General features: G+C 37.9%; 11 protein-coding genes, 2 long non-coding RNA genes, 1 other non-coding gene and 1 pseudogene across 27 annotated transcripts; 7 read left to right on the forward strand and 8 right to left on the reverse strand.

Moving 5' to 3' along the window:
- The first annotated feature begins 15,690 nt into the window (after nt 1-15,690).
- Nucleotides 15,691-20,123, forward strand: LOC144657548 (uncharacterized). Its single transcript, XR_013571549.1, has 3 exons — nt 15,691-15,861; nt 19,317-19,548; nt 19,878-20,123. It is a non-coding gene; the product is annotated as an uncharacterized LOC144657548 (long non-coding RNA).
- Nucleotides 20,124-21,587: 1,464 nt separating this feature from the next.
- On the reverse strand, nt 21,588-45,315 carry LOC144657472 (coatomer subunit beta'-like). Its single transcript, XM_078517814.1, has 29 exons — nt 45,232-45,315; nt 44,993-45,013; nt 43,629-43,782; nt 43,154-43,203; nt 42,670-42,714; nt 41,234-41,315; nt 40,569-40,717; nt 40,180-40,233; nt 39,195-39,287; nt 37,697-37,796; nt 36,550-36,692; nt 36,319-36,418; nt 35,706-35,805; nt 35,513-35,623; nt 35,111-35,196; nt 34,702-34,808; nt 34,286-34,429; nt 33,645-33,775; nt 32,862-33,009; nt 32,197-32,303; nt 28,027-28,090; nt 27,382-27,596; nt 26,824-26,916; nt 25,319-25,442; nt 24,553-24,609; nt 24,044-24,115; nt 23,532-23,732; nt 22,831-22,884; nt 21,588-22,093 (listed from the first exon to the last, which is right to left on the reverse strand). Exons 1-29 carry the CDS (start codon nt 45,232-45,234, stop codon nt 22,058-22,060), a joined length of 2,844 nt encoding a protein of 947 aa, XP_078373940.1. The 5' UTR covers nt 45,235-45,315; the 3' UTR covers nt 21,588-22,057.
- LOC144659035 (small nucleolar RNA SNORA68) lies at nt 25,607-25,709 on the reverse strand. The gene has a single exon (XR_013571846.1). It is a non-coding gene; the product is annotated as a small nucleolar RNA SNORA68 (small nucleolar RNA).
- Nucleotides 45,316-45,671: 356 nt separating the features above from the next.
- LOC144657553 (uncharacterized) lies at nt 45,672-122,636 on the forward strand. Of its 7 annotated transcripts, none has more exons than XR_013571558.1 (4): nt 45,672-45,836; nt 51,013-51,131; nt 76,198-76,266; nt 122,364-122,636. It is a non-coding gene; the product is annotated as an uncharacterized LOC144657553 (long non-coding RNA). The 7 variants fall into 7 exon arrangements; XR_013571559.1 differs by lacking the exon at nt 122,364-122,636 and adding an exon at nt 77,220-78,413; XR_013571562.1 differs by lacking the exons at nt 45,672-45,836; nt 51,013-51,131 and adding an exon at nt 72,361-72,568.
- Nucleotides 99,957-110,387, reverse strand: LOC144657508 (forkhead box protein L2-like). Of its 6 annotated transcripts, none has more exons than XM_078517866.1 (3): nt 110,234-110,387; nt 109,652-109,728; nt 99,957-101,684 (listed from the first exon to the last, which is right to left on the reverse strand). In XM_078517866.1, exon 3 carries the CDS (start codon nt 101,641-101,643, stop codon nt 100,759-100,761), a length of 885 nt encoding a protein of 294 aa, XP_078373992.1. In that variant the 5' UTR covers nt 101,644-101,684; nt 109,652-109,728; nt 110,234-110,387; the 3' UTR covers nt 99,957-100,758. The 6 variants fall into 6 exon arrangements, with proteins under 6 accessions (XP_078373992.1, XP_078373991.1, XP_078373989.1 ...); XM_078517865.1 differs by having other exon boundaries at nt 99,957-101,689; nt 110,234-110,386; XM_078517863.1 differs by lacking the exons at nt 109,652-109,728; nt 110,234-110,387 and adding an exon at nt 105,807-105,969 and having other exon boundaries at nt 99,957-101,689.
- Nucleotides 122,637-127,118: 4,482 nt separating the features above from the next.
- On the forward strand, nt 127,119-128,193 carry LOC144657910 (uncharacterized; annotated as a pseudogene).
- An 834-nt stretch (nt 128,194-129,027) lies between these two features.
- Nucleotides 129,028-142,957, reverse strand: LOC144657490 (uncharacterized). Its single transcript, XM_078517834.1, has 3 exons — nt 142,949-142,957; nt 132,335-132,832; nt 129,028-131,555 (listed from the first exon to the last, which is right to left on the reverse strand). The coding sequence occupies exons 2-3, from the start codon at nt 132,813-132,815 to the stop codon at nt 130,744-130,746; spliced, it is 1,293 nt and encodes a 430-aa protein (XP_078373960.1). The 5' UTR covers nt 132,816-132,832; nt 142,949-142,957; the 3' UTR covers nt 129,028-130,743.
- Nucleotides 142,958-147,839: 4,882 nt separating this feature from the next.
- Nucleotides 147,840-154,478, reverse strand: LOC144657491 (uncharacterized). Its single transcript, XM_078517835.1, has 3 exons — nt 154,430-154,478; nt 150,225-150,722; nt 147,840-149,900 (listed from the first exon to the last, which is right to left on the reverse strand). Exons 2-3 carry the CDS (start codon nt 150,703-150,705, stop codon nt 149,089-149,091), a joined length of 1,293 nt encoding a protein of 430 aa, XP_078373961.1. The 5' UTR covers nt 150,706-150,722; nt 154,430-154,478; the 3' UTR covers nt 147,840-149,088.
- Nucleotides 154,479-158,866: 4,388 nt separating this feature from the next.
- LOC144658087 (tumor protein p63-regulated gene 1-like protein) lies at nt 158,867-167,371 on the forward strand. 2 transcript variants are annotated; one of them, XM_078518409.1, is made up of 5 exons: nt 158,867-159,166; nt 162,995-163,083; nt 163,470-163,646; nt 165,660-166,712; nt 167,042-167,371. In XM_078518409.1, the coding sequence occupies exons 1-4, from the start codon at nt 158,882-158,884 to the stop codon at nt 166,033-166,035; spliced, it is 927 nt and encodes a 308-aa protein (XP_078374535.1). In that variant the 5' UTR covers nt 158,867-158,881; the 3' UTR covers nt 166,036-166,712; nt 167,042-167,371. The 2 variants fall into 2 exon arrangements, with proteins under 2 accessions (XP_078374535.1, XP_078374536.1); XM_078518410.1 differs by lacking the exons at nt 165,660-166,712; nt 167,042-167,371 and adding an exon at nt 164,335-165,344.
- A 2,232-nt stretch (nt 167,372-169,603) lies between these two features.
- Nucleotides 169,604-181,420, reverse strand: LOC144656900 (melanopsin-like). Its single transcript, XM_078517147.1, has 3 exons — nt 181,323-181,420; nt 174,156-174,236; nt 169,604-171,458 (listed from the first exon to the last, which is right to left on the reverse strand). The coding sequence occupies exon 3, from the start codon at nt 171,372-171,374 to the stop codon at nt 170,331-170,333; it is 1,044 nt and encodes a 347-aa protein (XP_078373273.1). The 5' UTR covers nt 171,375-171,458; nt 174,156-174,236; nt 181,323-181,420; the 3' UTR covers nt 169,604-170,330.
- Nucleotides 181,421-193,991: 12,571 nt separating this feature from the next.
- LOC144658086 (nucleoporin NUP188-like) lies at nt 193,992-235,444 on the reverse strand. 2 transcript variants are annotated; one of them, XM_078518408.1, is made up of 56 exons: nt 235,320-235,444; nt 235,092-235,146; nt 233,306-233,379; nt 232,583-232,667; nt 231,735-231,815; nt 230,452-230,496; nt 229,121-229,213; nt 228,626-228,682; nt 228,044-228,112; nt 227,623-227,673; nt 227,105-227,191; nt 226,341-226,417; nt 225,843-225,914; nt 225,647-225,689; nt 225,000-225,107; nt 224,211-224,303; nt 223,689-223,778; nt 223,511-223,576; nt 223,239-223,285; nt 222,861-222,933; nt 222,591-222,720; nt 222,379-222,450; nt 221,370-221,465; nt 220,631-220,751; nt 218,441-218,528; nt 217,588-217,670; nt 216,679-216,929; nt 215,931-216,039; nt 214,981-215,103; nt 214,163-214,253; nt 212,987-213,077; nt 209,882-209,982; nt 208,557-208,646; nt 207,600-207,704; nt 206,677-206,742; nt 206,005-206,108; nt 205,148-205,211; nt 204,952-205,025; nt 204,090-204,165; nt 203,756-203,887; nt 202,803-202,880; nt 202,377-202,462; nt 201,828-201,982; nt 201,137-201,240; nt 200,632-200,766; nt 200,110-200,178; nt 199,811-199,897; nt 199,310-199,501; nt 198,395-198,532; nt 197,797-197,871; nt 197,407-197,570; nt 196,917-196,995; nt 196,673-196,804; nt 196,251-196,309; nt 195,515-195,644; nt 193,992-195,129 (listed from the first exon to the last, which is right to left on the reverse strand). In XM_078518408.1, the coding sequence occupies exons 1-56, from the start codon at nt 235,334-235,336 to the stop codon at nt 194,941-194,943; spliced, it is 5,322 nt and encodes a 1,773-aa protein (XP_078374534.1). In that variant the 5' UTR covers nt 235,337-235,444; the 3' UTR covers nt 193,992-194,940. The 2 variants fall into 2 exon arrangements, with proteins under 2 accessions (XP_078374534.1, XP_078374533.1); XM_078518407.1 differs by having other exon boundaries at nt 216,679-216,938.
- A 670-nt stretch (nt 235,445-236,114) lies between these two features.
- On the forward strand, nt 236,115-237,992 carry LOC144657226 (uncharacterized). The gene is made up of 2 exons (XM_078517531.1): nt 236,115-236,665; nt 237,797-237,992. The coding sequence occupies exons 1-2, from the start codon at nt 236,188-236,190 to the stop codon at nt 237,970-237,972; spliced, it is 654 nt and encodes a 217-aa protein (XP_078373657.1). The 5' UTR covers nt 236,115-236,187; the 3' UTR covers nt 237,973-237,992.
- A 1,427-nt stretch (nt 237,993-239,419) lies between these two features.
- LOC144658431 (uncharacterized) lies at nt 239,420-244,218 on the reverse strand. Its single transcript, XM_078518830.1, has 3 exons — nt 243,224-244,218; nt 242,041-242,339; nt 239,420-240,706 (listed from the first exon to the last, which is right to left on the reverse strand). The coding sequence occupies exons 2-3, from the start codon at nt 242,335-242,337 to the stop codon at nt 240,089-240,091; spliced, it is 915 nt and encodes a 304-aa protein (XP_078374956.1). The 5' UTR covers nt 242,338-242,339; nt 243,224-244,218; the 3' UTR covers nt 239,420-240,088.
- An 11,938-nt stretch (nt 244,219-256,156) lies between these two features.
- Nucleotides 256,157-258,473, forward strand: LOC144658833 (uncharacterized). Its single transcript, XM_078519315.1, has one exon. It carries the CDS (start codon nt 256,288-256,290, stop codon nt 258,466-258,468), a length of 2,181 nt encoding a protein of 726 aa, XP_078375441.1. The 5' UTR covers nt 256,157-256,287; the 3' UTR covers nt 258,469-258,473.
- A 437-nt stretch (nt 258,474-258,910) lies between these two features.
- On the forward strand, nt 258,911-259,982 carry LOC144657911 (integrase/recombinase xerD homolog). The gene is made up of 2 exons (XM_078518253.1): nt 258,911-259,014; nt 259,223-259,982. The coding sequence occupies exons 1-2, from the start codon at nt 258,911-258,913 to the stop codon at nt 259,980-259,982; spliced, it is 864 nt and encodes a 287-aa protein (XP_078374379.1).
- Nucleotides 259,983-260,000: the final 18 nt, after the last annotated feature.

The following is a 260,000-nucleotide window of genomic DNA, read 5'->3' on the forward strand; positions in this document are numbered from 1 at the left end:
TCATCATCATCATCATCAATGGTCGTCATTCATAAGTCAAGTTTCAACACTATTCTTGAAACGAATGGTGATTTGGACCTGTTTACAACAGCCTTATAAAAGGCAAACATAAGAGGCAGAAACCCAACTGCATTCATTACCATTTGTGCAAAAGAATAGCTTTCTGAGTTGTCTACTGCGAAAGCTCTCTTGCCTCGTCAGTTCCACATGCTACGCCCAGTAACCTTACCCTGACGCTTGTTATTTTGTATATCTACAACGTTTTGACCAAAAACACGTAACGTTGGCCTAATCAATCTAAGCAACCGGTCGAGACTACGAAAGTCTACTGAAGACAAAAATAATCTGTATTTATTTATTTATTTATTTTTTTTATTTTGCCACACAAACAAAAAATACAATAAGATGTATCGTTAAATAATTCCTTTATTACTTCCCCTCGTACTGTTACGTCTTTCGCGTTCCTCATTTTTTCCTCTTTGGTCTGGGGTTGGTTACCTGTGGCATTGTTTCTTTTTCTTGGCGGGTTGCCAGTATTCGTAGCATTAAATTCATGCTCGTTTATACGCAAAAATTAATTCCTTACACATTCTAAAGGGAGATTGCCCAAGACATGCTTGTACTGTCGTAAATTGTAATAACGTCGTGAATTGTAATACCTGTCGTAAATTGTAATAACAGTTGTCGTGAATTGTAATACCTGTCGTAAATTGTAATAACAGTTGTCGTAAATTGTAATAATGCACCTATCGCAAATTGTAATAACACATTGCCGTAATTTGTAATACTGCGAGCTGTCGTAAATTGTAATAACACATTGTCGTGTTTTGTAATAAGCAGTATTATCACACTCTATTCTTAACTTCAGATCTAGAGCAGTTTCTAATGGCAGCCTGGCAGGCCATTTTTGATCGTTTGGTAATGCTTTATGGTGAATTTGTTGTATGGAAAGAGAAAAACTACATTGAAAACATAATATTTCGCGCTCGTAACTAGTGCCAGTCCATGAAGGACCCCCCTAAACTCTGGCGACGTACATCGAAGGGAATTAGTGAGAGGCTCCGGCAATTGTTATTATTTTTTTTTTTTTTTTTCAAAAAATGTGCATTATTTTGATAAAAGAAAGAAAATACAAAACAAAATTCAAGTTCGCAGCTTTTTTTTTTTTTTTCTAAATAAAAGGGTAGAAATGGTACCTCATTAGTACTTAATTGCATTGCCCAGCCCCTCACTCTCAGGAGTGTTGGCACGGAGTGGGAAAGGTTAACTTCGCTGTTTCTTAGTTTTTACCTTTTTAACATTTATTTTTCAGTTATCTGGCTTCAACCTTTCTCCGCCGATGATATTAATAAAAGGGTTATTCACCGGACAATTCTTTCAGCCAAAATAAAATAAAAAAGCCATCCAAACAAAATTATTTAATTGAACATCACTGTGAAAATAGGAGGAGTTCGGAATTACAATGGGTGGTCTGATACCACAACATCATTGCCGTGGAGCCTGGAAACAAAATCAATATGATGGCAATAAATATTGAGGAAGACAAGGTCGATGTGGTTGTAAAAATCAAACGAAAACACGGAGAAAAGAAAGAAGAACCGCCATAACTACTATTGAGTGTTAAGAAATGCCATTAATCTGTTGTGTTTGACTACGTCATTATCTTCCTCATAGCTCGTTTTACTTTTTTTAACGTGAAAATTTAAGTCGGTCAGACGACACCGAAGGGAGATAAAGGGTGGAATGGCTTAACACTTAAAAGACAAGCTAAATATCATGACAATATGTTTAGATGGTTTTCCCTCACAAAAATGAAGACCAATGACTTGTTAAAAACCGACTAGAGGAATAACAAATGTAACTTCACGTTTCCTTACAACGTGCTTTGCTGCAAATTTGTCGCAATTCTGGTGAGTAGTTAGCTAATAATGTTGAATAACTATGATGATACAAAGCAGGAATAAATTTACACCACGAAATCTTTAACTGTTTTTCCCCAGTTATAGAAAACGAAAACCAGATTTCTGTATGATTGCTAATTCTCATATTAAAGGACTATTACAAAACACGACAATGTGTTATTACAATTTACGACAGCTCGGAGTATTACAAAATACGGCAATGTGTTATTACAATTTGCGATAGGTGCGTTATTACAAATCACGACAATTGTTATTACAATTTACGACAGCTATTACAATTCACGACAACTGTTATTACAATTTACGACAGGTATTACAATTCACGACGTTTATTACAATTCACGACAGTACACATGCTTCTTTTTTTTCTTCGTGACCCCCAACTTAGCCTTACCTGGATGTATTTTTCACGCATAAATTTACAATTTTAAAAACAAATTCCTATCGTACTCAGAAATCTTCCGAAAATCTTCGACAAACCTCGACATTGTTCGGAAATGTTAAGAAACCTTTCAGCAACGATTGAACGACCCTTGGGCAATTTGGTTATTCAACATAAAAGTTACAGTACACTTACGTTATGCTGGAAAAAGGATGAGATAACACAAAACAAAATTTTCTCGTGCTACACCGTGGATATTTTATGCCTTTAAATTTCTCTTTCTATATACACTAGATGAAAGGCTCGTGTGTTTTCATTCGTGGGTTATTTTATGACACATTGCTCGAAAACAAGGCACAATTAGTATATCCGTCTTAAATTTTCATCTTCCTAATTTCTTATCAGTTTGCTCTTTGCACTTTTAAACTATTGTCCAATTAAATTTTATTTCGAAAATGTATACACAAGCTAACTAAGAGACTCTGTGTACAGTTTGATAAAAATGAGAAATATATATATGTCTGAATTTATCAAAACCGGGTCAAAGAAAAGTGACGTCAGTATTCTTGAACAAGTACGTTACTGCGCGAATTGGCTTAAAACGCCACAAGAAAGGGAAAAAAAAAGAAATACAGCGCTGAAAGGTGGAGAAGAGAGAGGAGAAGAGAAAAAAAGACTGACATTCCCTTTAGTTTTTATACCATCGAGTTTGGAGATTTCTGGCGAGAAAAAAACGCGTTTACAGCGATTTGCGCTTAAAACGGTGAAAATTTCCTTGACCTGGTTTTGATAAATTCAGACATATATATATAATTGTGAATTGCATAACACGCGTTTTTATTCTAAACATGTCAGCTTCGATAAATGATTTCAAACCTTAATTTGTTTTGTGTGGCGGGAATTGACGTACCCCGAAATGTATACAATGTGATCATTTTTTACAAGTTTATTTTAAGATCTTCTAAGACTATATATTCATCTTTACAAGTAAATGAAGAAAAAATCACCCATCACTGATTTGTATCTGATTTGTGGTCACTCTCGCTTGCAAAATGGCCTTTCCTGAAGCACACTGACAGAAACATAGCTTCAAACTTCAGTTCACCAATCAATTGTCAATCAATTTAAAGGTAATTCACAGGCTTCGTAAAAACCTTCGCCCACAAAATATGAAAGAGGCGGACAAAGCCAAATGAAATGGCTTCCTTTTTGCAAACCGAGAACTAATTACATTTGTTTCCTAAGCGACAATCAGTTTTAATAAGACACTAACAAGAGAGTAAATTAAACTCGGTTGCCCGGGAGGTCGTTTCTTTGTGAGATTTTTGAATTATTCTAGACTGCTGACTCACAGGATATTATACGAAACGTTGTCCTGTTCCATACATTCATAAATTTGACGGGGAAAATTGACGCTCTTCCCGAAATAGCAAGTTTAGCCATTATATTTATCATCAGTGTTGACAGTTTCAATGACGAGTGTTGTAAAAAGAGCGAGGTGTTTGTAATAGTCTTTCAATGAAAGAATAAAGATGAAATAGCCATGTTAATATAAGTAATAATTGCACACTGCTGCTTGGTTTAATTAGCGGCATGATTTCTTAAAAAGAAAACCGACATATATACCGCACCAGTGAAAAGTTTCATAAGGCATGTGGTCTTTTGGTTATACACTTTGACTTCCGATAATTATTGTCAGTTATTTTGCCGTCAAGACGCAGTTTGATGTACATTTTGAAAATAATTTTATTAGTTTATTAGTTTTTTCACGCGTCATTGTCTTCTATCTAGTTTAAGACAAATTTCCATAAACTTGGAAATATCCACGGACAATAAAGGAATAATATGGGATTCCTCCTCTGGCCACCACTTTGCATGAAACGAGAAGAATTAGACGTAAAGTCTTTTAGACACGTTCGACGCACTTAAAATAGCTTAGTAAAACTGTAAAATCGAGGTTGTTTGAAAGATATCTTAATAAAACTGTCAAATTGTGAAAGTTTGATATACATTTCGCTCTTCGAGCCTCTTCAGTCGTCCGGCATATGTATCCGCCAAATGTCCACCATACGCTCTTCGAGCCTCTTCAGTTGTCCGTCATATAATCGAGCCTCTTCAGTTGTCCGCCATTTAGATGACGTTACAACTGAAGAGGCTCGAAGAGCGAATAATATATCGAACTTCCGATTTTACGGTTTTATTAAGCTATTTTAAGAGCGTCGAATGTGTCTTTGGCGTATACAACTTCTCAGAAAAAAACGTGAAAGGCTTATATCTGCTCCACGCCAGGACACCGACAACCGTTTTGTCAGTTTGCTGTTATTTAAAGGGAAGCGAACTGTTGCTTAGCAACCTTGGTCACGAACACTGATAAGCGAAACTGACTCACTTTTAAATCACACACGAAAACTCGTCTTTGACAGATCTGTGATTCAGTTTAAATATGTCACCGATTTCAGCCAAAATTAGCCATGGAAAATGACCACCAAATTCTGTGTAATATAAAAATAACCGATTAAAACAGTGAAGGAACAGTTTAGTAACACAGCAAATACAGAAGAAGGTACATATGGCCAAAAGTGAAGAAGATCGAAACGGATTCCAGTATGGGTTTTTTAAATACTTTTGGGCTAATCTCGTTTCTTTGTATCAATTTTAATTTTTAACACCCGGGAAACACATTTGGTTGTAATGAAGATGTGGTTGTGTCATTTAAATATATAGAAGTAATTTCTTTGCAAACATTAAGTTTCATAGCGAGTATTTGCCAAAACTTAAAAAAAAACCATGACGACCATGACCATGACTCAACCATGACGCAGTCCCTTTAACTACAGTCGAAGCTGTCCTTGCGCCCACTCTTATAAGCGATCCTCTTTGACTAGTTACGGGCACTATTGTTAAACCCCGTTTGAACCCGAACTTTCTAAATAAAAGCTCTCGGAAGCGACCACTTAAATATTCTGATTGTTGTCAGTCATCACTTTAATAAAAGTATACAATTCTTGAGTTAATTTACTGCAATTTAACAGTTCCTGACTGTGTTCGTTGATAAATATCTCGAATAAAAGATCAATATGACTTAAAGTTGGAGAAAGAATGTTACCCTAAGATTGAGGGAAAAAGCTCTATGCTTTAATCTCTGCTAGGCGACGAGCCTCTATTGTTTTAGCGCATGGTCGCTTACTGGAGCACATTCTCGCAAACTACCAGCTCTAGTTACGACCACTTTTTCGAATTCCCTAGGCCGGGTCGCTTGCCAGAGCTTCGACTGCAAATAAGGTTGCAAAGGCCGTCTTCCATTTTGATCACAGTTAACACGAGAGACTTCCAATTGCCTTTTTTTCTTTTTTCTTTTTGTTTTCTTTCTTTTTTCTTTTTTTTGAGGAACGTTATTTACATTTAAATGTACTCTGGAACGTTCATAGAGACTTCCAGTTGTTAAATTAATTTTCAACAAAACAGGTAGCCGTATTTTAAGTGCATTTTTACGGTCTGTTCAATTAAGGTAGCCCCAACTCATCCACCCTCTCTTATTCAAGGTGATAAACGGTTGATGAGAGTGACTGAAACCTTTCAAAGAGAAATTTTTAAGAAAAAGGCAAATTGATGAGAGAACATTTAACCGAGTTCAAAATTTTAACCTTTTTCGGCAGACAGAAGGGTAACCCAGGCATGAACCATTTACAAGGCAAGCAGATGGGTGGGTGTGGGTCACCCATAACCGTACATATTTCATACACAAAAGACCCACGTCAAGCGTGACATGTCGAATCTTGTACTGTAAACAGGCCTTTAGAGACAGTCGGCCTTGTTGAGTAAAGAATTTGTTGTACAGTGAAAACGTATCGCCGAATTTACTTAATCGTATGAACTAAAATAACAGAATGGTACATTTTCCCTTTAAAATTGTAAATTGAAAATCACATTGTTAAAAATCACGAACTAAAGACACCGCTAAAGCGAAAACACATTTAGAGACATAACTAATAAACATGTTCAGAAAGGACGCAAGCTGTTTTTGTTCAAGCTATTGTTTTCTATTCCTAATGTATATAGCAATCCTTTTGAAAAGAAAATCCATCTCACATTCGCTCATAGCCGTGGCCGTCAGTAAATTTCCGTTTAGTCCAGTTATAATTGCACTCAATTCAAAATGTTATTATGCTCTGAGTACAAGGAAAAAACCCTAGGGTGTTTATTCAATTAGAGTTGGAAGACAGCTATGCGGAATTCTCTATATATTTTTTCAGAAAGAAGTAATTAATTAATATCATGTGAGCTCGAAGTCATTTCCCACGAGAAAAGCTCATCCGGTTGTCTAAAAAATATTGTGGAAAATATCAAATATATTAGTACAATCAAAGGGTTTTCTGCGAAAGCGAAAAAAGGCCGATTGTATCTGATCTATTGGTGAAGTTAACGTTATTTTGCAAAATATCGCAATTAAATGAAGAACCGAAATATAAAATATCCGGGTTTTTATCTTGCATGTATGTTATCGCGAAAAGTGCGACTTTCACAATATTGCCTTAAGCTTTTCATTTTCAAAGAGTAGGTGAGTTGTGAAAGATCGGTGGAAAGTGATAGCTGTCATTAAAGTCGTCGACAGCACGCCGGAGTACTGCCAAATTTTCAGCCCTAATATTAACAAAAATGAGTAACAAAAATGTAGGGTTTATATACAAGAATTTTTGCTTCCGTTTTGTTTATTTTATTTTCAGAATTGAACTTCACGATTTATCTTGAAAGCCCCTTTGTCGAAAGAAAAAAATGCGATCTGTGAAAAGATAATCTCAAACAAACGTTAATTGAGAAAATATACCGCAAACCTTAATGATTGTATCAGGAGGGAAATCGAAGGGCAAAACTGAACTAAGAACAAACGCTGACAAATGAAGTTAAAAGTCTTCATATTTCCTATTAATGTACGACGCTTTTTTCCAATTGCTAAAAACCGTTTTCTTAGTTGTGTCGAAGACGCCGGAACTTTAAGGACTGCTAGTCAATTTGGTGATTGTTTCATTCAATACAAGCTATCTGCGTAGGCATCCCTTCCTTGTTTACCCCGACAAATTGTTGTTGAATGAAATTTAAGCATTATTCGTGCTGAATGGCATAAAGCTATTTTTCAACATGCTAGAAGACACGAAACTAATAACAAAAATTATACGACTGCAAAAAATCTCGAATTAGTTGTTACCATCGAATTTGGCATGAAAAAATACTCGGTACTGTTCTAATCATATTTTAAGATTAGTAGTAAAAAATCAACGTGGTAAAATGAATGCAAAAGAAATCATTAATTTTGACTTATACAGTTACCGTTTGCTGATAAAGAAGTAAAAAACAGGTGTGAAATGTAATTTTATTGATAGTTCTTGGGACATAACGTTAAAAAGCAAAAATGCCCAAGATGGACTAAAGTTCAAGACAAAGAAACTATGATAAGAAGAGACTTTTTCTGGAAGCATTAATTTGAGCCTAAAATGGGAAAATGTCAGTTGTACGATTTGTCTTTCAAGCAAAGTCCATTAAGCAACAAGCAATAATAATTCATCAGCTTTCTAGCTTTCGAGCTACTCCTTGTTAATTGCCACTTTGGACAATGCTAACGTTAACGAGGACATGTGTGTCATGAAATTTAAACACAACGACGCCAAAAGGAAACGCAAGAACAAAGGTTATTTCAAGCGTAGTGAATTAAAGTTATCAGCGGAAATTGAATGGGAGGAATTTATTGTGGCGGGCTCTTTTATATATGACGACTCAACAGACGGCTACGCACATCGTAGAAGTAGAAGCCACCACTTTACGGCAAGAAGTTAAGATTCGCGTCACAAGGAGAAACTCTTATCTCTCTTTAAAGGTAGGTACGCAATGAGAAACCGCTTTAAAATACTGAAGCAAGAATAAGTGGCCGCGACGTTTTTAGTCTTGAAAACGCGACGTCGCCATCCGATTTTTTCCTTGTGCGTTATCACATATATCAATTATATTAAGGTATAAAAACGAACAATAACTGAACGCTAAGCGAGAAGGTGTCTTTTATAGCTTCAATGTTCTTTGGGATAACAATATATTTCATATGAATTGTATTTATTGACATTTTTATTTAGCCTGCATATACTTTATGTAAATAGTTTCTTTGCAGTGTAAATTTTAACGCTGTGGAGCTGGGATTAAGCAGGAATTTCTTTGAAACTGCTTGACAAGTTTACTTTCGTAGCTACGCGAAATTAATAACAAGGACAAGATTTTGGCAGTCTAATTATTGGTTTCGTATAATAGCAAAAAAATCGCTTAATAAAGGTTTTTTACGTTTTCCTTTGTATACGAAGCGTATGACATTTTCGGCCTATGTGTGGTGGATATCGTTTTAGGATTTATTGAAAAACAAACAAACAAAGTCTTCGATAAGAAAGACAAACATTAACACCACAAGAGAAAAAAGCCGATTCAGTGAGACACTCTCGAAGTACTCACTGACATGCGCGTAATATTCAAACAACCTTTGTTAAAACAAGCCGTAAGGTAGATGATATTTAGATCACTATATTGTTTTAGGGGGATATTCCCTCAGTGGAAAGCAATGTGATCTGAATGATGTACACGCAGGTCGAAAAGGGGGCTTGGTAATTTTACAACATGCCAATCAATTTTTCTTTCGCGGTTGTCCGCATAGAGTAGAAAAAGAAAACCATAATGATGATGATGATGGCACGATTACCAGTGACGTAAACATGTCCAACTTGATTGGTTAACGCGATTAAATTAACGCTGTAGTTCGGATTAGACGTCACTTACAGACGTCACTTTTAAGGAACTCTTTGCAATAGTGTATTGTGATACGAGCGTCATGAGGAAGTCGAACAGTCAGTGTTATCGTCTTGAAATTATATATTCTAAAAACTATAAAAAAATTGTGTAGTGTGGATTTAATGTTGAGTAACAACATTCGACGGAAACACGTGTTTTGTCTTTCACTTATTCATATATCATTCATAAACGGGATGAAATTGATAAATATTTCCAAGTCCTATGTTGGAAAAACAAATATCGTTATTTCACCGCCTGAGACACATTCAGTCATTTATTTCTAGTTCTAAACGACTACGGAAAAAAGAGCACTTTTAATAAGCTGCCAACCGCAAGAAGCTTGACGTACGATTCCGTCACTCTTGGTTTTGCCTGAGCTTAATCAGAAGATATATCTACTGGCCGGTTAAGGCACAGAAACCGAAAAGTAATTCTCTCGAAGAACGTAAGTGGTAAAATTACCAGTCGTACCATTTTGTATTATATCAATCTTGTAAACTGCAATCTTTAATATCAATCTTTCAATCAAACAAACCTGCCCAGCTAAATTTGCTTCATGTGATTCTGATTTTAAGACAGATATTGTAGAAATCTTGCAGGCTGTCTTGTATATAACTGTTTGCACAACAGTGTACTTTCTTCTTGTAATCGACACCTATGACCTCTTTAAAAAATCATATATTGCCATGACATGGCATACTCAGTGATCAAATTGATATCTAGCAAGCCTTAGTTTTTTAACAGAAAAGCAATCAAACAGTATTCCAATAGAACGTTTCATCTCAACTAAAAATCAGAGTCTTTGCTAGAAATGTATTTTCTTCAAGTTAAAAGAATCAAGACTATTATATTTAAAGTCTCGAGTCACTCGTGAGTGGGCGATAAATCTTTTACTTAATTAAGTAATACCAAAGAGTATCTCCCAATTAGAACTCAAACCAATAAAATGTTTTATTGCGTAGTGCAAGCAGGATTTCATGATAGCAAGATAAAAACTATGTCTTCCTAAATTGTATTTATTCCACACAGTGACGGAAACAACAGGTTGAAAAAAGGCAAGAAAAACAATCTACAAAATGCAAGTTTTAACCGTGTTAGTATTAACAATGGCCACCCTCTTGCTGCTGACGACTGCCGTTAAATCTTCCCCGGTTCTTCCAGTGGGTGACGATGAACTGTCGCTTCGAGACCTGAGATCGTTAGTAGCCGATCAAGACAAAGAATTCAAACGGATATGTGGAATGGCGTGGCTTGCGTGCGAGCGAAACGGGGTAAGGAAACTCTTTGTCTTTCTCATTGTAATATTTCTTTTTTTTTCTGATCATTTCATGAGTTGTCTATGCCTGGACATATATCTTAGTTTGAAGTTTCCTGTTAAGCATAAGGAACCTGTACTTTCGCAAAATGCTATATACTTTTCATAGATTTGACCATTCCAGTGGTACCAAATTTTGCGAAAAACATGTCGCAAAATCTTCTTCCCTATCGCATCGCTCACGATCAGTTTATAGGACAACATAGAGACGAATTGCCATTAGGATTTCCTAATTTAGGGTCTATAAGGTTTCCGGGTGGGTGAGTGGCTACGTGGGTGGCTGACTAGGTGGGTAGCGAGGGGGTAAGGGGTGGGAAGGCATGCGGTGACGAATCCGGGTAGGAAGTATCTTAGGGTGTAGGTAGTTTAGTGAATGGGTCAGTGGGATGCGTACTCTAGTAGAAAGAAAGAAAGCGTCTTGTGACTTAATAAAATCTAACTTTTCGATTTTCTTTATTTGAACAGAAAAGATGGATAGCACTCCGCAATAAGCTCATGAGTGAAGATTATCCTTCTGACAGAAAGTAATAATCAAGAATATTAATCAAGAGGGAAGCAAATGATAGATGACTGTTGACCTTTAACACGATACATATACGCGCTAATTTATATTTCATTATTGTACTAAACTTATTAAATAAAAATAAACAGTAGTAAATAGAAATAATTGATCATGGCCGTTGTCAATGTGCAAGTCGAGTTATGCCCTAACTCACAAATATTAACATCAGAAGTGGCGCCCGAGCGTTACATGAATTATTTTTACAACATTCCCGACCCTTACCCGATTCAGTCGGGGAACAAGTGCCAGTTGATGGCGACATCACTCCGAGAGTGACGAGCCGCGTTGTCGAGTTGCAAGACGATAACGCGCGAGGCCGGAGTACCGGAGCGCTCGCGCTAGGTGATGGAGAATGACGGAAATCCTCGAGTGCTCAACGAAGATTGCCAAAAATGGCACTTATTCTCCCGACTGGATTTGGTAAGGAATGCTTTACTGTCATGGAATAATTATTAAATGTTCAATTTAATTTACAATTACTGACAAAACAGAAAACATTCCCGAGCCTCTTTTCAAATTTTTAATTTTCAAGGACGTTCAACTTCAGGTAAACGAAGTACATTATTTTCCTAGGATTTCTTTACAATGATACAATGATATAACAATACAGTTTTCCGCTCAAAAAAGGTTTTCAGCGTTTATTTTTAAAGCTCTTGTAATGTCCTTTATTGTTCCAAAAAGAAGTAAAACTGTGACTCTAAAGGTTGCCTCACTGTTGTTCTTATTTTCCTATTTTGCTGATCGAAGACAGACGCGCAACATCCATTTTAAGCAGGTCGTATTCGTCTTAACACCAACACCAAATCCATTTTTGCTGCCTTCAAGCTATTGTGCATTTTTCTGCAAGCAAACTCGTCTTCCCTGCGTTCCCTACTATGATCTTAAATCAGACTTGCCGTAGATGCGTTTTGTAATGTCATTTCCTCTATCGTTGGCTTGTATTCCATGTAACTTGTACGTCATTCAGTAAACGCCCCGTTTTCGGCACATCGGCTGCGGTCACATCTACGACGTAACTAAAGTTTAACTATAGTTAGTCTCAAGTTACGTTACGTCATACCTAACTATAGTTAGTGCTTTCTGTCGTCTTTGCGGTCACACCAATGCAGTTAACTATAGTTAGTTCTGATTAGGTTGTGAATAATTTGGTATTTAAATTGCTAGTTCATGACAGCCCTTGTTGTTTATTTGTGTCCAGTTGTTCCTCTATTTTTTCTATTTTTGCACGGCATTTCGGCGTTGAAGAAAATAAAATGAAGTAAGGATGCTAGAAACCGAAAAATTCAAGCTTTATTTTTGGTAACATTGATGATATGTAATTTCTTGGCATGTTGTTTTTCTTGTTTTCTTTCCCTTGACGCTTGGTTTTGCATATTTATGTTGATCTCACACGTGCGAAAAGAATTGTCGCATTTTGATTGGCTTTTCGTTTGTAAACTTAAGACTAACCCATGAACCTTGCTTGGGTATTACTATAGTTAGTCTGTATTGTTTTGGATCAGCGAGGCGTAAATTTTCTAACTATAGTTAGGGCGAACAGGGAAGCGGTCACATTACCGAAATAGCTAACTATAGTGAACGCTGTCCTAACTATAGTTAGCAGTCCAGATGTGACCGCAGCCATTGTCGTGGAAACATCCTAAGTGATACGTTTCCGCCAAAGGGAATATTGCAAGAGCAAGCGCACTCGCTGAGGTACGCTGAAAATCCCTTAAGCTTGTCGACTCGATTAGTCAAGTACGATTGATATGCGAAGCTCGCCAGCACTAGTTGACGTTTCATGGAAATCTGCCGGGCAGATATGCATAGCTGCAGAAAGATTGACTTAAAATTTATTTTTATTCTCCTATTAATATTTGGCTTCCTTTTCAACTTAATAATTATTTTTTAAATTCTACTAAAAACACGCTTGCCATGATTATTTCCTAGGAGGTGACAACAATAATGTTCTGACAAGAAAGTTTAAATTTATATGCACACAAGCCCGCTGTTCTGCAATTGGTTTCCATATTAACCAAATCAATTTTCCGATAACTAGAAAAATTATTTTTATTCTTGGAACCTTAGAAGACTACTGTATTAACAAAAGCGAAACAGAAACTTGACTCTTTCACTTCAGTATTTACTGACGGTCATGTAGACTCCCCCTTTATACAATTCTAGCAATTTGTCGACCAAGAAAAAACAAATAACCCAAGCAGTAAAATATTTCAACAGGATTCAACGACCTGTCTACAGGCAAAACAATTACTTCTGACAAGTGCTTTAGTAATATTATCTTGAGAAACCTCGTATAAAAAATCATTTGAATAAACGGGACATCGAAACATCTAGTAGATAAGACACAAAGAAATGTCCTTTCCTTTTGGGAGAAAACTCATTTAAAAGTAGCACATTAACCTTAGTTTTTAAGTAGGAATTTAATTGCGTTTTACCATACATGCGAATATCAATATGTCCCACTTAATTTGTCGAATTTGACTGTCACGGAAGAAATTCATTATAACCCTTAAGTAGTTGTACATGTAGATGGAATACAGCAGTACAGCAAGTCTTTTACAGAACTATAATTAATTAAAAGCATGTTTAATAATACGAGATCCATTTGCTATAGTTAAAATTCTAAGATGTGTTACTTATAATGTGGGCTATATTATCTGCCGAAAAGGTTTTTAAGTTGCTGAAGTACTTTCTATGAATGTATTTTGTCTGTACCTAATATCTATAGTTAAGGGTTAGCCTTTATAACGTTTGTATCCTACTAGAAGTAAACGAAGAAAGAAGGACGCACGCCAAATATATCACAATTTCTCATGATTTTGCCTTGACCTCCTTTCTTCCCAAAGAGATATACTAGTTATCTTTCATTACGATTTCGACAAATTGCGATGCTAATCACTAAGGAGAAGTAAAATATTTAATTTGAGGTCAGTATGAGGATAAAGCTAAGATTGCGTCACGTTCAAGTTATCAAACCACAACCAAGCATTTTTAATAATAATTACTAGTTTTTAGACACTTTTGCACATCTTCTTGAGAAGCTTGTGAAAAGTTCGTTTTTTAACATGAAGAAATCACCTTTCTCCACTTGGATATGGTTAGAAAATAAACTGTGCATATGGACATAATAAACTGACAGAGCCATTAATTGAAAGTATGTGCAGAAAAACCTAAGTGACTGAGGTAAAAATATCTGTGTAAAAATTGAGCTAAAAGCAAACATTGCTGAATTAGGTTAAAGCTTTTAAAGTCTTCTGTTGGTAGACAGCGCATGAATGCAAATGCTATCGCTGTTATGTCTGTTTTCTTTTTCGTTTGAAAGGGCCGGATCCTAAAGAACTCACAAACAAAGGGATAATTGTTTTCCGCAATTCAAGCTAAAAGCAGTGAAGACATTTCTTCCTTGTCATTTTGGCTTAATTTGTTATTGAATTAAATTTAGACATTACTAGGTTGAATGGCAAGAAGTAAAAGCACGAACCATCAAATCGACCTTTTTTTCTTTACTAAGAAAATGAATTTCCAGCAAGCCAGAAATTACGAAAATCGATTAAACAGCACAGAAATCTTAAGATAGCGGTCAGTCAATAATCTTTCGCTGATATAAAAACATTTTTAAGATTTTAAAGGAAAGGAAGAAAATTTAAAATTGACATGACTGTTTCGCACAATACGAACTGTCAGCGTTAGCTTTTCTTCTTTTTTTTCTTCTGTGTACTCAATTTGTTGTTGAACCAAATTTAAAGTGGTCCTGAGTGCAATATAAAGGAAATATAAAGAAAAGTTTGCAGGTAATTTTTTTTTCAAAGTAAAGATTCTTTTAATTTACACCAGGCACAGAGCAGAACAGTAGACACCGAAACAAGTTGGATGTCCCGCTATTCAAAACAGCTACAGGCCAGCAGTCATTTGTATTCAGAGCTACTCGGCTTTGGAACGAACTACCAAGGACCCTAACAGACGTTAATAGTTTGATATTTTAAGGATGCTATAAAACGTCGCGCTGGAAGAATTTTATTGAAACATAGAACCCTTTAACGTACCCTTTAATATTTAGAATGATTTATTTTAGCGCATTTTTAACATTTTATTGTATTGCCGAAAAACATTTTGGAGAGGTAAATAAAATCTTATATGTCTAAGAGCAGTGCAGAAGGTAAAATATATTTATCAGAAATTACTGGCAACTTTTGTCAATCTGTCACAAAAAGGAAATTCATCGTTTTAAATTTACAATATCGTTAGAGTGAAAATAAAAAGTGAATGGGAGAATGACATTTATAGTCCTCAGTATACCCTAACTCATTCTCAAGATAATCATCAACCTTTGTTTCGAACTTTCGCCGAGCAATCAATCTTTGTAAACTAATTAAGTAGAGAAAGTCATAACTTATAAATTTATTGTTAAATCTGAGTAAAAATCAGCCGTGAAATGGTGAAACTTTTGATAGTTCTCAATGGAACGTTCTTCCAATAAAAGGTTTGTCTTTAGAACGAATTCAATTAAGCAGCAGAAAAACATTATTATTCATAGCTCTTGTAACATACGCACTTCTCATTTTAAATTGCTCGTGTGGACAATGCCAACGTTCATGGACAACTCATGTGTCATGAAATTTAATCACAGCTATGTCTAAATTAAGGAAGTGTAATTAGAACAAGTTATTTCAAGCGGAGTGAGTTAGTGTTATCGGCGGAAATTGAATGGGAGGAATCTCATTGTGAACAGCGCTTTTATTTTTGGAGAATAACCTAACGCTGGGCTATATATGCATCGCAGCAACTACAACTTTACTTACAAGAAGGTGGCATCCGTCTTGCTCAAAACTACGGGTAAGAAGACGTATATAGTCTCGTAAAGGTAAGTATACGTACAAAACTAAATTTATCATGCATCGCGTACATTGCAGAGAAAAAGGTGCGACTTAAAAAAAACACAAGTAAATTCGTTTTCAACTTTATCAGTTTCTTCTTATATTAAGCAGTCAAACGTGAAACGATAGATCGGCTATAGCAATGTTTGAGTGATTTTTATTTTTTGTTATTTTCATTTTTGTTCAATTCATAATAATTTTCATGGTAGTTATACATTTGTTGACTCACGTTGACGTGAATAAGATTTGAAAAAAGGACAAACACACCAAAACGCCAAAAACAAGTTCATATATAGCTTCAATCACGATTGTTTGTGATAAAGACATGTGAATTGAAAAAATGCATTACATTGCTCGGGAAAAAGGTGCGATTTTGAAACACGTAAATTCCTTTTCAACTTTTTCATATATTTTTTTTCAATCGAACGTGAAAACGATAGATCGATTACAGCAATGTTGAGCAATTTAAGCTTTTGGTGTTTTATCTTATTTTGGTTCAATTTATAAATAAAGAATTTTTACGTTAGTTGTACATTTGCAGAGTCAAGTCGACGTAAATAATATTTGAAAAGAGGTCATACCAAAGCGCCGAAAACAAAATTCTTAATTATTTGGGGTAGCAACTTAATATATAAACTGAATTGTATTTACAAGTAACAACTTTTGTTTTTGGTAAACAACCGAACCTGGAAACCATGGATCGACTGTAGTAATGTTTGAGTGATTTTAATCTTTATTATTATAATTATAAGTTTAATTATGATTTTTACTTTGCGTTCTACATTTGTAGAGTCAAGTTGACGTGAATATTTGAACAGAGGATATACGTAGAAAAAAGCCCAAAAAGAAGCTTCTATCATAACTGTTTTGCATAACAATAGATAAACTGAATTGTATGGATCAACATTAACGTCGAACGGTATATCCATGAGTAACTGACTACAATTTCTATATTACTTGGAGCAAAGTCCAAAAAGAAAGGCTTACTAATTAAAACAAAAACTAAGAAAGCAAATAAAGCAAACGTTTCCACTCACACGTATTCGGCATGTTTTCGTTGCCATTGCGTCCTGTTTGCGAACGTTTTGCAGCCGTGAGTGACATACCGAAATCCACACGTTCAAGTGGGCTATGAATATTCGGATTGAGTGGCAGAATGGAAGAAGGAATAAAAACCGTTCATTGGAGTCTATCGGATACAAGGCTAACGTTTCTAAAGTACAAGAATTGGACACCGATATGACTGAAATGACGGCCGAGTAATTAAATTTTTGGTCGGTAGGATCAGTTTTTAACAGCTGTACTATACTTTCAATTTTCCGTAAGAGTAAATCTAGTGTATTATTATTATTATTATTATTATTATTATTATTATTATTATTATTATTATTATTATTATTATTATTATTATTATTATTATTACTTATTAGTATTCTTTATATAAAGAATACTAATAAGGGGTGTTTTATCAATATAAAGTGCATGCACGTGAGGAACTATCATCGTCTTGATTGGGTCTGGGGCTCATGAATTATAAATCAATTTTTGAAATACACTTAAGGTCGCGGGGGATACCTTGGAATCATTATGAATAAATTCATGTAAGCGAAATTTCGCTAGACCTGCATGTTTTAAAACGCTTATTTCTCCACTGTTATGAGGTGCTATTAAGCTCATATTTTACAAAGACATAATGAAATGATGAATGATTATGTATGTCATCTTTTATTTGGTGAATTGGACTTAACGGCGATGTTATAGCCTTGTTAGATGCACAGATTTGGATAAGAACATGATTTTGTGAACATCGAGTTTGTGGAATGAGTAGGAGACTCAGCACTCTCTAATCTTGTCAAAAACTAATCAGTCAATATAGAGTCTCTGGAGTGATTCATGGGAACAGAATGCGGTATATATTGTGTAATGTTAAGACGTCCTTCCCAAAATGTAGATAGCACGTTTCCAAGGTCAGATTGCGCAATTTTTACTATTTGGAAGCCTTCTAGCCCTTTAAAATGAAGCGCTCTCTTAAGCTTCTAGCATTCTTTATGACACACTACAGTATTCATTCTTTTCCTAGCACTAAAGTGGCAAGTCATGAGGTTTATATATCACGCACTGTAATTCGGTGCGCTGTTCTAGCGGAAAGATTGGACAGAAAAGTCCATTATCAGCTGTTGAGATTTCCGAAGAGCTTGTCCCGACCAAAACAACAGTCATCTCTCAGTAAAACATGATACAATCATGATGTGATTCCATCCTCCCCTAATATCCTTGATAAATTTTAGAGAAATCGATGTTCAAAATGAAGCGAATTATTATATAATATTTATAATTATTATTTATATAATTTCCAGAGGTGAATTCAATTAGTGGAGTAGCTCGGACTATGATGCAATATTCACCGCGCTAGGCGGTAAATATAGCATCTCAAGGTTTGGCTACTAAGCCATGCCACCTTTGCCATCCAGGCTAGTGAACATGGCGGTATTTGCTGAATGAAAATTTCTCTCTTTTAAAAGAAATCCCTCCAAGTCCTGGATATTTAAAACATTGGGAATTTTTCGAATTAACGGCCAAGGCTTTTGGACCTAAAATATTTTCAAGAGATGGCCGTGGTACAAGCAGAATGATATCATGAAAACGAGATAAACACTAGTATGGCTTTAGAATTGATCGTAAACATGGTGGTTTTGGAGATCGCACGCGGCCATTGGAAACTTAGTCAGATCGACTGACAAAACATTATTTAGTTCTCTTCTTACCGGAGCTAGTCATTTCGAGAGGATTCACAGAATTTCTCAGAAGTCACCAACGATTAAACAAAGGTACCACATATCTTTCTTTTTCGTAGTGTTGGTTTTGTTCCGTTTTAATTAAACTTGAGTGTAAATTACAATCTCAATCGATGAATAAAACTGGTTTACACGTATGCAAGCACTTGTGTTTGATGTTTTCGTGATTTCTTTTATCATTTTGCAGTTCTTGATATTCACCTCTGAAAATTATACTAAAACAATTATTTGTTAGATGTCATGTGACCTCCGATATAAACGGGTTGGAATTCACCACGGTATTCAAACGGAAATCTTACCATTTTATGTTTGCTGAAGAAGTTGAAGTATGGCTAAGGGCGAGAAATATGCAACGAAATGCTATGTTCTCAGAATCCTGCCCATTAACAAAACCTCCTGACCTTTGTGGCCCCGCAAGAGTGGAGGGGTGCGTAGGTACCCATCGCACCCCAGTGGGGCAGAATAAAATAAACACACTTTACCTTATGTCGGTTCAATAATGAATGTGCGTGCGCACATTATTTATTATTTATCAGGCGTTAAATTATATAATTCAGACTAGTTAAATGTCTGAGCCGTGGTACAAGCAGAATGATATCATGAAAACGAGATAAACACTTTGACTTCCCGATTTTTATTCCACACAGCGTTTGAAAGAAGTACTGGAAACGACAAAAATAACAGCTTTACAAAATGCAAGCTATAATCGTGTTGTTAATTGCAATGGCCACCCTCTCATTGCTATCGACTGATATTAAAGCTTCTCCGGTTCTCCCCATGGGTGATGACGAATCGTCCGCAGTAGATCTCACAACAGTCGAGCAAGACAAAGAATTCAAACGAATCTGTGGAATGTCGTTTTACTGCCAACGGTTCAAGGTAAAACAAAATCTTTACTCCCACTTTCACCTAGTTTCTCTCATTCACTCGTCAATTTTGAGTGTGCTGTCTCCGTTCCAGTACGAAATCTGAGAGATAAATTCATAAATTAATTTAACAAAAAGGAACACAAACTCATAAACAAAACTAAGACTAGGTACTAAAAAACGACTTTTGAAGACAAACGGTAAGTCTAAGTTGAGAGGTGCAATTTTAAGAAACCCTGAAATGGCCTAGAGTTTAAATGCTTAGGTAACCAAGCAGGCAGGTCAGTTTGGAGGAAGTTAGAAAACATGTCCTAACTTTTTCGTTTCCTTCATTTGAAACAGAACAAGAAAAGATCGTGGATACGTATACCATCAGGAAAGAAGCGCGTTCGTGGAGCAGCTCCTCCCCCTCCAAGGATATAACCAAGCCTATTAACCAAGTCGGGGAACAAGTGATAAATTATTGTAAACACTAAACATGTTAAATGAACAAATACTTTAATACATCATTGTAAACCCTAAACGAAGCAACTGTGTTGTCATGGCCAAGTTTGTGTTTGGTGATTTCAATAAACGGAAGTAACGATAGCTTTTCTTCGATATCTTGTGAGGCCGTTGGGTGGGTGGGGCTTACACGAGACGATAGGGGCGGAGGTATTTCAAGTGCAATAAAAGACGGACCATTTTTTTCTTGGGGGGGGGGGGGTAATTTTTTTTTTTTTTTTTTTTTTTTTTTTTTTTTTTTTTTTTTTTTTTTTTTTTTTTTTTTTTTTTTTTTTTTTTTTTTTTTTTATTTTTTTTTTTTTTTCTTTTTTTTTTTTTTTTTTTTTTCCCCCCCCCCCCCCCCCCCAAAAACTAAACATAGCCATGTTTGATGTAATAATATACATGTCTGTAGTCGCAAACCTAATTCACGCGTAATCCATCTTGCACAATTGACACACATTTAATCGAATATGAACACGGTAACTGAAAATAACAATATACAAACACAGAAATGAGCATAAAATAACTTACAACGAACGACGTAAGGAAAACAGGAAAACGACAATGCAAAATAAACGAGAAACTTACAAAGACGAATGTGACTTGTGAAAAACTATAAAGACGAACTGTGAACTTTCTTGACCACAAAGTCAAAAAAAGACGGAAAACTCGTAACTAGACTCTGGACTCGCAAACAAAAACTGATTGAATAAATTACACGCAACAGAATATAAACAAATATGAAAATAAAAGTAACATGCATAGAAATAGACTAAAAATCAAAGGGAACTAATTAACACGAAAACTAACAGGAAGCTACGACACTAAAACTGAACGAAAAGAAAATTCTGGCGCCTACAACATACATGCAAAAAGTTCCGCGTGCTCATTGGCTGAAAGCACGGAGGTTGGATTAACAGATTGGTTGGTCTTCTTATTGTTAACAATTTCTAAAGCCTGGTTTTCACTAGCGACGCAAGCGGAATCGCACAAAAAGGACAAGTTTTGACGCTTGTGCTTGCGGCAAGCACAAGCATCAAAATACGATGCGCTGGTGCTTGTGCTAGCCGTTTTCACGGTGAAATAAGAGCGGGTATCCTTGCGCTTGTGCTTGCGTCGCTAGTGAAAACCAGGCTTAAATGCCTGCAAAGTACGTGAGCAAAAACGTTGACCAACCAAAATACTCCCCCTAAACGTTACGAAAAGGGAGAAATTTTGCAACCAGATTGAAATCATGAGTACGGAAAAGGAAGGTGGGTACAAAGGGGTGGGGTGGGGTTTTGGGTGGGTGGGAAGCACGTGTTCAAACTGGATTTCGAGGGGCCAGCTTGGCTTCATTTGTTGAAACACGCCAATCCAAACACAATACAGCTTGTTGATGTTGTAAAAATACAATTTAGAATCCGCCTTTGTAAACCACAACATGAAAGGTGACAATACAATACAGCTGCACGGAAGATTGGGAATGACATAGTGGACAACTTGTTTCAGCTTGAACGAAGGACTATTACACTTTGCGGTAGAGGCACGCGCCTTTTATGTTGTTTGAATTACCAACAAAAACAATGCCATAAGAATATACCAGTTTAATTTATATTTATTTTTGAATAACTACAATATTTGTGTGTTACTGAGTTTACATTAAAACGATATCGTACCCGTTGCCTCTCGCTAAAAATATTGATTGACATCTATCAACCTTACACATCTTCTGATTGGTTTTCCAAGCTTCCCAGCCAATCAAAACGCCAACAGAATTACAGTGGCTTTCGATTGGCTGATCAAAAATGGGTACACTGATAAAAGATGTGACGAGTTAATCGAAAATTTTTATCAAGTAGAAACAGTAGGCCGAGTTTTAATGCACTCTCATCCCGACGACACACACCAATTTCCAGCAATTAAGAACATTTTGGCACCACAAGGCCATTGGATCGAGTCAGCGAGGACCATTTTATTTGTAAAATAAGGAACTAAACTCTGATGACGTATTTTATTACGGTGTTAATCATCTAGAAGATCATCATCATCGTCATTTAGAAGGTGTCGTCGTCGTCGATATTCAGGTCTTCCTGCGGAGAAAAAAATAGAGCCACTAAGAAGTGAGAAACACGAGACCTAAAGTTAACTTTTTCGACTGAGAAAAACCGGAAATTTGTTTTGTAAAGCACTCAAAAACAACAGATCCACATGAAAGTACTGCTCAGTAGCTTTTATTTGAATGGTCACAAACTATGGTTATGTCCACAGACTTAAAAGTTAGAACCACCTTGTACAGCATAAAAAAAAGTACTACGTGGAAGTACTACTCAGTAGCTTTAATTTGATTTTGCAAACACAAAGGCCCCGTTTACTGACTTCAAAGTAACCCCGCGGAGGTATTGCTCAATGGTTTTCATTTGAATGTGTACACACAAGGATTTTTTAAAAGTTGCAGCCGCATAGAGAGTAAGTAAAGAAAAGTGAAGTGAAGTAACGTAACCTAAAGAAAAGTAAAGTCTTCATTTTATGAGGCTGACATGTAATAGCTCAAAGGAGCGAACGAACAAATGAGCAAACGAGCTCAAAGGAGCAAGAAGCCCTCCTAATTAAACGAGGCTTGAATTTAGGTGTCAAAGGGTAAAATCTCCCTACTGTTTGCAATACGTTTCTTTAATGGTTAGTTGTGAGATTCTGGTGGTAAATAAATACAATATCCCCTGGTTGATTACTTTCTTTATTCTCGTCACCCGCCTGCTTAACAATGTACTGAAATGGTAAGGAGAAATTTGCTGTTGATCACTCAGTAAAGATAAACACCGCGACTTACGTCATCGTCGTCGTCGTTGCCCCCGAAGTCGAAATCGTCATCGAGTTCTTCATCCTGTAATGCAAGGTACAGCAGGATTTTTTTCAACTGTTAATACAAGAGAAACGGACCGGATATTAACCGAACAAGACAAAAGAACCAACATGAGAAGGTAGCGCATGGAAAGAGTTCACTGGCTAACTGGCTGTTCTAAACACATCAGGACATTTGGTCCTTTGTCGACTTTCTCCGGGTTTCACACTAACGGGACGTTCCCAACAATTATTTCAAATTAGAGGTGTTCCCGGAGGGTACTTTCCAAAAGCAGGATGCTCTTAATAACAGATTGCTCTCAAAAGGGGGTGTTTCCAATAGCAGGGTGTTCTCAGTAGCAGGGTTTTTCCAATAAGGGCTGTTGCTAAAAACGGGGATAATGCAAAAAGGGGTGTTCCCAATAAGTGGTATGTTCCCAGTAACAGGGGTGTTCCTTGCCAAGAGACGTCTTTTTGATAGTGGGTATTCCAGAAAGAAAGGTGTTCCCAATAGCGGCATGTTCGCAGTAATAGGGCTTTCCCAGCAGAAGAATGCTTCTGATAACGGTATATTTCCCAACAGAGTGGTGTTCTCAACTAAAAGGATGTTTCAAGTAATAAAGTGTTCCCAGCGGAGGGGCGTTTTCCAACAGCGAGGCATTTTTAATCAGCAGGGTTCATTTGTCTTACTTTATCTTCTTCAACTGCAGCTTTTTTATCGATGTCAGGTTGTTTTTCCGCTGCTGGTGGCCTGGCCACTGGCGGTCTGTCGGCGGGCGCAGGCGGCGGCGGAGAGTGAGGCGAGGCAGAGGAGGCGGCAAATGTTGGTATCGAGGGCTCGATTGGTTTGGATGCAGAAGGCTCACTGAATGTGAGGCTTTCCACCGATTTCTGCAATAAACAGGTGTACTCGTTATAAAATTGTCAGTATTTTCACTCTCTAGTGCTGCACTTGGTTATTTCTCCTTGTTGTTTCACGCCGGGCGCATTATATTTTGAGTAAAAACAGCATGTTGCAACGCCACTATAATAACTTCGGTTAAGCGGAACATTACTCAAGAGGATCTGACTATCTAAGTATTTACGTCTTCACTCGAACAACAGAAAATAAACCAAAAGCATCCAGGACAATTTTGGTTGGGCAAACACACACAAACAAACGAGCAAACAGGTAAACAGCAGTGGACTGAAGCCTATCTTACCAGAATGGCATCCAGGCTACCGTCTTCCTTAGCTGTTTTCATTTCTTCAAACACATCACGATCAGTGTTATTCTGATAAATGGAACAGAGAAACACACAGGTAAACATCAAAACCTTACAAACAATTGGCCCAGGCAACAAGTACTAATTCAGACTTTCGGAGTGAAAAGTATCTGCAAGTGCTACTGCATCTCCTCCAAGTCCACTGCAGGTCACTCCTAGCATTACTACCAAGTTTTCCAAGTAATATACCAGCTCTTGTTAATATTCTCGGGCAAAGGGAAGCTCTGTGAAAGAAACTTGCTAAGGAGCGGAAGATAGGTCCGACCAGGGCTCAAGCACGACGTGCTATCCTCAAGACTGCTAACTCCCACAAAACAATCCCTTTTAATAATACCCAGCACTGGATGACCGACAGATTTGGAGTAGAACGAAAACAACGCCAGGCCATCAGTTTCTTATCTTAGCAAATTGCAAAATTACTCAAACCTGTTTACAAGTAACCTTACCGGAACGTGCTTGTATTGGGCGGCAGGTTTCATTTGAACTCTCTCTCGCTTCAGAAACTGCAGTAAACAGACAAAAGTTAGTTTGTACATAAATAAGGCTTACAGCGGGTAACTTTATGGATAGAATCTGTACATATAGCAACTTGATTCACTTCCTTCACCATTAACACAGGTTTGAAAGGCGACAAGCTTCACTTGCTCTCTGCACTGTTTGTAGTTAGGAGTTAGTGATGAAATCAAGCCACTTAAATTGGCATGTTCCATTCACGAGCGCAGTATTTTAAGCTAGTTACCTAAGAATTTGTCCTAAATAGCCGTTCTACTTCTGCCTTTTCCCTTGCATTGTTCCTTCCATAACATCACATAGCAATCCACATCTTTCCCCTTAAAATGTGGCCTTACTACTTTCCCTGACGTCTTCGAATAGTCTCAGTGTTTTTTTTTTTTTCCACTACATTGAGTGTTACAACCGTGCAATAACAACCTACAATCCATGTACTGTGCGGAAGTATCTGTCCTCTACTAATAACTGAATATTTCTGAGTTGTCACACAGAGAGAACATGAATCAACACAAGAAAACCAAATAAGCTATATACTGTACATGTAAAAGACACTCTCTGAGACGACAGTAGGATGTTCATGTCGTTAAATAAACCCAAGAAGAAAGCAATTTCAACTGAATTTATAGCCCTAGGTGACGAAAAAATAACACTGACACTTTGAATAAACTACGGCAAATCAGCAGGTACAGCTGGTAATCTCACCTGCTCCGCCTGCAAAGCTTCTTGGAATTCAGGAAACAAGTTCTCGTATTCAGAAGGGTCTGCCAGAGAGTCGGCTGCCTTTTTGTTGACCTTTCCTAAATCTTCTTTCCACAATTTGACAATTCTAGCAAAGGAAAAAGAGCCAACATTGAAAAGCATTGCAAATAACTGCAAACGGGATAAAAACCTCTACGATTTATATGCACCACTACGCAATAAAAAAAAAACGGCATAGAGGATCAAGTCATAATTAAACGTGCTGTGAATACTGAATTGGTTGATAAAAATAACTGTAGAAACTTGATTCACTTCCTTCACCATTAACACAGGTTTGAAAGGCGACAAGCTTCACTTGCTCTCTGCACTGTTTGTAGTTAGGAGTTAGTGATGGAATCAAGCCACTTTAGTTGACATGTTCCATTCACGAGTGCAGCATTTCATTCTTGGGATTGGCAATTATGCATCTACGGTTATTGCTTAGATGCAATGTTGCTCTAGAACAATCAACCTTGAAAATTCAGGGCTCGAGACTAACTTTTTTGCTAACTAGCCAAGTGGCTAGTGACACCTTTGATTTCACTACCCAAAACCAAAATTTTACTAGCCATAACTTTCAAGCATCGTTTTCGGGGTTTTTAGCGGAGACAAAAGACAGTGACAAATCGGACAAAATAGGTTTTTCTTCCCAAATCCATGGAAAGTCTGTGTTCCACGAAGGCAAAAACTTGCATTTTCACGGAGGCACTTTGCTGTCTTCATTGGGTCTTTTCCTCGGTTTTTTCGCTCCTACCCACTGTAGAATAATCTCGGGTATCCAATGTAACCGAATCTTAAATGTGTACATGAAAGCTTTTTTGAAAGCGTTCACGTACGCGACCTCTCACCCTCGTTGTTCATGCAACCTTACCCAATCACTGATTAACGTTACAACCTACACATAGTGCTCGATTACCCTGGCAGGCCGGCTAATAATTAGCAGAAGCAGTTTCCTTTCACTTGTCGCTTTCGTCACCGGTAAGTCCTAAAAGAAGTTATCAATGATCGTTTGTTTGCTTTTCGGTAACTTTAGCTTGTCCATATTCTTTGCTTTTCGGTAACTTTAGCTTGTCCATATTCTTTGATGTATCTCAACAGTGTACTTGGTAGTTCTGTTCTCTCAGAGTCATTTCAATTTGCGGTTTCTTTTCACAAAACTGCCTAAAAATTTCCACTAGCCATTTTGGCTAGTGAAAGTCCAAAATCTACTAGCCAAAACTGCATTTCTACTAGCCTTTGGCTAGTTGGCTACCGTTAGTCTCGAGCCCTGAAAATACAGAAAAACTGCTGTTAACTGTACGTATGAAGTTTAAGGTGATCCTGTGTTTGAAACCCGCGTGTGACGATTTAAATGAAAGGTAACGAGCACTACGCTCATGTCTCACCATGAATTTCTCAATATTTTTCAAAATGAATTTTCTTTTTATGATCAAACGTGACCACAAAATGGTTAATTAAGATCAACTTACTTTGACACATGACTAGGAAGGTACGTGCGAGCCATGAATGCTGCTTCAGGATACCGACCTGTGCTACACAGCAACTCTATGCCTTCCTCCAACCTAATAAACCAAACACCTCAAAATCAAAATCTTTAGCTTTAAAATCACTGTCATGCTCTATGGGCGAGAAGGACTGACACTCGAAACGTTAGCTTTTAGATTTGCCATGGTTAAATTAACTTACATGTAGTGTAGCACCATCATGGGAATGTTGCAAAAACCTAAGCACCTGCATGATTTATGGAGTATAAAATGTGAGTACTAATTAACTATGAGCATCTGAAAATTTTAAAGAGCCCATTGTTAGCCATCCTCACTTCCTAACGATTTAACGTCTTTTGTCGAGTGCTGTTCTATTAAGTCAAAACACTGTTGGGTTTCCTGTTATCTAGCTATGTTTTAGCCTGTTTAAAATGATGCTCGAATGTTCCTTTCACCATTAATTCTGAAACTTGAATAGCAAATGCTGTTGACAATGCATATACTACATGAGTACCCCAGGCATTTTTAAACTCTAGGATTTACCTTCCGAGAAGGAAATAAGCCAGGAAGGCAACATTGTTCTTGCCCTTCTGAGCAGATGTCTCCGCGAGTCGTAGGATCATGTCAGCATCTCCTGCAGACGTAGCCAGAAGTAGCAAGCCTCCGAAATCCTGTGCGTTTATCAGGCACTCTTGAGCAAGCTGGAACTGACACTTGGAGATGGCCAGCTCTGCAAGCTGCTTCCATTTGTGTTCACTCTGAAACAAAAAAAAGAAAAATATATTTATAATAACTATGTCAATGATAGTGGGGATATTATCTTGTCTGCATGTACTTCTTATAAACTAAACTGTACTTCGATAAAAGGAATAACGCATGGCGCGTGGGGCAAGAAGTCGTTGGTATAAGATCATACATACACCTGTATGTACAAACCAGAAACCCTTACAGGGTATGTGTTTCTAGTATGAACCAAATTGATACTGAACAATTATACGTACATTGTAGAGTAGCGATAGAACTGGCAGGGTTAACGAGAGCTGCAAAGCTCAAAAGTAAAGTAAAAATGGATAAATAAACTTTTACAGCTTCTTGTTCAGTGTTTTACAACTTATCTCTTGCACACGGCAGCTTCAACTGTACATGTACATGTTTGAATTCAAGGGGAAATAATTTTTTGCAGTTTACCTCTGATTCGGAAGCAATCTCATAAGCAATCTTCAACTCCGACAGCTGTATCGCCAGGTCAAATCTATCAAGAGAAGAAGAAGAGTAAAACTCTGTCTGACAATAATATTTCTTTAAAGTACTGGATAATTTTTTACGCTATATAATTATACACATCAACGCAAAAACTAGCAAGAATTAGCTGTAGCAACTTGATTCACTTCGTTTACCATTAACACAGGTTTGAAAGGCGACAAGCTTCACTTGCTCTCTGCACTGTTTGTAGTTAGGAGTTAGTGATGGAATTGATCAAGCCACGCAAATTGGCATGTTCCTTTCACGAGTGCAGTGATTTATTTTGGGCATTTACGATGCACAATGATGCATTTACGGTTTTACGCCACACACGCACATCAAAGTGGAAACCAGCAAGAAATATTGCCAGGATTCCCATTCTACAAACATAAAGTTTCACATTATAACTCGGTCTGCAGCAATTTAATTCCTTTTTCACTATAAAATAGTTTTATCTTTGTCGCAAAACCGCAACAAAGTATCTGGAGCAAGGATCTTCTATTCCCTTTATAGGACAGAAATAGACCTTTGCCATGCTGTTTATCATTTTATTAATGTTTACGTTAGTTGCCCTTTTCACCTCATTTTGGCGTTCAATTTTTTTTTGGCATTTTGTACATACTGACGAGGCTTGGAAGGCAGATTAGCATGAACACAAAAGATAACAAATGGCTGAAAATGGTCTGGTCAGTGTTCGTTACATCTGATCTCAGAGAAAACGTTATCGTTTAAGCGAGACAGAGTTCATTCTTTTCAAGATTTTGTCAGTGTCACTTTCTTTGTCTGTACAGCAAAGAAAAGGCGCGCAAAAGAAGAGAAGACTTATTGACGATTGAGACCTCACTTAAACGGTGTGAAGAAGCGTGTTCAGTTGATCCGTCGGAGTCAAATCTTGAACATTTAGCAAATATGAAGATGAAATATGACTCCCATTTTGAATATCTTTCCAAAGGTGCTATAATCCGTTCCCGAGCAACTTGGTATGAAAAAGGCGAAAAAAGTAATAAGTACTTCTTAAATTTAGAATCCTACAGGGGAGCGAAAAGTTGTATCAGAAAGGTCTTCAACAGTAACGGCTCGCTCACCTCAGACCCAAAGAAAATTATGAAAGAAATAGAACAGTTCTACTCAGATCTTTACGGAGTCAATCCTGAAGCCATGAATGACGATCATTCTTTCTGGCAGAAAACGGAAATACCTAAACTTACCGAGGACGCGAAAGAAATATGTGAAGGCAAACTATCGCTAAAAGAATGCTTTAATTGTCTTCAATCTTTTGAGAACAATAAATCGCCTGGTAATGACGGCCTTACTGCGGAATTTTACAAGACGTTTTGGAACTCTGTTGGTCGGTTATTAGTGGGTAGTCTAAACTGCGCTTACGACTGCGGCGAACTTTCAAACACTCAAAAACAGGCTATCATTACGCTAATAGAAAAGAAAGGAAAAGACAAGCGGAATATTTGTAATTGGAGGCCAATTTCTTTAATTAATGTCGACGCTAAGATTGGAGCAAAAGCAATTGCCACTAGAGTTCAGAAAGTATTGCCAGACATAATACACCACAATCAAAATGCATTTATCAAAGGAAGAACTATCCTTGATGCAGTCAGAACTATTGACGATATTTTAGAATATTCAGAGAGGAAAAAAATTAATGGATTGTTAGTCGCTATAGATTTCCAAAAAGCCTTCGATTCAGTCAATCGAAATTTTATGTACAATGCTCTCTCGGCTTTTAATTTTGGCCCTTCCTTTATTCATTGGATAAAGACTTTTTACAAAAATATTTCTAGCAGTGTAATGAATAATGGTTACACAACAGGACCATTTCAAATTCTTAAAGGTGTTAGACAAGGGGACCCACTCTCGCCTTATCTATTCATTATCTGTTTGGAAATATTAGCCATTATCATATGTGACAACAAGGACATTCAAGGGATACAAGTTGACGGTGATGAGATAAAACTGGAAATATTTGCAGATGACTTGACAGTGTTTCTTAGAAATCACACTTCTTTATACGCGCTTTTTGATACAATAGAAGATTTTACTTTATGCTCTGGACTGAGAATTAACTATGACAAAACGGGTCATGTTTCTGGGCAATCAGAAGACTACAGGTAAGCTCCCACAAAATTTTACCAGAAATATAACTGTTAAAAAGGCTGTTAAAATATTAGGGGCGCACTTTACGTACGATGAAGGCCTTTGGAAAAAGCTAAATTTTGATGAAATTTTGACTTCTATTAAAAAGAAGCTACATTTATGGAATTGGAGGAACTTGACAATTCTCGGAAGAATACAGTTAGTTAAGACCTTTGTTATCCCTATCTTTATGTATCGAGCTGGTTTGGTAAGCGTTCACAAAGATATAATCAAGGAAGCAAACAAATTAATATTTCAGTTTATTTGGAAAGGAAAAGACAAAGTTAAGCGTTCAACCCTCATAAGCGACCAAGAAAGTGGTGGCTTGACTGCACCACATTTAGAATCAATTATTACAACTCAACGACTAGTTTGCTGCAAAAAGTTTCTGGAAACTCAACAGAGCAGCTAGAAGTTAATTCTGTTACATTATTTAAATCCAATTGGAGGCAAATTGATTTTTGGCTGCGCCTTTGATATTAAAAAATTGCCTATCAAGTTACCTAGATTTTATGAAGAATGTTTGAAACATTTTGCAGAATTTTCAACTGCCACTGAAGTAAGTGATCAAGAAACGGACAGGAATAAATTGGCGAAAGTTGTCATATGGAACAATAAGCATATCTGCCTTGACGGAAAAACCGCTTTCCATCGCACTTTATTTAATAAGGGTATAGTTGTACTAGCAGATCTTATATCAAATGAAAATGAACTAATCGTTAAACAAAACCTAAATAGCTCCGGTCTGTCTCCCTTGGAAGCGTTCTATCTAATGAGAGTTATTGATGCTCTTCCTGCACAATGGCGAAATTCTCTGATGTCTTTTGAACCTCGACATAAAAAGGTTTTTGTTTTGAATGATCTTATTCAACTGCTTTTTAAAAACCAGGACTTTCCGCTTAGTAAAGCAGTCTCCAAAACCATTTACGTAGAAGTACGGCGCAAATTTGAAAAGGCTCCCACGGCACAAGCAAGATTTACTGATCAATTTTTCAATTCTCCTCTTGATTGGAAAGCAATCTACAAGTTACCTTTCAAGGTCGCCATGGACACTAAGACCCGCGAATTTCAATACAAAATTCTAAATAGATATTTACCAACAAACTCTTTTCTTCACAAAGTTGGTTTGAAACCTTCGGCTTTATGTACCTTTTGTGATAAAGAGAGTGAAAGCCTCGAACACCAATTTATTTACTGTCATGCTACAGAAAAATTCTGGCTGGACTTCATTTCTTGGTGTAATAAATTGAACATAAGCTAAGATGAACTGACCGACATAGATAAGCTCTTGGGAATTTGGGAAAGAAATGAAGATTTTCTATTACTCAACCACCTTTTACTCATTGCTAAACAACATATATATGACTGCCGTAATAAATCAATTCGTCCTTCCTTAAGAGTATTTAATAGTAAACTAAAATACATTTATCAAACTGAATCTATAGTTATGAAATCTAATAATAAGGAACAAATTTTTAATGCCAAATGGATGAAATGTGTAGGAAATTTAGATGTTTAATCTCTTAATCTCTTATCTATGTCGGTCAGTGCTTCACTTCCAAGTCCTAGTTTGCACATGTCACTTTAGTTTATGGACTATAACGAATCCTACTATAATCAACCTTACACATGTAATTTTTTTTTCTTCTATGTAGGTATATTATTTATTTATTTATTTATTTATTTTTTTTTTTTTTTTTTGCTGTTCCTTTTTTTTTAGAAAAACAAATGTTATTTTATTTTTTTTGTGTATCTATGTATGTAATTTTTCTTTTTTTTTCTGATAATCAATAAAAATTAAAAAAAAAAAAAAAAAAAAAACCTTTCTTTGTCTGTTCTTCATGACCCTTTAATCATTACATCGGGATTGCACCCTCAGCGAAAAATCACTGATTTAGCACATTCCTTTATTATGGCAGTGTACCAGTGTTGGAGATATTTCTTAATAATAAGCACAAATGTAATTACCTGTGTTCTGGATCACAAGAGACTGCCAGGGCCTGCTGCTTGAAGCCTTGTTTCTCTAAGAAGTGAGCTACACGATTCCTTTGGTCTCGAGGAATGGTGGGGAGCACCTGCATGAAATAACAGTACCACACGTAAGTACAGCACAATAATAATGTGCGTGTAGCTTTTACTTGAGAGGTAAAACACTACGATGTCATCCACACACCGAACATTTAGAACACCTTGAACAGCATGAAAAATAGTGAAACGCAAACATACAGTACTGCTCAATTCATGTACATGTAGCCTATATTTCAATGGTAACACACTAAGGTTTCATCCACAGTCTTTAATACAGTTGAACCTCGATGTTTCGAACTGTCAGGGGAAATAGAACAAAATATTGGGAGTTTGAAATCGCTGATGGTTAATGACTGAACAGAAAATCCAAGGAAAATGGGTTTTAGCTCGAATTAAGGGAAATTCGAAATACCGAGTGTGAATTAGCGGGGTCTATCTGTAGTTAGTAGAGCCACATTGTGCAATGTACATCACAATGAACCGCACCACACTTAAGTAAACTGGTTCGGAAACTAGAAAGAACAAGTTGAAAACAGAAAACTCATCAGTAGCGAGACAGACATGTACAGCGACATCACCGTACCCAGAAAACACATGTACTGTACCTGTTTAGCTGTCTCAAAGTCTTGTCTCATCACAGCCGTCTGGTATTCCAAGACTGACAGCAGCAAGGAATAACCCACAACATTCATGTCCTTGTCACTCAAGTAAAGCCTGTTGTCTTTGGGAATGTAGCCAAGAATGTACATTGTCCTAGACAAGACAGAATTGTACAACAGCACTGAAGTCAATGCGTGCAGTAGTAAACCCTGTATAAATTCTCAACTCAAAAATGTGTTGCTCAGGTTTCCAATTAACTGTGCCACACGTACAATGTATACCACATTTATAAAAGTCTCTTGTGGCATGACTTTGTAAAAAGATTGGCAACTTTCCATCTTAACAGAACATGACAATCTACCAACAATTTTCATCACCTCCTAGCACCACCAAAATCTGATTTGTCACAACCTGACGTTCTTGCGAGTTAAAGTAACCAGAATATTAAACAACTGTCTCAGATATTTTTTTTGCAAAATAACTGTAGCAACTTGATTCACTTCCTTCACCATTAACACAGGTTTGAAAGGCGACAAGCTTCACTTGCTCTTTGCACTGTTTGTAGTTAGGAGTTAGTGATGAAATCAAGCCACTTTAATTGACATGTTCCATTCACGAGTGCAACCCTTTCAATCCCATCCATATATACTTATGTACATTGATAGGTTAGTAAGACTTAGTGGTAGCCTGGTCCTGTCACAATACATTGTACTTCTTGACAAAACCAGAATTCTCTCTAAAAATTATGTATTAAAGACAGTAAGATAAATGATGGAATATTAACAAACCTGTCCAAGTGGGCAATGGTGACAATTTCGCCTCCAACATAGTAATTAAGACGGTTTACAGCATTAGTGTAGATAAAACAATCACCAACCCAAATACCAGTCTTCACACAATCCTCTATTTCACCACAAACCTATAATAACACAGAAGGATCAATATCCTTGTCTGTTAACACAATTAGAGCAGTTTTTAATTGAGTGTCGTAAAACCAAAAGCAAAGTAATTAGCTGTAATCACTCTGACCAATCACAAAGGACATAGACAATCCAGTGAACCAATCAAAATTCGAAGCAAATACACGTAGCCGGCACGAAGTGCGGGAAAACATGCCCGAGCAAGAGATGATTGGTTTTGGTTTAAGTTCTGATTGGCTGAGAAAGTGGCGCAAGATTAATAAACCAATCAGTAAGCGTAGTAATGCAAAACCAAAGCACACCGAATTACTTTCGACACTCAAGTGAAAACCGCTCTATAACCCTTGCACAGGTAAAAATACACTTACAAAATACACTTACCCACTTACAACTTAATTTCTTACTACACAAATGTACAAGTCAAGTCACTGGCACAATATTTCACTCTACAACTGAAGAGAAATTGAACAACTAGTATGTACATTATACACACACATTACAAATCTTACATCAAAAGCATCCTCAATGCCATCTTCAGTCATGACCTCTGGGGTTTCCTGTGCTTTAGCAACATTTTCAGCACTATACTTGAGAATGAAAAATGACTCATCCGTTGCTATGCAGCATAGTTCACCACTGTCTGCCCAATAAATCTGCAATCACAGAAATAGAACAGAGTTACACCTACATGTCATTATAGGTTAATGACCTTTTTTTATTCATTTATTTATTTATTTTTTTAATGACCTATCTGTAGCAGAAGGCCAAGATGGCTGGATACTTACCAAGTTCTTTGTTTTTGTAAAACTACCCATAGTATTTTTCGGCATTGTTGCATATGCTTATTATGTTTCCGTATGACAACAGTTCTGTATGTTACTTACAGTAACGATGTAGCATAAGTGATTTGTTTTAGATAACTTACACTCCTGGGTTGAATTTCAATCCTACGTATTAGATCTGTGCTCTCCCAGTCAAAGAAAGCCAGCCCACTAACAGACTTCACTCCCAGAAGATGGCCACCATAGATATCTGAGGAATAAACAGCATTAAATTAATGAATTATCAATGTTGTGGTTTAAATAATTATATTTTAGGCTTAAAAGTTTGCGAACCAGTTTAATTTTTTTTCATGTCTGATATTGATTATATTTTATGTATTGTTTTTAAATGCGAGGCTGCAGCAGCTGGTCTGGCATACTTTAGCTTCACATACACGTAGTGTATGAGAATATGAGAACTACATTGTATAATATCATCTGTCAACTTCATACCTGCGGCAGAACATTCAAAACAATGAAATCTTTCTGACTAAAAAAAGGCTGGATACTCACTTTCTGCCCCATACTCAGGTTTGAAAGATTTTCTTTCTTTGAAATTCTTGAAGAGCTTGATTTTGTTTCCATCCCTAATTGCATATCTGAATGAGAGAAGTACAAAAAAAGCATAGATTAGCCAATAGCGTACATGTCCATTGCATTATACATGTTCTGTGTCCATCCAGATCTTGAACAGAAAAAAAAAACACATTATGATGACACACAGATGATCGTAAGACCAAGGTATAATGTAATTACAATGTTATTACTGACTATGTGTTTCAGAGAAGTTGGTTCTCTTACACCATGTATCTGCAGTTTACCGTCTGTTGTGTATTTTGTATAAAGCAGTTAATAGTGGTACAATGTATGTTTGTCTTATTTACATGTTAAAATGAGTGCAGAACATGTACATACTCAGATGAATCAGAGGCCCAAACAAATTCCTGAGCTGATCCAAAACTCTTGTTCCTCAGTGCCATGGCTGTGTAAATGATGTACTCCCCATCACCACAAACCACCACAAACCTGCCAAAAGTTACAAATTAAAAGGCATGAGTTGAATTATTCAGTCATGTGCTATGACAGCCTTTTACAGTTGCTTCTGTACCTTCCATTTGGATTATGAGACAAGGTTTGTGGAAACATCTCACAAGGACCCATGTCTTTGATGGCCAGAGGCAGTCGCTCACCATCTTTAACATCATAATCTAGTTTAAAGATAAAAACAAACATAAGCAAATTACAGCATAACTGTACACTGCACATGAGCACTGAGTGATTAAAATACTCATCAAAGACACTGCCAACAGTACTAAAGTCTTAATAAATTTTTGTTCTCTCTAGAGGTTAATTATTGATTAACTTGTTTACTGCATGTTTACTACATGTACACAAAAAAGACAGCTGAGATGGCCAACAACTGAAAACAGGCAATCAGAATGCTTCATTCACTGCTGGTCCAATATTTCTAAGTATTGACCCTGCTTAAGTTTCCACAGCTTTTTGTTTTGGTCATGCAATAAATCTCTTATAAGCCAAGTTTGCTCAGGACTGTTCTTAGACCATGCTCGTTTTTATTATAATTATTATAAATTATTATATTCTTTGGATTACCAGTATATTAATTTATGTTGTACAGTAGTAGACTATGTGTGAAATAATTAATGTGATTCATTTAAACATATAAATGCACAAATAATTATTAATATGTTTACACTTACCAGACATATTTTTAAGGTTGGCCTGTTGAATTTCACTGTGCTTGGCAAAAATAATTTTACCATTGGAATCCATAGACATGGCTGGCTCTTCCCGACCAAGCTAGTAAAAGGATAAGTTACAAATTCAATCAACATCAATATACATGCAGACACAAAGCAAGAAATTCAAAGCAGCACAAATGCACTTAATGTTGCATGATACATGTATACAAAGTCATGCAGTTGGCAAACCTTGATAAGAATGCTTCCTTCATCGTATCCAAGAGCAACATTGTTAGAGCCCTTGAACATGGCCATACTCCAAACTCTCTCAAGACCATAATTAAGGGTGCTCTCCAAACGGTAAGTGTTAGCTTGCCAAATGCGAACAGTGCCTGTGAGGTGCAATACATACATGTAGTAGAGTCAGACAGTTGTGCTTTAATTTAAGGATTAATGACAAGACAGCATACAGTAGCTAAAAATTATTACAGTCGAACCTCTATTAACCGGAGTCGTTGGGACTAGGCTAAAGAGTCCGGATAATCGAAAGTATGAATATTAATGAGCCAAAAAAAATACGCCAGAGCATCTGACAGGGCATAGTTCGCTAACTTAGGCATCCTCCGCTTCTTCGGCGCATTTTTCCACATTAAACAGAAAAAAAAAGAAACATCGCTTCATAATAGCGATAAATCAGCTGTGAACCATCCTCAGAAAACAAAAATTCCGAAGAAACTGATCATTTTGAGGCAATTTTTCTCCGAAAAAGGCGACGAAAACACACCGATTCGTTCACAAACAATTTTGAACCTTCAGGCGTTCCATGCATCTTTTCGTGATGGGCCTGGTGTCTAGACGTGGTGCTACCGTGCGGTGTCGACTGATCGTACTTTCTACAATGTTGTTCACCTCATAAAAGGATTCAAACATTCTGAATTTTACCATTTTGCCTTGTAAACTTAAGTATAATATAAGTAAGCAAAGACAGAAAGCAAATTTATTTGTGTGAATGTTTTTATGTCTAGTGGAAACTGAACAAGGAAGTTGCCTGTTGCACACATCATCTCTGACAGAGGTTTTCCAATGTTTTTTAACAGGTAAATTAAACCACCTTGAAATATTAAAAACGCTTAAATCGTCGTAGAACTTAGTTATATCTGGTCTTGAATGTGACTAATTAATATTCATGAAGAAATTAGGACCAGAGAAGGAGGTCCGGATAATCGAGAAATCCGGATAATCGGGGTCCGGATAATCGAGGTTCAACTGTATTCTTCAGAGTAAACATTGTGATTGATTAGAACTGTGGTAACATGTTCACGTACTTTAGTATTGCAAAAAAAGTACACTGTTAAACAAGCTCTGTTATGAAGGTATAAGAAGTTTCTTTACATACCATCCTCTGAACCTGTGAGAATTATGGGCAGCTCAGGGTGAAACCCAACACAGGAGATGTTCTGGGCATGACCTTCAAGTGTTTGAACACAGGTTTTGTTCTGAAACATGAATAACAACCAATTAATTTTTTCAGTTACACACATGTTGACCGTACATGTGAGCTCATAATCTACAATGAGAACATTTACTTTTTCAGTTTAAGTCCCCTGGAATCATTTATTTGCAAAATTGTTATTTTCCGTTAGAACCAGGAATGTTTTTTAAACCTGTCATACATGTACATGTAACTGGGACAGGGCTGTCACTAATTTTTCAAGTAGGTGGGGAAACGAAATGTAGCGGGGGACAAGATTTTTCTAGTGTTGGTGTTGATGGGGGGGGTTGTAGGGAGGAAATTTTCCTAATATGAATTGGTTTTTATGCAATTTTTACACCACTGTAACCTACTACTTTCTCTACGAGGAAAATCTGTTTTTCTTGGGAAGTTCTTGCCAATGGGGTCGTCTTATAGCCGAGTATTTTCGCCCCTTTCTTATAGTCATTATGGACTTGCAGTTAAAACAAGAAAAAAGCTCTAGTTTTGTCATGAACTGTAAATTATTTTACACCCCAGAACAAGAAACAGAAAGTTTCAACGAAAAGTTTATTATCCGAGTTGACAAGTTTTGGTACGACTGCTTCATGTCAGCATTATGTTGAAACAGACAAAGAAAATCAGGCATACTCATATTAAACAAATCTTCCCCATCTTGGAAAGTTGATAAATGACTTTAGAAGACAAGGAAACACCAAAAAAGCCTGAGAATCGTTGAAAACCACTCGATAAACAAAGTGCGACAGGGCGCGAAGCAGTACGAAGCGTGTTTTGAACTTGGTAACCAAGCTTCAAACTCAGTGGTCACTGGAAACTACACATTTGCCAGGTTACTGAGCAGCCAAGATCGAAGCATAAACGATGGAAAAATGTTTACCTCGAGCTAATTTACGCCTTATATAGCAAGAAATGTTACCTCTACCTGAAAATTGTACCAAGGAGTATGAGCAACATTCAAACATTCATCTGTGGAGAACTGTCTTAAATTGATGACTGCATCTTTTTAACTTCCAAACTCATGGCGTCTTACAACCGAGTTTTTGGACATTTTAGTTTGGAAACTTAGGATGACAAGTTGCCAAGTTGGGGTGCTCTTATAACCGAGTGCGCCTATAACCGAGAAAATACGGTAATAATATTTGCACTAATAAACTATTGTTTTTTTTTAATTTACAATTTTTCTTTGATGTATTTTTCACTTTCCAATGTTTTGGTTTTGTATCAGTCAAAGTAGCCGGGGCTCAAAGTCGTGTAGCCGGGGAAAATCCCCGGCCCCCGGCCCTTAGTGACAGCCCTGCTGGGATGAACTGTACTCGTCTTAAAACAGGATAGGAAATGAAAAGAAAAAAAAAAGTAAGACCCAATTTACATCACAAAAAACAAGATGTGAAGAAAAACAAACCTGATAATCCCATATCTTTACAAGCCTGTCATCAGCACCAGATATAAGATATGGCTTCTCTCCACCATGGAAATAGTCCACACAATTTACACCCTGGAATATAAATAAAATACAATAACACTGAGTGTATGTACTCTCCTGTAACATGCAATGTACAATGGGCAAATACAGCACATGTATGATAGCTATGCAATCCGGGTTTTTTTCCCGTCCTTTTTTTTTAATCAAGTGACACATTAACACAAACATGTAGAGAATTTACTACCACATCCAAAACAGTTGAATAGCACTCTTCCAGATAGTACATTGACCAAGGGATGCCATGTACACTCAACATGCATGTTAGATAGGAATGTATCCATTTCATTGAGAAATACACTTTAATATCGACGAGCATTCTCACTTAAGAATGACGAGAACATGTAACAAGAACAACGTAGTACGAACGACTCGTACCAGGCCCCTATCGGGCAAATCATAGTCAGTGTCCAGATCTCTCTCTAATTATATCATTCTGCTCTATCTCCCCCCAAGTCTTTAGTGTTCCTCATGTTTGTGTTGAAGGGGCAGTGAAGACTGATATCAGAGAATCGTAATTGTCAATTTGAAAGAACAAAACAAAACTAGAAAACATAATGTCATTCATATGAGTCATGTGGCAGTCTCATTGTTCGAGAAGTCCTTTTGCATTAAAATCCTGTAGCCGCCGCAAGGCTAGTGCAGGTTTCTTTGGCCGTGCTTGAGGTGTGCCTGAGTTTGCCGGCACTGGTGCATCCACAGGGGGAGGGGATGGTGGTTCTACATGTTGTCACATTTCTTTCTTTTGTTTGCAAGACTGCATTTGTTAATTATATTAAGTACCTTTTTTAGGTATACGCTATCATTTTGATACTGTACAAAATGTAACAGGTATTCTATTTGTACATTTCAAAATGTGCATTAATTAACACTGGCATATTATACACGTCAAGTGCTGTATATTTACCTTTTCATGTCCTTCTAAAGTAAAGTTTGGAGTGTTAGAACCAAGCTGCCACACCTGATAAAGAAATGCAATTTTTTTTTAAGATACGAAAAGCTAGTTTTAGTTGACATTTTTAAGTTGACAAAAATAACTGACAATTGCTTTGATTTTTCAGCAGGGCCAAGTATCCCAGTTCCCCAGTGAAAAAAAAAAAAAACAGGCAAATCCCAGTTTCCATTTTACCCCTTCAGGTCCCTGTTACCTACAACTACATTCTGTAAAAGTGGCACTCACCAAATGGGCGAGTGATTACTGATTTGCACTCACCAGGATCCTCTAACATTTGCATGGGCAAGAAGGCAAGTGCTTATTCTCAACACTGATAGTTTTGTGCTACAGTAAACCTTTACCTTGATTGTTCTGTCCAGAGAAGCACTAGCAAACTGGTTATTGTCCTTAGGATTGATAACAATCTGCATCACGTAATGGGTGTGGCCCTCAAACACTTGAGTGCATTGCCACTTCTTTTCCCAGTCCCAAAGTTTGATCAACATGTCATCTGCAGATTAATAAACAATGTCAACAAAATAACGTTACAGAAGCTGTAATGCAATTCTTGTAGTTGATTTTTCTTGGTTTACTATATAAAAAAATGACTAAACTCAAAATAGTTGATGTACATAAAGTAAATAAATAACACCAAATGAACTTATTACATGTACAAAGGCAAAAGGAGTCAGGAATCAGTGCAAGCAATCCCTACAAGCATACATGCAGGGCCAGCAGATTGAAAAAAAAGGACACTCATCTAAAATGTACTTACATATATGTTATCATAATTGCTAAGCCAATGTAAGGTTTTTACAAACAACAGTCACATTAATTTTGTGCTAGGCAGCAGAAGCCATGGAGTGCAATACACTTCAGCTCAACCAAGGATTGCCTTACCAGTAAAATTCATTGATTTCTAGCTGTAAATTAGCTCATTTACAGGTGGTATCTTAGTTTTGTTTAAAAGAACTTGAAAAATTATTTGAATTAAGTTTAAGTTGAGTTGTACATGTAGTTTACTCACCACTGCTGGTAAGAACATAGGGCTGAGTGGGATGAACCGCAATTGAACGCAAGTAATCTGAATGAGCTTCAAATCCATATGCCTGTTAAAGAAAAAACTGTTAATGTCAAAGACTACCACCCAAGTTGATAAATACATGAACATGGCAAATATGGTATGCCACTAACTTCTGTAAGGACCAACTTAGTCAAGGTACATGTTAGCCTCCCATGCAGTCGTTCTTAGGGGCGATCGCGTTACACTCCTCCCCACGAACGCCTGCTTAACCGAGGCCAACATTCCTTTCTGCCGCCTAGCCAATCAGATTTTACCTACTAAAATCCGAAAGGTTGACCTTGACCGCAAGACGCTCTCCGCAGGGCGAGATCAGAGTTGTTCCAAGTTTAGGATGTTTCGCTTAAACTCTTTCCGATGAAAGTAATTTATGAATTTGCTGGCTTCGGTAAATCATTTGTTTATCAAGCTTGTCCTTTGATGTTTGACAGTCTCACCGATGCTTTGGCTCCATTGTGGCTTCGCCGTTCGAGAAATATTATTTGGTGCGCGGTTTATTTATCGTTCAGCGTTTGCTCGAAAGAAAAATATTTTTTGCAACCATAAAATCGAAGGACCGTCAAACTATCGACTGGAGAACAACAATGCTAGCTTTGTAACACAACATTGAACGTTTTAACGAATTTGAGAATCATTCAGGGCAAGTTTTACAGAAGGAAAATATAATCACACTGAACTTTTTCCAAAACTTCTTAATCTTCCAACAGATGATTAAATCAAAGCGTCACACAAAAAGCACTTGAATTCAAATCGATGTCATTTCCCGTTGTCTCAGCCATCGTAACATGCCGTACTATAAAAGTGAAATATTCAAGCCTGCATCTCAAAGTCGGAATTCGCGGGAATAACGATCATTTTAATTGTTGACCGACAGACAAAACCTCAATGGTGATTGGTAGGTTTCCTGGCGAGTAAAACAATGGGAAAGAAATGTTGGCCTCGGTTAAGGAGGCGTTCGTGGGGAGGAGTGTAACGCGATCGCCCCTAAGAACAACTGCGTGGGAGGCTAGGTATATGTATGATACAAATTAGATGTTCTAATTCAAAATTTGTTACAAATACTACAGTATTACAAATATTTAGTTTATTAACATTTGTAATTCACTAGTTCCACAAGTGAATTTAGCATACATGTACATGCAACATACAAATTACATGTAATGTAACCCTCAGTACACTGCAGTCAACTTTTGGAGTTCCTGTGAATGCATGCTCTGTCATCAGATAATAGGCTACAGAAATAGATACAGTAATTTACACCAACCAATCTATTAACCTCTTAGTACCCTTATATGTAGTTCAGTTTCTACAGCCATGCAAACATCAATAATGCTGTATAAAATTAATAATGCTGTGTGCATGAATGAAAGAATAATCCATACCTTCTCCAATGTGTTGTAATTAAAAACCCTTAGCATCATGTCATCCTGAAAAGCAATTCACACATGGTTAGTACACTGTAAAGGCTGAGTCACAAGCTAACAGTGTAAGGTATACCGGTAATTTATACGCACATGTATGAGTAACATGACATTGTTCCATGACATAGATGTATGGTCATGTACATGTACTGTATAATGCAGATAAAACCTTCCCAATGGTACAAAACTACATACATGTAACCTGTATAATTTTTACACATTTATGCAAACTGCTGTGATATCATACACAGACATACACAGTTGTACATGTAGTTACATGTAACAAAATAATTTATTGCACTCCTTTTCAAAAGCAGTTGCCACATCAGAACCATTCAAAACAATAAGGGTTCTTTAAAAAGACTGTGCTTCTTAAAGTGGCCAAGTTTCAAGGTGGGTAAAATCACAAATAAAAGCCATGCAGTTAAAAAGAAGTTTTACTTACAGATCCTGTCACCACCCAGTTCTTTCTTGTGACAAATTTGGCCGTACGCACTGCAATAACAATTGGGTATTTAATTATTTTGTATGATGTACTGACTGCTATTACAGTTGTAAACAATCATAATAATGTAATGCAAGTTCATGACAATTAAGTTGTAATGACAATTTGTTAATAAATTGCAGGAGCATTGTAGCTGACAATCTTGCATGAAACACTATTATAAAAAAGCTAGTTACAGTATGTGAAGGCTGTTCCTATTCTCAAGAGTTTGCCTCCATAAGAAATTAAGCTTTCGTTTTCATTTATCATAAAATTATAGATGTTGTGGTTTAATATGGTTTTCAATGTCAGAGTTCCCCAAACTTTGTTTGGGGATTGTGATAACAAATCTGGAAAAAAAAAAACAAATCAGACTAGTCTCAAATCATTTTATCTCGAAATCCATTCTAAACTACAACATAATACACAGTCATACCTGGCAGATCAGTGACTTCAAATGTCTTGACCAGTGTCTGTGATTCATAATTCCACACGTGTACATTACCATTGTATAAACTTGCTAACATCCATGGTTCAGTTGGGTGAACATCCACGCACTTGACTCGGTCAGAACGCGCAGAAAGCTTGCGCTGTTGACAAGGCCATGAAAAACACAATAAGGAACTGTATAATTTGTTGCTTGTCATTATTTTAGTCATGAACATGGTAAAACCTAGAATCATCACTTAACAATGGTATTATTACTATTACTACATGTGCATGTACACAGTACATTAAAATTGTATCCTTCTTGGGGATTCAAGTTCTAATCTTATATAATCTCAGGGGAGAATACATATACAGGTAGATGATCTCCTTAATGATTGACAAAGTACAATATGCACTGTACCCTTTTATGCTTACTTCCAAGAATTTACAGTTTATGGAGCAGTTTTCACTTAGTTAGTATAGAAAGTAATTTGTGTTTGCTTTGGCTTTGCTTTATTTCACTTAGTGATTGGTTAAAACCCTGCATGACTTTCTCAACCCATCAGAAGTTAAATCAAGACCAGTCATGTCTCGCTTGCATGTTTTCCTGTTCTTCGTGCCAGCTACATGTACATGTATTTGCTTTGAGTTCTGATTCACTTGATTGTTCGTGTTCATGATGATTGGCCAGAGTGATTGCTTTGGTTTTGGTTTTAGGGCACTCAAATCACTCTATACCCTCAGCTACTTCCTAAATGTGCAAACAATTATCGAGAATGCCCGACTCCCTTTATGGCGTGTGCCTGCAGAGAATCATGGTCGTTGTATTCATTGTTTGCTAACAGAAGTCTCGCACATGGTTTGATGAGTACAATTACATGGATTCCCTGCAGGTGAGCACGTACCATAGAGGGAATCATTGGATTCTGGATGTCACTTTGCAAACTTTTTACACAAGGATGGAGTCACCCGAGTCCCCTTCACTGTTTCAATACTACTTGAAAAATGAACAAGAACTAAATTTCCTGCTTTGGTATAATCACTCAATTCAATAAGCGACATGTACGGTGTAGCTGTACACTCTAAAGTCAAAAGTGCGTTTAAACTTGAAAGTGCCATGTAATAAGGTGTGAAACTAAGAAAGATTTGAAGGAGAATCCGCCTCGGGTGTTCTCAAACAACCACTAACAACACACAAGTGAAAGGAAGTTCCAGTCAGGAGCAAAAAGTCACACTGTACATAAATGTAAGCTACCCTACATGTATGTGAAAGCTCGTACCATGAAAATTAATTTAGCAGATATAACGAGGCAATTTGGCTTTAAAAAGATACAACTATAATACAGTAAGCAATCCAGAAATATCACCTACCTTCACGTCTAACCTCAACGGCTATTGATTCCACGAAAATGTAAAGGAAAAGAGAACAGTTCATTAAATTAAGCTAACGTAAGAAAAATTCAACCAGAACATTTGATGACGAGAAGACCGGCAGAAATGAACTCGGACAACAAGCCATTAAATCACATTGAATCGATCATAAATGCCATAATTGAAATAAAATGGTCTGAAATATTATTTCTACGCTATAAATAAGGAAGAAACTTTACCATGATTGCCAAAAAAATCGATCAAAATGGAGAGAATCAAGACAGGATCCCAGTCAAAATGGCCGACGTGGCATTGAACATTAGCCTCACTCTGGTGCATTTTCTGTAATACCGCTGTACATACAGCCTGCACTAACGAAAACCCGCGCGTGCTTTCTGTCTCCCACGTCTCTCCCACGAGAGCTAGAGATACACAACCTCGCGAAGGAGAATTCTGCTTTCTTGATCAACGTTCATTGTATAAAACGAAAACTTAAGAGACGGCTTTCACGAGGATCAGTTCCTTTATTTTTCTTAAATCTGAATTGAGAGAATCCATAAAAAAGCCAAGATTAGCTAAGATAACCAACAGCGCGTGGAAACGGAGGAACCGGCCGTGACCATGGCGACGTAATTTTAAATTGTTTGTGACGTCAAATTTTCTTCAATTGTCAGTTTTGCGCTGGAAGTGTAGTTATTTAGTCGAGGTTTTATGGCAGCTGGAAGTCGACCAACTGATCGTGAAGGCGCTTTTCACTAGTATTCTGAACAGCTAATCAAAACATGTCTTCAAGCGGTGTCACCCTGGACGGACGGAATCCGAAAAGCCCATGGACCGAGTTCAGGTAACGAAAAACAATTCAAACTGACTGGATAGGAATATGCCATTCCATAAAAAGGGGCTTGTGCGTGTCTATCTTCGCCTTTCTTGCAAAAACACCTGGGTGATTTTTTTTTTTTCCATTTTAAACGGCTGCCTCCGGGAAAACGGGACTTGCCGGTGTTCTTCTCCTTTTCGCAAACCCAAACTGAGTGATTCTAGAAATTTATGTTGCGTTTTGTTACAAGAACATCTGCCATAATGGGGCGTGAGTTGTCCTTCACTTTTTGCAGCTGACTAAGGGGCTGTCAGAATTTTTCTTTCGTGTAAAGGGTGGTTTTCAATTGGGTGTCGAAAAATTAAGACCAAAGTGGTCACTCTGGCCAATCATAAAGGACAAAAACAATCTAGTGAACCAATCAAAACTCGAGGCAAATACATGCCGTAACCGGCGCGAAACGTGGGAACACGTGTCTAAGTTACGATTTATTTTCAGTTGGTTTTACCTCTGATTGGTTATATAAGAAAGCCTGAAATGGCCCAAGTTTTATAATCAATCTCAATCATTAAGAGTAGTATCTCCAAACCGAACCAAAGCAAATGCGATTAACTGTACCTTCGACAAACAAATGAAAACGCTCTAAGACGGACTCTTTCAATGATCTTATAAAGAAGCTTCAGATTTGGAAGCGGTTGAACAATGCAATCGTCATCTGCAAAAACAAGTAACAGCCCCTTCCCTAAGCTTGACTGAAAAAATAGACGCCTTTGTTTTAGCGAAACTTCCTTCAACGGAAATCTGACCTTCTGAAACAATGCCGTATAGAGTGATAAGAAATTGTTTTTTAATTTCAAATTCAGAAAAAAAGATTTCTTTTTTAAGCCTACTTTTGTTTCAGTCTGCTTCGATCTTTACGGCGGAGAAAGATCAAGGGCTTTTTTAAGGCCGTAGGTCGATTGAGATTCACCTGGAAAATTTAATAATAAGGAGTTGCACCTGAACTCACTAAGCCGTAGTTACCCCGAAGTCAATGAAGTGAGAAACCTTGCATCATGTTTCAATGTTATGTCAGGCAAGGTAAGGTGAAATAGTTTCGATTACGAAATTCTAAAATCCAGTTCTAATTGTGTGGACGAAAAATGTGACAAAAGGCTAAATGGAGAGAAAGGCCGAATATAAATCGAGGGTGCACGTGAGTCAGTTTGCAACTTGGCTTTTGACCTATTGTGTTATAGAAGTGGTTGAAGAAATTACCTAAAAGATCATAATCATTTATAGCTGCTGCTAGAAAAACACTGTATATTTGGTATGCATCGTGACTGTTCTTTTTCTTTTTATCTCGGGTCTTTAAATCAGAATTTTTTGTTACTTAAATCTGGTGTAACTTGTGAGTGACAAGTGTGCAATTTAATTAGGTTAGATTTGGGCCGTGTTTAAATTTTGCTTTTTAATTTAAAGTATGTTTAATAGTGGAGAATATTCTTTGGGAATTTAGTTTCCCCCAATTGCTCTTCAGTCATGCATTATTCGTGTTTTTCTGTAATTAGTTTACCAGTTTACTTTTATTAGTCTAGCATGACAAACTGGAGTTAGTAAAAAGATCTAAAAAAAACTTTAGAAGCCCAGAGATTTTATTTCTAAGAAATACTGTTCCGGTAGCGCTAAGCGCCATCTTTATTATTTACCACACACTTGACGATTTCGACATTGCTGATCCTAGCAGTATGCGGGACGCGTGTCACATATCAACCTAGTAAATGGCCCAGCTCACCTTGAGTCTTTCGTAGCTCAGTTGGTTAGAGTGCCCTACCGGTATTTGGGATGCCATATACGGGGAGGCTCCGCCCGAAAGGGGTGCCTTTTTCAGTATTCAGGTATATAAAAGGGTAGGGATTTCACAAGTTTAGGTATGTGAAAGGGTGCGGAAATCTGTCATTTAGGTATTAAAAAGGGCCTTTAATTAAAATATTTTGAACAGACGCAATTTATGGCTGTATTATTTTAATTTACTAAGCGCTACATGAAAATAACAAGAAAACGTCTTGTTCTAAGTCTATGCCATGCCTTTTAGGTATATGAAAGGGGTACCTTTTTTCATCAAAAGGTATACGAAAGGGATACAATTTCTATCAGAATGGTATATAAAAGGGTAAGGGGTTAGAGATCGGGGCGGAGCCTCCCCGTACAAAACTTTTTTGAGTAGCCCCCCTGGGTGAAAAATTCATCTTTATTATTTATCACCGAGCTCAAAATTTACCATCTTTATTATTTACTACACACTTGATGATCTCGACGTTGCTGATCCTAGCAGTATGTAGGACGCGTGTCACTTATCAACCTAGTAAATGGCCCAGCTCACCACGAGTCTCTCGTAGCTCAGTTGGTTAGAGCGCCCGAACCGGTATTTGGGAGGCCATCGGTTCGATTCCCGTCGGGGGCTTAGAATTTCTCTTTGTCCCATGCTCGTGTAATTGCTACAAAATACATCTTTATTATTTATTACCGAGCTCAAAATTTACCATCTTTATTATATACCTCACACAGTTTGCTTGATGATTTCGACATTGCTGATCCTAGCGGTATGCAGGACACGTGTATTGGTGAATAGTCAATGGCCCAGCTCACCACGAGTCTCTTGTAGCTCAGTTGGTTAGAATGCCCTGCCGGTATTTGGGAGGCCATGGGTTCGATTCCCGTCGGGTACTCAGAAATTTCTTTGTCCCATGTTCGTGTCATTGTTGAAAAATACATCTTTATTATTTATCACCGAGCTCAACATTTACCTCCGTTATTATTTACTACACACTTGATGATTTTGACATTGCTGATCCTAGCAGTATGCAGGACGCGTGACACATATCAACCAAGTAAAAGGCCCAGCTCACCACGAGTCTCTCGTAGCTCAATTGGTTAGAACGCCCAGTCGGTATCTGGGAGGCCATGGGCTCGATTCCCGTCGGGGACTCAGAGTTTTTTTTGTGCCATGCTCGTGTCATTGTTGTAAAATACATCTTTATTCTTTATCACCGAGCTCAGTTGGATAGAGCGCCCAGCCGGTATCTGGGAGGCCATGGGTTCGATTCCCGTCGGGGACAGAGAATTTTTCTTTGTCCCATGCTCGTCGACGTGTCCTTGTTGAAAAATACATCAGTTAAGGTTTATACTCTTGGCGCATTTTCTCGAATAACTTCTACTGCCTTTTTTACGCATGTAAGGTTTTGTCAGTATACAGCTCTGTGACCTTTGAGTTGACCTTTAAACTCTTGAAACTATCACATGGCAAAGATGATATCGATTTCCTCACGTGACGGCGTTGATTATAACACGAAACGTGGACGAAGATGTGGACAATTAGACCAGCTTTTTACGCTGATTCACGTCTTTAGCTCTACAGAAAAAAAAAAAGAAAAGTACTTCGACTAAGAGGTAAGTTAAAACGCTTACGAGGTCCGCTGTAAATTCCTGTTAATTTGCGCAAAATATGCACGTGAATGAAAGCTCGAGGTCAGTCTTAAAGGTCGCCATATTCGGTTTATCTCAGCAAGTTCAAAGGGTTCAACGAGTAATTGGCGTAACAAAAGATTTATTGGATTGGATCTAGAGACTTTGACGTTCAAAGTAAGTTATTAGTGGTATGATGTGCGCTTGAATACAGATACTGCAGTATACCATAACGACTTTTGGCGACCTCTTACGGTTCCCAGGGGATTATCACTGCCAAGATATGCAAATGAGTGTGACAAGGAAATACAAGGAATCCATTCGAATCTCCGCCGGATATTTGTGATAATAGAGAGATTAAGCATGACGTTTATTTTTCCCGCGAACGGCAAAAATTCAACTTCTGCTGTCTGCCGTTTGGCGTTGGTACGCGGAAATGAGAAGTTTTGTGTTTGTCTTGAATGTGGGATTTTTTCACTAATTTTATGAGGGATTGATTTTAGAATTCGATAAAAAGGTAAAAAAATGAAAGACAAGCTCGCGTTTGCCGTTTGCCGCATAACGTCATGCTTAATAGAAAAACAAAAAAAACGTTTTCTCTCAAAGGAACAACAATAAATAAAAAAAAGACAAAGAAAGAAAGGCCAACAGACTTTTATAACACGTTCATGCAGGATTGAAACTGCTTGCATGGTTCAGTACGCAATGCCCAAATGAATTGCGCTGTAAATTATGCACCAAATTAAAAATGAAGAAACTATCATTACACAAATAAATGTATACAGTAATCAGTAACGGGATTAATATTTCGTTAAACTGAAATGGTAACACGCATCTTCCCTCAGGAAACTAATAATAATAATAATAATAATAAAAGAATAAACTGTTTTTGTCTGTGAGTCGGGCTACTTGTTCTCGATCCGACAAGACGAAGACAACGAGCGAAAAACGACGTTTTTCCAAGTTGAATTTAACTGCCGTGCGTATGTTGTGACTGGTGGCAAGTCTCAAGTGTCTAACAAGTGCTTTTCAGTTGAATGGCGCGTCTGGCCCATGAATTTAAGTGCGATGCGATCGTATCTTTTGTTTATATTTGTGTTCGAATGAAGTACATGAATGCGATTTGGGAAACAGTTTTATTCTGCCGCGCGTCTAAGCCGAGGTTTCAGACTCGATTCAGACATTTAATAACCATATTGGAGCACAAAGCCAAACAACTTTGCTCTTGTTACTAGTTGAGAATTATCTCTTCAAAACAATACGAGCTGCGAACATCGCATTTCCTAATTAGACAAGATATTGCTATATGGTTTGTAAAGATAACAAGCTCCGTTAAATTTTCTGCACTTCAAGCTGTCAGGTGGGCGTTGTAAATTGATCTTGAAGGATCATGATCGAACGAGTCTAGATTTACTGAGGATCTATCTTTCAAGGCAACGGAAAATTATATTGAGCGTCGATTTTGATTGTCTCTATTTAAGCCGAAGGCAGCGATTCGAGGACAAAATAAGTTTTCGCTGAATTTGAATATTCGCAATTCATTCTCCAATGATATACACACGAAAGCGCGGCAATGGAAAAGTGGGATGGGATTTGTTTGTTTTTGTTATGACATAATTTAAGGATTGTTTTGACTTCTCTCGCGGATATAATGCGCCCCATGTATCACTAACACAAAGAAAAGTGGAAATTCCTGAGCTGCTGAATGCTTCTATCTCACGAAAGCTTTCGTTTTCATTCTGTTCTTTTTATTCCACAGGGCACTTGGCGGACGGTGTGGCCGAGTCAGTCAAGAGGGACAAAGATCTGTCAGTTAACGCTGAAATATCAGTTGAAGGTGGAAACTTGGACCAAACTCAACTGTGTCCGGATTTGATTGTAAGTAAACCATTTACTCATGTATTGTTCACCTGGTGACGAAATGACGTTTCCATATAATATTCTAAGTTTTAGGCTTCTTCCACAATACTGTACTGCATTGCACTATGTTTAGAGATCACAGCTTTTGTTTAATTATTAGATCGATGTGCGAAGCGGATATTACAGTCCTAAGATATCACTGTCTTCATGCATCTCCCTTTCGTTTGATGGATCTCAACTGATTGGACATTTTGCTCAATATTGACGGCATGTACAATTGCAGAGGGTCACGTAGAACAATTCACTAGTACGCACTGGTGCAACCAATTTGTGCCCCGATTACTTAGATGCAGGCGGTGCCTGACTTCAATATATGAGTGTTTATATTACAGATATTATAAAATATGAACTGTCTCACTGCTTCTCTCTCTTTATTGCATATCCCACTCACAGCATCCTTTATGAATTGCCTTCAGAGTGTTTTGTATTCGAATAATTCGAAGCCCAGTTGGATGGTCATTTTCGTACACCATAGTGACTGCAAATACGAGTAATAAAGCAAATTTTGATTGAAGACAATTAAGGATTTTAAATGAACACTTTTAAAGTCATTCAGTCACACTTCAGATTTTAATTCTGTTTACATTTTTGACGAGACTGTTGGACCATTGCTTATCTTCACAGGATGTAGTTTCACCACAAGAATGTAGGAATTTTCATTTTCCTGTTTCTTAATTACTAATTGCAGCTTTTAGGATTGTTTTTTTTTTCTGAAAATTGATGACTTATTGTTTAAACGTAAAAGGCAGAGCACCTTAGTTAATGCCTTTCAGTTAATTTCGCAAAGAAAGGTCCAGAACACACACATATAAAATAGGAGTTTTGGCACAAATTGTGACAACTCGCTCGGCTCGCCCAGGCTCGCCTCGCTCCTTGTCACAATTTGTGTCCAAAACTCCTATTTTATATGTGTGTGCGGAACGCAAGACGCCTTTCTTACCCCTCTTGCGCCACGAGTTGCAAAAAAGGCGTTGGCGGCACCTCTAACGGCCCGCAGCAACAGAGAGCGCCACCTGTGTGCTAGATTTATTTTCCAATTAAACAAAGGGAACTACTAAGTAAATGGAGCCAACGAGAGAGATTGTTGAAACAAAAGGGCCGCGAACGAGAAAGTTTTACACCCCAACTGATGAAATTTTTGACCCAATCTTGGAACGCTACGAGGTTTTTGACCCAACAAAAGCGATACACGCCTTAGTTGAAGAAACCCAAAATTTAATAATTATTCACTTAAAAAACTCAAAAATTTTTATGAAAAAAAGATTTTATTACAATTTTTTTGACCCAAACCACAAACGCTTTCGGCGCTTGCCTCCCACGCCAAAAAACTTGGTGTTCGAGAGCGTGCTTTTTGAAGAATTGTTGGAAAAAGATTTTACTTATAAAAACAATATGAAAGTAAAAAAACCAGAAGTTTTTGGTAAAAGTGAGGACTTGCCCATTAAGGAAAACGAAAAAAACGGTACATTTATTCCAATAACTTCTCTTTTACCAAGAAACTTGCTGCATTGTCTTTTTTTGACAAAATATAAGGAATCTTTTTTTAGATTAGCAGAAATATACGACCTGGTGTACGATCTGGAAAATATCCCAGAAAACTTAAGAAAAAGAAAGCTGCAATCGTTATGCAAAGCATGGTTAAAACTAACAAAAAAATCGGGAAAGCAGGCGTGGAAATGGTAAAAAAAAAGGAGGAAAATGTGAGTGGCTTTTACATTCCTAACTTCCGGAAGCAGATTCACCGGACCCGAAGTGTACCAATCGTTGTATGGCGCCATTGTATTAAATTACAACCAACCTTTAATTGCTGTGCCAGAAACAATTCCTATTGAACAAATGCTCTTATTGAGTAAACGAAGATGGGAAGAGGGAGAACTGGAGAAATTAACTTGAATGTAAAGAAAAACTTGAAAAGATCTCGTGGAAAAGCGTTTACAACATACAAAAAAACTAAAGAAAATGAAAAACAAATAACAATCTTTTTAACAGACGAGCTGATTGAAAAATTAAAAAAATTAGACAGCAGTGTTGTCGCAAACGTTTTAACAAGCTAAACAAAACTTGCACGCTCCGGTGAGTGCATAAATTAAGTTTTCCGCGTATTGCTGCCTCGATGTTGTTGATCTTTTTCAGGCTTTTTTTTTTCTTGCAATACAGATTCTTTGGTATTCTATCTGTCGTTTCTCTTGTGGAGTAACTGTTTGTGTTGTCACTTCTTCCAAAAATTGATAAACTCGAGGATTGTGAAGTAAAACACGTTCTGTTGGCGTTTGGCTCGTTATTCTTTATGATATCCAGGTGTTAGCTTGATTTATATACAGAGTAAAGAAAATGACATCATTAAGCTATTTTTAGTGACAATGACTCACAATTGGCCGTCACGTGCATTAAATCAAAAGAACAATAGTTGTGCACGTGTAAAACAATAGATTTTACATTCCTGAGTGCTTAGAACTCAGATTTTAAGCACACAGGAATGAAAACAACTTACAAAAGTCTAAAAAATATCATTCGGGTAATACCCCGACTTTGTACGCCCACGCACGCAAACACAAAAAAAAATTTGCATGCCGCTGTGGGTCACGCAATTTCTCGCTGTTCGCTTCAACTTAATTGTATTTTTTGCACACTCAGATTTAATCCTTTCGACTCGGCTGAAAGTCACTTTAAGTGCGCTGTAACCTTTTATTTTGCCTCGTTCAGGCAATTAACAACATCGCGGGTTATGTCTCGAACATTTTTTTGCAACTCGAACGACAATGCTTCCATCACAAAGTAAACAACAAGATGAGCGCAGACAATCATTCTTTCATTAAATGAAAAAATGTTCTATTGGACTGAAATTTTATTTCGAAATGTCGGTGGTGCTTTCGAGAAGTTTTTTTTTTCATTTTTTGTCTTTCTGCTTTCATGATCTCTTGTCGTATTTTTTCGATGTCTGGCTGTGAATTTGTTTGTTTGTGTGCAAAGCTTGAACGTAAAGTCTCTTTAAGTTGACGATATTTCTGCATTTCTCGTAAGATCAGTTGAAACTCTTTGTCAGAAACAAGATTATCATTCAGAGCTTGTGAGACAGAGCTGTTTATCGAGTCATGTTTTGCAACAGCCAGAGCGAGGATTCTTGAGTGCTTATTAACTTTACGTTCAAGCTTTTTGTTGATAACTGACAGGCCAGTGGAAGCTGCGCCAGATATACCTGCTACTGCTGCAACAGGCACGCCGATAACAATTCCAACACCAGTAAGTGAAGTCGCAACAGCTCCAGAAGACAGAGCTGCCGTCACGGCGCCAAGACAGACCACGGAATAGTGAATAACTTTCCGGACTTTTTTATATTTTTTCAACACAAGCCTGTAATGCTCAGCTTCAGCGGATATTTCTTTTTCAATTTTACTTATTTCAGTCAGCCGAAAATTCTCGGCATTTGTTGGGAGGCTTGGATAAAGTTGTGTTTCTTCGCGATCACCATAAGCAGGGGCACTCGGGAGAACATTAGCAGATGACATGGTCTCGTATACATAAAAGTTATTTTTGTATTTAATTTAATTCAATTCCAGCTCATATGTAAGATTTGAGCCGTTAAAATCGAATGGATTTCCATTCTCATCTCTAATCGAAAGAGTCAGAGATGTCACTTGTGCATCAGCCATAACGTCACGCAAGACATTGGGCTGTTCACTTTTGTAATTTATGTTTTCGTAAGCCTTTCCTCGGATGTCGAAACAAGCTAAAACAGAAGATGGTTTACCATTAAAGAGATTCTGTTCTCTGTCAACTAAATCGCAATGAATGAAATAAGTTGTGGGAGAATTTAATCTTCTTATATAAGTTATAGTTCCCAAATGCCCCACATTATCGTTTCCAAGTAGTAAATTAGACATACTTTTATTGAGAATTATTTTTTTATTCTTTTCATTTTTAATTACAAGCGGTGTACTAACATCTGTGGTCGTTTCAATATCATGTTCAGCCAATTTCTTTTTAAATAAGCTCACCAACATTTCGAGTGTGTAATAATCAGCCGCAAAGGGAACAGTTACCGTATTTTCTTTTGTATCTTTTTCATCTTTTACAAGGATTGTTCCATCTTCTTTTAGATTGAACCAAGTAGGGATATGAGATGACAGGAGCCGGATTTGGCTCGGTTTTGGAATAGGATAATCGAAATTTACAGTGTGAGGATTTTCTGTTGTGGTGACAGTGAGCACAACCATCTTTATAATTATCTTTTGAAAAAATAAATCTTTAATATAAAATGGCTCCGCCTATTCCGAGAGCTGATGACATTTCTCAATCAACTTTTCTTGATTCCAAAGAAAGAGATTTTATGAAGTGGATGAAAACCCCAGAAGCAACTAAAATTTCTGAAGCGGCAAAAGACAATGCATGGAAACCTTTTCTTGCAAAATATCCAAACGCTGACCGAAAAAAATTTGTTGCACAGGTTGAGTTCGCTTACAACCACACAGCAACGGCAGACATTTATTTCAAGGCAGGGCAAGGCCATTTGATAAATGTTTTTGGCTCTGACAGCAAATATTGGAGCCCAGAGATGAAAAAAGCACTGGGGGTGAATCAAATTTCAGGCGGTTTTCCACAACAGCTGTCACCAAGCGGCGCAAAAGGCTCATCTTTGCCAATTCCAGCTGTTGGATTTCACGAAGCCGCACCGAGTTTGAAAAAAATATTTAACAGCAAAATCAACATCTACGTAACACCTGACCAATATTTCACAACGAAATTAAGAGAGATTTTTCAAAAAACAAAACTGAAGCATACATCAGGAAAAGAGTCAAAAAGGTGGCTTGCTAGCCAAAATATGGGCTACTGGCCTCAGCAACTTAACTTTGCTGTTTGGTGCGCGACAACAGGCTGTGGGGTAAGCCGAGATATTTTCGATGAAGAACACTCATCTCTTAGCTTGCCACCGATTGTGCGTAATTTTTATCTTTTTCACGTTTATTTCACGATAAGGCGAATATTGTTTCAGATGGGGGGGATTCAGAGCGTAAGCGCCTTGCCTGGCGACCCAACGTTTAGCCAGTTTGACAACAAGTACGACGTGGCTTCTTACAAAAGAATATGCGCTGAGTTCGGTGTCGACCCGTCAAGCGATTTTCGTTTCACAAGAGGCGCTAACCACGGACTGGGTGACGTTTATATCTGGATCACAAATATTGGTCCGAAAATTTCTGGAGCAAAATACCCCGATTACGATAAATTTTCGGACGAAGGTGGAACGGCAATCAAAGGTAACTTGATTCAATACATCGAGCCAGACGACTCCGCATATGCACAGGCAGACTGGTTTTGTCCTAACGGCACGGAAGGGCTTACTCAGGCAGGTTTGTCGAGAGTAAACCAGTCGATAGAGGCTTTTGTCTACTGTATTCTGGGTTCGCAGGTGAACGTTCGAAGTAGCATACTTGGAACAGGCGGCCGTGCAAAGGAAGCGCAAAGTGAGTTCCTCGTGTTGGTTGAAGACGCTATAAGGCAACCTGATCTGGCAAAGTCGGTCCAAAGATACCAACTCGCCATCGACCAGGCTAAGGTTCGGCTTAACCTTGCAGTCTGCCCAGGTGCCTGGCTGATGCCCGCTCGTATGGTGATAAACACAGAAAGCGTTGTTGGTTACAATAACCAGCTTAAGCAGGCTGTTGTTGGGATGAAATTAGGAGTGAATGATGAGGTTAATAAAGCTACAAAAAAAGCAGCTCTTAAACTGATGGCCGGAGGAAAATCAAAAATCAACCCACCAAACAGCCACCCTTCAAATCCTATACACAAGAGCGCCACAGCAAAAAAAAAATCAGGCACCCGCAGCAAGCGCTGCTGAAACACCAGCTAGCAACGCGCAAAGCGCTAAACCTACGAAGGCCGTAGCCAATGATTCACACGAAATAAACAAAGCAACTGTCGCTGTTGGCGCGGTTGGAGCAGCAGCTTTGCTCTACACCCTTATGCGTTAACGTCTCTTTTTGATGTATTTTTCAACAAGAAAAGCAACCACAGCAAGGATAAGCAGCCAGGTGTGCTCTGCAAGAAATCCAATTACTTGACCAGCGGTTTTGAAAAGAAATTTCGCAATCGAGCCAATGAGACCAGGCAGAGCTGATGCTACCTTTGAGCCAATATCACTTAGGCCTTTTCCCAACGCTTTGCCGGTGGCCTTCAAAGAGTTTGTAATGGCTCCAATAACAGAACCAATCGTGACACCACCAGCAAGAAGTATTGCTGTTAATGTCACGCCATATTTTTTGAAGATCTCTTTGATCCTCTCACGAAGTGGAAGCGCCCTTTCTCTTTCGGCAATCTGCGTTTGCAAACGCCCGAGCTCCTCGGTTCTTTCTGCAACTCTTTCTTCCGCAGCTTGTTTGTTAGTGGGGGAGGCATTCTCATCCTCTATAATTTTTTTGTCTTCCTCGTTTTGGCGCTTGAGCTCATCTTCTTTCTCTTTAAGATCATCCAACGCTCTTGTGTCGTTGAGCCTTTCTTGCAAAGTGTTTCTTTCGCTCTCTTTGGCAGCGAGGCTTGCCCTTAGTTGGTCGACTCGTGTTTGTTCTTTTGCCTTTTGCTTTGCTTGTTTTTCAAGAGCAGCAACTTCTTTTTTTGCGTTTTCAAAATCCGTTTTATAGATTTTTTATCCTTTGCTGCAGTCTGCGCAATTCTGATTCATTTTCAACATTTGACCCAAGTTGATCAATCTTGGCTTGAGCTCGCTCGATTCTTATTCTGAGATCTTCTACTTCTTGGGTGGCTTTTTCTTTCTGCATGGCAATTGTTTCTGCCTGTTGTAGTTGACTTTCAGCTTCTCTTAATCTTTGTCTCCTTTCTCTTATTTCTTCATTGTCTTGAGCAATCAGAGATTCCGCTTCTGGCCCAAGGGGGGCTTTAAACTTGTCTGTGAATTTTTTGAGAAGGCCAGTTCCGTCTTTTTTGAAAATTTCTGTCTCGCCACCTTTTGATCCAAAGGATACAATTGTTGTTTCATTGCCACTCTTTTTGCTAAAACCTATTGGGTCTATTTTTGCGAAGTTCACTTTGGGGAATTTTCTTTTGATAAAATCTTTAGCTCTGTCAATCATTGCCGGTTTGTCATCTTGATGAATAAAGCTTCCCAACAAAGGTGTTTCTTCGTAGGATGTGTCTGGCAGCCCGCTCTGTTCGTGCTGCATTGTTTGCATTTCATGTTGTTCACCCCCATGGTAGGGTGTGGATGCACTCCCCGGGCTGAAATGGTCTGGTTGTGTCGACCTCTTGTTCCTCTTCATCATCGTTATCACTGTTGTGGTCAAGATCTTGGTCCAAATCAGGGTCCTCGTATCCAAACTCACCACCACCTTCCGCCATTACGTAATTTATATATATATATTTTCAAATTAAACTTTTCAATTTAACAATAAAACCAATCGAGAGATGGCTGCTGTTCAAGAAAACCTTCGACCGGGACGCACAGAGAAAATACTCGGCGCACTGAAAGCCGAGCGCGCGGTAAAACGAATCACTTTTGACCGCACAGAAGCCAATCCAGAGGAAACGTTGTATGTTTCAGTGCCCAAGCTGAACGAAAACGAGGTCATTGTGCCTGGCTCGCTGGCGCTGCGCTTCAACATCGACTTGAGCGGAGGCCATGCCAACAACTTTCTGGTTGACAACGTCAGCCGAGCTCTGGTCGACAAGTTTGTTGTAAAGTACGAAGGCACCGTCGTGCAGGACACGGTGGGCTATGACATCTACAAAATATTTGAGGACTTTTTCCTTTCGCAGGAGGAGCGCGACGACAGGGTGCCAGAGGGCATTCAGAGCGAGGACCTCAACAAAATTCGCTCAAATGCTGGCGATAAGAAAACTTCAGGTGTGGACGCAGAAAAAAAGCTGAATGAGCTATATGGTAATAAATACCGAATCCGACTGGATCACCAGATTTTAACTGACCATGGGGCATTTTATCCTCAGGCACTATACAACGATCTTGTGTTCGAACTGAAGCTCGCGGCAGCCGAACATGTGGTCAGAGGCTCAGATACAACAAAACTAAAATACAAGTTGACAAACATCCAGCTGGAGTACGAGATGATAAGAAGCAAGGAAATTGCAGATGAAGCGTTCAGCGCTTATTCGGGCGGCAAAGAGTTCGCTTACGACCACATCCAGCGTGATAAAGTGACGACTTTTGCAAAAGGCTCCGACACACGTCTGAATCTAAGGGTCAACCCGCAGAGGAGGTCCATGAAAGGTATCTTGCTCCTATTTATTGAGCAATATAACAAAGGTGCAAGGAGCTCGGAAAAGTACATTAACCCGGACCTTACAAAAGTAAGCATCACTGTCAACGGCTCGCCAAACATGCTGTACAACAACGGCATCGAAGGAATGGACATTTGGGGAGAAGTTAAAAAATTCTACATGAAAGAAAAAAATAAAACGCAGCACATGACTCTGCAAAAGTTTTACACAGAAGACAAGTTTGGCCTTCTTATTGATCTGCGTTCCATGGCTGACCACTCGATGCACGGAAGCGGCACGCGCCTTGTGAACACAAAGGACGGTGTCCAGCTTGAGCTAGAGAGGAAAGCAAGCGGCTCAGGTAATTTGAACTGCCACATTTACGTAATCAGCGACGCCCAAATGAATATAATTGGCAGGCAGTTAGAATCTGTGCTTTTATAATATAAACGAACGAAGATGGATCCTGCCAATATACCCTTCAACTCCCTCATTGTGGGACCAACGAACTCAGGAAAAACAAGATACGTGGTCAATCAGCTTTGTGGCCCTTTCCGAGGCAAGTTTGACTACATCGTGCTCATATGCCCGACTTTCGAGCACAACAAGACTTATTATCGCTTTGCTGAGGAAGATATTCGATTTTTTGTTTTCATTTGCGAGCAGCACGAGGTGGAATCTTGGTTAAGGCTTTCAAGATTTCTTTTTTGAGGGTACGAACACGCTTATCATCCTCGACGACTGTGCTGCATCGAAAGATGTAAAAGGGAAGAACGGGTGAATTGGTGAATCTTGCTTTCTCTGCTCGCCACGCAGGCTTGAGCATATGGGTGTTAACTCAAAAAATGACAAGCATAACAGCCTCATTCCGCGAAAATGTGGCGGCAATCGTTTTCTTTTACACCCCCTCTGCCAAGACCACGAAGGCAATCTTTGAGGATTACGCTGGCGAACTTGCCAATGAGGATTACAAAGAAATCATTTTAAAGCTAAAAAAAAATAAGTTTTCGCATCTTGTCATTTCTCATCGCCACCCTTACGGAACAATTTTTTTTTATTGAACATATTTTTTATAGTAATAAATGGCTGACCCTTTCGCAACTTCTCCTCCCGAGAGCGTCAAGGGCGCTGCAAGTGAACAAGAATTAGCTTCCGTAATGGAACTGCTAGGAGCTGAACCAGAAAGTACAGAAAGCGCTATGGCACTCATTCAAGGCCCTGACATTCCTGCTTTGCGTGAACAGCTTGCAATCCTTGTTTCAACAGGCAAGTCCAAAGAAGCAATCGGTGTGCAGCTGACACACGAGCAGGTGAAGCGCTTTACAGATAAAGAAGTTGAAAAGTACTTCAAGAGATATGAGGCATACGTTGGCACCAAGACAACGGAAAATCTTATTGACAGCGCGCTAACTCTTTTAACTAAAGCAGAAGTCTGTTTGTGCCCATGAAAAATATTGAAGCTTTACAAAAAGAGCTTAAAAATGACTACATTATAAACAGCGAGCTTTCCAATCTTGTCGGCAGTTTGTCTTTCAATTACGGCAAGCTTCTTGCTCCTGCTTCTGCTGCTTTGATAACAGCAAAATATATTGATTACGACTCAGCAAGTTCATCAAAAAAAAGTCAGATGTTGATGAAATCGCCTCTGAGCGGCAGGGCACCACGGAAAAAAGCTCCGAAGGCACCTTTACTGAGTAATACTCACTAAGACTTCCTAAACAAAGCTAAGAAAATACTGAATAATTAATGAGCAATGCTTAGAAATTGCTTAGCAAAAAATCTTGCTGAGCAATTTTCTATTTAAATATTATTTTTTCATAAATATAATGGCCGAGCTCGAACAACGTGAATTGGAAACTCCTGTTTCTACCTCTTCTCCTGTCACTTCAACAACTCCTGCAACAAAGCCTGCCAAAAATCCAAAGAGAGTTGCTGCTGGCAAGCTTGCTGCAGAAAAAACAAAACAGGCTCGTGAAGCACAGAAAAAAGCTTCTATCGAGGCTGCTGCAATAATTGCAAAAGAAAAGGAAAAGAAATCTGCGGCTGCAAAGCGAAATGTAACTTCGAGCCCACCGGCCCGTAACGGAACCAGCTCCGCCCGAGGCTCAGCCGCAATCAAGCGGTCTCACCACAAATCAATGGATATCTTTGCTTGGTATCGGCGTTGCAATCGTTACAACTTATGTGAAACGCGAAGACATAAAAGCCTTTATAAACGAAAAAAGAAGTCCAACATTTAAAGCTCCGCCAACTCTTATAACTGATGACTCACAAGGGTCCCAGAGGGAGGCTTGGGACACACAACCAACAGGACGCGAAGCGCCGGCGCCCCTTGGGCACCCTTCGACAATCCAAAATGCCATTAGACCTCGCAAACAAAGAGGAATCCGTCCGATGGATTAAAAAATTTCTTTTGAACATTTATTTTTCATTTATTATACCGACAATGTCCAAAACAATGACCGACACAATGCCAGACACAGCCCGACAAAATTGAGATTGAAAAAGCATTGAAAAAATATTGCGAAATCGCTATGAACTTGAACATGATATTTTACGTTTTAAAAGGGCTTATGAGGTTTTTAAAGAAATTGCAACCGCGTGTGAAAAAATAGAAAATAAAGAAGAAAGAAAAGAGAAGTTGAAGAAGTTAGAAGTTTGCAAGATGAAAATTTAAGGCTTCAAGATAGAAGTTCAGTGATGCTTTATAAATGACAAAAAAAATGCTGCTTTAATTCAGGAATCCAAATTAAAAGCAAGCGATTTCTAATGTATGACTTAACCAATTAAAATTATTTTTAATTTAAAGATTTATTTTTATTTTATATCAAAACGCCATGTCGGACAACAAGCTCGTGAAAACACTCATGGATGCCGCCACTCTTACTGGCCTAGCCGCCGGAATCGGCTGGGCTGCCAAAAAAGTTGTGAAAGAAAACTTCACATCCGACCCAAGCGGCAGTTTTATGAACTATGTAAAGTTCACAGCCGTCATGGCTGGCAGCGTTGCACTTAAACAGTATCTCGAGGACCAGAAAATCCTCCCCACCAATTAAAAAAAAATTCGCATAATATAAGAACAAAGACACACAATGGCAAGCATCGCGATTATGGCTGGCGGAGCTATCTTGAACGCTGCTGCTTTCATTGGCGGCAATTACCTTGCTCGAGCTTTGGGTGGTGGAGATGACGCCGCTTTGAAAGAAAAAGAAAGGCACGACAAAGCTCTAGAGGCTTACCAGGCAGCTTACGCTAAATACTCTCGAGACCGCACCAAGCTCCTCGACTGGATACAAACCAACGCGGAAATAAAAGAGCAGGCCAAACAGAACTTCACAAACACTGACTACGCTTTCAAACTCTACAACCAGGCACATCCTGACAAACAAATGATTCCTCCGAAAGAACCCAAGTTCTCTGATTTTTATCAGCCAAGCGAGCAGCAGAAACAAGGTGAACTGATGTTTGTTGGCGCAGGCGCTCTTGCTCTTGGGTACGCTGCCTTTCGGTTTCTTTAAACGTTTCTTTTTTTTTCTTGTATACGCATGGATGCAAAGATTTTTGCGGAGCAAAACTTTTCGAAGAAAATCTCGAAAGTCTACTATAGCCCCCAGGGCTACTGGAAGGGAATTGCTGCGATAAAAAAATTAGCCGAGGCTGCCAAGGTTTCCGAAGATGCCGCAAAAAAGTGGCTAGTTAAGCAGGCCCTTTGGCAGATCTACCTTCCGGCACCACGATACGTTCCTCGCCCAAAATTCGATGTTTCTTCTCCTAACGCGGTCCACCAGGCGGACCTTCTTTTTCTGCCACACGACAAACTGCCCCGAGGGCGAAAAGTTTACAAATACGCTCTGACTGTTGTTGACGTTGCCAGCCGATTCAAAGAGGCCGAGCCTTTGACCTCCAAAGATTCAACTGAGGTTGCAAAAGGTTTTCAGACAATTTACAGGCGAAGTGCACTAAAATGGCCACAGATGCTGCAAGTTGACCCTGGTCGCGAATTCATGGGATCTGTTACTAAAGAAATGGAAAATCACAAAACCTATATTAGACGCGGGCGTGTTAACATTCACAGAGATCAAGCTATTGTTGAACGTTTTAATCAAACACTGGCAGGGCGCCTGTTTGGTTATCAGTACGGTGTCGAGTTGACCCTGCCATCTGGCCAGCGGTCGACAGCGTGGGTAAAAAGGCTACCCGAAGTTGTTGCCGCTCTGAACAACGAAGTAACCAGTCTTACTGGTAAGAAACCTGCTGCTGCAATCAAAGAAAAGGCTGTTTCGTCAAAACCGTCCTCAAAATATACAAGATCTGTTGGCAAGAAAGAAAAAAAACTCCCCTCTCTAGTTAATGTGCGCTTTCTCTACCAACCTGGCGAGCTGGAAGGCGGCGTAAAAAGGGCTACAGATCCGATTTGGTCATTAAAAGTCTACAGCATTGAAAGGTCTGTTACTAAACCTAATCAGCCAGTTCTTTATTACTTGCACGATGGTCCAAAGCGCGGCTTCGTGCGTGAAGAATTGCTTGTTATTCCTCCAAATACACAGTTACCACCAAGCACTTAGTGCTTGAGCCCCTTGGGCTCAGAAAAGCTATAAACGTTCTTTTATGTGTTGTTTCGCAAAACTTATACCCGTAAGCATTTGTATGTATCCCATCATCCGCTATCCATCGCTTTGAGTCAAAAGGCGACAGCGAGATTTTGTTGAGATCCATTCCGATAAATCTCATGACCCTCGCTTCTAAGCATGTTCATTCCATGCCATGACTGCTTTGTTTCAAAAAGCGTTTCTAAATAATCTTCATGTTCAATTTTCTTCTTTACAACGCTCTTTTTTACACCCTTTGCTTTTTTGATTTTTTTTTTCGTCCACTTTTATCGTGTTACAGCATTTTGACACGCTTGCTTTCGGATGTTTCTTTTTTATTTTTTTGACCAATTCTTCGTCGTTTGCTATTATTGCCTGCATTTTTTTTTCCTTCGCAGGTGCACTCTTTTATTTTCGCCTCAGGGAAGTCTTTCTTTATTTTTTTCAATTTCATTTTTGCTTTCACCTTCCGTCATTATCGAGTACATTTTGGGCCTCAAACAAACACACTCTGATATGGGGGTTCCTGCGCATTCGTCTTTCATTTTTCCCAAGACTTTTTTTTTTTCGTATGAATGGAGTGGATGCTCTTTTGGGTAGTCGCTTGTATCATAATTGTCAGTGTTTTGTTCCATTCCATGTCTTCGTAGATGTCCTCTGTTTCGATCTCGAGCAAAAGGCTGTCTGTGTCCGTATACAAGAGCTCGCAACGTGGACCGTATACCTTTTTCAGATGGTTGTAAAAAAAATCATACATTAGTATCTTGCTTTTGTCAAGGATAGTCATCCCAGTGTAGACCGGCTTATTAAGAATAAGCTTGCTTTTGCGCATGTCTATTCCAACCAGATCGTTTGAAAACATTACATGCCTTGAATACAATGGGTTTGCAACTAATTTTCTTATTTTCTTTGTTTCGTCGCTTCGCGCTATTCTTATGTCTACACGGTTTCTCAAGTTTTCCATTGTTTTTCCAAAAACCGAGTTGTTCATTAGCTTGTAAAAGTTCTTTTCAAAGTCGTTTTTTGCTTCTTTTCGAAATTCTGTGTTCATCCGGATGTAGGGCTCCATCCACGCATTCCTGTTCAAACTCTAAAACCCTGTGCACTTTTTTAAGTTTCATTCCCTGTTTTAGATAAAACTGCAAGTTACGGTAATGCACGACGTAATTAGTTTTGTCTTCAAGAGTTAAAACAAGCTTTTCAGTGTTTGGGGGGTCTAACCCAAGATTTTTTATTATTTTCTTTTGGTAAGGTGAATACATTTCTTTGTTTATTTTCTTTTTTCTCTGGCGCTAATGGATAGCTGTTTTGGGCGTCATGCAGCTCTTTCGGATATTCCAAGTCTACCTCTAAAATCCATCCAGCTTTTGCATACTCTTTTTTTGTCGTTATTTCTTTTTCTGTTGGCATAACCTTTTTCCATCTAAAACCACTTTTTGGAAGCGGCTTGCTCATTGCCCACCCGTAAAGGTTATTTGCATCAAGATACATTATGTATTTTTTTGGTTGACTCGGGTCAAATCCCTCAACATATGGGTTATTCGCCTTTGCATATCTCTTGCTTACCATCGAAATCCCGCCTCTTATTCCCCTTTCGACAAAGAGGTGCATTTCGTAGTCTGTAAGTAACTCAAGCTCCACGCCTGTCTTTTTCAAAAGTGCGTCCCAAGAAAGGCCTGGCGACGTGTAATAATTCGCGGGGTCCAACTCGTACTTCTCAAGACAGATTTTTTGAAAGTTTTCAAAAACGTCGGCTAACAGGGTCACGTCTGTTTTAACATACAAATCGTGGTAGTCTCCCAAGGTCTTGCAGCCAAAGGTTTTCCACACTTTTTGCGCGTGTTCATACTCTTCATCTGTAATGTGCTCGTCGTTAAGTTTGCTGTAAAACTTTTCTTTTTCTGGCAAACTTGTTTCTCTAAATCTTTCCCATGAGCCCATGTATTCGTAAGGATAGATTCCCTTTTTGCAAAGAAGTTCAAATTTTTACATTCTTCGCTTTCTTCAGATTCCAAAAGATCCTTTTTGTTATATTTAATGACTCCTTTGGGGTCGCTTCTACAAGTTTTTCAAGCTTCCCAGGTAAGAAAGTTCAAGCTGTCAATAAACCTTAAACCCCCTAGTGAAAATGTGATGTATTTTTCCATGTTGTTTGCGACACACTTTACCTCTTTCTGTGCCTCTTTTGAAATCTTTGACATTGCCTGCATTAAATGGTGCGCATCATAACCCCTTAGGTTGTGAAATACAACTGGTATTTGGACTTTTTTTGGTTTTATTTGCATTATTAAGTTACACACCTTGTGCGCGGCTCCTCGAAACTTGCCTGTTATGTGGCAATGGTCCTTTACCACATCCTTGTAGTTCGGCTGGATAAGCGGCTTTTGACACGCTAAGCAATTTTTTTGGTTTTTCGCGGCTGATTTGTGTGTTTCTTTTTCAAGCTTTTTTAGCTTATAGTGGTTCTCGGTATCCAGGCTTTTCTCCACTTCTTTCCTTCTGTAATAACATTTATTGTGTAGCTGTCCAAAGTAATTAAGCCCCTCTTTATTTTCAATCCATACCGGCAAAGAGTCCAAAAAGTTTTGTTTCACCAGCGTTTTTTCGCAAATGTGGCAGTTTTCGGCTTTTTTAAAGTTTTCCCAGTCTTCTGGCGTCATCACAAGAGGTTTTGGCAATGACAATTCAAATCTTATTTTTCTTTTCTTCACTTAAAAGACAGTTCAAAAATACTTCAACGGCATTTTCTCCTCTGTAAACCATTTGTTTTTCGTTTTTGCCATCACTCCTTACAACTGTGTAAGCAAATCCGCATGCCTCGTGCTGTTCTGTTTTTTCTGTGTAGCTTTTCGGCTTCAAGTCTTCCAGTTCTTCTCCAAATTCTTTTCTCTCTCTGGCGGTCCTTGGGCGTTTCGCGTTCACATCGGTGCATCTTTCTTAACAATGCCTCAAAGTCGGCGTAAATCACAAAAGGCGCTTTCATTTGTTTTTGGTAGTTTTTAAAAGAAAGGATGTTTTTTCCCTCTTCCGGCATTTCGATTTTTGTTGGCCTGCCTTTAACCCCATTGCAATATTTTTTCGTGCTTTTCAAGCAAGTCTGCTCTTGTAAAATTTGTCAAGCACATCATGCAAAAGTGCTTTTTGTTGTGTGATTTTGTCTGATCGTAAAGCAATGCGTTTATCTCTTTTTATAAAACAGTAGTGCTGTATTAATCCTGACTCAATCAACATAAGGTTTATACGGGAAATTCCATTTTCTTTTTCGCTTCTTCTGAGGGGTATCACACAGTCGTCTTCCCATCCAAACACATTTATTGCAAGGCCTCTGTTTTGCGCCTCAAGCCTGTCAATCTGCTTTAGTGGCGTTGGAAAATCGATTCCATTGTAGTTTATTCCGTCGTCAACTGGGTATCTGCTTGTTCTTTGCGGATTTTTCCCATCTCTTGGCGGAAATAATGCAGCTCTCAAAGCCCATTTCAAACATTCGTTATCCCTGTTTTGCACGTTAATAATTGCTTTTTTGTTTGCCAATTTGGGGGGCAAAGGCAAATAAGTACCACCTCTCAATGGCTGATAACGCGCAACATTGATGTACGCCTTTGTTATTCTTTCAATGGCCCACCCCGAGCCTCTCTCTGACCAAGCCTCAATTTCTCCCTTTGCTCTTTCAATAAATTTGTCAAACTCTTTTTTTATTTGGTCTTTTGTGTTTTTTGTAAAAACGTGTGGTTCTCTTTCTCTAAAATAGTGCTCCATGTGTTGCGTGACTCCGTTTCTTTGTATCGAAAATTTTACTTCAAGTCCAAAGCTTGTTTTTATGTCTTTCAAGTCTTCAATTTCACTTACCAAAAGATCATAAAACTTTTTTTTGTTTTTTCTTGCAAAAATGTAAAGATCTTTGTTGTTTGTGTCGGTTTCGGGTACTCGCATTTTCCATACTCGGAGCCAATCGTTAAAATCGGTGTTGGCCAGTAAAAAAGTTAAATTTCTTTGGGGGTTTCTTTGAAATTCACGGAGGTTTTCCTCCATCATAGCTTGCAAAACTTCTGACGAATATCTTGCGGCAGCCATCTGTTGTATATACCAAAGAAAATCTTTTGTTTAATTGGAAAATAAATCTAGCACACAGGTGGCGCTCTCTGTTGCTGCGGGCCGTTAGAGGTGCCGCCAACGCCTTTTTTGCAACTCGTGGCGCAAGAGGGGTAAGAAAGGCGTCTTGCGTTCCGCACACACATATAAAATAGGAGTTTTGGACACAAATTGTGACAAGGAGCGAGGCGAGCCTGGGCGAGCCGAGCGAGTTGTCACAATTTGTGCCAAAACTCCTATTTTATATGTGTGTAGAACTGTTTCTCTTTGCTTTCGACTTTGCTTCTTATACGTGACATTCACCTACAACTTCCGGTGGTTACAACACGCCACTTCCGGCAAGTGGCGCCGCGCGCTTTCGCTTTCCCGCCTTTTTAGCCAAGGTGAATCAGTGACAACCGAGCGAAGCAGCAAAATTTTAAAACCAACGTCGGTGAAAATCACACACAAAAACTCTTGCTAAAAACTGCTGTTATTGTCTGGAGCATTTATTTCCAAGAAAGGAATGAGGCTATGTCAAGGATGTTTCTGAAGAGATGCATTTTAAAGAGTAATCTTCTGTCGTTATGGTTGAACAAAGTCAGCCATTGCAGTGTTTGTTTCTCTTTGCTTTCGGGGGTGGAAGCGGCATCATGAATCATGAATCATGGCGGGAAAATTAGAAGGAATCATGAATTTTCGAGTTTAAAACTTAGGAATCATGAATTACGAGAGATAGTTAAAAGAATCATGAATAATGAATAACAAGATGGGTATTCCAGTGATATTCTAGACTCGTTATTACAGAATCGATGCAGAATGCTCACAATACACCGATATTTTATTTAACTTGCGCATATTTGCATTTTCTGGACCTAATCTCGTTCCCAGATCTTTTCGACTAACGTGGATCCTTACCTAGGATCAAATTCAGTATATGCTATTAGTTTTCATGACAGCGCTAAAATAGGAGAGCGTGTCACAACACGTTATACGATACTGCATTGGATGCATTGCGCGACTGACTGCACTTCACGTTGTACGATACTAAAGTGCGCGGGGACCTCACGCGATCACAGACCGCTAATTTTCGAAGGCCTGTTCTGCATTCAAATATTGACCTTTTCGAGACCTTTGATCATGGGGAAACACAAGAAGGAGAAGAAAGAGAAGAAGGAGAAGAAAGAGAAACACAAGCACAAAAGCAGGCGCGAAAGGTAAAACTTACTGATTTTTATAATACTCGTGTTTTGATAGTGTCGATGATAGTGCGTGTGGCTACAGATTTTGTGTCTGGTGTTTTGTTGTCTTGAAGTTCGTGACGATACGTCGAACGTTTGTTCTGACCCTAATTTGTGTGTTTTTTTTATTCTATCTGGGTCCTGTTTAGCCACAAGAGGAGGCGAACAGATAGCTCTTCCGACGAGGATGGTTTTGTTCAAAGCAGCAAAAGGTACGTTGACTGTACAATATCGAACTAGACGGTTACAATATATAATGTGTCAACCAGTCATATTTTATCTTTTTTATTAGCATCATTTCATTTCTTGGGCGGTTCATACTTGCTTAGCAAACTAGACAAAGGACTGGCCGTGTTTCTACGCAAGGGCTCGACCAAATGATTCCTTACTGCACGCGAAGGTCATTTATGTTGATGCACGAGAGCCTGGTTCGCCTGGAGAACATACTGACAGAGTTAGGTGCTACCGATCTTCTTTCACAGATCCGTCTGAAAGCCACGGTCACGCTGATGGTGGAAAACTTCTTTTCCCTTATGAGGAAGGATGACCCGATGCCAACGCAGCTAGAATACGGGATTCGACGCGCATCTTGTGTCAGAGAGCTACAAAAGAAAATGTATCGTGGCCAATTTCACTATTACACAGGCCCTAAAAGCTACTACCCCAACAAAGTGATAGATGCTTGCCCCCCACCAATTTCCCAGGATCTGCACCTTGAGACGGCAATAGAGAAGTTGTCCTTGGAAGACAAGCAACAGCTCCGCGAGTTTGCTACCACCTTTGGAAAAAGTGTGAGACAGCACACCGTACAGGACAAAAGCAAAGAGGATACTGGCCATTTACCGTACCAAATATCGTTTTGCACCCAGCAACGAGAGCCAGGCTCCACAGTTACAACCGCCTCCTTGCTTGGTAAACTCAATCCTGAGGAAAACAACGGGCCTCGTAATCAACAAACTCACCTTCAATACGAAGTATTGTTCCACGCGCAGGAGGTGCTTGCTGTAAAACATCCCCCCCCCCCCCCGGGTAAAACATGCTCGACGCAGAGTACAATTTAGCTTTTTCCTGGCAGTGCTGTTGAAAGACTTACTCGTTAAGAGACGGACAGGAATGGAATTGGACTTTGCAGAAGACACGGTTGACCTTCTTTGGCTAGACAACAGCAACTCTGAAGACTCCCTCGTGTTCAAAGAGGCTTACAGGGACAACAAAAATTCGCCTTATGCCATTGTTGATCGAGTGATCGCTGACATCACCACGGATGCGTCTGGTGCAAAACTTTACAATCTTCCTCAAACGGAAGTAGACAGAATTGAGCGAACGTTGCAAGGAGGATGTGATACTGACGTAGAAAGCAAAAACGAGAGTTCCTCTGATGATGAGAACAGCGAAGATCTCCCCCAACGCACGTGTTACAGCACACGGACGGGACGATCTGCTACGCGACTCAGGCTGTATTAGTGACATTGATGGAACCTTGAAACGTGGATGCATATTTATCAGAGATAAGTAACAGCCATGCGGTATGTTTTGAATCCATGCTTTAACCTCCAAACATTTAGGCAACTGTGAACGTTTATGCTATGACGCTTTTTATCATTTTGCAAGCTTCTGCGAGTGTCAATGACCTGTTTAATTTGAACTTCGTTTAAATTCCAATGCCAACTAGTTTCGAAACTAGTTCAATCGAATCCACAGACATAACAGAGCATAAAAGGAACATACAAAGTGTACAAGGCTCCTTTCGAACACAGCCCATTTCAATCTTTTTCCTTTCTAAACGAATATTACTTATTCGATTCGGTTTCCAGTCCATAGGATATGGCCATGGGACGTATAAAATCGAAAGTGACTGATAACACACTGACATTTTCAAAAACGCTGTACAGTGGAACCCCGATATAACGATATGCCAAGGGAGCAGTAAAATAATATCGTTATATCGAGGAATCGTTATATCGAAACTCCCGATATAACGATATGGCCGTAAAATAACCAAAAATATCGTTATATCGGGGTAAACCAAACATTTTTTACTGCATATTAAAGGGGGATAAAAAGAAAAAAGTTCTGATAAAGACGCTTAGAACACAGCATCATTTTCGTCATCATCGTACAAAGCTGTTTGCATAAACGGTAGAGATCACTCAATAACTGTAATGTTATTACGTTAAATTTGATGTTTTGCTTAAATTGTACTGATAATATCGTTATATCGGGAATTTTTTTACGTTCGGTCCGCTAAATTCCCATCGTTATATCGGGAATATCGTTATATCGAAGATCGTTATATCGGGGTTCTGTCCCATACATTTTACTGTAACTTTTGCCGGGACAAAGAATATTCATCGTTATATCGGGAATATCGTTATATCGGGGATCGTTATATCGGGGTTCCACTGTACTAGTTGACGTTGTGTGTTGCTTTTAGAACAATGTGAACGGAAAGAATGATCGAACACGGACCATTTTTACGGTTTAAGTTGGTCTTTCGTCCACACCCAAGTTCGAATCTAAGTGATCGGAAATGGAGATTTTGGGAATCGTTTTCCTTTTCAATAATTAACCACAAAGTGGCGTTTTCGATCATTTTTAATCGTACACGTGTGAAAAATGAAAACGATCACTTCAAGAACACCGTATACGAGTCGGCCTTCTTCGGTTTCTCTTCCCTTGGGATTTTAATTTCGGCGATTACAGGATATTTTGTAAAATGGAAAAATAAAAATAGAAATATTTAAACAAAGTGTATCATGTGCAATTTTCTTTGTGTTTTCTCTCAGTTTTCCGAATAAAACAGTAACGAATGAATCATGAATATCGAAAAAAAATTGTAATTGAATCATGAATCATTGGGAAAAAAATGGTAGGAATCATGAATCTCGAAGGTCAAATGATTCCGCTTCCACCCCCGACTTTGCTTCTTATACGTGACATTCACCTACAACTTCCGGTGGTTACAACACGCCACTTCCGGCAAGTGGCGCCGCGCGCTTTCGCTTTCCCGCCTTTTTAGCCAAGGTGAATCAGTGACAACCGAGCGAAGCAGCAAAATTTTAAAACCAACGTCGGTGAAAATCACACACAAAAACTCTTGCTAAAAACTGCTGTTATTGTCTGGAGCATTTATTTCCAAGAAAGGAATGAGGCTATGTCAAGGATGTTTCTGAAGAGATGCATTTTAAAGAGTAATCTTCTGTCGTTATGGTTGAACAAAGTCAGCCATTGCAGTGCTGAAATTGTAGTGCGAAGGAGAATGCTAGAATCGGTAAGTTGCGTTAAGCTTTCCAATGCATGGAGGTTTCCTTTGCACGAAATTACTTCCCGACTTCCAAGAGATTTGTTCACCGTATCTATTCTTTGTAGTTTATTGATTAATCATGTTTGGCATTTCGTTTCTCAGTGAAAGCTTAGTACAGTGTAGAACAATGAACTTTCCTTATGTATTTCGGCCATCTTGGTTTTAACGACAGCAGTATGTTTATCGTAACGCTATTTAGTTTGGCTGGGAATATTTTAAGTACTTTCGTGAGTTCAATCTTGATGGGCGGTCTGAGTTGTTGATTAATTTTCCAGACCTAGAAAAGTATGGATATAAACGGTATGTCGGGAAGGGATCATTTCTGGAATCTCGTTTGTCAACATATCTATTGTAAGTTGCTAAGCCGGAATTTGCCAGTATATTAAAGACAGTCGTTATCTAGGAGTTTGATATCACTGAATTTCGCTCATATTATTGAGTACTGCATGGAACGAAATCTTACTGTTAAGGTTCTAACTTCAGAATCGAAGTTTAATTTCACTCGGCAGGAATTCTAGTACCTCATATCTTGAGTACTGTATTTCCAAGGGCTTCATTCTTTACTCTATCGCCAATGGGTATTTTTTTTTTTACTTGGGCTTATTTTTAAAACTGGTTTGAAAGGAAATCCTCGCCGTATAAATCCCAGAAATAGCTCCTGGCTACAGTTAATAGCATTATTTATTATAGAAAGTGCGGCTGTTTATTGGGATTTTGACCATCGAGAAAAACGGTATCTCGACGTGTGTAAAATTACGATAATTTTTTACGTGTGTTAGATATCACCAAAAGCTCTCTTGATATCTATCACCAATCCCGCGTTGACAAGTTTGTCATGTTTTAATGGTGAATGAGCCAAAGTTTATCGATACGCTTATGCCTGTCCAGTATTCAATGAAAGTCTTCGGCGTATCTTTCTCTTGAGTTAGAAGCAGTGCGAAAAAGGGCGATGCGCATCATCGTATTTTTTGTATGAAGAAGCGCTTGATAAGGCAAGTCTAGTCGTTCTGTCAGGTTGAAGGCAAGCCTTGAACGACGAACTGTTTAACAGCATTTTAGAGAACAATGACAGTAGGCTGAGGAATTTACTGCCCCCACGCAATGTTAGTTGTTTCAACCTCAGGAATTAACGCGAGTTCAATCCTGTTTTAAGACTTTTTTTTAATAGATTTAGAAATAGTTTTATTGTCTCTAATGTACTTATAAGTTTGGATTTTAATAACTCTTGTATACTTTTTTTACAATTATTGTTTTTTATCACATTAAGTATTCATCGCCTTAGAATTTGTATTTTAATAAACTAGCTATCTAACTATCTATCTGATATTTAGTCGAAACATCTTCTGATCTTCCTCGGCAATCTTCGGCAATCTTTGAAAATGTTCGAAAAAGTTTGGAAAATGTTCGGAAACATTCGTATGACCTTCGGACAACTTTTGAAAATCTTCGGAAAATGGTCGGAAATCTTGGGAAAACGTCAAAAACCTCGTTATCAGTAGGTTTATAAAATAAACAAAATATGCGCTAAATAGTGAGATATCAAGTTGAACACTCGAAGATAAATTTCATATCTCCGCGCAACCATGTATAATTCTCTATTTATATCCAATGTCTTGAAGAATACAGCCAACCAGGAGGCTTGAAAGCCGTTGCATAGTCTGCAGTATTCCACGGGTTATACAATGTACTCCACGAAAGTTTCCCGGCATTCATTACGGCTTCCAAGTTTTCCCGCTTTGCCGTCTTTCGGCGGGAAAAGCTTTCATTCAGCTCAGTTTAGGGACCGTTCATTTTTATAGGGTAGGGGGGGGGGGGGCTGGTAGGATTTGATACATAGTCACTGTTATATATAATGCCCCCCACTTCTTCATCGAAAAATTTTACCTGCCCCCCCCCCCTCAAAATCCAATTTTTTTTCGATGACCCCCCCCCAAAAAAAAATATTCAAGTGAAATTATTTATATCGAGCCTTGTGACTAAAGAATGTATAATTGTACCAAAATCACATCCCCAAATAACTGGCATTGCCTAAACTGTTTATTGTGGATGCCCTCTGTTAGTATGGTTTGTCTGCATTTGTAACCAATAAGCTGTTGGTTTGAGTTAATGGTGTTTGGTACATAACAAAGTAGGGGGCTCCGGGGGCATGTTCCTCCGGAAAATTTTGAGTTTTCAAAACCTCAGGAATGTTATTTTGGGCATTCTGGCGAAATGTTTTTACTCTTACAGAAGCGTCTTAACAACAAAAGTATAATTATTTTTAGTGACCCCCTCTCCAATCAGACCATATTGTTTTGGCTGGCCACCCCTTTGAAGACAATTTTTTTCGGATGCCCCCCTCCTCAAATCCCACCAGCCCCACCCCCAACTTCATAAAAAATGAACCGTCCCTTAGTTTTTGCGACAAAATGTTCAAACATGAATGAAGAATTGAACCAAAATGGCAAGAGGTAGGTCATAAGAATTAAGGACTTTGGGTGAAAAGTCTCCACTTAAAGCTCGAAACTAAAAAAGTCAATTTTCCAAAGACCAATTATAGGTAAAGGAAAAGTCTGCGAGCCCATCAAGCTAGCGCCTATCTACGATTCTGTAGCATAAAGCGACTAGATGTATTTCTACTCCATTCCCCCTCCCCCTCCCATGCTTCTGGATTGGACACTTGTCCATCATAGGGTTATCCCTATAAGGACAGTTTTTGACGACCGCCAGAAGTAATTGTGTTTTTTTTTTTGCCTTTTCTAAGTATTTGTAAAAGTACAACCTGCTGTTCAAATGGGGAATAATAAATTAAAAATTGTTTTATTTCTTCTTTATATGGGACCCCTTTGATAACAGTACCCATGTGCTCAAGGGCCATCCTGTTATTATTATTTTATAAGCACCCCCCCCCCCCCAAAAAAAAAAGTGTTCACTATTATTTTCTAATTGGACAACCATGTAGTCGTACTATCACAACTCTATAAACTACTGGTTAATTTGACACGTGTCCAAAGTAATAAATTAATTTGGCCTGTCTAAAATTTGTAACAAATGACCCTTACGTTGTATGGAAGTCTCGACTGGCGATATAGATATAGATAAGGATGCAACGTCCTCTAATCAGTCAAAGTATGTTGTTTAATTTTTTTTGTAACCAATCAGCAGCGAAATCACTAGCATTTGTCCGTCCTGTTGAAGAAGCTTGTTCGGTCAAGATGCCGAGGCTGGGTATTGGCCAAGTTCCTTTTTTTTTTCGTGTTTGTGGACCGAGGCATTCTCGAGGTCCATAATAACGCAAAAGAACGAGGTCATCGTGCAGCCATCTTGACCGTACGAGCTTGGTCGGTAAAGGACTTATCATTTAGTACAAAAAACACCATATTCCTTGCGGAACAAGTGGGCAATCGCGAGCAGGCAAAATAGCCCCATCTTGCCCTCTTGGTTAGCCATTCACAGCGCAGGATTTGTTTTTTAATCTTTTCCGCTTGCAGAGCTAGCCATATAATGTAGTTACTTGTAACTTTTCTCTTTGCCTTTTCTTTGACAACAGTCGTGACAAGAGAACTCTGCTGTTTTTGACGGTAAATCGAAACGGCTCCATTATGTTCAATTTTCAGGCTCAGGAAGTTGATGTCAAGAAACTTACTTGAGTTTGGCAGTAGTAGAAAGAAGATAGGAAACGTTTGGTAAGTAAATTTCCATTTTACTTAAAGCACTGTTGTCGCAAAGACTGTTCGAATTCCTTCTTACCACCTTGTTATAGAAGTTTTTGAAGCCTGAAGAATATGTTTTACAGTATTTTAATTCAAAGGCGGCTTGTCTCGGAACTCTTACATTCCAGTAGCCGAAAACTAGTATATTTGCGGTCACTACTCTGCTACAGCACTTTCTGACACCTTCCTCTCAAGGTAAGCTTCTACTTGAAAATTCGGAAAGAGGACACTATTTGACTGATATGAATGACCATTAAACATTTAAACATGATGGATACGTAACGCATAAACCTTGTCAGTCGTGTGTAAATTAACTAATAAAGAAATAAAAGTCGTTCGTATTTCCCGATCTTTCTACGAAGCGCGAAGGGTAGTTGGACACCACCCTGTAAATCTATGGATAGTCGCGAGCTTCGCGACAACGTTATGTCCTGTACAGGGTTGGCTCCTACTCTGAGCTTCGGAGAGTGGGAACTCTGATCTTCGGGGAGTGGTGAATAGTGGTTGTTTGTATTTGTCACCTGCCTACACAAAAGACTGCACTCTGGTTCATTTGGAAACTTCTGATTATGCGTAATCAGCACTATCTTCCGCTCTACTCTTTCCTTGAAAAATAGGCTCGGGTTTATTTTTTGTGTTAAACATACACTGACTACAAAGTTCAAATAACATTTTTGAACTAGCACTTGCCGCACCGCGCATGTGCTACTAAGTGTCACAGTAGTGTTGTCAATGTTGAAAATGCTTCCTTCATGCGTGAAACGAAAGCGTTTTGTTTCGTCTTTGTCTATGCTGGATTCGCAGAAACTATCATGCACAATGAGTGCCAGAGGAGAAAAAAGGCGTTGCCCTGTCTCCTTCCCTCTCACACTAAATCTAGTTTTCTGTCATCTTAATTGGACGTTTTGGGAATCTTTCCTCGACAGCAACCACTCTCTGAGGCGACTGTCGAGGTGCCCACCAAGCCGCCACCCTCTATTGGTTTTGGTCAGATCGTACTTTTAATACCTTGCAACTACCAGGAGGCAACTTGTTTTGTTTTGTTTTTTTCATTTCTTACACCTTCAAATACCTTACACGATAATGGAAGCCCCACTATGCCTATTTAACTTCTTGTGCGGCAACCGACTTGGACTGTTTGTTCTTACCATACCTATCTTTGAAAAGTGAAGAGTAGTCGGACACCACCCTGTAAACCTCTGGATGGTCGCGTGCTTTCACGTTGCTTCGCACCGAATAAACATTATGTCCATTACAAGGTTGGCTGCTACCCTGAAGTTTGGAAACATAAAGCTCTTTGGGTTATATCTCCGTGCTTTATACCTTGCATTGCGCCAACAAAAATTATGTCTCACACCTTTCAGTCTGGTTTTAAAACATTTTTAAATAATCAATATGGTGTAGTTTGAACGCAGCAGCAATCATCCCTTTCTGCGATATTTTACTTATTCCCATTAGTTGAAAAGGCACATGTTCAATGGCTTTCCGTCCGTTTTGACATCTCTGACACCTTCAAATTCCTTAAACGATAACGGAGGCCCCACTCTAATAAGGGCCTCTCTAAATTCTTGCCCGGCAGTCGACTTCAGTTGACTATTTCCTCTTACCATACCTATCTTTGAAAAGTGAAGAGTAGTCAGACACCACCCTGTAAACCTCTGGACGGTCGCGTGCTTTCACGTTGCTTCGCACCGAATAAACTTTATGTCCATCAGGGTTGGCTCCTACTCAGAACTTTTGAAACAATGAGCTCTATGGGTTTTATCTCTGTCATAAGGTTACAGACGAGCAATTCCGCTAATTTTTAATCTTGGATGGCCTCATTATACCCCAAAAGTGTTGTAGATGGGAGAGAGGCATCTTGTCTTTCTTGTTTGCATTATTACATATTTGCATTATAGCTTCCGCAACAAACGTTATTGTCGAAAATTTGCTCAAAACTGACAGGTTCCGTCACCTCCGTAAATTTGTAGAATGGCCTTAAGTGAAATTTAGCAAGCAATTTCTGAAAGAAGCTTCGTTTGTAAAATACTGACACTGAAGTCAAAATCAAAGTTTCAGATGCCCTTAAGTAATTTTACGTGCATTATAACATCCCATAGCCATTCTCGTGTTCAGTTATTAATTGTTAACTTAAATTCTGGCAATGAAGGAGTGAGGGTATTCAATGTCGCTCTTTTCTAAATTTAGGAATGTGAACTTTCGGTGGTAGATATAGGTAGGGAAGTGGCTCGCGGTGATTACTGGGAAGCATGCTAAGGGAATATAACATGCCAGACTTAACTAATCAACTATCGATGACGTCGATGAGTATGCAGTTAATAATGAGTTGACTAGCCTTGATTATTGACAATGATCAATGATTGAAAATTTTGTGGCCGTGATTATTGATTTTTGATTGATGTTATTGGTTATTGGTCATTTTCAAGCATATAAGGCTCGAACCAATCGTTTTAAACATAGCTTTTTTCCTTCTATGGCAAATTTTTAATATAGTGATTTTAATAGTTGTTTTTTTAATAATTTATCTCTTTATAAATTTTTACGCTATTCAGTTTTAGACTGTCATGTAAAAATATCAATAAACTATCTATCTATCTATCTTCTATCTATCTATCTGTCTGTCTGTCTGTCTGTCTGTCTGTCTGTCTGTCTGTCTTCTATCTATCTATCTATCTATCTATCATCTATCTATCTATCTATCTATTAATTATACATTGATTACCTATTGGCTTTTTGTTAATTACTCATTAATTGCATTGATGTCATTAGGAGGAAAAAACGGACCTTTCACAGGTTCCATCTCAAGTTCCGAAAATAATAAAAATAATTGATCTCTACAGTTTATACTCAGAGTCCACATGGCCCTCAAAAGGGGTAAATGTGAAATTCTCAAGTCAAGGTTTTATTTAGGAAAGGTTTCTAGGCTAGGTTTGGTTTGGTTTTGTAAAAGAAATGGCATCGACTCAAGCCAAAAGTGTTAACGTCGTTGAGTTCACATAACACTGAACAAGTTGTTTTATTTTGGGCAAACAATTTGACTATTACTTCCGAGCATGTCTGGGAAGAAATCGTCTAGTAATCAATGAAATCAGTGACTTATCAAAGACATCAATGACTGTCTTGTCGATGACTAAACATTTTGTAGGTTATTAATTAGTCATTAGTTATTACGTATTGGTAATTAATTACTAATCAACTTATTATTCGCTGATTATTTATTGATGTCATTGATTAGTTACGTCTATAACATGGGATCTGGTGTGAGTTGGCCTCAGCTGAAAGCTCATAAGACAGTCGAAATTTTTCAGTGATATTTCAGTTCGCTTCCTTTGTAGTTGAAAGTCCTTGTTAGAAAATATGGACTTGAAAGCAACTGTTCAGCACTGTTGCAGTGGGTGATACGGATTTATCGGATAACTTCTTGTCAAACGTCCGCCAAAGTTGATATACTTCCCAGTTAGGCATCGCTTACACCAACTTTAAAAGATATTACAGGCCCTGCACTTGACCAAGTCACTTTTTCTGGTCTTCGAGGGAGTTGTGATCTCCTCTATAAACTACCAATGTTGTTTAACTTTGACTTTGACATGACCATTCTGTGAAAAGAAGAGAGTAGTTGGACACCACCCTGTAAAACTGGACGGTCGCGAGCGTGTTATTTGGCTTCGCTTCCACTGAACGCTGTCTTTACCAGAGTTAGCTCCTACTCCTAAGTTCTGTTCATTTGCAATCGTAGTTCTAGAGGCCAACATCGCATTGTTTTCTCCGCATGCATTGTCGTTCATACTTGTTTGCAATATTTCTGGTTCTTGTTTACAGTAATTAGGAGAACACAAAGTGCGAACATTTTTGCAATCTTGTAGCACGTGTGCGTGTGAAAAAAAGTTGGGTTGTAATCATGTCATATTCTTCTGCTTTGTAACCTTTTTTAACAAATTTATTGGGAAAATGCCATAAAAATACACCTAAATAAAAAATACAAATTAAAGAAAAAGGCAAGGGTATTTCCCAAAGGGAAGAGCGCGAACTATTTACAAAGAAAAAATATATATCAAAAGCTAAAAAATGTTATTATTTAAAAAAGAAATACAACAAACAGGTGAAAAGAGCTAGTTCATGTGACAAAGACATTCCCTGACTACGGACCAAGTACAGGAATAATGTACATCGAAAACTCAGTGAGTTCAATAAAGAAAAATAACTTTTGTCGAAAAAGCTCTTGACAAATGAGACACTTGACATGCTGGAGGGGGGAGCAACTGTGCAAATAAGGTTCCACAGCTTAACAATCCTGTTGAAGTAGGAAGCCCGTAATATGTCTCCAATCATGGTTTTTAGAATCCATCTTGTTGCTCGTCTTTGTACGCTCTCGATTTGTTTTGTTTTGTGTGTGTGTGTGACATGAGAAGGAGACCACGCCTGTGAGGCATAGGACAGTTCCCTAACTGTTTTTTTCCCACTGGCGATGACAGGAGAATTACGAAACATGTCTTAAAGATTATTAGTGTTGTGTTTTGTTTTTCTATAAGTAAGTAAGAGAACAATCTATTAGGATTTAGGGCGTTGCAGTCTTTGGGCCACACCCATAATGATTATGTCCCTGCGGATTTGAATCTCGGCCCTGTCGTGTGTCTTTGTTGTGATATCTAGCTTGGCCCTTTTTAACTTATCAATTGTTAATTATTCGGTTGTTTTCTTCTTCTCGGCCATGACTTATTTTCGTGTTCTGCGTTCATCCTGCTTCCAGAATACCAGCTCTTTTTTTTTTATTTCATTCTAGGATATAAGGCTCTTCCGAGGATACCAGAACTTTAGCTAACTCTACTATCCTGTTTTACTAGAATTTACATTTTCTTTCACCTATCTTATTTACGAATTTTATGTTTTTCGAAATAATAATTGCTTTGACCAGTATAGTCGATTAAACATTGTAGCTGGTGAGGAAGTTGTGCAAACGTCACACAGAGCCAATATTCGTCTCGCTGCCTTGAAAAAATAATGATCTTGTAGGCTGCGATGTCGGTCTTTTAGTAATTGTCTGTGGCTCAAAGCCCTTTCTATTCTTTAAAGAGAAGAGAGCCAGAAATGGAGGATTCCAGTTGTGAATTTTAATAGTATCCATGAAAGATTCTTTTATTTTAAAACGCTTGCTTTTCATTTATTATAGCTGTTATCGATTCGCGTTCGAATCTATTGTTATACTGTCATCAGCTACTGGGAAAATAATGGATCAAATCTGGTGAGGGGGCGCAACATTTTCCTGAACCCCTACTGTTCCTTTTGGCCTTGCACCTTGAAGAAAATTAAACGCGTTTTCTAACTACCGTTTTTTTTTTTAAAAAAAAGGTTCTTGCTATAACTGATTACACGCATTAAAAAAACAATGCTCGTAAATGCACTCCTTAACTTATACTACGAAACTACTGGTCGGGTCTTTTTTCTAGTGATTAACATTGATTCTCATGGTTCTATCATTTATTAAACTCGACTCGTACCCTCCTGGGTCGAGTTATTGTATTCCGGGATTTCAATCTCCCATGGCGAGCCCTTGTGCGCGCCGGGAAACCCCACTGAGCTACATTGACAAGCTGTGTGACACATTCAAATTTATTGCGTCTGGTTAAAAAAAGATCTTTAGAAGTTTCCGGCACAGAGTCCTTTTTTAATTATGAATGTTCTCAAATCTTTTCCAAGACTCATTTAATTTTACTAAAATGCAAATTTTTTTAACGATTTCACCGAAAACTTATTCTTGTTTTTTCTCGTCCTGGACTAATTTTTTTAGTCACGAAACCTCTCTGTTTTCTTTTCTATATTAATTTTCGAGTTGTTAAATCTGAGTTTACATTTGTATGTTTGCTTGGATGTTTTCCCACACAACAAGACGCTTTCACTGTGTACGAGCGTAGGAGATGTTTGTTTTGTGTTCTCGCACCCCAAGGTAATGTTCTGTAGACGAAACAGCATTTGAAACGATAGATCGATTGACAAAGCCACACTCTTGTTTCTTCTTACTTTGATTGTGCTATAATGTTCGACAAGATTCTCAGTATCTTCGGTTATGTCATTGCCCTGTGTGTCATCTTTGCGGTATACCTCAAATTAAAATATTAAAACAAGGATATTTGGGCAGAGCCATTAAGCCGCCTTATTTTTTTTTTTCTCCAGACGCTGTTCATAGTCAGAGATGTAATGTAAATTTTCCCATTATTTTTTCAAACATAAATTTAAGGAAAGCGGGCTTTATTTTTTCACTTCTTAATTGATCGTCAACAGAATCTTCTACAATCTCTTTAAAGAAGCCGCAAAGAAGCGCGCTCTATTCTTTTCCTTGGACTCCTCATGCGTAGGGTCAGATTTAAATAATTTGCAGACAAAGATGAATTCAAACACTGCAATTTGTAAGCGACTAGCCTGCGGCGAGAATTTGAAAGTAGCACAGAATGCCAAATTGAAAACATTGGCAAATTCAACCGGGTTGCAGTTGCCAAGGTTATTCTCTTTCCCTTGATTTCGACCTGAAACTTAATTACTTTTTTCTGGCACCCTACAACGCAGTTCTCAAAGAAAGACGAGATAACGAAAATTAGAAAATTTTGCCGGCGGCTAAAATGGGTCGTCAACACAGCACATCTTGGCTTGTAGATGAATTAGTGGTTTGAATGTCCGCTTTGGAAAAGCCCTTCGCCGTGGGTGGCAAAACATCGATGGCGTAATACTAGCTTTTGTGAGCAAAAGATCCAAGCTAGTTGATTCAAAAGCAAAACTTCTTTATCTTCGTTTATAAATTTTGTTGAAAATTAAAATTCACGCGGAAATAGAGGCTGTTGGTTACTTTGAATGTGAGCTCAAATAAATATAAATTTCAACCTGATTTTTTTGGTTGAACATTTTTATCGTATCTTCTGCAGCGATCAACTGCGTCAGATTTCGGTTTTGTTGTTATCCTCCATCGTTTCAAATGTACATAAATCACAAACAGTGTACTGTTTTGATTCATCTCAGAGAAAGATACGATACATGATACGAATCGTGTCTGATTTTCTTCGATAAAATTAACTTGGTCTTTCACACCACATAATATTTTTTGATCGTGTACGAGCTAAGTCGTCTTTAATAAGTAAAATAAATAGGTTACGCGTTTGACTTGAAAGCTTATCGAGATCATTTTACTCACGAGTGATCATGATAAAATACTACAGCTACACGACGTCCGTATCAAGGGCTTGTTGTCACTTAAGCGTTAGTTATTGACCTTAGCAATATACCATACTACACAAACAACCATTACGTTAATTGTCGCAATAAAGGAATTAAATCCAAACATCAATTCGCTTTTCTAAACCAACTAAAAATATTTTGCTATGAGTGAGTTTGTTTACATTTCCTTATGTAAACAGCTGTATTCCGGTGAAGGGATTATGAAGTCGAATCGGACATATCAATATTTCTAGGCTTAATTCGAGTGAACAGTTTTCTGTTTGAAGGATTTCTTTTGTTATCGGTTTAACTTCAATCGACAGCTAATGTACGAGTGGCACCTAACGTAAAGAGTGTTGACATAAGCTGGCAATTCATACAAATTTAGAATCAGATAATATTAATAGTGTTTTGACATGTCTGTTTCTTGTTTCGACGTATTTTGCTGCACTTTTTAAATGTTATCAACGCCTTATTTTGCTCTCTAACATATACAACGCAGAAATAACCGCCGCCATTGTATATGTTGCTATTTTTAGCGCTTTATATGCAGTGTGATGTCTGGGACTACCAGACCGAAACTATGGTGCCGTATTCATCAGTATTTTCTCAATACTGCGGTGTAAACAGATTTATAAAGAAATGAAGCTTAACTTACAGGGGTAAAGGAAATTGTGTGACAAATACTTTATCTACGGCAGTTATTATAGCATCTCAAATCACAGAATGTACCGAAAGTGTGCCCCCGCGACGCAGTACCCCTTCTCCAATTTTATGTAATCAAATATCTGTGCAAAATGATGCCAACTCAAGTTTTATAAGTACACTCAGGGTACTCACAACATAAGACAACATAAATAAAGTATAACAACGCTCATCATGAATCAACAATGTATATAATATATTCTGTTTTAACGACATGTTGAGATCCTAGAACTAATATACAACGAGTTATTTTTTTTTTCCATTTTAAAACAATTCCGCAATTGAAATTACATCTTCCAAGGCCAGCGCAATCGTTTTCCAGATAACGCTACCAATTTTTCATAAAATTTCCAAATCCATATCAGACGTTTCTTCACTTGATTGCCATACAGCAGCGGCGGCCATTCAACTTAAGCGGTAGACATGTTGATTTGAGCAATCATGTGGCAGCATACGCTTCTTTCTTGGAAGAAACATTGTCCATTGTGATGTTGCATGTGACACAGCTAACTGCCAAGAAAATATGTTTACCAGGCCATCTCTTGTATCGTGCACGTACGTCCTAATGATGACAAGAAGAAAAGAAGATAAAATTCACAACCTGAAAAGAAAATAGTCCTGACCATAATTGTTTCAAAATCATAATACAAGACAGCCTCTGAAGTGCTCTCTGACTATGAACTATTTTTTGAAATGTAAAAGCGATCCTAAAGCTCATGTAATGTGACTCTCAGCTTGGTAGTGTTGCTTCCTCCCGACAGCGTTAGTTTTTTTTTTTTTTTTTCATTTCAGAGGATGTCTAGGATATCCTTCTAAATTGAGGGGTGAATTCATAAGCTTTGCATTACGGAACTAGTCACAAAATTGACCAAGATTAAGTTACATTTATTTGACAATAAAAAAATGTCTTAACACCAACCAAAGCCTATTCCTGTGTCGTACAATATTAAATCAAAACTTTCTTGCCTAACCCTTTTGTGACTAAACATTAACCCAGAATTATTTGGATACAAGGAGCCCATTTATGGACTAACTTTAATCTCTGTAAAGGATTCTTTGTCATCTAGCATAACGTCTTTTATGAAAGGGTTTTATTTTTAACTTAACCTTCAATCTTATATAACGGATGTAGCAATTACACAATTCGAAATAATTTTTACCCAGTTTTACTGCAATCAACTTTTAAAGTGACACTTCTTCTACTCATTAACTAAACTTGAAGACCCTCCAGCTTTTTTAAATTTCCCATACACTAAAGACGCGTTTAACCTTGAATCACCATTGCGGAGTATCCTCTGTATTGATTGAAAAACATGTTGTTTGTTTGCTTCTTGCAAAAGCATGGTTTCTTTTTCTCAAAATGTTTCAGAAAACCGTGTTTTGTTAAATCGGTTTGAGGATTGTGTTTTGTAAGGATTTTTCTAGTTAGTCTGGTTTCTAGAGGCTCGCCGTCTCTAACTAATTTAACATTCTCAACGTTTACTTCTTCTAGTATTCATTCCCCTCCTCTTTTCAGTATAGTTTTGCATTCCTCCTCCTCCTTTAACAATATGGCGCTAGGACGCCCACAGTGCAAAGTATTTGTTTGAAGTTGCTTAAGTTGACAGTAAGAAACGCATTTTTCCCAAAAAATATATACTTGCATCGTGTGATGTTATCGTGTAATAGTTCTAATCAACATTGATTTCTTCAGTTTTTATTGATTTTCATACAGTATGTAACTGGGAATTCGCCCAAAAATTGATACATCGTTAACACATTACTTTCTCGGGCCTTTGTTCCTTCTTCGGAAAACCGAAACTGAGAAATAGGCCTGATCCTTCTTTGTTGGTTTGTTTCGTTTGATGATTTAAGTATTTTATGGCTAAGTGTAAAATGCACAAGGAGGTATAAATCGCGAAACGATGAAATATCGTCCTCTTCCATTTTTGTTTACATATTTTTGCTTTGCAAATAGCGAAATCTAAACAAGCCTTAGTTTGGCTTAAGGTGGTAGCTTAAGGGAGTCCCTTCTGAGTATTTTGACACTTAAGGCAATCCGTTTCTAATCCACATTTTAACTACTGGTTGGATAAGCCATTAGTCCCTAAGGGAGTAAATCTTTAACTAAGATCCGTATATGCTTGATATTTTAAATAATTTTTTTCTTGCATACACATTGGATGTGGAAAGAACATTATACTGAATAACTAGCAAGGTCGAACATAAAAGAAAGATTATTGACATAAGAAGATATATGAAGGCACCTAGCAGCTAGGCCTCATATCATGTGCAGCTAAAACTTTTAAAGCTTTGAGTAAGCCAACAAACATGAACAATGAACGCTACTTGCAGTGCGCCCAAACCCAAGGAGAATAGATACTGAACGTCAAAAAGCAGCAATCTGGCAAAGCGTGGTTTATCAACTAGCCTTATGTCAGGGTACTAAATTTAAAAAAAAAATGCACTACATAGTGAAGTTTATGCGACTGGGTTGGTTTGAATTTCATTTATTTGAAATGTTGACAGCCCCACACACATGTGTGAAACTTTACAAAATCTTTTGAACTGTCTTTGGAGAGTCTCATGAATGTGTTGGGGAATTTTACTTTAAGTAGTCATGTTTCGTAAAAAAAAATAATTGATGACTGATGTAAAACAGGTTTTACAAAAAAGGATTAGAATATAAGAGAAAATGAATCGATGAGACTGAGCTGGTTTGAATTTTATACAATTGAAATGTTAATGACACCCATAACATTTGCGAAATTTAACAAAAGCATTTGAGCTGTTTTTGTGGAGTTTCGCAAACGTGTTGGAGAATCCTACTTTAAGTGGTCAGGTCTAGTGAAAACAATAAACGAAAGACTGAGGTTACACGGAAACGTTATGAGAAAGCTGGTGTCTTCATGCATGTCGAGAAGCGTTGTTAAAGACCAGAAAGTCCGCAAAATCAAAGGGTAACTAGTCTGCGTGTTTGACATTTTGGATCTTTTATCTGGATATCAAATCGTATTGGACTATGCTGCCTTGAATAATGACAGAATGAATCGATCGTATTATTTCTATATGTTTAATAGAAGCTACTAGTGACTACGTCTAACTCCCGTAAAGATGCGATTCATGCAGAATACAATACAAAACTATTCACCAAGCAACTTTGATTCTTATACAAGCAGTTCATAACAAGTGAAAGCCAAGATAACCCGGGGATTTTTTTTTATATAAAAGCACGTATACAATCTCTGATGTAATAGTTTTTATGAACACAGATCTTAGGATTTTGTATGAAACCCCATACGCGCTTGGTTAGTCTTAGCATGCAGTCATGTTTGCGTTCCTTCTAAGTCTTTGGTCGTTACTATGACAGACAAATGTATTATACAATTCGAACCACCTGCTATTTTGACTGAGGATAATTTTGTAAAAATAATTTTCGTCTTTTAGCTGGCTACGTCAGTGAAAATCCAGAAATATATCACATTCAGTTGATTGTCTGTGAAAAATATAATTATTTTACCCAACGCGCCAGTTTCCCCCTATTTTGACCTTTTTCTGACACTAAAAAAATTCGTATTTTTTCTGGTTATTTAGAAAAACAAGTTATTTGATCTCTTTGAGTGTTCCGAATTATGACAGTTGAATACTTAAACTGTGTTAGTTTCCGCGCTGGAAGAACTGGTTTTAAGCCTATAGCACTGGCACTTAAAGATCTAACCATGCAGCACTGTACCATTTTTTTTTAATTGTCGCCTGTTGTACCGGCGTACTCGTCGGCGAACTTCTGTTTCCATGTTGAAAAAGAAAACACACATGTACAAAACATTTCTAACCACTGGAAAATAAGTCGCTGTTAAAAGCGAAAGCAAATAAATAAGAGTGTTTTATTTTGGTCCTTTGGTTTTTTCAACAATATTCCTTGTTTTGGATAAACTAGAGTGCTTAATACGTAAAGAAGCCCGCTGTAATTTAACATTTCAAATTGATGAAAAGAGTCTCATCGAGCGATCAAAATGTAAGTCTTTTTGCGTTGCTTTTTATTTCTTCTTATTGTTCCTGTATAAATTCAATACCCTAGGCGTTTCATGACACCCATTTTATTTTCGGAAGGAATCTTCTAGCTTTCCAGCCTAACATTTTGCATATAATCAGCTCTTGAATCTAACCTTGGCATCTGGCCGAAACAGGAAGATTCTAAGCTGCCCATCGCTTCAGGCAGAATTTATTTGGTTTGTCTTAATGGCTTGATTTCATTGATCTACATGAGACAATGTTTTTGTGTTTTTTCTCAGTTCTTTCTGTTATTTTACTCCCTTAACTCGGGGATAAACCGCTAGAAGAGAACCTTACTGAAGCTATAGCTATGGTATTTTGCACAATTGTTGGAAGCTTACGTCTATAAGACTCTTTTCATCAATTTGAAATGTTAAATTACAGCGGGCTTCTCATTTTACGTATTAAGCACTCTAGTTTATGCCAAAACAAGGAATATTGTTGAAAAAACCAAAGGACCTAAAATGGAAAACACTCTTATTTATTTGCTTTCGCTTTTAATTTGTTCAGTGTGTGGCGACTTATTTTCCAGTGGTTAGGATTGTAATTTGTGTCTGCAGATGTGAATATCCAACTTAACGAGTCTCCTTCACCGCCGTGTTGACTCTGCAATGCAGCTGTTTGCATTCTGCTTTTGCTGTTTTATTTGTTGGGTGCCTTTGTGGCTTCAAAAATACATATTGCTTAACGACCACTGAAATATTCTACGAGTTATAAACGGTAGTAATTCGTGTCTTCGGATATTCTTAAACCGTCGTGTTGTTTTTCCAATGTGAAAGGAGTGTCCGAACTCAATGATAATTTATTATTATTTGTTCACCGGTGTGGACTTTTCAACACCTTTTACTGAGATCAGACAAAACTGAGTTAGTCGTCTGTCAATTTATTTTCTCCTTGTGTCTCGAGCGCCTTTTTAAAAATAAGAATTTAAATTCGTAGTTTTCTTGTTTATTTTTATCTTTTTGTGCTAGTTTTAATTATAATTTGCTGAACATTGAATCTGCTCAAATTAGAACCTTCTTGAAAACTAACGTTCAGCGAACATAGCCTTGAACATCCTGAAGATGTTCTAGGTGAATTAACTATATAGAAAAAAGTTTATAACGGTGCGGATATTTCTTTAGAAGCGTGACCTGACCACCTGTCTTCCTAATTTGATCATTGCTCATACCCACCGCTTAACACCACTCGCACGCTATTCCACACAACGCTTGGAATAGTTCAACTTCTCCCTGTCATTCAGTCTCAGAGGTCTTTCAAAATAATGGCAATTCTCTTGGATTTTTTCGGAATAATATTATTGTTTTTGTACCCTGTAGACCTTCCTGTTCATAACCTCTAAATGTTCAAAAGTTGACATATCCAAGTCGCTGCCGTCCGCCCAAAAGTGGACTAAGGTTTGTTTGCTTCCTCAAAACTCGACTGCGCCCATATCTTAAAAGAAAGCCGGTCACTTTTGACAGTGGTTTATTCTTAAGACGTTTCGTCGAGAGATGGTTAAAACTTTAATAAGACACGGTGGTGTATCAACAAAAATAACAATAATAAACCTTTTAAACTGTCCTGCAGTTTTTCTGAAGCCATTGTCCTTACTGATAAGAAGAGGATACGTACACCATTTCATTCTAGTTCTTGACAAAAATATTGTCTAGATGTTAAAATATTTTGGCAAACTTAAGCGGCAACTTAAAGCTGATAATCTTCAAATAGGAAGTCAGGCTGACTCTTGAATTCAGTTTACTAATAAAAATATATATTGCTTTGTGAATAGCTTTCTAAATGCCAAATAAACAACAGGTATTCCACTTTGAGAAAGAATCGATTTAAGTAAATAATCACCCACAACTTACCTAAACATGCAATTTAATGTCACAAAGCTACTTCTATTTCAGACAGGACTGTCCTGGCTGTTTGTAAATATTCCTTTTTGCTCTCTCTGTTTACACTTTTCTGGTTCTCTTTGGTCAATTATGAGTTTATTTTCAAAACTAAGTATTTGTTCAGTTCTTGGTGATTTGTAGCATTTTCCAACATCGGTTTTATACTAACAAAATACAAAAACTTTGAAGCAGTGCCTACTTTAAGGTTGTTACAATTTGCTATAATGTTCTTCTTATGTTGTAAATAAGTTTATCATATTAAAACTTGGGCTTTCTATTTAGCTACTCTTCGTCAATCTTCCTAACGCTTAAAACTTAGAACAAAAACTTCAGTTCGTTTGCCGTTGTAAATCGGGCGAAGCGGATGATTAATTCGCAGCAGCCTTGTCATAATTTGATCGATAAAACGCAGTCAACCTTACAATGAAAAGCTATTCATAGCTCAGCAAGAAGAAAAGGGCAATATAAATAGAATTCAGCATTGTGTGTTCTGACCCAACAAAGAAAATTTTATGACGGCCTTTAACAAAGACCTTAGTCAACCGTGTAAGCTATTATTTAGCTCTGTTCTCACCAAGGCATGAGGTAGAAAGGCTTTTTCGTACCACATACAAAATCAAGTCGTTGTTTTTCTTTCCATTTCTAAACTGATACGTCGTTTCCAACTACCGTGCCAAACCTACCCCTCAGCATAAGTGATTTTGACCTAGTGATCTATTTTAAAAAGTAAAACGCTTGAACCTAAGCTATTCAACCGAAACCTTTTGCTCGCCACAAGGAATACGTTACTTGCAATCAAACTGGCAACGTTTGACTAGTGTTCAAAAGGCTCAATATTGACTAAATGTTTGTTATGTTAAAAGCAGTGCATCTTGACGCTATAAAATGCTTTTCCCACATTATGACTTATCTGAAAAAAGATTACAAACGTTGAAAGGCTATGAACTTAAAGGATACCAAGTTTCAAGAAGTACAATGTGCTATCTCACCTTTCTAAAACATTGTCAATTTGGTTGCAATAACTAAACAGCGTTCTGCAAAAGAGAGTGAAGTTATTCGAAGCCTTGTGTTATTGACACAACCGGCCAACTGGTTCTTCAATTATCAGTGACACTATTTCTGGAACCCGAAGGATAGAATTGCTTCCTAATTTACTTGATAGTTGGAATATCGATTTTGTATGAGATTGCCCCAAGAGATGGTCTAGATGAATCACGTCCTGTGATTTATGAGAACGCCAAAAAATGGCGCTTTTATCAACTAGACAGACTTGTGTCGCGAACTCAAGCCACGCGAAATGTCATGACGCCGTGTTGCCTGCTCTTTCCGGCCATGTCATTGCATTTGCTAAAACTGGAGTATAAAAGTGGAAATTTCGTTGGGAACGTAACTTTTTATAGATGTGTTCATGCCTAAGGGGTGTGTGTAAATCGTGGTTCTCTTTTACCCCATGAGCTGATATGATTAACAAGACCTCCCTTGGGCCGAACCGGACTGATACGGTTCATATAAAAAAGTCTCTTTCGCTCATACAAGTATTAAGTATAAGTTATTGTGAATGAAGCGCTGTTTTAGTGTTTCTTATTAATTATTACCGTACCTTCTAATCCTGACAACTTTGGGACACTATGTTGAGCCGATTGACAAAAGCAGTCGACATTTACGTTTTGCCAACTTTTGCTCTAACCATAGACGTTACAAAGCCATTTGAACTCTTAACTCGGCTAAGTAACTGCGGGATTATTTAGCTTCTTGCTATTTACTTAAAAAAATACCCCACCACACACACCTGGAGAGGGTGCATGCTGCTGTTCGAACAAGCTTGGACTCAAAACAGAACTCAGCGTGATCTAGGCATTCCGTCAAACTTCTTTATTGTTTAATGATCGATGAGTGTGTTCAGAATACCTCGTGGTTCACTGTGCTTCACAATCTAGTACTTCTGTTTAGCTCTCTTGACAGCCTCCCTTTCCAACCGAAACTTATGTTTGTTTGACAAAACCGCGAGTATTTACATTGCTTAGTTTTAAACTTGCGATGTTTTGTTTTTGACACCAGCAGTGATTTCGAATCTCTTTGGCATCCATATATATATCCAAAAGGACACTCTCCCTCTATCAACTTAGAGCTTCGTAGATTAACTCTTCTTTCATGGTGCGTTTTTTTTAACATTGACTTAAGATCTTTTGTACAATGTGATCAATCATGTTCGACAGCGCGCAGCTTTTCATGAAGAGGTAAACAGCGTGTTCGAAGAAAGGAACGTTTGAGAATAGTTAAGCCTTCTAGTGGATAAGAATCCGTTCCTAGACTAGCCCGAATGATAAAGTCAGGATTTATTATAAGATGTTCGTACCCAGAGGTATTTTATTTCGTAGTTCTCATGAAGACGCGTTTCATTAATTTGCCAGAGCGAAACTGCCGGCGTCAATCATATTTTTGTACTTGACAAGCATTCCTTCCCCTTTCTTACTCGTAGTACCATTGGTAAAAATATTTAGATTCGCTGGCAATATTAAACAGTGTAGTTTGATGGCTCGCTCTGATTTATTGGAAATTGTCACTTTAAGCTTGGTGAGGCTGCCACGCCTTAGTGTTATGAAACATTAGCTAGGTTTCTGCGTTACTCCTGTTAATCTTTATTCGGTTTTTGTATTTTTGTCTCAATATTACGTGAATTTTTCTAGTTAAATTGAATCGAATTGTTAGCTGAAGATTTTTTTCGTATACCTAAGATTTGGCTCCTTTCGTTAGGTCTTGTCTTTTAGGGCTTGTCATGATGCGGATAGAGCCTCATAAAAGGGAAAATTTATTTTATTGTCATATTTTGTATCTTTTTACTTTTTTGAATATTGTTCTCGAAAAAAATCATCGATGTCTTCCTGGTTAATAGAAAAAGATTATGTAGCAATAATTGCAAATGAGGGCAAACCTAATAATAGCCTCAGTCTTATGCAGAGCTTTAGAACTAAAGAATCTTCTCGATTTGTTGAATTCTATCTTCTTAATTAAATATCGTTAAAATTGCGGAAATTGCTCAAACGAAATAAGAGTGATCACCTAAAGTATCCGGCTTAAATATTCATGATGTAAAACAGGATTTAATTTGAAAAATTTTACTCCAAAGAATCCGCAAATACCACATCAAGATGGCCTTTCTTTTTGCCAAATATTTGCTTCCCAGTAAAGTAACGACTCTTCTTAAATGTCGATTATTTTCAAGTTTGAAGTTTGTTTGCTTACGTATTGACAAACTATGTTTTACACGGCTTTATTTTCTTAAGAAACAATGTAAACAGCCTGATTTTAAAATACTGATATCATTTTCTCTACGCAGATCGAAATATTGATTATTATCTTTTAGGTAATATTCTGAGAAACATCAAATTTAGAAAAATATTCGCGATATCTTTTCCTATTAACGAAGGCAGTTCATTTCAACCAGTCGTAAAAATACATATCGTTATGAATTAAAATACGGGTTCATAAAACCCCTGCTGGGCACCAAAAATATTAATTATTTGAAAGATATTTGAGTTCTGAAGACAGCGATGATCTGGATAAACGTATTTTATAGTGCTGATGCGTAGTTTTCGGCGTATAAGTTTGCGTCAACCCTTATCTGCTAAATGACTGCTAAGCCAACGTGCCGATTTTCGAATGAACATAAATGAAACATGATTATTTCAATTTATCTGACTCCTTTACTCCTGTGAATAAATTTACGCTTTGAATCTAATGAGGACAATTTCTAAAATACAAATCTATCGAGTTTTGCGGTGTTATTTGACGGTAATTTTGCTCGAGTTTTCGACTGCTGCGGACTTATTTTTATGAGTTGTAATAAAATCCAATTAGACTTTGAAAGATTTCATAGTAATTTCAAATTAAAATAATTTACTAAAGGCGATCAGGTCGCAGTCAAAATAAAATTTCACAGTCTGAAAGATTTCTGCAAGCGATTGAGGCTATCTCGCAATCGCATCAACACGATAATAAGAATAACCTGAATGTAAACCTTCGTCTTTTATGATTTCTTTGATTTGAACAGTTTCTAACAAAAGCGGCGATTTCTTTGTTAATCATGCAATTTCTTTCGGAAATTAAGGTCTCATATCGCTCATGTAAAGCGCTATCTTCCAAGCCCGACACTGAGTTATTCAGACACCCGCCATCACTGGCGTGAAAGTTGTCTACCCGGTGTTTAAAATGGTGTTGTTTTCTGTTGTATTGTCTTACTTGCTAGGTTATCTGTATTTCGCGCCCCACCAGTTTACCTAACTCACTGTGCGGAATGTCGAGAAGAGTAGTAAACAATATTGATTCCGCGGCTTCTAAACCAAAGTCCTTCATCTTTTTAATCTCTCATTTAAATTCCACTCTATTATTTTTTCTTAGTAGTAGCGAGCAGACGCTTGCAGTAAATACGGTATTTATATTTATTTTGATCTTATAAAAACTGTCACGGGTAAATATTTGTGTCTTTCATCTTCTAGTCATTGCAAACCAGTAACATATTCACTGTCAAATCTTATTTGCTATTTGGTTACCGGTCGATAATGTATCTTGAAAAGCCGGGTGCTTGAGCAATCAATTTCAATTTTTTTTTGTAGCACTTTACGATATTTCAAGTCACGAAGACCAGTCTTGTGACGTTGGGTTTTTTTCTCGCCTCGTTGCTTGCGGGTTTAATTGTATTCGCTTTTATTTATGTTCTCTTTCCTGTTTTCTTTTTCTTTATTTGAAATAGCTGCCATTGTACCTCCTTGTTCTAGAGTTAACCACGGTAAGTGAAACTGTATCCCGATCTCTTCGATCTTGCACTTGGTCAGGGCAGAAAAAATATTTTTATTTTTTTGTTGCAAGTTCTCAAGCTTTGTTTTCATTGTTTAATTTCCTCTGAACATTTCACTGATGAGTTTTTATATGCTTGGCTTGAATGCGTTTGATAGTTCACGCTTCGAGACTCTGATCGTTCAGCAATTGCCATGTCAAATGAAAGCGTGGAAAGATTGCTAATTATGTCCAATCTTCGGCTACAGCTCAAATCCTAATGAATTCATTGTAAGTCCTTCAAGGCAATAACAATCGGTAAATTCGGCATTACGAGAATCTGCTTGGTAAAATTAATTTTCTGTGATGACTTAGATTAACGTAAACATCACAGCGTACAAAACCAATAATTTGTTTGACCGCGGCCGTGAGCAATATTTGTCTTCGCCATGCTTGGGTGAAAAGTTCAGGAGATTCCGACAACGATTTCGGAACAAAGAGAAAGAACTGTTGTGTTAATTCAATAAAGAATAACCGGTCTGAACATTTGTACTATTTACCTTTTGGTCTGCTCAACTTTATTATAAACGATCTGTATAGCGGGATATGGCTGAGTAAACCTTCCGCCTTCGCAGCTATTTTTACCCTCACTTCAAAGAAACTACTAAAATTTGCAGTAGTGTGTGTGTGTGGAAAAAAAGTAAACGAGCTCTCCGTTTTGGCTAATTGCCACGAGCCACACCGTGGTCATTGTAAAATTCAAATTTCTTATCGGTTTTGTAATTCTAATTTGTTGACACCATCGTGTATGACTAGCAAGGGGTCGCCATGCGTTCGTTTGTGGTTTCAGGACAACTTTACCTTGACCGAATCGCTTCGTATCAGCGTGGCACCGGAGAAAAAACTATACCTACTAGCGCACTTTTATATGAGCACACACATGTGAAAAAGCCTAAAGGACGTGCTGAAATATAGGCTTGAAAAGCTCGCCAAGGCGAAGAGGCGTTGAAGCAGGAAATAGGAGCAGATGCTAAAGACAACTCGACGACGAACAAGAAGAAGGAGAAGAAGACAATTTTTATGTCAAGCGACCGATTCTAAAGTGGTAACGTTTATTTCTAAGCACTCATGTGATATTCCCGCTGGGAAGTTTGCTTATTGCTCGTTATCTTCCTGAAAATGTTTTACGTATTATCTACTAAAACCTAAACGCGTGGCTTTGAAGTGTAAACCGCCTGTAAACTGAACACGTAAAATATCGTCTTGCTCGTTTAAAATAGTTCAATGTTCTGTAAATGTGTGGCAGTTATCTCTCGGGAACTAGAACGATAACTTTTCAGTCATCGTTCCAAAAAGATCTCTTTTTTATTTTCATTGATAAGTGTGCAAGTTAAGCAAAATAGAGACCCGACTGAGAGATCAATTTCGCGCGGCGCTGTGACACCCTGGTTGTTAGAATTTAACTCTGTTCTTTGCCTTTGCCGAGTTCAGTTTTAACAGTTTGCGTATTGTGCGCATTCTAAGTTTCAATTATTTTTTTTTTTCAGTCAGCGTCGTTAACAAGAATGTCTTGGGATTATTCTATTGTTCAAGTACAGTTGAGATCAAAGCGAAGAAAGCTATTGTTTACATCGTTTGCTAAGACGAACGCCGCTTGCCGTCAAAGAAGTGGGAGAAATGACCGGCTACCCAAAAATTGTATTTCACCATAAGGTGCCCAAATTTTTATTATTAACAGAGAGATAATCCTCATTTTTGTCGAAATATTTTTCTTCCCACCTTATAAGCCGAAGGCGCGAAAGGATAAGGGAGAGAAAACCAGTTAAGAATGTTTAAAATTTAATGAAATATTTATTGTACTCAGTGTTCATTGATAGTGTTCTTCGCTTGCCAAAACATATTACTTCATTGAATAGCTTTTCCGAGGAGAGGCTCTTTACAGTGAAATTTTCTAGCAATCAACTTTAAAAGCTGCGTGAGTGTGTAGTAACTGAGAAGTTAGACTTTCTAGCTCATCAGTTGTAACGCGATCAGTCTAATTACTGTTGACTCGCGCTTTGGAAGATTGCGCTCGAGGTGATATCGATCTTAGCCAATTTGCCACCGTGATATCGCTTTTAACTGAGGTAGTTTTTTCTTCCCTGCTTTACACAGATGTAATTTATCGCTTAAAGGAAAACTGCTCCAGTTGAAACAGATGTGTTCTTTTCCGTATTGGTTTACACGCTTTGTTTTAAATTTTTGATTCCAACCATTTGCAAACGCATTACTTAATTTGTCACCAAAAAGCTTTCGTAGAAATACTAACCTCTTGTTGTTTTTTATTAAGAATAAAAATATGTTCTAAATACCACCACGATTCTTTCTGTGAGTTTTATGGTATATTTAGAATGGGCAAAAAACAAAAAGCTCAAAAATTAATAATAGTGGTAAGCCTGGATTGTATACGTTTGGCGGTCGTCATAACAGGCAATCGAAAAAGGTTGTACACAAAAAACACACTTGAATTCCTTCCACGATTTCACAAGTGCACCTCACTATTGTCAAAAAAAAGGCAAGAAATAAACCATGAAAACTATTCTTGTGTACGCTAATATCCTCTGTGTTTTTCAGTATAAAGGATTGAATGGGGTTTATCATTTCTTTCTTGAAAGAATTAATGAAAACTGTAATTGTGTTATTTCCTCAAGTGCATCCTATGAGGCGATGACTAACTCGGCGATGTGGATTATCAGTCTCAGAAGAATCGAAAGGGGGTGTTGAATTTAGTATGGTGCATTTAGAGACCACCTAGTTTCTGAGAAGCCGCTATAGCATAAACAACCAGACCATCGTTTCGGTAGGGGCAAAAAAAAAAAGCACAGACAAGATCCCGAAGAAATCGCCTATTTTCCTACCCAAACTCGCACCACGCAAGAAAATGGTATAACTGCGAAAGAAATGGCAAACAAAGTTATTCTTGATCCTTTAAAGCGGCGCGCCATCCTTAATCAGAAAAATAGCTTCCCTGCAAGTTCACAGGTGCTTTTAAACTTATCGCTGAACCTTCTGTAAACAGACCGCGCGTGAATCGGTAAACTATAACTGTGTATTGTCGCGGCGTTGGGAGCTTGCCATGGACGCACATTTATGGCAACTTTTCTTAGCGCATTTCCCACACGATTGCTGGGGTCCAAATGTGATGAAGTTCGCTAAGAAACGCGCCTTTGGTTTGTTTGTGTCCTTGGCGATAAGGGGATGTCTCGAGAAGGAAGACCTGCGCGGCAGTATTATATAACACCTAAATTTGTCTACTAGCACAGGCAGTGCAAAAGGCCATTAATGCTAGTTAAACCCCAAAAGGAAAATGTACTTTTAATACCGCGCTATCTTTCTTGCGGAGCTTTGCAGTTTGCGCAATTTTGTTCAAATATTGATAGATTTAAACAAAGCGTTGACAGAACGCCGCCGATGAAACAGAAAACAACCTACCCCTGCCCTAACTCGAACTCGGCCTACATAATAAACAGGTTTGCAGCTGACTGTGTGTTAGTTTCGCATGCGGCTCGTTTAGTGGTTGTAAACAACATGGTCATTTCTTCTTCAATTTTCCTACTTTTCTTTAATCATAAGAGATTTTAACGTACGACGGTTTCACGCCGCATCTCGCGCAGTAGAGGACACCCTGCAGGGACTATTCTATAGCAGCGCACCCTCTCGCATCCATGGAAATGTAATATATCTCTTTAATCAGAAACATTTCCTCTCCATTTCCTTCCAAACGAAGTTCTAGTTCATCACAGCTGTTTCGGAAAGGCTCGGATCGGTAAAATTTCCCACCCTAGTATTTTTTAACTGTCCGTCACGCATCTCATATAAGAAAGAAATTTGCGGAAACAGCAAGTCAAAATAATGATCCACCTGTTAAGAAAAAAAATTATCGTTTTTAAAAAGCTTTTTTTTAAGTCAGTCGTCGAGGACCAATTTTTTACATCATAAGATTTCGAGAAACGAATTTAGTAACGACAAGTAAAGTGTTTCCCACACGTGTCGTCCGTTGAGATCTTTTGTGTGATTTAGAAGGCCGAGCGACCATAAATGATGATTCTCTTATCTCGCCGAAATGCCTCGGGATATGTGGTTAATTTGAATACAAGAAGTCTTCGCCGGCGACTTTCATGCTTTGCTTAGATTTCCATGCTTATGAAAATATCGCCTCGTTGAAAGTTCTTTTTTATTGTTATTTCGGTAGAATAAAAACTGTCTCGTGTTTATCAGTACGGATCCGTGTACCGGAATGTAAATTTAATCGGGTAATTTACAATTTTTGACTTAAAAATCACGCGAAGAAAAAGCACGCGAAAGTCTAGCATCGGCAATAACAACATTTAAAATTGAGTTAACAGTGTCAAATTTCATGTCACTTCTCGTTGGGAAAGACCCTCGCCTTGTCACCGTCCTCGAATTTAATCGCTAACTATTTAACAGAAAGCTTGGTTAACAATAAGCGATCGAAAAAGCTTAATTTAATGTCAAAACACCATAAAGTTCAGCGATGGTTTATATTCCGTATGAAAACACGACCCATAATAACAAACAGTGCCTTAGTTCCTCTCGTATTTGCCTGCCCATTGGCGGTGCTGATTTGGATTAATAAACTTTGCTACAAGACCAGAGTGGCAGACAGGAGAAACAACGATAAAGTAAATAGTGGGAGGATAATGGAACCAATGATAAATACTGCAAGATCGGGCAAATAATTTTGTTACGGCAATGTAATCAGTGCAGCTCGACATCTTCCCAAAAAAAAAACGTACAGAAGTGAAATCGCTCTGCCGATCTCTAGGAAAGCAGTAGAGGACGAAGGAGCCATGTAATATCTCAAAAATGGAATCCTCAAATAAATTGTACTATCCTCAAGGATGCGAAACTATCTTGATTAAGAAGCGAATAGATTTTCTGACCTGGTGACCCAAATTTCGTCTGTGATTCTATTTACTACTTGGACGAGTACTTCACCATTTTGAGCCTTGAAAGCCAGTCGATGGTGTTATCCCCATATTTACTCAAGGAAATCAAAACAGCCAGATATCCTGGTTAAGAGTTTATTTGCATTGAAGGCATAGAAAAGACAGTGATATCGCCGCCTTGGCAAATAAATTATTTTCACAAAATTCTTCTTCCGTATTTCCTTGAACGTTTGAAATGGCTCCTGTACAAGTGACAAGTTATCGCCCGTTCATGGAATTATTCAAAATTAAAGTCAACAAACGCGAGAGGTATTCCCTCAAAATTCTAAAATGGAAAGAACAGATCGATAAATCCTCTTAGGTGGTAGTGTTCCTGCAAATCGCAGTATGAAATTAAATTCTCTCTGCGGCAAAGAGACGGCGTTTGACGCCTGACACTGAAATGAAAAGCCTACGCTAATAACAATTCGCAAAAGTGTAACTAATGCATTTACTAGCTCGTTACCTCACTGTATGAACTTTGAGCATACGAAAACGTGCGAAATAAGAATAAATCGAAGGAAAACTTCATTTCCTCTCTTTTTCTCTCTCCTGTATTGTAGATAATATAAGATTTGGTACAATTTGATTTGTTTGTAGGTCAACTGTTGCCCTGACTGGAATGCCCAGATACCATATCAAGGGGGCTTCTGATTTAATGATTAAAGTAAATATAATACTCAAATATTACACGAAATATCTAATTTTTGGAGTGTACATCTCAACTTTGTTAATCTCGGGGTTTTTTGTTTTGTTTTGTTTTTCTATTTTCTTTTTTTCTTCCTCCACTCGCGTCCAAAAGTAATTCTTATGTGGCTTCATATAAATAAAATCTCTAGATCGTAGAAATGTTTTGCAGTCATTAATCACTCGCACACGTTCCTCTACGAACGTGGTTGAGCATCAAAGGTATGCTTGTCTGGTGGATTCCAGTATGGATTAGTGAAGTGGTGGCCATGGACTGCGGCTGTGTGATCAGTTTGTCTGCGACAGCCTACACTGGGCATTGCCACGGCTCCGTACCCACACTGATTATTGACAGGGTTCTGGAGTTGTGTAGAATACTGCGTACCTGTGTATGAGCTGACGGGGACTCCAACGGTTGATCCCATGTTCATGTAGGGTGCAACCGCATATCCTGGAGGAACTCTAGACGATTGCGGGTTGCACGGGTACGAAAGAGGGCCAGCAGGCTGAGCAGTTCGCCAGTTTCCTCCTGCTGTAGGTACACTCTGAACTGGGTTATATGCAGACCACTTTGGAGCGATGAAGTTGCCGTACGCTGCGGCGCGCGGATCTGTCAACATCCCATTTGTGTGCTGCAATGTGGGCTGTCGGTAGGGCCTCTTCATGCGGCGCCGGCGCCTATAGTTTCCTTTCTCAAACATGTCCTCGCAGGCTGGATCTAAGGTCCAGTAGTTACCCTTTCTTTCACCGCCACCTTCTCGAGGCACTTTAATGAAGCACTCGTTGAGTGACAAATTGTGCCTTATGGAGTTTTGCCATCCCTTCTTGTTCTTCTCGTAAAACGGAAACTTGGTGATAATGTACTGGTAAATTCCATTGAGGGTTAACCGCTTTTCGGAAGACTCTCGAATCGCCATCGCGATCAGCGCGACGTACGAGTACGGCGGCTTCACATTGGGATCTTTCGACGAGGCCTCCTTACTTTCGGTTTTTTCGGTGTCGATTGGACTCGATCCACCGTCGTCCTTCTTCAGTTCCGGCTCGTAGCTGCTGAGTTGCTGCTCGTGGTTTGCCGAGGCCATTTTGCTTGTGTTTGACAGAGTTAATTCTGAAGTGTTGGAGGCTGTTCTGTGGCAATAATATATAAATTAGAAATTCTAAAGACTGTTTGGTGTTTGTCTTGTCGATATGACATTTGATTGGCCCGTCTATTCATTATCTATCACTTTCTATAAATATCCTGACATCACGCTATCTTTTGTCCATCGAACCAATCATTATGCTCTTTACAAAGCGTCAATTGATTCATTTATTTGTCTGGTAGCAATGCGACCACCTACTCTGGCAGCTGCTCCTTGTCCGTTTAGGCCCTTAATTGTTTCTATCCATTCACTTTTATTATTTACCCCATCTATGCCAAATTTCGTTTACCTTTCTATCAAACACTCACGAGTGTACAATTTTTTAACTACCTTGACTCCTGTTGTATATTTACACCTAAGGCGCGAAAATATTTTCCCGTTATCATCAAGGAGGAGCGAAAAGTGAAACGCTCTTCCCCACACCCATAGTTAACACCTGGTTCGCGACTATACCAATCAGAAAGAAGCAATCGGCAGATGAAGGGTTTTGAAAGGCACAAAGCAATTCACATGTTGTCTGGCCCAAGTGCAGGCTATTTAGCTTTAATTATACGATGTAGATTTTATTTTTTATTATTACAAACTTCCCGCTGTGACTCTTTTTACGCGATAATGCTGCCCCACGCTGGGGTGCTGTACCATGCAAATGCGCTTTCCTCTTTCTGCGAAAACAACAGGACAAAAACACAAGACAGGAGCGCTTATTTCGCTCCACCTGTGTGCGGCCCGTGAGCCAGACAATCGAGCCGTATTTCATAAGAACGCGCGAAACATTTCCAAATTAAGCGAGACAAGCGGACAATTCTTATCACTCAAGCGAACGGCTTTGATTAGAAATGTTCTGAATTGAGTCAACGGGTTTCGTTTAAAGCGATAGCGGCGCTTGTTGATAAGGCCAAAATACTCATTTTTCCGCAGTTCGGAATGAGCTTAATATTATTATTTCCTAGGTTTTAATTACAGTTTAGAGTAACTGCAACATCATGAAGCCCCCTCAAAAGTAAATATTTCGCCGCTGAAGCTCTTGTCAGGCTGATTACAGTATTTGCTGGTACTATTAAGGTTTGTGTATATTCAAAATGTTTATTTAAAAGAGTTGTTAAAGATTTATAATTCAGTGTAAACAAACAATTTCCAGTTTGTAAGGGGCATTTTTTTGAAGTCCACAACGAGAAGACGTCTAAATTTGGTGCAAGGACACACAAAGCTGTGCAAATTTTCTCGCAGACAAACCATGCTCTTGTTCGCCGGAAGACAGCAGCTGCGGTTCTCGTATTTCTGGTTTAATCGCTGAAAAATGGAATTCAAAGGTCAACTTCGTTTTGCAACGCCAGATTTATCTCCTCTGAGCCTTATCAGATCGACACAAATTGTTTGTCTTTGTAATTGTATGAGGCAAATACGATCCTGCCTTACAAATTTAAGATCTGACCTGAAGTGCGAGGCAAAAACCGGCTTTGTCTTCTTGTGTAGAAAATGAAAAATGTCGAAAAACAGCTGTGTATTTTTTCTTCAATGACATTACCAAAAAGCACGCGAACTTCCTCGTAGAAATCATGCGACGACTCATTAAGACATGCAAGAGATTTTTATACAGGCATTGATCGAAATTCGATGGAAACTTAATCATTGTTAACCCAATAACTTTTTTTTCGTAAAAATATCCTCAAGATTCAATTACCTTTCTTCCGTGACTTTCCGCCTTCAGCTTAGGAAAATATCTTGCCCGATCTCGAAGCGGCAGAATTTCGTGAAACTTAGGCAATCCCGACCAATTTAATCGAGTCAGTTAACCTTGACAAGGGCCGGGAAGGTTTTGAAGGAGCAACTGGGGTCGCTCTGATATTTTCGCCACGGGTTGTACTCCTACTGTCTTCGCTAGACATAATTGTTTCTAGATACGAAAACTGTGATTGGCCGTGCTTCAATTTATTGCCCTATTATTTACATCTGAAACAACAGTTGTCTTGGCTCGCGTGGGACTTAATTGAAATTTGCTTGTAGTAGAAGTTAGTGTATTAATGCGCGCTAACTCGGACAAGTCAACGCATAGCGCGCTTTCTATGTTCGCCAAAGCTCTTCTGGTTGACGTAATTTCTCCGATTTTCTAACCCACAATCCGGTCTTGAAAAGCGTTGACAGAACTCCGCGGAAGTTTATCTGTTAACCTGCTGTTTCTGTTTACTGAACTAATCTAAATTTCACTACAGGACAGTGATTATATATTCGCAACGTTTATTGCATTTATGGTTTGTCAAGCTTTCCGAGTTGACAGATTTGCCCTTGGCGGGAACATGATAATTAAATGACATGCGTGGGAATTGAATACGATTTCGCGAAATCTTAGCTCCCTTTTAAAATTCCCGAACCATTATCGGCTGCCAGAAATCACTCTCTATGAGGCGAAAAAGACCTTGAGTGCTATTTTCGGCTTTTAGGCGGATTCGTTTGATCACAGGAAGCTTGTGAAATGTTTATGCGTTTCCATTGTTTTGGTTCCTCAATTGCCAATGTTATGGTTACTTAGGGGCCTGATTCAAAAACACTATTCCATGGACTTTGCAAGACCTCATTATTTCAATAACACCAAGGTAAAGATCAGGTGTTTGCTAAACGATTAATGAGCGCAAACCTCGAAATAGCCGCCGAATAATAGCATTTATATCGACGCCAATAAATGATGGACTGCGGTTGGCACTGTTATCTATGTTTCTCGAAAGTTCAAATTAAATGTCAGTTAATCTTGTCTGTTTGAGTATTGGACTCGCTCACACGCAGGGATCTCGTAGACAAAACTGTTGAAAATAATGCCTGTTAAGCTTGTTTGTTTAGACAAGCAAATCATCATAGTGTCAGTCAACATGTTACCTTGTCTTTACCTTCGCTGATCAGCCGCCGTTAAACTCCATCCGTTTCGCAAAGCTTTTAAAACGTTCTGGCATTCCCCGAGGCTGTGTAGTAAAAAATGTTTCTCTTGTTTTCGACCCCATCAATCACAAGCGACCCCTGCTTAGATTCTGATGAAATTGAGCCCGTTTACCACACTGCATTGATCCAAAATCTAGTGACGACGCTAACAATAAATCTTAACAAACCTTTTTAGCAATGTTTTATGAACGTTTGAGTTGATCGAAGATATTTATCAGATCCACGTGTTCATTCGGGCATATTTATATTTACACCATTGTGCTTCAATTTTCGCGAACACTATCAAATGTAACTACGCTATGCGCTTTCTCTTGCTTTTTTTCAAAAGATTGTGTCAATTATGCGGGGGTCACGCCGCTTCGAAATCTCGATTTCTGTGAATATTAATTCACGTTTATAGTAAACACGCATCAGGTAGACCGTAGCGATCTATTGTTTCCAATGAAAACACGAATAATGCTTCATCAACCGGTGGATGAATTGCAAATTGAATATTAATGGTGGTTGCTTTCTTACGTAAACCAATGGACACTTCAGCAAATAAAACTACAGCGTTTCTAAATTGTTTTGATAAACTCTAAATCTATCATCAATAATCCGTGCAAATTGAAGCCTAAACAAAAGGATTGTTTACAAACAGAATTTCCTGCACTTAAGTACCTCCATTCACTGCCTGAGCGAGTAACAGGCATTTAGAATATCGTCCTCGATTGCGCGTGAAATTTATTTTTGCATTGGCATACAGTTAATGAATTTTCAGCGCCACAAGAGGCTGCTTTGTGTTATTTATTCTCGGTCGCAAACTGCTCTGATTTTTTTAGCGGTCTACAGCTTTCCACTGTTTCTACAGAAAGCACTTCAATCTCGACAAGTTCCTGTCTTACGGGTCTTAAGTGAACACAACAAATGAACAGATATTTGCATCCTTCCGGTTCCATTTGAGTTCATTTTTTGATCAGTGCAATCAGACCAATGAATAGTGCACATTCACTTATGGCATTTCTGTTCTAAAAAAAAATTAAAACATTCGACGTGAACCTGATAACACAGTGATGAACACAGCGTGTTGATAGTTTCCGGAAATAGGATTTGTCCTGTTTGGGCGAAATTTCAAGACCCGTTACTCGGGGAGGACCTCACCTCGTCATTTATCTACTAAAGCGGCACACACTCACCTAAGCAATGTCAAATCCAAGACATGGGCCTCTTGAAAAAAGATTACTCGGCTCTCTATAGTTTCATTCAATAAATCCAACATTAGAGATCAATCAATTATTCACAGCTACTTGATTGAAGGAACAGCTTCAACGCCGACGAAGTTCAAGGTCTCTCCGCCTAACAGTTAGTTATTAAATACCCGCCAATGAATAAAGCCGTTGCCACCGAAAATGTGTAGCACATTGTTGTAGGCGCGAACTTTCGACCCGAGTGCCAGTGTGTGTTCTTGAAAACATAAAAAGGACAATAGCTTGTTTGTTTGCAGGTCCCGCCAAGAGCAAACAGTGTTTTTAAGTCGCTGAAATACCTCCCAACCAATAGTACGTTATTTTATTTTTGGAAGAGTTATTCTTGCTTAAGGAGCTTTATATAGTTTCATGCTGCTATGCTTGGTTATCAGATATTCAAGAAATGGAAAACACGTTGCAAAGTCTTGTTGCGGTGTGACACTAGATCACGCAATTCCACAGTGCAAATTCCTTTTCCTATCTTTGCTCATCGAAATGACCTTATCTCGAGTGATTGTTTCATTGTTCGTGAAGTCTCTAGGAAAACACTCCATGCCAAAACTAAAATATTGATAATAACGACTAAAGATGGTAGCAAAACATGCTTACACGCTTCGAGCAAAAATATTTTGGAATTCCAACCTATTTTTACAATGTGGGTGATCCGTAATATAATACTAAACGTTTTGTAAGGAGCTCAACGCGTTATCTGTTCTCTGTTGTTTGTTATTCTATTTTGTCTCCCTTTTGTTAACTTTGGCAAATTGCTTTTAGTGATAACTTTATCATCTCCGCGTGAAAAGATTTGTGAACTGATTCCCAACAAGGTGAGAACGAGGTGATGAAGTGTTGACTAATGTTTCATTTCCTTTGCATTATCTCTGCTGATTAGAGGCGGATCTCTACTTATCAGCAGTTCGTGGCGTGCTTGTTTATACAGTGTGAGCTTATTTTGTCAACGGGAATTAAAATGAAAAACCAGATCCTATCATTCAATATTTATCCAACAAGGTCAGTAACTTTAAAGACACGTTTCCTGTGCGAACAGCCGCGATTAAACACGTTTGTGATATTCTGTGGACTTACATCCTTCAACATTTGATAACTTCAATCTGAAGTGGCTGTCTGGTATTTCAAACAATCGTGTACATCTTGAAGTCGTTTATTTTGGCTCCTATTTTTGTCTAACGACAAATAATCTTTGTTTTTTTAATTCCAGATCAAACATATCAATTAATGGGGTTAACCTAATCTTTCTACTCCCAAGAGCTTCCAAGTTCAACTGATATGAAACATTTCAAATATTTTTTGCCCAACAATGAAACAGCACCACATAACAGAAGTACTCGGTGGCGTTCATTTGAATGGTCACACATTCGGCTTTTACTTGTTGGCTCCAAATTTACCACACTTTATTTAATGCGACATTTGACTTTTGGAACGTAAGGGGCTAACAAAACAAGATGGTCTTTCCGTGTTTCTTCCATTCACCTGATAAGAAAACCGTTCTGATAACACTCAAGTACAGGTTTTCCAAAAATATTTTGCAAACTAAAATCTGGTGCGGTTCATGGATCCCCATTTCGCTGTTGAAGACAATGTTTTTGTAACATTCAAAGTACGCACAATTTGTTCATTGTTTGCTTCCTGAAAGAATTTTTTAAAAAGTGAGAATCACTCAAACATTGAAAGATTCTTATTTTACAGGCTTGAAAAAAAAAACTGACCGATAATTCCACCGATTTTGCAATTACTTGATTGCTTGGTCCCCTTCGAAGTTTCCGGTCAAGATATGAGAATAACACCCGTACAGCTTCGACAAGTCCTGATAACATTCCAATCTCTTGTGGGAATTCTGTCACGTTCCAAGAGCAGAGATATAAAAAAATTTCACCAAACGCGCAAGAGATTAAAATTGTTGTCATTCAACTGCGCAGAGTGCTCTTCAAACAATGAGAACTGTCATTAGGTTATGAATGATACACAATCACATGACTAGGCCATTTGCCGATGTTATTGTCTTTTGTTTTACAGAGGCGTTCCACGATTGTGCTCCTAAAATAGCGAAGTCGTGCTAATTTTTCCCACGGTAAAATTTCAATGGCTGGTACAAGAAACACAATGACACGCTAAATTAAATTAACTTTATGTTCCACCATAAGCCATTCATTGCTTAATGAAAGGAGTTAATTAAATCGCGCATGTCGAGCCTTCAAGGCAAACTTATTAATTCCAAAAGCCTGTTTGGAAGTCCAATTAAAGAACGCGACTGCTACTGAAGATCACACCTCCTTCGTTTTAACCGGTTACGGCTCTTAACGAAACAAAGAGCTACTTCACTCGAACAATATGAAAACAAAAGGGCTCTCTAAATCCCTACAATTTCAAATCTCAGCTTCTTTATTATCCATTATAATCCTCTACTTCCAACTTAGAATCCGAAATGCTACAAAAGCACGCGTGTTAATAACGAAAGCCAGCTGATTCTCCGCCTAACAGGTGCGCTGGGTGGGTTAAGCTTCATTTGACTGTACAATTTTGGCTGTGGAAGCGGTATTGTTCATAGAGCATTTCTGAACACGCAACTCCCTGTTGGCTCGTTTCACTTACATTGTTCTTCAGTTCTTTTTTTATATTTTAGAAGTCAGCTGTTACACCTGCAGTTGTGCTGGCAAGGGCAGTGAAGTCATCACTGTTTATGTTACAATTGTCGTAAGCTTGTTTTGTCGCGCGGTTGCCGTTTTAGCACTCGTACTTATTCAAAAAAAGCTACCATTGAATCATCGCACAACCGTTACGAGTTCTCTTTCCCTAGTCATTTCACATGTCCTCTGGCAAACTGAAACTGTAGTCTTTTGCAAGGCATTTCGGTGTAATTTCAACTGATTTTACGCCCTTGTTTTGTCGCTAAGACTTTGCGGTTTTAGTCACTATTACTCAGCTATTCTCGAATCAAGTTTGTCATCATCTTGAATATCTTTAAGCACGGAAACTTGTGATGGTCTTTGTGTGTAACAAAGCACTATTATCACTTCGTGTCTATTAGCTCTTTTTCTAGTAAACTTCAACGCTTGTCAGCCACGTTTTTCGTCCTTAATTGACAACATTATCTCTTTACCAGGTGAAGTGCCTTCTAAATCATTAATTAGCTCATGAACAGTAAATCCATAAAACCAACCGACTGGTAGACATATGCCCGAAGCCAATAGATTTGCGAATTAACAAGGTTGTTTATGATTCGAAGATACGTCATTTAGTAAATAAATTTTGCCGCGGTCTACTATCAGGGACGTTCTGGGCAGGCCAACGAAACTTATTTTCTCGCGGATTTACAACTATATAATTTGTTCACCTACATTTTCATAATGCGATCACAATACCCAAAGTCTCCAATTTGATTATCTTGTTTGTTACCGGCCGATTTAAGCTTCAACACACAATGTGTCCATCTTTTCCGCATGTATCAGTTCAGCTAGATAATCGGATGAAATAATGGATTTCGCTTCACTGAGATCGCCCAAGAGTTGTTTCTTAAGAATTACAGCTATAGCGTTTGATGGATTAGAATGTTTGATAACAAAGAGAGTTTTTCTCAAATATTTCTTGTTAGGGCCTAGGGTAGATTAAACTGTTTTCCAATATATGCGAGTAAATAGAATCCGCAACGGGAAAATATCTTCACTCTATTTACTTTTTAAAAATAAACAATCTAAATTGAAGGCAAATAATAACCGAAACTTGCAAGCAAACATGGTCAATTTTGTAAATACCTTCTTTTAAATACGAGAACTTACCCGAGACGTTTTCTTGAGCTTGTACTTCGCCGGCGAGATGGCAAGCAGAAGTGACAGATGAATAGGCACTTTGCCTCCTTAAATGAAAGTTGATTAAATATTTATACTTTTGAAATATTTGATATCTTTTTAAAGGTATTTTATTTGTACAAACATTCATGCAATATTCAGGTGCTTTCACCGCGTCTTCCCATGGCTTACGTAAACATAATACAAAATTAACCTCGGTTGCGGGGATTCTTTTCAAATTGATTTTCTCCTCTTTGCTAAGGACAATGGTCGACGGGGAAATTTGTTTCGCTTAATACACTTGTTTGCCAAGGGCGTATAAAGAATTCAGCCCATTTTAATGAGCTTTTCCGCCCTGATTTTTGGCAGTTACTACGCATCAAATTACACATTGTACATTATAAGACTAGATAACTACAAAATCCCGTATTCTCTCTGGGTTTTTTTGAAGTCGGTTCGCTTTTCATCTATCTATAGAAAAAGGCACCAGATTATTTGCTCTAAGTACCTGTATGTTTCAAGCTGTGTTTTTCCATGTGGAACGTTATTAGTTGTCATTGTTAATAAACTTACCAGGCTGATGGGCGAAACGCAGATACCCTCCAAATCGGTGTTAAACTAGCCCGACTTCGTGTCGCGTTCTGAAGACGTTTGTACTTCTAAACCGCAAATAACAGAGAACTATTACTATTCGAGTATTTCCCGCTGGGAAAAGCAAAGTGCAGTTTAAAAGTTGGCCAGTTGTTTATATTTCCTTTTCGGTCCATCTCGTGGTTTTTCCACAGTGTATACAATATTAATTTGCTTTTTGTCTGCTGGTGTCTGCTTCCCAGGATCGGGGTCCGTTTGTTTTCACGATTAGACCTCTCTTTTTCCTGTTAAACCTTATAATTCCTGCTACTTTCTTTCCTTGGCTTTTCTTGCTCTTGTACCGCTGTTCTGCATCTATAAACTTTGTACTGTTATCGGAGCTACTAGCACAAATACACAACATTCAATTTTATGGTTGTTTAGTCCAAAAATTACAGAATCTAAATAAATCTACTGCTCATGACAAACGGTTTATATCTCTGGCTTTCCTTAGGAGGTACAATTATGGTTTCAGATTTATATATTTTTCTTGCTTGTTTTCTAAACTCACTTCAAATTAAACATCAATGTTCAAGAGAAAGGCGGTTTGACTTCAGCTAGTAATGTATTCCTTTTGCAATTGGTTTTTGAAGACCTTTCAAACAGCGATCCTTTATAGTAATATGGTCGAAATTCCAACCTTTATGTTATGTCAAGTGCCATATGCAACCTGTTGTTTTTCATCGACTTCAAAATTTGGACGGTTCTTTAAAAATAATCACTGTTTAGTTTTCATCAAAACCTCAAGTTTATCCCTAACTTATAACATTTGTGTAATCATAGGAGATGTTGCCAAATTGGTTGTTTTCAAAACTTGTGCTGCTAAATTTAAATGCAATTAAACTACTGGAGCTTGCGTTTAGACTAAACTCAGCAGTTCTCTCCATAACTCGTTGTTTTCAGTAATAATTTTTATGTCCGGTACGAAAACTAAGCGGCAGTGTGGCTCCAACTTTTTAAAGGTTAGTCGATAAAATCTTAACAATATTTTTTATGTGTTTTCTTCCTTTTCTCATCCAGCATCTAACTAAGGGTAAACTGAGCACTGATTACTGCTTCTGCTTTTTATCTGTTGTTATTCCAGTAGAAAAACCTCTCAGTGATGCAAGCGAATGTCAATTGTGTGAAACTTCCATTACACGTTTTTAACAAATGTGCGCTTTATACGATGTATCCTGATTTATATTATTCAAATGTATCGTGAGTAGAAATGCTCTGTTGGCCCTTAAGAAATAAGAAATGCGGTCAACTGTGTTATCTTGTTTCCAACTAGAGTTCAGTTGGTAATGTCATCATCCAGTAAATAACGGTTTAGAAACAATGAACATTCATTAAGAGTTGTATATTGCGTACATTTTCAAGTCTTTTCTGAAAATCGCTTTCTTCATACATGTACAGGAGTTCAAACCGTGGCCTTGGTCCTAGCCACCTATTTTAACAAAGTCCGTTCCGTCGTATTGTTTAGATTTAAAGAAAGGAAAATGTTTTGTAAACTAAAGTCGTAACCTGTCCTTTGTAGTACCATTTCCACGATGTTTTCTTTTCGCCGTAAGAATAACTGAACAGCAAAGACATGCAACTTTTATAGGTAATGTTCTCTCAAAAGGGAAAAAAATTGGCTCTAGTCAACTTTATCTCGACGCAATTGCAAACTTCAGGATATCGATAAGAATTTATTATCTTGGTTGTTGATTGCTTTTTAACGGAAACATTTGGAATTTGTTTCAGTTGTGTTTTATAAATTGCTTTTCTCGAGACATAACATGTTCAAGATTATATCTAGCAGTTTTGTCGAGGAATGTTGTTTCATTCCTCTGCTATAATTCTTCCCTCTTTTTAGCGTTATTTCAATATTGATCGCTTGTGAAAGCTTCCACGTCTGAAATGATGTCAGCTGAAGTAAGACTCGCTTTTGCTGTTTACTTGCTAGCTCGTTGTTGAATATGACAACCACGATTTATTTCAAACACGAACATGAAAGCTAGCAAATATTTAAAGTCGAGTGGTTACATTTTTTTGTTGTGGATTAAACATATGTCTGTTTTTACTTATATTTGAACCACTTGTTTTTAACTTCATCAAAGTCTAAACTGAAAATGAGCATTTCGATAAAGATGCAGTCAAAAATTAAGCGTGAGGTTTTTTCGTTCTATATTCCATTTCCAGCTGCGTTTGTCGTGGTTAAGATCTCTACATAAACTGTAGCAGATATTGACCATTGTTTAGTTTAAAAATATTTGCGATCACTTTTTCCTGATGTAAATAGGTATCTCGGGGCTATTACTTCAAGGAAAAGTCGGAATGCTTTTAATTCGAACAAACTACCGATATATTATCTAGGCTCACTAAAGCCTTCATGGGCGATGTAATATTCCGGCTGTTCTCTTTCCTGTGTAAAATGTTAATATCTTCTATCATGTCAGCATTTTATTTAAAACTTAACGCGCGCAATTCCTTCTGATTAACAGTCGGATTCAATGGAATGAAGTTTTTTTTTGTTAAAAGGCGTTCCTATGATTTCACTGGAATAAAGTGTTTTTGCGTTCCTATGCTTTCATGCCTACATCCGCTAGTCGCTTCACTGAGCAGAACAACAAACGTGCAATGTCGAGTCTTATCACAAAAAAATATATGTATCGCTTTGATTTTGTTCAAACCACTTTTGTAAATAAAGGTGTGCGAAGATTCCTTCGTTGATGGGTACCTGTATTTTTCAAGGTTTGTTTTGCCATGTGGAGCTTGTTAGTTTGTATTGTTGATCAAAATGATCGCCAAATTGGCGGACAATTTATCAGCTCCCTCGTTTTGCCATTTTATGACAAGCCTACAATTCTGACTGACCGCCAAGAACAGAGAACCAAACCCTTTTTTGTCATTCCTGATGAGAAATGGCAAGCTTTACGGAGTAGGTGATAACACCTTGAAGTTGTTTACATTTCCCTTTTCGTTCACATCGTGGTTTAGATAAAAAATTTCCACAAAGTCTTTGTTCAATTTGTCAGCATGTCAGTCTGTGGTTTCGTTGTTTCTTCACTTTTACTTAATAAGATTTTCATTTTTATCGTTTTCTTAAATATACTCTTTCTATCACTACGATGATCTTCGCTTAGTTTCATCGCCTTTTAGGAGAAATAAGAATATCTGAAGGAGAATTATCTGCAAACAAACGGTCGGTAAGGTTGAGTTTTTTTTTCGGATTCGTGTGTATAAACATGTTGGCCGCGATAGAGTTCTAATTATATGCCAAACGTAGCGTAGGACAGTTAAAATTGAAAGTTCATTGTAAATTTGATACGTTCTTGCATCTGCTAATACTAAACACCCCAGATAAGAAAACATTTCTTTTTCCTGAAATAATATTTACTACCATCAATGTGTTCAAAAAATTGGAAGTGTTTTTTTTAGATATTGCTTTTGTTTCACGGGAAGACGTAAAATACGAGGTAAATAATATGTATAGGGGACATCATATTTTATTCTCGTGCCAAAGTTATCGCCCGTTCATCATCCCCTCAAGTTGAATCTGCTTCTAACTTTAAAGATGGTTGAGAATTTGACGAATTTTTTTGGATGTTACAAACAAAACACAAAGAAAGACGAGTAAAATATAACCATCTTATTTCTTCCTTTACTGTTATTTTCAAGTTGGGCTACGAAACAGGTGAACATCGTATCACATGATACCTCGTGATACGAAATGACTGATCCAAAAATACAACCCTAACCCAAAAATAAATTTCTTTTTAAAGAAGGTTTTATTCAAAGGAAAATCTAATCAAACGGAATTGTCCTAGTTGAAGTTCCGTAAACTGCCAAAAATTATCGAAGTCCTTTGAACAATCCTTTGTTAACCATCTGCGTCAAACCACAAGGAAACCTCAAGTTTATCCTAGCACATTTTATTTATGTAATCAAGAGAGACGTTGCCAAATTGGTTGTTTTCAAAACTTTCGCTGATGGAGCTCGCTTTTAGACAAAACTTAGCATTTCTGTTGTTGATGTCGTCGACAACGGTTGTTTTGTGTCTACAGTACAGTTTAAAACAATGTAGTTGTTTGCTTGTGCGCGTTTCTTTTATAAGTCCACTGCAGATTAACGTTGGCAGGTCGGGACTCAAAAGGACGATCTTACATTTGACAATAAGCAGTAATAGAGATATTAGTTGTACTTTAAACACCTCTCCATTTATTTTTTTAACTTCCTCAAAGTTTTTCTTTCCACACGACTAAGATACGCCGTTTAACTAAAGAAATATATCTTATTTGTACTACTTTTATTCACTATATAAATGATATTTCATCGATGGATTATGGAGATTAAATGCTTGCAGTGATTTATAGCACAACTGTTTATTTTGATTTAATTTCAATTCGTAATGTTGGAACAGTTGGTAGAAAAACGGAAGGTCTATACCGGAGATCGTGAATTCAAGCTTCACAATGACAAAAACTGTTTTCCCCTTGAGGTCTTGAGTTTCCATTTTCATACTAGAGCTAACGCCCAGAAGAAGTTATTAAATATTGAATCAGTGTTAAGACGATATTCAGATATTTGGTGTATTTATGCAATTGCCTTAGCTGGAAGTAACAGACTGAGGTCGATCCTGAATGTTTGTCCTGACCGTGGGGCAATCTAACAAAAAATTGTGGTGAGTTATATGACATTGACTGGCATCCCGACTCCGAGAACATTTTATACTCGTTGTCGATTAGGTTGTTTAGGACTGGCTGAATGGACCTGATCCGTTTTTCGGCAACTGCCTGACTGCCTTAAGTTTGACATCAAGGAACTGTGAAAATGTTATGTGGAACAACACACGCGTTTATTTACCTTCAGTTTACAAAAAACTATATTACACAGGAATAACAAACAAGTCCGTAGCTGGTAAAATTCCAGCCAGAATAATTATAGAAACTAATCCAGCTGTGTGGCTCATCTGACTAGTTGAAGAAAAATAGGTCGCTAAATTTAGAAATAAACACACAAAAACATGGATACGGAAAACAAAAACAAAAAAAGAAAATGTTTGGTTCTTAAATGTAGAGTGTCTAAGCATTCTACTCCAAAAGGTGAAGCAAAATATTCAAACTTTTGAGGGTTTGGGCTCAAAATACAGCTGGCTGTGATGCTAGTGACACGACGCTGTTACAGTTAAGGCAACAAGCTACTGCATCTAAATAATGTTTGGGAGCTTCTTTCAATGTTACGCTTTTTAAGGTTGGGGAATTAATCTCCGCTGCCACTTATTCCAAGACAAGGCCTGAGTTAACACCCAAATCCCTATGGTACCCGATTCGACCTCTTATCCACCACCGTTAGTTCTTTATCCATTTTTTCCATCTGTACTCTTGTGTTCCCAGCTACTATTCTCCACTTATTATAAGCTGTCCCTTCCTTTCTTTGATCATGCTATCTTTCAGAGAGATCTTTTGGTCTCCCAGCTTATTTCTTTTCTTTCATTTTTGTGTCAGTTTGGTTCTTTCTGGGTGACTTAATCTGTAATTTTTTTGATTTTGCTTTTTAAAGTTAGGCTAATATAGCCACGGTCTTGAACTGCATGAGATACCCGTAAGTTAGTTAAACACACGAAAATGTCCTAAATCATTGCTTGTGAAGCAATTACATCGAGGTCAAAAGAAGAATCCATTTTTAAAAACTGCTCATTTCGCAAAAAGCTGTTTTTAGAGGAAAGTAAGGTAAACAGCCGACCCTTACTGCTATATCTTCAAAACAGGTGTACATTACAATTATTGCATGGACTGATATATTTTCATTGTTTGGTTAATCTAAGTGTAGAGATTGGAAGTGTTTAGACAACTCTCTCTATAGCCTGCCATTTGCATTACCATTTTCCAAAATGGAATAACAGAACAACAATCATACATGGCTAGAATCCCCCCCCCCCCCCACCCCTCAAAAAAAAAAAAGGAACAGAATATCGAATTCTTAGTTTAAGCTTTAGTCCAAGATTGACATGATTTTCTCTTGCTTGACTGTTGTTGTTACTGTTTTTAGCACGCAATTTAAATTGCATGTTAGCTAATAATTAGTAATTCGTCTCAGTTTTATATTTGTTATATACATTCGTCCACTTCTTTTAGATAAAGTTTATTCTAACAGTTTATAAAAACTTATATGAGGTTTACATGATGATCACGCAGTTTACTCGAAAGATTTTCCATATTTTATTTGAGTTATTCGGTCATTGTTTGATTGATTTTCGATATTGACTATGCACTCGCCAAACACTAAAACACAATGAACCACCAATCACACTAACCATATGCAAAATTAGTCTTTGTTCAATTTGACTAACTAGAATTATCACTTGTACCAAACACGAACATTTCACGAAAATTCCATTTCAAACTAACGACTTCATTTCCTTGTTATGTGTAACAGTTGCAGATATTGGCCGGAGTGTATTCTTTTACATTTTGCCTAAGACCAAAACTCAAGCTCAAGTGTCCACGGCATTTTCCCATCTAAAAACTAATCTGATAATCCCCGCCTGAGGGGATCTTTTTCACTCTTGAGGTATCCCAGTTCAAACTATGTGTGACATCGATCCATTTGTCACTTTTAATCTCCACTTATCTGATTCCTTTTTTTAGCTCTACGACTAAAATGTGACGGATTAGTGTTTTGAACCTAAACCAAGCAACGTAGTCCATTGTTATTGATGAGTACGCCTCTCACATTAAGGCTACAATAAACGCCTGGAGTGCGCTTATCTTAAAGAACAAGTGACCAATATTACCTTATCAAGCGTCCATGGCTGAACCTCTTTATGGCGTTAGTACATCTAGTTTAATTAAGATTTACGAGAAAGATCGGACCTGAAACCATTTCCGTCTTTGTGATGGATTTTGAAAAAAGGTTAAAAGCTGGCTCACTAAAAGCATTGATGGAAATGAAATAATTCTTAAGTGGATAAAGCTAAACTCTGAATTGCCTTCAGCCTCTTCATTACTTATCAAAATACAACATAGGCACTTTTCCCGCTTACCGTTTGCACTTTTCTGCTGTTACACACACCGTAATTAATTTAGCCTAAGGGACACAGCAATTCCGCAATTGTAGAAACTAAATCAATTTTATCAGATATGTCTGGATCCCAATTGACAACTTGCTGTTAGCGGCCTCGCTTTATTAGAAGATCAAATAAAACCTCTAAAGTGACTTAGTTCGATTATAATCAAAAGCGGCATTTTTTCGATTACACAGAAAAATGTAGGAAAAAATTGCCCTGATAAGATATTTTAGCATCCATGCTCTGTTTACATAATAAAAAAAGCACGCGCAAGATTTTTAGTGGTGTTTATCTATTTTCCATTGTGTTTGGTTTACCTTCTTTTGGTTTAGTTTTGATATTTTCTTTTCCCAAACTATGTTTACTTAGTTGTTAGCACGATAACAGTGCCGTTTCGTTGATTGATACAATATTTTTAGTTTCATAATAAACTGCCCATCGTATATAAACTATCCACGCAATGAAGTACTTGGTAATCAAACAAGGCATGTGATGGCCAACTTAGATCTAGCGTATCGTTGATCAAAGTGATGTCTGCTCATACGTGTATCGAGTCTTTCAAGGAACTTTATGGAAACTGCACCTGAACATTGGCCGACGTTTTGTGTGGTTACTTCGAACGAGTCTTTTTTTCTAAACCTTTTAATCTACGAAAATGGCATTACTGGCTCCGTGTCATGGTTACCACCTGCCTTTTTTTGTTGACGAGTCTGTAAAGATTTAAGTGAGGCAAGTTACAATTTCTTTTGACTTTTTCGCGTTGTCCTCAAATCAGTTAAACGGTTTCGTCACTTGACCGGTTTGATGCCTTTTGACCAAGTTATATATTTGAAGCCATGATAAACATATTGTAGTGTCAACCGAAAACTTGGTGGAAACGTTGACTTAAATTTTCGTTTAATATGCTTGGACTGTGCATCTCTAAAAAGTCATTGCGCAAACTTATTTCCTTGAATAGGTAGGGAGCTATTGGCTAATAAAATGGGTTTTTTTTTTACGATTTTTTTCTTTAATTTAAAATGCACTGCTTTTTTCATCTAATTATTTCTGTTACCTTGAAAGTCTGATAGAATATAAACACGATAACGAGAACATGGAATATTCCTTTTAGAAGTGAATATGTCACAGTTCACGATTTCGTCTTTGTTCTGGATCTAAAGTTGATTTTGCTGCCTCGGGGGAAATTATAAAAGGCGCTCTCTTCCTTTCTTTTCAGTTCCGTTTTGAAACTAACATGAAAAGCTGATTTTAAAATATACGTATTAAAGCCTTTTATCCTATTGTAATCTATTTCCTTTGCGTGGCAAACTTTACCACTATATCTGAAAAAGTAAAGAATAGCTAAAATGGTATAGAAAGCAGCGCCCTAATGGGTCAAAACATAATGTATGCCCATAAGGTACCATTACGAATATTTCCTTTAAATTTCCTTTCGTTTGCTTAGAAAGTTTCCGGTTATTGTTCGTGTAAGTAATTTACGTATCCATTTATTGACTTCGTGGGATGTGTGATATAATTAAATGGGAATTGCTCTGATAGTATGAGCGATAAATAATGCCTCTCGGAGGTAACCAACAGCGAATATTAATCATATTAGAGGCTAGAAATTTGTTCAATTTAAGCGTGACTTTAAGTGGTTTTTATTAATAAATGTAACCAGGAAATGAGCGTCTTAAGCAGGGGAAACTGTACCTGTAGTGCTCTTACAAATATATATTTTATTGGTGAGTTAATTTGCCATGTGTGACATTATGTTAGAATTGTTGTCATCTTCCAAAACACATATTATTTTCTCTCCAGCCAGCGCTAAGACAGATCCCCTCCCTTCCTGTAAAGAATAAAAGTTATACAGTCGACCAGTTCTTTTTCCCTTAATTTAACTCTAGTCGTATGAAAAGGAGAAGCGAAGATGCGCATTCATGCTATTAACAATTGCCTCCTGACTAGAATGAAAACCAAATGATTAGCATTGTATTTTTACTTCAATTTATTATTCCCAAAAGGTTAAAATATCCTCTGCTTTGTTATCGAGTTGTGTTTTAGTTATTTTCAAAATAGGACTAACAATTTCTGTTGAAACAGACGTTTAAACAATTCCAGTAATTTTACCAACAAACATTCGTGTACATTTTAGTAATCATGCGGCGAAAAGGTTATCCATGATCTAAAATTTGACATCTAACCGCATTGCTTAAAAATATAGGTCTCAACTGGTTTCACAAATGCAACGTTCCAACATCGAACAGAAGGCGTTGTTGCACATGGATAAACTCATATTCTTGATAACAAACTTTAACGGGCTGAGGTTTTAACTCAATTTATAGTCGGTACCCATTCGAACATGTACGCGTGAACTAAGGTGGTACGAGCTCATCATAAAAAGGTACATCGTACAAATGGTTCGTTGTGTTATTGTGTCAGAGATTACACGATTAAACAAATCTTGTCTTTGCCCTGATAAGAAAACACAGTTAAACAAATCTTGTTCTATTACTTGGTCAACCAAAGTAGCAAAATCATGGTTAATCCACAGTTAAGATAATAAGGAAAACTTAATTCTATTGTATTTATTGCTATCTTAGTCATTTCCTCGCCACAACCGACACAGACTATCGTAACAAATTTCATTCTATCCCACCTCCTTATAGTGTTTCTATTCGCAGTGTAGGCCGATATATCAAACAAGCTCTATAGCAAACACTCTAGCACTATAGCAAACAAGATAGCTATTCCCAGCAACAAAGTGCTGACGCCCGCAACGTAAACTTCTACTAAATTCGCTTTTGCAGTAAAATTATCACCTCAACTTTCAGTAGATAATTAGTCAACAGTTTATTTAGAAAGTGATCGTTAAAACCAAAAACTGCGTTCGCCGTATCCAATGTTCCTTCTGAACTTCACTCGGATATCACGAACACTGAATATAAAATATTTTATGTATTACAATTTCCCCAAGATAGCAACAAAGCTGTCCGTAAGAAGTTAACACACTGATTTATACTGAACTATAATTTTGTTTTATCCGAGTAGTATTATACTATTTTTCACGACTATGACCATCAGAGCATTTATTTGTCCATCTTGGATCGTTTTGTCCCCAAAAAGCCCAGTTAATAAATTTGGAATGCCAAAAGATTCCTAAATCCAAACTTGTTACCTCGAAAACCAAACTTTTACATTCCAATTCGATCTGGTATCTAAGGACAACAGGTTTATCAATCGCTATCGTGACTGTGTCACCCTTGTTGAACAAAATTGATTTTTTATGCATATATTTTTACCTTCTGTTTAAAACTCAGCCTTTCGAAAAGTAAAAAAAAAATAACAGGTTATTTATAGAGAGTCGGCAAGTCCAAGTCTTTTAAAACCAACTCCATTGATAAAAACGCGTGTCGATAGCTAGATATTTGGTTATGGAGATCAGTTCTGTGATATTGCAAAAAGGAACAACATGTGTTTTAAAACGAAGACCTATTGTTTGGAGGGTAACTAGAAATAACACTCATTACATATGGATGTGAATAGTAAAACTAGTCAACATTTTGACCCATTGCTGTATTTCCCTCGTTAAAGCCTCTGTTTTCAGCACTGACATAAATGGGCCATATTCAACAATTCTTGGTTGCGGTCGAGATTTTTGCTACAGGAACCGGTGGTAATATTTTGAACGACTGTCAATTGTTTCAATGAAGCCGCCTACGTTTAATCGGAAAATTGTCTTCTGTAGCTATATTTTAGTTAAAATAATCTCGGAAACTTTGAAATAGTGGTCTTAGACAGTGGCATGTTTGTTCTGTGTGTACTGTAGTGATTTGAGAGCAATTTACGTACCGGTAAATAGGTACGCTTCTTTTCTTTCAAAAGGTTGAAGTATGACAAATAACTGACAACTTGTAGAAGTAGTAGAATTGAATTGTTGGTTTTCCACATTTAAGCTATCGAGGTTTTACAAGAAAGCGATGGGGAACCTGGGTTAATACTTGCAATTTAGGGAACATTCAGAAAGAAAATGGTTAAAAGTCTTCGAATCAGTGTTAAGCCAAGCACCTGCGAACAATAACTTTAACCGATAATCCTTTGTAGAGTGATACTTAATGCTAAAATCCCCGTATCCATGCAAAGAAGACAAAAAATTGTTTTAAAAAGGAAAGTTATTCGTTACCAAGCAAATTTTGATAAGTGATTATTTTATAATAAACAGGTCCAATATCTCGCGTTGCCTCTTACAAGTGTTAATTACATGTTATACTTTAATCAAATCTTCTGGTGTATTCATTAAAATAACCAGCTACGCAGGTTTTTGTTCTAACGCGTTTAGAAAGTGACTAATGAGGGTCGTAATTAGATGTCAACAATCTACCGGTGCCCAGAACAATGCGTCCTATTCAAAACATCTTTACGGTTTTTTGGCCTTAATACGGTTTTTGTTTTGACACCTCTTTTGAAACAAAAGCCCATTCACGGAGTTAAGAGGCACTTAAAAACTAAGCAAAGGTGCCAAAAGTTTGTGCAAATATCAATTAGATTTTGGAGCCGAAATCAAAATTTATAAAGCAATGCGTCTAGTCATGCATGTTTTCTCAAATGGCCTGATTTCACTAGCGACAAATGTGAGGGCAAGCACTAGAATCTATACAACCACTGAAAACCACAAACGTGTGTAGAAGGATGGATAACAAACATTTTGGGTTTATTTGCGTGTTTTTTGGTGCAGTCTTATTCTGTACAATTCAGTTTTCTTACTTATTTGTATTAAATAACATTTTAAGAGTGTACAAGGCAGTTGAAAATTCCGTTGAATGGTCGCGTTTCGGATTGTTCATTTGAACTGTCAGCTCTATTGGTTATACAATATCGATCAGGACACCTGTAAGCAGACTCGCATCAAGTAATCATTCAACGGAGATAACACGCGCTATTGTTAAAAGTAGTTACAAGCCCGTGTCCTGCCTTGCCATTGACAACCTGTGGGAGAAATTGTAAACTTTTTGTTAAGGGATTAAGTCCCTCGTTTAATCCTCTTCTGGCTTGTTTTTTCAGGTGTTAGGAGTACGGTTTATCAAACCCCTACATCGAAACATCAAGATATGAACAATCAAACTTGGTGGACCATTTCTAAAGGCATTCACCCCGCGTTTTCACGAGAGGTGTTTACCTAGGTTTGGTTTTAACTTAACCGTTGTGAAAGTGTTAATCGTGTAAACATTGTAGTAAACTTCAGTAAATGTCGAAGCCCCCGCAAAATCAGGCGTAAACCAACTTAGGTTTGTCGACAGTTAAACTTAATAATAATAATAAATAATAAAAACATTATTCATGTGTCTATGTGTTTAGCTCTTACGGGCTAATTGGGGACACCTGTTATTCTTAATAACTATTAATTCTTAAAATAATTTCCCTAAGATACTTTGAAAAATGGTCCTAACTAAGAAGATTAACGCTTCATCAGGAATGGTTTAGCTCGGTTACCGACGGTAACCGAGAAAAAGGAGACGGTGTCGCGACATCTTGGCGGCAAAAGATTACGAGCTCGGTGAATAAAATTGAGCGAACAGATAAAATGAATAACAGTTAATCCTTGCGATGTTAACCCGTATTTTTTCGGGATTTGGAGGATTGGTCATTCAACCACTTGTGACTTCAAGGTCTCCTTTTTAGGGTTTACCCTTGATTAAGACAAGAGTACGTAGAAGGTAGCGAAAAAAGGAAGCAGAGAAAAACGAAAAGAAAAGGAGCGAGAAACAAATTGGTCCAAATTTTGGCTTCTGCGCATGCGCCAAAGTAAAATATTCTACATTTTAACATGGAATCTTCATCAAAATTTTGCTACAGTGTGAAAAAGTGCTTTTCTAGCAAAGTGTAGATAAATTTAGCGGCGTACCACCAAAAAATCTATTTAACGGTTAAAAAGCGTTTTATTTTTTCAATAAATTCAGCGGTGTAAGGGTTAATATTTTTCCTTATAAAGTAGTTTTCAATTTAACAGGCAAAAAGGGCACAACTTTATGGTTGAGCAAAGATCAATCCTGTACTGCCATTTTCCTTTCATTGTCAAGTGTCTTTGAGCGCTTCTTTTCTATTGGCAGCTCATCCAAACTGTACCGCGGAGTAGGATACGATAACTGCGACAGCCGTAAAAGAAAAGAATTGTTGGTCGCTAACAAGAAATTCTAATTGAGGGCTATAGAGAAAACGAGCAAGTTAAAATTAAATCTTCAGTAGGAAAAAGTAGCTAAACAGCCACGCGACATTTAATGTTTCAAGCAAGACGTCTTGTCATTACAGAGCAACCACTGAGGAGTCCAAGAGTTTCATGCCCATGCTCGTTTGGCTCTTTGTCACAGCCTTTCTCTTCCGTTGTCAGAGCTAAAATTATAAATAGCGGCGAAGGTCCGTCTGAACGGCATTACAACACTTGCATTCCGAGAAAAGGTCAATTTCCTGCGTAAACCGTTAGTTGCTAATGCCTACTTTAGCTATTTTGTTCTGTGAAGGCAGCTTCTATAATTACTGCAGTTAAGATACTAAACTGCAGTTTTACAGTAAACGTTGTAGACCTCTCTCGTGAAAACACGGCATCACTGGACGTTCCACGTATCTAAAAAATATTCTAGTCCTAAATATTTTGTATCTTTTGTATTTTCATCATTTCTTAGCAAATACAAACTATTTCTTCTGAACTTTAAATATCAGTCTTTCCGTTTTATGCTTCCACACTATGTGTAAACAATGAGTGCTTGAGCACATGAAACAAACTTGCATGATACAAATCCTCTGTAAATTAGAAAGAAAGTTTTCACCTTTGTGCGAAGTGTGACAGAAATACGGAAATAACTAAACAACTGTATTTAAGCGTCCCAAAAAAGTTGATAAAATGAACAAAGTTTGACCAAAAAATAAGAAATAAGAAGAAATTCTGTGGGTAGGGTTCACAGCCTGCTTAAATTTAGGGGAAAAAAAAGTAACTCCAAATCCTGCGTACAGATTTTCTTAAAAAATTGCAAAAATGATACTTCTGCTGTCGATTAGTTAAAAATATATCAAAAACAAGATCTTCCACCGAGTAGTTTTTGAGTTATTAGCCCCAAAAGGTCCAAAATACGGTCTGGTTGCCATGACGACGAATTTTGACGTCACTGTTACCTCGATTTGTTTATTTGTAATACATGCACAATTTTGTACCAAAAGATTTTCCTAAACATTATTGGTATAGCTGCGATAGAACACCAAAGACGGGCATGTCTAATTCTGACTGAACTATTACGAGCCACCTTAAATAAAAAATATAATTTTAGGCAAAATGAAATTTTACTTTTTACATTTTTTTGGCGATATTCCTAAAAAATCTTGCAATTACCAGATCTATTCAGTATGTTTATCAGGTAAAGAACTCTCTAGCTGAGTAAGTAAAGACAGCGTTCCAATAGAAATATAGCCTTCGTAGTTCACGTTCTCCAAAAACTCACAGAATATAGTTGATTTACGTTTGTTGTTTTGTAGAGGAAATGTACCAAGGTGCACGTGCAGGCCCACTGTACTATTCATTTAACCTTTTTTGGCGAAGGCCTGATTTCTATTGCCTAAAGCATTCTTGTTTTTCATGTGTGTACGTATTGTGACTTTGTCGCTGCGACATGTCCCCGATACACTTCCCTGCTACATGTCCCCTCAGTGTGGACAACACATGATTCATGTCGCTGCGACATGTCCCTGTGTCATGCCCCCTCGTTTCTAGGCACCCCAAAAAATGTCAATTTACAAATGAAATCTTTCTTAACTCAAATTAAAAAAGACTACTGTTGCAGCAACTTTTTTTATATATTCTTTATATATATTTCTATATTTTTTATATATCAATTCTAAGCAATCTGAGCTGTGGTACGGTCAAAACGTAGACACAACGAAATTCTCTAATCAGTTTAATTAAGTAATCCATATTGAAATCAAGATATAGGGGAATCCTTGCTAACATCATTTTTTACATTTTACTCATTAGCATACGACTTTGCGTAGAAAAGGCATCATATTTCATACGAATTGACTCCATATGTTTAAATTAGAGAGGTTGTGAAACTTAATTATCGGCGAAATTTTCAGCTGTTTGCGTGTAACATTGAAGGAGACAGTAGCTTTCAAAAACTGTAACATTTGTGGTTGGAAAAGCGCTAATAAGCCCATACATTGTAAAATTTTGAGTTTACAAACCTGCATCACAGAAAAAGTAGGCAATACCTTGGGCTCAATTTGATAGCGACAGTTAATCGTGCCATGTTCTGTTATTATTCAGAATTGATATATCTGTGGGTCAATAAGAAACTTTATTATATGGCTACAATAGTACGCGCGCTCTGATTGGCTGCTGAGCGGGCATTATTTTCTTGTAATGACCGGGCATTATGAAAATTTTTCTCGGCTCGACGGTTTTTTGAATTGTGAGTAAAAGCTACTAGCGAGGGGGCAAAAACAACAAAAAATGCCGACAAAATATAACTACCTTTTCAATAACTGAAAGAAAAATATAAGCATACCGATACTTCTTTAGTATGAGCGACGAAGAGAGCCACAGAGAGCGAGAGCGAGTTTTACCTCCAGTGTTTTTTCCCTTGATTATACTCTTTTTTTGAATATAAAGGCCATATAATAAATAACTTATTAACCTCGTCCGTTCGGTCATTACAGTGGAATCTCAGACCTCGACCTTGATGTATTGACCTCGCTGTCGCTCGGTCAATACATCGAAGCCTCCGTCTGAGATTCCCCTGTAATGACCTTACTCTCGGTTAATAAGTGGTATGAAGCGCTTATGCTAATCAGGCAAATATTGTCAACAAGGATTTGTTATTTCCTGGAAATAAATGCAGTCATCCTCGGCTGTTATAATATTGAAGACTCTGATCTTAAAATAAGAAACTGTGTTTAACAGTTCACTAATTGGTTTCAATAAACTGACTGAGTTTGTTTAACCTATAAAGCTGACAAGACAGATCTTACTTAGTGTTACATGTATATCCATAAATTCAAATGAAGGAAAATGTTGTTCTTCACCTTGTGTCATGACCAAATTATCTTGTGACACTGAACGTTGTTTTAAGCAAAACTTTGCGTCTGGATCAAATTTATTTCTTCAGATCGTTTTCGCAATTTTTTGGTAGGATAATTTTTTACCCCCTACCAGATCTCAGTACCTCTGCGTTCTTCACAAGATATACTCAGGGTGAGCCGAAACTAAGAAGTAAGCAATTTGTTCTGTTCTGATAGGTTTCACCATTCAAGCAAGACAAGAGCTAAATGGATCAAAATGTATAGGAGCGAAAGAAACAATTACGTATTTTATGTGTCATTTTTATTCAAAGTCAATGCAACAGTTGTAGCTTTATAATTTCTTTCTCACGGCCTAATTAAAACCGACATTAAATGCATTACTGAACAAACTTTGTCGAAGGTAAAATCACAGTCTACACTTCAATCTAAAATCGAACTAAAGAAACATCACCGGAACGTCGTTGGATCGAACTGAAGCGAACAGACATACGTGTGAGCCAAGTTTCTTTACAGCAAGGCGCCCAAATGTGTGACCACTTTTAATTTATTCACATTCTTTCGTGAAGATTTAATCCAATCAGAAGTCAACTGCAAGCTATCCACGGCTTTTGATTGGATTAAATCTGCACGAAAGAATGTGAATAAATTAAAAGTGGTCACACATTTGGGCGCCTTGCTGTAACACAGTCTGTACATTTCGAATTACCATTTTGTATCACATGTAGCTTGATATTTAAGCAGAAATACTGAAGACATTTGGCTGAAACAAAAAGTACTGATCGTGATAGGAACTTATACCGACGCTTGTGGAAATGATTATGTCTGTCATAAATAAACACGAAATCAAATTTCGATAACCCTTTCAACAATGGCTAACTCGACAAAAATGAATGTTTCTACGACAATGGAGGAAAATATCCTTCGACCTTAATCCCAAGAGGTCTTACAATTTGTCCGTCTTCATTTTGGCGGGAGCTTGTGGAAACGCTTTCGTTTGTCATCTGCTCCGTAAACGCCGTCAAATTCGAAAAGTGTCTCACTATTTGCTCGCCAATCTTTCTTTGACGGGACTTTTAACATCGCTTCTTGGTATGCCTTCGCTGTTGCTTGGGACAGCTGCCAATTATTTTCAGGTTGGCCATTTGTCAGTCGTTGAGATACTGTGTAAAGTTGGCTTTGCCCTTTCTGCTGGCTGCTTAGCGCTCAATGCTTTGACCTTAACACTAATGGCAATAGATCGCCATGATTGCGTCGTTCACCTATTCCATCGCCGCTTAACAGCACAAAATGTAAAGAAAATCTTACTTTTTACTTGGTTTGTGGCATTTATAATTACTGCTGTCCTCCTTGTACTATTAAGAAAAGAAAAGTCTACATGCTATTCATGTTTTCCTTATAACAGCTATCAATCTTTTCGAACAGAACAATTTAGACTTATTTTCGTTTATTTTGCAACACTCACCCAACTTGATATGCTAACGATCTTGCTAGTAATAATAACTTTTTTTCGTGTCGTGAAAAAGTTACGTTCTTCGCTTGTTCCGCTGTCGACAAATTCAGCCATTAGTCGACGCCAGGAAAAAAACGACTTATATTTTGTTCCGGTTACCAGTAGTCATTTGCAACATGCTCGCGAGTAAAGTAGTGTTTCAAGGGACAGAAATCAATACTGCGCTTCTTCTGACAACAACGATGGTATTTTTTTATTTTTGTGTTAAATCCCGTTCTTCATTTCAAGATGCTCAGAGTAAGACAACTAGACCATGCTGGCCTGCCTAAGACAAACAGAGCAAGCACAGTTGAAATTGGAAAACAACGGACTAAGTAGAGCGTCAGCAGGACCGGATAACGAGGCATGTAGACCAGGGATGTAAAACATCGTGGATATCCTTAGATCAATCAAAGCGCAATAAGCAATGATATACATTTGGAGCTAACACTTAGTTCACTTGGTTTTAATTATCTTCAAACCTACGTTTAGCTAGGCTCCTAATCACATTTACTTGCGAATAATCGCAGAAATTAAACAATTTAATTAATTTTATAATCGGAAAAGTGATATCAATCTTTCAGAGCTACCGTATTTACTCGAATAAGCGCCGCCCCCGAATTAAGCGCCGCATCTGGGACAAAAAAGTTAATAAGCGTCGCCCCCGAATAAGCGCCGCAGTCCCGATGCGGCTAAAAACAGCACTAACAAGCAGCATCAAGAAATAGTGTTCGTAGATTGCGGAAGGGTGAGAATAGCGGAGAGTGGGTTGGGATGGAGGGATGGATTTGCGCGAGTGAAAAGAAAAGAACCATATCAGAAACTTCCCAACACCACCCAGGGAGACACCCCCGAGCCCCCGAAGCATGTGCCAAAAGGAGGCCCACCCAGGCCGACCCCCGCCGCGGCGCGCGCCCCGAGTGGGCGACCGCGCCCAGGCGGAGGGAGACGACCCAACAACCCCCCGACGGACGCCCGCGCGGGCGTGGGGGCAGGCCCCCCCACTGCCCGCCGCGCGACCCGCACGAGCCGCCCACACGGACCGCAGAGCGCCCCGCCCGCCCCGCCGAGGCCCCGCCACACGCGGAAGCGCCCCGGGCCGCGACCCGAGGAGAGCCGCCCACCACGACGGGCCGAGGCGCAACCGACGTTCTGAGGAAACGAAACAAAAAGCAACTCTAAAACAAACTTGGACATTCCTTTCCATCAAAAGCGATGCCTTGCAGTTAAAAGTGATTGTTTTACCGCTCGCCCATTAGTTTTCTATCCAACATTCTTACAATACGTAGTTCTGTAAATGTTGTGAAGGCCGCAAACTTTGCAAGGAGAGCTAGCGCCACTTCTGTCTTCAGCAAGAGACAAATACTGACAATCGAAAGACGCTATTTTCAATTACTGTAAAAGATTAGATTCTTTGGGCGTCCATATTTTAAATAAGCGCCGCCCTCGAATAAGCGCCGCACTTGAGGCGCGAAAAATTTAATAAGCGCGCGGTGCTTATTCGAGTAAATACGGTATACCATGTAGAAACCCACGGGCTTATATTCGACGAGATTTAGACAATGGTCGATTATTGATGTATCAAACCATTATTATTTGGATGAAAGAATTTTCGCAATAGGAATACCAGTAACCGAAAATAGCGGTATTCATGTACAAAGTTACAAATTTCAGAATTAATTAAATTTAACCATGCAAAATCTCTAGTTTTTCCGTCAATTAAAATAACTAGCACTATTAACTCAAAGAACTTCTAAGTAAAGCAAAACCTAACCTGTTTATTGTTATAAAACAATTCGTTTTTCTCATTTCCTTTTCCGGCAAAGAGGAAATAATATTTCGGCAGTGTTAACCTCAGTGAATTTGTTCTCGGGTTTGAGGCAAAGCCTCGATTGATTATCAGAGAAAAACACAATAGCCAATCAACAACGTATTGTTATCTGGAGTCACAAGGGGAATGGAGTGCAGATCGTCCTGAATTGTTCTGCCTTTGGGCAGGATAACGGCCCTTTGAAGTTTTGCCCGTTTTGACAAAGTTTGTCCCAGTCCAAACAAGTTGTTAGCATTTGTGATTGCGACTGTTCTCACTAAAAATGACAAAATGTATCGCGAGTGTAACGCGGAAAAATCATAGGCCAACTGCTTCTTTGTTATTATGTATTGTTGGACAAGTTTTGCGCCACAAAAACCGTAGTTTGCACTGTTTTGTAAAAATTGACACATTAATGACAAAATCTACCAAATTTTACCATACTTTTCTGCAAGTGCGAATCGGCCCTAACAAGACCAAACAGTCAAATTAACCAATTTTGATAGTTCAAAAGACATTACTTAAACTAAATAATAAAGAAGAAAAAAACAGAACGTTTAAAAATCCTTGGTGAATATTGCAAGTTGTACTCTGTTTGGGAAAAACAGTTTTCTGAAGGACAGGAAATATAAATAGAAAGCCTCACTGAAAAGTTGAAAACTGAAATCAAAATTCACGTTAATCCTGGACGAAACTAATCGTGCTTTGAACAGCCCGGCCAAGGTCCACAAATTGCTACCCGGCGAAATGTTAGGGCCACCAGATTAAATGAATAAAACTAACTAATGAATAAGTAAGCTCGGGTATAGCACCACTTCATGCCTACAAATTTGTTTTATAATAAGTTTGTCTTCTTGCAGAAAACAAGAGTTACTTCTAGTAGAAAATTAAAAGCTTCTGTATTGTTGAAGAAATGCTTTGTTCTGATTGAAAGCACTTAGGGAGTGACGACGTGAGCACTCAACAAGTAGAGAGAGACACTCACATGCCACTCGCTTCTTTGTCTCTATTCGGCTTTTACTTCAATGTAAGCTTTATAGCAGAACAAAGCACGGTTTAGACTTTTTCATTTCGGTTCACTATAGGACACAGGACACTGACGGATCCCATGCAGTGGGTGATCTTGTAAAACAAGTAACGTCGTCAAAAGAGTACACACAGTGTTCTCGTAACTGATATTCTACAGTCAAACCGACAAGTGCAACAGCCATCATTGACGCCCATAACGCACCGGTCAAGAACGCACGACAAAACCTTCTCTCTGCCACACTCAGACCTTCACCAGCAAATTGGAAAGTGTTGAGGTAAACCACTCCTTGTATCAAAGTGTTGACGAAAACTATAGCAACAGCAGTATAAACATGAGATACAAACCGGAACCAGGAAACAAACACCATGAAGATCAGAATGAAAATATTTATCAAAGCAAGAAACCATGGTTTCCTGACAGAAAATTTATCTTCGATTCCACACAAAGATAAGTAACCAAGATATGGTCTGCCAAGGATATCACCAGCTCCCGATGCCAGCACATAGAGCAGATATTGGTTTCTTGGAGTAAATGAAACGTCAGAAAACGCTATTGTGGTCATCACACCACTGACAAGTAATTGCCTACAAACGCCGCTCACAAACAATCCAATGAAAAGTGGCTGTGTCTGCCAGACTAGTGATAACATCTCAGTGCTAGAGAGTCTTGATTCGGATGTGTTACTGGTATAAGATTCAATTGGGCTGTAAGGAATTTCTTTATATGACGTTGGATGAGGGCTTGGTTGATTACTGTTGCTTGGTTCCTCCATTGCATTGTAGGAAATTGGCAATAGGATCCACAAGGCTGTGTTGAGAAGAAGGGAAATTTGTGGAGACAAGCAAGCCAGCATTGTGAGACCTGCAGACAAAAAAGTAACCCAGCCAGCATGAAAATTAAAGTTTTTTTAACTTGTCAGTTTAATATACCGCCTGACCTTGTGCAGCCTTAGTGTCTAAAACACTAAGGCATATCATACTATCCAAATAACTTGACGGACAATTGAGAATACAACAGACATTTTAAGACGTTTAGCCAAATGAATGAGACTAAATTTTACATTTTGATGTTTCCTTAGATTGCCAGGGTGATAACAGGACTTGCAGACAAAATTATTCTTTGTGTTAATCATACCAACACCACTTTTTTGAAAGTAGTTGGTTTTTAGAATACTCTATTTGTACCATTTTCCCTCTCCTCTCCTCCTTTATCTCAAGACGAATACACGCTGTTTCTGTGGTAAAGAAACCATTTAATCGTGGTGGTGGTGTGTCAAGTAGCCTCAATAGTGACGTCAAATCACAGTAAATTTCGCTTTCTTGGATCTTATTTTGTCAAAAATGCCAGAAAACGCCAAAATGCATTGTAAGAAGTCAAAATTAATGCTAAAAATAAATGCTTAGGCCCTTTCAAAACAAGATATCCCTTTAACCAAAAGATTAACCAGTTAGAGATGCCTGTAAACACATGGTTTCAAGCCATCAAAGAAATGAATTGCAAAACAGAATATTCCCTGGTCGTTTAGATTGATAAGTTTGGCATCCGCGTAGGTGTATTTTGTCCCAACTTCACCCCCTCCCTACCCTCACAGAGCCTTCATGAAGCACAATATTTAAAGTGTCATATAAAGGTGTCTTTACCTATGTAGATTAAAGGCGCCACTATAAAGGAGATTCCAGAACCAAGAGCATAGCTGTTTATCGTACTTCCCCCGTATAAAGATGTTAGAGGATAAAACACGGTTTCTGTGCCACCGATTCCAACTGACACCAAGCACACTCCAATTATTTTAATCACTGGGTCATCAACAAGTGATGTGATCAGCATTCCAGTGACCGAGAGGGTAAAAATCACACAGCATGACACAGGAACTGAGACTCTTTGAAAAAAATACGGATAAACTACAGTTACCAGACATGCAGGGCCAGATGCCGCTAATAAAACAACGGATGTGGGTATCTTGGTGGCTTCTAAGATGTCCTGACTGGCACTGATGTTGATGGCGAGAAAGAAATCCACAAGGAAGCCTATGACACCAAATGCCCAAATTGTTCTTGATTTAACCTTCAATCTGGTATCACATTCCTCGTCTGCCAAGTTGTCTTCTTCATTTTCCATCATGGCACAATGTCCACTTACTACAGATATAGAAAATAAATAATCACTATTTAGTGTGGGAAGGTTGGTCACCATACACCTGATCCACGCGACTGAATAAAACGCAGGATAATAAAGTTATTTAACCAAATAATGTTAAAATTTTAAATAAAAAGGGTCATGACCGGTAAAAGGAAATTAGAAGTCGGCCGCGGGACAGTCAGGAAGGTTGGAAAGATAACGGAATCCCCGATGGTCTGGGTTCTTCATTAACGAACGTTCTTGGCAATTCGGAAAAGTGAGATGATTAAGGCCCGCGCCAAACATCGAACTTCACATGAAACGAACTTAACTGAGCGAATTAAGTTCATAAGTTCGACGCTTGACTCAGTTGAGTTCGTCCGACTGAATTAAGATCGACCAACACGTTCTATCCGTTTACATGTTTGTGTCGACCAAAACTGCAATTTAGACGTTTGGCCTGGGCCTAAGATCCTTCAAATTTAAGCCTTAATTTCCAGTCTCGTAAACACTTCTTAGCAGTTTGCAAGTCTCCAGCGCATTCCAGAAACAATTACCTTCAGGTTACCAAATAGCAAACTTATTACCAATAAACGACGACATGAAAAAAAAAATATTGAAACACGTGCCAACTTTGAGAATTACTTGCAACTTTGAATCCAGATCACTGAAATCAGAATGAAAATCTAAGAAATGGCTGAGTTAAATGGAATAGTTAATAATCACAGGAAAACGAAAATGTTATATTTATTTTTAAATCTTAAAGAAGATACATCATAGTGAATAAAACCTTTTGTTTTCAAGCTTGTTTTTCGTAATCTGTCTCAATCTTACTCACTCGTTACCATGTGTGTTTATGTTTAGCTCGTTAATTCTCCTTTCGTGTTTAGAGGGTTATCATTTTGCGGTCTTTTTCAATTCGGAAGTCATTTTATACATCAGAATAATGACTAAAAATATCGTGACAGAGCCATTTAAATGTATTGTAATTTTTGCACTGAATGTCATGCTTCCGCAGTTCCTCAATTGAAGCAATCGACCGAAGATCGAATCAAGAATAGTCGCTCTTAGAAACTGCATACCATTAACTTGCAACCAATTTACAAAGAAACGTTTAATAACAACTAGAAAGAAAACGATGATATAAGAAGTTTTGCCGCCTTTCCTAGCGTGATTTGCGTTTGAAGATAAAAAGGTTGAACTATCTCTATCCTTATTTACTCTCGTTAAGAATAAAACAATCATGTGTATAGCTTTTCAAAGTTCGTGACCACGGACCCTCAGGGAAAAGAAACGATCAATATAGCCAAGAAATATTCAAGTTCTATTCGCCTTCCTTGGTAAAGTAACAAAGGAGTTAAAAATTTGTCCCATAGTTATCCTTGACACAATCTCAGATTTTTTCAATGCTCCAGGTCTATTGGCAAGATTTAATAGAAATTGGCAAGTGACAACCGACAGGAATTTGCTCTTCAATACTGTAATTAAAAAGTAGTTATGCATGTTCATGTATGATGTTTAGTTCAGTGTGGGAATTAATGACTTGCTTTCGAGTCATTTGATGAATACTTGTCACGTTACAAATTGAGATTCCACTCCTTAAAGAAGACAAGGATCTATAGCTTTTGCCACTAAGGAAATATTCACTTTTACAAAGGAAAAATCAAAATGATTTACCACACCTAATATTCACTCCAGACGAATATTTAATATCTTAAACCGCTTAACAGTTCAGTAAATAACAATCAAATTCCACTGAAATGACGACACATCTCGCATTGCATCCTAGTTTAGCAGAATTTGATCCAGGTATAGCTACAAAAACTTCCAAAAAATCTATAACAAAATTGCGGGTGCATCAGGATGAATTTGATTTTGGAAATATCAAATTTACCATTTTAATGATTTCAAAACATTTTTGTAAACCACAGCGGTCATGCTGTGGTTTTCAGGATGAGTATGTAAAAAAATATGGTTTATTATATAACGGAGTATCAATGGCAAGTCTTAAAAAACTAAGCAAGAAGGCCAAGGCAAATGAATCTGGCGTGATTCTAGTCAACAGAAATTGCTAGACACATCTGTGGTAGATCTGAAATGGCTTTACGAGGACTAATTAAAAAGCAGCGATGCATACAATTAAGAAAGGCTAAAATTTGCTTACGGTAGTCACTCAATTTCGCTGGTTGCCATTTCCACATAAAATAGAAATTGGTTCTTTTTACTGATATTTAATGAAACACAACTGGGTAGCTGACATGTTTGTCAGAGTGTAAGTTAGACGTAAAGTACTAAACAAAAAAAAATTGGTTCACTTCACGGTTGAACTTGTTTGAAAGATGTAAACAACAAAAACTTATGTTAAATGCAATGAGCATGATGTACTGGTAAGAATGGAACTGGTGTTTAGTAATGGAATAAGATGTTGAAATAAAGACAAACACACAGACGCAAACACAATTATTGTTTAGCACAAAAAAAGCAAAGTTGCATAGGAAAACTGAGGAAGAACTTCCCTCACGCGAAATAACTCTCGTTTCGTGGCCGCCTCAGCCTGTTGCAGGCGATCGGTAAGCTGGGGAGAAGCGCGAACAACGGTCACTGGAAAACAGACAAGGGTTAATCCCTCATCTTAAATGCTACTTTTCGTCCTTCGCGGTATTTCTCAATTAACCAAACGCATAAACTTTTAGGCAGCGCTTATAGAACTCTGACAAAAAGAAAACCAATGCAAGGAAAACGTTCCAATTGATAGAGCTACCCTCACGCGAACTTTCGCATCGCACAGTTACTATATAAGAGCCACCTCACCTTGCGTATAGACTTGTCGACAGCGTGTATAGAACTTCCACAAATAAAAGCCGAGAAACTAAACGTTTCCTCTGAATTCTGACCACATCCCGAGAGAAAATTCGCTGTATTCTAACATGCTCTAAACAAGACACTTACACGCATCGCTTCTTTTCAACCTAATTATTTATAAATTTTAAAGTCAATGTCATGAACGAAAGCACGAAAACAACTTAGGGCGTCTTTGTTTGAGCTCGGTCAACCGGGCTAACCTGGTTTCCGTGATCACTCCTCATTACTTACTTAGTAACTTAGTATCCCACGCAGTTGTTTAAACGAACGTACATGGGGGGGGGGGGGGGGGAGTGAAATACTATCGCCCCTAAAAACAAATGGGTGGGAGGCTACTCACCACTATTTCTATTTCAAAAATTTCAAAGTGTTCATATAAGAAGGCGGGCTAGTCCGTCAACCAAGATATCTGTTATCGGCTGGAAATCTCTTCCGTATTGGAGCGCTCAAGCCTGGTTACCAGGCCGAGGGATGTATATGGATTAATACCTCCGTTCTCGGTATTTATCTCTTACTTAACTGTTGTACCTTACAAAGGTTTGGTAATAAATGGCATGGAACTTAACGATTACGATGACGATACTTTGCCGTCTCTGCTCGCTCCATTTCAGTGTTCGATGGATAAGAAAGAATGGACTATTTGAATTCTTATTTGCTCTAATTAAGAATCAAAGAATCGAGTTTTCATAGCTTTTCAGAATTTATGACACCACGAACCCTCGGGGCAAAAGAAACGATCAATATAGCCGAGAATAATCATGTTCTATTCGCTGTCCTTGGTGAAGTTACAAAGGAGTTAAAAAAGTCCGATAAGTCTTCTTCCAACGATCTCAGATTTTTTTAATGTTCTAGGTGTATTGGCAAGATCTAATAGAAATTTGCGAGTGATAACCGACAGAATTTGCTCTTCAATACTGTAATTAAAAAACAGTGATGCATGTTCACATATGTTGTGTAGTTATCACTGTGGGAATTCATGACTTGCTTTGGAGTCTGATCTATCGATGAATGCTTGTAACGATACATATTGAGACTCTACTCCTTGGAGAAAATTAGGATCTAAAGCTTATGCCAACAATGCGAATGTTTACTTTCACAAAGGTAAAATTAACATGATTTACCACACCTCAGTGTTCACTCCAGACGAATATGTAATATTTTAAACAGCTTTACAGTTCAGTAGATAACAATTAAATTAATAATAATAAGAATAAGAATAATAATAATAATAACATATATTGTGCGCAAATTTCATATATAAAATGTTCAAATGCGCATTACAAGATTAAAAACGGAATAAAAAAGCTAAAAACTAAAATTACAAGTAGTAAACTTACAATTAATTTAAAAAGCTAAAAGTACAATTAAAGGTAAACTTACAATGATTTTGAAAAGCTAAAATTACAATTATTAAAAGAAGAATATAATTTAAAAACAACTATGATAAAAACGCACGACGAAAAAGGTGTGTTTTCAGCTTAGCTTTAAAAATACTAATAGTGCTGGCACTTCTTATGTCAAATGGAAGCGCGTTCCAAAGTTTCGGTGCAGCACAGGTAAAAGAACGGTCACATAGTGTGGCTTTTGATTTAAAACGTGGATAACTAAGTAAAAATTCCACTGAAATGACGAAATCTCTTGCGTTGCAACTAGGGTTTAGTAGAATTTTGGTGTATGATCCAGGTATAATTACAAACTGAAACGTCCAAAAACTCTATAACAAAATTGCGAGTGTATCAGGTTGAGTTTGCTTCTGGAAATGTCAAATTTGCCAATTTAATAATTTCACAACATTTTTTGCGAGCCATAGCGTTCGTTCTGTGCAAACAACTTACAGGATGAGTATGTTGATTCCTGGTAGAAATGAGAAAAAATGACAACAACTCTGAATAAACTAAGCAAGAAAACATAGGCAAATGAATCTGGCGTGATTCTAGTCAACAGAAATTGCTAGACACATCTGCGGTAGATCTGAAATAGCTTTACGGGCTCTCGAGGACTAATTGAAAAGCAGCGATGCATACAATGAAGAAAGGCTAAAATTTTCTTACGGTAGTCACTCAACTTCGCTAGCTGCCATTTCCACATAAAATAGAAATTGGTTCATTTTACTTGTATTTATAAAATGAAACGGTTTTAAAGCCGATCTGTTTTTGAATCCTAAATTTTCGTGACTACTGTTCACCTTCATCGGACGGTTAGACAAAAGTTCTTTGGTGCTCTTTTGTCTAATGGTGGATTTCCACTGACGCGTAATTTTTTACGTGCGTAAAAAAAATAGAGACAATGTATGAACGGCTTGCGTACACGTTTACGCAGGCCGTTCATACATTGTCTCTAATTTTTTTCACGCACGTAAAAATTTACGCGTCAGTGGAAATCCACCATAACTCTGAACAGTAGTCACCGAAAATTTACATGTAGGTTTCAAAAACAGATCGGCTTTAAAACCATTTCTTATATAAATGTCCTATACCGATCGCAATACTGGTTTCAGTCTTTTTACTTATATTTAGTAAAACACAACTGAGTAGCTGGAATGTTTGTCAAAGTGTAAGTTAGACGTAAAGTACTAAACAAAAAAATTGGTTCACATAACGGTTGAACTCGTTTGTACAATATATACAAGAAAACTTATGTTAAATGCAATGGCATGATGTACTGTCAAGAACGGAACTGGTGTTTAGCAATGGAATAAGATGTTGAAATAAAGACAAACACACAGACGGAAACACAATTATTGTTCAACATAAGCCAAGCAATGTTGCATAGGAAAACTGAGGAAGAACTTTCCTCGTGCGAAATAGCTCTCGTTTCGTGACCGCCTCAGCCTGTTGCAGGCGTTAGGTAAATGGGGAGAAGCTCGAGCAACATGCAGCTACTGGAAAACAGACAAGGGATTAATCCCTTGCCCCAAATGCCTCGCCATTTTTAGTGTAGTGTTTGAACTACACTTATGCGGTAGTTGTGGGTGAGGTAAAAGTGCTACCGGGATAACGCTAGTAGGTGTGGACTAATGCGCACTGAAGTGGAACAAGCGTACCATTCATTTCGAAAGATCGCCTTTCAAAAGATCGTATGTGATTATATGCAAGATTCAAATCCTCGCGTTTCCCAGTATGAATTGCAAGAATTTCTTGCCTTTCGCCGCAAAAGAAACAGCAAATACATGTCAAAAACTTCGAGTTGCAAGTAGAGTTTATTTGTCAAACATGAAAGCGAAAGTTTTTTAATGTACCACGAGTAATTTAAAAGCAGCATGCTCTTTTCCTAAAACATCAACAATCGGTCACGCTAATTGAACATGGAGAAATGTCAAGTATTCCCTTCGTCTGAGAGCGGAATGTTTCGTCACAAGGACTATTGGCTTGAGTTTTCTCGCCTGCCTTGCAGCAGGACTTGTCGCAATATCCTCGATATAGTCCTAAACCGGCCGTTTAGACTGTGTGACGGGGGCTTATGCTTTCAGACCGTGAGACAATAGATTTGATCGTTTAGCGGTTAAGTTTTCGCGTGATGTTAAATATCATGTTCGGCAAGTTGCCACTATTTGTCGGCATGTGTGCATTGCATTGAAGTGTACTGATGATAAACATAAATCCTGCAATTGGTAATCCAAATTTTAAAGACAGCGATTTTGATAGCGTTTAAAGTACTGAGAGCAGCTGTTTCCACTGTTCGTGCTAAACTTACAAAGGGCTTTGCATGGCGGTTTTAATATTCATTTTGGGGCTTTCAAAGGTCGCACGCAATTAAATATACAAGATTCAGATCTTTGCGTTTTGGAAGACTTTCTTGTCTTTCGCCACGAAAAAAAATTGTAACACAGCAAGCACTTGACTAAAACTAAGAATTGAATGTTTAAAACCCGGGTTAAAAGTAAGAGTCAAATCAAAAGTAGCGAGTAAAGTTTATTTGTCAAACACAAAAGTGAATGTTTCTAAATTTTCAACCACTGAGTAATTTAATAGCCTGCGTGACGCATTCTTAATAATAAAAACAACATCCCGTCACGAGTTGATCATTTTCTCATGTTTTCTCGAGTCTTTTCTTCCATGAATGAAAATTTAGCAGAAGAAAAAATCAAATTTCCAGTTCCTCACCCTTTACAGGAACGTAAGATGAGCAGACTTGAGCAGAATTTCGTTGTCCTCGTGGAATTTTGATTTTGAGCAGAAAACTTGATTTCTCACGGGCATACATTTCCGCGAGCGTCATTTATCACGTGATGCATTTGTCCCTTCATCGGCCATTTTGGAGTTTGCATAGCCTGCCTAGCTGGCGGGATTTGAGTGCGAGTGCTTCGCATTTTATGTTGAACACTGACAATACAACTTCTAATGTCCATTCTTGTGCAACCCATGATTTTTTGTCTCGTGACGTCATGACGTTGTCATGACGACACGAGATATATCTACAGGGGGAGAGGTGCATTCCATGCGTGTTTGCTTTCTGAGGCCGCCGAATTTTCCCGCCATGTCAACATTTTTCCCGCCATGTCAACATTTGCTTTGTGAGGCCGCGGAATTTTCCCGCCATGTCAACATTTGCTTTGTGATCTGAGGCCGCCGGAATTTCATATCAAAGAACAGATAATGTTTCTTTACAACGGTCGCAACTAACGCGCTGGTTTATCAAACTGTAGGTTAGGAGTATTTATTGTAAAGGGCTTATTGTGTAAAAATACAGGCACGCTTTACTGTTCTTAAAATTTATTTCTTTTTTTTACGTTTATTGCTGTAGTACTACTTCAAAAAAAAACTGGTAGATCCCGTGGACATTATTTTCCTTGCGTGTCTTCAATTCGAGTATTACCCTAAAACGTGTGGGAATTCAACAGTCACACGCCAAAGGTCAACTCGTCGCTGTAAGAAAGACAAAACTTAACACCAAATTGCAAAGTGAACGTCACGACTCTCTCTGGAGAGAGAGAGAGATAACGCTCTATTTAGAGATCCTTTCGGCTTGCTAAAAGGCCTTATCTCTAAATTGTCGAGTCCATTTGCTTTTGATAACAATCAATGTCTCACCCGGTTCTTGTTTACAATACATATGTTTTGGTTAATTAAATTTACGTGCACGCTATATATATATTTTAAGGGTTACATGTCACGGGTTGCGTTACTTGAGCAGATAATATTTTGCGACAATCAATTCAGAAACCTTATCAGAGCAATTTCTCAAGCATTTCTGTCTGTATTCTTTTTCTGCTGTTATCGGAGTCCTATAACTGTTCAACGGCTACATACTGGAGTGTACTTTGAATTTAAGTCAAGCCTACTTTCGACAACCTTATCAGAGCAATTTCACAAGCATTTCTGTCTGTATTCTTTTTCTGCTGTTATCGGAGTCCTATAACTGTTCAACGGCTACATGCTGGAATGTACTTTGAATTTAAGTCAAGCTTAAGCCTACTTTCGGCTGCTTGGAAAAATCGCTTTTGATAAGGTGTCGGAAACAAGTCGCGTGACAATTATAAGTACAAACATTATCCGCCTGACAGAAATAGCAACGATCAATTAGTATGCATATGAATCAAGATGGACGCTTAATTACCGTGATAGTGATCGGAAGGGATACCATTAAGGCATCGATTTCAAAACTTTGTTTTTAAGCATGTAATCTTATATATATATGTCTGAATTTATCAAAACCAGGTCAAGGAAATTTTTACCGTTTTAAGCGCAAATCGCTGTAAACTCGATAATATAAAAACTAAAGGGAATGTCAGTCTTTTTTTCTCTTCTCCTCTCTCTCTTCTACCTTTCAGCGCTGTATTTCTTTTTTTTTCCCTTTCTTGTGGCGTTTTAAGCCAATTCGCGCAGTAACGTACTTGTTCAAGAATACTGACGTCACTTTTCTTTGACCCGGTTTTGATAAATTCAGACATATGATTCAATAGTGTGATCGTAAAGGCTAGTGAATGTTACATTGGAGCAGGGAAAGCCTGGATTTCTCTCTAGATGCATAGAAAATGATTGATTGTAACTCGAGAAGCTCATTCTTGGCCTTTCCGGTCATAGTATTGAATCAATTGATTCAATAGTGTGATCGTAAAGGCTAGTGAATGTTACACTGGGGCAGGGAAAGCCTGGATTTCTCTCTAGATGCATAGGAAATGATTGATTGTAACTCGAGAAGCTCATTCTTGGCCTTTCCGGTCATAGTATTGAATCATATGTCTGAATTTATCAAAACCAGGTCAAGGAAATTTTTACCGTTTTAAGCGCAAATCGCTGTAAACGCGTTTTTTTCTCGCCAGAAATCATCTCCAAACTCGATGATATAAAAACTAAAGGGAATGTTAGTCTTTTTTTCTCTTCTCCTCTCTCTCTTCTACCTTTCAGCGCTGTATTTCTTTTTTTTTTCCCTTTCTTGTGGCGTTTTAAGCCAATTCGCGCAGTAACGTACTTGTTCAAGAATACTGACGTCACTTTTCTTTGACCCGGTTTTGATAAATTCAGACATATATATATATTTAGTTGGATTTTGAGCCTTTCGCGTGAGAACCTTTTGTAGTTGGAATAAACCTTTGTTTTTATCTTTAACTGTGAAATTGTGAAGTTCAGCGCAAGCATTCACGACAAAGGTTTCTGAATTGACAAGTGAATCAAGAGTTTCGTATATCGTGTTGTGAATGTCACAACTTTTATCGAGCGACAAAAGTAGCTTTAGTTTTAGTTCAAATTTTAGGGGTGAGGAGTCTAAATGTTTCTTTATGTTAGATGCACGCTTTTGAATTTTCGATATCTTTACAAGCAATAAATAGACGTGAAAAGCGGTCTATTTTCAAATAAATTAAACTCTAAAAAGAGTCACGAGACACTAAGCCCAGAGGGCTTTTGATTTTCTCACTTGCTTGCTAACAATATATTATTGTGATTCCAGAAAATCTTTGCACCCAACCCACAGAGGTTCATTGGAAATTCTGATGGGAGAGGGGGGAAGGGGGTCTCACAATTAAAATTTTAAAATAAAGAATAAAGATAAACCGAAATTTCCAGAGATGTTGGATGTTGGGGTGGGGGGGGGGGGGAATGGGTATTATATCAGTTTCCTGAGTAGCACATTTGTATCAAACACTACACTGTCCGTACGGACCGCTCGTTCCACTTTCCGTCCTTTGCGGTATTTCTCAACTAACCGAACGCATAGACTTATGGGCAGCGTTTATAGATCCCTGACAGCAATAAAACCAGGGAAAACGTTCCAATTGATAGAGCTCCCCTCACGCGAACTTTCGTATCGCACAGTTACTACAAGAGCTACCTCACCTTGCGTATGGACTTACGGACAGAGTGTATGTAACTTCCACAAAGAAAAGCCGAGAAACTAAACGTTTCCTCCTTATTCTGACCGCATCCCGAGAGAAAATTCGCTGTATTCTAGGTCTTCTAGCACTAGACAATACAGTTACGTAAATATACACGCATCGCTTCTTTTTAACCTAATTATCTATATCTTTTAAAATCTATGGCATGAAGGAAAGTCAAAACAACTTAGGGCGTCTTTGTATGAGCTCGGTCAACCGGGCTAACCTGGTTTCTGTGATCTCTCCTTATTACTTAGCATCCCACGCAGTCGTTTTAAGGGGCGATCATATTTGGGGAGCTGGGGACGGGGGGGGGGGGGGCGAGTAAAATACGATCATATAAGAAGGCGGGATAGTCTGTCTTAACCAAGATATCTGTAATCGGGCTGGCAATCTTTTCCGTATTGGAACACTCTAGTCTAGTCACCAGGCCGAAAAAATGGCTTCCTTTCCACAACATGACGCCCTGGATGGCATAAATTTGCCTTGTACGTTACAAAGGTTTGGTAATAAATGGCACAATCACGATGACGATACTTTGCCGTCTCTGCTCGTTCCATTTCAGCGTTCGATTGATAAGAAAAAATAGACTGTTTGTATTCTTATTTACTCTGTTAAGAATCAAAGAATCTAGTTTTTACAGCTTTGTAGAATTTATAACACCACGGACCCTCGGGGCAAAAGAAACTACCAATATAGTCGAGAATAATCATGTTTTTTTTTTCGCCGTCCTTGGTGAAGTTGCAAAGGCGTTGAAAAAAGTCCAATAAATCTTCTTTCAACAGTCCCATATATTTATCCTTCCCACAGTCTTAGACTTTTTTAATGTTCTAGGGGTTTAGGCAAGAGCTAATCAGCAAATGAAGCCGACAGAATTTGCTCCTAAGAAAGTAATAAAAAAGCAGTGATGCATGTTTGCGTACGGTGTGTAGTTCAGTGTGGGAATTTATGACTTGCTTTCGAGTCAGTTGATAAATGCGTGTTACATAACATTTTGGGATTCTCAACCCTTGGGGAAGACAACGAGCTACAGCTTGTGCCAGCATGGGAGTGTTTACTTTCTCATAAGAAGAGTTAAGAGCACGTCCCGGCCCGCAATGATCGCCCCTGCGACATGAATTCGATCCGAGAAAATCGATTCTCCCCGCCTCCGGGCCGCGCCCGTCCCCCCCGGCCTCCGCGCCCGCCGCGCGGGCCCGCCCCCCCCGCTCGTGACACGGCCCCCTCCCCCCCCTCGCGCCCGCGCGACCCCACACGCCGGCGACCGCGCCCGCCGCGCCGCCCCGGCCGCCGCCCCCGCCGCGCCTCGCCTCCGCCCCGGCGCGCCCCCCCCCCGGGGCGCCGCCCCCGGCCAGCCGCGCCCGGCCGGGCCCGGGGCGGGGGGGGCGCGGGCGGCGGCGTGCCCGCGGGGTTCGAAATAGTATAGAGTGTGACGAGAGCGAAAGCGAAGCTGAGACGAGAAGCAAGTTGCGCTACCGGAGAAGCGAAACAAACAGGGCCGCCAGATTATTTGAAATTTGTGCATATGTCCTCTTAACATGGCTTACTTCAGCTAGTTTTCAGTCCAGACGAATATTTTATGTCTTAAACAGCTTTGCAGTTGAGTAGATAACAATTAAATTAATATTTCACTGAAATGACAAAGCTTTTCGCGTTGCATCCTAATAGAGTTAGAATCTTGGGATATGATCCAGGTATAGCTACAAAATCTACCAAAAATATATATAACAAATTTGCGAATGCATCCGGTAGAATCTGCTTTTGGAAATGTCATAATTTCTTATTTATAGTGCGAATCTAAGTGTATATAATTTCAAAACATTTTGTTAACCACTGCCGTCGTAGCATGCAAACAACTAACAAGATAAGTGTGTCAAAAAAAAAGATTTAAGGTAAAAATGACAACTCGTCTGAATAAACAAAGCAAGAAGACATAGTTTAAGAAATTGGGTGTGACTCAAGTCAATTAGAAATTGCCAGACACATCTGCGATAGATTCGAAATTATTTACAGTATCTTGAGGGCCTAATTAAAAAGCTGCAGTGATGCTAATCAAAATGAAGCGATGCATAGAATGCTAAAATTTTCTTATGATAGTCACTTAATCTCACAGGCTGCCATTTCCACATTTTCGTAATATTTTGTTCAGCACAAATGACTAACTTGAAATGTTTGAGCCAATGTCGTAAGCTAGACGGAGAGTATATTGAAAGGGTTCCTTCACGCGGACTATGCAGGCATTCGCTAAGTTGGGGAACCGCGCGAAGAACGGAAAGTGGAAAACAGACAAGGATTAATCCCTTAACCCAACGCCTTAAACAGGTTATGGCCGCCTCCCCATGAGTATAGACCATGGACAGTGTTTATAAAACCCTCACCTAAAGAAAACCGAGGAAAACGTTCATATTGAAAGAGCTCCCCTCATGCAAACTTTCGTACCGCACAGTTACTAGAGCCACCTTACCTTGCGTATGGGCTCGCGGACAGTGTATATAGAACTCCCACAAAGAAAAGCCTAAGTAGAAGTTCTTCTGAATTCTGACTACGTCCCGAGAGAAAGTTCACTGTAATCCAGCACTGAACAATACACTAACACGCCTCGCTTCTTTTAAACCTGATTAATAATCATTAATTCAGTATTGCGTCAAAGTCAAAACAAGTTAGGGCATCTTTGTATGAGCTCGGCCAACCGAGCTAACAGTGGAGTGGTTTTCGTGATCTCACCTCACCACTTAGCCTCCCACGCAGTCGTTTTAAAAGGCCTGTTTACCGAGATCTCTGTAACCGGGCTGGAAATCTTTTCTGTATTTCAACACCGTAGCCTGGTTACCGGATGGCCTGGATGGCATTAATTTGCTTTCAATGTTGTACTTTACAAAAGTTGAGAAAGCTACAGTTGCGGCGACCGATGTAAATTTTCATAGCGCTTACTCAGGTTTTTATTTCGTTAGCAGTCGATGTCATTTCAGCGTCACAATGTTTTTCACTGTCATCCAATTTTTTTTATAAGCAAAGGTTTGGTAAAAAATAAGTATGAAATTCAAGGATAACGATAGTTTTGCTGTCTCTGCTTGTACGAGTTCAGCGTTGGGCGACAAAGAGTGGACTGTTTGTATTCTTATGTAGTCTAATTAACAAGCAAAGAATCGAGTGTTCATAGCTATTCAAAGTTCATAATCACGGACCCGCGGGGTTAAAGAAACGATCACATTACACACAAGCTAAGATTTTGTCAGAGTTCCAGAAGATCTCCTAGGAATTTGCAAGTGAAGCCGAGCCAAGTTTTTACTTTGCTGTGTGCAAGATGCCACTCACCACACGTGAACTTAAAGTAGCTCTGGAAATCATGCATTGCGCGCGCAATCTACAGATTATTCACTAATCTGCTAGCAGATTAGTGAAAAATCTTTAGGTACGCTGATTGCCAGAATTAGCTGTAGGCTCTTAGCCAATGAGATTTAGAAGACACGTAGTGACTACAATGTATAATAATTATGATTAGTATATACTAAACAAGTAGATAGTGCTTGTCGCGCGCGCTGATTGGTTAACATCAAAAGACAGCACCTGTGTAGCCAATCAGATTGCGCGATTACCAATAGATGGTCAGTGTGGTTATGCTAAATAGAAAAAAAAAACTGCCTTCGCGCGTCGCTTTGTTTACCGAAAGTGACGCATTTCTCCGCTAGTTATTCAACTTGTGTGGTATATACTAAAACAATTATTCACCTCAGTGTGGGTGATTGTGGTGGATATTTTTTCGTGGTGAATATCCAACACTATTCACCTCCACTTCGGTGAATAATTGTTAATTATTGGCACTTTTATTTTGTTGGTTTGGCTTGGTAGGTATTGAGAATTTCAGTTAGTTAGTCCAATATTCTCCACGTACAAGTTTTGTGGCGCATATAAACCGTAAATTTCGAGCACTACATAATACGTATGTACCAGCTAAATAAAACTTACGTTTTCATTTGTGGCCAAAATGTGGACCAGAAACAAAACAGGTAATAGAAACAATCCTCACAGTGTCCGTAGGGACAGTCTATAAACGCTCTGTATTTATTATTCACCGCTGAATGTTTCTTCAGCTGAAAACGACACACCCATAGCCTAAAATGATTGTAGCTTCATTACTATAGTTGTAGCTGGTGGGTGGCAGAGAGGTTTATTTGTAGACTGAGTTAGTTTCTTCGGGTTTATATACTATGCCGGAATAAACTTCTCTCTTGGCCAAAAAGGCAAGTTGTGTCTATTTGTGTGTGGTGAAGGAGACAAGCAGCGAACTACTTTTTTTATTTGTATAAGAACGTCTTATTTTTAGCCAAGGCCGAATGTTCTTAACTTTTACGAAGATTTTAGCCGATGTTCTTAAAATGTTCTTAGTATTTTTTTAACAAAGTGGTATTGCAGTAAATTCATTCCTAACCGAAATGCACAAGTTCACGTCACCGATGACAATGTTGGTTTCAGGTCAGGATTTGAATAAAAGATGTATTCATTTCGTACATATATTTGTCACTTACAACAAATAAGAAAAAAAAAATGTTATTAACCAAATTTCAGCCTTGAGCACATTCTTAGGATGTTCTTATATTTTTGCCTTTCACGGCCTCGACGTTCTTATAAAAATGGTTCTCATATATAAAAAAGAGTGTCTGTTATTATAAATACAGAATTTTTTAAATTTCAGAATATGTCGTTCTAAGTGTGTATTTAGTCCTCCGTAAACAATTTGTTTACATTTTTAAAAGGTTTTCTAAAACCGATCTGGTGAGTATGAGAAGACCACTAAATTGTAATTCACATCTCACTAGAGTATTTTTTGTGTCCTGCCATTATTCAAAGAATTTCTGGGCTAACGTTGTCAACTTTTCTGACAAAGATATAATGTTTGGCATTCTGAAGTGCGAGGACGAGTTATTTGTTTATAACATTTTATTAGTCGCCAAACAATATTTATATTCTTGCAGACAAAGCAAATCTTAACCCTCAATAAGAGTTTTAAACTCTAAAATTACATTTATTTACCAAATAGAGGCAATGATAGCAAAATCAAACAACAAGTTGTTAGCTCACAATAAGAAATGGAGAAATATAAAAATAAATTAGTATGCAATTCATACAACCCATCCATACGCGTCATAATAGCATTGTTTTAGTTGTGCTAGCATGTAAAACAGATAAATAAACTGAAGACTCTGTGTGTAAACATTGATTTGCAGTATTTGTAGTGCCTGTAATAGTTTAGTAGAGTAGTTTAAAGTGTAGTAATTAAAATATTGTATGTAATGTTAGTAGTAGCGTAGTCTGTAGTGTAGCGTCTAATCCATTTTATGTATTTTTTGAAATCTAATAAAAATACAAATACAAAAAAAAAAATCACATACGTCACTTGCGTTTATCTTCAATACAAGATAATTATATTTTGTTTAGTCCAAACAAGCAGATGCAAAACTAATTCCAAGGGTTCAAAAGACATTATTAACACTAAACAATCCCTTGACAATCGCTTGTTAACAACTGCAAGTTGTTCTGTGTTTAGACAAGACAGTTTACTTTCACAGTGTTGTTGTCAAATGGCTACCTGGAAATCTTAGAGCAACCTTAATAAAGGAGGTGGAGGGGTAACCAACTAAGTTCTGGTATAGCCCCATCCAAGTTCACTGATGAACTACGTAGATAGTTCTCGTCCGAACGTATAATCCGTCTGTTTGCCCGTATTTATTTACAAATGAATTATCAGACAAACTAAAAAATGTTCCCCTAGTTAAAATGCAAGCTCGTCCAGACGGATCATACGTCTCTAGTGAAAATCGAGCCATTTTATGCGTACACATTTTTTGTATAATCAGTTTGTTTTCTAAATAGGAAAAAAGGAATAATCTTCTCGAGAAAGTAGTAGTTACTATATTCTTAAACAAATAACAAAGCATTACTTTTTTCTGTTATAAAACACTAATTTGTCTTAGAAAGTGGTGACGAGGGCTCTTATCAGGTGGAGAGAAACATTCGCATGCCGCTTGTCTTTTCTCCACTTGGCTTTCACTTCAATGGAAGCTTTATAGCACAGAACAAAGCACATTATCAATGCATTATTTGTTATACGATACACGACACTGACGGATCCCATGCAGTGGATGATCTTGTAAAACAAGTAACGTCGTCAAAAGAGTACACACAGTGTTCTCGTAACTGATATTCTACAGTCAAACCGATAAGTCCAACAGACATGTGAGCCATCGATAACGGACCGGTCAATAACGCACGACAAAACCACCTCTCTTCCACACCGAGACCTTCACCGACAAATTGGAAACTGTTGACGTAAACCACCCCTGTCACTAAAGTGTTGACCAAAACTAGTGCAGCAGCAGTAAAAAAATGAGAAAGAAACCGAAACCAGGAGACCAACACCATGAAAATCACGATAAAAACATTTACCAAAACAAGAAGCCATGGCTTCCTGACAGTAAACTTGTCTTCGATTCCACAGAAAGGTAAGAAGCCAAGATATGGTCTGCCAAGGATATCACCAGCCCCCGATGCCAGCACATATAGCAGATATTGGTTTCTTGGAGTAACTGGAATGTTAGGAAACGCTATTGTAGTCATCACACCACTGACAAGTAGCGTTTTGCAAAAGCAGCTCACAAACAATCCAATAAAAAGTGGCTGTGTTTGCCAGACTAGTGATAACATCTCATTGCAAGAGAGTCTTGACTCGGAAGTATTACTGGAATTAGATACAACGGGGCTGTAAGGAATTTCTTTGAATGACGTTGGATGAGGGTTTGGATGATTACTGTTTCTTGGTTCCTCCATTACACTGTAGGAAATTGGCAGTAGAATCCACAAGACTGTGAGGAGAAGAAGAGAAACTTGTGGAGACAAGCAAGCCAACATTGTCAGACCTGTAAACAAAAAATGTCACATTCCAACATAAAATATAAATGATATTAAAGAAATTGTAAAAGCGACTATTGCATTCAGGATTTACTTAGGAAAATCCAGGAAATTTCAGGTTACTTGTAATGGGTTGCGTTTGGAGCCACTCGAAGGACTTCACTGTTCGAAATTTTGCAATAGCTTAATAGCCCTTCACTTACTATGATTTTGCTAACTTATCGAGTATTGCTGTTAACCGTGTTGTAATTAATTATCTAATTTCTCGATAGTAAAGAAAACATTTTGACCACAAGTTTAGCAATTTTGAATTGAAGTCCAGCATGCCTTACCTGTGTAAAATAAAGGCGCCGCTAAAAAGGAGATTCCAGAACCAAGAGCATAGCTGTTTATCGTACTTTCCCCATAGAAAGATGTTAGAGAATAAAACACGGTTTCTGCGCCGCCGATTCCAAGTGACACCAAGCACACTCCAATTATTTTAATCACTGGGTCATCAACGAGTGATGTGATCAGCATTCCAGTGACCGAGATGGTAAAAATCATACAGCATGCCACAAAAACTGAGACTCTTTGCAAAAAATACGGATAAACTACAGTTATCAGACACGCTGGGCCAGATGCTGCTAGTAAAACAACGGATGTGGGTATCTTGGTGGCTTCTAAGATGTCCTGACTGGCACTGAAGCTGATGGCAAAAAAGAAATCGGCCAGGAAGCCTATGACACCAAATGCCCAAATTGTTCTTGATTTAACCTTCCATGTGATATCACATTCCTCGTCTCTCAAGTTCTCTTCGTCATTTTCCATCATGACACAATGTACACTTGCTACAAATATAGAAAATAAAGATTTTAGCGTCATGCGATGGTTACCCAAACTACAGAGAAAAGCGGTTGAATAAAACGCAGGACAATAACCTAATTCTACCAAATATTGTTAAAATTGCAGTTAAAAACTCTCATTAAATGGAAATTAGTTGGAACGATCGTAAAATAACGATATCCCCGATCACTGAGTTTTTCATTTACGAACGTTTCTCGTGATTTGGGCTAGGGCCATGATTAAGATCCTTCAAATTTAAGCCTTATTTTCCAGTCTCCTAAACAATACGTAGCAGTTTGCATGTCATCCAGCACGTTCCAGAAACAACTAAGATAAGAGCACTACAACTACCTTGAGGTTACTTAATAGCAAACTTAAATAGATTAAAAGTCTAAGCTGAGTTAAATTAAATAGTCAATAAATCATCACCGGAAAACAAATTTGCTACCTTATTCTTATTAATTTTCGCGATTTTCGCGATTTCAAAATTATCGCGAACTTTAGTACGCGCGTAAAAAACATTGCGCGAAATTTAAACGCGCGAAAATTAATACCATATTATAAATATGTATCACAACAGTTAAAATTTTAAATGTTTGGAACTGCAACTATCTACCTTATCTTTCCATCTTGTTTTTGACTAGGACCCTTCCTCCGATTACTGTTTCGAGCTTGTCAATTAGCCAAAACCCCTCCAGTACAGTCACTGAAGTTTCCATTTGCAGGCTCCTTGTAGTTACATTGAGCCAGAACTTTATTTCCAGTGGATCCTTAGTCGTTGACGACTGATCCATAAAACACTGACAAAATCGCGAAATTTAATACACTTTTTCTCTAATTTTTCTTGCAATCGCGAAAAGTAAAACTCGCGAAATTCGGCTCTCGAATTTTCGCGAAATAAAGTACGCGCGAAAATGAGTAAGAATAAGGTATAAATATATTTTTAACCTTAAAGAATGTATATCATAGAGAATAAATAACCTTTTGTTTTCAAGTTTGTTTTTCGTAATTTGTCTTAATCTTTCTCACTCGTTACTATATTTGTTTACCGTAATGATTCGATTTAGCGCCCGGGGCGCTTATTTACTTTTGGCACCTCAAGGGTGGGCGCTTATTCGAGACAGGGCGCTTATTCGGGACAGGGCGCTTATTTAATTTTTTGAGAAACAACCAAATGTATCTAACAATAACAGGAACTGTAACAGTTAGAAATTGTTAAAAGTTCAGTTACTTTTAAAATAATTCTTCATTTTAACAGTAAATATATACATGAACTGTACGGTGAACGGTCAGGAGTTTATCTAGTTGACGTCAGTGACTTCAGTAGGGCCAGTTATCTACAACAGGGGCACTTATTAGAATAGGGGTGCTTATAAGAATGGGGGCGCTAATAAGAATGGGGGCGCTTATTGGAATAGGGGCGCTTATTTACAAAGACACATTCGAAGGGGGGCGCTTATTCGAAAGGGGGCGCTTATTGGAAGGAGGGCGCTAAATCGAATCATTACGGTATTTTCAGTTCATTATTACTTTCATGTTTTTCTACTTTAGAGGGGTTATCATTTTGCCATCTTTTCAGTTTGAAAGTCTTTTTATATATCAGAAAAATGACTAAAAAATATCGTGACAGACCCCTTTAAAAGTATTTAATTTATGCACTGAATGTCATGCATCGCAGTTCCTCAATTGAAGCAGTCGACCGAAGATCGAATCCACAATAGTCGTTCTTAGAAACTGCATACCATAAATTATCTTGCGATCAATTTATAAAGAAACGTTTCATGATAACACGAAAGAAAATGATGATATAAGAAGTTTTGCCGCCTCTTCTCGCGCGGTTTGCGCTTAAAGATAAGAAAGGATAAACTATTCCTATTCTTATTTTCTCTCGTTAAGAGTCAAACAATCTTGTGTATAGCTCTTCAAAGTTCGTGACCACGGACCCTCGGGGGAAAGAAACGATCAATATAGCCAAGAAATGTTCAAGTTCTATTTGCCTTTCTTGGTCAACTTACAAAAGAGTTAGAAAATTGTCCCATAGTTACCCTTCTTACAATCTCAGAATTTTCAATGTTCTAGGTGTATTGGCAAGATCTAATAGAAATTTGCGAGTGATAACCGACAGAATTTGCTCCTCAATACTGCAATTAAAAAAGCAGTGATGCATGTTCACGTATGATGTGTAGTTCAGTGTAGAAATTTATGAATTGCTTTCGAGTCAGTTGATGAATACTTGTTATGTTACACATAGAGATTCCATTCCTTGAAGAAGACAAGGATCCATAGCTTTTGCCACTATGGAAATATTCACTTTTACAAAGGAAAAATCAAAATAATCTACCACACCTTATATTCACTTCAGATGAATATGTAATATCTAAACAGCTTTACAGTTCAGTAGATAACAATTGAATTCCACTGAACTGACGAAACCCAGCTCTCGGGTTGCATCCTAATTTAGTAGAATTTGATTTATGATCCAGGTATAATTTCAAAATCTTCCAAAAAATCTATTTCAAAATTGCAAGTGTATCAGGTTGAATCTGCTTTTGGAAATATCAAATTTGCCATTTTAATAACTTCAAAATATTTTGCGAATCACAGCGGTCATGCTGTGCCAACTTAAAGGATAAGTATGTTGTTGAATATAAATGGCAACAAATCTGAAAGAACTAAGCAAGAAGACAAAGGCATATGAATCTGGCGTGATTCTAGTCAACAGAAATTGCTAGACACATCTGCGGTAGACCTGAAATAGCTTTACGGGCCCTCGAGGACTAATTAAAAAGCAGCGATGCATACAATGAAGAGAGGCTAAAATTTGCTTACGGTAGTCACTCAACTTCGCTAGCTGCCATTTCCACATAAAATAGAAATTGGTTCTTTTTACTTATATTTATAAAATGAAACGGTTTTAAAGCCGATCTGTTTTTGAATCCTAAATTTATGTGACTACTGTTCACCTTCATCGGACGGTTAGACAAAAGTTCTTTGGTGCTCTTTTGTCTAACTCTGAACAGTAGTCACCGAAAATTTACATGTAGGTTTCAAAAACAGATCGGCATTAAAACCATTTCATTTTATAAATGTCCTATACCGATCGCAATACTGGTTCCAGTCTTTTTACTTATATTTAGTAAAACACAACTGAGTAGCTGGAATGTTTGTCAAAGTGTAAGTTAGACGTAAAGTACTAAACAAAAAAAATTGGTTCACATAACGGTTGAACTCGTTTGAAAAATGTACACAAGAAAACTTATGTTAAATGCAATGGCATGATGTACTGGTAAGAATGGAACTGGCGTTGAGTAATGGAATAAGATGTTGAAATAAAGACAAACACACAGACGAAAACACAATTATTGTTCAACACAAGCCAAGCGATGTTGCATAGGAAAACTAAGGGAGAACTTCCCTCGTGCGAAATAGCTCTCGTTTCGTGGCCGCCTCAGCCTGTTGCAGGCGATCGGTAAGCTGGGGAGAAGCGCGAACAACGGTCACTGCAAAACAGACAAGGGTTAATCCCTTATCCTAAATGCCTCGTCCTTTCAGTACTTCGCGGTATTTCTCAACTAACCGAACGCGTAGACTTTTGGGCCGCGTTTATAGATGTCTGACAACAAGAAAACCAGGGAAAACGTTCCTATTGAGTAAAGCTCCCCTCACCGGCGAACTTTCGTATCTCACAGTTACTATATAAGAGTCACCTCACCTTACGTATGGACTTGCGGACAGCGTGTATAGAACTTCCACAAAGAAAACGTTTCCTCTGAATTCTGATCACATCCCGAGAAAAAGTTCGCTGCATTCCAACATGCACTAAACAATACACTTACACGCATCGCTTCTTTTCACCCTAATTATGTACAACTTTTAAGGTCTATGTCTTGAACGAAAGCTGAAACAACTTAGGGCGTCTTTGTTTGTGCTCGGTCAACCGGGCTAACATGTCTCTCCTCATTACTTAGTATCCCACGCAGTGAGCGATCATATTCGGGGAGGGGGGGGGGGGGGGGGGAGGAAAATACGATCATAGAAGAAGGCTGGCTAGTCTGTCTTACCGTAAATCTGTCTTAAATCTTTTCCGCATTGGAACACTCTAGTCTAGTAACCAGGCCGAAAAAATGGCTTCATTTCCACAACATCACACCCTGGATATTTGCCTTCTCTGTTGTACCTTACAAAGGTTTGGTAATAAATGGCATGGAACTTACAATTACGATGACGATACTTTGCCGTCTCTGCTCGCTCCATTTCAGCGTCGATTGATAAGAAAGAGTGGGCTATTTGTATTCTTATTTGCTCTAATTAAGAATCAAAGAATCGAGTGTCATAGCTTTTCAGAATTCATGACACCACGGACTCTCGGGGAAAAACGATCAATATAGCCAAGAATAATCATGTTCTATTCGCTGTCCTTGGTGAAGTTACAAAGAAGTTAAAAAAGTCCAATAAGTCTTCTTCCCGCAGTCCCATATATTTATCCTTACCACAGTCTTAGACTTTTTTAATGTTCTAGGTGTATAGGCAAGAGCTAATAGAAATTTGCAAATTAAGCCGACAGAATTTGCTCCTAAGAAAGTAATAAAAAGGCAGTGATGCATGTTTGCGTACGATGTGTAGTCATGTGTTGCTTTCGTGTCAGTTGATGAATGCGTGTTACATAACATTTTGAGATTCTCAACCCTTGGGGAAGACAACGAGCTACAGCTTGTGCCAGCATGGGAGTGTTTACTTTCTCATAAGAAGAGTTAACATGGCTTACTTCAGCTAGTTTTCAGTCCAGACGAATATTTTATGTCTTAAACAGCTTTGCAGTTGAGTAGATAACAATTAAATTAATATTTCACTGAAATGACAAAGCCTCTCGCATTGCATCCTAATTTAGTAGAATCTTTGAATATTATCCAGGTATAGCTACAAAATCTACCAAAAATATATATAACAAATTTGCGACTGCATCAGGTAGAATCTGCTTTTGGAAAGGTAATACTTTCTAATCTATAGTGCTAATCTAAGTGTTGCATAAGTTTGCCAGTTTAATAATTTCAAAACATCCTGTTAACCATAGCCGTCGTACCATTCAAACAACTTACAGGAAAAGTGTGTTGAAAAAAAATGATGCACGGTATAAATGACAACTAGTCTGAATAAACTAATCAAGAAGACATAGTTTAATAAATTGGGTGCGATTCAAGCAATTAGAAATTGCCAGACGATAGTTTCGAAATTATTTACCTTCAGGACCTAATTAAAAAGCAGCAATGCTAATTAAAATGAAGCGATGCATAGAATGCTAAAATTTTCTTATGTGTTAGCTAGACGGAGAGTACATTGAAAGAATTCCATCACGCGAACTAAGTCTCGTTTTGTGGTAGCCTCAGCCTGTTGCAGACATTCGGTAAGTTGGGGAGCCCCGCAAAGCTGAAGGGCCACCGCAAGACAGACAAAGGGTTAATCCCTCACCCCAAATGCCTCACCATTTTTCCAATTTTCGTCCTTTGCGGTATTCCTCACCTTACCGAACGCCTAAAACAGGTTATGGCCGCCTCGCCATGAGTATAGGCCTGTGGACAGCATTTATAGAACTCAAATTTACTTTACTTTATTTATAGAACTCTCAGACAAAGAAACCCGAAGAAAACGTTTCTATTGAAAGAGCTCCCATCACGCGAACTTCCGTATCGCACAGTTACTAGAGCCACCTCACCATGTGTATGGGCTTGCAGACAGCGTATTGTAGAACTCCAACAAAGAAAAACCTAGTAAGTTGACGTCCTTCTGAATTTTGACCACATCCCGAGAGAAAATTCGCTGTATTCCAACACTGAACAATACACTAACACGCCTCGCTTCTTTTTAACCTGATTAATAATCATTAATTATCGCAAGTCAAAACAAGTTAGGGCGTCTTTGTATGAGCTCGGCCAACCGAGCTAACAGTGGAGAGGTTTCGTGATCTCGCCTCACCACTTAGCCTCCCACGCAGTCGTTTTAAAAGGTCTGTTTACCGAGATCTCCGTTACCCGGCTGGAAATCTTTTCTGTATTTCAACACCGTAGCCTGGTTACCGGATGGCCTGGATGGCATTAATTTGTCTTCTCTGTTGTACTTTACAAAGGTTGAGAAAGCTACAGTTGCGGCGAACGATGTAAACTCTCATAGCGCTTACTCAGGTTTTTATATCGTTAGCAGTCGATGTCATTTCAGCGTCAATATGTTTTTCACTGTCATCCAATTTTTTTTATAAGCAAAGGTTTGGTAAAAAATAAGTATGAAATTCAAGGATAATGATAGTTTTGCTGTCTCTGCTTGCACGAGTTCAGCGTTGGGCGACAAAGAGTGGACTATTTGTATTCTTTAATATGTAGTCTAATTAACAAGCAAAGAATCAAGTGTTCATAGCTGTTCAAAGTTCATGATCACGGACCCGCGGGGTTAAAGAAACGATCACATTACACACAAGCTAAGATTTTTCAGAGTTCCAGAAGATCTCCTAGGAATTTGCAAGTGACGCCGAGCCAAGTTTTTACTTTGCTGTGTGCAAGATGCCACTCACCACACGTGAACTTAAAATAGCTCTGGAAATCATGCATTGCGCGCGCAATCTACAGATTATTCACTAATCTGCTAGCAGATTAGTGAAAATTCTGTAGGTACGCTGATTGCCAGAATTAGCTGTAGGCTCTTAGCCAATGAGATTTAGAAGACAGGTAGTGACTACAACGTATAATAATTATGATTAGTATATACTAAACAAGTGGATAGTGCTTGTCGCGCGCGCTGATTGGTTAACATCAATAGACAGCACATGTGTAGCCAATCAGATTGCGCGATTACCAATAGATGGTCAGTGTGGTTATGCTAAAGAGAAAAAAAAACTGCCTTCGCGCGTCGCTTTGTTTACCGAAAGTGACGCATTTCTCCGCTAGTTATTCAACTTGTGTGGTATATACTAAAACAATTATTCACCTCAGTGTGGGTGATTGTGGTGGATATTTTTGTGGTGAATATCCAACACTATTCACCTCCACTTCGGTGAATAATTGTTAATTATTGGCACTTTTATTTTGTTGGTTTGGCTTGGTAGGTATTGAGAATTTCAGTCAGTTAGTCCAATATTATCCACGTACAAGTTTTGTGACGCATATATATAAACCGTAAATTTCGAGCACTACATAATACGTATGTACCAGCTAAATAAAACTTACGTCTTCATTTGTGGCCAAAATGTGGACCAGAAACAAAACAGGTAATAGAAACAATCCTCACAGTGTCCGTAGGGACAGTCTGTAAACGCTCTTTCTTTATTATTCACCACTGAATGTTTTTTCAGCTGAAAACGACACACCCATAGCCTGAAATGATTGTAGCTTCATTACTATAGTTGTAGCTGGTGGGTGGCAGAGAGGTTTATTTGTAGACTGTGTTAGTTTCTTCGGGTTTATATACTATGCCGGAATAAACTTCTCTCTTGGCCAAAACGCACGACAACACCACCTCTCTTCCACACTGAGACCTTCACCGACAAATTGGAAACTGTTGACGTAAACTACCCCTGTCACCAAAGTGTTGAAAAAAACTAGTGCAGCAGCAGTACAAAAATGAGAAAGAAACCGAAACCAGGTGACCAACACCATGAAAATCACGATAAAAACATTTACCAAAACAAGAAGCCATGGCTACCTGACAGTAAACTTGTCTTCGATTCCACAGAAAGGTAAGTAGCCAAGATATGGTCTGCCAAGGATATCACCAGCCCCCGATGCCAGCACATAGAGCAGATATTGGTTTCTTGGAGTAACTGCTGCATATTATTATGTACGATAAACATGTTACAGTAAATAGACGTAAAATAGCTCTAAATTGCTTAAAATCATGCTGTAACAAAAACAAACGAAACCATTTCATGTTCCATCAACTTTATTTAGAATTTACGCTTTTATTTATCGCTCAAAAGTTTTTCGTTTAAAACCCATATAAACTCTTATATTTCAAAAGGCCGCCATTTTACTTGAATATATGCAAATTTCATGCTTGGGTTACCTGTGGTTATCCCGCCAAAACAATTGCATTACGTAATGGTGACGTCGTGACCAAATATAGACTACCTGTAATGGTCGAGCAAGACTGGAAACGAATATCTTGCTGTTTGTAATTTGTAATGGCGGATGGGAAGTCGCTGAACGACCTCAACAATCAAGAAAATAGCTCTTCCTCTCCAACCTTAATGGCTGCTCAGGGTGCCGAAGGTGGCAATAGAAGCAGTACTGCATCAGACATGTCGAATATTCCAATAGACGAAGTGATGAATGTCCCCAACGTTGAAGTTAAACATGCGCCATTCCAGTCGCAGCCCAACCTTCGAGGCGAACTAACGCCGGAGCAAGTCAAAGAGCTTGGCGTAAAAATGAGGCAAGAACAAGCAAAGAAGTACTTTTCATTGAGGGTAAGAACGTCTGTTCTATTTTTTTATGCGAAATAAACTTAACTTGCAAAGTTTTCTGAGTTGTTTTCGAACGACAACTTTTAATACGCAGCTGTTTTGTACTTTTGTAACACAAAAGCTTGGCCATGGTTGCAAAGACATTTTATACATGTACACGCGACCTCAACAAGGACTACAGTTTAGTTGCCCTAGAAATTATTAATTGTTCGCCGATTTCCTCTCGATTATAGTCAACTGTTACCAATGCTTTCATACTCATAGCGGTAGTCGCTGTCGACTAGTTGTTGAGTAGTGTACTTCGATCTCTGGTTTGTTTGACCTGCACATCTGAAGTTTATTGCCTGACAGCTTATTTTTAAACCGTTTCTGTTCACGCTTTATAGTAATTACACGATTAAGCTTAAATGTGTAGCGTTTTTGTTTGTGGAATCGATTTTGCCAGTTCTGAGGCACATTTTTGTGAAATTGGGTTTTGCATGCAGTTAGGTCATTACTTATTTATGACAATCTTGTCATCAATGCGTTGGAAGAGATCAAAAATAGAAATTATTCAGGGTTTTTTTCTATTTCATTATTTGATTTCATTGTTTGATTACTTGAATCTCCTTATAAGTGGATATTGTATAAATGTAACTCAAAATTCTTGGAACTCGCATTTAATTAATAGTACCAACATATGTAGCAATCTGTACACGTTTGTATAATTTTATATTTCAAGCATGGGACTATGTTTTGTTGCTTGTTTTCCACTTGACTATAACTCTGGCAAGTCACCACTACTGCTATATCCATCCACAGCCAAACCACCTTTGATTAGTACAGTGCATTTTAGCAATGTCAGGCTATTATTAGTGGCTTCTTATCAATACCAACACCTTCATTGCATTTTCATGTGGCACTAAATCGTGGTGACACTCCCTTTAAAATGTATTTTTCTGATGAACTAGGATATATTTTTCTTATATTAAAACAAATAATAGGAAAGGTTGTACCTATATGTGATATTTTCTTATAATGTTTGGAATATCACTTGCAAATTTTATTATTTTCAAATGCCAGTCACAACTTGTGCTTCTAAACTTTTAACTTTCAAAAGTGATCAACAAATTAATTCTGTTATTTTTGAAATAAAATCTTGATTACTATGGCTTATATTCTAAATAGTTAAGGTGAAAGCCACAGTATGTCATTTCCCTTTCAAGAGCAGAGCTCAAGCCATAGTGGAGGGTCCTCTGGACCATTTGAGAGAACAAAATGACATTTTGATCTTTATTGGGTTATCCCAGAAAAAATCCACACCCTCCCGACGGATGGCAACATTTTTTAACCCCCCCTTCCGCCCGGATTTCCCAGATCGCTAGACCCCCCTCCCGCCCGGATTTCCAAGCTCAAGAACCCCCCCTCCCGCCCGGATTTCCATTTTTTTAAAAGGCCCTAACTGGACACAACAGGCAATACAAACGACGCAACCTTTCTTCCAAAAGATCCCTGTTTATTATAAGTTTTAAAACTGGGCTAATGTTGCGAATTTTGCTGGTCAAATTTCAACGATCGCACGTGTGTTTGTGTGACCTCCGGCACACTCTCCTCTAAAATGCCACTTGTTTTTTTCGTCAAACAACAAATGTACAAGATAAGAAATATGTAAGTCTTAAAAATTATGTAAATGTAAGAAAAAACACAGTGAAAAAAGTCCTTAATGCGCTAATAAAGAAAAACTATAATTTCAGTTGTCGGTGACAAGGCGGCCTAAATTGGCGCGTGTTTTCGAGTTCGTGTTTACAAGATCGAGTTCTCGCTAGTGTGACACTTCTTAAGCTTAGCAATAAAGCCTTTTGAACTACAATAATTTTAAATTTTGTTACCTATATGGGTGTGTAGGTCAACTGGAGCTCTTGCCTTTCTTTCAAAAATTTAAGTTTTCATGCGTATTAAATGTCCACGGTTCTTGCTTTCTTAAACTTGTTAACATATCGATCGTAAGACATGGATTAATTCAACTTCAACTTCAACTTGGAAGTAGCCAAATAATACACAAATTGTGTATACACATGTTAGCTCTAGCCAGCAATAGGAGTTCTCGGGTTGGCTAAAAAAAAAAACAGAAAAGTGCAGCCGGACCGATCGTCTTTTCTTCGCATTTTTGAGGATGTTGCAAAGCACGGGCGCGGGTGGCCTGGGTACCGTAAAAATGTTCCAGGCGTTGCATGCTCGGTCGAAAGTGTTTTTTTCCGATCGTAAAGTTGTTGTTATCCATTTATCGCGCTGGTTCTTCATGAATAAAAGGACCTATGAAGGTAGACTTGAAGCATATGAGGTAAGAACACCATAAAGTGGAAGACTACAAGATTTTTCGATACAAACTTCTTCTTTTAAGTGGTAAAACATATTGATCGAGTCAAAGTTAAAAGTGACCCCCGAGGAAGAATTTTTAGGTTCAGACCCCCCCTCCTGCCCGGATTTCCCGAGCCATTAACCCCCCCTCCCGCGAGAATTTCCAGTTTGCCATCCGTCGGGGAGGTGTGTATTTTTTCTGGAATAACCCATTTAGTCTGCAGTCATTATTTGGTAGCTGTGCAATGCTTTTACCCACTGATGGCTGCTTAAACAAAAAAACTGCATTGTTTTCTGAGATTTAGGCCAATCATAACTTCACCAATAAAATGTCATGTTTATTGTGACCCTGGCGTCCAAAACCGCAAACCTATGACAGTACACATGTACATGTATGTGGGTTTTGAGTTTTATTTAGCAGCTTGTCGGCAAACAGTAATTGATACTTTTCTGATAAGTGTTAAAGTTGCTGCAATCAAAACAATTCGGTTCTGGTTTGAGCAGCCATTAGCGGAGAGAAACATTGCAAGATTACCCAAATAACTACATGGCTACACGGGATAAAAGAGCAAGGTTAAGACAACATTTTTTGTTCACTCGTATGGAAATTTACATGTAGTCCCATCAATATTCCGTCAATCATAATTAACAATTATTCGCCGAAGGCGAAGTGATTATTGTTGAATAATCAACAATAATCACTGAGCCTGAGGTGAATAATTGTTTTAGTATAATTTTTAGAGGTGATCATCAAGAACTAAAAATATAACGATAGCAAACAAGAAAACAGCAAACACAAGTGTTCGCTTGCATACAGTGTAAACCAGTTTAATTCATCGATTGCAATCAGAATTTATCAAGTTAAAGCAATAAAACAGAACAAAACAAACACTATGAGAAAGATAGATGTCCGGTACCTTTGCATGATTGTTGATGACTTCTAAGCGAATGTGCGAATCCTCTCGAAAATGAGTAGCTCCGGTGAGAAGAGAACTATTAAAATAAGTTTGCTCAATCGATCTGACTGAGTTTCATCGATCGCCAAAACCGCCGTACGTGTTTACGATCATTTCTAATGCCTTGAGAACCATCTCTTGAAACTATTTTCAGTCCAAAAGCCTTGGTAGTCATTTTTCAAAATTCCCAACGTTTTAAAAACCCATGTCTTGGACTGGTTTCTTTCAAATCAAAGAAATTTTCATTCAGCAAAAGCGGCCATGTTTACTTGCCTGGATGTCAAAGGTGGCTATAATCACCTTGCGCGGGGTGATTATAGCCTCATAAGCTGAGCTTCTCGACCAATCAAAATGCTTCAATTCTTATAATCACCTCTGAAATTATACTAACATCAAATATTAATATCTATTCTTTACACTCTGATCAAGAATAGCTTTTCCTATGAGTGGGATGCTAGCGTTGATATTTCTTTTAAAATGTTTTTTGATTTCTTTTTTAATAATTGACTTATTTATTTAATTGTTAATGATATTCCAGGATGGGGCTTTTACTAATGCTGTGGAGGAATGCAAATTGTATTTGGAAGAGAGTGATGGAGAGCTCTTGAGTTCGTGGCTTTTAAGCGAGTGAGTCCATGTTTGTTATCAACGTGTTACCATTTTAATCCCTTATAATGTTAGAACACCCTCTATGGCAATTTTTATCATCCTTTAGATTGTAGCACAGAGCTAGTGTTGCTGGTGTATATATTGATGCAAAGGAAATGCAAAGTAAATGAAAAAAAAATAGTTGATCTGAATTTGAAAAAAATAATAATATTGAGCAAGTAGTGAAATATGTTTTAAACAACAACGTGCATGTAAATTGTATAAACCCTGCCCGTGAAACAGTGGTCCAAGAGGCACTGTCAACTCAACCAATTAGTTATACAACTAGAATTAACTACTTATATATCATTTATTTTTAATGAGTTTTAATAAACACAGTACAAACTAATGTCCTTTGCTTACAGAATTGATCACTGGGATCATGAAAAAGAAAAGATTGTCCTGATCACAAAGAAATCACTTTGTCTGGTCAAGTACAATTTCATTGGTTTGAAAGTTGATGAGATGAGAAAGATTCCATTGATAAAATGTGACAAGATTCAGGTTGGAAGATTTGTGTATCCCAAGAACACAATGATGATGTGAGTACAACATAACTTAATATATAAATTGCATAAATTGCATAAATCTGTCAAGTCTAGGGGTTAAAACTATGTTTTGAGCATGGGGGGGGGGGGGGAACTTGGTAGAAACAAAACAACTTTTTTATTGTAATAATACTTTTTTAAAAATGGAACATTTTCACAACAACAATGTTCAAAAAATGCGGAAATGGTAAGCTTCATGTACACGGCAAAACAGAGTCTCACATTTCTCACACCTTTTTAGTGCAAAATGCAATTTTTTTGAATGCTATTAGCCTTGTCATTACATGTACATTCACCATATTCATAAATGGCAGAATGCACAAAAGATTTTGGGGCAAGTACATGAGTTGAACCTTAAATTTTTTAAGAGAATAATAATTAAAGGAATGTTATCAGTGACTGTTAAAGAAAAAGTTGCTAGTTGATTTTGCTAGTTACTTGTGCCTTGTTGGTTTAACTTGACAACTAAGCATGAGAGTGGCCATGTGCTGGACCCCTATTATGTATACCCTAACTTCTGTTCCAAGCTCTCATGCCCTATATACATGTACATGTATTCTCTATGTGTAAATCCAACTCTCTCTCTTGGAAGGATGTTTGTATACCACTCATACATAGATTGGGGTGGGGCTAGATTTCAAGCCGGCAAAGGCTAAGCAAGTATTACCCACTGTCTTTTCAGTCCGCGGCACTTCCAAACTGGTTTACGTGTCTACTTTGGCAAAAACACAACTCCCACATTTCTCCAGAACTGGAATCCATGGTCACATGCCATCCCCTTTGTCACGTTTTGTTGGCACAGAGGAAACGATGTCGTGAGTGATCTTCCTGAGCACATGCAGCTTGACCCGTTCCAGGAATCTCTTATCTCGGCCATCACCGATTCCCATAATGCACTTCAGGAGGGCGTGGCACAAGAGTCTCTTGAGGTTGTGCAAAATGAGCCAATAGTGATTGAAGTGTATTGTGGGATTTCGCCTATAGTTTATAACTATGCCATCTGGGGGTTCAATCGTGACCGGGGAAAGTTTGGATATTAGGACATGCCCTTGTCAAGGAATGTTTTTAAGACGACAAAGACGCAGTTGGTTTCCTGGCTGGCTTTTTTTCCAATGTAGCAAGAACTTAATAGTTTTTATTAGAATCTATTATTAGACTCATACTATTTACTAATTTGCTTACCTATACTAATTTGCCTTTACCTATTTATTGTAATCAACACCGAGCCTTGTCAGATGGTAAAATAAGTTAATACAATACTAAAACATTTCTTGAGCTAAGTCTTAGCCATCTTAATTATTGCAATCAACTTGAGTGCGGAATTATAAATTAACAAACTTTCAACTGGTATAACTTTACAAAAGACATTTTAAGGAGTTTCCATTAGAGGTTTTGGTAGTGTAATAAATAAATATGTATATGGAAGGTATTGGCACAAGACTTTAAATGAAGACATACTATGTAAATTAATCAAAAAGTGCCAAATTCAGATTTTTAGGAAACATTAATTATAGGAAACTCAGGTAACCTACGATGTAATACTTTTCAGTAAGTTATTTAATGTAAAAGAGTGATAGTTGAGTGAAATATTGTAAATGTGTGTAATTAGGGCTCTGTTAACTTTGCTTGTGTTAGTATAAAGATACAATCATGTTCTTATTATAAATGAACTTAATAAACTAAAGAAATGTAGCTTCCTGTCTTGGACTCCAGTGGCTCATCACATTCTCCGTTTACGTGACATGGGTTCCAGTCTGGAAGCAGTGAGCAAAGCCCCTTTTGTCACAGGTTTGAAACAATCTTTTTCTGCAATTTTCAGCCCTTTTTTGCGCCAAGTCACGGTGGACTGCAAGTGTCAGAAATTGAAAGAGTACACGAAATTTTGTCAGAAGTGAAACTGTTGGCTTTATAATCACTGACCAACGAAGTTTTAAAATTCAAAATCAATAAGTCATTGTGTTAAGCAAGGGCTTACGGCATTCACGGCCAATTTTCTCTTCTTTGTAGGGTCACCGGTTATGGGGAAAACAGCCCTCACAGCAAACAGTTGGGCGTGCGAATTTTCCTCTCCCATCATGAACCTGGCTTCTTCCAGACGTGGAACCCATGGTCAGCTGACATGCCTTACATGTCATTCACCAGTCATGTGCGGAGCTTGCTCATGGACTCACCACCCGATCACTTCCAGCACAGCTTGTTCAGCAAAGCTCTCATTCAAGCCATTACTGAAGCTCGAGAAACTGTCCCAAACCAGGAAACACTGGACAGTTTTGAAGTGGTAGAGGGAGATTTAATGATTTATATGTATGTGGGGCTGACTGCCATGGTTTATAATCAGAGCAAGCTGGGATTTTGTAAAGACCGTGGGAACATTTTCTTTTAAGCTTATCTTTCGTTGGTATCGGGAAACAAATTCTCTTTTCCAGTTCCCATACATTTCTTATAGTTTAAGTTGGGAGAAACTGGACATCTATCCAGTCGTTTTCTATTTTAAATTTAATTTCTTTGTTGCCATGATCTGTATGCCTGATTTGCTGATCACTTGTATGGCTGAAGAGATTATTTATGGAAAGTATTGTGTGACCAGAATGGCGTGACTATTGTATTGATGTCTGTTATATGTATGTGAGACTTGCGTGACTGGTAAATTTAGTGATTTGATTGTTAGTGTTGGAAAGCAACAGTAGGAGTAAAATAACGGAGTTGCGACAATCAGGAAACACGGTTGAGAAAATAGTTTTGTAATAAGATACACGACAAAGACAGGAAATTGTCTGATTGCGCATGAATGAGCCATCCTTAATCAGAAAGAGATCAACCAACTCTCCGTCAGAATACAAGTTTTTGTTTATTGCAGTTTTATGCTTCAAGGAAGTTGTATCGTTTAAGGCATTTCCCATGTATGGCCAGTTCGTTTATTCCTGTTTTTTTTTTTTGTTAGAAAAATCGAGTCCAGTAGTGAAGAATGATCCTGTATGCTACGTAAAGGCCAGAATCATTCATGATAAGTACATATTATGGGGTTATTTTGACCAAAACAACAAATACCGTAGAATTCCGGTTATAGGCCCTGGGCTTATACAACTTCGTAAGGGGTTTGGGGTGGGCTTTAAGCGGAGGGGCTATATCCGGGAGGGCTTATAAGCGGAAGAAAAAACGTTTCAAAACGAGCCACGGGAGTGTTGATGGAAATACGTTTTTAAGTTTAAAACACATAATAAAGCAACATTTAGCCCTATTCAGTACTGTCATCTGGTAGAGGGGGGCTTATATCCGGGGGGCTTAACCGGATGTATTTTTTTGTTTCCAGGATGATGGGCCAATAACCGGGGGGGGGGGCTTATAACCGGAATTCTACGGTATTTGGGTAGTGAATACTTATAGGGAAGTTGTTGAGTCGAATGAGTTGCATCAAGGTGTATTTTTTACAGTGACTTTTGCATTCTTGTGGTGAAATATAGTGTATCCGAATTTAAGAGAATTCAATTCTAGTTCTTAAAGGTAATGAATTAAAGAAAACGTGACTGGCTGAAGCTTTTGTTCGATTGGAAAAAATATGGATTATTATATCAGAACGTTTTATTATTACAGTATAAAGATTAATGTGTGAGAGAGAAGAAAAAGTGGAAAAAGTTAACACGAGATAATTGAACAATTTTCTGTCTGTATGCGAGCTTCTGATTAATGAATACTGTCAATAAAAAAAATGGCCTAAATAACCTGCGTTAAAATCTTTTTTACATTTACGGGTTGGTTGTAATTGATTAAATGAAACGATAGATTTTAAACACTAAATAAAAAGGGTATTGAAATTAGCTTTTAAAATAGACGTGGGGGTGGGGGAAGAGGGTCATAGAGTATAGGAAAGTTTGTTACAATACAGTAAACTGAGTGGAGCCCAGCTCTTCGGACACTTGGTTATTACGGATTGTTTGTCCCGACGAAAAGCTCATACATTTTCTCTTACATTAACGCACCGGTTAATTTTAGCATGGATTACGTGTCATTGTACCTGTTAGAAAACGAAAACTTTCTCTCGGTTCTGAATGTGTTTCAAGATTAGTATACCGGCGTATTACTCACCTTGAACTGTCTCTCCTGGAAAACAGTTGCCTGACTCATTTAATGAGCGAAAGGTTTCTTCAGTTTGAAATAAAGTTACAATTAAAGGGACTGTGTCATGGCCAAGTTAAGTTTATTTTAATAGGCCTTACCACGGTTTTCGACACCATTTTGACGAGTAGGCAAAGCGGGTAGAAATTACAGTGTTTGTATGGGAATCCGACGGCAAATATCTTCTACAAAGATTGAATTCTGGACAACTTATGAATTGTAAAGTTAAGATACAAGACAAAAGTTTTTATTGGCCGAGTTTGAAGGATGTAGCTTGGCTAGAAAGCGTTCAGCGACGTTTTTAATTTCCCATACATTTGTTTATATTTTTTCCCGCATGATTGACGCGGTTCGCGGGGAAAAATTATAGACATGTATGGAAAAATTAAAAACGTAACTTAACGCTTTCTAGCCCAGCGACAACCTTCAAACTTGACGAATAAAAACTTTTGCCAAACATTTTAACTTTACACTTCATAAGTTGTGTAGAATTCAATTTTTGTAGAAGATATTTGCAGTCGGATTCCGGCCTATTAAGTTTTGCCGAATACTTGCCATGAAACTTACTGTTTGCAAATAAATTAAATTTTATGGATCTCAATGATAAAACCATATAGCTTCATTGCAACCAAAAGTATCTCCCGGGCGTTATAATTTAGAGTTTCAAGCAAACGAGACTAACTTTGAAAACTCGGGTTCAGGCCAACAATATTTCGACTAAAATCCGTGACACAGTCCCTTTAAGCCATAAGACATGGTTCTGTTGCCCTTCAATTACACCCCTCTGTAACAGACCCAGTGGAATCCGACCCAGTGGATTATTTTCCCCTACCCAGTGAAAATTTAGTCTCCCCGATACCCAGCGAATATTTTGATTTTACCCGCCTATTCTTGTGCTTCCCCAGTGACTGTGCGTTGTGACTTATGTCGAATAAACCTACTTTAGAAACGAGCCCAAATAAGCCGACCCAGTGGGAAATTGGCCAACCCAGTGACTTTTTCAGATTCCACTGGGTCTTTACAGAGGGGTGTTCAATTGTATGTTCTCGTCTGCGCCCGTATCTATAAAACGTGTCCACGACGTTCATTCCCAGATCCCGGATAATACGGAAACTTGCTTGGCCATATCATGTTCGTATTACGGGTATTAACCAGGTTCGACTATACATTTGAAATGAAGATTACCCGGAGAGTAAGTTATTGTAGTTTTTTAACTATTCTTTTTCCGATAAATGTTTATTTTTAATGTTTCAAGGCCATAATGGTATGCACTAAAGCCTGGTTTTCACTAGCGACGAAGCACAAGCGCAAGAATTACAGCTCTTATTTCACCGTACAAACGGCTTTGACTCACAAGCAAAAGCACAAGCGCATTGCAGTTTTATGCTTGTGCTTGTGCTTGTGGCAAACACAAGAACAAGGATCAAGATTTTTCCTTTTTGCGTGATTGCGCTTATGCTTGCGCCTGTGCTTGCGTCGCTAGTGAAAACCAGGCTAATAGGGGTAAAGTGGCCCAAAGTCTTTATTGCATTTAGCGACTAGAAGTGTCGCAACACCCTGGATGGGATTCCTTCCGCATCAGGTTACCCCCGATCATTTTGGCAACATTGCATTACGTGTGAAATTGCACAATGCAGGCCCAAAACAGCTCTTTTAGGAGCCACCGCAAATATGAAAGTCATGAACAACACTGATATCTACTTAACCATGAAATGTTAGATAAAGTTTGTATTAACATTTAACACGCTAAATAACATAGCGGCACATCCCATCAAGGAACAATAAAACGTGTCACCTCAACTTGTCTCTGCTACATTTGTTTGTACTTGTACATTTATATATAAGCTGCAAGAAATCCTGTCGAGGACGTTTTTGTGTGTGCAAATGGTGAAGCCGAAAACAAGGTGGTCTTTAAGACGTAACGGTCACGTCAAGTTTGGTCTGGTTTGCTTGTATTGAGAGCCCAGTCTACCTGCCTACACACGTACACTACCAGATCCGGCAATTTTCCCATGAAGTGTGACACGTTTGCTGGAAACATGTTTCAGAAGAGGTGGGTAATTCCACTAGTCTCTAGTTCCAACATCTACGATTTCCATACAAACTGGTAGTGAACGAGACTGATAAGTTATCTAACCTTTAGATCTTTTTCTCTTTGACTGAGTTATGCGCACAGAGAGCAAGACCGTTTTCCATTACATTTTGCCGACGGGTCCATCTGGACAGTAGCAAATGGTTGTCAACGGAGATCATTAGTCCAACTTTTTTCCGGGCCGACAAACATGTCAGCTCACCTCGTTACTTTTATTTTCTGCGTGTCTGAGGTAACTCTAGCCCAGGCCTGCCTGGATCGCTTCTACGCCTCGCGACATGAAAACCCAAGGAGCCTTCACGAGAGAAGATTTCTGTCTTTTTCTGATTCTTCAGTTACCAACGGCATTTGAAGCTGGTTATTGCGATGGGAACGGAAATTATTTACAATGTTCTTTACTTTAAGAAACGAAGGAACTTGACTTGACAAGCATAGCTCAATGAAATGTCTGCGGAATCCAGCGGTACAAGTCGTTACGTACCTACTGACGTCAAAGGAATTTCTTCAACTGAAGTGGAATCATTGAAATTTCTGCTGGCCCTTGAACTGATAACAAAGGCTGAGTGACTGGCCTGATTAAAGGGCATTACCGCGTTTCTGTTACGGTACCTTCGCCACGTTTTCAGCAAGCTCTCACGAAATGATTTATAGGCGAAAAAATAAATTAGCGGGTTATAGAAAGTGGACGTCTTGGCGATAAGAGCCGGAATAGCGGCGACCAGAGTCGAGACGTTTTCGGCGGACACAAATGCTGCGTAGAACGACACCACAGCGTACGGCGTCCACGCCAAAAAGAACCCAACAACCATGACCAGAGCGATCTTTGCCATCTTCCACGATGCTTGGACGGTTTCCATGGTAGCAGCGGCGTTTTCACCCCAGATCTTTTGTGCGTTTCGTGTCATGTAACGAACGTTCAAGAACACGAAGGTGTAGCAGAACACGATTAAAGCAAGCGGCCCGAAGTAGAAGAAGACGAAGAGGCAAACTATGTAAGATGTATCCACAGAGCGCTCTGATTGCCATCGGAGGGAGCAGGCAATGTCACCAGCTTCTGGAACGTACGCGGACCAACCCAGTAGAGGAAACACACTCCAGATGAGGGAGAAGGCCCATAAAAAGCCAATCACTATTAGCATGCGTCCCATGCTATGTTGGGCTTCCATTGGTCGAGTGATCACCAAGTATCTGTCTACTGCAAACGCTGCGTGATGTAGCATGGCGCCCAGGCCCAAGAAAGTGGTAACAAAACCATAAAAGGTGCAGGAGGTATCACCGAACGCAGAACCTGAAGCATTGGCAGTCCCTCCCATGGGATTTGCCACCGCTCCTATCAGCCAATCAGCAATGGCTAAGCTGAGGACTAGCAGATTGGCGGGAAAAAGGAGTGAGTGGTCCATGATGAACGTGAAGATGACGATTGAGTTGAGGGAGAATGAAAGAAATCCAAAAAGGAAGTAAATAAAGGCGATAGTGTGGTGAACTGTTGGGCTGAGGACCAGTTGAAGCCTCTGCATCCATATTTCGTGTGAGTATGCTGTCTGAAAAAGTAGGTACTCGTTTCAGTCACTTGATTCTATTGTCTTAGCTTGATCTTTGATCTGAAACAAAGATAGTTTGAATTAATTGCGAGTTTCGATTTGTCTTGACTTCTTCCTCAAATTTGGTCACAGACATGTTTATATGGTAACATAACTTTGAGTCGTCCGACTGATTCGTTCAGTTATCAAATTTATAATTCAAACAATCGCATTTTCGCTGCACCGAAGCGTTTTTTGCTTTTTTTTTCTTAATCGAAGGCTCTCATATTTTCTCTTCTACTCACCCGCTGAATACGAATAGCCGGCGTATTAATATGTCTTAACAAGTTCAATAGACATTTCAAGAGGTTGCATTGTTTATTGTATTGTTTATGTACTGTACTTTTTTAACAACACACCCAGTTCCATTCACTCGCGAGAAAAGCTTTAAGATTGTAAAGATTGTTAATTGTTGAAAAAGCGAGAAATATAAAAGAGTTTTCAGTGCGTAGAGGTTCCCTTTACTTATAATGGCCCCTCTATAATGGTTCATCCAACATCTCAAATAGTTTACTGAACCGATTGTGATAAAACATTAAAATAAGTGGTACATGTATACAGCTGCTTTTTATTCAATACTCAGCCACGGTTGTTGCATCTCTGTTTCATCTCATAGTTCAACCTTCGGGTTGCAAAGTTATATATATAAATAAACTATCTATCTCTGTCAAATCTCTGGCTTCGTGATGTGTTCACAAACTTCAGTTACGTACAAAAACTTCAGGTTTTCAGCAATTACCCATTTTTAGCAAATATGGTAAATGGACTAAGGTGTAGCTACAATTTTGTCATCTCAAAACATAAAAGTTGCAGATCTCAGATCTATCAGTTAAAAAGGCCCGTCGTTTCTCAGCTCAAAGTTAAACCTTGTATAAACCCTTCATACAGCAACAGCAAAATCCAAGTTTAAATTTACCACCACATTGTTTTTTTTCCAAATAGTTTTGGTTTTTCCAACCATTTAATAACTGAAAGAAAGCGACACTAAGAAGTACGTTGACGCATTAAAAGGGTTACGTCACAGAGAACGCATCTTGAAAGATTTGGCCATTTTTTCAAGTTTGTCGTTCGTAATCTGTCTTAATCTTCGTCAGTCAAAACCATTCTTGTTTATTTGGGGGTCTTATTACTCTGTTGGTATTTTCCCATGTTAGAAAACTAATACTTCAGTTAAGGTTTCCTTCAGCTTCAATCTAATCAGAAAATGACTTAAACACGATGACATAGCTCCTTTAACAGAAAAAAAACTTTCTAAACTGGAGTGAAAAAAGCTGAGTTTTAAGATGAGAAAATAAAAAAAAATTAAGGTGATCCCTGCACGGCTTAAAGCAAGATTTTTTAGAATTAGCTTACTAAATATAAATACGTGCTAATGTGATAAACTGTTCGTGTCCTCTGACTTCTGTTTTGTTCGATGGATAAGTAGGACATTTCCGAGTTTCTTTTAACTCTCTTTTAAAGTGACTCCTGGTACAAACCCTTTCATATGAAATATAAATTTTACTCGCCGTCTATTTTCGTGCAAATGATTATACTCAGTTTTGTGATCATTTGAAAAGTTTTGCACATGGCTTCGTTTCAAAACTGAGGCCAAACACAGCCTGGAAATGGCCTATTGTGCTGCTTTACTACGGTTTGTAATATGACTAAAACATGCTTGGCTTAGGAAAATCCGATAAATATACGGTGTATACTTTATTTGACTATGTTAACTATACATGTTAATGCGGTTTGCGCGCAGATGTTTTGTAAGACTTGCCTTTGCAAATGTACAATTAGAATAACTTGCAAATTGTTTTGAAATAGATAGATGTCTGAGTAATATTACTGGAAAAGAAATGCTATTTTCAGTTTATATCTCAAAAATTCTTATATGTTTGCACAGCTGAATTTATGTTTGCATATTACCCTCAAACGATGTCTTCATTTTTCTCAAATTTCATACTGGTTCTGAAATTTTTTCAAGGTTTTACACAACGCCGCTTCTTAAACGTAAACTATGAGTTACAAAGACAAAATAACAAAATAATTTAAATAAGCAATGTATTTGCTTATAGAAGTAAACCCGACTTTCGAATTCCTTGCTTGTGGGAAAACGTATCTAAACGCATGTCAAGACGCTGACAAAGCCAAACGAAAGAGTTTTGAGTTTAGTTTCAAATGATCAGCTAAAAGATTGTTATAAAGCAAATCAACATTTTGAAGACACCATTTCTAAAAAAAAAACTGCAGTGATTTTCATAATCTTGAAAAAAATCTATTTGAAGGTGATTTACGAGCTGCATTATTGATAGGCTTAATTTTTGTGTTGAAGGCTTCCAAATGCAAAAGAACAGTATTTCTGACAGTTTGTCGTAGTTCATTAACAATGGTCAACAATGGCTGGATTTATCGCATGCATTGCTTAAACAATCCAACAACCGAAATTGAACTTTCGTGCATTATTGCGACAACATTAGGCCAAGAAATGAACTCAGGTTGTTAAAAAGCTATGAACACCCATTAGATTCCTTAGTCTTAGTTTTAATCAAACATTTTGAGCCCTGATGACCAAACATCTTCCACATTGATGTTGTTAGGTGTGCTTTATGTAAAAATATAATTGCAAAGTACGATAAAAGAGGTAAATATAGCAGTTTTAAGTCTTCTAGATAAATGTTAAAAAGTTATTCTACTTGAAAGCTAAAAAAGTAAAGATAAGGTAGATGATCTTCTTACCCCAAACTCTAATACGGTGATGATTTTTCCGGCAGCGGCAAAGCGAGTTAAATTTTCACTTTTGCATCGATCTTTAATAATCTGTAACAAAAATAAAAACATAAAAGATAACTAAAATAACCAGCCCAAAAATTAAAAGCAAATTCCATGAACTAGCTTTGATCCGTGCAAACATACCGACCGACTGTCTTGAAAACGTCACAGTCTGCAAACTAAATATTATACCTTTAATCTGTAAGGATAAGTTAACATCCAATGAATACAGAGCACTGATTATGCCTTCTTTGTTCAACAAATTTAAAATCTCTTACAAATCCCCTTTGTCTCAGCTGGGGTATAAAACCGTAATCTAAATATATAAGCGAAGAAAAAGCATGTCATAGAAATTTAGTATGCATTTGCATAAAAGGTGGAGACTTCCAAATCGGATTTTTTTATTTATTATTTTTCAATTTATCTAACAACACCGAATTGTGCTGTTTTGGGAATTAGTGAATTCAGAGCAAAAGTTGAAGTTTCTTTTTCATCTAAAGTAGTATAAAAAACCATAAACTTTGAGATTTTTAATGATTTTTAAGATGTTTATAAAAGAGGCAAAACGGGATGACGAAGGTTAATGGGTTTACACGAAATAATTTACCTAACAACGTCGAATTGCCCATTTTCGGGAATTAGTAAATTCAGAGAAATACCTTTATTTTTTCTTTCATCTAATGTAGCCATAAACTTTGAGATTGTTTAACGATTTTTAAGATGTTTTCAAACGAGGTAAATAGGGAAAATAAAGATTAATGAAAATTGTTAAGTTTTCATTTAAAGTAAACAATTTTGAACTTGATGAACAACAAGACAAATTGCTAGCTATTATCTGAAGTGCTTTCGTTTCCTGTAGACCGAACATAACTGTAATCTTTTTTGACCTTAAATATAACCAGCTACCGACAAGAAACAAGAAACTTTTGCGTACAGTCTTTAAAATTTTAATTTCTCGGTAAGCATTAGCAAACAAACACCATGAAAATAATATGTTGGGCCATCCGATTGCATTAAGCGGCTGTCAACTCTTGTTAAGCCCTTTTCTAATTGTCAGTTTCAAATGATATACAATCCAACTAGCTTAAACAAACGTGCCAGTTTAACCTTCATTTGTCTAAATATGTAACCAATTTTATGACTTAACGCATCACAAAATTTTGCTTGTTAACGCCGTTGTTGCAATGCTTGTTTCAGAGTCAACCGACTTGAGCCGGCTGATAGAACAGTGGCTTTAAAATCAGTATAAGAGAATGAATTGTCAGTTTTATACAGTTTGGGCGCAGAGCACACTGTTTTTCAAACTGTAGTTAGAAATCGGCTTTGCGTGTGGCTTCGCAAGTATGAAAAGTAAAATATCGTGTTTGCAGAGCTAGAAGTAGGTAAAATTCAAAGATGATTTTACTAGCTTCCTTGCTGCAAAAAATACAAATCATTCGCAATTATATTCTAATCAAACCTTAAACATCTGTTGAAAAAGCGACAGTTTAACAAGTTGATAAAAGAATTACCTCTGTGTGTTGGAGTCCAATGATTGACCAAAATTTAAGGAAATTAACAGGTCCGGAAATATGACTTCTGCACAGTTTGTGGCAGAAGACTTAAGGCAGGCTTGTTTGGCGGAAATATGTGCTTGGTAAAACACGGTAATGTGCTAGCACTTTGACAAATAGGCATAATGGGTAAATTGTGGCGGTCTGCTATGTAAGCTGAATATCTAAAACTGACCCGGATTAGATCAAAAGGAAAATACTTAATGTGCTCAATGCGGCTTAATGTGTGCATTTTAAAATGAACCCAAATAACTAAGTAAATTTTCGCGTTTTTGACATGATTGATTGACATGATTGACATCCACCATAACTTAATTTTTTGTGTAGATTTTTGCTTGGAAGGCCACGTGTCATTTATAACCGCTTCAACTTTACTTCTCAAACTTATTAATAATTCATCAAGTTAAAACACAGAAAATCATAACCGTGAACGAAATTGAATATCCAGTCTTAATATGCATAGATTTTTACGATTTAATTTCTCCGTTTGCTCCTCAGTTTTTGATTCGATTGAGAAGATGAATCAAACACACGAGACAGTGTTTCATCGGCTATCCAAACACCTCGAATTCCGTCAAAAATGCTCCGCTGCGCGTCGTATTTTCAACTCTCCTCTCGGTGTTTGGATATCCTGATGAAACACCGACTTTTGTGTTTGATATATTTGGTAAAATGGTGTCACTTTTTCCCCAAATTTATGACTCTTTTGTACTCTTGTCAGTGATGCAGTTCTCCGTAAAAACTGGAATTTAGTTGAAGTTATTAATTAATCTCGGAGCGCGTGTTAAAGCTCAACATCATCTTTTTCATGTTGCTGGCAGAATGATTAAAATAGCTTATGTTTAGTTTGTTAATAGTGAATGAAAAGGAACATGTATTTTGACTTCACCTTGAATTATTCCCTATGGGATGTTTGAATACATGACATAATTTAATTTGATTTCAGAAAAAAAAAATACATTCCCTTTTTGAAATGTTGACAGGGAAAACAGAATTGTCGGAAACTTCCATTGAATGACCAGTCACGTTTTTCGATGATTTTAATAAAACTTAAGATAAGAGCCATTAATGTGTTGCTTCTCGGCTTGAAATTTTTTGACTATTTTTAGAAACGATCGAAATTTGAATTAAGAATCAAAGAAGTTGTGAAAGTTGCTCTTATTCTTATTTCTCATTTTCCATAAATTCTACTCGTATATTCAGATATAGTTTGTATGAGTTGAGTGTCATTCTTTTTTGAGTGAATTGTGTTCCTTCCGAGGAAGTCTTTACGTGCGCAATTACCAGTGACAAAATTTGGAAACACCGCATCAATTAGGCGAAGAAAACTTTCTTTTCTTGAAATAAGAAGATGTACTTCTCTCAGAACTAATCCAGTATTCAATTAAGATTTAAATTTGACCTTGGTCATTAATACTATTATTGCAATAGTTTAGCCAAGAGGTAAAATCAAGACGTGTTAAAAAGGCTAGAAAAGTTTTTACAATGGGAATTCGAAAACTGTGTGTGATAGTTGAGAAAATAGTTTTCATGTCCAGATAAATTAAAAAGTTCAAGTTTTCCTGGTTCACATTGTAATGGTCAATTTTGAGACCTAACATTCCAAAGGTGATGTGTTGGTGTGTACATTTAATAGTACGTCAAAAATGTTATTCATGAAATATTATTAAAAATTGAGAAAAAAAAAACCTTAAACAAAGCTGTTTCCGCTTTTGAAGGTGAATTGTGAAATGTATGTTTTGAGAAAAAATTAAAAAATCTCACATACACAAAAACTCCAGGAAAAGTTCACTTATAAGCTGGACGTTATATGGAAAAGAATAAAAATACACAGAAGACTTAAACTTTCATAACATTTAAGAAATGATGATTTAAAAAATTGCGCACAACAGTGGAGAAAATATGTCATTTTGCTGCCATAAAGATGCCTTAAAGAAGTCGGCAAACTAAATAGTTGACCTTTAATCTTCCACTAAATACTGAGGAATAATTTATACTCTTCTTTGTTCGTCTAATGAATGGTACCTCAAAACTAACTATCCGCATTAAAAGACCAAACAGACAAAATTTACGATGTATTTGCATAAAACTTAAAGCGTTGCAATTCCATTTTTACCCAAATGTGACACTAGGGAAATAGGTAAAAATAGAGAAATACTTCCAGTGCTATTTTGTTACCAAGTTTAAAATACTTTAAAATAATACATTTTCCACAGAATACCAAACAATCCAGAATCTAATAAAATTTAAGTCTTCATTCGTTTGTGTTTAGTGCTCAAATTATTCAATTAAGCCCAAAGATTACTGACAACCAACAGAAAGGTAAAATTTAGTGTTAAGATTTTTTTTTAAACTAACATAAATAGCCATTAGAGCTAGCACACTTAAACCTTTAAAAATTACCATTCGAATTTTGGCCTCATTTTACTTTTATAGGCTTATATTTATCGCTTGCTGTTCTTAATTTCAGGTGCCATTTCAATGGTAATTTCAATCTATAAGCCTGCGTAAAGAAAGAGTGAAGATTTTTTTGAAACAATTCGCTGGTAAATGGACGCTTGAAAGCACAAAAATTATAAAGAGAGAACTACCTTCAAAATGAATCTGCTTGCATGTGACAAATAGTGTTGCTTAAGATGTTGAACATTGAGGTTGATGAAGATGTTGATATTTGTTATTTTACAAAAGCGTACAGGCTCTACAAGAGATTTGTCTCCAATTTATGACTTTACACATCACAAATTTGCGCTTTTTACGCTGTTGTTGTAATGCTTGTTCTATAATCAATCCACTTGAGCCGGCTGATGTAACTGGCTTTAAAGTCAGTATAAGAGAATGATCTGTCAATTTTATATAGTTTGGGCTCAGAACACAACAATTTGTTTTAATCTGTAGTTAGAAATCGGCTTTTCGTGTCGCTTCGCAAGTATTTAAAAAGAAATATTTTGTTTGCAGAGCAAGAAGTAGGTAGAATTCAAAGATAAATTACAATCACTCAGTTCTCTTACTGCCAAAATATAAAAATTAACCTCGAAATAATTTGGGTTTAATCAAACCTCAAGTATTTGCTGATAAAGCGACAGTTGAACAAGTCGATTAAAGAATTACCTTTAGTACGTGTTGGAGGGAAGAACGCCTGTCCAGTGTTTACCAGAAGTTTTAACGAAATTGAAATGTCCGGGAATTTCACTTCTGTGTAGTTTGTGGCAAGCTTGTTTGACGAAATATGTGTGCTTGGTAAAATAGGCAAATGTGCTAGCACTTTGACAAACAGTCGTTTAAGTATTTGTGATTAAAATAATGATAATCTTTTCTTGAATGTGTAAATTGTGGCGGTTTGCTACCTACGGCAAATCTCTAAAACACGCCCGGCGTATATCAAAAGGAATATACTTAACGCGCTTAATGCGGTTTTATGTGCGCATTTTAAAATTAACTCCGATAAAATGTGTATTTCAAATGCTTTATGCTTATATTTAAAATATTAAGATGTCTGAATAACATTGTGAAAAGAGAGTGGTTTAACTTTTTTCCTTTTAAAATCTTCTTTGTTTAAGATTTTTTGCACACATTACCGGCCTCAGAGCTGTCTCAGAATTCTCAAGTGCATGGCATTTTTTTCTCCACTCGTAATTTTTTTATAAGTGCAAAAGTAATTTTGTGCGTCCGAATTTGTTTGAAATTTTTGTGGTCATTCAATTCGAATGATCGGTGATGAATCCGACAATATTCTTAATTTAAATTCGAAGGATTGAAATATATATAACTTTAGTGGAGTAGATACAACTGAGATTTCCGGGATTTTTTCGTGCTAGATCTAGACAAATAAAACGTGCCGAAATAAACATAGTCTACCAATCGAAAAAAAATGCCGTTACAAATAGAACAAGATTTGGAGGAATTCTTCAAGTCTGACTCGTCAAATTTGTTCATCCGGTCACCTGGATGTTTTCTAACAGGGAATTTTTAATATATTCTCGAGTCTGGAGACGACTGAGACAATTTTCCCGTTTTTCACCAGAAGGTGCAGATGACTGACATCCACCAAAACTCAACTTTTCTTCTAGACTTTTTACTCTAAAGGTCACGTGTCATTGATAACCGCAGTAACTTTTCGTAAAACTTTCCCACTTTTATCCACAAGTTTATTGCTCTTGCCAGTGATACAGTTCTTTGCAAAAACCGGACTTAAGTTGAAGTCATTAATTAACTCTCGCCTTTGAGGGCGTGTTTTGAGCTCAACATAATCTTATGTAGCAAATAAAGCGTACGTTTTAAAGACAGCATCCGCCAGGACTTCGACTATAAAGTAAACACAATTATGTTTCAAAATTATTTTATATCTTATTGCAAACTACAAATATCTCATCAAAATAAATAATTTCTAATTAACAACACCAAACAATTTTCGAAGCTCCACTGAATCGCTTTAAACAGAGACGAATTTACAAAATAGCTACAGGTGAGATTTTACCAAAAGTTTACATGGTTCTTGTAAACTTTGAAATTCATTTAATCGGGCTCTGATAAAAAAAAATATATTTTTGGTGTTATCACGAATAATTACTTACATCTACATCTTTAGCCTTTTAAAAGGGTAGAAAATGATTTAAATTGTCCTGGGACTCGATTTTTGTCTAACTAAAATTAATATTACTCGATTTCCTGATGAATTCCGTCTTAAACTTTTGATATTTTTTTGTCATGTAATATTAATACAATGAAGAAAAGGAGGGCTGACATAACTGGAGAAACAATTGGGGGAAACTTAATTCTCATACTAAGATTTCTCTTCATGACAATAATATTAAAAACCTTAAGGTTTTGATACCTGTTCCAAAGATAAAAAAATATCAGCAATGCAAAAAGGAAATAGCTTATGTTTAAAGGTGATAAAAGTGAACAAAAAGGTACGTTTACTTCGACGCGACCTCAGTTTACTTCCTCTTTTCAAAGCAAGTTAGTCAAAATTGCACCAGTTTGTTTGCTGAAAGGTCTCGGGTTTAAAACTACGGACCTTTTTTTAAGAAATTATCGAAATTTAAATTCAGGCGTAAGGAAATTGTGGACGTTGCTCTTATTATTATTCTTTTATTCTCCATAGATTCTATTCGTATGTTTAGATATTCTGCATGGGTAAAGTGTGTCATCTTTTGAGGGAGTGTGGAAGGAAGGAATCGCCACGACACATAAAATTTCTCACCTGAGCAATTCCTACTGGCCAAATTTGGAAACGCCTACATAGAGTTCGAAGAAAGAAACTTTCTTTTCTTGATTCAAGAAGATTTATTTCTGTCAGAACTAATCCAGTTTTCAATAAATATTCAAATTGGACCTTGGTCATTAGCCAAGAGATAAAGTCAAGATGTCTTAAAAAGGCTAAAATAATCTGTTGTTTCTTTTAATGGACGATTTTGAGACCTGATGACAGAAAATCTCCACAGTAGATTTTTTGAGATGTATAAACAGTGCGTTAAAAGATGTTAGAGAAGGAAAACGTTTTAACTTTTGAAGCTAGGTAAATTTGACACTGCTGCTGTTTTTGCGAAGAAAAGTGAGGAAGATTAAAGATCTCACTTACCTCAAACTTTAGTTAAATTTCACTCGTCAGCTGGTCGTAATATGAAACAGAAAAAAGAATACCAAAACTTCTAGCCTAATAAAATGATTGGAAAAAGTAAGCACAACAGTGGAAAAATATATACCGTCTTACTGACTTAAAGAAGTCGGCTAACTAAATACTAGACCTTTAATCTTTGATGGAAACCTTCCACTAAATACTGAGTAATAATTTATACTCTTCTTTGTTCGTCTAATGGAAGATACCTCAAAACAAATATATCCGCGTTGACTGCAGGCCAAACAAACGAAATGTAAATGTTTTTGCATAAAACTAAAAGCGTTCGAATTTCATTTTTTTTTCCAAAATTTCATGCAAGCGAAATAAGTAAATTCAGAGAAATACTTCCAGTACTATTCCATTGCCAAATGTAAAATACTTTAAAACAATGCACTTCCACAGAAATACCAAATAATCCAGAATCCAACAAAATGTAAGTCTTCATTCGTTTGTGTTTGGTGCTCAAATTATTCAATTAAGCCCGAATGTCACTGGCTGTCAACAGAAAGGTGAAATGCAGTGCTATTTTTTTCAGATAAACATTAATAACCATTAGAGGTAGCACACTTGACATCACAAAAATCACCCATTTGCATTTTCTTCCACTCTACTTTTAAAGGCTCACATTTACGAGGTTCTATTATAGGCGGTCGTACATTTCGCAAACCGCCATATTTTGTTCTTCCTAGACCGCAAAAAGCTTTCGTTATGTCCTACCATAATTTCTTGACCTAAAACCGCCAGATAAAAAGAAGTGTACCAGCAAACCGCCACTCCAAACTGGCTTAAACCGTAAAACATAATAATAGACCCTCATTTACCGCTTACTGTTCTACATTTCATGTGCCAATTCAATGGTAATTTCAATCTGTTAGCCCAAGCAAAGAATGAGTGCAGCAGGCTTTTAAAAAAAAAATCGCTTGTAAATGCACGCTTGTAAGTACAAAAATAAAATCTAGAGAACTACTTCTTTTTGAAGTGAATCTTCTTCTAAAAAAGTTTAGAATAAGGGATCTCTTACTGAGTGGCCTAGCTGTTGAATGAATGTGACAAATTTGTGTTGCTTGAGATTTTGAACATTCATGTTAATGTAAATGTTGATGTTTTTTGTGTTACAAAAGTGTGTAAGTGACTACCCCAGCTGGTCACATCTAAACAAATCGATTGCTGCTGAAGACCTTTTAAAATTCGCTAAAAAACAATGGTTATGATTTTTTTAATTGAGGAAATAGAAGTCTCGTTTTTGATGAAAAGAAAACTGTTCGACCAATATGCTCCATCTGAAGATAAATGCATACACCGACTTCAAATGCTGAGTGTGATTTCAAAAAGTGCTTTAAACAAAACATCTTCAAATTTTTAAAAAGTTGCTCAATAGTGAAGCTGGAAGCAAGAAAAATTAAAATTTGTGTTCAAAAATAGTATCCGGAATAAAGAAAAAAATTAAGAACTGAAGAATTTCGACAAGATTCTTTGAGTATCATCGATAAATAAACAATCCATGCATATTAACCTCTCACTGCGAAGTTCAAATTTTGATAGTCATACATTTCTTTTAAACCAATATTATTTCAGATAATTCGGTGCCGTAAATCTTTGTCTGCAATCGCAATTTTTTGATACTATTTGATATTGACCCATACTTTAATTGATAACATCTTGACACTATGCCAGAGCAAGTCTTTTGACTTCACCAAGAAAGCTATATTCACAGCTAGAGTATAATTTTGATAAACGCTTATTCAACTTAAACTTCTGAAGTAGGAAGAAATTTTTAAGCAAAGCTGAAAAATACGCCAGTGGAAGAAAGGAAATCTTTCAACAATTCAAGTGTTTGCGGGTTAGGCTTTTAGATCCATGTTAAGGCCAAAATATTCAGTTGCTAGTCGATTCGTTTTAAATACGTTATATGAAGAGAACACTGATAGTTACAGCGATTTATAATTTCATAGCACTTCTCCAGAAGGTCATTTAAGTGGCGATGTCCTTTAAAGCGGACCATCGCATTTCGGGTTTGAAGGAAGTTTCCTTCAAACTTTGCCCAGTGAACTATCTTGGTTTATAAGTAAATGTAACGGCATTAGTTTTTTGAAATACGTTAAAATGTTTTTTCAGAGCCTATAACAGCCAAGGCGACTAAAAGGCTAAATTTTGATGGTCGCTACAACGAAAAACTGCACAAGTTGACGAGCTCGGCACACAAAAACCGCCGACCGCAACAGAAAACTATTATAATCCCATGAAAGGTGATCCTTAAAGGGTTGTGAAATCATGTTTGTTTTAATATTTTTTAAATTTTCAGGTTTGGAAAAATTTATGTCTCAACATCCGTCAGATCGCTTTTTACAAACATGCCAATATACCCTGACTTTACTGGCCTTTAATTTCCAAGTCCAGACCAGTCCATTCTAAATTCCACCTGAATTCTACTAAATGGATGCCAGGGAGCACAGAAATCTAAAAATACCTTGCACTTCTTACCTTCTTTCGTCACAGCGACTTCCAACTTTTCGTGTTTTAAGCGAATTTTTCACACACATTATGCAAATGAGGCTGTAAACCGAGCAACGGTTGTTTTTAACAAAAACGGTTTAATCGTTGACTTACAGCATTGCAAGTCAAAAATTCAAGTCATTTCACAGAACGATCACTTGCAAACGTTTTAAGCGGTTAAAAACGGCGAACTATTCGTCCTGGAACTTTGAATTTGTTACGAATTAATTATGCAGTTTCGCTGTCTGCTAAACTTGGTCAGGTAAACTTACTAGTTGGATTGTGTACTCTTAGTTTTGCTGATTTCTATTGTTGAGTTAACAGTTTTGTTACTTTTGGAATCTGAACATTTTCTCAGTATGTAATAAGTTCAATTTTAGCCACCACACATTGAAATCTAGGATTCCTTTATTTTAATTTAATTACAGACATCAATGTACGAAATTAAAAAAAAATAATTTATTCTGTTACCGTAGCTGAGGACGGTACTTTGGCCCTTATTGCCTTTCTTCCTAATGAATTTCGTTTTTAACTTCTTTGTTACATACACAGATATCAGTAAATTTTAGTATTACTCTGTGTATCAGTAAGTTATTTTAACACAAAAGCTCGCTCGTGCGAACTTAATTTTATTTACATACATCTTATACTCACAAACCCGTGGATATCGACGTTTAATTATCATCCCACTGCTTGAGATATATTCTCCTCCGTAAAAGGAAAGAAAAACACTGCCTCATTGCAAATGAAATACTTTTCATAGAAATACTCTACTGAAAAAAATACTTTCAAGTCTGTTTCCTGGACTCAAACTTTATAGATCACTGGGGCGACTTTAACCGTGACAAAACGGAAACTGACGTGACACGGCCAGTAATTTATACCTAATCTGTTCAGAACTAATCGCGATCGCGTGGTTCTTTATCTAGGTTCGTTCGACTTTTTTGCTTATCCATTTGATTTTCATTTTTAGATGTGCTACCACGCCTTAAACAAATTTCAGTTTGCACAACTACCTCTAAGATTATAACCAGAAACGTCTCTGACCCCCCCCCCCCCCGCCCTCAGGAGGGAGGGGTTACCCCCATAATGGCCTAAACGGGGAGGCTCCGTCCGAAAGGGGTACCATTTTCATGCTTTAGGTATATAAGAGTAGGAATCTCACAAGTTTAGGTAAATGAAAGCGAAGGGATATCGGTTATTTAGGTATTTAAAAGGAGGTTCAAGTTTAAATATTTCGAACAAACGCACCTTATGGCTTTTCGGTATTTTTAAACAAATTTAGCTTCTTGGAGCCAAAATAAAGTTGTCCCGGGTAGGTGAGTTATCCCTAGCAGAGCGTAACCTTAGCGCTCAGCTAGGGTTACGCTAGTGCTAGGGTAACCCTAGCTGCCTTGTAAACACGTCGATGAAAAAAAGATGAAATGTGGGAACGCTAGGGTAACCCTCCTGCCTGGGAAACCCTAGCACTAGGGTTACCCTACCTGCTTGTAAACAGGCGCTAAGTAGAAATACTAAGTACACTTAGTAGAGATAAGGGACAATAGGAACCGAATAGTCTGATTAGTCAAGGCTGATAGCCTAAGGACTGTTAGATTTTTTATAGGGCGGGGGGATGGAGGAGGGGGCATGAATTTTAGATGCTCCTTTTGTTTTTTATTTTCTTACAGCCTAACAAGATATTTTTTGGTGCTCGCTAGAAATTTTTTGGGGTCTTTGCTTTCTTTTGGGATTTACACCCTCCCCCATAAATCATCTTATGCTCCACCCCTAATTGCAAAGGCAAAAAAACCTAAGAAAGGGCCGGAGGGGTTTCAACAGTTATAAAAAAAACCTTAAATAATTTATTTTACATGTATTTGTCTGAACAGCAATCAAAACAAGCTATCTAACAATGACGTCTTAGTGCGCAATTATAGAATTTGAACTAACCGCGTAACCTGGAAGTACCGACGAGGGCTTGAGAAGAATTTAGCACCGGGGTGCAAATAACGGCACGCAAGCGCCGGAGGCGCGAGCCGCTAGGGGGGTGTGGGGGCATGCCCTCCCAGAAAATTTTGAAATCTAGAGGCTTGAAAATGCTATTTCCAGCGCTCTCCAAAAGCTATCTGGGATTTACGCATATTGCGAATTTGTGACAATTTTGAGACATTTTGACATTTTTGAGACATTTTTTTCACATTGTTGTCACGATTTCTGGTTTGTTTTAGTTTTTGGCTGTTTAATATTGTTGTGCATCACCCTACATACGTTAAAAAAAAATGAAAAGAAGTACAAATGTTTATTGTTTCAAACCTCTCGGGAGATAAAATTGTATTTTCAACATTTTATACAGGTTTTTTTTTTACTTTTTGGGAAAAAACCTGAGGGGGGCACGTCCCCCCCCCCCCCCCGGCCCCTCCCCTTGCTACGGCACTGTATGGTAACTCTCTACGCACCGGATCCGACTTAAACGAAAACAACGTACATCTTCTGAATAGCCTTTGACATTTTCAGATTTACGGAATATCGGCTCTTTGGCCCCTACTGGTTTCTTCGTGGACGTCCTTGGTGCGCTGGATATAGGCAAGCTGTTCTTGGGCGCCAGAACTTTTCAAATGTGTGCCTATGCTTGGCGCACACGGTCATTTTTGCGACAACCGACTCCTCTAAATCGAAAAAGCCTGCTCTGGCCAAGATAATTTGCCATTCTGGGATGTCCTATCGCGATAAATGTATAATAGCGAGGTGGCTGTCTATCGATTCATCGCACTGAAGCAAGCAGAAAAGACCTGAAACGCCTCGTGAATCGCCACACACTCCCGTTTGCGACAAAAAGCTCGACATCTTGTTTTGAAATTTTATTTTGGAGCCAATTACAAAACTTTGGCTCAAACTAATTACATTATCACAGTGACAATACTTACCCAAGAACTGTCTCTAACATTTATTTAAAAATTCGTGCCATTATACCACACTATACACTAAACTATGAATAAAACTAGTTACAGAATGACAATTTCAAATGTCTTTGGACATCCTTACAGCTGGTAACGTGAATTGTGTCAATAGAATTTTGACGGTACGAACCGTCGGGTTTTGCCGACGCAAATCTTGTTTGCATGAAACACGAAAAGTCACGCAAATAAAGTTGTAAAGCGCTAAGGAAGCTTAAGGAAGAAAGTGATCATAAAGACCGCGGGAATTCTGGCTAGGAAAAATGATTGCTGCTTTATGCAAAACAAGTTTATGAAAGTGACTTTGAACAGCAGATTAACTAACTTAAACTGCAACTTTATAAAGTGGCAACAAAACATGTCAACTGAAATACAAGGTCACAAATTGTTTATTTCAAGAGTTACATCACTCCAACTTGTTAGACCAGTTAAAACTGAAGGAATGTTCAAATATTACACCTTGAACGCTTTCAGATTTAGTAAGAACTTATTTGTTCTTCCCTTTTTAAATGAAAAACAGCGAGTTCCAAAAAGTTAGAACGGCTTGTTTGAAAACATCGGTCAAAGTTCAGCAGACAACACATTTTGCAAATAAATCGTGACATTTGTCTTAAAAGCATGCAAAGTTCAAGACAACTTAATTCGTCAATTTTAACCACTCATATCATTTGCAAGTTTTCTTTCTATAAAACTCCTTGTATTTTTCACCTACAATGTCGAAATTTTACAATTTAACCGTTTTTGTTGAAAACAACCGTAGTTGGGTTTACAACCTCATTTGCATAATGTGTGTGAAAAATTCGCTTAAAGCACGAAAAGTTAGAAGTCGCTGTGACGAAAGAAGGTAAGAAGTGCAAGGTATTTTTAGATTTCTGTGCTCCCTGGCATCCATTTAGTAGAATTCAGGTGGAATTTAGAATGGACTGGTCTGGACTTGGAAATTAAAGGCCAGCAAAGTCAGGGTACATTGGCATGTTTATAAAAAGCGATCTGACGGATGTTGAGACATAAATTTTTCCAAACCTGAAAATTTAAAAAATATTAAAACAAACATGATTTCACAACCCTTTAAGGACCACCTTTCATGGGATTATAATAGTTTTCTGTTGCGGTCGGCGGTTTTTGTGTGCCGAGCTCGTCAACTTGTGCAGTTTTTCGTTGTAGCGACCATCAAAATTTAGCCTTTTAGTCGCCTTGGCTGTTATAGGCTCTGAAAAAAACATTTTAACGTATTTCAAAAAACTAATGCCGTTGCATTTACTTATAAACCAAGATAGTTCACTGGGCAAAGTTTGAAGGAAAACTTCCTTCCGACCCAAAATGCGATGGTCCGCTTTAAAGGACATATCGCCACTTAATGATAATTGTAGTGCATTTTTGTAGTACAAATTTCGTGTGTATAAAATGCTCAATGCGTCTGTAACACATGCACAGCTGAGAATGCGACCGGGCGTCAGCATTTTAAGGTGCATCTGACAGCCGCTAGTACTCGATTTTGATTTAAATTTTACCCACGTACCCGACCCATGCGAAATGTTTATAGGAAACACCTCACTTTAGCATGAGAAAGATTAAATGGAAAAAAAAATTACCGGTATATGCTGCTTTCTGCTCTAAAGTTTAAGAAATCTTCAGTTGACTAGAATGAGCGGTAACAATTACGCTCCAAGGAAAATGGTTTGAAATTAGTTTTGGTAATAAATACATAAATAATGCTTCGAGTGCAACTGGAAATTAATTTCAAGAGTCTCAAAGATTTGTATGAGCACGTAAAGTAAACACAGTTTGAACTCTGTGAAGAAGTCATAACTTTAAAGTATACATGCCAAAAGGCATGTATCAACAAGAAAAAAATAACATTGTTTATTACTGATATCGATATTGCAGAAACCATATGTAAACCGTGGGCAAAATCGTTCCAAAATAAATACCTCAAGCAACAATTAAAAGCCAGTTTTGTTTTGGATCATTATTTCGTAGCCTGAGAGCCGGAATAAACGAAACACATGCCAGGCTCGGTCTATTCTTAAACCGGCTTGGGGCTAAGAATGCTTCTTTTCTCATTAATTATGGTTTTATAAAATTACGAATAATTTGGTGCACGAACTGACGTGAAATTTTCTTGTTTCGCTAGCCAAACAGCATCTTCAACGAACATGTATGTGATGTCAAGGTTTATCGATAGTTAGCAAATTCAAATTCTCAAACCGAACAAACAGCTCAAATAAAGGCACACGTAGTGTATGGATCGACGGGACGGGCAGATGTTTTTAGAATATATCACCTTCAGTAAAAACAAAATCCATTAAAAGGTGTCAATAAATTGTTTACTATCCGTTTTTAAGCTAAAATATTAAAAAACTGTAGCAATAATATTTATTTCGAAGCACATTGTTGTAGATTTTTTTTTATTTCAGTGATAACGACACATCTTTATAGCCATAATGACAATTGCCCCATGTTTTAATTAAAAACTATTTGGGAATAAAACAGTTTCAAAACTTAGTGCCACTCTGTGATAAATGTCTACCGATCATAAATTATCAATGAACGACACACTCCCTTTTCTTCAAAAGAAGTTTCTAAACTATACCCAAGGCCTTTCTTTCTGTCTTCTTTCAATTATTTGACTGCTTAGTAGAAGCCCTTGGGCAGTTTACATAGTTGTGGCAACTACTGCATTTTATATTAATTTGTACTTTCCTGACTTTTACCATTTGACATAATAGTCATGAAATATTCGACATCTGTTTTCAGCCTGCCGCACGAAAGAGAGAGAGCTTAATGATAATTTCGCCCCTTACGGAATTTCCTACATTTAATTAAGGGTTTTCTCGTTGAAAACCGTCAGCTTTCAGTTTTTAACGGTTACTGTGACAAATTAATTTCGTGAGTAAGTGATGAAGTATTAATTAATCACATGCGTGCCAGTTGCTATGGTGACTGCATTAAACCACTGGACAACTTTGGGCTTGGTCAATAAAAAATTACTTAATTTTACCTTTAATTGCAATTTACCCTTTGCAGATATTTTAAAGAAAATAAGGATTAGGTTCGACCGATGAAAAAAAAAATCGTTTGGAGTTTTCAATTTTCAGCAATTTTCCTGTCACTAAAGAAGAATTGATAGATACGCCGTTCCGGAATAAGTAGTCGTAACTAAAGCTAGTTGTTTACGAAAATAACATAACATACTTTATTCAAGATGCAAACATTACGTGACACGAATATATAGATACGTACAAATAGGACTAAATATTAAAAAAAGAAAGGCCTCTTAAAAAGGGAGTCTTAAAAATGGAGTCTGGTAATCGACCACATGCAGAAACTATTGATCGTCGCTTGCTAGAGCTTTTAACACAGAGCTTCCTGCCTCACTCTCAGGGTTACGCTCTTTCTTTGGCTGTAAATCATCTTGAACTTTTAATTCGAAATATTAATCAACGAACACTATTAAGAGATGTTATATTACGGTTTATGTGATTAACTAGTGCAAACTTTTATTCAAGTCCGCTGCCTTACATGAATAAGAAACTTTGACTGGTCGCTTAAAAACAGAACGAAAAGACAAGTTGATAAATCGCTTTCGGGTGCTATCGCTTATGAAAGAGCTTTAATTTACAGAGTATGAGTGACAAATTAAATAATTTTTCACAAAGTTTCCAACTAAAAATGGTCGCTCACGAGAGCGATCGCTAGAAGAGCTTCGACTGCATATCTTTAAAACCAAGATATTTTAGTTATGCTATATGTTTATTTGGAAGCTGAAGGCAAATTTTCAGACAGTAGTGCGAGACATATGAGTCAACTAAAAACTAAAACATCTGTATAGACAAGGTGTTTTTGGAACTGGCACAAAGCTGGCTGTATACAAATATAGATAGATTGACGAAGTACATAGAACTTACCACTTTTGACTTGTGCATAAACAAATTGCAAAACCACTTGTTAGTGAATCTCTGAGTCGTTCAGTCCAAAAATGAATTTTCGTGACTTTTTCGTGTTTATGCACAATGTACTTATTACAGCCAATGGCGGAGATAACTCCTCCTCGAGCAGTCGCGGCGATGAATAAACGCTAGCTGCTTTTAGCGCCGAGCATTTTTTAATATGAGTCAGACTAATGGGCCGTTAATGCTTATTTACTCATTTACTGGGATAATATCAATTTTTAATAAATTTTCCTCCTTTTATAACCTTGAATTTAATTCTTAAGTATGGACATTTTAATTATTTGCTTAAATCCTACCAATCAGGTAGAATAACGTTTTGCTGTTTCCTCTCCGTATCTAACATTAACATTTTGTAGCAATAGAAAGTTAAAATGACCTCAGGGAATTAATTTTACAGCCTTTCACACCTATAAGTGTCATTTTATTGCTAGAGGAAGTATCGAACACTTATGAAAATTTCATCTCATTCCCTTTTCAGGAAAAACGGAATAATCCAAAAATAAATAAATAAATAAAAAATAAAAATGCAAATTATGCAGTCGAGCGTTTCTTCGCTATTTTTTATATATAATAATATTTCTAAACATATTTACAAGTCACATTAAGACAAAAATCTTTTATTTTTATTTTTAATATTTTTGAGGTCGGAAGTTGAAATCTGAAGTCATTAATTTCCTTTATAGGTAGCTAAATTTGTATTTGCTTCCCCATTACCTGCCATAAAAAAACTAAAGCTGCTTTCAATTCAAAAAGCTTTCAATGTCGAATTTCGTTTTTGAGATCTTGAGTTGAAGGTTGAATTACTTCTAAACTACCTGTCAAAAATACAAAACTAATGCATTCACTTCAAGAAGTCTTCAATGAGAAAACCTAATGGAACTCTTGTGTGCACTTCGGTGGTTCTTTGATCGTTTATGGAAAAGCACTTGAGCTTTACGCTGAAACAAGTCTCATTTCATATTTAGATATAAATTGTAAGGAGATAGAATGTTGTGCTTGCTATTTTATTTACGGTTAAGTCGCCATCTCGTTTCTGTATAGGGCATGCCAAATGGGCAATGCTTATGTTGCCTTCATTCCAATCAAAGAAACAGAAATTGGTGTTTAAAGTTATGAAAACTGGGGATCTCGGAGCATTTTTAAAAAATCGTTTTTTGCTAAATAATTATAATTTCTTATAGTGTTCGCAACATGCTGATTAAGATTCATTGAACTCAATGCACCATAAGATAAAACCAACGCCAGGCAACGCTCTCAAACAATTCAAGGTCGAGAAATACCACGTGAAAATTGATCATCTACCTTAAGGTTACTATTGTTAGCGGCTACTAATTTTAGCGTTTTTAGCGAGTTGGGCAAAATTCGCTAAATTTAGTACTCGCTAAAACTTGTCTCGGTCAAATTTAATACTCGTTAAATTTAAATACCCCCTCCCACCCCAAAGTGAAACAAAATTAAGCATAGTCGACTTGAAACATTCTTTTAAAAATAGATGCCGGTAACTTTGTTCTTTCTGGCAATGCAAATGTTCGTTCAATTTCAAGTGAGTTTGTTCTTTTACTGTACATTTATTTCCATCTTAGCTATATGTTCATTAAAAACTGGTTTACACGGTATCGCTACCTTTTTAAATTTCTCGGAAATCGCTAAATTAAATAGTCGCTAAATGTTGCTCTGAAAAAATCGCTAAAATTAGTAGTCGCTAAAAAAAGTAACCTTAAGGTACATAAAACAAACAAGAACGATGGCTTTCTATTCATGACCTTTCAATTTTTGGCTACGAACTGAATACGATTTTGCCAAACGTTACAGTAGGAGAGATTTCATATATGTTCATTCTTACCTATTGTATCGCGGACGGGATATGGTTTTACTTCTCTTTACACTGCGCGACAACTGCTTATACGTCCAGTGCCCTGTGTAACAACCAACCGCCTTTGTATGATTTAGTTATTCTTGGGAAAGGCGGCCTTTCAATCAAAGCTTGCACAGATGTGCTGCCAAATGTTGGTTTGAATGCATCTAATGTTTTCTTAACCAGCATTTCATACGCTACAAGAGGCTGTCACTCAAAATAAAAAGCATCGCCGTGCACGATTTTGCCTTTGATTAGAATTAAATGTTGAGTTTAGTCGATGTTTTTTTTTTGGTTTATAGTGTTCAATATCCAATCATTGGCAATTTCAAGCGGCTTCGGTTCTGAATGGTCAATGATAAAACCTTCAAAGCCAGTAAAGCCGGATTTCAGCGTTCTCAAATTCTCGAATATCGAGTAGTTTTTGGTTTTTCGGCGATTAATCCGTAAAATATTGACAGATGATGAAACTATACGATTGTTTTATTGACCTATCGCGCTCTGTGATAATCGTACTTTCCAGAAAATTTGATTAACTTTTTCCCCATTTTATTTAGTAGAAACTAAATAATCTTTGAGAATCCCTTACAGCTAACCTCCCGTCGACTTACAAAATTATTGTTTAGTTTAAATTACATGTTTTGCAAATTCTCAATCTTTGGATGATTTCAAGTTATTTTTGGTTTTTCGATTAACCAGCAAATATTGAAAGATGAAACTACACGATTGTTTTACTGGCAGATCGCGCTTTGCAATAACCGTCCTTTCCAGAACATATAACTTTTTCCCCATTTTATTTCGTAGAAACTTCATTGTCTTTGAGACACCCTCATAGCTAACGTCCCGTCGACTTAACAAAAATTGTTTAGTTGTAAATTGAAAGTCTTGAAAGCAACGTTTCTTTAGAACTGTAAATTTACATCTGCCATGTCCGAATGTAATGAATTTACGTGTTACGAATTAATGGACTTTTTTTCTTGCTATGGCTGATCCGTTTGTTTGCTCGGCCATTGAGTAACAAGAAGGATCCCCGTAGCCGAGGAAAATCAGTAACTCTCTTATGTTTAACAGCAAGTAAGCATCCACAACCGTTTGTTTTATTAATCTTAGATTTCCTTTCTGTGAATTAATTTCTGCGGGTTTAAATTTTCACGATGCGTGAAAATAAAACGCATTGGAATACGACAGTTTTGGCATCTATATATATGAAAAACAATGAAACACTTTCGAAAAGCAGCAAATTTCACCAATTCATAGAAAAGCACGATTTTGCTTGAGAAACGACTCTTTATTTACTTTTACTTGCAGTATGGTAAATAGACCGGGATAGAATACAAAAGCTTCGATACAAAATTCACTAGTTTATAAAATAAAGGAAACAAAACTGTACAAGTATATTACAACCATTTCTATTATCACTTTACTATTGGTGAAAACATTTACTAGGCACAAAGGTAGAATACAGAAAATCGTCAGCCAGGGGGACTGCCAAATTCTCTGCACTGAAGGGGCTTGCGATTTTAATGTCACTTGAGCACCTTTACGCGTTATTTTAACCTGCGTTTTGTGGTAAAAGGCCTTATGTGTAACAAAGCACAAAGAGATGTGGTGTGCTGAGGTATTTGTGATTTTTAGCTTAGTGATTTTATTTCTAAGGTACAAGAGTGTCTAGCATCTTATTTCTCCAAACAACATCCATACATAATCATGCACAAAGGTGACCAGAACTCACGAAATGATAACCAAGCCTGGGATTGTCTCCATATTGAAGCGTTCTGACACTAGGAACTTAAGGAATATATGGGGACAAATGAGGAGAATTTGAATGTTCACAACATCCAGGCTTTAAGCATTCAACGCAACATCAAAGCAAATTTTCTGGAATCTTGGATGCATGAACGTCATGGATACATCTGCTGAATCGCAAGTATTGCCTGCAATCGGTCGGCCTCATTCTTCTTTTAGCGATTGATTTTCCTATCTCGAGTTTTTTTACGGCCCATCTCCAGTCCATCGCCAATTTTTTCTGGTGCCCAATACAGGTTCCATCTCAGAGTATCTGCCAATTTAAAGTACCTCGCCGAATACCAGACCAACTGTTCTATCTGAAGACTTGCTTCACAAGAGGGTCGTGAAGAATTCCAGTCCCGGTACTCTTAAACTACCTTTCCAAGTTTCCAATCTCGAGACTTGCTTACTAAAGGACACTGCTAATTTAATGAACTTCCTTTGCGGCATCTCAGAAAGTATCTATCCAGCTGCAGTGACTCTAGTTCTACTCCACAAGAGTGCCCGTCAATTGAAATAATTTCCGTTCTAGAGTCTCTGTGAATACCAGTGTCCTATCTCAAGACTTGCTTTACAAACGTGTCTGCCAGTTTAAAGAACTTCTGTTCCGGTGCCTCTGTGAAAGCCAATGCCTTGGTTGGTGTCCTCCGTGCTGCAGTACTCGGACTTGTCTGTGCCCCCGCAGGGGAGGGAGGGAGACCACGTCGAACAAAGTGACGGAACAGACCACCAAGAAAGTTCCCCTGAAATAAACAAGCAACGTAAGATTGTCAATAAAATTTAGGTGCTTGACCGACTGAGAGGTCCGCACGGGGAACTCTTTACCTCAAGGTCATGTGCATGTGCATGTGAAGTAAAGGATTTCCCCTCTGACATCACCAACCATGTAATATGGCAAATGTAATGGCTGTTTTCGTAAATAAATAAAACATGTTGAGTTGCTCGTGGTGAAAGAAAAGTCTTGTGTAACAGAAACAGCGTTTTCTGGATCAGCTCGAGTCAGTCCACAAAAAGCAGTAGCTACGAGCGGGACCGTAACGGAAATTTACGATTCCCCAGCCTGTAAGGGTCGTGTTATATTTATGCACCACATAACTACCATACCATTATCGTGCTACCAATACTTACCAGTTCACTGCCAAGCTCTCTCTTTAGAAACTGCTTGACCCGCGGGTCGAGCGCGGGATCCCGCAAGTATCGACAAGCTTGAGACAACGCAACAATTAATGCATTTTCCATCGTAAACATCAGAAGAGATCTAGAAACAAACAAAGTTTAAACATAAATTTATTGGTGAAAATGACATATGTTATTCGCTAAAGTACGAAGTTATGTTCACGTGAATTCGGATAACCGGTAATACATCTTATCTGGCAGCAACATGCTTACTTTTCGAATCAGAAATGCGACTCAAGACGCTCAAAAAATGATTGTAAACACGGCCAAACGAAGACGTTCGCGGGGATATGACTTAGAGACATGTCCATGTGTACAAGCCGATGATAACGAAAAACAACAGCATTAGTTAAATCCACCCTGTAAAAAATGTCACCGCAATTTAGACCAAAACATGTCAACTTAGAGGCGCTACGCACGTACAACTGCTGACAAAACGTCTTTTGTTTTCCTTCACTTTAAAACATGATTCTAAACATGACAAGACAAAATCTTATTTATTTCAAATTGTAAGTAGCGACAACATTTGGACAGGAAAAGATCTAGTTATCAAAAAAAAAAACACAAAGAGTCAAAGGAAGCTAAATTAAGGGCCCAATGTTTTCCTGTAGAGGATTGACAACAAAAGCCTTCCAACGATTCAACGCGATCTTTGCGCACATTGTTCCAAATTTGCGACACGTCTTACCTTGGTAATGACTCTGATAATGTCCTGACTGGTGACTTCACTGGTGACTTCAGGTCAGGCTTTGAAGAAAGTCAAGTCAAAAGTCAAAGGACAAGAAAATACAAAGCAACACAAAAATACTAGAAAGTAATACGTACACAGAGAAGAGCACAAGTTGATGCATGACAGTTTAAGCAAGGCTAATATACAGACAAGAAGCTTTAAATGATAATTGTAATTGTAAGTATCAAACGAAATTTCAGATTATTTTGTTTGTTGTCACTTAATTATTTGAAAAAGCTTCGTTTAACAGCTGTTTTTCAAAACCACTCTATTCCTTTGTTACACTAATCTTAAGACAGCAATCCCTCAGAAAAGAAAAAGCTTGTGGCGGAGCTATCATATGAGCAAGCAAGCAAACGTGAAAAAGTAACGAAACTCACAGGGCCAAGATTGGAGAGGGCCATGTTGAGGCAAGCCAAAAGAGTACCAAACGACAAAGGCTCCTCGTTGTCAACAGTTGGTGAACTGAACCCGAGAGAGAGCAGGGGAGGGAACTCTTCCAGATCCATACCCTGTGAAGAGGACAAAAGCATAAACATTGTTACACACGAAAGTAAACAACCTTCGTTTCGAAGCTTGCATGTTATAATTCCATAATCTGAGAGCCAATACCAAATTTGTTACCTGATCAATGAGGATTCCACAGATGTCCGGAGTTAACTGTCGTAACATCGCCAACGAATTGCACAAAATCTTTAACAACCTAATAAAGGAAGATGTGACAGTCTTTTGCAACACTTATAATATGGATTCGTGTACGTAGATACGGGAAGTCATCACCTCTTTCACTCAAAAATATGCCACTAAAGAAAGTGATGTTTTAGGTGAACTGTTATTGATGCCAGCACCAGATGAGACAAACACTGTTTTTTAGCAAAGCCTACTTTTGGCTAAACCGGCACAGTTAAATGATATAAGATTGTATTGTAATCTATTTCCACCCTCGCCATTGTTGACCATCCTTACTTCCTTATGGGATGTGAAGCACCATGCGTACAAAATGAAATCACTGTTGTCTGGCTTTCTATGATCGAAAGGTTACCATAATACATACACCCTATAGGTATTGGTATTCCTCCGACTCAGAAGTTACACCGTTGATGAATTTACTTACTGGGACTGGGTTTTAGACACCAATGGGCTGTTTCTAAACGAGTCATCGTCAGCATACGAGTATGTTCTGAGCATTTCTCTTGAGAAGGAGCCGCTCAAGGAACGGTGCACCTCTGAAGACTGGGTCTTGTCATGGACGGAGGAGCTTCCAGATCCTTTTGATAACTAAAGATAAAGAAAAAATTAGATAAAATTGATAATCAATTCACGGTAAAATATTTTTTTATTCTCATTTAGCCACTGTCTTCATTCGTCTCTTGCAAAGAAGTACAGATTTGCTTCTCACAATCAATCTCTTGACACCAATGGAAGTTTTCTAAGAAATATAGCAAGACAGACACAATGTTCTACATTACATGACGTCAACCAAACTTGTTTTTTTTTCTCTTACATCGAGCAAGTGGGCCAGCAATCTTGGGTGAGTCAGCAGCGCCACACAACTTTGACAAAGAACACCAATCCGAGCCTGGAAAAGGAATTGACAAAGAACACTTGAAAAACACAAGGCCATTTTTTGTTACATTGTGAGTCCGGGGAGTGACTTTGTCATCACTTCCAAGTCTATAATATAACAAATTAAAATTGTAAAACAAAAACCCTATGTCGCCATATTAACTAAACACTAGTGTAATGCCTTTTTTTAGGTACAGGACTGGGTTGATTAGGTGAATAATAAGAGAGATGGTCATGGGAAATCATCTTTAGGGAACGTTTGGCTACAGGACTATTAAGGATTTGATCACTGAACGTTTGAGAAGCACGATTATTGAGATCTCAGGGAGGGATTGAGGAAACCAGATGTCAACCTGCCTAAGGAGAAGGGTTAGCCCCAATTGAAGTCGGTGTTTCGGGCCTTTCCCAAGAGGGCCAACACTTAAGGGTATGGATGACAAGTGCTGCCAAGACATACACCACCACAGACATCAAGGTTTGATTTATTAATTTTAATGTTCCAGGCAAAATTTAAGTCGACAAATAAAACGAGTTACCTGCAGTAGAATCAGTACATCTGGTAGAGTGAACCTCCACTCGTGAAAGAAATGCGCGAGTTCCAACAGGAAAGCACTGACTTCTTCAGCTTCAGTTAACACGTCTGATGACTGCGACCGCCTAACACTATCCATGGCCTGGAAAACATCATTTGATACAAATGCCTTATTTAAACCAAAACGTAAACAAACTACTGTAAACAATTAGTAAAAAGGGTACTATCACGTGAATTTATGCCGTATTTTTGGTGAAAAAAGCAATGCTCATACGCAATGAATACCCATAGAACGCCAAGATGGAGATATGGACAAATTCTTAATAAAATTGTAATCAGCGTTTAGTGATTTTTCCGAGACACAAGGGCTGAATTAGAAAAAGTCTTTCCAACGTTTTCAATTTGAGATCAAGACCTCGAACATGCATAACTCCTAATAAAGCTTCTTTAACAGCATCAGTGCACTAGTGTAGTAGTTTTTAACAAAACCAGACCATTAGTTAAAGGGTTCCGTTGTTGTAAATATGTCTTTTGACTTTCAGTTGACTTTTTGAAATCACTCATGATAGTACGCCTTGCTTTCTGAGGTTTATACACAAATAAAACCACAAGTTGGTGCTGTATGTAAAATATTTCAAGTTTTTAATCTTGATTGATTATTTTTACTGGTTACGTTCATGTTAAGAAGATGGAAGAAACACTGATTAGTTTTTTTAAGAAAGTGTTGCAATGCTCAGGTGGGCAAATGACATTAGATTAGCCACCGTAAGAATTGGGAAGCTGTAAATAAACAGAAAGAATCATAGCTAAAAAGTTGCATTCTCAAACCACATCACAATAAACCTATAAAGAAAAGCCTAGAAGTACTTGCGCTACTGCTTCTCTAAGATATCAGTTAAAAATATCTGTTTTAACTGACCTCTGCAAGCCTCTCCCGGTGTACACCAGCAAAGTCCAATGCTTCCTTGAGAAATCCATGTCGGAGCGTGCGCAGCATGGACCCCATCACGGCAAGGCAAAGCTGCCATACTCTGTTCCAGTTTCGTTGGTTGTGTGGGTCAGACTGGTTAGAGGTAGTTTGGGACTGAGGGCCAGTCGAGGACTGAGGAGCCTGTGAGATCAAAAGGAAGTATGGGTAATATAACACACTTGAATAAGTTTGAATAAGTTAGTTATGGCACGTAAAGAAACGCAGAAGACAACAACAAGATCATTTGTAGTACAGAGTAGCATCGATGCACCATTTTTTATAAGACACTTTCTGAAATACAATGACGAATTTCTGCCAACAAGGATCGCATTTCTAGTCCAGACAACGAATTTACAATTTACGACAAGCATAGGAACGAGACTCTCGCTTGTGTGACGCACGTTTGTCGAGTAGGGTCTGGTTAGTAGAGTTTGACTATTTAGTGATTACCTGTTGCCTTTCTATCGAGTAGGAGAGTGACGCCATTCCCAGACACAATGGTTGAGATAAATTGTTCATAGCCAAGGCTTCAGCACTCTGTGACAAAAACAAAATACTATTAAAAACGAAACAGTCGGTTTAAAGAAGTGCAACATGCTTTAACTAAAACAGAGCAAACGTAAACCTTTAATTGGCACTTGTCATATTTTCTTCAAGACGTGAGGAAAATAAAGTAATTCCAAAGTAATTGAAAACCGCCTAAAGAATGTGTGATAATTTGTAAGAAGAAGTCAGCAGGTTGGCCATACCGTTGGTATCCTTGAAAGGGACAGGAACAAGTGAAGAATTGCTTCTGTAAATCCCTTCTTCTCACGAGTCTGAAAGGGAAAGGGTAAGCAAATTGATATCAAACGTTTCAAACAAGTTTCCACAGAAACATAATTTTGACAAACTATCTAATCCAATCTTTACAGTAAACGCCTTAACACTAGACGCTACTCATCAGAATTGAATCTATTTTCCTTTTTGCTTCTCAAAATTAAACGGCATACGCTATGCTAGTTTAAAAGAGCATTCCTTTCCCTTTTTAAATCACTTCAGTGCAAAGCCAGAAAACCCATATGCAAGGCCCTTAAAATATTAACCAAGACCATCCAACGTTTGTTTGTTTGTTTGTTTGTTTGCTTGTTTGCTTGTATGGAACGAACTGTAAATAGAATGTAGTGCTCTCTTGCCAACAGTTGTGAGGAGGGGTATTCCTACACGCGAGACTTCTCAATAGATCAAGCTGGCGTAATGATTTATGAACAGTTCCCAAAGCTTAACTTTACCTTGATGCAGACATCCAAGGCTTGGACCAGAGAAGCAAACAACGTATGTTCTCTTAATACAGGAAGCCACTGACCAGGGTTGGCGAGCAGAATGTTCAGAATTTCATCAATAATAAACACAGACAGCTCTAGAACCTACAAATATGGCATGATTAGTGTGATACAGGATACTATCAGAATGTGTTTTGCATATGAAACATCGTCCGCTTTCTGAGAGAAGATCTTACAGTCACGACTTAAGTCATAAACGTGGTTCTTGTACTTGCATGTTAGTATTCTAATTTAATAGTAGTAGGCCTGGGTTCGTTCCGTGGGGTTTTTTTTTTTTTTTTTTTTTTTTTTTTTTTTTTTTTGTGTAACAAGTCAGCCGCTATTTTCAAAACTTGAAACTAATGGTATTATACCATCGAAGCGTCGTTCTATTTTCTCGCTAACTTTTATTCTTCATTTTAATTAAAAGATATAGTCAGAAAATAAAGGCATTATATATAATATTTCACCATACCCTGTCTTGCTGTTTCTCTTCGTTTGTGAACCTTCCTCGTAAGTATTCTAGTGGCTCGCAAGCAAGCGGTAACAGAACCATGGCATAACTGCTTTCCAAGGTATCTGAATTCAACAACAAACACTCAATACCACGTAAATGTAATAACGTAAACACATGACGAGAATAAAGAAAATCTATCAACTAGGTGGTTATGTCTTGATAAACTGTCAAATTTTTAGAACTAACATTTAAAAAATACCGTTAAAGCCTTGCTAAGCCCCCCCCCCCCCCCCTCTCTCTCTCTTTTAAGTCCATACAATCCACCTCTAATCCCCCCGGTCTTGAAGATCAATTTGTTAGTAAAATTCCTCTTTATTGAGCCCCTCCCCCTCCCCAGATGGTAAATCATGAAAAATTATGAACAAGGAAGCAAGGCAACTTTTTGCTTTTACAGGTGTTCATCGATTCATTTCCTTATTATTGCTGCTATTTTGTGAAAATATGTTTCCAAACACAACTAAAACATTAAAAAGTCCACTTTACTTCTTTGATATGTACCCAAACTGATGTATGATTTGGAAATAAGCCTCTTGTCTCTAGTACCCCCCCCCCCCCAATCCTTCTATTAAGTTTCAATGGTCTTAAAAAAGAAATACAGTGTAAGCCCCAGGGGGACTTATTAGAGCTTAAATTACGTTATGTGTCTTACCAGAAAGGTGTTCAGTCCTGGCATGCTGAAGCAGGACTGAGATGGAAGAGAACATGGCCACACGGATATGAACAAACAGCTGCGTGTCATTCTTGTGCGCTGATTCCATGACATCCACCAAGCACTGAAAAACTGGATTCAGATCTTGAAGACAGCTGCAAAATAATTGTTGCAATCGGTATTGTAAGAAATTATTGGCGCTCAGGGTCTGGGTGTAAGCCCTGGCTGGGGTCATTGTGTTGTGGTCTTGGGCAAGACATTAAACTCTCATAATGCCTCTCTCCACCACGTGTATAAATGGATAACTCCGAGCTGTTAGGGCAACCTTACAAAATGCTGGGGAAGCCCGCTAATAGCTGAATAGCAATACTTCTTCCTAACTTCAAACTGCCTAGTTTGCTTAGCATGTTCTTAACCCTAAATGACTGAAGCAAGGGTTATTCTTACAAAAACAATGGTTTAGAAATTTAGGTGGTCGCTGTCACACAACATGTCTGCAGTAGGAAGCATTCTTAAATAATGCAAAATATAGGCGTGTTCAGAACGTACCTGTTCCATCTCTTGAGTAACATCAAGAAAACACTGCACAGCTCACCGGCAGCATTTATACTGTCTACTGACGTACTTCTTGAAACCTGTAAGGAAGTGAAGACCTAAGCTAAGAAATAGCACTGATAAAATTAACCTAATGCCTTAAAAAAATATTATTATTTTTATGAATTTGGAGAGTTTGCTTTTTATAATTACCACAAAAATTTAACGTACCATTATCACGATAGTTTTCGCATCATTTCGACACTCTCTTACAAGAGTGTTCCATTTGGTTTAGCCAATTACCAAAATGCAGGACTTTTTAAGGATAGAGTTTACATCGCGAGTTGATTTCTATTTAGTGGAGGGGGGGGGGGGGTATAGACATTATGAACAATTGTGGTTTTTGACACATCCATGGAATTTTTATTGACTGCTAATTACCTGCGACTTCAATCCTTGAAGAATGTCATCCAGGATTTGCCTTCTGCGCGCAGTTTCATTTAGTCCAAATACCTCAGTCTGCAATAAAAAATGACAACGTTATTCCCAGACAATATATATATAGTCAGTACATCTGTGTAACATACAAACGCCAGGCAGCTTAAAGACAAAATACTAAGACCATTGTAAAGAACTGCACACATAGCTAAGACAAAAGTAAAGTACCTTATTACATGAAATTTTCGCGACACGTTAATTTTGCGAATTTCGCGATTCCAAAAAAATCGCGAAATTAAAGTGACGCGAACAATAAGTGTCGCGAACATAACATGACGCGAAAATTAAGTGACTCACATTATGTCAATTATCAAGAAATAATAAGTTTAGTACCACTAAAATCAATGTGAATGAATGTTGTCGTCCGATTTGACTCAAGAACAATTATTCATGTATGTACAAGCATGACTTACTTGTAGACATTGTAAGAACTGCTCTGTTGTTGCTTTTGCCGAGATTTAGTCCCTCCCTTGCGTTTTGTTAATTTTGAAGTTATTGTTCCTTTGATGAAGTCGTTTTATCTAATTCAAGGGCATGTTAAATAATATTACAAAAGAAATGTAAATTGTGTCTTACTCAAAAACGCGAAATTTAAGTGTCGCGAAATATGCGCACCTCAAAATCGCGAAATTAACGTGTCGCAAAATTTCATGTAATAAGGTATTTTTTTAACTGTTAGCAGGGCCAGAAATTAAATAATAAATTGTTTTAGAAGTAAAATAATTGACAGTTAAAAGATGTCAATTCAGTCTAAAGATTTCCGATAGCAAAATTAGGCATCTCACAGCGGCCTTGAGAATTGTCGCCATTATACTTAACCTGATAAATCTAGCATGACTGCATACTAAATAGAAAATAATTATTCAATGATATCTATTCAAAGACACTAATCAAACCTGAAATGAAGAGCAAACAATCAAGAAGGTTCTCCATGCTTTGAGCAGTTTGAGTTTTTCTTCTTCACAATTCTCAGGTTGATCTTGTTCTGACTCACTCATAGCTTGAGGTTGTTCTGAAGACTTAAGGAACTGCAACAAATAACATCACAAGAACTGTTGTTAACTAAACGAAGATCTGTGTGTGTACAAGACAGAACAGTTTCAGACTTTAGAACTTACTGCTAAGCTAAATAAACGAAGAAGCGATTGAATTGTAAAAAGAGCAAACAAAATCCAGACAAATTAACAACAAATAGTGCCATGAACAACACAAAAATATAGCAATCCTCACCTGACCCCAATATTGATATTTGTGTTTTGAACAGAATGTTTTCATGGATGTCTTCAGACTCTCATCAACTTGACCTCTGGTGAATATTGATACAGTTATTGTTACTACGTAGTAACTAAAGTCATCAGATCTCCAAATAACTAATGCTTGGTAGGTTATAATGCTTACATGTACCTCGCAAAACTCAGCACTACGCATTGGAACCATAAAAGTAATCAGGGCCTGTTCCATTTTGTGACTTAGCTCTTTGAATAGATACAACCCAGGTCTGTTAAAATCACAAAATTCATCATAACTTTTGAGACACTTCGCACCGACGTCCCCCTTTCCCCTTAAGCAATGTTGCTTGCAACTGATCAATGACACGTTGAATAGTTGAGTGGAGTGTGCGGTGTGATTTTGAACTTTTTCATTTTTTTATTCATTTACCTTATAATGGTAGGGATTTGCAGCAGAACAAAGACAATCAAATAAATTTCAACCAACAAGCACAACCTCTCCAGTTGGCTTTGCTCCTTTACATTCCTTTTTGTTTATCAACATATTTTGTTTGGCTGGCTCACACTACACATCAGGAAGGTTCCTTGTGTCCTTAGGCCGTACATGATAATACCGTACATCCTGTTTTTGTATAATATGATAGGCTCCCATCCTCCACCTCTCTCTGATAACCTCGCAAATCTCTCTCTAATAAGCCCGTTAGCCACCTCACTGACACCTTAACCTCTCTATAATTATGGCCCCTGGCGTGATCTTTTTCTAATCACCAGACAAAATTTCCTAAAAATTTATAAACATATGTGGAGACTGAATTGCATGCTGACAGCATGCAGGCAATGGATACAAAATGTAAAAAGATTACCTTGAAACATAGTAAGCCTCTAACGCAATAATCTGCAGTGCGTAACAGCAGATTTCCATGTGATATCTGTAATCCTACAAAACAGAAAACGTTAGTATTGGTAATTGGCTCATTACTTCCTAAAGGTCCTAAGGATGTTTAACATTTCTTGTCTTGTCTACTTGTATATAGAAGGATTATGATAAACAATACTCACTTCATCATCAACTGATTGTATTCCAGTTATCAATGGGTGAGTTACATTCTCCCAGAATTTCGGGCTATTGAAAATGAAAATAAAAAACATGTTGCCTATCAGAACACATGAAGTGACAAAAAACTGACTTTCCTCACGAAATCTTTCTAACCCCCATGTGGAGCTAAAAACAACCAGGGCTGTTTATAGTTATCGAGAAATTATTTTAATGAAGTTAAAACTCTTGCAAAAAAAGGGGCGTATATACTTGAAATAAATAAATTTAAAAAAACAGTAAACATTTCTAAAGAGTTAAAAGAGAAATGTATCCCCTCTGGGGACCTGATAGGAGGTTTATCCACCCACCAGGGATATAACAGGGAATTATTTCTTTAGGCTGAGAGTCATGACCACTCTACAATAAGCTACAGTGCAGCAGTGATAGGTGGTTTTGGTAAAGTTCAGCCATGTGGAGGAGTAATTAGTAAATAAATCTACTTTTCCTGTGCAAAAATTGCTTGGTAAGGTTTATTACTCGCCTACGCTTGATTCTTTTCATGACTTTATTATTTTATGATTTTTATTTTGTTGTTTGCCAAATGCATGTGTTCCACTAAGCAAAAGATAACTGTTCCTCAAAACGTGTAAATAAAGCTGCTACGAAGCAGTGAGCTTTGCGCACCAAAAATCCAGGTGAAATACTCCTGTAAGCATCTAAAGTAATTCATCCCATTTTCTCCTTGTATAATTTGTAAAAGGGTTTATTTTTTTATTCTTATTGCTTTTATTTTATTGATAACACAAACTATTAAATGGCTTGGATACGATTAAAATTGAATATACTTTATATAATTAATATACGCATTGAATATAATTACCTCTTCCTTACTGCTGTAAGAGCAGCATCCCTTCTGTCATGCCACAGAGAGTGAAGTAACAAGAATGCTGCAGACACAAGCTGAGGAGGGATGTAGTGACCTGACTAGAAGAGGACGGAAAAGAAAATTGTATTTTAATTAACTTTTTCAGGCTGTTTATACCAATAACTTGTCATTTTGGAGAGGTTTTCAATTGAGCCTCGAAAGTAATCCTGAATTGCATTGGTTTTGCTTAACTTTGTTTCGTGATTGGTTTCAAACACATGTGCCACTTTCTCTACCAATCGGAAGTGACACCAAAACTAATCAAGACTCGCTCACAAACGTTCTCCAGCGCTTCACATGGGCTACATGTATTTCCTTCTAGTTTTGATTGGTTCACTGGATTGTCTGTGTCCTCTGTGATTGGCCAGAGTGACTACTCTGGTTTTGGTTTTACGGCACTCTAATGAAAACTGCTCTTTTCCACTAAACGTAAATCCGAATCCTCCACACAAATGTGCAGCTAAGGACAACACGCATCAAGAAAAAAAAAAGCTGTTCACAGAGCCGCTTGCCTTTAGGCCAACAGCGCGCATTTCAAACTTTGTCAATGTTCTGTTTTATGTAACCTGTAAAGTGGAATTACATACAACTTGGGGTGTTTTATGAGAAATGTCAACACTTATTTACCTGTTTCTCGGGGTCAATAATATCTAAAACTGCATGAAGACAGCTATTTTGCCCAATGACGAATTCCTGAAAAGACGAAAAAACCAACTTCAGAATAAATGAAGCCCTTGCAATGACTCCAATATTTTAGTAATTGACCAGTTTCCAGTGACTTCACAGCTAGCTTAGTGCCATCTTTGATCATTGTGGGGTCAAATACCAATGAAACCTGATTTTTTTATGATTTCTTTGACCGTTTAAACTGCAAAGATCTTGCTTCTTTCTCAGAAGTCAATGGATCAGTTACAGCAAGGCGCCCAAAAGTGTGACCACTTTTAATTTATTCACATTCTTTCGTGCAGATTTAATCCAATCAGAAGTCAACCGCAAGCTGTCCACGGCTTTTGATTGGATAATGACTACACGAAAGAATGTGAATTAATTAAAAGTGGTCACACTTTTGGGCGCCTTGCTGTAATACACTTCGCTTTTAAGCACTAGTTTAGAGCGATTTTCACTTGAGTGTTGAAAGTGATTCCTATTAGCTTTGGTTTTGCAATTACTAGACTTAGTGATAAGTTTAAAAAATCTCTGGCCACTTGTCAGCCAATAGGAAGTAAAACCAAAACAAATCATCACTCACACACGTTTTCCCACCCTTCGCATGGGCTACATGTATTTCTTTAGAGTTTTGATTGGTTCACTGAATTGTCTGTGTTCTTTTGAATTGGCCAGAGTGATAACTTTGGTTTTTGTTTTGCACACTCATTGAAAATCGCTTTCTTGAAGATGGTTTCCATGTGCATGCGTATTACTTTTTCCAGCAATATTCATACCAGTCACTTCAATGCTCTTAGAATAATTAGAATAATACAAGTCACCCAAAGATAACAGAAAGTCGCCTGTGATACCAGCGCACTCCTAGAGCACAGCTTTGCACTTACTTTGTCATCTTTGGAAGACAGATCAAGAAACAGCTCAATTAATCCAGGTTGAGTTTCTACAGCTGTTGCTATAAACTCCAGGATTACCACTTTAAGCTTGACATCCTAGAAATTGAATAGATCCAAAAAGGACTGCATTGAGCTCAGAGTGCCATAAATATTGTTTCTTAAATTACTTATAGAGAATCAATATAAAAACGTGGGCTTAACCAAAATTTGCAGTATAGTGATATTTCTGTCTATTTGATTATGCCAAATGATCATCATCATTGTCGTCGTCGCTGTTATTATTATCATTCCTGTTTCCTCAACTACATGTAGGAAATATGGTCATACTTTTTAATGTAGTTGTAAAGGCATACAGCTGTAGCGCTGGTTTACATTAGCGACTGAAGCAGAGATGGAAGCGGACTCAGAATCGTAAGGCAGTTATGATCTAGTGAAAGTCGACACATGCATAAACAAAGTTGAAACCTCGCTTTCATTCATAAAAAGCCATTGCAAGAAACTGGTTATGGTCTCTTGGATTGGCTAATTTCTTCTACTTGGGTTTCTGACTCCGTTCACCTTGTTCTCACCAGGGCGAAAGCAACAGAAAGGGAATCAGAATCAAAATATAAAGAAACTCTTCTGATCCCTCCAATTCCGATTTCATTGAGCTTCCAACACCGTTTATTTATCTTTTTTTAATATAAGTTCACTGGGTCATAATGCTCCTTACGCTTACAGTTCTGATTCCATCGATATTGTAAACCAGCCAAGAGGCAGCAAGATAATAAGTTAAAATCCTATTATTCATAGTAAGCCCACAATATGTGCAGTGGGCTATGTATACATATTGCATGCCTAGAATCCTAAGTAAAAAGAGACTGATTTCCTTCATTCTCATCGCCTGCCATCTTAATAGAGCATTGACAATTCTAATACTGTAATTAGAAATCACACATTAATCAGCACCTCAGTAAGGGTCCTGAGTCTTGACACAAAAGCATCTCTCAAGGAAACAGCCTCTGCACCAAAACTGGCATGCATTGACATGGGAGCCACCTGGAAAAAAAATATTTAAATTTAAAAGATTGAGCAATGAAAAAGAGAGGTTAAACAAGAAAAGTCAAGTCTGAAGAGAAAGAAAGGTCCGTTGCATCGTTGTAATGTTGAAATGCTCGGAGATTTAGCAACATAGGCTACTCTACAATCCGAGAGTAAATAAAGTTTTCACTTCACTTCACAGTATAAAAGGGGCTTGGCCTGGCCATTTTCACCCCCAGTTGTCAGTCAACCATCAAGGCGTAAACAACTGATAAACAACCTGCACATTTTAAGAGAAAGTTACTGACAAAAATGTATTTCGTTTTTACTAAGAAATTTTGTTAAAACAGCAAGTTAAATCCTATTTTGGTCAATAACAAATAATTTTAATTCAGGAGATTTGAAAGCACGTTTAGTTTTCAGGATGCTTGACTCCAGAACGAATTACGAGTGGGAGGTACTATCCCTTTTATAAGAGAACTTCTTGTTTAAGCTACTTTGCTTGGGCATGTAATTGTATTTTGTTAGAACATGAATAACAATTAAATCTCTGTAATAAGGACACCAGAGAGACAGAGTGGAGTCTCCATATTATGAAGGTGTCTTTGTCGTAAAGGTAGAGATAATATGAACTATGGTTTTCCTTGGATGAAGTGAACTGTCCTAAATGTAGAGGTGTCCATATTTTGGAGTGTCAGTAAGAAGAGGTTCAGCTGTACCTAATATATATCCCCTCTGGGGACCTGATGGGATGTATATCCACCCACCAGGGATATAACAGGGAATTTTCTTTAGGCTGAGAGTCATGACCACTCTACAATAAGCTACAATATGCAGCAACGATAGGTGGTTTTGGTAAAATTCAGCCACATGGAGGGTTAAGTAGAAAGCTAACTTCTTATAAACTTCTCCTATGTAAAAATTATAAACTTAGTAACAGCTTGTTTCTTCTTGTTTCTTTGTGACTGACCTGTAAACTTACTTCTTTTCATGATTTTGCAATAAAAATGTTGTTGTTTTACATAAGCAAAAATCGGCAATAAAATCAAACAATGTTTCAGAGTGGAACCATTTTTAAAATCAAAATGATAAGAGTAAACTGTCAGAAATAGTTCACTGAAGATTAATTCAGCGAACTGTTTCTGACAGTTTATTCTAATCACTTTGAACTTGAAAATGGTGCCATGAGGACTGAAACATTTTATAAACCTTTCTTTGTTTACATTTTGTGTAAATTCACCAAGCAGACATACCAGGCACATTCTCTTGAGTAATAGTGTTGCCAAGGTCGGCAGCTGACTATCCAGTCTGTGATGAACATATGAGGCTATGACAGTCACTAGCTGACTATTACCTGAGAAGAAAAATGCATACTTAACCACATACTGCAAATGGGTACTTGACATCTCAATGATCAGAAAGATCAATGCTACCAGATGCGTCTAAACTTTGGAGGAGCAGTTATTACAACCTGAAAGCTGTAAGTGCATCTAGTATTGATGGCCTCAGTTTTAAAGGACCCTAGTCAGCTTTGTTGACATACAGGATTTCACGGATTTCAAGGCATGGCTGACAAGGGAGCAAAGTGTTTACAAAGATAGTGCCCATATCTAGGGCAGAGAAATACAGCACGCCAAGGCTGAAAAGAGGGTGAACAAAACAACATGACTAATTTTACTGAGTACATGATTAGTACTAAGAAGTACATGGTAAATGAGTTATGGCAGCAACAAATATTTACATAGTGCAACAAAAAGATATATCTCATACATGGCTTGTTATGACGACAATAATTTTTTGCCGTGTAGCAAACAAACTACAGACAATAAAAGTGTCCTATTGCCTTATTCTATTTATTTATTTTTAAACCCCTTGGACTATCCCAAATGTTTCCCCTCTGGGGACCTGATGGGAGACTTACCCTCCCACCAGGGATATAATGGGGAACTTTTTCTGTAGGCTGAAAAGCGTGACCACTCTACAATAAGCTACAGTGAAGCAATGTTAGGTGGTTGTTGAAAGATTCAGCCATACGGAGGACACACTCACTAGTTATACATGTACTTTAATTAATTAAATAAATACAAATAAATGTAAAGATCCTCGCAGCTATTAACGCAACTTATGCAGTTCCGAAAAAAAAAAAGCATGAAAAAAATCAGGCTTGCCGGGATTGAAACCCTGACCTCGAGATACCTGTGCAGTGCTCTAACCAATTGAGCTAACCAGCCAACTGGAAGCTGGTCATTAAATAGGCCATTTCCAAGTTACTCGTTTCCTCTGTTTCAAAACGAGTCTACATGCGAAACCATTCATATGATCAAAGAGCTCTTCGAGCCACGACTGAATTTTTTTGCCAAGTTTAAAAGTTTAGTTTTCATTCCTTGAAAATTTATAAGCAGCAAGGTGATTCAAAAATTCCTTTGATGCACATGATAACAGATAAACGGCGGAATGTCGATTACATTGATATAAGATATTTTCGTCTCACGTGACTAAGTGCGCATAAGTAGCGCAGTCGGGTAGGCAACTGACTGCGGATCGAAAGGTCGCGAGTTCGAGTCCCAGAGGAGAGAGTTAATTTCTTTTTTCCTTTTTTTTTTTCTTTTTTTAACCCATAGCACTAAAATGGTTTGTTTATTATATCGCTCCGTAGGCATGCATTGCAGAATAATTTACATGTAGGCTGTTAAGTAATAACGCTGTAAAAAAAAATATAATAGACTGATTCAGGTACAAATGTAATATTGTGCTGTTTCATCTGAAAAGCTTTTCCTTTTCTTGGGGACAAGCAGCCACGCACTCGATTTTAGCCAACGCTCTGGTTTCTAGATAGATCCATCGCTTATGAAGCTTATGTGAAACCTGATTTAGTTTTCGAATGCTCCTACATTCGACTACATGTACTACGCTAGCTCGAAAGATAGACACGAAAGTCATCGATCGATTAATGCAGATTACTGGCTCTCAATGTTCACTTTTTTGGCGGTCGTTTACTTAATTCTTCACGTAATTGTCAGCCATATTTTGTTTCTTTGCTTCTGGTTTTTCTTGTAAACCCCTTTAAATTTAAAAGACCGCCTTTATACGACCGCTTTTATACGGCCGCCTTGCTACACTATTTCTACAAGTATATCTGCTGGTCAGCGGAGTTGCAATGAGAAGTCTACAGATGATGGAACGACCAACCATGCGAGTGCCACTGGGCTAGCTACAATACTCCTGAATAAATTCAGTCGTAAAAATGAGTTTTGCATACAGGTCCATTTTCATGCAAATTAAACTCGTTTTCATTTGAATGGTTTCGCACTTAGACTCGTTTTGAAACAGAGGCAAAGGGTAACTCGGAAATGGCTTATTGGTCCATAATATTAGGGACTTTAAGATACCTGGACGGCTGACCTCGAGGACGGTGCGAGGAAGGTAGAATTTTGCCAGGAGGGCTGGGCCGATGTCGACGTTCTTGGCGGGAACTTCCAACGTTAAGAGCCGGCGTGTGTGAACGGAGGACGGCTTCGTTAGTGGATCAATAATTCCTTAGCCCAAAACATGCAAAGAAAAACATTTGGCGCTTCTAGCCCAAAGTCGGGGACCAGAAAGCACTATTTTCATTCACAGGGTACAAATTCCAATTAAAATTTTTGTAGAAACACAGGCAAGAAAGTTCATAATTACACGCACGTGGCTTCGCCATCAGCGTTTATGCAAAGCACAGCAAATATATTCGTAATCGCAAATGAAACTTGATTTCTTAACTTTTTATCAGTACCAAACCAAGTATACCATAATGGACCACCTAACACAGTAACAGAATTAAAAAATAATAAGATTTTTAAACGAAATCATACAAAAAGCACTCCTGTTCACTGGTGGACGGCAAAACTCTACTTCTCCCGTCCTCAACAACAGCTGGACGGAGCTGGACGGCAATGTGTGTAGAGTGGGCATGCGCAATATAGGCTACACGCGAAAAATTGCTTCCGGTCAGCCGTCCTCGAGGTCAGCCGTCCAGGTATCTTAAAGTCCCTATTACTGGGAAAAGTGAAGGTGAAATTATGAATATAAGAAAAATTCATATATTTGAACTGTGGAATGAAGAAATAAATGTAAAGAACATCCTTGCAGTTATTAACGCAGCTATCAGTGCAATTCTATGTGAAAATTAAAAGCAACTCTGTGTGAAAATTATTAGCAACTAGTATGATTTATCAGTTGCTTTCAATGGCCTGTCTTGATGACAACAACATACTGCAAGACAAATGACAGAAACAAACTACAAAATACAGATAGTCACATGAAAACTTAACTGGAATACATGTACAGTACATGTACATTAATGAGCTCATGACTATCCTTACCCCAACTTGTTGCATAGCTGTGTCCTTTATCTCTCAGTTGATGAACAACTTGTGATGTTAGTGCTTCTTCCAAAGGAGAAATATCATCATCCTGAAGATAAAAAAAGCAGTATGTGACATAACAACATGTCAGTAAGCTCAATCTAGTAAGTAAACAAGAGCCCTTAGAACTAGATTACTTACTCCTTTTTTAAACCACTGTACAATAAACCAATTTGTATTTTGTTAGTCTAGTACAGATGTCCAACTACAATTCTAGGCAAACACCCTTGGAACACTTATCCTTTGAGTTAAAGAGTTACTGTTCAACACTGCATTGGGCTTGTGGGGAGGGGGAGGGGAGACAATGGTTAACACAGTGAAGTGTCCTAAGATTTTCGTCACGAAATGTAGGTAAAAAGTTGCACCACAATATTCACCAAAATAACCCAGTGACCAAAAATGATAATCAAGGATGATTGTAAAAAGTAGCTGAGAATAATGGAGACATGTGCATACACATTACATGTAGTTCCCTTATCTAGAAGATCATTAGAGAAAATATATCCCCTCTGGGGACCTGATAGGAGGTTTATCTACCTACCAGGGATATAACAGGGAATTATTTCTTTAGGCTGAGAGCCATGACCACTCTACAATAAGCTGCCAGTAAATGCAGCAGTGACAGGTGGTTTTGGTAAAGTTCAGCCATGTGGAGGAGTAATTATGGGCTCATGAGTATATTGAATGTTATTTGTAATACTGTAAACTTAATTCTCTTGTCCAAAAATAGTTGTTGTTGTTGTTTTTTTGTTTTTTGTTTTGTTGTCACTGTTTCAAGGTTTATACTGTTTTAGTGAAACCATAGCTGCTTTAAGTCTTGACAATAATACTAAAAATAAAAAATGATTCATGAAAACAAGTACATGTATGTGTTAGGTCATATAAGCACAAAGCACCAGGCAAGTTTGCATTCTGGGATCACATGTATAACTACATGTACATGTATTGGGTTATTACTAACATACAGATATAAAGTAATGCTTAGTAAAAGGTTTTGACAAGACACATCTGTCGATTCATAAACAGTCATGCAGGATAACTCTTAGATGTCAGCACAAGTATCAACAAGGGGAATAAGGAATTTTTAGGACAGTCATAAGAAAAAGTTTGTAGTATGAATGTACTTGTACCAACCTTCCCTTTCCTTGCCAACAGCCTGTTTAGCACAGAAAATGCCAACTTGATAAGTTCCACAAGAGCCAAGGCATATCCACCCATAGAACTGCTGATGAAATCAATTATACCACAGTTGACATACATGTAAGTGTTACAGTTTCCAGTGGCATACCAGGAAATTTGCTCAAAAGTTAGTTGATTTTTCAGTATACACATATGTATACTATTGCCCGCTGTCTTTCTACTACAGACCGAGTGGATCAAGGTCTGTACAAGAAAAACTAAGGGCAATTTTTTCAATCCTCCATGTTTATTTTTTTCTGTATTTTCCATTTGGCCTCGAACCGCTCAAGTTTGCGGGTTGCCAGTGAAAAATTTTGGTCGCTAAATTAAGCTCATGCTTTCAATCCTTGTTCTTAATTTTGGTCGCAAGACCGACAACTTCGGTTCCAATTTAGTCGCCAGCTCCAAAATTTTTGTCGCCATGGCCAATAAAATAGTCTTAACTTGGAGGGTTGGTTTTTTTCAGTATCACTGGGAACTATACTACAAGCTGATGACAGGTTATGGCTCTCTTTGCCCACTGGTGCCTGTTTTACCAGCCGGCCTACAATTAACATTGCCCATAATGCCTGTGGGCATAACAGGAAAATCCTCCCAATTATAAGCCAATCACAGCTTGCATTATACCTTAACAAGCTCTAGCCATGTAATGTATAGTATTTCATCTATGTAAAACAAACTTCTGTAGTCTTCAACATACCTAATGTATCCCCCAAGTACTATGAAAATGTATTGAGATATTTTCGGCCGAGAACAAAACACAGCTGTAATACCTTCCTAAAGACACAAGTTTATCAACAGTGTCTACTCCTGTGCCAAGAATGTTCAGTAAAGACTGTCCCGCTTCTGAATAAAGCAGACCAAGAACTATGGCGTCCTGTAACACTGCTGGACTCCTTAAGGAAAGAAATGTCACAAAATGTCATAAACAAAGTAGAAAAAATGTGACTCACAGGATCTTGCAAAGGTTGGGGTGAGTGTATATAATTGAAAGGAAGTTGTCTAGTGTAAACTGCATACTGATTACTGTTCAGTTTATCTTTGTCCTCGGTCAACAATTGTTTTCTGTAATAGAAATCTTAAATGAAAACACGTTCTCCCAGGCAAATACAAACCCATCCAGGGGGACTCCCATGTCGTAGGGGAGGGATGTTTATTAGCGACCTTCAGATTTGACTACGAGTACAAGATCGAGTACGAGTACGACTTTGGAATTTCAACACAATCATATCCCCCAAGCTATATAACTCTTTCCTTTTGCTGACTAACACATAAATAAACGTTAAGGATAAGATTGGTGTGATAAGTGATTATAGGAGGCACACGAATTTAGCTTGAAAACTCGTACTCGTACTCAATCTCGTACTCGTAACTAGTCCAATCTGAAGGTCGCTATTGTCTCTTTCAGGAGTGTAAATTGCAGATTTTGGTATCACTTCATAGACAAAAGCATTTGATGACGATGTCTTTAACTTCATTCAGTCACTATTCATGTAGTTCTTGCTTTTGGGGTGACAAGAATATAAAACTCCCACTCAAAAAATAATAAACTAGCTCAATCGATACCAAGGCTGCACCAGCATTTTGTCTCACAGCGTAAACCCTTGAATTTCACTGGCAAAGAAAATGGCTGACATCACAGCTCATGTACACAATGCATTGAAAGATGACCTTGAAAACTGTTGGACTACTGACGTGTCAAAGAAAAAACAAACACACAAACCTTGACAAGTCTGTGACATCCACTTCCATTGTTTCACTGGCTTCATCAATTTTCTTTGGTTTAAAGTGAAGGCCAAGGACAACATTGAACAACTGAAGGCATCTTTTCCCTGGAAAACAAACAACAGATGTAATTGTGCAGCATGACCCAAAGAAGTATACAATGTCATGTAACTGAATTTTCTAATTGTAAATGTCAAATGAAACTTACAGTGAATTGTTAGCATGACTGTGAAAATCATTCATCTGTCATTGTTGTTTATTGTGATCGTCAGTGCTTGTACTATAGTTGTTGTTGTTGTCGTTGTGATGCTGTCATTGTTGTTCTTGTTGTTGGGTCATGATGACATACAAAAATGAATGGTCAAAAGTTTGAACAACATCATTTGTGAGAACCCTATAACCTGATTCCATGATTATCAATCTTTAACCCAAATGTACATGTATCCCCTCTGGGGACCTGATGGGTGGTTTATTCACCCACCAGGGATATAACAGGGAATTGCTTCTTTAGGCTGAGAGCCATGACCACTCTACAATAAGCTGCAATGCAGCAGTGATAGGTGGTTTTGGTAAAGTTCAGCCACATGGAACAGTAATACACTACTTACTATTAATAAAGAAGAACTTTCTGCATGGAAAGTTGCAGATAAATTCCTCATTAATGAGAAGAACATCCTCAGCAAAATAAATAACAAATAAATAATAACCCATGCAAGTAAAACCACTCTGGCCCACATCTAGCATACCAATTTCCTCTCTGTCCTTGAGCCCAGTAAATCTCCACTTGTGAAAACCTGTGAACACTTCTCTCATCACAAACACAAGGCAAGCAGCAAGGTCAAGAAAGCTGATTGGCTGGCTGTCATCAGTTTCCTTGGCAACATTAATTCCATGGATAAGCCTCAGGAGTAAATTCAGTGTTGCCATGGTAACAGGATAATATCCAACTGGTCTCTCTTTGTTGCTCAGAATAGCACCAAAGTTTCCAGGTGCTGTGCTGAGGAATCTGAGTAAGATAATAAAAAAACCTAGTTATAAACATTAAGGGCAGCCTTGAGCCAAGTGGTGCACACTGACAGAGCTTATCCTGGTTTTGATAGCATTAAGCAGCTAAAAATATTTCTACTTCCCCCTGGATGGGATGCTAGTCCATTGCAGGCTACCCCCCCCCCCCCCAGAACTAATTTTGCTGGTACCCATTTATACACCTGGCTGGGTGTGCCCAAGAACACAACACAGTGATCTCGACCAGGGCTTGAACCGGGAATGTCAGCCCCAGAGTCTGGTACGCTAACCATTAGACCACTGCACCTCCCTAGTATAGGCATTAATCAGCTACTTTTGGAAGACCTAAGAACCCTCACACAATGCATGCTAACGGTGCTACAGATGTGTAGCCCTTCGCACGTGTTATGTCTCCAATAACAGATATTATTTGACCTATGCTACAGGCAATATTTCCAACCTATAGGTTATTTTGGGTTGGGGAGCATTATCCAATGATCAAGCAAACAATATTAGACTGATTCAACGACAAAATATACAAACAACACTACTGTAACAGCTTTTGATCGAAAAGGAAAGATTCCCTTTAGAAACTTAAGAAAGCTTAACAAAATTACTCGTAGTGTGTAAATGAAAAGAAGGTGGCTTACTCCACTTTAGTTTTGTCTGCTTCTGACATTTTGACTGAAACACAGTGAGGGAGAAACCCTGTCTGCTGAAGATTATGCCACACCTACAAATTAAATACAAAAATTTCCCATTTGAGAAAAATAATCAATACAATGCAATACAACACAAAAATACAATACAATACAATTCAATACAATACAGAATACAATACTGACAATGCACTACCCTAAGCCACGCCATACCAAGCACCCTACCTACACAACACAACACGACAACATAACAAAAGGCAATACAATAATATTATAATACAATAACTTTATTGAGAGTCTTAGGATGGGGCTTACCTGTAAAAATATTTACAAATAAAAAAGCAATTATAAAATAATTGCGAAATTTGTAATTGCAATAATTGCAAAATAAAAATGATAAATAAAGGCATGTGTCAAAGTTATATTGGCATAATACACTGCACTTTTTACCCTTAAAAAGTTAGGGATCTTGACTTGTAAAAAAACACGCTTTTGTACTCTTTTTGGTTATACAAGTCTCCCAAAGACAAAAGTAGGTGACTTGTGGCACCAGGACTCTGCTAGAGCACAGCTCTGATATGGACATCCCATTATGAAAGACAATAATTATTTGAAGTCCCTGCAGGCTGCAAAAGTCATATAATTTGCCATTAGCTACCCATCAACACAGACCAGTGGTGACCAGTTCGTACATCATACATGTATCCTGACAACATGCATTTTTTACTTTGCATACAGCAAAGAAATAAGGTGCTGATTACTGCAATACAAGGTTAACATACATTTTTAACAAATTTAAACCATAGCACTTCCAAAAAACCTTTTTTTAATAAATATTCTTTACCTCCTGTGGATCTTTGAGAGCAATGGTTGCCAAACATGACAGGCAGGTGGCAATCAAATCTTGTGGAGGAGTGGGTGATGGAGTGCATCTGAAACAACAAAGTTTAACAAATTGTCAATAACTACAGTACAGCTCACAGTTACTAGTACTAGTTCTCACTATAAAGCTGCCCCCGCCTTTTTATAATTTGTTTTTTGTCGCCTTTTTATTAATGCCGATGGACTGCACATTATAGGCTTCTTTTTACTTTGTCATGCGGAATTTCTTGTTGTGTGACACGGTTGCATCCTAAAAATATTCACAAGTTCAAGTCGAATTATATTACCTAGAGCGCGTAAATAACACCTAGCGGAAATAACACATAACACATTATTCGTGATGACAACACACAAGCTTATTCCCGGGCTTATAACATTCAAAATAAACTTACAATAATTTCCAGGCCAAAAAGCCTAAAAAATTCCACGAGTAACAAAATATGGCACATTCAAAGATTTGAGAAAACAACCCACCCTTTGGATCAAATAATCTGACATTTTTAGCGAAATGAATTACGTTGTACCTTGTACTACATGACAAAGTTCACGCGTTTGTTTATTACGATACAACAAACCTCCGAAAGCAAACCTTACAAATGTAACGCTTGGAACATAGGTAGCCGGCACGTAGCAAGAACACGAAACCAATTGCTCGAAATCTTTCGACGTATACTAACACAGAGGAACCCCGATATAACGATATGCCAAGGGGGCAGTAAATTATATCGTATATCGAAGAATGTTATTCGGGGTTCCGTCCCAACATTACTATTGCCGGGACTACATATTCACGTATACGGGAATTCGATATCGAAGATCGTATATCGGGGTCCAGCATTTGCTTCAAATATCACTTAACACAACCAAAGCAGAGAAACCGCCGAAAAATCTGTGAACACGCGTAGGCCAAAACCGGAAAACAAAACGCTGCTAGCAGATGGCAAAGCTCGAAACGCGAAGGTGACCAAACGTGACCTTGTGGTTGCAAGTACCCGACACCACCGTGCGCGCTTGCAAAAATATTACCCGTCACGACCGTGCGCGCCTAGTTTCGTATCGAGAATGCTTCGCCCACTACAGACACATTTCTTACTTTTTCAACAAATATTCATTGTCCTTGTATGTATACACCCGGGGACTCTAGTGTGCCTCCTCGGGTTTTGGCCTCTCGGCCAAAACCCTGCGGGGGCAAAAACTCCATAGCAGCAAAGATTATTTAACTGTTTGATCACCTATGAGGAGGAGGAATGCAGGGTTGTCAAAATGATTTGAAGTAGCAGGAGATATTTTGATACAGTACCGCTCAAATGTAAGTTGACAGTCTCGACTCAATCCTCGAGACTCAATCCGCGAGACTCGAGACTCGATCCTCGAAACTCGAAATTTAGTAGACAGCACTGGGGGCCAGAGGCCCCCCATTATGCAGGGGTCTGGGGACCGGACAGGCCCCCCAGCAAGGTGCAGGGCTGTGCCCCTGTTGGGGGCCCAGGACCAAAGCCCTCAGGAGCAAAATGGATTTGAGGTTTTTACACCAGTTAGCTGAAATTGCCTCTCCTCAAAACAATTCTATCAATTATAAGTCCCACTTTCTTCAATATCATTCGGAGTAGCCAGCGCAGTATTCAGAATAGCTGGTGAAATGCGCTGGTTGCCGGCTTATTTTGACAACCCTGGGAACGTATTGATATAATTGAAACCAAAGATCTACACGTACATGTATACTATACAGTAAAGTTAATTATTATGAAGAAACCCTGACAAGGTTAAATTTGTTTTCAGACGTATTGGGCAAATTCTTTAGCTAAATCTTAGGCTACTTACAGGACACCTAGCTATGCCATCAAGCTAAATGGGTCATCCTGTATGAATGATTCTCACTAACATTTTCATGATCTGTTGCATTTTTGTCAGTATGCAGGCATAACAAACTAGCTTGTTTACTCAGTGGTTTAAGCAACTACACGTAACCTACAGTATATCATGCAGCCGTTACACTTACTAAATGACATTCCCAACAGGTGCTACGGGTTGTGGCTATCTAATGCCTGCTTATTATTTCCTTTTTTACCTGTGCTGATAGGATGGCTAATCCATATTTATTTAGTAACCTACACATTACAAACATGTTTTTTTACTAATGCATTATTATTACCTTTGGATAATCATGTACAGACGAGCAATGATTGGTTTGAGGTGAACTGCCTTGCTCCAGTCATTGTGTAAAACTATCTTCACCAGCTCCACAATACAAATGACATTTTGACAATCCAGAGCTAAATGTATAAAAGAAATTACAAGTACAAAAACATGTCAGTATGTGACAACAATAAAATTATTTTATAATAACATACAGAATAAGGGCCATATACATGTATAAGGAAGCAGGCTTTTGACCGGGATAAGAAAAGTACAATGTAGGTACCAAAGCTTTACATGTATATTGGGCCATGACCCCACCCTTTTATGAGGTCCTGAGATATCATGCATGGTGCAAAATAGATTATAAGTGTACTACATTTTCAGCAGTTTTGAGTGCTAATTTATTGAAAGATTTCCAAAGTTTTCTAAAAATTAACTACCAAGCTACAATCACAATGAAAACTAGAATGAAAACACAACACCTCCCACAGCTGCCTATTTTGCAACATTGCTTGGGGGAACCAGGTTCTTTTCTTCTTAGAAATCATACAATTATCAAGTTGTTGTGTTGAAATAAGTGTCCCAAAGAATTTTGACTTACAATGTAGGTTGTAACCATCCTAATGTGACCCCTTCTTTTTAAATTCATGTAGTCTTGCTAAATGCCTCTAAGGTACATGTAGTACAAGCATAGGTTCAGAGTAGCAATTTTTTCACGGTATACAAACTTACTGTAAAGGAATATTTCTCACCTGTCCCTGAACCCACAGTTTGAAGAAAAGTGTCAATTTCCAGACCAAACAGTTTCCAGCAAGAGAACCTATAGCTCCATTGTATGATGGCAGGTCCTGATTAATACAGATGGCAACTTTACAATAATATAAAGCAATAACTACAAAAAAGGCCCTAAACTGTCTTATGGGCCATTGTTCAAAATTGTATAATTAGATTATCTGTAGTCATGTTTACACTGTTTACAACTGGGGGATTGACTGATGGTTGGTGAATGAACTGCCAGGTTATCATGTGCAGTTTAGTTGCTTTCTAAGGGTTGAATCAGATCGTAGGATTTTGCCTACAATTATTGCATGTGACATGCTTGTGCCATGACTATAACACGAATGGCATCATGTAAATCAACCTGTCACATCCTTATGACAGACGTGTGTGCGTGCAAAATGGTCTTAAATCACATCGTAGGCATACCATAAGCTTGTTGCATGCAAGAAAGTCGCACCATGTAAATCGACCCTAAGGAGTTTTATCCTTGCAACTTCACATATTTCTCTAGTTTATTAATTTGATCAATGGATGGATGGACAGACGGATAGATGGAGGAACAGAGAGACAAACGGCCAGATGAACGAGCAGACGAACAGATGGATTCTTCTGCAACTAGGTTAAAATGTTACAATGTACAATTTTTGTTTCATCTGTAACATGACTTGTAAAATTCATTAAATATTCATGCGGGTGCAAACCAATCCCGTACCATACAGATCACATGCACACAACTGTAAACCCCAAATGAATACAAATCAAACAATAGAATAACTTGATACAGACTCCTGCTCAGCTTATACCCGCAGTATTCATTACTTTGATACAGATCCTACTGATTCGCATAACAATACTTTGCATTCAATTTATTTTTTCATCAAAGTAGAATAAAATAGCCGATCTGTAGGCCGGCCGCCACGGCCGCCAGTACGCCCATACAGATCTCCCGCTCATATTTTATCTACTACATAAACATCTTACCTTCAGCTGTTGGTGCGACTTTTCCTAATGTTTCAACAGGCATAACCAGCTCTTTAGAATCTTGACTTAGAACTTAGAAGTAATAAGAATAACATTTTATCTTGTATAACTAATAAGGCAAGAGAAGGAACAATTTTTCATTGAATCACACTGCACCATTATTTGAACATAAAAGTCACAAGTGTTTCTTGTTCCAAACATCTAATTCTTACCATTCTTGTAGAGAAGTCTTGGAGTAACAATCCTCCATATCTTGTTATCACCAGAACAGTCTACATCTCCTAGCTGGTTTTCTCTGAGTAGCTCTGTATATGATGTCACACAATCCAAATATTCAAACACCTACATGTATGTACACAAACACACAATCAAATGGAATCTTCTTTGTCAGCAATTACAGTAAGATGTTAATTAATAAGCCAACACTTTTTTCGCTATATAACTTTCACCCAGAAATTCTAACAGAAAAAAAAAACAAAAACCTTTGCTGCTGAATCTTCATCTCCTGCCAAGGATTTGAGCACTTCCAGAAATGGACGAAACTGAAGTGGAAACCTGTACCAGGGAGATCGAATAATGCAATTCAGGAATACAGCTGCATACTAAAAAATTGACTGCAGCATCTGAAGAGGTACCTTCCACAGATTTCACAGACTTCTATCAACTTTAGCTGTGATAACTTAATGGTACAACAAGACAACATCCACCACTAACAGTACGTGATGATTCTCTTTATTCTAATTGGTTGACAATTAAATGCACAGTTCAGTACATGTAACTGTATTGTAAGGAGATGTTAATATACATGTATTTTAATCACTTTACCCAAGATCCTTCACCATTATTTCAAAGAAACTCACCAACTTCTTGCAGAACTCAAAAGAAGACCAGCCCCAGTATTTAAGTCCTGAAAAAAAAACCCAGGAAGTTGTGACTTTCAAAGTGACTACAGTAACTGTAATATATATTATTTTATATCATTAATTTTTATAATACATTATTTCAAAAATTACAATCACAGTGCATTGTTGGGATGTAGCTGCTAAACCTTTACAAGCCACCTTAAAACTTCTGAGTACTAACCCTATGGTCACCAAGTTTATTTTAAAAGTTAAAAAATGCTAACACATACCGAATCCCAGAAATCTACACAGAGGCCTTTCTCAGTGAGAGTTTGTGATAAAACAGAAACCAAGAGCTGAAAAGGGTAAAATCACACAAAATAAGAAACACCATTATTTAAAATAGTTATTATACAGGAAGGAGAATTTAGACTGTTACTGTAGCTTGGGCACAATCTTTTTATGTACCTGTAATTCTCCCAATGTATCTTCATCAAAAAGTGCTAAAACAATCACCATCAGCCCATAGATAAGGCTCTTGCAAGTGTTTGACACTGGCTGCAAAATAACAAACAATGTGAAGCACACATTGACCTCAGTTCTCAATAGAGATCCACACATGTATAAAATTAAAGAAAGAATACTTATTTGTAGGAGGAAGGGTGACTATAATGTGATTAAGGGTTCTAAACATCGTCAGAAGTACATTTGATGGACTCCTGGTGCTAGTGTAATCCAAAGGTATGTACAGTGGAAATCTGATAATTTTATAACAAACCCTTACAAAGAAGTCCCCAGGAAAATTAAAAATTATTCTTCAGCCTGACCAATCGAACCTCTCCTCACAGTCACGTTACAGACACCTCTACAAAACAAATAGTTCACTTGGTCCCAGAGAAACCAAAATTCACATAATTCCCTACCTCTATTATAAAAACACCTCCAAAATTATTAATACCTGCATTCAGGAAAGAAAGATTTATGACTTACAGTGCTTGTAGAGAACTCATCGCTTTTTAACATCCCCAGTAAATATTGAAACACAGAGCATTGCAATGCTTTACTACCAATCCTTCTGACAAACTAAAAAGACAAAGGAATAAATAAAAAAATAACCCACAACTTGTTTACGCTCGTTGTGTAGAACTGGTACATGTAAAATATCATAGGGTTTTAAAATGTGTTTTAAAACCCTATGAACCTCAAGTGATATTGTATGTCATGATGAAAGTTGTTTCTCACACACCACTGGTAGCCATGCCAGGCTGACCGCCACCTGACCTTTATTACAACCTCAACAAAACCATACATGTACATCCTGCATCATAGGGAAAATTACACAATGACAAAGCTAACAAAAGATACAGCAACAACTAAAAATCTTAGGGCGGGTGGGTCTTAAAAGGTCAGTAATGGCGGACGCAACAAAAACAACTGCCCGCCAAAGGTCACATGACCCTTTTCCAGGTTCCAGCGGTGTGTCAGAAAAACATTTTCCACTTATTTTGTTTCACTCAGCCAGTGGAACATAACACATACAATTTTTTGCATGACACAGGCAGCTCCTGCTATAAAACTTGTGTGTGACAAAGTTGTATTTATGTCACACATTATGCTCAAACTACTCAAACAATGAAATGAACAGTCCAAAGGCCTAAAAAGTGAGTTTTTGTCCTTTCAACAGCAAGCTAAAACTGTTACTTTATCACATTTTTTTTTCAAAATGAATATAAAATATTCTTTAATCTTATTGGTGGATAGTTTCTTAAGTTACTGTACCTGCTCCTGAGTGGCTTCCATTGTAACATATCTGAATATCGCCCAAGCTAACATGACAGGTCCATGGTGTGGCTGATCACCCCAGCCAATAAACAAATCACCAAGGCCCTGATAGAGGAAAGAACAAAACATGAGATGTGATAATAATTCATCTACAGTGTAGTATATAGCGTTTTGAGTCCAGGAGTTTATTCAGTACATGTAGTTCACCCATTCTTCAGGCAACCCTTGGTACGAGGATGACATTCATGCGCAAACAAAAATAAGCTATTGCATTGTCGTCACTGATTAGTCTCGCCTAAAAGTTTCATTGCCCACACTTTCTCATTAGGTCCACACAGCACATTTCCTTAATTTTGGCAGCACCCTCAAATTTGCCATTTCTGTCAGTCTCTTGCTGTGTCCTACGTATAGGTGAGGGAATTCCTGTTGTTGCTGACCGGTGTTTCAACAACCAGAGAGGAAGTCATCTTTAGATCTTTAGTCATGAATGTTACAGTCATTGTCATTATTATTGACAATGAAGACAACTTCTGCTCAGATTGTCAAACTGGACTTTTGGACACACCCTTATTGTGACCAATACAGTTTTCTTTCAAATTATTGAATTACATGTAGTAAGCACTTAAAAAATTAGTATAAATCACCTCTAATGTGGCCTTGTCCTGAAGAAGGTGATGTTTTGCACAACTGTGTATAAAGGAAAAAAATACAATGGAAATGTGCTTGATTTTGACCAGGGATCCCACGGCCCTGAAAAGTACCTATTGTAAATTACACAAGTCATATACATGTACATTTCTTTTTTTTTAATCTATTTCTTTTACCAAATTTCACACACACCTGTCCTCCTGTATCAGCTTTCTTAAACTTTCTAGGTCCAATGAAACTATCAGAATTAATACTTGAAGATAGCTGCAATACAAAATAATTATTAAAACAATACCAGACAGCTAGTACACATGTATACCAGTACATGTATACAATCATGTATATGTTGTAGGTCATATTGGTTTTCAAGTTAAATCTGTTTTAAACTGAAGATAATACTTTCATAATCACTTCCAACAATTTGTTTTAAGTTATGAAAAAGTATTTATTATTCATGCTAAAACAGATAAACCTAGGTTGAAAACCAATTTGACCTACAACAAAATTAATTATAATTATATAGTTTATATGTATTGGGTGAGCTTAACAATAGCAGGATTAGGAGTCAAAGTTAAAAAATGACAACACAAATTAGTAATTTATTAATGATATACATGTACTTTTACATGTACAAGTCATGTACTGTTATTTAGGATCGATCCTTTTAAGGAAAAGTATTTCTTTACAAACCTGATGTGGGGAAGCAACACATCAGCTTGTGCTTCAAACAGATGTCTGTTGACCTGCTTCATTCCAAACCCCTGGCTCTAAAATGTACAAAAAGTGATCAACAGTCTATTTACATGTATTTATGTGGTGCTTCAGAGCAAAAAAATATTAATTGAAAAACACCCATGCCCATGATTGTGTTAATAAATTAATAACTAAGAATTTTAAACTAATATTGATAAGTAAGTAATATAATATGGTAAATGGATGAATTAAAAGTAATTCTAAGCATTGCAATCACCAGTGACATAAACATTGAATTCAATAATTTTTCACAAATAAAAAAAATTCCGCCACGTTTTTACTGTATATGTTGTGGTTTAATTTTATCTCTGGTTTAAAATTTTTAAACCAGTTTGATTTTTATTTCCCTTTGTTTCAGATTATGATAATGAATGTGAGACAATAAAAAAAAAAAATCAAACTGGTTTGAAAAATTTTAAACCAAATATAAAATTAAACCACAACATATACAAGCACACAACTGCACGCAAGTGGCAAGAGAACTGAAAAGTGTGGAGAAAAGAGCAAGCCACATGCAAGTCTTTTTCTCCAAGCATGCATTATAACAAACCAAAGCACACTTACCGGTATATGTACATGAAGCTTAAGGATTTGCCATGTTTTAGACAAGTGTGCTATAATATTATTATCTCACTGAAACCGTGACACTCAGATTCAATGTGCCAGTACTAGACCAAAAGACAATAAACAAGTAACAGTACCTGAAATAGCTTTGCCAACTCAAGCAAGGACTTGGCTGGGACAACAAACTCTTTGTAATAAAGAAGCATGATTTCCAACAGCAGCATCTGTATCAATAAAAAATGTTCCAATGGTAATAAGTCTGTAATATGTACATCTTGAGTACTTGTCAAATGATGCTTAATTCATGAAACTACATGTAAAAAAGTTAAAAAAATGGTTCATGTACTTAAGTCTTTAAAAATTTACACATATCAACAGGAAATGAAAATGAATGCTTTTCAAAGAGCTGCATGTTAGAAAAATTAATAATTGAAAATGCACTTGTACATGTCTACATACATACCGGTACGTATGTTTTAATGGTTATTTTTTACAGGTACATGTACATGTAAGATAAACAATATCATTTAAATAAATTCCTTTTAACTGTAATAATTTAAGATAAATTGGTCACATGAGGATTATAATTTCACAATCTTGAGAGAATATTAGGAACATGTAATTTATGCACTAATGATAAAGGTGTTTTATGTACCTGTTCTCTCAAATACTGTAGAGCCCATCTGGAGCGTTTTGTCTTCAGATGCTATGAACAAATGCAAAGAAAAGTGTCCATTAGAGGTACTTTGAGACTGTTCATTGTAAGCAGCCATTGTAAACTCCACCATCTCAAATCATTAATTTTCTCAAAACTACTGTACATGTACCTTTTGGCTTTCTTTCCTCCTTAGACTAATATTGTTACTTGATAAAATTATGTACATAAAAATTAATACATGAAAAGTGTCATTGAAATCAGTTTTGATACAAATTACATGTAGTTGTACATAAATTCCATTGATCACACATGTCATGTTGCCTATGTTGCAAGTCAATTCTCAAAATATGGCATAACTTTTAAACAAGTTATGTATGTACATTTTCCCTTAAATAAAATAAAGATACATGTGACTTACCAGTGATGATCCTAAAGTATCCTGTACTGGGACTTTGGCACAACAGCAACTTTTGTACTGATCTGTAATCTAAAACAAGACAGAAAATTAATATGTTTCTCTTTTGGAGCAAATGCAGTTGATGAAAGGTCTATAAAGCAAATTATCATGACACATCGATCTGATTTCAGTCAAACCATGCACAAAGTATATATACAACAGAACTTAACTAAGTTGTAATACCTTCTTTAGGATTAACATACATGTTATTAACGCGATGATTCGCGACGACATACGTCATTGTTTATCACACTATTCCAGCATTGTTTTTAGACACCTTATTTCCGAAAGATGCGAATCACCAGTCAGCACAGGAAAACAGAGGAGTAGACTGAGGATATCCATCCCTGACCCTCACTGAAATCACCAATGTCTGATGGTGAGAAGAATTGAGTTGTTGAGAAGCGAGGGTATGACACACGTAATAACTGAGGCACCGAAAGGCGAATGCATGACTAATTTACGCGTACATTTTGTTTGCGTTGTAAATGCTCGTATATTCCTATAATAAGGTAAAAGTAATGGCCCAAATACAGTCTGTACCTTCATAATCATGACATCATTTTCCTGCATGGCTTCAATACAATCTGCAAACTCCTCCTAGTGACAGATATTTAGTGTAACAGTTAAAACAGGTACAACCAGCATTCTGCGAGTCACCTCTGTATACTCGGATGTGTACAACTGTACTGTACACGACTTTGTTATACATTCACGTGTCTATAAAAATTAATTATCCTATTCCAACTTCTTTCTTGTTTTACAATTTTTCAAACCAGTTTATGTTAAATTCATTTTCCTTTGTTTCACACTATAAAAATTAAATAAATATGACTAGATACATGTAAAGGAAAATAAAATAAAAAAATCAATTGAAACTAAATTTTTTCTTAATTTATTTTTTAGAAAATTATGATGCATATACTTTAGCAGAACAAGACCACTGAAAAATTATTGTTTAGGACTACACATGTAGAGACATCAGTTTTCTGTACTGTAATTGTGGAAAATTTGAATTTAACTCCATGGCGGACTTACTCTAAATGGATGTCTAGGGTCTTGCCAGTAGCTTAACAAAAACTTAACACACTGCAAAATGTGAAGACGTTCTTCAAAGTAGTACTCCATGATCTAAAAACAACGATAGAAATACAACAAAATCATCATGTTCAAAACAGTGAGATGTATTCAACAAGTTTATCCATTAATTAATTATCAAGACTTTGAGAGGCCTTTTTATATTAATCATATTTTATTTTTATTTTTTTTAAACTCAAAGTAAATTGTAATTTATTTAATTTATATCTTACTTTTTAACATTGTCAAGCGCCCTTGAACGTATGGAAAGGGCGCTAAATACAAATGATTATTATTATTATTATTATTATTAATTATTTCATACTTTGAATACTAAATGCAAACTGCATGAAGTATTGTATACAAAGATATGGCAAATAGTTCATTCATATAGAGGGCTATAAAAAAATTGCTGTCATTGGTCATATTACATGTCTCAATTGGATGGCTATGCTGTGGTTTAAATTTATCTTTGATTTAGAATTCTTTAAACCAGTTTAATTTTGATTACAGTGTATGATAATTAATAGGGGACAATGAAAAATGAAAATCAAACCGGTTTAGAGCAGTTTTCAATTGAGTGTCGTAAAACCAAAACCAAAGTAATTACTCCGGCCAATCACAAAGAACACAGACAATCCAGTGAACCAATCAGAGCTCAAAGCAAATACATGTAGCCGGCACGATGCGCGGGAAAACGTGCGCGAGCGAGTCACGATTGGTTTTGGTTTTAGTTCTGATTGGCTGAGAAAGTGGCGCGAGATTTTTAAGCCAATCACTGAGCGTAGTAATGCAAAACCAAAGCAAACGCAATTTCCTTTCGACACTCAAGTGAAAACCGCTCTTAAAGTATTGAACCAATTGAAAGATAAATTTTAACCATAACAGCTACATAACGTAGATATATCACATTACATTCCTTCGCTTAAAATTCCAAATGAAAACAAAAATTAATTTGAATTTTGTTTTCCTGTAGCCTCATACCCTCTTTTAAGGTCACTTGTTGCTTTAAACAGGCTATGTACATTGTATAAGATCACAATATTCAATGTTAAAACTGTGTAGCGCAGTCGATCACAAGAAGCAAGTACAGACGCCTCCCCCAGTGGAAGCCGGCACCCGAGGGGGAAGCCCACGCGGATTTACAAAAAAGGAAACTCTAACTTTATTATATGTACATTGTACATTGTTAAAAATTGACATAGTTACACTTTATACTTCTTAACATGTGCATAATTTTTTATTGTGTACAGTTCTTAAAATTACTACCAGTAACGTTTCTTTCAACTCACCTTCAGCAAAAGTCCCTCAGTTTGAGCTTCATGTTTTAACATATTCTGCATAAAGATTAGAAGAAAAATTACATTCAATCATTAAGGTGTAAATGTACAACAAGTACAAGAAGATGGGAAAAAATGCCTGAAGTCATTACATGTAAATTAGGGAAATAATTAACAGGTCAGAGTGTACATGTATTGTTGAGTAATACATAGTGGATAATACATGGTTGCGCGTAGATATGAAATTTATCTTTGAGTGTTCAATGATAGCTCACGGTGGGGGGGTGTTTTAGAAGATAAATTTCATATCTCAAAGCAACCATGTATTATTCTGTTTACTATATAAACCTACTAATTACGATGTTTTTGACAATTTTCCGAAGATTTCCGACCATTTTCCAAGATTATTTTCAAAATGTTGTCTGGGTGTAGAATGATTCCGAACTTTTCCAAAATCGAAGTTCCGAAGAGCGAGGAAGACGAGATGTTTCATTTGGCTCATTGAGCATTAAAACATGGCAAACTCTGAAGCTGAATGATCAAAAATGATATCACACATGTGTGGATATCATTTTTATCCACACATGTGTGATACCACTTTTCTCGATTTGCTACTGTACCACTCGCTAAACCACTGCAGTTTATATAATAAAGTCTGTTAACACATCATGCAGGATGAGTGTTCTTAAAAATTCTCAACTACATATTATATCAACAATTACAAGAAGCAAGTTAACTATTTCCTTTATAGAATGGTCAAGAAATTATGTCACACACTCAAACTCATGATGTACATGTAGCTGCACAAATTATAACTTGATAAAGCATGGCGGTGCATGAATGAAAAAGGCCTTGCGCTTCATGGAGCTATATATAATTAACTCAATCTGACTAATCATAGCTAACACATAAGTCCTTGAACATTTTATAAAATACAGTACTTAATAAAATACAGTAATCACCATGTTAAATTATTTAACATGGTGATGACTACTACTTTCTTGTTGTAAATTATGCTTCAAACCAAAATGTTCCAAGCTGAAAATACAGAAGATGAACTTCTTGGTTTAAGAAGTTTGGCTTAGATCTACATACTGTCAAAAATGTTGGTTCTAGAGAATTAATTTTTAGTTACGTGGCAAGACAATAATATGATTCCCCAGTTGGTGAATTAACTTTCTTTTATTCTCATTATCTACATGTAAACAACATGCTGATAGAAGAAATTTCTAACCGATAACTCTTGACTAGTGAATTGAATTCAAGAGCTACATGTACTACTGCTGCATACAAACCAGGAGCTGCTGTTTGGAGCCTCTAAAGTCATTCTCCAGGTAGCTGCTGAACAACTGTAAACTCTGCCATTCATCAAGATTCTAAGACAAATCACAAAAGGTATGTTAAAGGTATGTACAGCCTGTACACCACAAGTACCGTATAACATTACCATTTTTCACAACAAGTTAAGGGAGGCATTGACTGAGGCTAAATGGTTAGTGCAGTGAACTCTGGTGATGGAGTTTTGAGGGCTTTGAACCTTTGAGATTACTTACAGGGCCGTAGGCAGGGGGAGGGGTGTGATGGGTGCGTCCGCACCACCCCATGGGCCACAAAGGTCCACCTAATACTGTAGGGGAGTGAGGGTAAAAATGACTGTCAGAGTGCAGTAAATGTGGACTTCAATAACTTAACTTTCAAAATGTCTAGGGGGAGAATACCTTCGAAATAGGCCCTACATGTAGATGTTGCCCAGGGTTTGTACACGTAAGAGCCACCCTGATCCAAATGCAGACTTGCCTACATTGTTACACTTTGCTGCTATACATTGTACAGCTGTACATGTACAACATATTTATTTTTGGGTTTTTTTTTTTCCCTTTCCCACTAATAAAAAAATAAAAAATTTTTTTTTTTTTTTATAAAATTATGGTTTTTTATTTTTTTTCTTTTTTTTTTTTTTTTTTTTTTTTTTTTTTTTTTTTTTTTTTTTTTTTTTTTTTTTTTTTAACATAAAAAACCCCCACAAAAAATACACCCTTTTATGTACAAAAATCAAAGAATTTATACATGTAAACATTCTTTCACTATAAATGTCTAGAGCATGTTAACATTCTGTAGTATTTACAGTAAATCACTTACTTACCACAAATTTGCTGAGTTTTGCAACAAACTCTTTCCTTTTAGGTTTAATATTTGGTGACTTTTGAAGAGTTTCAGCTGACTGGGTACTAAAATATAAAATACAAGTCAAATTAATCCATGATCAATAATTTAGAATTAATAATGTGAACTATGAAAAAAGAGACATAAAGAACAACAAACATGCTAGGTGAAAAAAAATCCTATAGAGTAAATGATTATGATAATGAACTCCGTGTACACATACCGGTACATGTACTATTATATATTACCGATATACAGTGTATGTTGTTTCTGGGGTTTTCAGCCTTTCATAATTTAATTTAAGCAAAAGATTAGGTCAAGCGTCTGTTTCTTTCAACTTCCTTTAAATTAATTTAAAGCAGACAAGCTCAGATAGCCAGCACCTGTCAACTCAGGGGGCAACAAAGTATGTGTAAAGGACTGACAGACATATAGTTTTTTTGGTACTGTCACAAACAGCTCTATCTACATGTATCTAAGGTCTTGTGGAGAATGTTTAGTAGAAATTCAATTTGACATGCCATCTTAGAAAACAAAACAAAAGTAGCAATCAAGTCTCTTCCTTGTTTAGTTCTGAGATTCATTGTTTCTGGTCTGCAACTCATATTAAAATTCTAAGAAATGGCCCACAGGCCATGGCAGAGACTCATTAAATATAACCTTCACTTTTAACAAAAACACTGGAATGTGCATGCAACTGTACTTTGGTTCTTTATAATATCCAGTCCCCTGCAGCAGGCGATCCTTCTTCTGTTTCAGTTCTTCTGCTATCTGATCCTAAAAAACAAATATGTACAACAAGGTGTTTAAGGCAATATGGTCATAACAGTCTGTACTACATGTTTGCATGTTTCGAATTCACTAAGGCCATCCATTTTATATCCACAACCCCCCACCCCTCCCCCTTCTCCCTCCCAACAGTAGACAAGATTTCCTGTGGAGGCTTTAAAAGTCATTTCTGAGGGGTTGCTCTATAGGCATCCTTTGATCTTTTGAATATTTCTGGTTATTTCAAAGGTAAGGATCATGGCTTTTTTTTTTCTTGGGGGGGGGGGGGAGAGGGAGTTTGACTTACCTTAAAGATCTGCAGGTGAAGGAGGGTGGATATAAAATGGAATGGCCCCTTGCATCTTCCATTACAATTATTGATTATTGTATTACTATTGTATTGCTGATCACCTCACCACCAGGGAGACTCGCCACTAACCAACTCACGATCAAGCAAAGTCCCCTCCCCATAAATACATGTATTCAGGGTTTTTACTCCGACCTTTGGTTGGTGGCAAGTTGGTTGGTGGGGAGAATCCCTGGTGGTGAGATGACCGGATACTGTTACTTTACAACAACCGTCTGAGTTGGCCGCCATGTTATACAGCATTCGCCCCCAGTATTACCGAGTTCGCCCCCTAGTATGACTTCGTATGACTGAATAAAACTTATCGTTCATGTTCAAAGCGTGATTTCGCTTGACTTAATAAAACTTATCGTTCATGTTCAAAGTGTGGGTTCGCTCGTCAGAAAAAAACTTATTTGAAGTTTACATGTACACTTTCAAAGCGTGATTTCGCTTGAGTGAATAAAACTTATCGTTCATGTTCAAAGCGTGCATTCCCTTGTCGGAATAAAATGTAATCGAAGTTTACACTTTCCAAGCTTGTGTCGCTCGTCCGAATATAACTTAACAAAAGTTCACACAGTGCCGTAGTAAGGGGAGGGGCCAGGGGGTAGGTGTAACTTTTAACAGAATCCTTTTCATTCAGTATTATTTAGCTTGCCACCTTCAGAAGTGTTGAAGTTTTATTTGGTTGCCGTCAAAACTAGTGTCCAGACCAAGGACCTAGTCAAGGAAATTACTTAGAAATTTTAATTCTTTACTTTGGACGGAAACTCGAGCGGTCAATCAAATTTTTTGCACTAGTCGAAAGAATATTAACTTCCTATTCATCAATTCTACCAAAAATTACCTCCTTTATAGCTCGCTCAGTTCAGATATACGGGATTATAAAGAAAACCAGTAAGTTTGCGGCGCCATAAAAAACAAATAAACATCGCGAAAGCAAACTTCACCTTCCCCCACGTCGACTTGAAATTCTCGACTTCACCGCCAGCAGGACAGCCTTCGAGCGAGGTTTAGACAGCAAACAGACAAGAAATTTTGGAAAGGTTCGGTTCTATTAAAACTTTGTTTCCTATCAGAAAAATGCACGATGAATCGAAAGTGTCCGGACCAAGGGCTGTCCGGATTTAGGGCCACATACTGTACACGTACCAATATGGCCATCTTATATCTGCACCCTATTGAGGGTTTGGTCTCACCCCCTCGGAAACATTTGAGACCCCTCAGATGAAAAGGCCGACACATACCCCCTCAGAATAACTGCGGAGACCCCCCTCCCCCGAGGATTCCTTAATCCTCAAGGGGGGGGGGATATTAAAGGCGTGGCCCAACATTAACAAGATAACATCCATGCACCGTTCTGCAGACTTACCGGTTCTTGTAGGGAGGAACGTCCAGTTAGTATATGCCATAACCCACGGTTAGATCTGTCAGAAAATAAAACATTATTGTACTCTTTCAGATTGCATCGGCTATCGATCGCATTTTAAGCATTTTGGGAATGCAGCAGCAGAACAAGAGTCTTCCGCGATTAAACGAAAGCTAAACAAGATAAAAAGCTGCATCGTGAGCAACAGACTTGAAGTCAAACGGTACTTACATTTCAATGGAAGTCATTGTAATGGTTTTTGATTCACAATAACAAGATATCAAAGACTTTTCTTCTTGAATTTAGGACAATCACTTCAATCTCATGTGCTCCCGCCATTTTGGTTTACAGCTTGGGAACCAGGCGCTTAGTTGCCCTAGCCCTCGTGTAAGCCCACATACAATGTCCTTGAAAGCAAAATTGACGGTCTGCAGCTGTCTGATGCACTCGGTTTGATTTCTTTTTGCGAGATTGAAACAAAAAAAAAACTACAAAGCATCAACAATAATTACATTTGACAATATCAGTTCCTTGATAACGAAAATTTAAATTTGAAAGTGAGCCATAATCGATTATATTATGGTTCCTGAATTAAGCGAACTTAGTTTTGACGTTACGGTTTTACACCTCTTGCTTGTAGAAGTTTTTTTTTTTGGTTTTTTTGGTCCCTCCCTCCCCCCCCCCCCCCCCCCCCCCCCCCCCCCAAAAAAAAAAACCCCCCTCCCCCCCCCCCCAAAAAAAAACCCCCCCCCCCCCCCCCCCCCCAAAAAAATCCCCCCCAACCCCCCCCCCCCCCAAAAAACCCCCCCCCCAACCCCACACCCTAATAAAGGGAGTTGCCGAAACTTTGTTTTTTTTTTATAATTTCTTTGCATTTATTAGGTTTGATTTTATATATCTCGTATGAATTCGGCAACTTTTTTCTCTCACTGCTAGTGCAAAACTTTTGACGCATCATGTAGCTGATCACGGTCACCAAAGCAACGAGTAGGTCGATGCGCGCGCTTTAGTGATGTCATAATGAAACTCTGAGTGCTTGAGTTCTGTGGACTGAAAAAAGATGTCTTGATTTCACTACATTTATTCTTACCATGATTTCATGGATTCTGCTTCAAGCATTTTCGGACAAGTTATCCATTTCGTTTACACATGGCTTCCGGAGACAGTTAGGAATGCTAGGGAAAGGAAGAAAGCTTCTAGACAAAGTAAAAAGCGCGTAAATTTTTCACAGCCAGTAAAGGATAAAAGTGAAACCAGCCTTCCTATAGCGGTTTTGAAAAGCTCGCACGGACTTCCAAGTACTCCAAACACTTCAAACGTTCTTCTGTTGCGTTCCTTACCAAACACATGCCAGGGACGAGAGGGATTTTCACAAGAATTTTCAACTTGCAACCTGGAGGTCGTTGGCTATAAGTTTTTGTCAAACGAAAAGAAGATTAGCAAAAGATCAGCTTTAAAGCGGTGGTTGCGCCAAAGGACTAACGTTGTTCAAACTGCACATTTCGATGGACAGTTCTATGGAGGAAGCCACGATCTCTGCCGTAGAGAAATTTTTGAATGTTCACCAAGACTGGCGGGTAAGCCTTACACTGACTTTTTAGCTTTTGGAAATTGAAAACAATGATTTTAAAATAGAAGGGGGTTTCTCTAAACTAAAACTTAACAAGTAAAATAAAACCAATTCGGCTACATCTGCACATAGCCTTGAGTTGAGCCTTCGAGCTGGTGTAGCCGATCAGAGAGAGTCGTTTTGTTGCCATATTATATTCCGTGCTTGACACAAGTTGCCAGGTTTAACCGCGAGTTCGGATTGGTTAATTTCCTTATTTAAGGTGCTACGTGATTTGCTAAATGCGACAACGTTGATCAATTTGGTAAGTTCTAACAGTTTGTGAGCCGCTCGTGGAAACAGTGAGAACTTTTTCTTGGTATAATCTTCCAGAATAATTTTCATCCTGTCTAAGCAAAAACCCATTCATTGCCACATAGCCTTGAAAATCTCGAGCCTGTTTTTCTTTTTCTTTTCTTTTCTTATAAGAAAAGGTAGAATTTATAATTGCAAGGATGATAAATAAGTACTTCGGGTTAGGTTGGAGCAGCGTGAACACCACAGTTAATGACCATAGTTAGTCCCTCTACTAAACTATGTAATGACCGAATAAATGAAATTATTTTGCACGGCGGAGAGAAACAAGCATTGACATGATCCTCACCGTTAGCTCGCCAATTTAAGCGATTGAAGAAAAGAAATACAATTAAAGTCATAACAACTCCGAAAAACATCTTCCAAACTTAAAGTATAAGTGTACGCAAGAAAAAACAACAAAAGTTAACGTAATATTTCGGTTCTACAAAGATATCTGCTTGATTAGCATCAAAAGTGAGGCAGAGATGGGTGACAAACTTTGACACAGATGTCAAAGGTCAACAAGTCCTTTGATTTCGCGTTTGACAGGGATTTGACTCGCGTCAAAGTTAGTAATAGTTTTAATGCTATTCAAAGGTACCTTCAGTTGATACGAGTTTAAGTCACATTTCACGGTACCTTTGTCACACCTTTGATCAAAATCATAGGCGGCCTTTGCCACAATCAAAGGACTCAAAGGTATGCCAATGCAAAGGCTTTGTAAAGATGGCCTTTAACACCTTTACCCCCGAGTCAAAGGTATGTGTCAAAGCCAACATTTCGAGATATGATTATCTTGCAGATTCCAGATACCAGACCGGACATCTTCGTTTGAAAGGGAAAAGAAAACTTCCTCGGAGACAACGGTCAAGAGACGAACTAAACAAAACGATTGATGAAGAGCTCAATGAAACCAGAGGAAGTATCAATCTGAGCGAATCAATCTCTGTAATTAGACTTTGGCCTTCTTGTGCATAATAAAAAGTTTTGCCTGTGTGTTAGCATGAGTCATGTGGTCTTTTTTTCCATACCGATGACGTCACAACAGAGATCCATGCAGTGTCTAGCTGATTGGTTGGTGATTTCGCGCGCAAGTAGAGCACATCATCGATTTGCATTCTTAAAAATGAATTAATGTGGAAAGGGAGGCGCTTAGTAATTTTATAAGTTGCCGTGAATGCCACGGCTATTTCATCCTTTCTCTTAACTATTCGTCACACCGAATTTGAAGATAGAACGAAGAGATTCATTTTTATACTGAAGGGGGAATTCATGCGAATCATTCTGCCCCACTTATAAATGCCCAGGATCGTCTGTCTGATAACAAAAGTAAATCTTTCTCCGTTTTTATATAATTATCCCTCGTTCCTCCAGTGCTTCCTTGTTAACTTACGCTGTACTCGTATGTCCTCACAGAACATCGTGCTTTAAATATTTAGCTGAATTGGTAGTGAACAATTTTGCAAATAAAGTGCAGATCAAACAATTTAGTCAAACTGACCTTCTTTCAATATATCACCCTCATCATAACACAAAGATGTGATATTTTATTATACTTGGCTTCACACTAGAAGCTAAGTTAGTTTCAAGTAAGCACTTGACTTAGGTGCACTTGAAAATCTCAAGTCGCGTTTTACAAAATCTGGCTTCAAACTTGATGACAAAGTATACTAATTGAGGTACAAGCTGTCAATCATCTTCAGAATCGTGACAACGCTGCACGCCGCTTTCATTTGGCTTCCATTTTCCTATTGGTCAAGTGCGTACTCAAGTGTGGTGTGGACCATACTTGGCGGCGTACTTCGGATTCTTTGAACTACGAAAGTTTCCATGGTCACCAAGTAAAGTTAAAGTAAGTACGTTTTACCCCTTAACACACAAAGTAGGTTCCAAGTGCACTTAGATTATATTACGAGCTCTAATGTGAAGCCAAGTATAAAATAATCTGTACAATGCTAAGCTCGTTACAAATATACAACAGTCACTGGATACCGCGTTTACAGCATTTCTTTTAACTTCACGCACCGTCAAATTTTCAGTCTGTGATAATGGTAAAAAAGGTTTTCACCAATATCAGATGCTGAAAAAAGTCTGCGTTCAAACCTAGTGGCCCATCCGGCCGGAGTTATCCCGGTTTTAGTAGCATGAAGCGACTAGGAGTATTTCCACTCCCCCTCGATGGGATGCTAGTCTATCGCAGGGTTACCCCCAGGAGTATATTCGCCGGTACTCATTTATAAACCTGGGTGGAGAGAGAGGCACTATGAGAGTAAATTGTCTTACCCATGAATACAACACAATGACCCCGGCCAGGGATCAAACCCGGACCGGTTGATCCAGAGTCCAGCGCCTCCTTATGTGATAATAATCAGCTGTAAAGATAGTACAATTAGTTAGATTTTCTGTACTAGTTAGATTTTAGATTTTCTGTACTGGTTTATATATATACATTTCTTGAACCCTGAGGACATAAAATTAGATTCTCTCTACTGGACTTAATAAATTTCACACAGTACTAAATTTTAGTTGAGAGAAATTGATTATGTAGCTGTTTTATTATTATATATTGGAGATCAGCAGCGTTATTCTTAAAACCTACATTCCTGTCTTCTGTTAGCACTGTTCATTATCGTCAGTAATCAGCCGAACCTAACTGCTGGTGTAGAACAACTCAAAGTTAACGAACGTGTTAATTTACTTATCAGCTAACATGACGTTTTTTAGTATAATTGTTATCAAGTAATTATATGCTGTATAGGAAAACAAAGCATTAAGAAGGTTTTTATTACTTGCTAAACAGACAACAAGTTAAGTATTGTTTTTGAATATGTATTGAACATGCGTTCCTACAAATGAAGTTATAAACCGTATTATCAAAAACCCATATGGGTTTCATGGGTTTCTGGTATTATTTTATTGAATCGCGAGGAAACAACTTCCCCTAGTTTTAATAAGTCTGATAAACGGATTATACAGTTTAATGGAGAAAAAAGTGACAGTAGTCTTTTTGAGAAAAATCCAGGAAACGAAGCTAAACAACTGTTAAGCACTAAATACCGATTGTAGCTGTGAAAAAGTAAAAAGACAAGCGTTTTTATCCATCCGTATTTATAACGGTGATCTTAATGAATTTGATACCAACTCTATCCGCCCTGCCTTGTTTATAAACCTCCAGAGTAAGGCCTTGGCTGAGCATAAGCTGTTTTGAGTACTTTGCCGTGTTAATGAAGCCGCCGCCGTGCGCGGTGAAGCACGAACCCCATGGCTTATCCAGTTTAAAGGTGAAGACAAACTGATCGGGATAGAAGTTGGCAATTTCTTGAACAGGAGAGAATCTTTCAAACCAAGTCATGGCAGTCAGAGTTATCCCAGACTTCGCCTCCAGCCCATAGCAAGGAGCCAACTCACGATAGTTTAACGTGTCTATCGTCTCGACTCCGATAAAGTTGGTTCCATCTGACACGCCATATCTGACGTCACTGTCGCTCACTTGTCCGATGCTGACGTCATTAGCTACTGTTATTTCGACGGTCAGCGGAGTTTCATCTTTCAAGATACCAGCGGCCACCAGGGGAACTTTTAACAAGGCTGCATGTCTTATTGAGCCTCGGTTGAAAGTTATCTGGTCAGCGGTTGTGGAACGATTGATATTGATGTAAGACGAGTGTTTCTCGAGCCAGGAGGGCGTCATGACGTACTCTTTGAAAGGCACCTGTCAATAACAAATAAAAGTTGTCCTCTCCATATTAAATACCAAGTTTCCTCCATGAGGTGCGTTTCAAAGAGGGAACTGAGAATTGAGGTATTTTACGCAATTGAGTTATATTCAATAATTAAGCCTGGCATTCACCTAAAGGAAAAATGTCTTCTACAATAACTAGTAATACGTGACTCGCAGGGCCTCGCGAAGCTCTGGGTTGGGGAGGGGGGGGGGGTGTTATAAATAAGGAGTGGATTATTTGAAGTTGAACATTAATTGAATTGTACACATTCAATTTTCCACAGTAGGCAGGAAGATATATTTGTTAGAAATTTTATTTCAACGGGCATGGCCGCGACACCCTCGTTCCCAGGGTCTACTCCGCTTTAAAGATGGTGGCTTTTTCTGGTTCGTAAAGAGGTATAAAGCGTTGGGAAGCGCAGGCTATTTTCAAAATCATCGACAAATTATTGGATAGTCGCATTTTGGACATTTATTTGATGGCATAAAAAAAAGAAGAACGAACGGCAGGAGGATTCGAAGCCTCCGCCCGCGCGCCCCTGATGGCGATGAAAGGTTTATAGCCTGAATAGGCGTTGAGGGAGTATTATGTGGAAATCAATGTTATTTTAATCCGAAAAGAAAAACGATAAAAATGAAAGGCTCAGGATTCGAACCCACAAAAAAAAAGAAAAAAAAAAGAAAAAAAAAAACCCTAGCCGGATTCGAACCCTCGACCTCAGGTCCGAAGATCTGATTTCAAGTTCGACGCCTTACCATTGGGTCACCAGCGCGCGGCGGCCGTGTGACGTCATTTCCGCCACACACCAAGCTCACAAATATATATAGAAATATATATGACCGTAAACTCCACACGAGATTTCATCCCGCCTGATCCCTTTGAGGGACAAAATTATACACCCCGCTACGCTCGGCCTTCGGCCTCGCTTCGCGAGGAATTAGTTGTATTTGGAGAAAATTAAAGTTATCTTATCTTATGTTACCTTGCTTGTAAAAGATAAATCGTTTTGCGGCGCCACTAGCGATCGACTAGAATTGTGGGACCATGAAATGCCGTACATCCAACTTAGCAAAAACTTTATATTTCTGGTCCCCCTCTCCCTCCCCTCCCCCCCCCCCCCCTCTTCCTTAGTTATTCTCGTCTCTTTTTATATTTCAGAATTTTACGCAGTGTTGCTAAATTAAAGTTGGTATATCTCTCGCTTATCGCCTTTTCCTCCTCACCTCCCGTACTCACCCCCTTCTCCACTCATTTACTTTTTTTAGCGTACAGCAATGTAGAACTATTGCTACAAAAGTGAAAATAAAACATAACTGACACAGACCTTAACAGGGTAATCAAAGTAGGCCTGGGCGTAGCTCTTCTTCACCAGATAATCCCAGGGTTGCGTGTGCCGATCAGCATCGTTCAGCTCACAAATTAAGTCACCAAAGTGGAAATTAATGCTTTTGCAACGCTGGTCTTTAGAGCATTGGACATAACACTTGCCAATATTCTTCACAGTTTGCGATGAAATCACGTGACCTTTGAGATAACGTCCCCTTTCAGGGTATGTTGATTTGCATTGTTGGGTTGAATCGACGACAACGAGAGAGGACATCAACAATAGCAGCCAAAGCATTTCTGAAATGAGTGAAACGGTTAGTGGGAAGGTCGTATTTGTTAATATCCCACTATATCGATGATGGTTAAATGACTTGCATTCTTTCGACCTACAAGATTAATAATAGTTTAAGGATTTTTACTGCAATGTTTTTTTTAACTGCATAGAAATTCATTTCCATTACAGCTGTCCAAAAAAGGCGCCATTTTTGTCAGCAAGTTCATAGTCAAAGAATGAGAATGTTAACCAAAACAAATTAACGCACCTTTATTACCTTATCAAAAAAATATCGTGTATATTTTTCATGATCGATCAAGACGATTTCGTAACGTCACATTCGTTGTAGCAACTCTTTGCAGGTATAAAGGGTGTTTCAAGTAGCCGCAGCACTGTTTTCTGATTTTGTTGCAGTTGGCGTGGTTTCCAGTGCTGTGTTGAGAATCAGATTTCAAATACCAAAACATGCTCAGTTTTACCCCACCAATGTTTTTTTCAAACGTTGTGTCGTGAAAAATGATTAAACTATCGCCCCGTGTAACTAGCAAAACTAGTATAAACTTGTACTAGATACCCGTTAACGTCTGGTTTATTTTATACTATTGTTTCAAGTTGATAAGCCAGGTGTTTTTTCATACGCTCGGATGCAATGGCGATTCTTCAAGGTCTTAAAAAAATCAAACCATGTTTATGTATTCACCCGGACTGCAAGAAAAGGGTACTAGAAAGCAACTTCAAAATTTTTTAATGCACTAAATTGCTTTATTACTATTTCGTTGCCTTAGTTTTGGATTTCATAACAATTGTACAGGGCCAGAGTTAAATTGACTACATCTATCAGTTGCTAACGCGGTATATTAACATAACCGGTCGAGCTTAATTCACCGAAAAAATAATAAAGACCTACCAGTCTTAAGCTTCGGCTTCCAAACTCCATCCAATTACAGCACTGTGATATCAGAAAGAGATTTTAAAATTAAACCTGCGATCCGTGTACAAAACAAATCTGTGTCCACAAGCTCCAGTGCTGGCATTGAATAAACAGAACAGAAAAGTATAGGAAAAAGTTGATTAAACTTTTATAACTTCCTACAGAATGAAGTCTTCTTGTTTTTGTTACATAAACAGAAATATAAAAACATGAGTAAAATAAGTTTATTTTTCTACATACTACACAATATTTTATTCATGATCTTTAAATTTGTTTCTCACATAACATGCATAGCATGACTGCTTATAAAATTGAATGTTTTTAATGAGATCGGGTGATCTAAATATATCAAACATAGCCAGTATGCAGGGCTTTTTGTTTCGAGTAGAAAATAATACAAAAAAAATAATAATAAATAAAATGAAAATCATAAATGATTTTGATGTAGGTCGGTAATCAAGGTGGTATCACGTAGTGAATATGGAAAGATGTCAATACGTTCTTAAAATCTGTTTGTATTATATCCTCGCTACATAAAATGCAGTCTAATTCGTGTATTGATTGTAACTGTTAGCGATGAAGACATAAAGGAAATATTTGCTTTGTATAATTAACTTTCTACTTTCCCAATTAACGTTTCCCCTTCAATTTGTTGAGTTTTGATTTTTCTATAATTTAACGAAATCTATCTTCTAGCGTTTTCCAGCTACAATGAGCGCCAAAAGTGTTGAGACAGTCGGCACTTTTTGAGTACCTTGGACAAATTTTACCCCTCACCCCTTCAATATAACCCCCTTCCCCCGAAACAGTGTTGTATTTGCTATCTGCAAGACTTGCCTCGTTTGAGTACAACATTGAGAAGGGGGGAGGGGGAGTGGTTCAGAAGCGGCAGCAGATTAAAGGTGAAAAAACGGAAATTTTAAATTAGTATCAATTTCATCCAACTGTCTCAAGGACTTTTGACACCCATTGTAGTTTAATTTGTCGCCTCAAAATGTTATCAACTTACGTATCATAGTTGCTTTCGTGGCAAAATTTGCGAATACACTTTCCTTCTTATTTTTCTTCCTGAGCTCACTATGATTTGTTTCATATATTTATTTAGCCTGTGCACCTGGCGATTATTTTGGCGCGAACTGATAAACCTCTCGGCGGGCCAGCTACTCTGCAGGCTAATATTCGATCCATTCCCATTCAACGAGTGTTGAGGGCTTCGCTGAAAAGATGTTACAGTTCTCGTACTCCGTGCCGCCTGTTTTCTTATCATTTTTGAAAAACTTACACAACAAGTTCAATGCTTCCTAAGGCACTTTCTCTGTTCTTGTTTCCCTCCAAAAAAACCGCTGCCATGCATTCAAGTCTCTTTGCGTTTTAAGTTTGTTCTGTATTGGCCTGGTTTTTTTGCAAAATAAATTCAGGAATCTCGTCAACACTGTTGTTTTCTTTGTTTTCATTATCTTCAAGACCTATTTCTTTGTAAGCGGACTCCATATTGTTAGAAAGAAACAGAAAATCTCGTGTTGTCTCGAAAAATGTTTTAAGGGCAAATTACGAGAAAAACTTTTTGAAGTGGCGTCAGTAAAATTATTTTTCGCGGGAATCACAGCAGGAGATTTGCTGCACCGCTTACAGGGCCCTGGATGGGATGCTAGTCAATCGCAGGGTTCCCCCCAGCAGTAAATTCGCCGGTGCCCATTCTCCTCCCCATAGCCCTTATCTTAGCCAGCGAAGCCTTGGCACGAGAAACAAAGGGCTCTGGGACATAGGATTCTTGAATTAATTCGAATTTTTTTAATTGTCTGTTTGAAACAAAGAATTGTTGAACGGAAGTAAAAAACGTAACAACTCTCTCATACATTTGAAGTTAATGGAATCTTGAATCGCCCGCCACTTGAGTGGCACCTCAGTCGAACAAAACTTTGCTGTCCTGACACACTTTCACGTTTTAGGTGTAGAAAAAAGTTCAGAGAAAAAAATCACAACCCGTAGAGAAACAACACGACTTTTCTTCTATAGTAAGGTCTATTAAATGTGAAAAGAAAATCTGGGGAATTCTGTTACGCAATTGCGTACTTGGCGTAAAGACAGGTACGCCCCTGCATTATCTCCTCAACATCTGACGTTCTTGTTTGTACCGTGACTAATGTTCGTGACAAGGCGTTACGTATTAACTATCAATTTAATTTTCTATGATTTTCTTCGTGCAGCCAGTGCGTGCGTTTATTTGTGGCAAATTAATCACATCAGACTTTAATCCTTATATAATGAAAAGATAACCTTGTGGCACACCAATTTTACGCAATCTATTTTTTGGCGAAACAAATCGCCGACATTTTGGGACCCTCGACATTTCAGCCTCGACCCTCGACATTTTACTCTCGACCCTCGAAAGAAACCTAGCTACACTCAACGCGTAACGAGAATTGGCGTAACTAGTTTTTTCTCTCTTTTTATACGAACTAAATTAAATTATCTGTTTGCCGTTTTGCAGACACCGGTTCCTGGAACCGATTTTTTTTTAAATTTTTTTACACTATAGGTCGCAATATCGTTTATAGTTTATTGACATGTTATCTCGACTTTACTACGTTAAACTGGACAAACAAACAAGCAGAAAATATATCCCATAAAATGAAGGAAACCTATATTTTCTTAAATCTTACTAGGATTACGAGTAATTAAAGGATTTCGAACCGTCATCATAAAACGCAGACCGTGAAGACTGACTACTTTTTTCTAACACTGGTTCTCAAAATAACGTTCGACTTAGATTTTTCGGTTCTATTTACAAAATGGTGTTTGTAATATTACTCGAACCTCTGCTTACGGTCACTTCTCTCTAACGGACAGCATCATAGACCAGAAAAGAAACATAAGATAAGAACATTGGTAACCACTAGACATCTGCAAAATAAACGTAATATAACAAGATTAAAGCTCAACAGAATATTGCAAAAGAAACATAAAACAATATCAGTTCGCAACAGAAACACAATATATCAAGATTACAACATAATATAACAAGATTAGTGCGCATCACACAACTGAAAAATATAACATAATACAACAAGAGTGCTGCGCATTACACACCTGAAAAATACAACATCATAAAACGAGATTGCTGCGCATCATACGTCTGAAAAATACAACATTTTAAAACAAAATCAGTGCGAATCACTCATCTGAAAAAATTCAACGTGATATACGTACCTTGCTGCAAAACACACCTGAAAAATACAACAAGATATTTTTTTAATTCATTCATTCAAACAATGTAATACAAAATGAAAAAACTTACATGCAAAAGGGAAAACAGAAAAAAAATAATAATAATAGCACACTGTTTATAACTAGTGGGGATACATATGAAACAAAAACCGTCAGTAGTGACCACTGATGATTAACAAGAAACTAATACTACTTACTTAAATAATAAGAAATTACAGCAAGGTTTACAGGCAAGGTTAAGATAAAAAGTTACAGTTGAAAGGAAAGGGGCGTTAATTACAATTTGACTTTACATTTAAGTTTTCTGCGGATATTTATTATTCAGTACATGTTAACAGACACACTGGAGAGACGTTAAGGAGGAGCGCATTTTTCTATTTTCCATTGCAGCAACATTTTTCTCCTGAACTCTTGAAGATGAGGTTTTCTTTTAAGCCTTTTACAGTTATATAAATATTGCTTAAGGTAAATGATGAATAGGTGTAGTCTGTGTTTTGTTGTGGGATCAGACATATGATATGCGGCAGTACCGGTAATATAATTTAAAGTTATCTGTTTACTCGAAAAATAGAAAGCAGAGCTATGAACTTGATTAAACCAAGCAAAAGCGTCCGATAAAAAGGATTTTGTAATGTTACAATCTAAAAAAGCCTGTTCAATTGAATCGAGGTTTTGACAAAAAATGCATGTTGCGTTATCGACCATAGCTTTTAAGTTCTTTCTTCGTGACGATTATTCTATGTACTATATACCTAGATTGCTACGCATCACCAACCTGAAAAATACACCATGACATGCATACCTAACTGCGTATCACACACCTGAAAAATACAGCATGACATACATACCTAACTGCGCATCACACACCTGAAAAATACAACATGACATACATACCTAACTGCGCATCACACACCTGAAAAATTCAACATGACATACATACCTAACTGCGCATCACACAACCGAAAAATACAACATGACATACATACCTAACTGCGCATCACACACCTGAAAAGTACAACATAACATACATACCTAACTGCGCATCACACAACTGAAAAATACAACATGACATACATACCTAACTGCACATCACACACCTGAAAAATACAACATGGCATACATAACTAACTGCGCATCACACTCCTGAAAAATACAACATGACATACATACCTTAACTGCGCATAACACACCTGAAAAATACAACATGACATACATACCTAACTGCGCATCACACACCTGAAAAATACAACATGATATACATACCTTGTTGAACAATACACACCTGAAAAATACAACATGACATACATACCTAACTGCGCATCACACAATTGAAAAATACAACATGACATACATACCTTAACTGCGCATCACACATCTGAAAAATACAACATGATATACATACCTTACTGCGCATCACACACCTGAAAAATACATCATGACATACATACCTAACTGCGCATCACACACCTGAAAAACACAACATGACATACATACCTTAACTGCGCATCACACACCTGAAAAATACAACATCACATACATACCTTAACTGCGCATCACACACCTGAAAAATACAACATGACATACATACCTAACTGCGCATCACACACCTGAAAACTACAACATGACATACATACCTAACTGCGCATCACACACCTGAAAAATACAACATGACATACATACCTAACTGCGCATCACACACCTGAAAAATACAACATGACATACATACCTTAACTGCGCATCACACACCTGAAAAATACAACATGACATACATACCTAACTGCGCATCACACACCTGAAAACTACAACATGACATACATACCTAACTGAGCATCACACACCTGAAAAATACAACATGACATACATACCTAACTGCGCATCACACACCTGAAAACTACAACATGACATACATACCTAACTGCGCATCACACACCTGAAAAATACAACATGACATACATACCTAACTGCGCATCACACACCTGAAAAATACAACATGACATACATACCTAACTGCGCATCACACACTTGAAAAATACAACATGACATACATACCTAACTGCGCATCACAAACCTGAAAAATACAACATGACATACATACCTAACTGCGCATCACACACTTGAAAAATACACCATGACATACATACCTAACTGCGCATCACACACCTGAAAAATACAACATGACATACATACCTTAACTGCGCATCACACACCTGAAAAATACAACATGACATACATACCTTAACTGCGCATCACACACCTGAAAAATACAACATGACATACATACCTAACTGCGCATCACACACCTGAAAAATACAACATGATATACATACCTTGCTGCACAATACACACCTGAAAAATACAACATGACATACATACCTTAACTGCGCATGACACACACTTGAAAAATACAACATGACATACATACCTTAACTGCGCATCACACACCTGCAAAATACAACATGACATACATACCTAACTGCGCATCACACACCTGAAAAATACAACATGACATACATACCTAACTGCGCATCACACACCTGAAAAATACATCATGACATACATACCTAACTGCGCATCACACACCTGAAAAATACAACATGACATACATACCTTAACTGCGCATCACAAACCTGAAAAATACATCATGGCATACATACCTAACTGCGCATCACACACCTGAAAAATACAACATGACATACATACCTAACTGCGCATCATACACCTAAAAAATACAACATGACATACATACCTTAACTGCGCATCACACACCTGAAAAATACAACATGACATACATACCTAACTGCGCATCACACACCTGAAAAATACAACATGACATACATACCTTGCTGCACAATACACACCTGAAAAATACAACATGACATACATAACTAACAGCCCATCACACATCTGAAAAATACAACATGACATACATACCTTAACTGCGCATCACACACCTGAAAAATAAAACATGACATACATACCTAACTGCGCATCACACACCTGAAAAATACAACATGACATACATACCTTGCTGCACAATACACACCTGAAAAATACAACATGACATACATACCTAACAGCGCATCACACATCTGAAAAATACAACATGACATACATACCTAACTGCGCATCACACACCTGAAAAATACAACATGACATACATACCTTAACTGCGCATCACACACCTGAAAAATACAACATGACATACATACCTAACTGCGCATCACACACCTGAAATATACATCATGACATACATACCTAACTGCGCATCACACACCTGAAAAATACAACATGACATACATACCTTAACTGCGCATCACACACCTGAAAAATACAACATGACATACATACCTAACTGCGCATCACACACCTGAAATATACATCATGACATACATACCTAACTGCGCATCACACACCTGAAAAATAAAACATGACATACATACCTAACTGCGCATCACACACCTGAAAAATACAACATGACATACATACCTTGCTGCACAATACACACCTGAAAAATACAACATGACATACATACCTAACAGCGCATCACACATCTGAAAAATACAACATGACATACATACCTAACTGAGCATCACACACCTGAAAAATACAACATGACATACATACCTTAACTGCGCATCACACACCTGAAAAATACAACATGACATACATACCTTCACTGCGCATCACACACCTGAAAAATACAACATGACATACATACATAACTGCGCATCACACATCTGAAAAATACAACATGACATACATACCTTAACTGCGCATCACAAACCTGAAAAATACATCATGACATACATACCTAACTGCGCATAACACACCTGAAAAACACAACATGACATACATACCTAACTGCGCATCACACAACTAAAAAATACAACATGACATACATACCTTAACTGCGCATCACACACCTGAAAAATACAACATGACATACATACCTAACTGCGCATCATACACCTAAAAAATACAACATGACATACATACCTAACTGCGCATCACACACCTGAAAAATACAACATGACATACATACCTTGCTGCGCATTACACGCCTGCAAAATACAACATGACATACATACCTAACTGCGCATCACACACCTGAAAAATACAACATGGCATACATACCTAACTGCGCATCCCACTCCTGAAAAATACAACATGACATACATACCTTAACTGCGCATAACACACCTGAAAAATACAACATGACATACATACCTAACTGCGCATCACACACCTGAAAAATACAACATGACATACATACCTAACTGCGCATCACACACCTGAAAAATACAACATGACATACATACCTAACTGCGCATCAAACATCTGAAAAATACAACATGACATACATACCTTAACTGCGAATCACACACCTGAAAAATACAACATGACATACATACCTTAACTGCGCATCACACACCTGAAAAATACAACATAACATACATACCTTAACTGCGCATCACACACCTAAAAAATACAACATGACATACAAACCTAACTGCGCATCAAACACCTGAAAAATACAACATGACATACATACCTTAACTGCGCATCACACACCTAAAAAATACAACATGACATACATACCTAACTGCGCATCACACACCTAAAAAATACAACATGACATACATACCTAACTGCGCATCACACACCTGAAAAATACAACATGACATACATACGTAACTGCGCATCACACACCTGAAAAATACAACATGACATACATACCTAACTGCGCATCACACAACTGAAAAATACAACATGACATACATACCTTAACTGCGCATCACACACCTGAAAAATACAACATGACATACATACCTAACTGCGCATCACACAACTGAAAAATACAACATGACATACATACCTAACAGCGCATCACACATCTGAAAAATACAACACGACATACATACCTAACTGCGCATCACACACCTGAAAAATACAACATGACATACATACCTAACTGCGCATCACACACCTGAAAAATACAACATGACATACATACCTAACTGCGCACCAAACACCTGAAAAATACAACATGACATACATACCTTAACTGCGCATCACAAACCTGAAAAATACATCATGGCATACATACCTAACTGCGCATAACACACCTGAAAAACACAACATGACATACATACCTAACTGCGCATCACACACCTAAAAATTACAACATGACATACTTACCTAACTGCGCATCACACACCTGCAAAATACAACATGACATACATACCTAACTGCGCATCACACACCTGAAAAATACAACATGACATATATACCTTGCTGCGCATCACACACCTGAAAAATACAACATGACATACATACCTAACTGCGCATCACACACCTGAAAAATAAAATATGACATACATACCTAACTGCGCATCACACACCTGAAAAATACAACATGACATACATACCTAACAGCGCATCACACATCTGAAAAATACAACATGACATACATACCTAACTGCGCATCACACACCTTGAAAAATACAACATGACATACATACCTAACTGCGCATCACACACCTGAAAAATACAACATGACATACATACCTAACTGCGCATCACACAACTGAAAAATACAACATGACATACATACCTAACTGCGCATCACACACCTGAAAAATACAACATGACATACATACCTAACTGCGCATCAAACACCTGAAAAATACAACATGACATACATACCTAACTTCGCATCACACACCTGAAAAATACAACATGACATACATACCTAACTGCGCATCACACATCTGAAAAATACAACATGACATACATACCTAACTGCGCATCACACACCTGAAAAATACAACATGACATACATACCTAACTGCGCATCAAACATCTGAAAAATACAACATGACATACATACCTTAACTGCGAATCACACACCTGAAAAATATAACATGACATACATACCTTAACTGCGCATCACACACCTGAAAAATACAACATAACATACATACCTTAACTGCGCATCACACACCTGAAAAATACAACATGACATACATACCTAACTGCGCATCACACAACTGAAAAATACAACATGACATACATACCTTAACTGCGCATCACACATCTGAAAAATACAACACGACATACATACCTTAACTGCGCATCACACACCTGAAAAATACAACATGACATACATACCTAACTGCGCATCAAACACCTGAAAAATACAACATGACATACATACCTTAACTGCGAATCACACACCTGAAAAATACAACATGACATACATACCTTAACTGCGCATCACGCACCTGAAAAATACAACATGACATACATACCTAACTGCGCATCACACACCTGAAAAATACAACATGACATACAAACCTAACTGCGCATCAAACACCTGAAAAATACAACATGACATACATACCTTAACTGCGCATCACACACCTAAAAAATACAACATGACATACATACCTAACTGCGCATCACACACCTGAAAAATACAACATGACATACATACCTAACTGCGCATCACACACCTGAAAAATACAACATGACATACATACCTAACTGCGCATCACACACCTGAAAAATACAACATGACATACATACCTAACTGCGCATCACACAACTGAAAAATACAACATAAAAAACATACCTAACTGCGCATCACACACCTGAAAAATACAACATGACATACATACCTAACTGCGCATCAAACACCTGAAAAATACAACATGACATACATACCTAACTGCGCATCACACACCTGAAAAATACAACATGACATACATACCTAACAGCGCATCACACATCTGAAAAATACAACATGACATACATACCTAACTGCGCATCACACACCTGAAAAATACAACATGACATACATACCTAACTGCGCATCAAACACCTGAAAAATACAACATGACATACATACCTTAACTGCGCATCACACACCTGAAAAATACAACATGACATACATACCTTAACTGCGCATCACACACCTGAAAAATACAAGATGACATACATACCTAACTGCGCATCACACACCTGAAAAATACAACATGACATACATACCTTAACTGCGAATCACACACCTGAAAAATACAACATGACATACATACCTTAACTGCGCATCACACACCTGAAAAATACAACATGACATACATACCTTAACTGCGCATCACACACCTAAAAAATACAACATGACATACATACCTAACAGCGCATCACACAACTAAAAAATACAACATGACATACATACCTAACAGCGCATCACACATCTGAAAAATACAACATGACATACATACCTAACTGCGCATCACACACCTGAAAAATACAACATGACATACATACCTAACTGCGCATCAAACACCTGAAAAATACAACATGACATACATACCTTAACTGCGAATCACACACCTGAAAAATACAACATGACATACATACCTTAACTGCGCATCACGCACCTGAAAAATACAACATGACATACATACCTAACTGCGCATCACACACCTGAAAAATACAACATGACATACATACCTAACTGCGCATCAAACACCTGAAAAATACAACATGACATACATACCTTAACTGCGCATCACACACCTAAAAAATACAACATGACATACATACCTAACTGCGCATCACACACCTAAAAAATACAACATGACATACATACCTAACTGCGCATCACACACCTGAAAAATACAACATGACATACATACCTAACTGCGCATCACACACCTGAAAAATACAACATGACATACATACCTAACTGCGCATCACACAACTGAAAAATACAACATGACATACATACCTAACTGCGCATCACACACCTGAAAAATACAACATGACATACATACCTAACTGCGCATCACACACCTAAAAAATACAACATGACATACATACCTAACTGCGCATCACACACCTGAAAAATACAACATGACATACGTACCTAACTGCGCATCACACACCTGAAAAATACAACATGACATACATACCTAACTGCGCATCACACACCTGAAAAATACAACATGACATACATACCTAACTGCGCATCACACACCTGAAAACTACAAGATGACATACATACCTAACTGCGCATCACACACCTAAAAAATATAACATGACATACATACCTTAACTGCGCATCACACACCTAAAAAATACAACATGACATACATACCTTAACTGCGCATCAAACACCTGAAAAATACAACATGACATACATACCTTAACTGCGCATCACACACCTGAAAAATACAACATGACATACATACCTTAACTGCGAATCACACACCTGAAAAATATAACATGACATACATACCTTAACTGCGCATCACACACCTGAAAAATACAACATGACATACATACCTTAACTGCGCATCAAACACCTGAAAAATACAACATGACATACATACCTTAACTGCGCATCACACACCTGAAAAATACCACATGAAATACATACCTAACTGCGCATCACACAACTGAAAAATACAACATGACATACATACCTAACTGCGCATCACACACCTGAAAAATACAACATGACATACATACCTAACTGCGCATCACACACCTAAAAAATACAACATGACATACATACCTAACTGCGCATCACACACCTGAAAAATACAACATGACATACGTACCTAACTGCGCATCACACACCTGAAAAATACAACATGACATACATACCTAACTGCGCATCACACACCTGAAAAATACAACATGACATACATACCTAACTGCGCATCACACACCTGAAAACTACAAGATGACATACATACCTAACTGCGCATCACACACCTAAAAAATATAACATGACATACATACCTTAACTGCGCATCACACACCTAAAAAATACAACATGACATACATACCTTAACTGCGCATCAAACACCTGAAAAATACATCATGACATACATACCTTAACTGCGCATCACACACCTGAAAAATACAACATGACATGTGTTATTTTCCACTGGCTGAGTGAAACGAAATAAGTGGAAAATGTTTTTCTCACACACCGCTGGGACCTGGGAAAGGGTCATGTGACTTTTGGCGGGCAGTTGTTTTTGTTGCGTCCGCCATTGCTGACCTTTTTGTATTGTTTGCCGAAGTTAATCTGGTTTTTATCCGAAGTCCAAGGTTTTTTCCGATCTACAATATCATGCCTAAAGAAAGTAAACGTTCAAAGACGAGCTCACGAGCGGTCCAGCGCTTGGAACCATACAACAAAAGCCCAGCTGGACGATCTCACAGTCGATCGCAACACGGGAGTTCGGCCGAGTCATCGCGGGAGAAGGAGCGAACGCCAGCCGCGGCAGAGGATCCCCCTTCTTGGGCGAAGGAATTGCTCAATCAGCAGAAGGAGTACGGACAAGAATTGAAAAGACTCAAAAGCGAACTCGAGTCTGCTAAACGTTCGAAACATGAGAAGCAGGGTGACAAAGAGCCCGAGTTCAAGTTCGAGGGTAACAAGAAGCAGTACCGTTTGAACAAGGATGTGCTTGGAAAGATCAACACGGCAATGGACACTAGCGACGATGAAGAGCGAAAGAATTTACTTCTAGAAGGTGAGGCTTTACTTGTGGAACGTAACAAGCATATTTGTCTCGCGGATAAATATGGCTGGGATACTGTAGAATGTTATACGGCAGAGCCACTTGCTAGTGACTCCGGAGATGAGAAACGCATAAAAAAGGCGATAAAGGAAAGTAAACTGTTGAGAGAAGAAAAGCGTAAGTCGGTGGCCCAAACGAAGTGGAAGAACAAAAAGATTCCCCAGCGGGACGATCGGTCTAGGCGCGTGGTTCTCGAGAAATCCAGTGGCTATGTTTCGGCGGGAAAGTCCCTCAACAATACAGCACGTGATTCACAACAAGTCTGTTTTCGTTGCTTCCGAAGTGGCCATTTCGCGCGCGAATGCCGAGCATCCGTTGTGGGAAAAACAACCGAGTGGTCCCGAAGTACGGCACAGTCTTCAGGAAATCAACAGTAGGGAACTTGTTGCTACCGAGTGCGAAGAAGATAGTTATTGTTCTGGTGAGCTTGATTGTGTTGAATTTAATGTTGTTGAAATTGAATTAGCCTGTGCTATCCCTGTGAAAGGAAGGCTGAGGGAGAGACTTGATTTTTGGAAGAGTATTGGGGCCAGCAGGTGGGTGCTTGATGTGCTAAGTGATGGCTATAGTTTACCTTTTATTTCTCTGCCACAGAGGGCATTCTTTCAAAATCATCATAGTGTTACTGAGAATGTAGATTTTGTCAGTCATGAAGTGTCCAAGTTACTTGTTTCTGGCGCTATAGCTGAAGTCTCTAGAGAAGATTTGTCAGTCTGCAATCCCTTGGGTGTTGTTAGAAACTCTGCAGGCAAGCCTCGCTTGATTCTTGATTTACGTTATGTTAACCAGCACTTACGGTCTTGTAAATTTAAATATGAGGATATACGAACTGCTGCAGACTTGTTTTCTATGGGCGATTGGTTTTTTAAGTTCGACTATAAGAGTGGCTACCATCACATAGAGATTTTCCCGCTGCATTGTCGTTTCCTTGGATTCTCTTTCGTCTATGAAGGTCGCCTTAGATTTTTTCAGTTCTTGGTCCTCCCGTTTGGTTTGTCCACGGGCCCTTATCTTTTTACTAAGATTCAAAGAGCGCTAGTCAAGCACTGGAGAGGAAAAGGCTTCCGAATATTTACCTACTTGGATGATGGGGCGGGTGCACATCAGGTCCGGGAAGTGGCTGTGAAGTTGTCTGCATTGGTACGTGAGGACATTGCTTTAAGTGGGTTTGTTGCTAATGAGGAGAAAAGCCAGTGGGTTCCAGTACAGTCAGGAGAGCTCTTGGGATTTGTTATGGATTTGCAGTACGGAATTTTTCATGTGCCGGAAAGGAGAGTGCAAGACCTTAGACAATTGATAAACATGATTGTAGAGAAGCGCTTTACAGTTTCAGCAAGATGCCTTTCACGCCTAACAGGGTCTCTGGTATCTATGGGACTTGCACTTGGCCCAGTTGTGCGTCTCTGGACACGTAGTATCTACAGTGATATATGCCGTGCCAATTGCTGGGATAAGCCTTTCTGTATTTCGCAAGAGAGCCAATCGGAGGTGCTGTTCTGGAAGGATAATTTTAATTGTAATGGGTACCCTATCTGGTCTCCCAGTCCAAAGGTAGAAGTTCTTTGTTATTCCGATGCAAGTGGACAGGGCTGGGGAGGATATGCTGTACAGTTTTCCGAGAAAGTAGCCAGGGGTAGCTGGTCTCGTGCGGATAGCGTGAAGAGCTCTTCATTCCGGGAGGTGAAGGCCATCAGGCTTGTCCTGGAATCTTATTCTGAAGAACTCAGGGGGAAGGATGTTCTTCATCGTACGGATAATAAGAATGCTGAAATTGTTCTGTCAGTTGGTAGCCGCAAAAAAGAGTTACATCAGGAGGCGGTGGCAGTTTACAAACTGTGTCGACAGTTGAACATTCGTTTGTCTGTTGAATGGGTGAGCCGGGACAACAATGTGGAGGCAGATATCTTGTCAAGGTTTGATGACCCCAACGATTACATGCTGGATCCTTCCTGCTTCCATTATATCGATGAAGTTTGGGGCCCTCACACGGTTGACCGTTTTGCAAGTGTGCAGACAAAGCAGCTAGAGAGGTACTGCAGTAGATATCGCAATCCAGGGTGTGAGGCGGTCGATGCATTTACTGTCACCTGGTCAGAGGAAAACAATTGGCTTTTTCCACCCCCTTATCTCATACCACGTGTACTGAGGCATATGTCAGCTGGTGGTGAGGATGGCACTCTACTCGTTCCTCAATGGCCTTCAGCTGTTTGGTGGCCACTCCTGGTTGAGATGACTGGGTCGTGGAGAACCTTCGTCACTGACTCAATTGTGATTCAACCGTATGAAGGGATTTTTCTATCTGGAGCAGAGGCTAGCAGTATTTTTACAGCAGGGATCCCATCCTTTCATATCATTGCTCTTCGCCTTTGCTTTAGTGACCAATGTGATTGACAGTGGATACCTTGTGCTGTTTTGGCATTGTCTTGTAGTCAGATACAGGTACTGAGGGATTGCTATGTCCCTGGAAGAGCAGGTGGCCTGTCTACCATGTAGCTGTTATCGTTTAATTTTTGTCACTACCGTTTGGGTGGATACAGTGCATTTCTGCTGTCATGGCAGTTAAGCCTCTAGCTGTGTTGGCCAGAGAGGCTAATCGTGCTATTAAATAGCTGAATTTCTACGTTGTTATCCTCATGTTGCCGTTTTGGGCTAGTCAGTGCAATTGTTTTGCTGTCATGGCAATTTTGTCCCCAGCCGTGTTGGCCAAAGGGGATTATTGTTCCCACCAAGACCACTTGTGGCTGTGTTGGCTATGTGGTGATAGGAATGTGGAATGTGTGCATGCTCACCATTTGTTGTAACTGTTATCCTCTGTTGGCATTGTTCTTTGATGATGGCATTTTGCTTTAGTGATGTATTAAAACTGGTTGCTCACTGTCGGCATAATTTAATTGCAGTGCCTGACTCTGTCCAGAAGGAGGTGAACTTGTCTGTTTGGTTGGATGATGAGCTCTTGAACCATCCACAGCTGCAGCCACTGGCTAGATCTCTACCTAGTATTTTAGTTCAAGATAGAGCACCAAAGACTGTCAGTTCATATGTTCGGGCATATCAAGCATGGAAGAAATGGGCCATCCAGTGTAGTGCCACAGCTTTACCTGCTAATCCTGTAATTTTTGCCCTGTATTTGGTGCATCTTATCCAGCAAGGGAGCTCAGTTTTCATCGCTAAATTCCGCGGTATATGGTTCTAACTGGGTTCACAAGAAAAGCGGTTGCCAAGAGCTGAGTGATCACCCCATCATCCGGCAAGTAGCAGATGCTGGTCGACGAATTCTGGCAAAACCTCCAAATCGCAAGAAGGCCTTAGAAGTGAGCGAGGTCATGGGGGTCATCCGTCGGCTTGAACAGGGCCACCTGGGGGATATTCAAGTTGCGGCCATGTTTGCATTGGGATTCTTTGGCTTCCTTCGTTGGGACGATCTGAGCAATTTGACTGTTGATAACCTTCAGTTTGCAGATACCCATCTGGCAATTTTTCTTGCGCAGAGGAAGAATGACCAGTTCCGGGAAGGTTCTTGGGTATTTATAGCACGCAGCGATTCTTCACCATGCCCTGTTGCAGTGGTAGAGAAGTTCTTGAAAGTGGGCAGCCACGATAGGAAGTCACGACTCTTTCGTCGGATTCTGCATACCAAAAAGAGGATGGAGCTCAGAAAGGAGCCCATGTCTTACAGTCGGGCGAATGAGCTAATAAAGAAGGAGCTGTTGCAGGAAGGGCTTGAGCCAAGTTTGTATGGAATCCACAGTCTAAGAGCAGGAGGAGCATCGGCAGCGGCAGCCTTGGGAATACCTGATAGACTCTTTCAAAGGCAAGGGGGATGGCGAAGTGAGAAGTCTAGAAATAATTACATTCAGGAGTCTCTCGAGTCACTGCTAACTGTTACTAAGACAATCCAAGGCTAGGAACTAAACAAACTCTTA

This window comes from Oculina patagonica, chromosome 6, assembly GCF_052425735.1.
Source record: "Oculina patagonica isolate OP01 chromosome 6, crgOcupat, whole genome shotgun sequence".
Taxonomy (NCBI): Eukaryota; Metazoa; Cnidaria; class Anthozoa; order Scleractinia; family Oculinidae; genus Oculina; species Oculina patagonica.

What these genes read in the sequence shown, in the direction of transcription:
- LOC144657508 (XM_078517863.1), bottom strand. Translation starts at nt 105,889, where the DNA reads ATGTTGGATTTATTGAATGAAACTATAGAGAGCCGAGTAATCTTTTTT. An exon ending in TTGGATTTGACATTGCTTAG is followed by an intron (nt 101,690 to 105,806) that starts GTGAGTGTGTGC and finishes TTATTGCCACAG; the next exon opens with AACAGCCTCCAACACTTCAG.
- LOC144658833 (XM_078519315.1), top strand. Translation starts at nt 256,288, where the DNA reads ATGTTTCGGCGGGAAAGTCCCTCAACAATACAGCACGTGATTCACAAC.
- LOC144657472 (XM_078517814.1), bottom strand. An exon ending in CTTTAGAAGGACATGAAAAG is followed by an intron (nt 39,288 to 40,179) that starts GTAAATATACAG and finishes TTTATATTCCAG; the next exon opens with GGTGTAAATTGTGTGGACTA. An exon ending in ACTTTGAGACAGCTAAACAG is followed by an intron (nt 32,304 to 32,861) that starts GTACAGTACATG and finishes TATTTCATGCAG; the next exon opens with GTGCTCCCCACCATTCCTCG.
- LOC144658087 (XM_078518409.1), top strand. Translation starts at nt 158,882, where the DNA reads ATGGCGGATGGGAAGTCGCTGAACGACCTCAACAATCAAGAAAATAGC. An exon ending in AGAAGTACTTTTCATTGAGG is followed by an intron (nt 159,167 to 162,994) that starts GTAAGAACGTCT and finishes ATGATATTCCAG; the next exon opens with GATGGGGCTTTTACTAATGC. An exon ending in CCCAAGAACACAATGATGAT is followed by an intron (nt 163,647 to 165,659) that starts GTGAGTACAACA and finishes TCTTCTTTGTAG; the next exon opens with GGTCACCGGTTATGGGGAAA.
- LOC144657490 (XM_078517834.1), bottom strand. Translation starts at nt 132,815, where the DNA reads ATGATGGAAAATGAAGAAGACAACTTGGCAGACGAGGAATGTGATACC. An exon ending in GGCGCCTTTAATCTACATAG is followed by an intron (nt 131,556 to 132,334) that starts GTAAAGACACCT and finishes TTTTGTCTGCAG; the next exon opens with GTCTCACAATGCTGGCTTGC.
- LOC144657226 (XM_078517531.1), top strand. Translation starts at nt 236,188, where the DNA reads ATGGATTCTGCTTCAAGCATTTTCGGACAAGTTATCCATTTCGTTTAC. An exon ending in ATGTTCACCAAGACTGGCGG is followed by an intron (nt 236,666 to 237,796) that starts GTAAGCCTTACA and finishes ATTATCTTGCAG; the next exon opens with ATTCCAGATACCAGACCGGA.
- LOC144658431 (XM_078518830.1), bottom strand. Translation starts at nt 242,337, where the DNA reads ATGCTTTGGCTGCTATTGTTGATGTCCTCTCTCGTTGTCGTCGATTCA. An exon ending in ACTTTGATTACCCTGTTAAG is followed by an intron (nt 240,707 to 242,040) that starts GTCTGTGTCAGT and finishes TGTTATTGACAG; the next exon opens with GTGCCTTTCAAAGAGTACGT.
- LOC144657911 (XM_078518253.1), top strand. Translation starts at nt 258,911, where the DNA reads ATGGCATTTTGCTTTAGTGATGTATTAAAACTGGTTGCTCACTGTCGG. An exon ending in GAGGTGAACTTGTCTGTTTG is followed by an intron (nt 259,015 to 259,222) that starts GTTGGATGATGA and finishes CATCTTATCCAG; the next exon opens with CAAGGGAGCTCAGTTTTCAT.
- LOC144657491 (XM_078517835.1), bottom strand. Translation starts at nt 150,705, where the DNA reads ATGATGGAAAATGACGAAGAGAACTTGAGAGACGAGGAATGTGATATC. An exon ending in GGCGCCTTTATTTTACACAG is followed by an intron (nt 149,901 to 150,224) that starts GTAAGGCATGCT and finishes TTTTGTTTACAG; the next exon opens with GTCTGACAATGTTGGCTTGC.
- LOC144656900 (XM_078517147.1), bottom strand. Translation starts at nt 171,374, where the DNA reads ATGCAGAGGCTTCAACTGGTCCTCAGCCCAACAGTTCACCACACTATC.
- LOC144658086 (XM_078518407.1), bottom strand. An exon ending in GGATATTATAAAGAACCAAA is followed by an intron (nt 232,668 to 233,305) that starts GTACAGTTGCAT and finishes TTTATATTTTAG; the next exon opens with TACCCAGTCAGCTGAAACTC. An exon ending in CAGCTATGCAACAAGTTGGG is followed by an intron (nt 209,983 to 212,986) that starts GTAAGGATAGTC and finishes TTTTCTTCTCAG; the next exon opens with GTAATAGTCAGCTAGTGACT.